At 40.7% G+C, this 288,358-nt stretch overlaps 2 protein-coding genes across 6 annotated transcripts; one reads left to right on the forward strand and one right to left on the reverse strand.

The window, feature by feature from the left end:
• The first annotated feature begins 3,618 nt into the window (after positions 1 to 3,618).
• LOC126473940 (heterochromatin protein 1-like) lies at positions 3,619 to 157,665 on the forward strand. Of its 4 annotated transcripts, none has more exons than XM_050101300.1 (7): positions 3,620 to 3,978; positions 81,396 to 81,695; positions 110,649 to 110,759; positions 125,081 to 125,203; positions 142,415 to 142,570; positions 154,502 to 154,611; positions 157,169 to 157,665. In XM_050101300.1, the coding sequence occupies exons 1-7, from the start codon at positions 3,730 to 3,732 to the stop codon at positions 157,191 to 157,193; spliced, it is 1,074 nt and encodes a 357-aa protein (XP_049957257.1). In that variant the 5' UTR covers positions 3,620 to 3,729; the 3' UTR covers positions 157,194 to 157,665. The 4 variants fall into 4 exon arrangements, with proteins under 4 accessions (XP_049957259.1, XP_049957257.1, XP_049957258.1 ...); XM_050101301.1 differs by having other exon boundaries at positions 81,396 to 81,680; XM_050101302.1 differs by lacking the exon at positions 154,502 to 154,611 and having other exon boundaries at positions 3,619 to 3,978.
• Positions 157,666 to 224,647: 66,982 nt separating this feature from the next.
• On the reverse strand, positions 224,648 to 267,631 carry LOC126473797 (U6 snRNA phosphodiesterase 1). 2 transcript variants are annotated; one of them, XM_050101074.1, is made up of 5 exons: positions 267,467 to 267,631; positions 261,042 to 261,184; positions 260,772 to 260,952; positions 260,531 to 260,690; positions 224,648 to 225,028 (listed from the first exon to the last, which is right to left on the reverse strand). In XM_050101074.1, exons 1-5 carry the CDS (start codon positions 267,628 to 267,630, stop codon positions 224,837 to 224,839), a joined length of 840 nt encoding a protein of 279 aa, XP_049957031.1. In that variant the 5' UTR covers position 267,631; the 3' UTR covers positions 224,648 to 224,836. The 2 variants fall into 2 exon arrangements, with proteins under 2 accessions (XP_049957031.1, XP_049957032.1); XM_050101075.1 differs by lacking the exon at positions 267,467 to 267,631 and adding an exon at positions 267,079 to 267,309.
• Positions 267,632 to 288,358: the final 20,727 nt, after the last annotated feature.

The following is a 288,358-nucleotide window of genomic DNA, read 5'->3' on the forward strand; positions in this document are numbered from 1 at the left end:
AAAATTTTGCGATATACATCTGAGTAAAGTGGCTTACCACGCCTATTTTCATTCTCTGCTTTTGTATGGCATCATATTCTGGGGAAACTCATCATTGAGTAAAAGAGTGTTCATTGCACAAAAGCGTGTAATCAGAATAATTGCTGGAGCTCACCCAAGATCATCCTGCAGACCCTTACTTAAAGAGCTAGAAATCTTCACTGTAACCTCACATTATATATATATTCAATTATGAAATTTGTTATTCACAATCTGAACGAATTCAAAAGTAATAGCAGTGTACATGGCTACAACACTAGGAGAAAGGATGATCTTCACTACTCAAGGTTAAATCTAACTTTGGCTCAGAAGGGGGTAAATTATGCTGCCACAAAAGTCTTTGGTCACTTACCTAATAGCATCAAAAGTCTGACAGATAGCCATATAGCATTTAAAAGGAAATTAGAAGAATTTCTTAATGGCAACTCTTTCTACTCGTTACATGAATTTTTGGATATAGTAAGTGGGTAATTTCCCAACTCTCACAAAAAAATTAATAATATTGAGTGTCATGTAATATTTTGTGTAATGTAATATCTTGTATAGACAAATGGTTCAAATGGCTCTGAGCACTATGTGACTTAACTTCTGAGGTCATCAGTCGCGTAGAACTTAAAACTAAGTCAACCTAACTAACCTAAGGACATCACACACATCCAAGCCCAAGGCAGGATTCGAACCTGCGACCGTAGGGGTCGCTCAGTTCCAGACTGTAGCGCCTAGAACTGCACGACCACTCCGGCCAGCTTGTATAGACACCTTTTATTAACCTGACATGTTCCACATCATTACGAAGTGTTGTATTCATGATCTATGGAACAAGTACTAATCTAATCTAATCTACCCAGTTACAGGCTGTCATAGCTGTAGTGTATCCACGTGGAGTGTATGGAGGAAATAATTTCCACCTGAAACTTCTGTGGTCACAAGTCTGGGGGGCTCCATTTTTTTCGCACTATGGGAAGAAATATGTTCACAGAAGTCATGCGATTTTTAAGATCTAGTGACATGCATACTCATGCCGAAAGACTCAACGCCAATGGATTCGTAGCAGCAGCTAGAATTCATTTGTAGCTAACTGCATCTAGAATTATAAACTAGGTGCATTTGTAACCGTGGATGAGCAGCTCTATCCATACAAAGATCAGCACCGCTATGTACAATATATGAGTAATAAAACAGACAAATTTGGTTTGAAGTTCTGACTTGTGGCAGATGCCAGTACTAAGTATATTGTGAATGGATTTCCTTACTTGGATAAACAAAGTGAAAGAGCCAGTAACATATCTGTTGCAGAGCACACTGTTACATGTCTCATGCAACATTCCACTTCAAAAAGAAGAAATGTAACATGTGATAATTTCTTCACAGCAAAACATCTTGCTGAACAGCAGAAGTGGGAGAACACAACCATGGTGGGTACAATGAAGAGAAGTTCCTGCATCAGCGAAGTCTACTGCTAGGTCTTTGTATGATACAGTTTTACACAAATCTGGTGACAGAACAATCACATCTTATCAGTAGTAATAGAAGATCAAGAAAAATGTTCTGTTATTGAGCACAAGTCACCTGTCAGTAGCAATGGACGAACAAACACAGAAGAAATTCCATGAAACTGTGAGCTTCTAAAATTCCACTAAATGAGTTGATATTCTGGACCAGTTGTCTCGTCTGTTCACTGTCAAGTTTGGTTGATCCATACAGCCTATGAGCGTGTTTTTACAACTTCCTAGATCTAGCTGGAATCAATTCTTGGATCCTTTACAAGGAGACAACGATAGAAAAGGTTAACTGGCGAATGTTTCTTTTCAGATTAGTAGAAGAACTCTCCTCTGTGTATGTACAATCAAGGAAAGGCTCTATTCATACATTCATTGCGACTTGGGAAATACGTAAGGTACTGGTGTGGAAGACCTACCAGGTAGAAGGATGCAGAAGTTCAAATAAAATAAGAAATCTGTGTGTGCAGTGCAAGAAACTCGTATATCGTCCATGTGCTGGAAGTGTTCAGTATGTGTGTCCTAAATGTTTTGAGAAAGATGGTGGCTTTGATTGAACAGATCTCATAGAGAGGAAAAAAATGTCATTTTCTCGTTATTGCTACAGTACTTTTGTTCCCTCTTCCTTTATTTCCGTGTTAGATACATGTTTATGACCTGTTTGGAGATCCAACTGAGTACAAGTCATACAGATAAAAAATGTTATTGTATAATTTATGTTTATTTACATTTGTTATTTTAATTTAAATTGATTCTGAATTTAGAATGTATTATTTACCTCGATCTTTTTTTAATTAAATATACTGTCTATAGAAATTTTTAAGTATAACTCATTTGTATACTAAGCATAATGCACTACTGACCTATAAAGATGCCGTACTTAAGTAAATTAAGAAGTAAAACTGAAAACAAATAAGAAAAACTTCACCGGTCAAAATGGCCGGTGGTGACCTTGTACATAGTTCAATAATGCCGATCCTTTCCTGGTGTTAAATACATGTGGGGATACTTGCGTGAATCACTGTGGACAAACATGAACAACAATCACTATGTTTTTGATCCAGATCTTCGTATTAACTCCACGTTTTCTCTGGAAGTTTTATACTAGAGTTTACCTAGACATACATAGGTTTTCTGAACAATATTTCGACTACCTTGTATATTCTCGTATTGACTTTCACAATAAATATATATATAACAGATTGCACAGTGTTGTATAGTGCACAAAATTTATAACACATACACCAGATTTAAAAAATACAGTTTTGTGACGTAAATTTTATATTGTACGTGAGTAGTTTTAATTCTAGTTTTTTTATGTGGCACTTAAAATTTATCACTAATGGGATGAACTTTGCTCACTGTCTCAGCCACACTACAGAATTCTTCTTCTATTAGAAAGTATTTCAGGGGTGTAGGGAACGTTTTCTTACTTTTGAGGTTGTGTAAGCCCCTTGGCAATGCTTGTATTAAATAGATGCCGAAGTATTTAGGTCCTTTTTTTCGAAAATCTGCAATCTACATTTCCCGACTGGATGAAACATTAATACAGCCGAATTCATGTGTGTATTATTTCAAAAAGATCAGTTTTTTAACTTCTTGAACGTTATCGCACAACAAAACAGAAGTGCTGGAAAGTGTACTCAATTGTATTTGTACGAATGTAGATTGAACATATGTTGCTGGTCAGATCATTTTGTGTTACTCGTTTCTACTTGTTACATGCTACTTTCAAGTTTCAATATTATGGACGTAGAAGCTCAAACTGTAATACTGTGCTCATTTTCTCAATGTGTTTCTTCCACATTCCAACGTCTTCTTCCATTTCTGATTTCTCAACAGAGATAACGTTTCTAGAAGTTTCATACAACTTCCATAACTTCTGAGTAGCGCCAATGAATCGGTGCAAACACACTGCTTTACTGGCATTTGTGAAATAAAATGAAATAAAATATTTACTCCTTAGTTCAACTTCATATAAACATTTCTGGTCTTGATTTGCACAACACTTACCGTAAATGACCCTTTTGGAGCCACAAAATTAAATTTTGACATCTAGTTTCACCATTGGTTATTGGTGTCACGTGATCTTTGTTCTGAGGAGTTGTTTGGCGTGTGTTGAGTTTGTGTTTGGAGTTTCGGTTTAGAGAGGTGAACAATAGTTTTGTTTGTAGGCAATTGTTTTAATACGATGCGGAGGGCGGCAGCAGTAAGAGCCAGACAACGCAAACTTAGGGAAGAAAATGCTAATCAAGAGGCAGAATCTGTAACTACGACAGAAGACAGTACTCCCAAAGCGGCAACAAATACAAAAGGCGGGAGGAGCCGAAAGGCAGGCGTTAGTAAACAAAAGGAAACTGATACAGAAAGCGAGAGCCAGAGCGTCGAACATAAAGAAGGGCAGTCGGCGGATGGTGATTCCTCAGAAGAACAATATGAGGTAAGTAGATGTGAGATATTATTATTACATGGTAGGCTATATTGTAATGTGATGGCTGCCGGCATGGATGGCGCCTCTCAGCTGTACATGACTTGGAGGAGTTTCGTTTTAGAACAGTGTAATCGATTGAGAGTAATTTGTAGGTACAAAAGATTTTATTTCTTTACTGTCGTCACCATAGCCTTAATAGCAGGCGTGTTAAGTCAAGAGTATAATTTTCAGACCGTCATCTAAAACAGCGTTTGTTGATTTCCCGGATTAGACATTTCTTTTTCAGCAACTCATCTGCTTCACCTAGTTTTGTTCAACATTGACTTCAAGCTTGAATTTGGAATTCGTAAGCATAGTGTTAATACACGTCAAAGTAAATGAAAAGTTTTGTGCGCCGTAGTCAAATTTCCCTACGCTTTAGTACATCAAACCATTTTCAAAATTAACCTTAAACACAAATGGCGTCAAGTATAGCGAGAGGTTATTCATACACGGAGAGGTGAACATACAAGTCCAAGATTTCCGTCTAAAGGCAAAGGTAGTAATTGAAATTGCGGGTTGGAAAAAAATTTAGTTACCCCTATATGTAGATTAACCTGTTGAGCCAGTGATAGAAAACTAAATCCAACACTGGCATTCGCTTAAGCCACGATGTTTCTGGCCGGCAGTAGCTACCAGTGGTGAAAAAATTAGTCTACTTCTGTAAATACAGAGAATTAAAAATTTGCTACTGATTTGTGTTTCAGTATGTATTATCCGTGGAAGAAAGAGTGTAACACAGATTTGCTGCTGGGTAGTCAAGTCAATGGTACAAATATATGAAACAGTGAACAGGGTTGTTCCTTGCCAAGTGATCTAACTCCCTTGCCGTCTTTGTTGAAATTTGGTGTATAGATTCCAATACTTATTAAGCATAACTATGCAAATTTTTGGTCTTGATTTGTAGCCTAATATTAGAGATGTTCCACTCGTTCAAGTGATGGCGCGATAACATACTTTGCATCGTTCAGAATTTTTGTTCACCTTTGTAGTTGTTAGTGTGTTCTACCCTGAAACTTGTTGCTAAGAGTACCAACAGTCTTGTAGATAACGGGATTCAAAGTTGAATTTTCTGTGTACCATAGCCACTCCAATTTGAGGAAAAAATTCCTAGCCATTGAGGTGTTTCAAACCAAAAGCTCCAAGAAGACAGCCTGGTGTAAGTCCTGGGCATTACATTTACTTGGTTTCAGAGATATTTTAAGGTAAAGAACTATGTTTGAGGCCCTATATGGGCAACTCTATGAATAATGGATGGCAATTGCTGAATTATTTATTTTCATTTTATTTATTTATTTATTGCACTTGAAAGATAAAAAAACGAAACATCATTATGAAGGACAAATGCTTTCACTGTATTTGTGTATATAAACAAAGAAATATAATTTACCTTGTGTAACAGTCTGTTTCATTTGTATTGTGATAGTTTCTGGTAATGAAATTACATGATTCAGACATATGTGGTTTTCTCATTCATAAAAAAAAATAATTCAGCTCACCCCTTTCTTATAAAAATTCACAAATTCTTTTGTGGAGAAGAATAAATGCCACGGAGGCTTGTTGTGAGGCACATTGAGAACATGCTGTAACCAAACGAGTGACATTATCATCCAAATCAGGCCACAAAACATGACAACAAGCTAATCCCTTGGTGCATGAAACCCCTGCAGTGATTAGCGTGCAGCAGCTGCAAGATCTCCAAACAGAAAGTCAAGGGAACCACTATGCAAGGAGCTGAAAAGTCCGCATCAAAGAGTAGAACACCATCCACAACAGAGAAACGACACCAAAACACACAGTAGTTACGGAAGGGGTCAGATGCCTGCGATGGAGGCCCTCAAGCCACCCATATTGTGCACAATATATCACTTTCTGTAAAATCGTATCGGATCAGCACTAGCCTGCGTGACCTGAGCGCTAGTGATTGGAAAACTGTTGACAGTTTGTTGAGTGCATTCATCAATGTGGAAACAGTAACTCCTTCCAATCAAAAACTGGGTCTGAACCAGCTGGAAGACAGCGGAGCATGTCAGCATTTGCATGTTTAGCCATGGGGCGAAGTGAATCTCGTAGTTGTACCAAGAGAGGAACAGTGTCCAAAGTTGAAGGCAATGCGGTGCTTTGTCTGGCAATGATGCTGATCAGTTAAATAGTGAAACTAATGGCTTTTGATCCATGATGAGATGAAATTTACGCCTTACGGGAGAATGTGGAACTTCTTTAAGGTGTAAACAATGGTGAGGCCTTCTCTCTCTATTTCTGAATATCTAGTATGAGGCGAATTAAGTGTCCTCGACGCATATGCAACAGGTGGATAAGAGCCATCACAATATTTATAGACTAACACTGCTCCCAGCCAATGCTGGAATGCTTCTGTTACTAACACTAAATGGTTAATCAGTTGTAGGTTATGAGGCAAGATGCAGATTGTATATTATAGACTTCAGTTTGGAAAATATCATTTCAGATCCCTGCGACCAGTGGAAAGACGTCCCATGATGCAGCAAGGCATGTAACAATTGTGCAACTGAGATTTCTCCCAATAAAAACTTAATAATAGCAAGCAATCTTATCTTAGAAACAACCTAATCTTACCTTAAAAATAACCTAGAGTTCCTTTACTGATGTCGGATGCGGAAGAGCCACAACAGCAGAGACATTGTGATGAATGGGTTTCATTCCAGCACTAGAAACCTTAAACCAAGATAAACAATAGAAGACTGGAAGAAGCAGCACTTTTCCAAATTGCATTTTGCCCCACGGTCTCTATCACCAAAAAGGGCATACGTAAGTTATTGAGATGTTCAGCAATGGAGGAGCCAGAGACCACAATATCATCAAGATAGGTGGCACAGCCAAACACCAGTGCCTAACAGTAACTGCAAGTATTGATACACATTAAAAGGCATGTTAACAACCAAGAGCCATTGAGAGTCAACATCAACGGAAGCTGCAGATATGGAGAGATTGATCTTGGAAAAACACCGACCACCAGTGAGCTTAGCAAAACGTTTGTCAGGACGCGGCAAGGGGTACATGTCAATGACAGACTGAGCATTTGCAGAAACTTTGAAATCACCAAGTAACCATCCTGACAGCTTCTTGATAATGACTAAGAGGGTAGCCCATCTGCCGGATTCGATTGGTTGGTTGACCCCGGAGGCCATGAGGCACTCAAGCTCTGCATTGACTTGGTTGTGAAGAGCCATCGGCTCCGGGCGAGCTCGAAAGAAACGGGGTCTGGCTGAAGGCTCGATGGTGGTGTGGGCTTTGAAATTAGTGACACAACCCAAACCCACAGAAAACGGTGGAAAAGTCAGAGCACAAAGAGTAGAGTTGGTCAGAGATGAGATCAACTGCATCAGAAGTAGTAAACCCAAATTGTCCATTTTCATTATTCACTACCAGAATAGTCAGCAGATGAACCATAGATTTCTATGTGACTGGGGCCAAGAAACTACCTAATATCGGAATGCTTTGTTTATCGTAGGTGACTAATGTACGTGACAGGCACTAGAGGAGGAGAACCCAAGTCCAAGTCCACACACAGGAGCAGTGTGACTTGTTTTGTTGCACTGGTGGCAAACGGCCCACCACTTAGGGAAATCCAGCCTACCATGAGTGACAAAACATCCAGACAAGTGGGAAGGGTGGGGCACTTACTTATTGTTTGTTACCTGGCTTTCTGTGTTGCTGCTGATGTGAGCATGGCTGCTGTAATAAAGTGGACCAGCCATCGTGGGGTTTTGCTCGTGTGTGGATTGCTGCCACCATTTTGTCCCCCTGTGAACCGTCTGAAAAACGATGGGGGGAAGCAGGTTGAACTTCTGCAACCTCGCAGCACAATTAAATTTGAGTATGCACAGCCCTCAAAGCATCAAATCATTGTATAGTAGTCAGGACATTGGAGAGAAGGGATTCACATTGAAGAGCCCACTCACGACCCTCTCAATGATTGCATTTTGTCCATATACAACTGCTTATGTACATCAGTGACAAAGAGAAGAGAGTGAAGACTAATCCTGCAAGGGGGCCAATTGGCAAAGGAGTTGGTACATACAAGGCTATAACCAGTTCAAAAAGAAAGCATGGCATAGTTTAACATCAAGCAATCCGAATGCGTGAAAGTGATGTTGCAACCATTTTTTTTTTTTTTTTTTTTTTTTTTTTTTTTTTTTTTTTTTTTTTTTTTGTGTAGGCTTCCCATTCTTCGACAGACTCATTGTAACCCAGAAACAACAGAGGATAAATGATCGGAATAGTGTCAAGCAAAACAGGAGGTGCAAGGGGCAACGTAGCTGGCTACGTGGACTGGAACTGCTAAAACAGAGATAGGTGTTTGCAATACCAGGGTTAGATTGTGTGGCACTGTGGCAGATGCCTCCAGATGTTGACTGAGATGCTGCATCGCTGCAATAAGAACCCCTAACTGATCGACCAGTCAGCGTAAAATCTTGTCAGTAACGCCTTCAGACCAACCAGAGTCCGCAGCTCGTGGTCTTGCGGTTGCGTTCTCGCTTCCCGAGTACGGGGTCCTGGGTTTGATTCTCAGCAGGGTCAGGGATTTTCACCTGCCTTGAGAGGACTGGGTGTTTGTGTTGTCCTCATCATTTTATCATCATCCAGGAAAGTGGCAAAATTGGACTGAGCAAAGGTTGAGACATTCTACAGGCACTGATAAACACGCAGTTGAGCGCCCCAGAAACCAATCATCATCATCATCAGATCAACCAGAGACTGAAACGACATGGAGAACAATCCTCCAACTGTCATCACTTGTGTTGTAACTTGGACACACAACCAAGAATGTTAGGACAACTTCATTAGACTGTGGCATTTATGCCAGTCACTATAACATACACTAAACATAATAAGTAAGGCAAAGTATGCAAGCAGTAATAACATAACTGAGCACGAATGTAGCGCAGCGGGGCTTAGACACTCGTCATGGCGGTCTGTATCGGAAGTTCACAGTAGTGCTCCTTCACGGTGCAGTGACTTCCAGATGTGTGCGCATTACTTCATTACTCCTTGTCATTTAAAAGACTATTCCCAAAAATCCCATGAAAAAAAGAGGTCAAAGTTTCATATTGGGATATAGAACTGCAAGGATTAATTTTTTTATTTTTATTTATTTATTTATTGCCCCCCCCCCCCCCTCCCAAAAAAAAAATAAAAATAAAAAAAAGGAAGCAGTTTCTCACTGTCTTTACTTTTAAATATATCTGAAACTAAGTAACTGTAATATCTAGGGCTTTGTTTTTTCTAATCATGGAGTGATTTACTTTCTTAGAAAAAGAAGCATTACTAAAGCTTTTTGTTTGTTAAAAATTGCTGGCCAAGCTTTGAATAACATTTGGACTGAGGAATGTCACAGCTTTGAGTGACCACGGTAACTAGATGGTTCAACTATGCATCCTGCAATCCGTATATTGGCTACTATACTTAGGAGTGAGTTGATGCAGCAAATTTCACAGGAAGATTACCAACTTATCTCAAAAATTACAAAAAAATAAAATATTGTGCTGCACCAGAGAGCCTTCAAGTAAAATTAGGGCGTTATAATCTACTACTATATGCGCGATGAAACCTGGTAGTTGTTTTGGGTGGGGTCATTGGGACTGTGAGCATAAGATCGTGCTTAACAATGTGCTGTGACGACTAGGGGGGGGGGGGGGGGGGAAGGGGGAAGGAGCCTTGCTGCCTTCTCACAAGGCACGCAGCACACTGGAACGTACATTGTGTTCAGAATGGCCCTATTATAATGCTACACTGCTAAGGCATTGCACATTGTGATCTGGCAATGATCCGCAACTGGTGGAACAAATCTCTACTGACCTGAAGTAATACTATGTATATTAATTTCTTCGCTCTCTCAAAAGTCGAGTTATATTGTGCTTGTAGTAACTGTTGAGCATTTCAGTCTGGCAAGCATTTTCATTGTGACACATGGTGAAATGTATGGCAATTTCAGGTATATCGTAGTTTGCCCACCCCTTTGTGACTATACTAGTGTTTTTTTCATTGTGAGGATAGGTTGGTGGAGAGCAGATTACATACAACTGTTTTGTGGTATTTTCAAGGATGTTTGTTAGAAGAAGGAATGAAAAGAAGATTGCGGTTTGAAGTCAGCAGTGAGGTTGTCACAAATGGAGCACACTTTACAGGAAATATGGGGAAGGAAATTTCAACCATATGTCCTTTTTTTTTTTTTCAATGGAATTACCCCAACATTTGTCTTCAGTGATGCAAGTAAACCACATAAAACTAAAATGTGGATAGCCTGATCACATTCCTGTTACATTTTGGCGTGAAGACTGTTCCACATTACGCTGAAATCTACGTGAAGCTGCATCATTCAGGTTGAGATAGAATATAAGTCTATCATTGATGTTTTTGCCTTCAGTCCAAAGAGTGGTTTGATAAAACTCTCAATGATAGTCTATCCTGTACAAGCCACATCGTCTCTGCATCACTACTGTAACCAATATCCATTTGAATGTGCCTGCAGTAATCAGGCCTTGGTCTCACTCTTACTTCCCATTACCTAACTGAAGATTCCCTGATGTCTCAGAATGTGTGGAATCCTGCCTTGTAGTGAAATTGTGTTATCAATTTCTTTTCTCCTCGGTTCGATTTAATACCATCTCATTATTTATCTGGTCTACACACACAATTGCCAGCATTATTCAATAGCACAGTATATCAGAAGTGTATCATCCCGTGTGTTTGAACTGTTTATTGTCCCATGTTCCACTTCCATACTAGTACCTATAGAAAATAATTCCCTACACTTAAATTTATGGTTGTCTGGTGAATCCAACAGTGCTCTCAGATTACTTGTCAGTATGTAAATTTTGGCTCCTCTTTGTGACTTTGAAGGTACGGAACTCGAGATTATAATAAACCATATGAAATGTGCTCTCTCTCTCTCTCTCTCTCTCTCTCTCTCTCTCTCTCTCTCTCTCTCTTTAAAAATACTGTGTGATAAGAGTATGAAATGGTTGCCTGAACTGTCAGTTCAGGAAGGGGCAACTTGCAATTGACCAACTGAAAAATTTAAAAATTTGTGTAATTGTTTAAATGCCCTGCTGCTGTAGTTGGAACTCACTGTGAGGGAGAAAACAGTGCATTTTTAGTTGTGTATGTGATTTTTCTAATACTGTAGAGTATAGATTTATTTTTTAGAATCCATGTTGTAACAAGTTAGTGAAAGAGCACATTAACTGACCATGGTAAAATACTCTGGCTGTGAATCAATTCCAACACAATGGGATGTCCAACTTAGGCTGTAAACAAAACCTTGATGCACTTAAACTGAATGGATAACTCAGTTGGGGTCATTGGTATGTGGAGTACGAGATATACCTTTCCAGATGCTGGATCTTTGAGGGTAGTAGCTTCGATAAGAGTATTTTGCATAATTTTAATCTGAGAACCAGTAGCATTACAAAGCCTTGTACGATTAAGATTGCGTAGTAGTGTTCTAATTGCAAGCCATAAAGATAACTTTCCTAATATACAGATATTCTGTTCAAGGTCGATTATGAGGAAGAAACACAATAGCACATTGTTGTGTATACAATTTTTGTTTAAAATTATATGTATGGAAATACAATATACGTGGAAGAAATAATTTGTCTATTTGTTTAAATATCCTACTATCACAGTAAAAACTACGTCGAATAAGGAAATGAAATAACACATTTTCACAGTACAGCATTTTCTATCTCAGAGTTGATTTTGGTAGAAAACCTGTAAAAATATAGCCTACATCTGTCCAAATATTTACTGAAATAGCGTATAAAAATTTGATATAAATAGGGCAAGATTTTTTTTTTTTTTTTTTTTTTTTTTTTTTTTTTTTTTTTAAAAAAACAACATTTCCCTTTATAAGTATATTGTGGGCTGTCCAGCATCCTGGAAAACTAGGAAAACCCAGGGAATTTTTGTATTTTGTGTAAAATCTCTGCAAAATGTATTGTACCCAATTTTTCTTCGGGCAGAGACATTTGTTGCACCGTTCGACCTCAGCTTGTTGCTGTGCAACTGCCCACCACTGGTGTTTTGGTATTCCCCATTTACTCCCATCGCTGAGTGTAGCGGCCAGTCAGAATGGACTGGCTGTGGCCGATCAAGCTGAGCTGTGCTGAGGTTTGTTATTGACATGGAACAGCTTGTACATCAGTCGCTGCAACCTGGCCGAGCTTCCCTTGTTTGTTGTTGTGCTATGATTTTGTGCTTGTGTGATGCAATGTGACAAGTGAGGAACTGTGAAGAATGTTCAGTGTGGTTTGCATTTATATCTTTTCAGATGTAAGTATTGCTTTGTTTATTAACATGCTGTGTCATTTTAGGGAATTCGTGGCCTACTCAAATCCATTTATTTTGATCAGGGTTAGTAGGATATGAAAGGTTTACATACAGTACATTGTTTTGGATGTATACCAGAAAATTAGTATTGTAGCCTGCGAACAGCTTTTGATCTGATTACTGTTGGGTATGTGTAGGGCTAGTTATAGAGCTTCAGTGGAAGACATAAAATAGTGGCATTAGAACACTAACACACATTAGGCTTTTGCTGTGTGGCGATTGCTCGAATTAATGTTGAGCTAATGCCTGCTATGGGAGCTGTCAGACACACATGGCTGGAGGGAGAGTAGGACTGTACAAATAGGGAGCAGGGCAGTGGGGCAGCGCTTCTCATCATTTCTCTCATTACTGGCAAACATTTCCTATGGTATTGTGGGTTTCAGTTGCCACAACCTACTTTGTTACATGCACACAAGTAAACTATTATTTTCCTTTGCAGCCAGTCAGGAAGGCACATAGGTGAGAGGGTGCGGTGAAGGTTACTTATAGGAAAGAAAGTAGCCTAGGTTGAGAGATTTTTAGTGGCTTTATGTCTTCATGAGCACTTGTTTAGGTGTGATACTGTCTAAAACTCAAAGGTTCAGTAAAAGAAATGGAATCATGCATTCAACCCTCATTGGGCTGAGAATCCATAATTTTGTTGGGTTGCAGAATACAGGCCTCAAAAATTCAGTTTGTTTGGAGCACACTCTGCAAAACAAACTTCTTCCTCAGCAATATGGGAGAGTAGGTCTTATCCACTCGCACAAGGGGAAAGAAAACCACTGGGCTCGAGGCTGCTGGGAAGGTTATAGCGTCTGTATCCATGCCAATCAATGCAAACAGCCATATCTCCATTGCTGCTGCATCAGACATAGCCCTTGCGGTGCCGTTTGCCACTGATGGAAGCACTTAGCTGACAGTCAATTCTGACAATGGAAAGAACAGTTGTGATCGTTCCCTTTACCCGGTAATTGCACTGGACAATAATTACCAATTTCAATGAAGAAAAGTAATGTTTCTAATTAGTCTCCATGTATTTTTAGTCTTCTGCAGCACAGACAGGGAGTGCATCATGCAGATCTGACATGTCTTCGTAACCAGGTCCTAGCCTGAGGCAGCCACATCTGTACGATGGCCAATGATGCTAGATTATGCTCAGAAAGGTACTGTGATGAAGGCACAAAGGCAGATATCTGTTTGTGTTTGATGGTTACTGTGAGACACCAGTCTTCTTGGTATATTGGCAGCCTTTTTAATCTCTTACTGGACATGTTCCCTGACATGACATTAACTCCAAAGTGCAGCTTCAAAAGTAAAAAGTAAATTGGAGCACTGCATACACCGTGGGGACATTTTTCACTCAACTACATTGGATTTGATGTGAATTTGAAAGAGGTGAGCCAAAACCAGCAGATGGATCTGCTTTTACATTTCTGAGATAGTGAGTTGGCCCAGGTTTCGAGCAGATACTTCAATGTTCTTGAGAAAAAATGTTGCAAGATTTAGTTGAAGGATTTGAGACAAATTTAAGGTATGCGTCTTCACGTTTTCGCGGCGTTAAGACTGTTCCATAAAATATTGGGTGTGCAGCCACATAAATTCAGTTTCTTCTTCTAATATTTCGGCTGAATACCGTCCAGCCATCTTCAGAGTGAGCTGAGGTGACTTAACACTCCAGCACTTGCTTCGTCCTTTTAAACTAGCTGACTGAACCACTGCGTATGTGTCCAAAGATACACAAGGCACCATAGATGTTGATAGGTGGCAAAGAGGTGTAACATATGCATGGAAATTAAATCTATGGCTGCACAGTCGATCCACGTGGTGATATCGATGTGTCACGAAGAGCTGTACCGTTGCGACGTCTTTGTGATTTAATTACAGAAATTTCCGGATTCCATGCTATCTCTATTAATTAAATTTGTCGCCAACCGAATTTCAATTGCTTCTTTCTCTACTGAGTCCCAGAAAGATGAAGTCTAGGATAAAATTTTGACATCATCATACACCATAGAGTGCCCAATGCAAATAGTGCTCTGCCACCACGGATATATTAGGTTGTAAGAGTCAGGTGTACCTGCGGTGTTTTGTGCATCTCTCCTAAACTGTATGTGTCATCTGTTTGATGTATGAATGGCCACACTCGCAGGGGATCTTATAAACTCCAGGCTTCCGGAGCACCAAATCATCTTTAACAGAACCCAGGAGTGTTGCAGTCTTTGGTGGAAGGCGAAAAATTACTGTCACGTGATGTTTCCTGAGGATCCGTCCTGTTTCTGATGAAAGGCTTCCCACGTATGGCAGGAAAGCCATGGATTTAAAACTTTCCGTGTCTTCTTCTGCTTTTCTTGTGCCCACTGTTGATTTCATTTGATAGCCATAGTTACTCTCCACAGCAGATACGTAAGGCACTACAAATGAAATCAACAGTGGGCACAAGAAATGTGGAAGAAGACACGGAAAGCTTTAAATCCATAGCTTTCCTGCAAGTGATTTTTCGCCCTCCACCAAAGACTACAGCACTCCTGGGTTCTGTTAAAGATGATTTGGTGCTTCAGAAGTCTGGGGTTTATAAGATCCTCTGTTAGTGTGGCCATGCATACATCGGACAGATGACGCTTACAGTCCAGGAGAGAAGCACAGAGCACCACAGGTACATCAGTCTCTTACAACCTAATAAATCTGCGGTGGCAAAGCACTGTATTTACACTGTACACTCTATGGTGTACGATAATGTTGAAATTTTATCCTAGACTTCATCTTTCTGGGACTCAGTAGTGAATGAAGCAATTGAAATTCGCTTGGCGACAAATTTAATTAAAAGAGGTAGCAGCTTCAGCTTGGACAAATCATGGAATCTGGTAACTTGTGTAATTAAATCACAAAGACATCGCGACGGTACAGCTCTCCGTGATATGGATGGACTGTGCAGCCATAGAGTTAATTTCCATGCATATGTAACAACTCTTCGCCACCTATCAACATCTATGGCGGGTTGTGTATCTTTGGCTTCATAAGTAGTGCTTCGGTCCTAGAATTTAAAAGGATGGATCAAGTGCTGAAGCATTAGCCACCTCGGCTCACTCTGAAGATGGCTGGACTGTATCCAGCAAAAAAATTAGAAGAAGAAACTGAATTTATGCAGCTGCACGCCCGAAATTTTGTGGAACAAGTTTAAGGTAAATTTGAAATGACAAGGTCGTAGTATCAGCAAGAGAACTGGTTAATCCAGAGGACCCCACACTTTTTAACTTAAAGAACATCTGGCATACATATAGTGCATGGTACCTTTAAGATGGGTTGTTGTTGTGTTGGCTGGAACCTTATGTTTCTGAGGGCTTTATCTATGAGGGTAAGCAAAAAATTATCTGGACTTTTCCAGTAGTCATAGTGCGTTTCACAAATGTATGCTTGCAGTTGGTGCTATGGTGGCAATTTGTGCCTCACTTGAGCATCATCGCAACAGAAGTGAGCCAGCAGTGGCAGAGCATAAACATGTCCGCTTCACTAGCAGTTGGCTCAAAGCAAGAACAAAGGGCAGTGATAATGTTTCTTTTGTCAGAACGATTGAAAGGGGCTGAAATTCGTCATAGACTATTACCACAGTACAAGGTTAGTAAAGTATCACAGTATAGAAGTTCAAAACTGGCTGGACAACCAGGAAGCAGAGTGACCGTCAATTGCAACGGCTGATAAAATGGAGCAGGCCCAATTGATGGGGTTCATGAATAGGCAGCTTAATATCGATGAACTTTGAACTTTTCGTCCATAAAGTTTGTTCGCGATGGGAGGTATGATGACTCACTGTAGAATACAAACTATAACGTCTTGATCTGCCAATGCTTACTCATCCGTTACAACTGAGAAGGCTTGTCATTTTTAGAAATGGAATGCAGCTTCAAAAATATTAGAAACATATGTTTTGACAGAGCACAGAAAAACTGTGACTGTGAAACTATTGCAGTCATTTGTTGCAGTTTATGTGAAAAACTATTCCTTGGGAGAGATCACATTCATACGAACACTTAAATCGGACAAGGAGGCATATCTCGCTCACTTACCAGGTGTACAATTAGATGCATCGGTAAGAGATTACTGTCATATGACAAACATACTGTCACTAATGCCATGTATCAAACACCAGACATGTTTTGATAAATTTGTTTATTTTTTTCTGGTGAAAGTAAATTCACTGCTTTTAGTACACAAGTGAAACAATCAGACCTGTGTGACAGTGGTCATTTTCTGATCATTCCACCCCTTCCTCAGTGTCACTCACCTGGATGTCCACCCCGATAGGCTCTCAACAATTCTGACTCGGGTGCTTTTGCGTCTTCCACCGCCCTAAGCTCCCTGCCATCTGGTGGTGTCAGTGCAGTTGTTCAGAGCACAACCACAGCCAGTCTGCCAGCAGCAGAGCAAACTTAGCACTCTCCTATTCTTCAAGATTCCCCCCTCCCCTCCCCAATTGGAAGACAGTACCCTGAAGGATATCTTTTGCTGTGTCTATCAGTCCATAGAGCTCCTCGTTGTGTTTAAATGACCCCGTGCCCTGCACAGAAATAACACCACTGGGAACAGTATGTTTCTACTATTGGACAGGATACTTCTCCTTCACAGGTATGGGCAAAGGTTTTGTCACCTCTGCGAACACCAGTCCCCACATATGCTCTTGTTGTCTCCTTGCATGGTGTTTTGTACACTGACTCAGATGCTGTCACTGAACATTTTGCTTAGCATATGCCCGAGCCTGTGTGTCTGAAAATTAACAGCCTGCATTCCGGGTCCTGAAACAGTGGGCACAGCGCATTCAGTCGCTTTTCAGTATATGCCATCTGGAACCAAATAATGCCCGTGCAGTGATTGGTAATTCCTCTGTGCCCTAGCCCTTTGTCCTGGCACGGCTCCATGGCCATACTACATCCACAGCCAAAGCTCAAATTTCTATAGGTGGATTGCCAACATCACACACTTGCCACCTGTATCTGGAGCAAGTGTGAGTTCTCACCTCAGTGGCGAGAACAGATTAATAGTTCCGGTACTGAAACAAGGTAAACAGTCTCTTAAGATGGACAGCTATCACCTAATTAGTCTCACTAATTGTCATCTTCTAATCACTCAGGTGTATGACGAGGTGGTGGCTGTGTTGTTACCTTGAGTCTTGGGGTCTTTTGGCTCTGTCCCGGGCCAGTTTTCACCAAGGCTGTTCTCCTGCTGACAATTTAATCTGCTAACTGAACAGTTTTCGCCCTGCGTCAATGCCCCCCACTGCCTTCTTCGACTTGGAAAAGACTTAACACACAATGTGGTGTCATCACCTTCTCATTACCCTACATGATTGGTGTCTCTGGGGCCTGCTCCCAGTTTTTGTCTGGAACTTCGTGTCGCACAGTACTTACTGTGTTCAAGTTGGTGCTACTCACATTATCCCCCATATACAAGAGAGTTTGGTTCTGCAAGGCTCTGTATTGAGTGTGCATCTTTTCCTAGTTGCAGCTGAGGTTTCTAGTTGCAGCTGAGGGGTCTACAGTGTCACCCTCCCTGTTTGCTGACAGTTTTTGTATTTGCTATTGCTCCTCCACTGTGGGTGTTGCTGAATGCTAACTGCAGGCTACGAAAGGTGCAGTCCTGGGCATTCACACATCTTCCAGTTTTCAGTCACCAGGACGTGACATGCACTTATCTTAACTGTTATACTGTCTATCCATAAACCAAATGCTAGCTCAACAACCAATTGCACAATGTGGTGGAGTCATATTGCTTTCAGGGGCTGATCTTCGATGCCCAATTGACGTGGCTTCCCCATCTTTACCAACTTAAGTGAATGTGCTGGTGAAACATTAATATTCTTCACAGTATCTGTAACATCCACTGGAGACTGCTCTCCTCTTCTGTGGCTTTAGGTTATTTAATGCCAAGTGATCTAGAGGTTCCCACATAACTGTCATGGATTTTTGGTGAAATTTTGTATTAACAATTGCAGATCTTCTCAGTGAACATTGGTAAAATTTCTTGATCATTAATTCAGTGCTTTGGGAGATACTGTCATTTGTTTGACCCCATAGAGCAGCTGTCAGCAGTGTCCCTCTGAGCTTTTGGTCAAATTTGAGACATAATATCTCTGGTAATATTTTCTTGAGAGGAAGAAAACTAGGACACCTTGAACAACTTTCTGTGCTCTCTTAAGTGAAATAATAAAAAAAGTTCCTGAGCGATTTTCATAAGAGTAATTTGAAGCAAAGTTGGACGAAAAGGGGGGGGGGGGGGAGTAATTGCGGGATACACGTAAAACCTTGCACATAATCCCATCTTGATTATGGGAGTCTCGCATGTGACTCAGCATGGCCTTCAACATTGCATAAGCTGGATCAGCTACACCAGTGGGCCTTGACTTTATTTTGTTCACAGTACACTATACGACATAGCAAGTTCTCGCGGCACATTGACATGAGTTGGTGATATTGAGAGGGGACTAACATAAGAGTTAGCAACAATATGAGAGAAGCATCTAGCTTGCATGTAGCTTGTCTTCACGAGTCAGTTGTTTGTAGGCTCACAGTCCTAGCTCATTGAGCATTGTGACATATTCTGAGATTGCTTTTTGGTTACACACATTCAAGGGTCACGCCAAAAGAAATGAACACTATTTTTCTAAAAATAAAGTTTTCATTCTGCATGTGTGAAAGTTTTACAGTGTGTAGATACATCATTCCTGCTTGTTTTCAAATTCAGTTCAACCTGTTCGCGTGAGTGGCGCTGTCACAGCATGTCTTCAAGATGGCTACTACACTTGACATTTGTCAGAAGCAACGTGCTGTCATAGAATCCTTGTCCTGTGAAAACGAGACAGTGGGAAACATCCACAAGAGGTTGAAAAAGGTGTATGGAGATGCTGCTGTCAATTGTAGTACAGTTAGTCGGTGGGCAAGCAGGTTATGTGATGAAAGCGGGCATGGCAATATCGAGGATTGTCCTCGCAGCGGCAGGCCTTGTACTGCACACACTCCAGACAATGTGCAGAGAGTTAACGAATTGGTGACTGCTGACAGGCGCATCACAGTGAACGAATTGTCACACTACGTTGGGATGGAGGAAGGAAGTGTTTGCAGAATACTGAAAGTGTTGGCGTTAAAAAAGGTTTGTGCCAGGTGGGTTCCCAGGATGTTGACAGTGGCTCACAAAGAAACAAGAAAAATGGTATGCATCGAACTTTTGGAACAGTACGAGAATGGTGGAGATGAATTTCTTGGGAGAATTGTGACAGGTGATGAAACATGGCTCCATTTTTCACCAGAGACAAAGGGCAATCAATGGAGTAGCATCATGCAAATTCACCCAAGAAAAAAAATTCAAAACCACACCTTCTGCTGGAAAAGTTATGGCTACGGTGTTCTTAGATTCCAAAGAACTATTGCTTGTAGACATCATGCCAAGTGGAACAACCATAAATTCTGATGCACATGTGACAACACTGAAGGAGCTTAAAGCTCGACTGAGTCGTGTTCGACCACATCGGCAAAACCAGGATGTTTTGCTGTTGCACGACAATGCACGGCCACATGTCAGTCAAAAAACCATGGGAGCGATCGCAAAACTCGGATGGACAACACTGAGACACCTGCCTTACAGTCCTGACGTGGCTCCATGTGACTATCATCTCTTTGGGAAACTGAAAGACACTCTTCATAGAACAAGGTTTGAAGATGATGACTCCCTTGTGCACGCTGCCAAACAGTGGCTCCAACAGGTTGGTCAAGAATTTTACCATGCGGGTATACAGGCACAGGTTCCAAGATGGCGTAAGGCAGTTGAGAGGGATGGAAATTATGTGGAGAAATGAAAATATTGTTCCTAATGGATGTATCTACACACTAAAACTTTCAAACATGTCGAATAAAAGGTGGATTTTTAAAAAAATAGTGTGCGTATCTTTTGGAGTGACCCTTGTATATACACTGTCCAATTAATGTGTAAATTTTTTAGTGTGGATAAGTGTTTTAGTAAAAGGGCAAAAGATGAGGGTGACTCAGTGACAGAAACAAATAACAGTAGCAAAAGTGAGAATGAACCAAATCCAAATGTAAGGCTCGTGAATGCAATTCAACCTACGAGGACATTTCATAAGTACCAAGAGTTATTTAAACATAGGATTTACCTTCAGTGGGCCAGAAAATTGTCTTTTACCAGAGTGTATCGTGTGGAGAAAAACTAAACAGTGAAGTCATGGTCTGTAGTAAATTGGAAAGACATTTAGGTAGCAAACATGGTCACTTATCTGGGAAATACAAGAACTATTTAGCCGATTGATTTCATCAGCAGAAAATCTAGCCTGTGGTATGGAGAGCAAAAGTGGCCATTTAGAAAGTTGCTGAAATAGTAGCAAGAAAATGCGGTCCAATACTGTTGCAAAGGATGTAATTTTTTCCAGCATACAAGGAAGTAGTAAAATTGATGTCTGTGCAGGCACCGAGACGGAAATATCTTTGATTCCATTGTCAGAGATACTATTTCCTGACGAATTGATGGCCTGTCTTGGATACCCAGTGCAATTCTATGAAAAGCTAAGTGATGGTCATGTATTTTCACCACAGCTTGGCGAGTAACTGATACGATAGTCATGTCGTTCAAGAGAGCAAAAATAAAATTTCGTGATATCCAAACAGTTCCTTTTGGTGTGTAAAATCCTAATTTAAAAGGTTTCTCATTACTGATAGATGTTTAGCTTGGTAAATTTGCCCTTGATTGTAATGTACATTGAAATTTTTGACAAAAGAACGTAAATTAATATGAACTTACCAAAATTTGTTCAAAAAGTGGTTTAGGTCTAATGAAATCTGTCACTATTATCAAACACTGAAAACAAATTATAAAAATTTTAAAAAGCTTCAGCGAACAATATTCATTATATCTTTCTTCAGTTCACTCCTAGGTGTCATTCTTCTTCTTGCTCCCTGACCTCTAATGTATCTTTATTGTTTCTCATTAGTATACACTTTACCCAAAGCCTCTGTTGTTTCTTTAGCACATCTCTCTTTGGATTGTCCATGACGTGGCCACTTCAGTACTTGTATTGTTTCTCGAACAAACGTCCTTGTTCATCATATTTTGAGTTTACAAGTAAGCGGGGGTTCCTGTACTTTTTCAGACCAGTCTATCAGAAGTGAAGTTGCATTTGGGTGCACTGCAGGTGTTTCCCTTGCCTTCTTTTGTATCATCACCTTCATTCATCAATTTAGTTATCTTCTTTGACCTCTGATTTCATTTCTTCCTTGGTCTTCTGAGCATAAAAGTGTCAAACTCCATTTCATTAAATGTGAAACACGATAAACATTGAATTTCTGGCAAAACAATATACGTCTTCTTCTGGGATTTTAGGAGCGTCAATTGATAAAGAATGTGGTGGGGTTCTTCCGCCCAAGAGTATATCAATCTAATTGTAAACCAGCAGTGATGATAATTCTTTAGGACTGTATCTCTCAAATTTAAAATTGGCACCACAAAACAAATGTTTGTTAGCCTCCACTTTTCAAGCTCTTTTGCATAAGCATCCTCTGCAGAAGTGGCTGCTGACAGTTTCTGACATTCTGTCCACTCTGCTCTCTTAGCTGAAGCTCATATCTTAGATAAGAAACTGTTTGTACCTGGGGGAAAAAGGCTATATGTGTGATATTAATGAAAATACACATTGATGCAAATGAATATTGCTGGTTTAAAAACTTCTATGAATATCAAAGAGAAAACTTATGGTTTCTATAGTATAGTCTTATCCCTAGAGCAGAAATACAAACAGAAATAATGATATGAAGGCACTTCTTGAAAGAAGACCATTTGCTATGAATTATACATCAGACATCAAAATACCATGAAACTGAAGTAGCTATTTACCAAGCAAAATAATGTAATTGTCATTTTTTGTAAATATAATTGGGAATTTCTAATCAAAACACAACTTCAAGCCCCCTCATTTTTTGGAAAATGAAGTCAGAAAATTTGACACGCCTTACTGATATAAGTAAGAAATTTCAGTTCCCGAGTTTCATAAGATTTGCAGATGAGGATTCGATTATTGAACAATTTCCTTCATGTACTGAACTGCCCTCTGCATCAACTGGTTCATAAATGTATAATTCTATATCTGGTTTGGAACAAAACAGGCTTACCAGGAAAAGCTGTCTTTCTGTTTACACACACCGCGCAACAGCAATGAGTTGAAGATTCAAAGCATTTGCTACAAGACAGAAACAAGATTTCCTGACCGTAGGTTCAACACATTGCTTCATACATTGTGAGGCTCCGGTGATGTAGACTATTCCAACGTAACTTGAAAGTGTTTAGATTTGGTCATTAACATGGTAAATTACATTAATCCTAGGGCTATTATGGAAAGACTCTTCAAACAATTGTGCCACGAAACAGGATCTCGACATGACAGTTTAGTTCTGTATGCTGACAAACAAGATCTGCTGGTTGTCTTTAGAGGTAGAGCCCCCAAATCATATTTTGAATTGAGAAAATAGGTATTAAACTATTTAACCTCAGAAAGCCAGACTTTGCAGCTCAGTTGAATTCTGAGCTCCAGGGTGCAGAGGTAGCCTATTCGTCTGACAGTTTTTTCCATTTACACTCCTGGAAATGGAAAAAAGAACACATTGACACCGGTGTGTCAGACCCACCATACTTGCTCCGGACACTGCGAGAGGGTTGTACAAGCAATGATCACACGCACGGCACAGCGGACACACCAGGAACCGTGGTGTTGGCCGTCGAATGGCGCTAGCTGCGCAGCATTTGTGCACCGCCGCCGTCAGTGTCAGCCAGTTTGCCGTAGCATACGGAGCTCCATCGCAGTCTTTAACACTGGTAGCATGCCGCGACAGCGTGGACGTGAACCGTATGTGCAGTTGACGGACTTTGAGCGAGGGCGTATAGTGGGCATGCGGGAGGCCGGGTGGACGTACCGCCGAATTGCTCAACACGTGGGGCGTGAGGTCTCCACAGTACATCGATGTTGTCGCCAGTGGTCGGCGGAAGGTGCACATGCCCGTCGACCTGGGACCAAACCGCAGCGACGCACGGATGCACGCCAAGACCGTAGGATCGTACGCAGTGCCGTAGGGGACCGCACCGCCACTTCCCAGCAAATTAGGGACACTGTTGCTCCTGGGGTATCGGCGAGGACCATTCGCAACCGTCTCCATGAAGCTGGGCTACGGTCCCGCACACCGTTAGGCCGTCTTCCGCTCACGCCCCAACATCGTGCAGCCCGCCTCCAGTGGTGTCGCGACAGGCGTGAATGGAGGGACGAATGGAGACGTGTCGTCTTCAGCGATGAGAGTCGCTTCTGCCTTGGTGCCAATGATGGTCGTATGCGTGTTTGGCGCCGTGCAGGTGAGCGCCACAATCAGGACTGCATACGACCGAGGCACACAGGGCCAACACCCGGCATCATGGTGTGGGGAGCGATCTCCTACACTGGCCGTACACCACTGGTGATCGTCGAGGGGACACTGAATAGTGCACGGTACATCCAAACCGTCATCGAACCCATCGTTCTACCATTCCTAGACCGGCAAGGGAACTTGCTGTTCCAACAGGACAATGCACGTCCGCATGTATCCCGTGCCACCCAACGTGCTCTAGAAGGGGTAAGTCAACTACCCTGGCCAGCAAGATCTCCGGATCTGTCCCCCATTGAGCATGTTTGGGACTGGATGAAGCGTCGTCTCACGCGGTCTGCACGTCCAGCACGAACGCTGGTCCAACTGAGGCGCCAGGTGGAAATGGCATGGCAAGCCGTTCCACAGGACTACATCCAGCATCTCTACGATCGTCTCCATGGGAGAATAGCAGCCTGCATTGCTGCGAAAGGTGGATATACACTGTACTAGTGCCGACATTGTGCATGCTCTGTTGCCTGTGTCTATGTGCCTGTGGTTCTGTCAGTGTGATCATGTGATGTATCTGACCCCAGGAATGTGTCTATTAAAGTTTCCCCTTCCTGGGACAATGAATTCACGGTGTTCTTATTTCAATTTCCAGGAGTGTAAATTAGCTGACTGATGGTATGCAAAGAAAAGAAAAAAATGTGCTCAAATCAGGTTATAAACTCTCTGGGTCGTTAAAAAAAAATAAAAAAAACATAGAATATGGAAATAAAACATGGAAAAGAAAAATCTTATGATGTTTCATCTCACTTTCAAGGTAGATCCACACGGTTACATAACCTACAAACTCATTTTCTATCACCTCAGGGTCCTTGAGGATAACATGGCACAATATTTTCCCTGCCTCACTGCTGACAAATATAACTGAATATAAAGTCTGTGTGCTGTATCACCACAATCCTCCACCATTGTTCCTCTGGAGGGGAAAGGGAACTCGCAAAACTTAGGACAGATCAAACACTTCAACTGCAATATGGTGAACTGTCTCTTATCAAGTTTTGAATATTGAAGAAGAAGATTACTCAGTAATAGTAGTGAAAGCAGTGAATACCCTGTTGCACTTTCTTTTTCCACTACCTATTTATGCGAGCTGGGATTTCCAGTACTAACCAGCACAAAACACAAGAAACATGAGAAACTTATCTCAGTTGAACAGAAAATGTGAGTGTGTTGTCTTCAGTTCCGTCACGACAGGCTCAAGTTTCTCATTGATAGCTCAAACTTGTAAGGTGCAAACAAATATGTGACCTGTAAATAAGTTTAAGTTCTGGAATGTATATTCTGACATTCTTTTTTAAAAATAAATATTCAGTAAAATTATTTCAATTACTTTTGTTAGCAAAATCATAAATCCTCAGAAGTATCGTGCCACATGTGTTGAGAACCACAGTGATACATCATTGTAGTGTCTGACTTGTGAAAGTGTCTTTTGGGCCAGCCCTGTGAACAGCCTGCTAGCAGAGGCTGACGTTGCTCCACTACATATTGGATATTGAGCACTAATTTTAACGTCTACATCCTGTACGCATGACATCTTATGCCGCCACGACAGCAGTTCTAGCCCCATCAGCTCCCCCAACCTCAGTCACCTGTCAGAGCCAGAAGGCTACACCTGCCCCATTGATGGTGGGGGGCACTTCCCTCCCTTTTACTCCTGCAGCACCTACTTCAGGAGCAACACCCCCCCACTCCCCCAACTATCGGGGACATCTGTCCCCACTTCTAAGACGGAGAAGCGCACAACTTCTTTGGCTGCTCTCACTAGGAAGGGGTCCCTTGGTTCACTCCCTTCCAAGTTTCTGCTAGTGGGAAAGATGACACCCGCCAGTGGCTGAAGAGCCCAAACGTAGCTGGTCGCAGGGCTTCACATTCATCCTCAGTCCCGGAGACTGAATCAGTGAAGTCCTCCAGACAGGGAAACCCAAGGAACAGCAAGAGAAATCCAAAAGAAGGTCCCTAAGACCAAGGGAATTGCTGCCTCCAAACTCTGAGTCTGTGGATGAGGTGGAGATTCTGGCGTCCGATGAGGACCTAGATCTCGCCGAACCCTCAGACAAAATGGATATAGACTGCTCAGGTAAAAAGTCGGTGGCAGCAGGTGACCCTGAAGCGTTAACTGCCTCATTGAATGTTCCATGCCTTCCCAGTCTCACGATAACGTTGTCATCCAGTGGAATTGCGGCGGTTTTTTCCACTGCCTGGCTGAGCTATGGCAACTGTTAAGCTTTACACCTGCTGTCTGCATTGCCCTCCAGAAAACCTGGTTCCCAGCAATGCGGACCCCTGTCCTCCACGGCTATAAGGGATACTACAAAAACCATTGCAACTGTAATAGTGTCAGGTGGAGTTTGCGTTTATGTCCTAAACTCAGTCTATAGTGACACTGTGCCCTTCCAAACCTCTCTTGAAGCTGTGGCAGTCAGAATAAGGACGACACAGGAAATAACTGTCTGCAATGTGTATCTTCCTCCAGATGGCGTAGTATCCCTGAATGTATTCCCTGGAGCCTCTCACAGCCTTTAAATAGCTCCGTGCTTGCATTCACCAACTTATCAAACGACGAAAGCAGGAGTGTTGGGAGACATGTGTCTCGACCATTGGGTGCCATACGTACCCTTCCCAAGGCTGGGCAAAGATCAAACGTGTTTTCAGGTAGCAGAACCCAAACAAGTGTTCCCAGTGTTAACATAAATGGCTTGTTTTCTACCAATGCAAACGCAATTGCTGACACTAGGCTTGAGCCTCTGCATCAGAGCATTACCCCCCAGCCTTTCACATTCTCAAACGGCGGTTGGAAGGGAAAGTCCTCTCGTATACTACACGCCACAGTGAATCCTATAACGTCCCACTTACAGAGTGGGAGCTCCTCAGTGCCCTTGCACATTGCCGTTCATTCAGAACCAGAACTTGACCTTAATGATGATCCATTCACTGTAGTGGAGACATTGATTCTTAGGACTGGTTTTAGACGCCCAATTGACTTGTCTTCCTCACCTTTGTCAGAAGTACTGGCAGCACCTCAGTATCCTCTGCTGCCTGAGCAACACCAACTGGGGTGCAAATCGCTGTACGCTGCTGCAGCTCTACAGAGCCCTTGTTCAATCCCACCTTTATTACGGGAGTGTGGTTTATGGTTTGGCGGCGCCCTCAGCGTTGCATTTGCTTGACCCAGTGCACCATTGTGGCGTTTGCCTAGTGACAGTAGCTTTTAGGACAAGTCCGGTGACCAGCGTCCTTGTGGAAGCCGGAGTGTTTCCATTGCAGGTTAGGTGTGCACAACTGCTGGCCAGTTACGTAGCACATGTTTGTAATTCTCCTGCACATCCGAATCACCATCTTCTTTTCCGACCCAAGGCGGTTCATCTCCCGCATTGGCAAGTGAAAATATTGTCTTCTTAGTAACATACAAAACTGTACCTTGATTAAGTTAATGAAATAACAACATCCATGCATGAATACTGTATATTATCATCTCTGTATATTGTCTCCAAACCAACTGGTGAAATATGAGACAAAATCTCCACATCTGCAAAATAAAATGAACATCACTAATAATCTAATTGTAAAATGTGAATAAAACAACACCTATTATTATTATAGTCTCACCTCAATGTCTTAAAGTTGAAAATACACAGCTTGTAATCTTGAAAACAGCACTCAGTAACACTGTCCAAGAAACAACTGTTTGCTTGGATGACACACAGGAGACAGATGAGGTTACCATATGACCGACGAACACGATGGATGCTACCTATTTGCCACTTCTCCAACTCACCACCAAGGTGCACACCAAGCCAATACACATAAAACAAGACACTAACAGCTGTACAGGTGATACATAAACACAATCATCTTACAAAGACAACACCAACAACAGTATTCAAACATTACAACATTGCTTACAGTTACATGGTAATCCAAGGATATGAAATCAACGCAATAACATGAGCTCCTCACTAAATTTTGTATGTATACAAAAATCTATTACAAAATACTCATCACTTTAAAGACGCTGGGTACAGGTAACGTTTAACAACAGGGAATGAAACGAACAATATTGTCGTCGAAAGAATAGAATAATAATAATGGTAATCCAAAACCACCTAAGAACATTTTAATGCTGGTTACGTGAATATAAGTGTCATCAACTAAATTTTGAAAACGATAATTTTGTTTATACAAATTTAATGATACAAAGCTCATTGCTTTTTCACCACATGCTATATCATGTATAAATATGTTACTTATATTTCAGGTTCTCGTAATTAATAGCAGAGTTACTTCATACTTCTTACATTCGATAATGGTGACAGCTTCACAGAAACTAGTCATGTAAACTTCCTGTAATTTTTGCAAATTTGGCTTGACTACTGTACAGAAGTCAAATAAATTTGATAAAACTTGCATTTAGTTGTGCTCCTTAAGACAGTCGTGTAGTTTCAGTGAAGTTGGAGTTAAGTTACCGAGTTACTTTTTCTTGGTCAGTAATCAATGTTACATTTACTTTAAGTTTAATGTTACTAACACTGTTCCAAATTTATAAGAAGGGTAGTCACTACACACCATATGACAGAGATGCTGAGTATCAGATAGGCACAACGTAAGGACTGTCAAATATGTAAGCTTTCAGCCAAGAAGGCCTTCATTGGAATTAGACCTCATACACTCACTCACTCTTACAAATGCAATTCACATTCACATGACCACAGTCTCTTGCTGCCAAAGCCAGACTCTGAGTCTGACCTTGACAGCCAGGGGCTGTGGTGTGTGTGGGGAGGAGGGGGGCGAGGGTCTAATTCGAATGAAGGCCTTTTTGGCCAAAAGCTTACCTGTTTGATAGTTTTTTTGTTGTTTCTATCTATAACTCAGCATATCCGCCATATGGTAAGTAGCAACTATCCTTTTCATAATATTGTCAATATTCCATTCAGGAATTTCCGCTTTTTGATTATTGCTTTTTTTTCCCAGCATTCACAAAATTTCTGAATATTTTTTTGTATGCAGAGAACTGCTTCTTAAATGCCAGATTTACAAATCTGACACTATAGCCCATGTTGCTAATTACTGTTCAGTTGGTTACTTTTGTTGGGGATGTACCCTTCATATAATATAAAAAAAAAGAGAATAAAATAAATAGTTTACACTGATCGTCACCTTCTGTAAGGAACGTGACATTAGAATAATCACAGATGAAAACTCTTGATGGGTTTCTTTTCATCAATTTTACTATACTAGTGTGAAATTTCTATAAAAGGAGCACAAGCTGTGCAAAGAAGATCTATTACTTAAACACAAATACCTTTGATTTCAGTACCTTGTCTTTTTCAACAGAATGAGAGTTGCATGTATCCAGCAGTGAAGCTGCAACACTATCTTTTTACAAATATGCAGCTTCCTCCACCTCTGGAGGATTTCTGGGGAAGATAATGAACTAGTTTGAATTGTGCTAATACAACTGATTCTATTTCGAGGGAATTCATGAAGTATTCCGTAACACAGTATTTGGACATCTGATGACAGTTCACTGTTCAAACTTGTTAAAAGTTCTGACTCGTTAAAGCTATACTTAAATGCCTGTACATTATGAAAATAGATTTTTGGGGCAGAATAATGTTTCACACCAGTCATTGCACTTCCACAAGAAAGTTCTGGCACTGTTTCATTAGTTGCAACGAAATATTTAGATTTATTTATACCATTACTGTATGTTTGAACATTAACTGAAGTTGTTAAGTCCGCTTTTTTTTCCAAGGGGGTGATTGAAAAAAATCATCCTCCTTTGTTGCAGGCCGCCTTAGTCTTAAGTTAGCTCTTAACTGTGGCTGATGTTCTTGGTGCCATTGCTGCTGATGGTATTGCTGCAGTATTTGCTACTATTGCTGATGCCTCTGGTAATGGTGGCACACTGTTTCTGCTGACGACTACATCGATCCCACACGTTTGCCTTCTCTCTGCTTGCTGTGATCGCATTTACCATTCTACACATAAAGTTCTTTCCTTCATAATTCAGATGCATTCCATTCCTGGTTTTCCGACACATGTCTAAGGTGCCTGTATCAAAAACATTGTATTTTCCAAACAAAGAACACATCTGTTTTATTTTAATGTTAGTTTTTTTATTTCTTGTTCCCACACCAGTGGTGCATTAAGTCATATCTGTGTGGTAATGTTGCAACGATTGAATTATGTTGTTAGTTCTGCTAGGCAGTTATCTGCTTTGTTTCCTGCATCATCTTTTGTTCCTGCTATACACACCACATAATCATTTTTTGTTAGCATTTTGTCATGAAGCCTGACAACAACAACAACAATTTCTGTTGTTGCTCCTGGCTTAACAATACATTTTGCTTTGTGTATCCTGTGTTATTGGAAAAGACACATCATGTTCTTGCCATGACTGTCCATTAAAAATAATGCACTACTGTCATATTTGTTAACAGTATCTGTCACATTTGTTTCATTATTACGTGCAGTGGATGGCATGCACAGCTTTACACCATCACTGTTTTTCAAACTATCATTTTTTTATATATTTTAGTCACCCCCACCCCACTGCTCGGTGCACTAATGATTAACTGAAGACTAGACATACGCTCATTTAAGTACACGATTTCGTTCCTACAGTTCACACACACTTTACTTTTACCGTCATTATTTTCATTTTTTGCAGGAACACTATCCAAGTGCACACACAATGGCGCCATGCAGTATAGTAAACTAGGCTACCTGCCAAATGAATGCAATGTATTCACTGCAGAATTAGTGGCCAGTGCTGAAGCCCTCAGTCTTGTTCATTCCTGCACTGGCACGACGTTCTTAATCAGCACTGATTTCCTGAGTAGTCTTCTAGCTATCGACCACTGCAATACTCGAAACCTATTGGTTGTGACTTTTCAGGATCTGCTTTGTGACCTGCTTGAAGTTGGATGGTCGATTGTTTGTTTGGATCCCAGGTCATTTTGGGACCCCCAGAGAACAAAGATGTTGGCCAGGTTGTTTACCAGGACACCAACTTCGGAGATTGTGTTATGGAACTAGGCCTTATGTCGATTCTACACCATCAATTGTTAGAGGCTTGGAACACTGATTGGTGTGCCTTGTTTCCTCCAAAAAAAAAAAAGGGGGGGGGGCTATGACCTTGTAGCAGTCTTCCCTTTGTGCTTTTCACAGGGAATCTTCTGTTCTCTTTAGAGCTTGCATTGGGCACACTTGGCTGACCAATGGCCACATCTTACAACATGAGAAAAAAATAAAATGTCATGTGGCTAGGGCCTCCCGTCAGGTAGACCACTTGCCTGGTGTAAGGCTTTTTAGTTGATGCCGCTTAGGCAACTCGGGTGTCGATGATGATGATGATGATGATGATGACAACATCCGCTCCCTGCCCTTTGCATGGCATTCCGGCACGCCGACCACTCGGCTATCGAGGCAGACACAACATGAGGATCCACATCATTGACAGTGTAGTGCCCTTGTGATAGCTTTCCACATCCTAATGGACTTCCCCAGTTTGGGTGCCTTACAGTGAAATCTAAAGCTCCTGGGCATGCTGCGTCTCGTGCTAGCAAATGATACCTAAGCTGCTGACTTGGTTTTACAGTTTACACTTGAAGGCTGTTTCTACTCTTCTCCGTGAGACAGCGTACACTAGTCTTGTCAACCACTTGAGGGCTTGGATTCTTCTTATATTTTTTCATCTGTCATTGGTTTACTGTCTCTTTGTCATTGTTTTCTTTCCTGTAATTTTATCGATTTGTCACAGTCCTGGTTTCCTTGTGACGATGGACGGTCAGGAAACTCCGATCAGACATGCAACGGGTGCACCTCCCTTTTAGAAATTCTTATTTTTAGCTATAGAAAATACAAGGAGAACTGTGGAAATTTAGCATGTAGGGAGAAACTAATAAATGTAGAAACCGATAGGACAACTGTGGGAAAACAGTAGTTTTGCAAAGGGAGAAACTAATGTCTATCATAACAAACGCAAAATCCCATACCTAGAAAAATATTAAAATGTAAAAATGAAAGGAACAAAATGCAGCGAAAAACCATGAAAGCTAATTGCATGATATTTACAGCTGAACTGAGCTATATAGCTCACCTTCAAAGATCAATATTAGTACAGAAGTCCGCAGAAAAAGGAGGAGAAAATGGCACTACATACCAAGGAAAAATTCACTAAAAGTAACAAAAGGCAGAATCGGTAGAATCGACAACCAATATTGACTTATGTAGCTCAGCTTGACATGCTGCTTCCAAAACATAAATTCTAAAAGAAATCACACTGAAATGGCAAGTGAGCAAGGTGCTCAGTGAGTGGTAGGTCAAGGCTGTGAAATACGTATCATTTACACAAGAATTTTATTAAAATTAACCAGCACTGCACTCCACTCATGAATAACAAAATACAGACTAGGCCAAAGGATTGCAATACAATTATAAATGCCAGCAGATACCCAATTAATGTCGTTTCACAATCATCCAGATGCTGACTGCACTCGAACTCGGTACCAGTTCACAGTGTTGCACGTGCTGTTCTGCAGGATCTGGCCAAATTTCGCATTTTCTGGAACTTCTAAAACACGTAAATAAAATACATGTAACAACTACACAATAGACAAATCTCAAAACAAGCAGCTCTTCCAAAGTCCTCAAATTACAGATTACATGACCACCCCCTGAAATATATTTAAAATAACCTTCCATAATACTAATAAATAATCTAAAGCCCACAAATAAGTATAAGAAAAATCGGACACTAGTACTTGTACCTGACAGAAATATCTATTAATTTTTCAATAATAAACCACTAATACCATCTCCACGTAAACCTAGTGCAACCATAGTACAGTTAGGTTCAAACTTGCAAAAAAACAGTGCTGAAGTGGAAGTTTAATCAAACAGTATTAAGCAAAGGTACAGCACCAGCTGAGTTACAAAAAAAATTCACGTTGTGAAAATCTTAAAACCAGGTGTATTAACTGAGCTAGGTCAGCGCAACTGTACCACTCAAATTTATTTTCTCTGCCCAACACAGTAGCCAAACCATTTTATGAGCAATTTAAATATTAAGACAAGAAACATTTAATTCTGAACCATGATAATGAGAACAAATCAATGAGTGGAAGGCATTTAACATGAAACAGTGAATAATCCACTCTTCCCATGCCTGTTGGAATTGAGCAGGAAACCGACTGCAGCTCATTGGGGAATATGGTCCGGTAAATAGCACTAAACTTAACTGGACAAACCATGTATATTTGCAAGAGTTGTACCATGATTACCATTGTCTTTTTATGTTAAAATCTGCTCCACAACACAAGCACACAGCAAGAGGCAATATTCTGAAATGCGCTCACCAGGTTTAGTTCTTTTAGGTTGAATAGGGGCTGTCCCAAGTGGCAACTGGTACCCAAATACTCCTTTGACTGCTTCCTGCAACTCGACAATTTCTTTGCACAATGTACGGCTGCCCACTTTGCCTCCTGTTTGCACTCTCACATAGGTCCCAACACCAACTTAATGCACTCAACCATACATTGCTCTGAAGATGCCTGACCAGCTTGTCCCCCGGGAGTTGAGAAGGTGCTCTTGTGCCAGCCAGGAACTTTCTGTTTGACCACCAGACTGAGATTCCACAAGGTGAGACCAATATGCCTGTAAAAGCCTCATAGCTTGCAACATATACCCTCTGTGGTGCCATGCACAAAGGCATTACTTGATAATGGTCAGAGAGCATAACCGTGTGCAGTATTGATAAGAGTTGACACGTTGATGCGCTACGCACATAACGCAAAATTGCTTAATACTAAAAAGTTGCAGTATCAACAAAATGAATTCAACTATATGATAACTTAAAACACCAATACCAAAACAGGCAAAAAACTAAATTCATCCAAAAAAACAAAACCTGCCTGACACGAAATTCGAAATCAGTGGATTTCCGAAACCATTTTACGTACACTCATACAATAACAGCACACCACAAGTAACAGAATACAACACCACACATGGAAACACCCCCACCCAACCCCAACCTGAACCCTCTCCAAACCAAAAAGAAACATAAACCTCACCCTATAAAACCAACCCAAAAAACTCCCAACACTCCTACATAACTAACAAGGTGCGGCATTTTCCCAGCTAACTTAATGAAAACCTGTAACACATACCATCATTGGAATACTCTTCTGCCAATGCTACTTGTCATGGTGCGACTCAAAAGTGAATATCACCTTTTACCCCTCCCTAAAACAGACTTTACAGCCCCCAGTATCCCTCAACAGTATTAGTAAAGGGCCCATTCTCATAATTCTTAAATTCAGCATTGATGAGACCCCCTATTACCCAACCCCATATAAGAGGCAAACCCACATCAAACATAGTGGTACACTCATCTGCTGTGTAATCCTCTGTTAACATGCTCAGTGTAATTCTCTACCACCCAGAAAATAGCATTAGCACAATCCTCCCCAGAATCAAAATTTCTTAGAAACCAAAAGTCCCATTTTCTTGTGCTCTCTAAAACTAGTCCTCTTCTCAAATCACATCTCATCTATCTCCGCTATGATTGACTCTCCCCACCAATATTTAAACTCCCCAGACCATTTCCTGCAAAGCAAAAACCAATTAACATTAGTAGTTTCACAATCCCTGTCTCATTCAGGCATACCTCGCACCCTGTCTCATTCAGGCATACCTCACATACAGTTGATTAGCAAAAGTGATATGTCAACATAACAGTTACATACATGTCTGATCAATTGCCACCAATTATACTTACGGCACCATCACATTTGGCCATCGGAAGATCATGAAAAGGATACCATGGTCAACTTCATGTTATTGCTACATATATGTCCTTCGCAACGACTGGTGAAATCAACTGTCGAATTCAATATGAACACAAGACACAAAACTCAGTCAGAACAACCACCAACTAATGAAACAACGTATTCCACAAACAGTAATACAGCTTTAAAACAAACAAATGTACTATAGAAATGAAACAAAGGATACATATGTGACATAAATTAGAATTATAGATTACACTGGTTTCTAAGGCAACCAGAGATAACATTCAGTAACTTTCCCTTTACATCAATCGTGATGTCACACATGACATCATGGCTCAATTCCAAGTATTGGAATTGTACACAAGAGTTGACTTCAACTTTGCACTTCTTTTCAGTCTCATTTCTTGGACGTTTGTGTTCCCTATCAGCTTTTTTTAAAATATTATGTCCTGCTATCAGTTACATTCAATATCTCTTGTGTTATCCAAGGCCTTCTACTGGGCCTATTTGTGTGCAAAGTGTGCCAACCACAAATAACATCATCTTGTACCATTCCATTGTTGCTTTACAACTGTGAGCCCATACCTATCCATTCATTATTACTTCAGCTAACACAGTGATTTGTTGTGTTGTCATACACCCAAGCGAGCAGCAGTAATATGAAATAAATAGCGAGCTAGATGAGAAAAAATTTACAATCTGTGCAAGAAAATGCCCCACATTCTGAACATGCAGGACAACCCAACGATGAAGCAGTTGCCTAAGAGATAATTAGTGATCTAATAAGTGTCTGGCTGTGATCTGATGCAACTGCACTGTTTAATGTTCTGAGCGAGTCAAGGGTGATCTCAGTATCAAAGCAAACGTTGCCTAATGTAAAAAATGTTATTCTTTTTTGGTGGCATTGCTGCACAATATACTATCATAAAAGAAAAAAAACTTCTCGGTAACTGCCTCCAAAGACATGCAGAATGACACAGTTTTTGTCGTAGCAAGTGGCGGAAGAGCTTGCAAAGGACTTTGAGGGCACTTAAAGACTAGCTGCTATTTGATATTTACGCCTAAGCAGCTCTAAGATTTTGCTCAATAAACCATTACTCTCACCCATTTTTGATTATGTGTGGCACAGGAACACTTCCATAATGATATAGTTATTGTGGTGATTAAATTGTTGAAAAATTAGCCAAGGACTCTTCTCATTCCAGTACCTGAATTATAGGCTACAGTCAAGCCAGGCTGCTGGAGGAGTAAATAGAATTAGTGAGTAAAGCATGCAAAACATTTCTAATCATCCTCGGAAGATTTGAGTATCATTGAAGCTGAAAAGGTTACAATTACTTTAACCAGTTGTGCTAGTTCTATAGCAGATTGCTTGTGTTCGTGAAAAGGACCATTAGTCTAACCTTATTGTACCTTAAGAAGTGTTAAGCCCAGGATGCTTTGCTGTAAGAGATATAATGTCGAAATGAATGTTATAATACAACTAATATTCATAGTAACATTATTCAAGTTTTGTTTTTTGCCACTTTTTCTATCGTTCATTTGTATTCATTGTATCAGAAAAAGATTGTTTAGAAACCTAGAAACACTGCAGATGACAGTTTTTGAAGTGAACAGTCTATCAGTTTTGTATTATGTGTTTAATAATCGTGTGTGTTTTTAGAAAGCCTAATACCACAGCTTTATTTTTAAAGGAATGTCTTTTCACAGAGTAATACTAAAATCTCTTACTTGTATGTGTTGTAACTTGGATAAAAACACAACCAATAATAATAGTACAACTTATTTAGACTGTCGCATGTATGCCAATCACCACAACATACACTGAACGCAATAAGATAAGGCAAAATATGCAAGCAGTAATAACATTATAACTGCACAAGTGTAGCTCAACAGGATTTAAATAGGCACTTACCCATGGTGCGCTCTGGGGTGGGCTCTATCGGAAGTCCACAGTATTGCTCTTTTGCGGTGCTCTCTCACGGTTGACAGCACATTACTAATGCATGCAGCTTTCAAATGTGTGCGCATTACTTTATGTCTCTTCCCTTGAGGAACAGCCCAGATTCGTGAAATGTCTATGGCGTCTTCCTCTGCGAGGCACTGACTGAAACGACGTGCTGATACTTCGGCATACAGTCGGAAGTACTTGGGGCATGGGCATCGTTGCAGTCTGCCTTCTGATGTCAAGCCATATGGTAGGATGGGTGATGTTGGCATGAGCTCCACGTCCACACCAGGTCCAGAGCTTGGTGGCTATGGTGCCCCCACGCAGTTGGCAGCTGAAGTGGAGGAGATGGTTCCGGTGTGGGTGGTGGCTGTGTTGGTACTGGTAGCAGCATTGGAGAAACTGTTATAGTTTGTCCACTGGCGGCAGGGGAACCCTTGTATGTTGTGGCAGACAAGCGTGGCGATGTCAGTGTCAAGGCCAGGGTTGTCCGGTCACCCATGCACAAACGCTACTGGTTCTAATGATCTGCACAGAGGCCATTGTCCTTACAGAAGTTGCAGAGACAGTGGCCGCAGCATCGAGTGATGACATCGGGAATCCATTTTGGACAACGGCCAAACCCGCATGTTCAGACAGCCACCCACCCCAGGCTGGAAAGGCAATGGCTGCTGCACAGGTTGGCATCCCTGGCCAGGGCACAGGAGATGCAAGATTGTCCAAGGTTGACGTCCCATTAGTAGTCGACGGAGCTGTTGTCGCCAAATGGTGTGAACCGATAGGAAAACAGAAATTGATACAAGGCAATGTTGGACGGGGTCCGAGTTGCGCACTTTTTCATTTGGGTTTTGAAAGTTCCGACTTACCTTTTGGCTTTACCTTTGGACTGCAGGTGGAAGGCCTGAGTGAATATGTTGCGAATCCTGTGGGCATTGCGGAGGCAGCAAATTCCTGCGACACAAACTAAGTGCCGTTATTGGAGACCAATGTTGCCGAAAGTCCTCCGATGGAGAAAGTTTCGACAGGACTCCGAATGTACCAGAAGCTGAAGATGATGTCAATGAATAACATATGGGAACTGAGAGTGTGCATTAGTTGCCATTAGCCAGTATGCATTAAGGAAAGGGCCGGTGAAATCTGTGTGGAGACATTCCCAGGCCTGCAAAGGTTGCAGCCACAGAGACAACATTGCCCACAGCGCAGCTTGCTGGAGGTGCACCAAGAACATGTCATAACCAAACGAGTGATGTTACCGTCCAAACCGGGCCAAAAAACATGACGACGGGCTAACACCTTGGTGTGTGACACTCTCCAGTGAGCAGTGTGCAGCAATTACAGGATCTCCAAACAAAAAGTCAAAGGAACCACTACATGAGGAGCTGAATAGGCCATATCAAGGAGTAGAACATCATCATTGACAGAGAAATAATGCCGAAAGGCACAGTAGTTACAGATGGGGCTGGATGCTGGCAATGTTGTACGGAATGTATCTCCTCCTGTAAAATCTGACCTATAGCACCAGCCTGTGCGCTAGTGATTGGAAAACCATCAACAGTGTTGAGTGTATTCATCAACGTGGAAACAGTAACTCCTTCCAATCAACGGGACTGGCTGGAAAATGGGGGAGCATGTTTGAAGGCGATGCGCTGCTTTGTTGGGCAACAACGCCAAAGGGTTAAACAGCGAAACTAAAGGCTCGTGGTCTGTGCTGAGATGAAATTTGCACCATAAGAGAAAACGTAAAACTTCTTTAAGGCATAAACAATGGCGAGGGCTTCTTTCTCTATTTGTGAATATTTAGTTTGACGTGTATGCAACAGGCTGCTCAGAGCCTTCAGGATATTTATGTACTAACACTGCCCCCAACCCATGCTGGGACGTATCTGTAGTTAACAGTAAATGTAGCTAACACTAAATGTTGACCCGGTTGGTAGGTTACGAGGCAAGGTGCAGATAGTAACATAGACTTCAGTTTGGTAAACACCATTTCCTACACTTGCGACCAGTGGAAAGGTGTCCTCTTACACAGCAAGGCATGTAACAGTTGTGCAGCCGACACTGGCCCTGGTAAAAGCTGATGATAATAAGCAGTCTTTGCTATAAAAAAAAAAATCCTGGAGCTCCTTGACCGATGTAGGATGCAGAAAAGCCACAATGGCAGAGACATTCTGACAAAGGGGGTTTCAGATCAACACTAGAGACCTTGAATCCAGGAAAAACAATAGAATGCTGAAAGAAGCACCACCTTTCCAAATTGCATTTTTACCTGTGACCTCTGTCACCAAAAAGTGTGTATGTAAGTTGTTGAGATGTTCAGCAGTGGAGGAGCCAGAGACCACACTATCATAGAGACAGTTGGCACAGCCTCGCACAGACCTCGTGAGTTGTTAGAGAAACGGTTGAAAAATCACCATGCAACAGGAGGCTGCAAAGATGCATCAGAGAGGTCGATCTTGGAAAAATATTGACCACCAGGAAGCTTAGCAAAAAGTTCATGAGGGCACAGCAAAGGATATGTGACAATGATAGACTGAGTGTCCACAGAAACTTTGAAATCGCTGCAAAGGCATAACTGTCCCGACTGCTTGTTGACAATGGCTGATGGGGGGAGATAGGGCACAGCAAAGGATATGTGACAATGATAGACTGAGTGTCCACAGAAACTTTGAAATCGCTGCAAAGGCATAACTGTCCCGACTGCTTGTTGACAATGGCTGATGGGGGGAGATTCAAAACAGAGAAGGGATTAGAAGTAAAATGAAATTCCACCAAAATGCGGAATAAAAATAATGGATGGAATAACATGAACGAAAATGTGAAATGGAGGTCATGAGGCCATCGCTTTGCCTTGACTTGGTCACGAAGGGCCATCAGCACTGGGCAAGTCCGAAAGAAAACGTGGTATGGCCGAAGGTTTCATGGTGATGTGAGCTTTGAAATTGTGGCACAACCCAAAACAGGGTGAGAAATTCAGAGCATGAAGAGTCAAGCTGATCAGAGAAAAGATTAACTTAGAAATAGTAAACACGAAAATGTTACAGGCACCCAAACCAAACAAATTTTCGGTGCGTGCATTATTCACCAACAGAATAGTCAGCAGACAAATCGCAAATTGATGTGTGATTGGGGCCAAGAAACTACCTAATATTGGAATACTTTTAATGTGGGTAACTTATGTACGTGGCACTGGCACTAAAGGGGGAGAACCCAAGTCTATGTACATTTGCAAGTTGATTAATGACACAACAGCACCAGTGTCGACATGCATGTGCAGAAGCTTCTGATAAACCTTGAGATCAATAAAAACGCCATGACATTTTGCTCGGGCATGGACTGCTGGCACCATATCATCCCCCTGTGAACCATCCAACAAACGGTGGGGGAAGCAGGATGAACTTCTGCAACCTCACGCTATGGTTCAATTTGAGTGCTCACAGCCTGCGAAACTTCAAACAATTGTGCAAAAGTCAGAACATCGGATAGGGAGGGGTTTTCACATTGAAGGGCCCACTCAAAAACCTCTCCATTAGACTCTAGTGGAATGATTGCATCACGAACCATTTGGTTGGCATACGACTTCTTATGAATATCAGTGACAAAGTGACAATGACTACTTAAACGGCGAAGCTCAACTGGCCAAGGCTTATAGGAATGTTCTGGTTTCTTGCAGTATAGTGAACAAGCAAAACAGGAGGTGTGGGGGGGTGAGGTGGCAGGCAACATAGATGGAGACAGACACTAACTGGCCAACACGAAGGCAAGCATTTGCAGTACTTTGGTTGGATTGTGTTGTGCTGTGGCGAACACTGCCTGCTGTTGACTGAGGTGCTGCAGACCCTAGCTGACCAACCATCGAGTGTAAAAACTAATCAGTAGCAGCACCATCAGACATTGTAGATGCAACAGAGGACCGACCAAAGACTGAAACCGCTCCGGAGAACAATCCCACAGTTGTTGTCATTTGTGTTGTAACTTGGACACACAATCGAGAATGTTACAACTACTTTGTTAGACTGTGGCATGTATGCCAATCACCATAACATACACTGAACACAATAATATAAAGCAAATGTCTGCAAGCAGTAATAACATGATAACTGAGCGTGAGTGTAGTGTGACAGGGTGTAAACAGGAACTCCTCCATAGGGACTCACCCATGGTGGGCTCTATCAGAAGTTCAACATCTTGCCATTTCGTGGCGCACTCTCTCTGATGACAACTCACTGCTTATGTGTGTGGCTTTCAAGTGTGTGCGCATTCAGTATGTAATACAGTGTTCTTAATTTTGTATTTCAAGAACCCGTTCTTTCTTCAACATGAATCTTAAACCACTATTTCTATACACATATGTTAAAAATAGTTTGTTTTTAGGGGGGGGGGGGGGACAGAAGGGGTGCTTTAAGATTTTTCCTAAGGAATATTTTTTTTTATTTTAGTGAGAGCTAGCAAATATTAAAGCATTATTGTGTTAAACATCAAATTAAAATTTAAACTAACAGGGAGAGGTCCCCAACAATGGGATTGTCATTTTGAAACCATATAAACGGTGTTGTAGCTTAAGGTCCAAGGTATCACACCCTGCAGCCATCAACCTTATAAGTGGACCCTTATTTGTGAGTAATTGATGAAAAAATATTTCGGACTTTCGCATGCTACTCTACAGCTTTAAAAATGCTAACGTTAATGAGATTGTTGCTGTTGTGTAGGGGTATTATGTGGTCATCACGCGAAGAAGGTTGTGGGTTTGAATCTCGTTGGGTGATCTGAAATTTATTTTTACTCAGTTAACTGGTTTAAAGTAATTTTTAATTTTTATCACTTTGCCACAAATTTTAATCAGTGTATAACTATTTCAGTTGCTCTAACTTCTTCCTATCCTTCTTTTTGCACTTGAAATATTTGTTCATGTGAATTTCATTATTTTTATTTATCTGTCATATTTAAACGTTTGAAAATGCCAATTTATTATTTAAAAAATTAAAGATGAAATAACCCGTTCATAACGACTGTGCAATGAAGAGATGTACATATTTTTGGATGACAGTTGTCATATAAACAGTAAAACATAGATTCCTTTTGCATTACGCCCAAAATTACATGGCTGGAGATTCAAAACAGAGAAGGGATTAGAAGTAAAATGAAATTCCACCAAAATGCGGAATAAAAATAATGGATGGAATAACATGAACGAAAATGTGAAATAATCAAAGGGAAGAAATTAAATCAGAACCAATAATGTTGGTTAAATTAAAAGGCACAAAGATTCCAGGTGGAAAAAGAATGATAGGAAGAAAAAATGAGAGCCATTTAAACCAGTTAACTGAATAAAAATAACTATTAAAGTTATTTTGTCCAAGGCACCTTGAGATACATTCTCGGCTCTTCAAACTGAGCTCTGATGACCAGTGAAGACGTGTCTGGAGATTCCACATACAGTGATAGGGTACCAACACGACTGATGCCCACCATAAGGACTGACGAGCAGGAGTGATGGTCTGGGCTGCCATTTCCTATCATAGCAGATCTCCTTTCGTTGTCATCCACAGAAGCCTTATAGCATAGTGATACACTGACAATATTATATGTCCTGTTTGTTGCCCCTCATTGCAAGCCGTCCTGAGCTTATATTATCAGTAAGATAATGCCCACCTGCATGCCACAAGAGTTTCTGCTGCTTGTCTTCATGTTTGCCATACCCTGCCTTGGCCAGGAAGGTCGACGGGTCGCTATCCAGTTGAGAAAGTTTGGAGCACTGTGGGCAGGGCCCTCCAACCAGCTCAGGGTTTTGCTGATCTAACGCGCCAGTAGGACAGAATTCAGCATAATACCCCTCAGGAAGACATCAAACAACTTGTATCAATCAATGCCACGCCGAATAACTGCTTGCATAGGGCCAGAGATGAATCAGTATGTTACTAACTTGCTCAATTTGTAAAGTTCTTTGTAATTATTTGTTTCTATGCATATGTACATCACATCTACTGATGTCCATCCCATTCGGATAATTCCTTCGTGGTGCATTGTTTTCTTGTCTTAGGGTGAATTGATCAAAACTAGTAATATTATAAAAATAAATGTGCAACTGATATGGTAAAATGAAAGATAAAATTTCATACCTCATTAATTACCCACCTACATTGAGTATCAGAGTGCAAAAATCACTCACAAATGGCAGGTGGTAGCACTAGCAGTGGAGGATATATAAAGGGTGTCTGGAGATAATGGAAAATTGCACAGTCATTGCCGTAATGCAGAAGCATATCTATTTATCTGAAGTCCAAAAGGGCACGATCATTGGCTTTCTGGCCAAAGATGGAATCATTTCCAAAATGGCTAAGTTAGTAAACTCCTTGCATACTGCTGTGGTTTAAGTACACTGTGGATGGCAAAATGGCACTCCCCAAAACTGGCACCAAGTCAACTGCACTGCACCACATGCCGTAGATGACAGGGGTGAATGACAGCTGGGGGGGGGGGGGTCTATATGGGTGAATAAATGAGCAGATGTTGCTCTACAACCGCCCAGGTAAACCGAGAGGCTACCAACCATGTCTTCTCTACTACCATTTATGAACTTGGCTGCATATTTGCCTATGCAGGAGATGCCTAGTTCATACACCTTTGATGACTGCTGTTCATCAGTGGCAAAGTCTGGAATTTTGCAGCTAGTACCACAACTGGACATCCACTGAATAGTGACAGCTGACGTTTTCAGGTGACCCTCATAAAGCATCTGGAAGCAAAAACCCTGCAACAATCTTCGGAAGGATCCAGGCCACAGGAGGGAATGTTTTCGTGGCATTCCCTGGGTGATCTCAACTTCCTGGAAGGCACCGTGGATCAACACAAGTATGCAGCTATCCTTGGGGACCATGTCCATCCCTACATGCAGTTTGCTTTTCCTTTATACGAATGCATCTACCAGCAGATCGATGCGTTACATGGCTTGTAGTGTACATGCGTGATTCGAAGAGTAACAGGTTGAGTTTACCAAACTCCCCGGATCGAAACCCAGTCAAGATCCTTTGGAACCACCTCGATTGAGCTGTTCACTCCATGGCTCCTCAATTGAGAAACCTAGTGCAGCTGGCCACAGCACTGGAGTCAGTATAGTTCCACGTTCCTGTCAGTACCTTTCAGAGCCTCATTAACTCTGCATTTCTCGCTGTAGTCGGCGCTGCGAAAGGTGATTTTTCAGGCTTTTGGCTGGTGGCCACATTAATGTGACTGGACAGTATATCTCCTCTCTCATTAAACTCCCTCTTTCCGTTTCACAATTTTCTCTTCAGCTTAGTCACTTTTGTGTAGCCCTTTTATCCTTGATGCCTTCCATTCTTTACTTAGTACTGTATTATCTTTTCTTTGTTTTGTTTTTTATTTTATCCCCCCCTCCCCCCCCCCCCCCCCCACCCCCCACCCCCACCCACCACCACCACCACCACCACCACCACCATTGAAATTGAAATCCCTTGTGTTGTCGACAGATCTCTACTGAGCATTGTTCCTCTGCTGGATTCTCTCAAAACTACCCATTAGTCTTCCCTCACATTTCTTTTCCCTGTTTGTCTATGGTAACCTAATACTCCCTTTGAAAGCTCTAGTTCTTTATCTTTTAATAATAGAAGTGTGTTTATTATACACTACCATACTTGAAGTAGCATTATAATGAACCCTGCTATTTGCCATGTAGTGAACAGAATTTTTAATTCCTTGGATCCATTTGATAACATAACTTATAAAAAAAGTGAGTTCTGAGCTATATTTTAAATTTTTTCCTTGAATTGCTGTTTTTCCTCACTTTTTTGAATTTTAAGGTTGGAGCTTGCTGAATATCTTTGCACCAGACGATGTAACTCCATTCTGAACCCTAGCCAAGGATGTAAAGTGTACACTAAAATTAGTTTTGTGTCTTGTATTTCAATTGCACAGATCGTGTTTCAGCTGAAACTGATGTTTATTACTAGCAACAAAAATAATAGTAAAAGCAACTTAAATCACTTTATAAAAGCAGGTCTTCTGGTCCAGACTGTGTACCAATTAGGTTCCTTTCAGAGTATACTGATGCATTAGCTCCATACTTGACAATCATATACAACTGTTCACTCCATGAAAGATCTTTACGCAAAGACTGGAAAGGTGCATGGGTCACACCAATATTCAAGAAAGGTAGCAGGAGTAATCCACTTAATTACAGACCCGTATCATTAACATTGATGTGCAGCAGGATTCTGGAACATGTTTTGCGTTCGAACATTACGAATTACCTCGAAGAACACGGTCTGTTGACACAGTCAGCATGGGTTTAGAAAACATCATTCTTGTGAAACACAACCAGTTCTTTATTCGCATGAAGTGTTGAGTGCTATTGACAAAGGATTTCAGATTGATTCTGTGTTTCAGGATTTCCGGAAGGTTTTTGACACTGTACCATATAAGCGGCTTGCAGTGAAATTGCGTGCTTATGGAATATCATCTCGGTTATGTGACTAGATTTGTGACTTCCTGTCGGAGAGGTCACAGTTCGTAGTAATTGACGGAAAGTCATCGAGTAAAACAGAAGTGATTTCTGGCATTCCCCAAGATAGTGTTATAGGCCCTTTGCTGTTCCTTATCTATATAAACAATTTGGGAGACAATCTAAGCAGCCTTCTTAGATTGTTTGCAAATGACGCTGTCGTTCATCGACTAATAAAGTAATCAGAATGCGAAAATATTTTGTTGACACTGACCTACATAGGGAGAAACAATCACAATGATAAAATAAGGGAAATCAGAGCTCATACGAAAAGACACTGGTGTTCGTTCTTTCCGCGCGCTATACGAGATTGGAATAATAGAGAATTGTGAAGGTGATTCAATGAACCCTCTGCCAGGCGCTTAAATGTGATTTGCAGAGTATCCGTTTAGGTAGATGTAGATGTAGATTGTGCGTGAGTGTATTGGAAATGAGCACAAGAAATCCAAGATCCTTAAAGAAATCTTTGCTGGATGTTAGTTGTCTACTTCTGACAACAGTCATACCAGATGTACCTTCTGAATAAGTTATGGATTTAATGCCCCGACAAGATAATTCCATGTGGCAACAAGAAGTGTACAAATGATGCCTGCTGTATGTGCTCTGAGGTCATTCTTGGGTCATTCCAGTGACTGATGGAGAAGGTTGAGGTCAGTCACACTCGTAGGGTCGAGTGTAAGGACTGGACCGGATACTTGAAAGGTCTGTGACAAGCTAGGCTAAAATTTGCTAGATTGCGCCAAAGGTTGAGAACTATAGCATCCCCCTGAAAGGGTCAGGTGTGCACTACACATTACAGGGTGCTACGCAGACTGTGCTTGGGGTGCACACAACTACCCAGATAACAATAGCTGTAGGAAACCCAGAAGCAGCAGTGGAAGATGGAAAGAAATGCCTCCCACAGGTGAAGAGTATTAAAATCCTAATGGTAAACTGCCGTAGCATTTGCAACAAAGTGACAGAGTTTGAAGCGCTCCTGAAAAGCAGAAGCACATAATAATAATAATTACAGAAAGCTGGTTGAAATGTGAAATTGATTGCAGTGAGATTTTTGAGAAAAAATTACTTATATATCAGAAATGGATGTGATGTATTCATCACAGTAGACAAGAAACTTGAATCCGCCAAGTTAGAAATTGGAATTGCATACGAGATCATTTGGGCAAGATTTAGTGTCAGGGGTGGGCATAAAACGATAATTTGGTCCTATCGCCCATCAGACTCATCCCATGATGTAACTGAAAACTTAAGAGAAAATCTCAACACAGTTGTACGTAAGTTCCGCAGTCATACTGTAATTGTTGGTGGAGTCTCTAATCATCTAATAATTGATCGGGGAAATAACAGTTTTGTTAGTGGTGAATGTGATAAGGTATCCTGTGAAACTTAACTAAATACCTTCTCTGAAAGCTACCTAGGATAGATAGTTAGGAACCTCACTTATCATGGGGGGGGGGGGGGGGGGGGGGGACAGAAGGGGTGCTTTAAGATTTTTCCTAAGGAATATTTTTATTTTTTATTTTAGTGAGAGCTAGCAAATATTAAAGCATGATTGTGTTAAACATCAAATTAAAATTTAAACTAACAGGGAGAGGTCCCCAACAATGGGATTGTCATTTTGAAACCATATAAACGGTGTTGTAGGTTAAGGTCCAAGGTATCACATCCTGCAGCCATCAACCTTATAAGTGGACCCTTATTTGTGAGTAATTGATGAAAAAATATTTCGGAATTTCGCATGCTACTCTACAGCTTTAAAAATGCTAACGTTAATGAGATTGTTGCTGTTGTGTAGGGGTATTATGTGGTCATCACGCGAAGAAGGTTGTGGGTTTGAATCTCGTTGGGTGATCTGAAATTTATTTTTACTCAATTAACTGGTTTAAAGTAATTTTTAATTTTTATCACTTTGGCACAAATTTTAATCAGTGTATAACTATTTCAGTTGCTCTAACTTCTTCCTATCCTTCTTTTTGCACTTGAAATGTTTGTTCATGTGAATTTCATTATTTTTATTTATCTGTCATATTTAAACGTTTGAAAATGCCAATTTATTATTTAAAAAATTAAAGATGAAATAACCCGTTCATAACGACTGTGCAATGAAGAGATGTGCATATTTTTGGATGACAGTTGTCATGTAAACAGTAAAACATAGATTCCTTTTGCATTATGCCCAAAATTACATGGCTGGAGATTCAAAACAGAGAAGGGGTTAGAAGTAAAATGAAATTCCACCAAAATGCGGAATAAAAATAATGGATGGAATAACATGAACGAAAATGTGAAATAATCAAAGGGAAGAAATTAAATCAGAACCAATAATGTTGGTTAAATTAAAAGGCACAAAGATTCCAGGTGGATAAAGAATGATAGGAAGAAAAAATGAGAGCCATTTAAACCAGTTAGCTGAATAAAAATAACTATTAAAGTTATTTTGTCCAAGGCACCTTGAGATACATTCTCGGCTCTTCAAACTGAGCTCTGATGACCAGTGAAGACGTGTCTAGAGATTCCACATACAGTGATAGGGTACCAACACGACTGATGCCCACCATAAGGACTGACGAGCAGGAGTGATGGTCTGGGCTGCCATTTCCTATCGTAGCAGATCTCCTTTCGTTGTCATCCACAGAAGCCTTATAGCATAGTGATACACTGACAAATATTATATGTCCTGTTTGTTGCCCCTCATTGCAAGCCGTCCTGAGCTTATATTATCAGTAAGATAATGCCCACCTGCATGCCACAAGAGTTTCTGCTGCTTGTCTTCATGTTTGCCATACCCTGCCTTGGCCAGGAAGGTCGACGGGTCGCTATCCAGTTGAGAAAGTTTGGAGCACTGTGGGCAGGGCCCTCCAACCAGCTCAGGGTTTTGCTGATCTAACGCGCCAGTAGGACAGAATTCAGCATAATACCCCTCAGGAAGACATCAAACAACTTGTATCAATCAATGCCACGCCGAATAACTGCTTGCATAGGGCCAGAGATGAATCAGTATGTTACTAACTTGCTCAATTTGTAAAGTTCTTTGTAATTATTTGTTTCTATGCATATGTACATCACATCTACTGATGTCCATCCCATTCGGATAATTCCTTCGTGGTGCATTGTTTTCTTGTCTTAGAGTGAATTGATCAAAACTAGTAATATTATAAAAATAAATGTGCAACTGATATGGTAAAATGAAAGATAAAATTTCATATCTCATTAATTACCCACCTACATTGAGTATCAGAGTGCAAAAATCACTCACAAATGGCAGATGGTAGCACTAGCAGTGGAGGATATATAAAGGGTGTCTGGAGATAATGGAAAATTGCACAGTCATTGCCGTAATGCAGAAGCATATCTATTTATCTGAAGTCCAAAAGGGCACGATCATTGGCTTTCTGGCCAAAGATGGAATCATTTCCGAAATGGCTAAGTCAGTAAACTCCTTGCATACTGCTGTGGTTTAAGTACACTGTGGATGGCAAAATGGCACTCCCCAAAACTGGCACCAAGTCAACTGCACTGCACCACATGCCGTAGATGACGGGTGAATGACAGCTGGGGGGGGGGATCTATATGGGCGAATAAATGAGCAGATGTTGCTCTACAACCGCCCAGGTAAACCGAGAGGCTACCAACCATGTCTTCCCTACTACCATTTATGAACTTGGCTGCATATGTGCCTATGCAGGAGATGCCTAGTTCATACACCTAAGATGACTGCTGTTCATCAGTGGCAAAGTCTGGAATTTTGCAGCTGTACCACAACTGGACATCCACTGAATAGTGACAGCTGACGTTTTCAGATGACCCTCATAAAGCATCTGGAAGCAAAAATCCTGCAACAATCTTCGGAAGGATCCAGGCCACAGGAGGGAATGTTTTCGTGGCATTCCCTGGGTGATCTCAACTTCCTGGAAGGCACCGTGGATCAACACAAGTATGCAGCTATCCTTGGGGACCATGTCCATCCCTACATGCAGTTTGCTTTTCCTTTATACGAATGCATCTACCAGCAGATCGATGCGTTACATGGCTTGTAGTGTACATGCGTGATTCGAAGAGTAACAGGTTGAGTTTACCAAACTCCCCGGATCGAAACCCAGTCAAGATCCTTTGGAACCACCTCGATTGAGCTGTTCACTCCATGGCTCCTCAATTGAGAAACCTAGTGCAGCTGGCCACAGCACTGGAGTCAGTATAGTTCCACGTTCCTGTCAGTACCTTTCAGAGCCTCATTAACTCTGCATTTCTCGCTGTAGTCGGCGCTGCGAAAGGTGATTTTTCAGGCTTTTGGCTGGTGGCCACATTAATGTGACTGGACAGTATATCTCCTCTCTCATTAAACTCCCTCTTTCCGTTTCACAATTTTCTCTTCAGCTTAGTCACTTTTGTGTAGCCCTTTTATCCTTGATGCCTTCCATTCTTTACTTAGTACTGTATTATCTTTTCTTTGTTTTGTTTTTTATTTTATCCCCCCCTCCCCCCCCCCCACCCCCACCCACCACCACCACCACCACCACCACCACCACCATTGAAATTGAAATCCCTTGTGTTGTCGACAGATCTCTACTGGGCATTGTTCCTCTGCTGGATTCTCTCAAAACTACCCATTAGTCTTCCCTCACATTTCTTTTCCCTGTTTGTCTATGGTAACCTAATACTCCCTTTGAAAGCTCTAGTTCTTTATCTTTTAATAATAGAAGTGTGTTTATTATACACTACCATACTTGAAGTAGCATTATAATGAACCCTGCTATTTGCCATGTAGTGAACAGAATTTTTAATTCCTTGGATCCATTTGATAACATAACTTATAAAAAAAAGTGAGTTCTGAGCTATATTTTAAATTTTTTCCTTGAATTGCTGTGTTTCCTCACTTTTTTGAATTTTAAGGTTGGAGCTTGCTGAATATCTTTGCACCAGATGATGTAACTCCATTCTGAACCCTAGCCAAGGATGTAAAGTGTACACTAAAATTAGTTTTGTGTCTTGTATTTCAATTGCACAGATCGTGTTTCAGCTGAAACTAATGTTTATACTAGCAACAAAAATACTAGTAAAAGCAACTTAAATCACTTTATAAAAGCAGGTCTTCTGGTCCAGACTGTATACCAATTAGGTTCCTTTCAGAGTATACTGATGCAATAGCTCCGTACTTGACAATCATATACAACTGTTCACTCCATGAAAGATCTTTACGCAAAGACTGGAAAGCTGCACAGGTCACACCAATATTAAGAAAGGTAGCAGGAGTAATCCACTTAATTACAGACCCATATCATTAACATTGATGTGCAGTTGGATTCTGGAACATGTTTTGCGTTCAAACATTACGAATTACCTCGAAGAACACGGTCTGTTGACACAGTCAGCATGGGTTTAGAAAACATCATTCTTGTGAAACACAACCAGTTCTTTATTCGCATGAAGTGTTGAGTGCTATTGACAAAGGATTTCAGATCAATTCTGTGTTTCAGGATTTCCGGAAGGTTTTTGACACTGTACCATATAAGCGGCTTGCAGTGAAATTGCGTGCTTATGGAATATCGTCTCAGTTATGTGACTGGATTTGTGACTTCCTGTCGGAGAGGTCACAGTTCGTAGTAATTGACGGAAAGTCATCGAGTAAAACAGAAGTGATTTCTGGCATTCCCCAAGATAGTGTTATAGGCCCTTTGCTGTTCCTTATCTATATAAACGATTTGGGAGTCAATCTAAGCAGCCTTCTTAGATTGTTTGCAGATGACGCTGTCGTTCATCGACTAATAAAGTAATCAGAATGCGAAAATATTTTGTTGACACTGACCTACATAGGGAGAAACAATCACCATGATAAAATAAGGGAAATCAGAGCTCATACGAAAAGACACTGGTGTTCGTTCTTTCCGCGCGCTATACGAGATTGGAATAATAGAGAATTGTGAAGGTGATTCAATGAACCCTCTGCCAGGCGCTTAAATGTGATTTGCAGAGTATCCATTTAGGTAGATGTAGATGTAGATTGTGCGTGAGTGTATTGGAAATGAGCACAAGAAATCCAAGATCCTTAAAGAAATCTTTGCTGGATGTTAGTTGTCTACTTCTGACAACAGTCATACCAGATGTACCTTCTGAATAAGTTATGGATTTAATGCCCCGACAAGATAATTCCATGTGGCAACAAGAAGTGTACAAATGATGCCTGCTGTATGTGCTCTGAGGTCATTCTTGGGTCATTCCAGTGACTGATGGAGAAGGTTGAGGTCAGTCACGCTCGTAGGGTCGAGTGTAAGGACTGGACCAGATACTTGAAAGGTCTGTGACAAGCTAGGCTAAAATTTGCTAGATTGCGCCAAGGGTTGAGAACTATAGCATCCCCCTGAAAGGGTCAGGTGTGCACTACACATTACAGGGTGCTACTCAGACTGTGCTTGGGGTGCACACAACTACCCAGATAACAATAGCTGTAGGAAACCCAGAAGCAGCAGTGGAAGATGGAAAGAAATGCCTCCCACAGGTGAAGAGTATTAAAATCCTAATGGTAAACTGCCGTATCATTTGCAACAAAGTGACAGAGTTTGAAGCGCTCCTGAAAAGCAGAAGCACATAATAATAATAATTACAGAAAGCTGGTTGAAATGTGAAATTGATTGCAGTGAGATTTTTGAGAAAAATTTACTTATATATCAGAAATGGATGTGATGTATTCATCACAGTAGACAAGAAACTTGAATCCGCCAAGTTAGAAATTGGAATTGCATATGAGATCATTTGGGCAAGATTTAGTGTCAGGGGTGGGCATAAAACGATAATTTGGTCCTATCGCCCACCAGACTCATCCCATGATGTAACTGAAAACTTAAGAGAAAATCTCAACACAGTTGTACGTAAGTTCCGCAGTCATACTGTAATTGTTGGTGGAGTCTCTAATCATCTAATAATTGATCGGGGAAATAACAGTTTTGTTAGTGGTGAATGTGATAAGGTATCCTGTGAAACTTAACTAAATACCATCTATGAAAGCTACCTAGGATAGATAGTTAGGAACCCCACTTATCATGGAACTAGATTGGATCTAACAACAAATAGACCTGACCTCTTTGAGGATGTCCACATCGAAAGCTGTATCAGTGACCATGACATGGTTGTGGCAACAATGATTACCAAAGTACAACTGAAACAAGCAGAAAGATAAATATGATCTGTAAACTAGATGAGTCATCAGTAGTGTCACATCTCAATGAAGAACTTGAAACTTTCAGCACAGGGCAGGAACATCTAGAGGAACCATAGTTAAAGTTTAAAAGAATAGTTGACCATGCACTGGATAGAAATGTACCCACTAGAATAGCTCATAATGGAAAGGAACCTATATGGTACACAGTCATTGGAAAGAAACTTCTAAAGAAACAGATGACTGCATAACAGGTTTGAAAACAAAGCATAGGGCAATAGATAGAGATGCGGAGCGAAATGTGTTTGGCTGTAAAGGGAGTAATATGTGATACTTTCAACGATTCCCATAGCAGAATGTTGTTAAGTGATCTATCACAGAACACAAAGAAATTCTGGTCGTGGGTGAAGGCTGTTAGTGGCACCAAGCTAGTGTCTTAACTCCATTTTCAAATGTTCCTTTACAAAGGAAAGCCCAGGAGAATTGTCCCAGTTTAATCTTTCTACCACTGGAAAGATGAGTGAAATAAATGTTAGTGGTGTTGGGAAACAGCTGAAATCGTTACAATTAAACAAAGCTGCAGGGCCCGATGGAATCTCTGTAAGATTCTATACTGAATTCCCGGCTGAGTTAGTCCCTCTTATAACTGTAATTTATCGTAGATCCCTCAAACAAAAAAGACATGCCCAGTTCTTGGAAAAAGACACAGGTCACAACCGTCTACAAGAAGGGTAGTAGAAGTGATTCACAAAACTACTGCCCAGTATCCTTGACATCAATTTGTTGTAGAATTTTAGAACATATTCTGAGCTCAAACATAATGAGGTTTCTTGAACATATTGACCTCCTCAATTCGAAACAGCATTGATTTCGAAAACATTGATCATGTGAAACCCAACTTGCACTTTTCTCACGTGACGTACTGAAAGCTTTGTATCAAGGCAGTCAGATAGTATTTCTTGATTTCCGAAAAGCATTTGACTCAGTACCACACCTACACTTGTCAAAAATAGTCAAATGGGATGCAAAGTGAAATTTTTGACTGGATTGAGGACTTTTTGGTAGGGAGGACACAGCATTTTATCTTGGATGGAGAGTCCTCATCAGGTGTAGAAGTAACTTTGGGTGTGCCCTAGGGAAGTGCGTTGCAGCCCTTGCAGTTTGTGTTGTGTATTAATGATCTTGCAGACATTAATAGTAATCTTGGACTTTTTGCAGATGAGGCAGTTATCTATAGTGAAGTACTATGTGAAAGATGCTGCATAAATATTCAGTCAGATCTTGATAAGATTTCAAAGTGGTGCAGAGATTGGCAACTTGCTTTAGGTGTTCAGATATGTAAAATATCTTATGACTGTAATATCATTGAGTCAGTGTTGGAATTGGCCAACTCAAACAAATATTTGGTTGTAAGGTAGACTTTGTTTTATTGGTAGAATACTGGGGAAGTGCAATCAGTCTACAAAAGATACTGCTTACAACACTCGTCCAATGGTTCTAGAATATACCTCACGTGTATGGGACCTTTACCAGATAGGACTAACAGGATAATGAATGTGTACAGAGAAGGGCAGCATGAATGGTCATTGTGTTGTTGTTGTTGTTGTTGTTGTTGTTGTGGTCTTCAGTCCTGAGACTGGTTTGATGCAACTCTCCATGCTACTCTATCCTGTGCAAGCTTCTTCATCTCCCAGTACCCACTGCAACCTACATCCTTCTGAATCTACTTAGTGTATTGATCTCTTGGTCTCCCTCTACGATTTTTACCCTCCACGCTGCCCTCCAATGCTAAATTGGTGATCCCTTGATGCCTCAAAACATGTCCTACCAACCGATCCCTTCTTCTAGTCAAGTTGTGCCACAAACTTCTCTTCTCCCCAATCCTATTCAATACCTCCTCATTAGTTATGTGATCTACCCACCTTATCTTCAGCATTCTTCTGTAGCACCACATTTCGAAAGCTTCTATTCTCTTCTTGTCCAAACTGGTTATCGTCCATGTTTCACTTCCATACATGGCTACACTCCATACAAATACTTTCAGAAACGACTTCCTGACACTTAAATCTATACTCGATTTTAACAAATTTATCTTCTTCAGAAACGATTTCTTTGCCATTGCCAGTCTACATTTTATATCCTCTCTACTTCGACCATCATCAGTTATTTTGCTCCTTAAATAGCAAAACTCCTTTAAGTGTCTCATTTCCTAATCTAATCCCCTCAGCATCACCCAATTTAATTTGACTACATTCCATTATCCTCGTTTTGCTTTTGTTGATGTTCATCTTATATCCTCCTTTCAAGACACTGTCCATTCCGTTCAACTGCTCTTCCAAGTCCTTTGCTGTCTCTGACAGAATTACAATGTCATCGGCGAACCTCAAAGTTTTTACTTCTTCTCCATGAATTTTAATACCTACTCCGAATTTTTCTTTTGTTTGCTTTACTGCTTGCTCAATATACAGATTGAATAACATCGGGGAGAGGCTATGAATGGTCATAGGTGTGTTTAACCTGTGGGAAAGTGTCACAGAGCTACTGAAGGAACTGAACTGGAAGACTTGAAGATAAGTGTAAACTATCCTGAGAAAGTCTATTAACAAAGTTTCAAGATGCAGCTTTAAATGAGTGCTCTAGGTATATACTACAACGCTCTATGTATAGCTCACATAAGGATTAGAATCATTATTGTACACACAGTAATTCAAACAATCATTCTTCCCGCATTCCATACATGAACAGAACAGGAAGAAATTCTAATAACTGGTACAGTGGGTCGTACCTTTTGCTATATGCCTCACGGTGGTTTGTAGAGAATATATGTAGGTGTAGATGTAGGAGTGAAAGTATGTAAAATAGCCAATGTCTTTGTCTTGGGTCAACACAAATGATAGATGTGAGCAAGGGCAAAGCAGGCTAACCTAGCTATTTGATTAGTTGGTCTGTCTTTTGATGCCTGTAGAAAATTATACACACATTGTTTCATTTATTACAAGACTATTAATGTTTACTTATGGTGCTTACTTTGACCATTTGATGATTCTTTGTGAGGTTAAGTGTTTCATGTGAACTAATTGTATACCAGTTCAGTTATTATCAGAGTTTTTTAGTAAAGTTGAGTTGCAACCATTGGTTAGTAAGCTTGTTTAGTCAGTAAATATTGATTTTTGAGCATGCCTTGAAATCATTGGTGGATATTTATGTAGAACAGAAATAACGGATTCGGTACGGATCCTTTTGGGACCTCGCATGTTATGTTCCCCAATCTGCGTTTCATTCATGTCACACAGTCTGTAAACGTGACCTCCTACGTTCTGCTATGAAAGGACTTCATTAATGCAAAAGGAATGTCGTTAATGCCAGAACAATTCAGATTGCATATATTAGGATTTGCTAATATTGAGTAATATGGTATAATTCATAAGTTTTTACCTTTAACTGACATCATCAAGACAACTATTCATCAGTACTATGTAAGCATTAAGGAGATTATTCTATTATACAATCACGTGTAGTTGCATATTCGAACTACCAAAATATAAGGATGCGAAAATTTTAGTTGAGGGCTTCTTACTAGAACCTTCAAACATATTAATATTTTGAAAATATCAGAAGGTGCAGAACATAAAGTGCATAAAAAAGTTTCATGACACATTTGTTTGCATCACCAACTTGCAGTCAAACTGTCACCTTCCAATTGAAACTAGATCTCATTCTGCACTGCAGAGTAGATCATAACCAGTATGTCAAAAGACTAGTGTTGACAGTGATGTCTGGTCGTAGAAAGACAGTAACAGAGACTTCACTACAGTTTTTGAATTTGTGGTACATACCTTTATAGATATTGGTTAGATCACAGACTATGTCAGCAGAAAATGTTTTTCTTTGTTTAAGTCTGCCAGGAGGTCATTGGTGGTATATTGTATGGCTTTATCTGTAATCAATCCTTTGATAAGAAAAAATGACAGGCTGTTTCTCAAACTTTTGAAACTGCAGGAAGGAGTAAAATGAATCTGCAAAGGTTTAACTCCATTGTTTTTAGGTGGTTGTTAATGCTGCATACGTAAGACTGACTACAACCTTTCCAAATATATTAGGAAATAATGTGCCAAGCCTTTGGTAGCAGTAGATGAGTCCTATCAAATTAGCATGAGATTTTAATACTCTGCTGACAACACCATTGTAACCAGCAGAATTCTCTCTCTCTCTCTCTCTCTCTCTCTCTCTCTCTCTCTCAAGTTATGTCTGATGTGAAGAATTTTGTTACCTCTTGAGATATTAATATTTTTAAAATTAATATCTGTTAGTGAAGCAAGTAGTGTCCATTGAAGTGAATGTAATACATCTGTATTTGGTTGTGGATTGGTGGGGTAAGTGTTAGCAGCCACTGTAATGAAGTAATCATTGCATTTGGGAGCCAGTTATTTTAGTGAGTCATCATTTGTGTTGTAATTATTTTTTGGTGATTCAGTTTGTCGCTTCACTACTTCTGTTTCTTGTTTAAAAAGGTTCCAAATAATCCTTGTTTTATTCTTGCTGTTTCATTTTTTTAGCACGGTGAATGGGTCATTCTCCACCTGCTCAGTCTGCTTTGTGAACCTCCTATCAGATTTCTTTTCTCTACTTTCATCTTAGGCAGAATTAGTTGGTGAAACTCTGATTAGGATGGCTGAATCAGGTAATAAATAATATGTATATGAACCGTGTTTCACTCTATTCAATTTATTTTACTTACTTACAAATACCAAACACAATAAGTGAATTCCACAGAAGTAACTGGGTGATGCACTATGTCTTCATCAGGGATCATAGGACTTACTTTATCGAAGATGTCTAGGCGATGCTGTGACAGTCATTTCACAGAAACACACAGACATGTTGGAAAGCTTTTTGTCCCCTCCATTACATCCTCATTACAAAGTGACTGTTTCCTGTTCCAACAAGGCGGAGTAATTTCCCAAGGGCAAGAGTAATCATTAACGTTCTGAAAGTTTTATTTTGAAATCAGGTCTTCTCCGAAAACAGGGATATCTCATGGCATCACTGTTCATTAGACATCATAATGTGCAACTTTTTCTTGTTGGGTTACCTGAAGTATAAGGTGTATCAGAATAACACACCATGAACACTGAAAAAACAGATCAGACGGAAGACAGTTCCAGTCATACTGGCAGTGCTATCGAAAGGGATGAACAACTTCAAGGCACCCTTCATGATTGTGTGCCTCATTGGATGTCATCTTAATGGAGCTATTTTTAAAACTTAGTTATGTTTCTTAATTTTCTTAAATGCTTTTTTTACTTAATTTACAATGATAAAAATGCAATTTGGAAAAATTGATGATTTTTTAAAGTTTTTTCAAATTTGCTTTTTACTCTGCCCCGCACTGTATCTTGCTTTTATTATCTGTTTGATTTTTGCTGCATAGGGGCACCTCATTTGTCCAGATTTACATGCCAGCCCAGTTTTGAGCAGCATTAGCAAGCTGAAATCTCATTTAGTTAGACTGTCAATGCTCTGGACCTCTCTCTCCTATTATTTTCCATACTTACATAGATTTTAAACTATTGGCCATCAAAGTTGCAACACCATGAATACAAATGTCCAATTGGCATACTGGGATTTGCAAATAATTAGCACTTCAGCAAAATCGCACAAAGTAGGTAGGTCTACATTCTGTATGTAAGAAAGAATTACACAGTGCATTTCTTGTTCAGAAATTCAATTTGAATGTTGATTTTTGTAATATGATCTTGTAATGTCCACTGAAGGGATACATGCCACCAGTATATGGCTAAATTCAACACAGGCAATATCATGGCATGTTGAGGCTTCAGTTTATCACATGGCAATGTGGCTGCTAGCAGTATACAGATAAGGAATCAATGAGTTATGGAGGATCTCTACAGTGTTAGTTGACTAGTGCCTGAGAAGAGACACCGACTGTTCATTCAGCCATGCTGGATTGCACAATCAAGTAACATATCTTCGAGTCGGAAAATGGATTTGTTTGCAGCGAGACAAGTGTTCACTCAGAGCATGACCTTTTTATCACTATGAACTGTCGCTATGGTGACTGTTGTTGCAGTTTCCTGTGACATGACAGCAGAGAGAGATACACTGACAATGGTACATTCAACACAGGTATGGCACCACATTGTTTTTTCAACGTCCTAGTTCTGTGTTGGGCTCACATGTGCGGAGGCTCTAAGGAGAACCATTGTTGTCAGATTGCATTTGTCGTAAGGGTCCAGCACCTGCCGTGATAGTGTGAGAGGTGCCTTTGGATACACAGCACGATTTTCTCTGGCTCACACAGCTGGTAATATAGATAGTGGATAATACATTTCTGATGTGTTAAGGTCAGTGCAACAATTCGTCAACAAGGTAACACAAGAGCACACGTTGAATGTGTGCCCAGACCTCTCTTGATAGAGAGGTTGCTTGACCAGATTGTCCTCCAGATCACTCGTCCACTGAAAACATATGGTTGTGTGTTGCTGACTGATGGCACACCCCCGCTCACTTGTCACTATGATTGATGAACTCTGACATAAGAGTTGAAGTACCATTGAATGACGTACCCATACTTGCAGCCTAAGCTCAGTTCAGATTGGAACTATCGCTGCTGGTAGGATTCAAAGCTTGTATATTATTTTTGCACCGTATATATCCTCAGATCTCCTAAAAATTTAATCATCTATTCCTTCCATACTGTACGAGGTGTGTGAGAAAAGTAATGAAATCAACTCTGCAAGTGACCTAGCAACTCTGTGTTGTTCTACTTGTGTAGGCCAATGCAGTCATCCTTTGAGATGCTCAATCGCAATTTCAGCTCAGTACAACAATCATGATTTTTTGACAGTGCCATTAGTGAAATTTTGTGCTACAAAAATGGGTCTGTGGCATTTAGAGCAATGGTGTACCATCAGGTTTTGTGTTAAACTTGGGAAATCTGTGAATGTGACCTCTGAAAAGTTGGAACACACTTATGGGGAACATTCCTTATCAAGAGCACAAGTTTTTTGGTGGCACAAATCATTTTGGAAGAATGAGAACATTTCCAAACGAACTTCGAGACCTTCAACTCCAAAAACCGATGAAAATGTCAAATGTATGTGTGCTCTTGTGGGATTGTTCCTCAAGACAAACTGTCAACCAAGTGTGTTACAAAGATGTCATAGAAAGACTCAGGAAAAGGGTGAACCAAGTGAGACTGAACAGTTCAGACAACTGGATGCCATATCGTGACAATGCCCCACGTGACGTGGCCGCTTCCGTCACGGAATTTTTGACCTATTTATTCCACAGCCCAGTCACCTGATCTGAGTCATCGTGATTTTCTTTTCTTTTCCCAAAATTGAAAAATATCTTGAAAGGATGTCATTTTGGGATTCTGAGAACATTCAAAAGAATGTGACGGACTTTTTAAAGGCCCTACCAGTTGAAGCCTTTCAGCACTGCTACAAAGGCTAGAAATGACGACTCCGACAGTGTATAGCTGCTGTCGTGAAGGGGACAATATTGTTTGAAAAAACTAAAAACTTTGGTGGAAAAATTAGTCTCATTACTTTCCTCACACACCTTATACATGCATCATGCTGTATGCTGTCCTTCCTGGTGTTGCAATTTTAATAGCCAATGTTGTACTTCTGACTGGCAGCACTATTCTTCACGAACTTGTTTACAGACTCTTATAATAGTGATTGGTTGGCAGCGTCATGTGGTATGCTAAGCCTAACCAAAGAGTTATGTAGATAAAGGAGAAACTGATGCCCCGTAAAGATATATAATTGGCAGTAAAATAATTTTACAACAACGTAGTTGCTGAATACATTGTAAAGTTTGTTGAAAACAAGTAAGATTGAAAGCAGAGGAAAGAAAAACACTAATTAGAGAAAACGGTGACTAACCAAGGAAGACCTATTGACATACAGAGGAATTATACTATTCAGTAAAGTAGCATCACCAAGCAATGAAAGAATATTAGCCAAAAAAAAAAAAAACTAAGTGAACTCTTTCCCTTATTCGGTGAGATTTTTCCAGCATTTAGCAATCGGTTTTCATTCCCTGTTGAAAAATTCTCTCTCTCTCTCTCTCTCTCTCTCTCTCTCTCTCTCTCTCTCTCATGAGGGCAAACATTATTTCCATCTGCTTAATAGCTTGTTGAGCCATCTATGTAATTCAATATATCAGCGATTCTGCGTATCAGTTGTTTGTTGGTAGATTCGTGGACCTATGTGGCACCAGGTGTCTAAGCACAAGTCATATAATTCCATAAATAACTGGTCACTGACTTGTGTACACGTTGATGGCACTCAATAGTGACCCATGTGGGATCCACTGGATTCACATCTGGTGAATTTGGTGACCAGTTCATGAACTTGATTCACTATCATGCTCCTCTGTAGCATGATTCTGGCTTCGAGACACGGAGAGTTATACTGCTGAAAGATGACACGGCCATCAGGGAAGACATTGAGTATGGAGGGATGCAAGTGGTCCGCAACTGACACGGTATCTTCAATTACTACCACAGGTCCCATGCAAGTGTAGGAAAATGTGTATAATGGCATAATACTGCTCCCACCAGCCTACGTCCATGGTACAGTGCACGTTTTGAACAGACATTCATCTGGATGATGGCATTTGTGGGGACAACTATCAGCCTGTTTTATGAAAAACACAATTTATCTGATGAGCCGACACGTTCACAGTGATACTCGGTCCACTCTCAAACATCCCTGAGCCCACTACAGTGGTAATTAACGATGACATTGGGCCAACATATGAACACGCAGGGGTCATCTGCTGCGGAGCCCCTTGTCCAACCGTATGCGCAGAATGTGCGTCCACCAGCATTGTTCTCTCTTAGCAGAGGTGCCACAGATCGCCAGCTATCCTACTTTACAGAACAGACAAGCATCCAAACCCCACATTCCATGAAGAATTGTGAACATCCAACCACGTAATGCATAGTGGTAGTTTCACTGCCCTTCTACCATTTCCCATAGATACTCATGACTATGGCATGTGAAATTTGACCAGCTTCTTCGCTGTTTTTGAGATACTTGTTCAAAGGCTCTGTATAATAGTAATCTGCCCTGTGGCACAGTTTCTTATCTCAGTTAATTTCTCCATTTGCAGCGTATATCTTCACTAGGGTAATCCCCCATCAATATCTACTCTGCTCACATATTTCACTTATTGTGTTATTTGCCTGCAGCACCTCTAGAAGACATCGGACCCTGCAGTAGGCATTGGTCGTACCACAGAGATCACCTGATGATTGTGTTGACTAATTTTGTTTTGCAACATAAATGACAACTGGTAGGCATGTTTCTACTTTTGAAAGATGATATCCATTCAGGTTTCGTGCCACTCGCATAAGACTGGCACTAATAGTGCCACTGTGAAGATACAGATCAGATTTGCTTTATATACATGCTTTAATAGTCATGAGCTCTATTTACCTTTGAGACTGGATGCAGTGAATTGAGTTGATATTAGTCAAGAATGTCTTTAAGGCAACAAAGATGCCACTATCAGTGCCTCGCCAAGTTTGATCAAGGTCATGTAATAGAACTAAGAGATGCTTCATGTTCCTTCTGCAATAATTGTAGAAAGACTTGGCAGGAATATAGCCACTGTACAAGATTGCTGACAGGGGTGGACATTAGAATGTACGGCCACAAGAAGCATGGGCCCCAAGAGGAAAGACCTTGTGTTCAGTGTATGGCTCTGGTGCTCGTACTGCATCTGCAGCAGCAATGTGAGCAGCAGTTGGCATCATAGTGACATGATGACTTCTTATAAATTGGTTAGATCCAAGCCAGATATCTGGTAGTGTGCCTTCCACTGACTCGAAACCACTGTCATTTGCAACTTCAGAGGTGTCAAATGAGAGCTCATTGGAGGGCATGGTGGATGTCTGTTTGTTTTCTTAAGAAAGCTGGTTCTACCTCTGTGCCAGTGATGGTTGTATGTTGGTTAGCAGGAGCCCAGTTGAGGGCCAGCACCCAACCTATCTGCTTGCTAGACACCCTGAACCTGGAATTATGGTCTGGGGTGCAATTTTTTATGACAGCAGGACCACTCTCGTAGTTACCCCATGCACCCAGGCTGCAAATTCGTAAGCCAGTCTAGTGATTTGACTTGTTGTGCTGTCGTTCAAGAAATGCATTTGAGGGGGCAGTGTTGGCAGGTTGCCTTGGCCTACTTGATCGCCAGATCTGTTACACTGGTTATAAATATACCAGCATTTCACATTTGCAGAGTCTTATCTCATGCCTACATTAATCTGTGTTTTTGCAATGTTAATCACTTAAATATGTTACCTAGACAGATGTATTCCCAAAATTTCATTACTCTACATTAGTTATTTATTGATGCTGTGATTTTTTCCCCCTCTCCTGTCAGTGTATTAGTTCACTAAGAATGAAGAAACTGATGGAAGCTGATCGTGGGAAGATAATTCTGGGTTCTAGATAAATGTAGAAGTGTGTAATGATCTGTTTCTAGGTTAAAGGAAGGAAAATGTCACTAATGGACAGTTCTATGAGTAACGGAATTACATTAGGGGCTCTTTTTTTTTTTTTTTTTTTTCACTTTAAGCATAAGAGAGACCAAGAATCATTATAAAGAACAAATGGTGTTAATGTGTTTTTCAAGTATGCAAAGAAATACAGTTTTCTTAGTGTAATGGTTTCATTCATATAATGAGACTTATACTGAAACAGCTTCCTGGTAATGAAATGACATAATTCAGACATGCAAGTTGTTCTCATTTTTAAAACATAATTCAACTCAATCATTTCCTGTAAAAATTTGCAAAAATTCTGTTATCAAGAGGAATAAATGGGACACACAATGATATAGAAGGTAAATGCGTTAAATAGGTATTGAACTTACTCCTCCGATCTACAGTAGGTGCAGCCAGTTTCTCTATAATCTGGTCTTTTACCCAACATTTATTTTCCTTTGAGGGAAATGAAATTTCACAACCGTATTCAACATAAATCACCTGCCCCCACAAAAAATCATTACCTTTTATTTTCCAGCATAGGCAACCAGAGCAAAATCCCATTGAAGCAAGGCAGCCTGATAAATCAGGTTCCGTGTAATTGCTTCAGCCGAAGCTTGCTTTTTGAAATTGAGTGCAAACATCTGAGGGGATAGTGAGAAATACTGATACTCAATAATATAAGGAGAAATAGGTGCAACAACATGGATGGCTCAGCGTGCTTTACTAGAGCAGTTCCCGTTCTGATTTGATCTAACTGCTCCTTATTCTTCACAGATGTTTGCAGGACAGAAATACACTGACCAGTTACATTAATGTGACCACCTCTCGAAAGCCTGAATAACTACCTTTTCCAGGACAGACCACTGCAAGACATGCAGGAAAGAGTTAATGAGGCTCTGAAAGGTACCAACAGGGATGTGGAGCCATGCAAACTTATGTGCTGTGGCCAGCAGTGCTACTTTTATCAATTAAGGATCCATGGCACAAACAGCCCAGTCGAAGTGGTCCCACAGATTCTTGATTTGTTTACATGGTGATCCCACAGATTCTTAATTGGGTTTAAATTCAGGGAGTAGAGTGGCTAAGGGAGTATGGCAATCTCATCCCGGTCCTCTTCAAACCACACACGTACACAATGAGCTGTGCAATGTATCGTATTGTCCTGCTGGTAGATGCCATCATGCTGCAGAAACATACTAGATGTGGTCCCATTTCCTGTCGTGCTCTGATTGCAGACTATTGTACTAATGAAGTGACAAATGTGGTTTTCACTTGTGGAACGCCGTTTATAACTGTCAAAAGTATCTTCACATTCTCATGGTAGTGGCAGAAGCATAGATTGTGCAGTGTATCTTGTAAGGTGCACACAGGCTGTGATCCCAATGCCCAGAACTCTGGCAGTATCGTTGGCATGTGAGAGAAGTCCTCTTCTTTCAAGGCCAAGGTACCTCTTCTGGATTTCGTTTCTTACACCTTTCTTATCTTTCACTATCACATAATCTTTCATCCCAGGATTTTGTCCTGAAATGTCATCTCGAATGTAGAAACTAGTAACAGCATTGTCTGTGCCTGGATTTAACCATTGAATTTGATTTTTCACCTGTAAGCATTTAGTAAAACTCCACGAGCAACAGTCGGTTCCTCCACAACTTTCTTGCACTTGTAGGTAAACCAGTTGCCATGCATTCAACTGCTTTCTTTAATGTAAGGCTGGTATTACACTATCAAATTTCTTTGTCAAAGATATTTGATGGTGTAATAGGAAACTTTGTCAAATGTCGTCCAATATTTGATCAAATCTAGGGCCTCGCTGTAGATTTGATCAAAGATGTCGCTTGTCTTCTGTTCACTGCAATGTAACATGTTACCACATGGAGCACTAGCATCGCTGCAGCGTTCTGTCGTCTGTAGTGTTTTTATAAACATTGCCGGTAAATACAATTGGTGTGTGCCGACAACTACAAAATTAATAGAGCTGTATGAAGCTGATAAGACACTTTACAACGTGAGGCACGCTGAATACACAAATAAATTAAGAAGATTGGAGACCTGACCTGAAATGACCTAACCTAACCCTCTCCTGTAGCAAGGAATCGGAGTGTTACAGTGAGCCTGTCTTCTGCAGATGTAGCAGTTCTTAAGTGAATATTGTGCTTTGTTATATGAGGATACACTTCATTGAGCACATACAGAAATGTATGCTCATCCATTCTTAAGTAATCGATGTACGACTTGACGTCCTCCCCTATAAGCTCATGTAACAAGTTTTGTTGAATGCTTTTATCGTGTCGTCATAAAACCTATGGCTTCACCCAGGTATGTTTCCTTTTTTCCCCCTGCTTCTCTTCCGCATGTGTGCACAGTGCAATTGTGGTACACGCACTGCTGCGGTTGATAACAAGTTGTTGTCAGCCATCTTGAACTTTGACGAAAAATATGATGACAGTGTAAAACCCCTTCTAGCACTACGTCAAATATATTTGTTGGAATATTTGATCAGATCATCTTTGACAAAGAAATTTGATAGTGTAATACTGGCCTAACTGAAGATTTGATTGGAATATTGGAGTAGCCGATGCAGTCATTGTCAACATCACCTACAGTGTGGCTTCTAACTTTATTTCTGCATTTCCTCTCTCTTTTTGCATCTCCCGAGTCATTTTTGGTATTAAGTAAGTCTTTTCACTACAGTAAACCTCTAACAACACAATACCTAAAAATGCCCTTATCATTTAGGCCTAATTCATAGTGGCCTTCAAAGATAGCCAACATTCCATTGCAGTAAATTGGAAATCAGTAAATGTTGTTTTTTCTTCCCTTATTGGTTGTATTGAGTTTGTTACACCTTGACATTTGTAGTGGTATTTAATTAGCTTATGTTACGGATGAAAGACTGTTCTTCATGATAAGCAACCACATTCTATTTGCAGTATGCATCCATTTACTCATTTCATTGTAAGTTTTTAGTAAAATGGATAATTAGCTCTCCTTTCAGCAGTCCCTCTTCAGACAGACTGCGTACAAGTTTCTTCTCTCTGAAAATTATGCTCTTGGTGTACAGCACTCCCTCTTCTTATATATTCACTCCAATTTTTGTTAACATCATAACCAACATACAACTGCCTAAAATGCAATATAGCAGAATTGAAGGACTCCACTGGATAGTTCAGAGGGATAATACACAAAGGGAGCAGCTACTTGGGTAGCAGACTACTTGGGTAGTGCACATGGTTTTTTTTTGGGCTAGACAATAGTTTGAAGTCTTCTGATGATTGCTCACCAGTCAATACACAGAGAATGAAATCTGTTCGCTTACAGGGTAGAGAAATTTCAAATGTCAACATTTTAAATGTAAACTGTCAAAAGTACTTGAAACAAATTTCTGGAACTTATTGCTCTACAGGAAAGTTGTCATGCTCATATTATTCTTGGAACCGAGAACTGGCTGAAACTCAAAGTAGAGTGTTCTGAAATATTTAATAAGGCATGGAACGTATATCGAAATGATGCACTAGATGCTATAGGAGGGTAAGTGTTCATTGCTATTGATAAAAGTAAGTGAATTCAAGTTAATTATTGGATGTTTGTACCGGCCACCTCATTCCACCGTAACAGTTTTAGAATCATTCAAGAAAAGTCTTCACTCAGTAGTGTGGAAATGTGCAGATAATACAGCATTAGTTGGAGGCAACTTTAATTTACAGGCTGTAGATTGGGACAGCTGTAGGTTCACTGCAGTTGGTACGAACAGACAGTTCTAGTGAAGTACTTTTGAACACTTTTTCAGGAAACTACCTGGAGCAAGGATTCTCCAAACACCGAAGAAAATTCTGGTCGTATGCAACATCACAAAGGGGGTTGAAGGCCTCTATCAAGTCACTCATCAACCAACCTGGTGTGGCAATAGAAGTTAGTAAAAGGAAAGCTGAAGTTCTAAATTTCACATTCAAGTAATCATTCACATTGCAGGATCGTATAAACATACCTTTGTTTGACTGTCACACAGACTCCTGCTTGGAGGACACAGAAGTAGGCATCTCTGGCATTGAGAAACTGAGAACTACAAGAGTTAAAACAAATATGTCACAGGTCCAGATAGAATTCCAATTTGATTTTACAGAAAGTACCCTGGTTCATTGGCCCCTTACTTGCCTTGCATTTATCTTGAACCACTTGCCCAGCACAAAGTCCAAAGCAACTGGAAAAAGCACAGGTGACTCCCTTGTATAAGAAAGGTAAAAGGCTGGACCTGTATAATGACAGTCCAATATATTTAACATTGGTTTGGTGGAGAATACTCCAACAGATTCTGAATATAATAACGCTTCTGCCTATGAATCGGCATGGATTGCTTGTGTGAAACTTGGCTTGTCCCTTTCTCTTGAGCTATCCTACAATCCATGAATGGAAGGTAACAGGCTGATACCACATTTCTAGATTTCGAGAAAGCATTTGTTGCGATGCCCAGTGCAGACTGTTAACAAAGGTCTGAGCATGCAGATTAGATTCTCAGGTATGTGAGTGGGTCAAAGACTTTTTTAAGTAATACAACGTAGTGCATTGTCTGCCATGGTGAGTGTTCACCAAAGACATGACATCGTCAGGAGTGCCGCAGGGAAGTGTGATATGACCACTCTAATTCTTGATACACGTGAATGATCTGACGGGCAGTATGAGCAGTGATTTGCAGAGGTTTTCTGATGACACTGTAGTGTACAGAAAGGTATCGTCATTGAGTGACTGTAGGCATATTCAAGATAACTTGGGACAGAATTTCTAGTTGGTATGATGAATGGCAGTTTGCTCTAGAAAAATATAAGTTTGTGCAGTTAAGTAGAAAAAACCTGTAATGTTTGAATACAGCATTAGCAGTGTGCTGCTTGGATGAGTTACATCGATTAAATACTAGCGTAACATTGCAAAGCAGTATGAAAGGGAATAAGCACACCAGGTTGGTCGTAGGGAAGGTGAATGCTAGACTTCATTTTATTGGGAGAAATTTGAGGAAGTAGAGCTTATCTGTAAAAGATAAGGTGTATAGAATGGTGGTACAATCCATTCGTGAGTTCTTTTAGTTTTGGATCCTCACTGGGGTCGGACTGAGGGAAGACATTGAAGCAATTTATAAGTATGCTGCTGAGTTTATTACCGGTAGGTTTGATCAGCATGTGATTATTACTGGAGTCTTCATGTACTTGCAGAAATTTAGAGAACCGGCATTTGAGGCAGACTGCAGAAAGATTTTACTGCCACCAACGTACATTTCACGTAAGGACCACAAGTATGATTCGAGAAATTAGGGCTCATTTAAAAGCTTTTATACAGTTATTTTTTCCTTGCTGTATTTGTGGGCGGAACAGGGAAGGAAACGACTAGTAGTGGTACGTGATATCCTCTGCAGTGTGCCCCCCCCCCCCCCCCCCAAAAAAAAAAAAAAATTAGTCTTCTGACTGGTTTGATGCAGCCCACCACGAATTCCTCTCCTGTGCTAACCTCTTCATCTCAGAGTAGCACTTGCAATCTACATCCTCAATTATTTGCTGGATGTATTCCAATCTCTGTCTTCTTCTACAGTTTTTGCGCTCTACAGCTCCTTCTAGTACCATGGAAGTCATTACCTCATGTCTTAACAAATGTTCTATCATCCTGTTCCTTCTCCTTATCAGTGTTTTCCCATTGGTTATTTTACTGCTTGGATAGCAGAGTTCCTTAAGTTCGTCTCCTTCGTGACCATCAATCCTGATGTTAAGTTTCTCGCTGTTCTCATTTCTACTTCTTCTCACTACCTTCATCTTTCTTCGATTTACTCTCAATCCATACTCTGTATTCATTAGACTGTTCATTCTGTTCAGCAGATCACGTAATTCTTCTTCACTTTCACTAAGGATAGCAGTCTCATCAGCGAATTGTATCATTAATATGTATGTGAATGTAAATTTTGGCCAGTCCATTATAAAATTGTCATTTCATTACTTCATTTACTGTACATCATTACGTTACTGCATGTGTGTCATTCCATTACACTTACAAAATATTGTTAACATGAGTACTTTTTTCCTGCTGTGGGGTTTCTGTATTTTCATGTCTATTTTCAGCCTTCCGTAAAATAGTTCTGTCTCGAAAATATGGGCATTTTCCAGTAACACAATCACATGAGATAGCAGTAAAAAATAAATCTGTGGGGGAACCTTACTGATTTAAATAGATTCAGTAAAACTATTAAAATGAATTGGCTTGAAATATTTGTATAGTTTTTAAGCCATTTGTTCAATTCCAGGACCTCTAACATAAAAATGAAGCTCCAAATTAAAAAAATCTGTTAGTCTGATTTGTAATAATGATTATTTTTTATATTATGATTTATGCTCATTTTCTCATGGTTGGTCCAGTGGAGGTGGTTAGCATCATGGAGTGCACGAAGGTGGGGTGGAGAATGCATTCGCTGTTAAGGCATACTTTTCTAATGGTCACTCAATCATTGCCAGGCAATGTGCATTTTGTACCCATTTCGGTATTGCCTTTAGGATCCCTCATACCCCAGACAACTTTATCAGCATCCCCTGCATTCACAATGTGTAACTATTTGGTGTGCACTATCACAAATTGAAATAATTGGCCCATGGCTTTTTGAAGACAACGAACAGGCAGTTTCAGTGGCTTTTAACAGTTATTTCCACATGGTTCAGGAGTTTTTCCTGCCAACACTCAACAGGATATGTATGCTTCCAGCAGGACAGTGCCACAGCATACGTGTCAGTATTTTGCAGCAACACTTCCCTGGACAGAATGGTCACTTGATATAGCTCCTGTGACTATTTATTATCAGGCTATCTAAGATTTCTGTCATTCCTGGACCCTGGCTCTTGTGTAGAACATCATTCATCAAGCTGTTGCCGACATACCCATCGATATTCCAGAAAGAGTTCAACAAAATTTCAGAATCAGATTAAGGGGATTGGTCCATGAATACCAGGGGAAACCTTGGAAAACTTGTCAGTTACGAATTGTAAGCCCATATAATGTTTACCATCTTTTAAGACGTCTTTTGGGATCATTTTTATGTATGGACCACAGCTTTAGCTCTCACACTTTTCTTATTGTGTTGCCTCATCAGGAAAGAGGGAAGGAGAGGGGAAGATGAAAGGAAGTGGGTTTTAAGGCAGAGGGTAAGGAGTCATTCCAATCCCGGGAGCGGAAAGACTTACCTTAGGGGGGAAAAAAGGACAGGTATACACTCGCACACACGCACATATCCATCCACACATACAGACACAAGCAGACATATTTAACAGGTCTTTGGTCTTTTAAATATGTCTGCTTGTGTCTGTATGTGTGGATGGATATGTGCGTGAGTGCGAGTGTATACCTGTCCTTTTTTCCCCCCTAAGGTAAGTCTTTCCGCTCCCGGGATTGGAAAGACTCCTTACCCTCTCCCTTAAAACCCACTTCCTTTCGTCTTCCCCTCTCCTTCCCTCTTTCCTGATGAGGCAACAGTTTGTTGCGAAAGCTTGAATTTTGTGTGTATGTTTGTGTTTGTTTGTGTGTCTATCGACCTGCCAGCACTTTCGTTCGGTAAGTCACCTCATCTTTGTTTTTATATATAATTTTTCCCACGTGGAATGTTTCCCTCTATTAGATGATGTGACTTACCAAATGAAAGTGCTGGCAGGTCGACAGACACACAAACGAACACAAACATACACACAAAATTCAAGCTTTCGCAACAAACTGTTGCCTCATCAGGAAAGAGAGGGAAAGACGAAAGGATGTGGGTCTTTCGTCTTTCCCTCTCCTTCCCTCTTTCCTGATGAGGCAACAGTTTGTTGCGAAAGCTTGAATTTTGTGTGTATGTTTATGTTCGTTTGTGTGTCTGTCGACCTGCCAGCACTTTCATTTGGTAAGTCACATCATCTTTGTTTTTAGATATATTTTTCCTACGTGGAATGTTTCCCTCTATTATAACCATATATATATATATATATATATATATATATATATATATATATATATATATATATATATATATATATATATATATAATGGAAGGAAACATTCCACGTGGGAAAAATTATATATAAAAACAAAGATGAGGTGACTTACCGAACAAAAACGCTGGCAGGTCGATAGACACACAAACAAACACAAACATACACACAAAATTCAAGCTTTCGCAACAAATTGTTGCCTCATCAGGAAAGAGGGAAGGAGAGGGGAAGACGAAAGGAAGTGGGTTTTAAAGGAGAGGGTAAGGAGTCATTCCAATCCCGGGAGCGGAAAGACTTACCTTAGGGGGAAAAAAGGACAGGTATACACTCGCACACACGCACATATCCATCCACACATACAGACACAAGCAGACATCAGTGGTGTGGGAAAAACGGAAAAGGAAATAAAGCGAAAGTTATTAGAACTGGCCGAAATGGTTGTTTAAAAGGTGAAAGGAGCTGTTTGTGAACTAGAAACGGTGGATATTATAGCGGCGGTAGTGCTGAAAGCGGCAAAAAATTTTTTTGGTTATGGTTTGGAAGTGGGTTACGTATTATTGAGTATATATATAGGCGGGATAAAATAGTATAGCAGATTACGGTAAAAAGGAGAAGGTGAATACAAAGTGAAACTACTGGCAAAAACAGAAAGAGGAAAATAAGACGACAGAAAAGATTTCGAAATGCAACAGTGACAATAACAAACGTAATTGTTGGATTCAAATTAATGATATCAATATAATGGAAGGAAACATTCCACGTGGGAAAAATTATATATAAAAACAAAGATGAGGTGACTTACCGAACAAAAACGCTGGCAGGTCGATAGACACACAAACAAACACAAACATACACACAAAATTCAAGCTTTCGCAACAAATTGTTGCCTCATCAGGAAAGAGGGAAGGAGAGGGGAAGACGAAAGGAAGTGGGTTTTAAAGGAGAGGGTAAGGAGTCATTCCAATCCCGGGAGCGGAAAGACTTACCTTAGGGGGGAAAAAGGACAGGTATACACTCGCACACACGCACATATCCATCCACACATACAGACACAAGCAGACATATTTCTGCACACAAACACACACACACACACACACACACACACACACACACACACACACACATACTTTATAATCATTTAAGACTGATTACTCCTTTCAGCGTTCAGTCTGGAGTCCCCTGTATAAAATTCCTCCATGATCCCCTATTTAGTGCTAATACTGGTGCCTCTTCTGATGTTAAGCCTATTACTTCAAAATCATTCTTAACCGAATCCAGGTATCTTCTCCTTGGTCCATCCCGTATCCTCCTGCCCTCTACTGCTGAACCCATGAGTCTCTTGGGTAACCTTGCTTCTCCCACGTGTGTAACATGACTCCACCATCTAAGCCTGTTCCCCCTGACTGCTACATCTATAGAGTTCATTCCCAGTTGTTCTTTGATTTCCTCATTGTGAACACCCTCCTGCTACTGTTCCCATCTACTAGTACCTGCAATCATCCTAGCTACTTACATATCTGTAACCTCAACCTTATTGATAAGGTAACCTGAATCCACCCAGCTTTCGCTCCCATACAACGAAGTTGGTCGAAAGATTGAACGGTGCACAGATAACTTAGTCTTGTTACTGACTTCCTTCTTGCAGAAGAGAGTAGATCGTAGCTGAGCGCTCACTGCATTAGCTTTGCTACACCTCGCTTCCAGTTCTTTCACTATGTTGCCATCGTGTGAGAATATGCATCCTAAGTACTTGAAGCCGTCCACCTGTTCTAACTTTGTTCCTCCTATTTGGCACTCAATCCGTTTATATCTCTTTCCCACTGACATTACTTTCGTTTCGGAGATGCTAATCTTCATACTATAGTCCTTACATTTCTGACCTAGCTCTGAAATATTACTTTGCAAACTTTCAATCAAATCTGCCATCACAACTAAGTCATCAGCATATGCAAGACTGCTTATTTTGTGTTCACATATCTTTTAATCTCACCCAGCCAGTCTATTTTTTTCAACTCATGATCCATAAATAATATGAACAACAATGGAGACAGGTTGCAGCCTTGTCTTACCCCTGAAACTACTTCCTCCTAGGAACCTGGTCATTGCCTTTTCTAGATCTGTAAAGCATAGATACAATTCCCTGTTCCACTCATAACACTTCTCCATTATTTGCCGTAAGCTAAAGATCTGGTCCTGATAACCTCTAAGAGGCCTAAACCCACACTGATTTTCATCCAATTGGCCCTCAACTAATACTCGCACTTTCCTTTCAACAATACCTGAGAAGATTTTACACACAACGCTGATTAAAGAGATACCTCTGTAGTTGTTACAATCTTTTCTGTTTCCATGTTTAAAGATTGGTGTGATTACTGCTTTCGTCCAGTCTGATGGAACCTGTCCCGACTCCCACGCCATTTCAATTATCGTGTGTAGCCATTTAAGACCTGACATTCCACGGTATTTGATGAGTTCTGACTTAATTTCATCCATCCAAGCCACTTTGTTGCCCTGCAATCTATTGACCATTTTCTCCACTTCCTCAGATGTGATCCTTTTTCCATCATCATTCCTATCCCATTGTACATTGAAATCTGAAACATTACTGATCATATTTTCACCTACATTGAGCAACTCTTCAAAATATTCTCTCCATCTGCCCAGGGCGTCAACAGGATTCTTCAGCAGTTTTCCTGACCTGTCCAAAGTACTTGTTATTTCCTTCTTACCTCCCTTTCGAAGACTGAAAATTACAGTCCAGAATGGTTTTCCAGCAGCTTGACCCAAAGTCTCCAACCTGTTTCCAAAGTCTTCCCAAGATTTCTTCTTGGATGCTGCAATTATCTGTTTGGCTTTGTTTCTTTCTTCAACATAACTTTCTCTGTCTACCTGAGTTCTAGTATGTAGCCATTTTTGATACGCCTTCCTTTTCCTTTTACAGGCTGCCTTGACTGTGTCATTCCACCAAGCTGTTTGCTTCATCCTACCTTTACACACTACTGTTCCAAGAAATTTTTTAGCCACTTCTAGTACTGTGTCCCTGTACCTTGTCCATTCCTTTTCCAATGACTGTAATTGACTACATTCAACTAACTGGTACCTTTCTGAGATCACTGTTATGTACTTGTGCCTGATTTCCTTATCCTGAAGTTTCTCCACTCTTATCCTCCTACATATGGACCTGACCTCCTGCACTTTTGGCCTCACAATACCAATTTCACTGCAGATTAAATACTGATCAGTGCCATCAAAGAATCCCCTGAATACCAATGTGTCCCTCACAGCCTTCCTGAATTCCTGATCTGTTATTATATAGTCAATGACAGATCTGGTTCCCCTGCCTTCCCAAGTATACCGGTGAATGTTCTTATGTTTAAAAAAGGAGTTTGTGATTACTAAGCCCATACTGGCACAGAAATCCAAGAGTTGTTTCCTGTTCCTGTTGGCCTCCATATTCTCTCCAAATTTACCCATAACCTTTTCATACCCTTCTGTTCAATTTCCAATCCTGGCATTAAAATCACGCATGAGCAGAACACTGTCCTTGTCCCTTACTCTAACAACTACATCACTGAGTGCATCATAAAAACTATCCACCTTATGTTGATCTGTCCCTTCACAATGCGAATATACTGACACAATCCTAATTTTCTTGCTAGGCACTGTCAGATCCATCCACATCAGTCGTTCGTTTACATACCTTATTGCAACTACGCTGGGTTCCATTTCTTTCCTGATGTAAAGCCCTACACCCCATTCTGCTATTCCTGCTTTGACTCCTGACAGGTAGACCTTGTATTCTCCCACTTTCTCTTCTTATATATGTATATAATTTTTTTTTTCAGTGAAATAAACCATCGTAATTATTTATGTACATCATAGGTACACAGTACTCAAAATACAAGCAAAGTAGAAGATTTATTTATTCTTTTAAGTTCTTTACACTATTATCTTTAAAGCAGACAATTGAAAAGGTGGTGCTGTCATAAATTGTGGTACAAAAAAAATTTTAAGTATGGTTATCGAAAATTTTGGAAACAAATATACAAAATTTCAGTGCTCTATCTTTAATAGTTTTTATCCGAAGTGTACCAGAACATGAAATAATTTAACTTTCAGGAAATTAAAGGTAAAGTTAAAACGCTTTTTCTTTTAGACTTGCATGGCACTAATGCATCCCAGGTCCATATTCATCTTACTTCCTGTGTTGTTCTTCCTCCCTTTTCTTTTTCACACTACTTCTTCTTATTCTTGCTTCTTTGGTGGCTTCTAACACTGATTTTTCTGCTTCGAAGAGTTCCCTTCGATCAGTTAGTATTAGAGCTCTATGCGTATTTAGTCCACCAGGCACTACAATCAGTTCTATAACATTAAGTCTTGACACTACACTGTCATTGAAAAAGAACAGCATATAGCACACCTATTTTCAAAGTATTTAGTCATACTAAAACAGTTTTTGGTATCTGTTCCCATATACAATTGTTGGAACTTTCATTTGGATTTTGAGTCCTATCACATAACATTTCTCTAATAATTTTATGTCACTAAGATCCCCCTATGTATAGTTGTTATACCTTCCATTATAACAAATTGCAAAGAATGTTTACGGTTGTAGGTCTCACATTGAGTAACAGCAATCAGGTAGCCACACCATGAATCACTGCCAGGTGAACAGAGTGCATAACATGGGTTGCCATCTGTGGAGGATTTATGGAAGAAGGTAACCCGTACTGCCTTTTTTGTTCCCTCAAGATCATTTTTATTTTGTCTTATGGCTTGTTGCTAATAATACTGCAACCTGTTTATTTCTTCTGCAAGTCTATCACGTCCTCTAATGCACTTACCATCAGCTAATTTCCTTCCCTTCAGATTCCTCTTCAAGTTCCTCAGTCTTGTACCTAATCTTTTCTGGATGTGTCCAACACATTCCATTTTTTCAATTTTTGTTTCAGCATAAGATTTGCATTCACAAATGTTTTGGTACACTTTTGAGTCTCCATCTCCTTGGTAAGATGTATACATCACACCATATTTCTCCTTTGACCTGTGAAATATCTTCACAACACCTTCAGATTCTGTCCCTCCTTTACAAGCTCTAAAATTAATCAAACCTTTATGATTTTCAGTTCCACTAGTAAAGCCATGACAGTACATTCCAAATCATCGACTTTAACATTGTCCAAGGAGGTAGCTGTCACAACACCATTTAGGGAACTATGGCCTCTTCGTTGCCAGGATGCATCCAGGGTTGCAGATATACATGCATTGCTGTCATTCATGTCTACACTTAATATTTGTGTTATACACTCTCTGTTTAGTTATGACACAAGTATAACCACATTCACTTAAATCACAAAAATTACAAAAAATTCTTAATTTTTATGCACAACCTCTTCCAGTGTGTATCTCCTCAACTACCTTCGCCGCATCTCTTACACTGCAAAGCTCTATTTATTAATTCATATAGAGCACAGTGTTCAACCATAACACAACCTGAATCAATATTGACGTCTATATTACCAGCATTAATACTGTCAAGACTCTTGTCCAAATATTTCAGTTTTAGCTTTGAATCACGTGAATAGTTGAAGCTAATTCAAGTGTTGTATCACGTATTTCAGTATTAGCAGAGGTAATCCGTTTGGTGAACCAATTAGCATAAACTTTGTTGTTTAACATCGAACTTTTTAATTCTTCCCATTGCTTGTAAGTGATATAAGATACTCGCCCACGCAGTTACTTTGCTGTAAACAAAATATTTGTGCCAAAACAACAGCAAATAATGACTAAACACTCTGTATAAACAAAAAATAATCAACCGTAAAGCTTTCGCAGGTTAGCCAACTTAAGGGACTAATAAGTCATAAAAAACAAAACTAACAAGAGCAAAACTTTATTTTCAGTAGAGCTGACTGTGTGCCGTGGGGACATCATAGTATGTGCAGCCATTTTTAAATTCCTCTAATTTTGGTACTTTCTGTAGTCCATTTTCATGTAAGTAAACTTTTTCTCGTTCAGAAAACTACAGATAATTTTTAAGATAAAAATATTAAAAAATCGATTTTTTGACAATTATTCATGTACAAGTCCCCTTAATGCATCATTTTGAGAATATTGGACGTCATGAGAATTGGCAGTTGAGAATGGAGTGTTATTCAGTCTGTACACAGAGTCAGCAGTAAAGGAAACCAAAAGGTAATTTGGAAAGGGAGTTAAAGTTCAGAGAGAAGTATAAAAACTTTATGGTTTGCAAATGACATTGCAATTCTGTCAGAAACGGTGAAGCACTTTTCAGAATTTTTTTATGCAATGGAAAAGTCTGAAAAAGAAGTTATAAGACATGTGTGAACAAAAGTAAAATATTGTTAATGGAATGTAGTTGAATTATAAGATGATGAGCAGGGTTGCCACAGGTTTTGGAAATCGGGGAATATCAGGGAATTTCAAACACATCAGGGAAATTTGAAGAAGGAAAAAAAAAACTGGAAAATCTCATTTTTGTCTCACTAGATAAAATGGTTTGTTTACTGAAGTTTTGTGTATCATCATTGGCTGAGTGCAACTAATTACATGCACTGCTTCCCTACTCCCTCATTACTACTGCTTCTCCTCTTCCTACCATTTCCTTCAGCTTGCAGTCAGTGCTGCCACCACATCTTGCCGCTAGTCTAGCAGCTGCTGATGAGAGGCAGGGAGGTGTGAGGAATGGCTTGTTTGGATCTGATTCTCAGAGACTGTAGATGCAGCGACCAGAGACTGGGGTCATGTGTGCATGGGTTGTGTCAGAGTGATTGTGTGAATGTGTGTGTGTGTGTGTGTGTGTGTGTGTGTGTGTGTGTGTGTGTACTTCCATTTTCTGACAAAAGTCATGGCTGAATATTTAGTTGTGATAGTGTGATTGTCTTTTCTACATGCCTGTCTGTGCCTCAGCAATCACCTTTATGATGAGTTGCTGCCTATCCTCATTATTATTGATTCTCAGAGTATTTGAACAAATTATCTTTTGCATGTAACAATACTCGAGAAGGAAAGCTGCTACTCACGATATAGTGGAGATGCTGAGTTGCGACAAGCACAACAAAAAGATTCACACAACTGTTGCTTTCGGCCATTAAGGCCTTTGTCAGCAGTACACACACACACACACACACACACACAACTAGCACACACGTCTGCAGTCTCAGAGAACTGAAAGTGTAGTTTCAGACTGTAGACATGTGTTCTAGTGTGTGTGTGTGTGTGTGTGTGTGTGTGTGTGTGTGTGTGTGTGTACTGCTGACGAAGGCCTTAATGGCCAAAAGCTACAGTTCTGTGAATCTTTTCGTTGTCTATTGCGACTCAGCATCTCTACTATATGGTGAGTAGCAACTTTCCTTCTCGGGTATTGTTACATTCCATCCTGGATTTTCCATTGTTTGATTTCATCTTTTGCATTGATTGATCACTGTGTGTCATTTCATCAACATGCTGTCTGTGGCTCTTGAATAGCTGGCCATGGCCACACAAGTGGATTTCCACAATGGGCCAAAACCGCAGGCCTTTTCTGCTGCTATCTGTAATGGATCGTGCCTGCTGATCTGAAACCACTCGGTTTCCGCTAATATGCAGGCCCTGCCCATTAGATTTAGTCTCACCAATCTGCCTGCGGGCCGGGTCTGTTTGTGTATGGCGTAATGCCATAGATTTTCATGTACCCAGGACTGTGGTGCTCCTCAGCAGGCCAGATGCCATGGGTGATGGCTTTCAGGAATTGCAACTGTCTCACCGCAAGTACATTGTACGGTGTGGTGTTTTATAGACATTTTATTTGCTGTAGTACATTTTGGCACTTAAAAAGTAGTTTTTGTGTTAGAAAGTATGGACGATAAGAAGAAGATGAAAATTGTATCAGTCGTTGGCAGTTTGTACGATATGTACACATATATTTCTCAAAAGAAAAATTACAAAATACATGTAAAATAATGGCTATAAGGTAGTGGGTAACAACTGACAATAATGAACATTGTAGAACCAACATTTTATTGGCAGTCGCCTACAGTGTTGGTTTATGCAATTCTTACCTGTTTAATTCACTTCCTTATGAGGTTATTTCTAACATCAGTGAAGATATTTTAAATGTCACGCAAGTCCAAGGAAATGCATATTTTTGTCACAAAATGTGTTTCGTTTTATTGAAATAAAATAACATCAGCGATCTTTATGAAACACACATCCCATTTTTGGTCGTTTTCTACATCTAAAAACAGTTCGTTGTAAATGGTATTAATGTTAGTACTCTTTTTTAGATAGTTCATTTGCACTATTGTTTCTTGTACCATAGCTGTAAAGACAGATATGTCAACTTACGTCTTAACTTACCCTTGAGATCTTTAAATTCATCAAGGAAAAATGCTAAAACTTTTTTGGAAATCAGGTAATTTCACTTGGGGAAACTTGTCAACCCTGGGTGATGAAATTAATTACTAAATGAAGTACTAAAGTAGCTATTTAAACAGTAAAATAACTGATATCCGAAATACGGAGGATATGAAATACTGACTGGCATTAGCAAGTGAAGCATTCCTGAGAAAGATAAATTAATGAACACCAAATACTGTATAAATTTAAGTGTTAGGAAGTCCTTTCTGAAGATATTTGCCTTTAGCATGGCCTTGTATAGGAGTGAAATGTGAGTAATAAACGGTTCAGATATACAGAGAAAAACTTTTTAAATGTGGTCTTACTGAAGAATTCGGAAGATAAGATGCAGAGCTTGGGTACTGAATCAAATCAAGGCAAAAAGAAATTTATGGCACAGCTTGACTAAAAGAGATTGGTTGGAATAATGCATTCTAAGGCATGAAGGAATCAAATTTGCTAATGGGGAGAAGTGTGGTTTGAAACAATTGAAGGGCTGACAAAAGAATGTGCTAATCCACAACAGCATATTTTGAGTTATTGCTTGTTATATATTAGCTCACTTTGAAAGAGATGAACGTACAGTATGATAAGACATTTAATGCAATATTATGAAAAGAATAGTTGCTACTCACCATATGGCGTAGGTGCTGAGTTGCAGTACACACAACAGAAAGACTGCGAGAAAGTGAGCTTTCAGTCAACAAGGCCATCGTCGGGTAGCTAGGTGCAGTTAGGAGGTTAGATTGTGGGGGTGGGGGGAGCAGAAAAGGAGATCAGTAAAAAGACTGTGGGTGTGTTGGTGGAATAGAGGGCTGTATAGAGATGGATGAGGGCAATGACTAACAAAGGTTTAGGCTAGTAGGGTTACGGGAACAGTGAGAGTTCCCACCTGCACAATTCTGAAAACCTGGTGTTGGTAGTAAGGATCCAGATGGCACAGGCTGTGAAGCAGTCATTGATATCAAGAACATTGCGTTGGGTGAACTTGTTCAGCAATGGTGTGTTGTTTCATGGCCACAGATTGTCAGTGACCATTCATGCGGACAGACAGCTTGTTCATTGTCATTCCCACATAGAATGCAGCACAGTGGTTGCAGCTTAGCTTGTAGATCAGATGATTGGTTTCACAGATAGTCCTGCATTTGATTAGATAGGTGATGCTTGCGACTGGAGTAGGTAGTGGTGGGAAGAGATATGGGACAGGTTTTGAATCTAGGTCTATTACAGGGATATTAACCATGTGACAAGGGGTTGGGAGCAGCGATTGTATAGAGATGGGCAAGAATATTGTATAGGTTCTGTGGGTGCAGAATACCACTGTGGGAGGGGTGCTAAGGATAGTGGGTAGGATATCTTGGTACACTAGATAGGGATTTCTAGTGTGTGTGTGTTTACAGTTTACTTGACCAACTAATTCAGTTGCAGAGGAACATAAAGGCTTGGCACAGTAAGCAGCCAAAAGAATGTAGGTTGCAGTAATCACACAGAGAAAGAATTCAGGCCCTCTTGAGCCTTCTACATAATTAAGTGCTTCAGCATCAAAGAGTGCCCCTTCTGCAGACAGAAATGAAACATTAGTGAATAGTGTCACACCTCAGACATGGCCTCTCATAGAATTATTTTGTTCATATTCTCCCAGCAGCCTAATGTAAATATTATTTAAAGTCTGTTTAAGTACACCTTCTGTTCAAAGACTGGCTGTATTGCCCCAGCCCATCTCTTTTGCAGTCACAGCCTGATTAGAGCTGTTGGAGTCATTACTCCTTTTAGATTATAATTTATCTCACTCATTAGTGCTTATTATTTTGTGTTTCTGTTTGTTTCCAACGCGACAGATTTTCTAGTTCTCTCTCCAATTTGTAATTTCAGTTGAGTGATATGGTACGTTGTTTAACACACTGGAATCTCATTCGGGAGTTGTAATTCTAATCCCCATCAGTTCCATTAAAATTTACATTTTCATGGTTTACTTAAGCCATGAAAAAGATTGCTGGGATTGTTTCTTTGAGAACATGGCTCTCTGTTTTGCCTGTAATAACTTATCAACAGGATGCTAAACCTTAATCCTCTTTCGGTCTGTTTATACATGCACCAACTTTATCTACTTTTCTGAGGAAGCTAGCTTTGGTTTCTCAGTGACAATTATAATAGTTATTGAATAAAAAGTTAAATAAGATTACTTTGAACTAATTTTTGTTTCTGTTACATTTAGTTGCAGATAGGGAAAAATCTTTCATTATGTTTTGTTGCTTTTGTTATTTTGCAGGTGGAAAAGATTGTAGACATGAAAGTGATCAGGGGAGTGAGAAAGTACAGAATTCGCTGGAAAGGATATGATTCAGGCAGTGACACATGGGAGATTGCAGACAATTTAAATTGTCCAAATGCTGTGAAAGAGTATTTAGATCAGAAATCGAGAAGTGAAGAGATTTCTGTTACCAATGGAAGGAAACGTGCCAGCAAAGTGGATGTGGTTTCTGAAGAAGCAGTCACTAACAACACACAGAACACTGAAAATGATACTTCTGCAAAGGATGAAGAAGAAAATATGGTTTGCACCCCTATTGTAAATACTAACAGGGAAACTACTCAGTATCTGCTTTCCCAAACATAAGAATTTTAAATTGGTTCTCTCTCCCTCTCTCCCTCTCCCTCTCTCCCTCTCTCCCTCTCCCTCTCCCCCTCTCCCTCTCCCCCTCCCCCTCCCCCTCCCTCTTCCTCTCCCTCTCCCCCTCCCCCTCCCCCTCCCCCTCCCTCCCTCCCTCCCTCTCCCCCCCTCCTCCCCCCTCCGCTTCCCCCTCCCTATCCTCACTTCCACCTCATCTGTTCATCTGTCTAGTCATTTCCCTTCCCCAGTCATTTCTTTTATTTTTGTTTATTTATTTATTTGATTTTTTTCTATATATTTTCATTGCAGAACATCTGTGTTTTATTTCATGTGTTGGGTGGATGCTTAGCCAGGTGCAGATGTAATAAGCTGAGAATATTCATAACCAATGAAACCAATGGTTTTTGTGCACTGGGACACACAGATAATCAGATAATGCTCATGGCTCTTCTCTGTGGAAGCTAATATAGCCTACTTTCAATATGTTAAAGAGTGTAAGTGTGGCAGCTGTTAACATTAAAAAAGAGATCATATGTATAGAAGTCAGCAACTCTGACAAGTCAAATTTTAAAAGAACATTGTGTGATGCAGATGCAATTACAGAATAGATCTGTGAAGACAAGATATGCTAAAGTGGAATTGTATACCACCTTAACTAATATATTTGACATGAACAATGCACTGGATGATAAAATTGTTGGAATCTCAGAACATAAGAAAGACATTGTCAGTCCCACATTATAGTATTTTGAGACAGTTAGAGTGCAATTAACCATCAGCTGTTTTGAACATTGTAATGTTCTCTGGTGTCTGTTACAGCCATAAGTTTCCAATATCAACTTGAAAATTATATTTGAAATATTGCAGGCTCTGAACTGGTCCTGGCAAATGAAATTAGATTAGTCTCCAAGTAACAAAAAAATATACTAGAAGTACACTACCTAGATCTGAAACTGGACTTCTTGAAAATTCTTAAACACAGTTCCTGCATCTCAGGGAAACTACTTTGAACAGTTAGAACAGGACCTGTGGGGAAACTGTCTAAAAATTAATTTAAAAAATAAACTCTGACACTTCGGACTGAATCATCATGTACTGTCTTCTTGTTTTCAGACACGATTTGTGGCGTTTATTATTGTTTGTTTATTTTATATATAAATTTCAGTTTACTGTATATGTATATGTTAATGAAAAGAATCGCCGTGCTTGACTTAAACACGGAATTGCGTGGGAGAGTGAGGGAACAAATGTTCATCTTCCAGAGTAAGTGTGTCTTAAAATCATTTTGCTTTTCAGTATTAATGGTAAGAATATGATGGAGATCAGACTAGTGCTCGGTGCGATATTCATTTTTTCCCCATTCTTCTTCACCTCCGCCTTAGCTTACTGTATCAGTGTGTATATTAATTCCACCATTAGTTTTTTTATTTGCTTCCAGTAGGTGTAATAGCCGGTTATTATCTTTTCTCATTTTTTCTTTTTCAGCCATTAAATTTTCTTCATTTATCACGTTGTTATTGTTGTTGTTGTGTCTTCAACATGAAGACTGGTTTAATGCTGCTCTCCAAGTTAGTCTCTCCTGTGCGAAACTCGCATGATTAATATATTTATAACTGTGCTACAAGTGTCAAAGTTTTATTTGTTGAACATATATTTACATCGAGTCCACTGCTGTTTTCAGTTGTTATGCTTATTGCCCTTTTCTATTAGTTTAAAAACCATATTCATATTTTGTACATTTGATTCCAATAATAATCCCTAAGCTAAAGTGCAGATGCACATGACACTGAAGAAGAAAGTGATCAGAATTTGCGAATGCCATCTAGAACCTGTTGCTGGGGACGTAGAAGCACTCGGGCAAGCCGTTGTGCCTGTGTGGTGGTGCAGGTTGGTGGTGGTCTCTCATGTTATTTGTTGTGAAGATTATGAGCTTGGTACACAGAACTTACATACTTTTTTCCACTTTGAGAAGACTTTCTCTCACAATCATTTTTATATTATGATTTTATTTAAACTTACATTTACCATGTAAGAATTAACACTTTATACTGTTATATCATTAACTGTGGGGTTTGATTCCAACAATGAGGGTAGACATATATTCATATTCTTCATAGTATTTTACTATCACCCTTTTCCTTACTTTTTATACAGAATTTATGAAGAAGACATACTAAGAAGTCTTAACTGGTCATGATACAGTTTGTGTGACCTGAGACTGAGAATACAATAAAAAAAATTTTGTTACACAAATCACTGTGCTTTCAAGTAGACCCCCTGCCTATAGTCTATTAAGTTATTTTGGGATTGACACTTTGGCAGGAACACATGGAGGTTTAGTACAAAGTTGTAAGATAAAACGTGCTCTGTGCAGGATGCGACATTCAATTAAACTCTCATCCAGAGGACCAGAGGTTGAACTGGAAACCATGTCATCTTCTGGAAAAACAGTGCCATGTTTTCATTGTAGGTCTATTTGTAGCAGCAAATTTTTAAGGCATTAAAGTTTGCAAAACTGCATTTTCTGACTGTATTACCGAACTTTTCTGTTATTGAAGTTAGGTGAACACATTCTGCAAATGAAAATTTCAGGATATATATTATTTTCATTGCGTCCAAACCAGAACTTTGTTCGAGCTCTTTAAACGGGATAATTTGTGTTAGTGTGACACACGATGCATTCCATGTGAAAAGTCAGCTGTCGCCTGTTTGGTTACATTTTGAAAAACAGAGCACTATTTATATAAATAACCTATTATTTCATTTCCTGACTGACTTTCTGCTTACCTGTAAATTAAAAAAATCATATCTGTTAACCAAGCGAGGAAACTTAAAAGTTTAGAAGAAAGAAGAATAGTGATACAAAGTACACTACTTCAGTATTGTTACTGTTGTAAGACAAACAATGAGAGGGACGTCTTTCTTCCTTCCTTTTTACTAAATAAAATAAAGGGGAAAGAGGGGGAGGGGGGGCAGAGTTTCCGAGATGAACTTCATTCGGACCTGTTGCTAATAAGAACATTCCTATTGATACTAAAAAATTCACAAAAATATAATTTTGCTTTATAGGTACTTACACCGAACACAACACATTCACCTGAATCCGCCTGTGTCTCTTTGTGTGATTTCAGTGGGAAAAAATGTACTAATATTACTCTTGTTAATGTTGTAATCATTTCCTATAGCTAATTAACTTTTTTAAATAACTTCATTCTGGCATGATTTTTCCATGATGTGCTATGTATGATTGATAGCTTTCTTCCAACCTTCAGAGGTGACTTCCTGAACAGTGTGGTTGCCGAGTGCCTATACTGCAGACAATATATTTTGTTTCATTGTTGACAGAAATGTAGCATTTTCACAACAGTTCTATTGCACATGGAAATGGCAGTAACAAAGTGGCAGGCTAATGATTTTATATCAGTATCTTTTTGCCAGTTTGTAGATTTCCTGTGTGGGTAATCGTGGCTTATGGAAAGGTACCCGATTCACAGACTCCACCTTTTTAAATATATTACATACTGTCACATTTCATCACTGAAGCCAATTCTGTCCTTATGTTTTGACATGGTGGGCACCTCGTTAGCAACAAAATGGGTGTTAGCATTATGAAGAACAGTGGTTGACGGTATGAACCATGACATGCAAACAATTTATCTTCACTGATATATAAAGAGCTCAGATGGAAACCCAGTTCTAAGCAAAGAAGGGAAAGCAGAAAGGTGGAAGGAGTATATAGAGGGTCTATACAAGGGTGATGTTCTTGAGGACAATATTATGGAAATGGAAGAGGATGTAGATGAAGATGAAATGGGGGATATGATACTACGTGAAGAGTTTTACAGAGCACTGTAAGACCTAATGCAAAACAAGGCCCCGGGAATAGACAACATTCCATTAGAACTACTGATAGCCTGACAAAACTCTACCATCTGGTGAGCAAGATGTATGAGACAGGCAAAATACCCTCAGACTTCAAGAAGAATATAATAATTCCTATCCCAAAGAAAGCAGTGGTTGACAGACGTGAAAATTACCAAACTATCAGTTTAATAAGCCATGGCTGCAAAATACTAACATACATTCTTTTCAGACGAATGGAAAAACTGGTAGACGCCGACCTCAGGGAAGATCAGTTTGGGTTCTGTAGAAATGTTGGAACACGTGAGGCAATACTGACCCTACGACTTATCTTAGAAAATAGATAAAGGAAAGGCAAACCTACCTTTCAAGCATTTGTAGACGTAGAAAAAGCTTTTGACAATGTTGACTGGAATACTCTCTTTCAAATTCTGAAGGTGGCAGGGGTAAAATACAGGGAGCGAAAGGCTATTTACAATTTGTACAGAAACCAGATGGCAATTATAAGAATCGAGGGGCACGAAAGGAAGCAGTGGTTGGGAAGGGATTGAGATAGGGTTGTAGCCTCTCCCCGATGTTATTCAATCTGTATATCGAGCAAGCAGTAAAGGAAACAAAAGAAAAATTCAGAGTAGGAATTCAAATCCATGGAGAAGAAATAAAAACTTTGGGGTTCGCCAGTGACATTGTAATTCTGTCAGAGACAGCAAAGGACCTGGAAGAGCAGCTGAACGGAATGGACAGTGTCGTGAAAGGAAGATATAAGATGAACATCAACAAAAGCAAAGTGAGGATAATGGAATGTAGTCGAATTAAATTGGGTGATGCTGAGGGTATTAGATTAGGAGATGAGACGCTTAAAGTAGTAAATGAGTTTTGCTATTTGGGGAGCAAAATAACTGATGATGGTTGAAGTAGAGAGGATATAAAATGTAGACTGGCAATGGCAAGGAAACCGTTTCTGAAGAAGAGAAATTTGTTAACATCAATCAATCATAGATTTAAGTGTCAAGAAGTCTTTTCTGAAAGTATTTGTATGGAGTCTAGCCGTGTATGGAAGTGAAATGTGGACAAAAAGGGAATAGAAGCTTTCGAAATGTGGTGCTACAGAAGAATGCTGAAGATTACATGGGTAGATCACATAACTAATGAGGAGGTATTGAATAGAATTGGGGAGAAGAGAAATTTGTGGTACAACTTGACAAGAAGAAGGGATAGGTTAGTAGGGAATATTCTGAGGCATCAAGGGATCACCAATTTAGTATTGGAGGGCAGTGCAGAGGGTAAAAATCTTAGAGGGAGACCAAGAGATGAATACACTAAACAGATTCGGAAGAATGTGGGTTGCAGTACGTATTGGGAGATGAAGAAGCTTGCACAGGATAGAGTAGCATGTAGAGCTGCATCAAACCAGTCTCTGGACTGAAGACCACAACAGCATGTAACAAATAATATTAACAACAGATAAAATATAACATCACAAATATAAGAAATTAAAAACAAAATCTATGTGTGCAACGAACTGTACGACAGGGCTGCAGCCCACCTTGAACTGCAGAACAGTGCAGATGGGAAGTAGTGTAGTATCTATGGGGTGACTGGCAACTGCAGGTGGTTGCTGCGACCGCAGGTCTTGTGAGATTAATAAAGGTTGAGCCTTTCTCTTAAACCTTACCCCCACAACTTTTCTCTAATTGTCAATCCTAAAGTAATTTTGAACAGACTAAAGTCTGTGCCACATGGAAGTGTTACAGAAATGCTGTGCGAGCTAAAATGAGAATCCTTAGACGGAAGGAGATGATCTTTTCACAAAATTCTGTTGAAGGTTAGAGAATCAGTGTTTTATAAAAATTCTGCTGTCTCAGCTGTTGGTAGCTTTTACACTTGTAAGCTATTATTTTTCCCTCACTCAGTTTGTGAGCGGAACAGGAAGGGAATAGGTGACAGTGGTACAAAGTCTGCTCAGTCATGCACTGTGCAATAGCTTGTAAATTGTATATGTAGATGGTGATGTACAGTACTCAAAGTTATTCAGGTAATGTGGGTTAGAAGATGCACGAATAATCAAAAAACATGACTGATTGAGATATTTTCAAACATGTATTCCAGACGATGTCTTGTAGCTGGTTGCAGGTGGTGGCACACACTAGAAAGGGTAGTAGCGATGCTGCCGCTATGGCAGCTGACATCTGTATGTGCTCGGGCACCCACTGCGCCCCCTAGTGGCATGTCATCACATGCTGCAGGTCCGGTCCCTGAATGCTTCTTCTTCTTCATTTTCTCTTTTAACTCATGAATAATCTGTAAAGCAGACAGTCCGCACAAGAATAATCAGGAGCAATGTGTATTTCCAGTACAAGATCCGATGACATCCCAGTCATATAACCTGTCAACTATTCAGTTCACTGTGATGAAAAAAGTGCTGTTCTCCAGTACTGCAGTTATTCCTAATTCAGTTTTGTAGTCTTCTTTTGAAAACCATTTTATTTGCCAAGATCGCTGCGTAAACACAATTACCAGATTACTAGTTTTGGCAGTATTTATTACCATTCTGAGATCCATTAAACTGTACAATGGTAGCTACATGATACAATGCCTATACCACTGTGTCACATGAGTACTATACAATATGCATAAAAGAGTTGAGGAATTTCAATGACATGCCAATCTTCTGTCGTAAAGTACATAGAACTTTGAACATAAACAAGACAGAGGCATGCCACATCTTGGCACTTAGTGGTATAAAGCCATGTTGGCTGCAACACAATAATTCTGTGCAAGTGTATGACTTAGTGCGAAAAGCACTCCATCCTGCCGTGTTGAACAAAGGACCTCGGTACAGGATACAGTGTCACTGGCCTGCAGGGGCAAGCCTGTAGTAGTAGAGTGTATCCACACAAGGCAGGCAGCAGCTAATCAGGCCCAAGTGTGAACCATGGACCACAAGCAGGTTTCCTGAAGTCTGTAGAATTCAGCCAGCTAGTAGTCCCCCAACTGGGAGGCACCCATTTGGCACCCAGTGGCATCAGTCTTTAGGCACAGCCAGTAGTTCCACTACTAGCAAAGGTGGTGTTCAGTAGTAGCACCTAAATGGCGTATTTCATGTCGATGACTGGTGTGGAGTACCTCTTGTAGCCGGTGGTGTTCAGTAGTAGCACCGAAATGACGTATTTCATGTCGATGACTGGTGTGGAGTACCTCTTGTAGCCGGTGGTGTTCAGTAGTAGCACCTAAATGGCGTAGTGTATTTCATGTCTATGACTGGTGTGGAATACCTCTTGTAGCCAAGCCATCACTCTTCATCACTTACGACAAGGAAGTAGACCAGAGTGGAAAAGTGGTAATCCTGGTCACCATTCATATAGTCTGCTTCTGTACTTCAGCAGTGTTGTAGCACCAGCAGCTGTAATCGAAGTTAAATTTGTGGTAACTTGCCCCACTGTGACGCCCAGGAATCAGTTCTTGTTTGTCGGCACAGTTCACTTGTAGCTTCTTACGAAAGTATGCACTGCTAACTTACATCTGCTTCCCTTCTCTAAGGCTTCTGGTTTCAGACTATGGTGACATTCCTGCTTAACCGGCCATTTGTTTTCAGCCACCAAGAGAAAGAGGCTGTGAAGGAGCAGCATCTCCTCCGCCCTAATCTTCAGAAGATCCAGTCCACCAAATTGCAGACTGTCAATGCATCTGAAGTTAACTTGGAAGCACATCTTACATTTAGAGAGATAGGGGTGCATTTAATAAGTAATGCAACACATTTTTTTCTGAAAGGAGGCTGGTTTTATTCGGATTCCAATACAAAAATTATTCCCCACTCTTTCGATTACAAAACCCTATTTTTCAACATAATCTCCATTCAGGGTGATGGCCACAGTGGTTGACATCAGAGCTAACATCTCGCTGCATCATTAACCTTCCTGTCGTACATGTACTGCTTCCCTTGGAGTGCAAACATCATTAGGTCAAAGAGTTGGGTGTCAGAAGGTGCAAGATCCAGACTGTAGGGTAGATGAGGAAGAACGGTCCATTGAAGTTTTGTGAGCTCCTTTCAGATGCACAGATTTGTGCAAGGCCTTGCATTGTCAAGGAGGAGTAGTAGTAGTATGTTCATATTTTTGTGCCGATGAACACGATGAAGTCGTTTCTTCCATTTCCAGAGTAGCACAATACACTTCAGAGTTGATCGATGCAGTAGGAGGGAGGACATCAAACAGAACCCTTCAGTGTCTGAGAAGACAGTTGCCACGACTTTACTGGGTGAGGTTACAGGTTTGAACGTCTTCACTGGAGGAGAGATGGTGTGGCACCACTCCATGTGCTGCTGTTTTGTTTCTGCTTCAAAGTGATAAAACTGTGTTTCATCGCTGGTGACAATGTTTGAGAAAAAATTGTCACAATCAGCAGTTCCTCACAAATGATCCTCCATTGCTCTTTATGGTCTTCTTTTAGGCAAGGAGGAACCCAGCAGGTACACACCTTTGTGTATCCCTACTAGTGGAAGAGTGTCAGCACTGCCAATAGAGACGAACAGTTGTGCAGCAATGTGTTTGATTGTGATCCATCAGTCACCTCGAATGAGTGTGTCTGCATGTTTCAACATTGCAGGAGTCAATGGTCTGTGTGGCTGGCCAACACACAGGAGATAAAATAGATTTGCGCAGCCTTGTTGCGATGATGACAGACGCCTTGTTCTGTGACTCACTGCCTTTTTTTCACTGCCAGGTCTCTGCAGACATTCTGAACGCACCAGTGAATATTTACAGTACTCTGATTATCCAAAAAAGAAACTCAGTCACAGCTCTCTCAAGCTGTAGGGGCTGAAGCAGGAATATTCCATGATGTCCCACTACAAATTCCACATTTATTTTCAACTGAAATTGGCTGAGAAAAAAAGTGTCTTACTACTTATAACGCCCCTTGTAAGTACATTCCTTCAGGGGTTTCATTGACTGTATACGTAAGAACTACAGTTGATGTCCAAGAAGGCTTAGGTATTGAAGTCGTGCCCTCGCCCGACTGTCGAGGCACACTGAGTAAGTGGAATCAATCTTTTTCAACTAAATCAAGGGAGAAGGTAGATGGATCAGTGTTTATTAATAATAGTTGTACATTTGATATAATCAATAAACATTGAACCACTTACTTCCTCCCATGATTTAATTTGGAAACAATGTTATTCCATGTTCTGTTGTCAATGTACCAAACAATATCAAAGACTCCCTGCCTGAACAATATATATCGCTCGCAGTGAGGGTACAACTTTGTTATCCAAAGGTTCTTGGAAATTAGCAAACTACTCGTAAATGGTGACTCACCCATTCAGTATTTGTTGTAAAATGGGTTCAGGTGAGCAGACAGTTATCTGCCTTAGACAGATATAGCCTGCATCAAACAAAAGTCAAAACCAAGATTGTATCTGAGGCTGAAGCACTTATTGCCACAACTCCGTGGTGGTGATCACTACAGTATTGCTGCAGATGGTGAAGCATTTCCTCTGCACTGATGCATCCTGTCTGTGATGTTAAAAGCTCGTCCAGAGAGATAAGGAGATTAGGTTATCTAGTACTATTGTGATAGATGAGATTTTGGGAAGGGAGCAAATCTAGATGATTGTGCGTCCAGTAAACCTAAGAACAAGTAATATTAACAGTTGCAGCTACTGTTGCGGTAGGTTGGAGATGAAAAGTTGGGCCCGAAATGACGGAAGTTGGTGCTATTCAATAATATACCACTGCCACACATCTCCCAATTGCCCATACCATTAGGTTGTTCTCTCTCATAGCAGCTCGCAGTAACTACTAGTGGTTGGTACATGGAATATAATGCTGCATCCCAGCACTCTTAAAATATGGTTGCAGTGTCAAGAACTCTCACAGGCATCTTTCCATTTCTGTGCCTCACATTCTCCTGGTGTAGTCTGAAACACTTGAGGTGGGCATGTAGTGACTTGTTCCTTAAATGCCAGTTCTCCATAGTGGTAGCTGTTTTTTACATAAACTGTTCATTCTGTCATTAGCGTGCTGTTCAACACTCCCTGTTCTAGGTTCATTGGCTGTGTGGAGTGCCATTCTGTTAGAGCATTATTACCTTCCACCAGTCCCTTCACCTGACGTGAATTGAATTCTCAGTACTATCCGTATATCTCATCTAATACCTACTTCTTCTCAACCTCAAGGATTGATTCTGAGGACACTACTTCCAGCCTCTTGCTGCATTTATCACTTCCCACGTCTTGTATGCTAGTTTACATCATTGCAACAGCAGAGGCGCAGCACTTCCAAGATTATTATGATACACCACAATGTCATCCTTGCTGGTGATGTTACCTGGAGAAAGGACACAGTAGTCACTCTCCCTCCCTTCCTCAAGTCCATCTTCTGTGGTTATCACCTCACACTACACCCCAAACTTATATAAGAAACTGTTAATCCTGTCCTCTGGCATGCCTTATCATCGTGTGACGTGACATGTTCATACAGAAAAGAAAAAAAAAAACACATTCCATTTCTTCCTTTCAATGAAAGGGGTTAGTGTAAAAACATTGTTTAGGTAGTATGATAAGAACCTTCCACTGTGTGTGCATTGGTTTGATGGGTGTATAGTACTGGAGCAGCACACACAAGCACCGAACGTCACCAAGGCATGCGAGCGATTGAGCGTCTCCACATGCTGTGAAAGGTTTGGTGTCGTGACTTGGCAGTGTTTTGGAAGCCAGAGAACAAGAAATGGTCCCGACAGGGCAGTGCCCAAGAAAACAGTTGAGGAAAACTTGATAGAAATGTCATTCAATTTTATTCTGTTCTCATTCTTTTCTGTTCTAAGAGCCTGTTTGGAGATGTTCTGATGTACTGACAAGGGAACCTCCCCATCGCACCCCCCTCAGATTCATTTATAAGTTGGCACATTGGATAGGCCTTGAAAAACTGAACACAGATCATTCGAGAAAACAGGAAGAAGTTGTGTGGAACTATGAAAAAAATAGCAAAATATACAAACTGAGTAGTCCATGTGCAAGATAGGCAACATCAAGGATAGCATGAGCTCAGGAGCGCCGTGGTCCCGTGGTTAGTGTGAGCAGCTTTGGAACGAGAGGTCCTTGGTTCAAGTCTTCGCTTGAGTGAAAAGTTTACTTTATTTATTTTCGCAAAGGTATGATCTGTCCGTTCATTGACATCTCTGTTCACTTGTGTTTTGCGACTGCACCGCAAAACCGTGCAATTAGTAGATGAGAGGACATGCCTCTCCAATGGGAGCCGAAAACATTTGATCGCAAGGTCATAGGTCAACCGATTCCTCCACAGGAAAACACGTCTGATATATTCTATACCACACTGGTGACGGCATGTGCATCACATGACAGGAATATGTTGTCGACTCACCTAACTTGTACACTTGAGGAATGGGTAAAAAGATTCTTCTACCTTGCCCGATTTAGGTTTTCTTGTGGATGTGATAATCACTCCCAAAAAAGTGATGAAAATATATTTGTCACATAAATTGCAACAAATGAATGCAACAGTTTCACAGTCGTACAGTTTTCCCTGTGCTCTGTCAAAACATATGTTTTCAAATTTTTTCCTTGTGTAGACTGTCAAATCCTGCATATGTCCAAGCATATCAGAACATGTCCTGGAATTTTGGAGAGCGAAGTTGACTATGTGTTAGTGCCTGAACTTCGATAATTGACACACAATCGCATAAGCAATACTGCTCTGTGTACCTGTGCAGCTTCGTAAAATCATAGAATCTTTTCACAAAGTATTTCGCTTGCCGAAAATCACACACATCTAATGGATGCACAAGAGGTGTACAACATGTAGGAATGGTAATCACGTCTACTCTCACACTAAAATTGTACAATGCCTGATCCTTCTGTCCTGTATAGCTGTCAAGGAGTAAGACAAAATCTTTGTCCGCGTCAAGAGCAATTACACGTTCGTTAAAGTCTTTCATGAGTCTTTTCTCCATTTTTCCTGACGCACTGCAATTCGCAATGACATTCGGCGTTTGCGCAAGTACCCTATTCACCTGTTGCTGAACTTGCAGTCCAAATACACAATTTTTTTTCCTGCAAACATAAATAAAATGTAGGTAAAAGAAATACTGCTTTGTTCAGAGCATATTGTGTGGTATAACTATGTGAAGTGGCATGCAGCTGGTCTACAGTACATTCTGTGTCGCCTTCTCCAACTAACGATAACTTGCGGGTCGATTTCATTTCATAGTTAAAACCGGACTGATCTGTGTTGATAATATATGCATCTTCATACTGTTGGAATCTGACGTTAGTTTCTGTAACAAATGTCTTGGAACACCCAGTTTATTCGCATAGTTCTTGCTTACATATTTCATAATCTTCCTGCTCGTAATTTTGTATTTTCTTTTGAACGTGACAAGCCAATGAGATGAAGCCTTGAAGTCCAGGCCGATTTGTTTAGCATAATGCAATCCCCAAATCTGTAGGTCTGTATCATGCACTGCACTCAATTCATTTCTGGCTTTAATAAATTGTCGGTATACATGGTTTTCTAGTTCACTGAACTTCTGTCTTCGGGTTCCACCTCGTGCCATGACTTCTTTGCAATATTTAATTGTGCTTTTTTCCTCCATCCCTTTAAATTCCTTAAATTTATTACTTCACTGCATAATCTATATTTGCGTCTTGTAATTGGTTTGGACAGTAACCTGTATTGGAGCATTTCCTTCATGTAACCCAAAGAAATACCATCAGATTGAAGTCGCAGTATTTCCTCTTTGTGTTCTTCATACGGATCGTCAACAATCTCATCATCTGGTACATACAGCCCTGCAGCAGTCAGCAAGGTATCATCATCACCATACATACTGTTTATCAACAAATCTAGGAAATAATCATACAAATGTTCAACAATCATTCGATCCCTTAAGGAACTTTCCGATTCCTTACAGTTCGGAAAATATTCATTGACCTTGTCATTGATGTGGCGAGCTATATTTGCTGGATTCTTATTGCCCACGGAATACATCTCACGTATTTAATGCACTCTCGTCCAAAGTAGCGAACAGTCGACTTCCAGCCAGGGAGCCTCGTTAGCAGGAATACTCTCTCTTCGGTGCGCTGTAGTCGACTGACGTCGTGTGTTTGTTTAGGTATAGCGTCCCCATACTACGGCGCAGTTACCTCGCAATGGACGGACAGATAATAATGGTCTGAAAATAAAAAACTAAACTTTACACTCGAGGGAAGACTTGAACCAAGGACCTCTCGTTCTGCAGCTGCTCACACTAACCACGGGACCACGGCGCTCCTGAGCTCACACTATCCTTGACGTTGCCTATTTTGCGCATGGACTACTCAGTTTGTATATTTTGCTTATTTTTTTCATAGTTCCACACAATTTCTTCCTGTTTTCTTGATTGATCTGTGTTCAGTTTTTCAAGGCCTATCCACTGTGCCAACTTATAACTAAATCTGAGGGGGGACGGGGGGGGGGGGGGGGGGTTGCGATGGGGAGGATCCCTTGTGAGTAAGAAAAGATGTGTTCATCCAACTTTTTAATTGTTATATCAGAGAAACAAAATACAGAAGAGCTGTTGAAAGATGTTTATGCCATTTAGTAGCTTGAGTACTTCAGAAGTCTCTTCCAGCCCTAAGAAACTACATTCTGAACTGAATAAATGACATAATCCAATGAGAAACAATATAAATGTGTGATTTAAAGAGGTACACAACAAATTTAAGACATTAGAAAATCAAATCTCAGACACGCGAAATTAAGTGGATGCATCAGAACAAAGCAGAGAATCGGGTGCAGTAACTAGTAACCCAAATGCTTTAAGTAATTTGGAAGAACAACTATAGTGGCATTTTTAAGCAATTTAAGAAAGTGTTAGTCAGGGGTTAGGTGGGCTCCTCTAAAATTAACTTTTTTGTTAAAAGTTTATGACAGGAAGCAATAGATTTGAGTTCTAAATGGAAAAATAAGTTTTAAGACAGCGAGTTTATCGCTGCAAAGTTGACGCGCTGCGTAAACGGTTGTAGCAACTTGGTGTGTCACCTCTGACGACGACTCTCGCTGGCTGCAAGCAGAGTATCTTTGCGGAATTAGACAGTGTTTTGTTTTCCAATGTTGTATGGCTTTCTCTCTGTGACAAGTGACTGTTCATATCAGTAAACATAAACGCTACACTGTGTGTGTTGACTTGTGGAGTTTGCTTTGTGTTGTTTAGCTGTTCAATTTTGCGTATTTGACAAATTTTGTTTGGTTTGTGGATATCAGTATGCCCCATTTCAGCAATAGAGTGTTTAAGAAAAGGCACAATGAGTGGAAGAAGAAATCTTTTTGTTGTTTCGAAGGAAGATGCTGCTCAGACTGCTTCACCGACTACTCCAAATAAATGCGATAGCACTTCTTCCAGTAAGAAACTGTGTGACAGCAAAGAAAAATTTGAAAACTATGAAAGTGACAGTAATGGTTAATGAAATAATTAATATTTCTTTGTGCTCTAATATTTTGAAACATAACGTATTTTGCCTAGTTTGCAAAGAAAGAGGACTGGAATTCAAAATACCTTCACACATTGGTTTGGCATGTAAAATGTTATTGAAGTCTAACAAATGTGCTGCAGAAGTTTTGTTTTCTATTTCTAACAGTATTCCTTATAGTGGTAATAGTGGAAAGAAGGTGTATGATCTAAATGTTAGGCTAGTGTATGGCTTGCGTTGCATTTGTAAGGCAGTGCTGCAGAGACAATGTTATGTGGAATTATGAACTTGCCAAAACAACCAACCAAGTTTGGATTTTATAATGAATTGGTGGGATCTTCTGCTGAAGACATTGCTCAAGCAACAATGAAGAAAGCAGTTGAAGAAGCTGTGACAGATAATGGGAATTGAAGAGATTTAACTGTTGCTGTAGATGGATCATGGCAACGTAGAGGTCATAAATCTCTAAATGGAGTTGTGACAGCTACCAGTGGAGACGTTGCAAAGTAATTGATGTTGCTATTCTCTCAAAACATTGTAGATGTAAGGGCAGTACCAAGGACGAACATAGTGGAAGTTGTGAAGCAAATTTTCACGGCACGAGTGGAGCGATGGAAGTAGAGGGAGTGAAAGCAATTTGTTCCAGATCACAGGAATGGTATAATGTATGATACACTATCTATCTAGGAGATGGTGATTCTAAGGGATATAAAGCTGTAGAGGAACTCAAACCTTATGGCAGTGAAATTTACATTAAAAAACATGAGTGCATTGGACATGTGCAGAAGCGCATGTGGGCCGCTTGCGCACACTAAAGCAGGCATTAGGATCCCAGAAGCTTAGTGAAGATAAGACCCTTGGAGGAAGAGGAAGATTGACAGATGAAGCAATGCACATAGAAACAGTTTGCCAATTGATGTAATTAAGTCCATATTCAGAGATTTAGCTCAGCCAAGTTTATTGGAAAAGTGTTTACATGAGAAAACACAAAATCCAAATGCAAGTGTAAATAATTTAATTTGTATTAGGATTCCCAAAAGAGTGTATGTACAGATAAAAACATTGCATTTTGGAGTGTATGATGCAGTGGCAACATACAACGAAGGAAACATTATCAAATGTGATGCACTGAAACGCTTAGGTTTCCAACCAGTACACAACACCATTTCCACAATGCACGTAATTGATGAAGAAAGACTAAGAGGTGCAGGAAGAAGAGACAAAAGCCTACAATATGCAGCAAAAGGGAAGAAAAGGCCATTGAAAAGAAAACTAATACTGGAAAAAGAAGAGGAGAGATAATCCATCGTATGGGGTGGAATGTATTTAAAAACTTTGGAAGCCATTTCCCAATTGTAAAAAAAATTGTATAATTCAAGAGTTGTAGAAGAAAAATTGCAAAATTTTAGAGAAAAAATAAGCATCTGCTTAAAAAAATGTAGAGCAAAAACCTGTAAATATTTCTTATCATGGCATTATAATTTTGTAGTCCAAATTTCAGAGCAATATGTTTAATGTTTTAGAAAAAATGTTCCTTCTATTTGCTAAAATTAACATGGAGGAGATGGATCGTTCCGGCTCCCCTTAAGAGAGAACTTATATGTCTTAGTGATTTTACTCGAGGGTATAATGATCATAAGCCCAAGTATGGAAAGTATATATTCAGTAAAGATTATTCAGAGGAGAATTTAAGGACTGAATGCTATATGCATCATGCAAGTTTGACTACTACCGTAAGTGGTAAGATATTTATTATTTGTAGCCATTATTCTAACGAGTATATGAACATTAATGAATATCTGAGCCGAGTGTTAAGCAATGAATTCTTTTTGTGTAATGTATTATGTCAATTACAATCAGTTGAATGAGGAAGGTTTCTCAGTAGTGAAATACGTACTGCTTCACACATATATTTATGAACAGCATTTATGCAGGAAAAAGATGAAATGTACAGTTGTAAGATGTATCTGTTGTCCTGGCCCTGGAGGAGGTTATCATGTTGTTGTTGTTTTTTCCATCAAAATATCATTATGGGTGTGATGTGCCTTACATTACCAGTCACTTGAACGACTTATCTGAGGTGAAGTTAACATTAATTTATTATTATTGGTTTTTAAATTAAGAATTTGATTGAAAAGTTTGCGTATTTACATAATATAATTAATGTTGTTACGATTTCATGTTTTCGTCTGCCGAGACCAAAAAATCTACTGTCAAATATAATTGCTGGTTCAGCAGCAAAGCATATTCTTTAACATTGTACAGATTTTTCGCCGGCACTAAGGTGTTGCTGCATATTAAATCTAGTATTCACTTTAGTAGAATTGGATGTTAAATGGTAGAAAATACATTAAAGATTTATGTTAGTGATACGTAAAAAAATGCTTTATACGGGATTGCAGCATTGCTAGGAGAGATTTACCTTGGCCGAAATGAGATTAACTGATAGTCAGACACTGATGCTAATTTTATTTAGGCAAAAGGAGGCAAAATGGCCTCCTATAACATCTGCCCCCCAGAAGAATTTGCACCCTTCATAAATTTGACAAAGTGATATCTATGTCCCATCGGGGGTCACAGTTGATTGCTTTGTTACTTCATATTTAGCTGTCCATGAAGCAATTTCTATGTCATCAACTATTATATTAAATCAGTCTATTACTGCATGAAAAGTGGGGAAAGCCTGTTATTTGTGTATGAAGAACATTGGTTAGTGAATAACAATTATAAATTTTGAGTAACACAGGTGTCCTTTTCAAACAATGGAAATCCAGGTTGGAATATCAACAATATCAGAAAAAGATAGGTTGCTACTCAGCATAAAGGTGGCATGTGGAATTGTAGACAGTCACAACAAAAAGACACTTACACATTAGCTTTAGGCCAAAGCCTTCTTCAGAAAAATGCACACGCACGTGCGCACGCGCACAACAGCCATCTTGGACTGGATGCAGCTTCCATATAGAATGAAAGCAGCAATCTGGAGAGGTTGGGGAAGGGATAGTGATAGTGATAGTGATAGTAGAGTATGAGTGTAGGGAGAGAAGTGCGCCATCTGATGCAGCATACAGGGATTAGACTGCCAACAGTGTTGGGTGGCTGTGTTCAGGGAGGGGGAATTGTGAAGCAAAACAGGAGAGGAGAGAGTGGGGAACGGGAAAGATAGACAGGTGTGTTGCCAGAAGGCGGCACTCGGAGTGGATGAGAATAGGACAGAGGTGGTGGTAACTGTTGGGTGGAGGGTGTGTGGACACTGGTTACCATAGGTTGAGGCTGGGATAATTTTGGAAGCAGAGGATATGTTGCAAAGATAACTTTCATCTGCACAGTACAGAAAAGCTGGTGATGGGAGGATCCAGATGGCTTGGGGTAGTGAACCAGTTATTGAAATCTTCTTCCGCCACACTTACAATAACCTGCTGACTCCAAACCCTCCACACAACAGTTTCCACTTCCTCTATCCTATCGCCTATTCCCGTCCCCTCAACCTCATTGTGTGCTGCCTTCTGCCAACGCAACTGGTCGTTTCTCCCCGTCCTCTCCTGCGTTCTATGTGAAAGTTGCATTCTGGCTTGAGCTGCCAGATATATGGTACTCACGTGTGCCTGCTTTTTTTTTGTGTGTGTGTGTGTGTGTGTGTGTGTGTGTGTGTGTGTGTGTGTGTGTGTGTTTTTCTTTTCTGAAGAAGGCTTTGGCTGAAAGTTAATGTGCAACAGTCTTCATTATATCTGTCTACAACTCAGTATGTCATCTTTACAGTGAGCAGCACTCTTATCCTTCCCTTATATTGCAAATGTCCTTTTGTATGTGTGATTTTCTATTTTTCCACCTCTCTTATGAATAAAGATTGACCTTTGTATATCTTTATAGGGGAGATTAGACAGCACAAGGTGTTAAATATGTTATATGTATGCCACTTAAGTACAGAGGTACTTACAATCAGATACATACAGTGCACAGTGAGCGACTATTGACTTACAGACTAATGACTAAAAGCTAGAGGATTGTTTGTAATGTGAACCAAAGTATGTGTTAGTGACATCAGTTATCTGGTGGTTAAAGGAAAGGAAGCTGATACTCATCCCTGAAGGATGTTGTAATATGTTAACATATCAGTGAAAATAAAAAGTGTAGCAAGCAAATTATTTTGTCACTGTCACGGTAGATGGAATTAGTGTAAATCATCTTTCACTTGGTTCCACCTCTTTCTTGCAATCACATGAAAGATTTTTTGTACAAATATTGTTTAGATTGTTAGTATGTAGAGAACTGTCCACTGTGCATACAGTGGTTTGGTGAATGTGCAGAGTCAGTGAGATTTGCGAGAGCAGAACATCATCAAGGCACAATGGTGATCCAGCTTCTCCACCTGCTGCGAATGGGTCACTTAAACTTTGGTGTCACAACTAGGCAATGTTTTTTAGGAGACCAAGAGGTGCTGCTGACAGCACGTGTGAAAACAGCTTACTAGAAGTGTCATTTGATTCTGTTCTGTTGTCAATGCGAAGTGTCTCTTCAGAGGGTAATGTAAAAAGTAATAAGAGATGCGTTGCAATTGTTATATCGGAGCAACAAAATACAGAATACAGATGTTTACGTCATTTAGTAGCTTGCATACCTCAGAGCTCTCTTCCAGCCCTCAATCTCGTTCAGGCAGAAAAGAAGTTATATGAGAAGAATTAGTAGCATTGTGTAGCAGGTACACTGCATTAAGATAATTTAAGGAAGACGACCATACAAGGAAGTAACTACTGTAAAAAGTATCCAGAATAGCATCCCTGTGACAGTTCGTTCGGAAGGTAACACGTCATCTGGGCCTAGTCCAGACATAGAATAATGAAATTACATTCCACTTGACATCATAAATACACATGAAACTGGTACGTCTCAATATACTACTACCTTCGCAGTCAAAGGACACTTGTGTGGTTTGTGTGATAGTGTCTCCCCCCTCCCGAGAAAGTTTCACCATCTCAGGTGACAACAAATCCAATGCACCTCTGAAAGAACAAATGTGCCCTACGTGTATCACTGTTTTACGCAGTTGTAATTGCAGCTTGACGTAAACATTCAGTAGCAAGATCATAATGCACGTTTGTACCAGATGACAAATGTTTTTCTATCCTTTTGGGTATATGGTCTCGTCAGCATCACTCACAGACTTGCACCCTATTCCGGTAACTTAGCATTGCATTGACACAAGTTACTGATCCTCTTTATGTCTTGGTAGTGGCTTGTTGTACCCATTCGTTCAATGTTCTCACGAAAGTTCAATTGGGTTCCCTGTTTCTTTCTACCATTGCCTTGACTATCTCAGATAGTGAAGGTCAACTCTAGAGGGAGCGAATTCCACAGTGGAAAACCGCTGTTATTGTGCAAGAGTTAAGAGTGTAATTCTCAACCGTTTAAATCCTGGCCATTTGCTGATTATGTGGATTTCATAGTAAAGGCACAGGCAAGTGTCAGAAAGAAATCGCAAATATTTCTGGACTCAATAGCACAGGCATGTGTCGGGAAGAAATTGAAAATATTTCAGGACTCAATAATTTGCCCCACTTACTCTGCAAACCATCGAAAGTCATCAGAAGAATTCTGAAGCATTGGTATCTCAAAAAATAATTAATTAGGAAGAATGATAGTCATTTTCAGTAACATGTGTTCATGACATAACCCGTTTCTTATGACAGCACTTGCATTTAAATGGCATGTGTTGTTCATTATACGGTTAAATTTACATGTTGTGATGGTGGTTATAAACTTCTGGTAAAATCAAGAGCATTTCAGTACATATTTATGCTGTTCCATAAAAACACGGGAGAACTGCCGGATATCAGTAACGTCCTGCCACGATATTTTGGCACAGTCTTCTGGCCATCTTCAGGTGAGTACCACTGTGGTAGTATTGGTGAGTACACGCAGAGCTCCACTATTTAAAGCCACACTGAGGTGACATTGCACGAGCCGAGTGGTGCGAAAAACAGCAGAACTTTTATCAAATAGTTCTCTACCGAAAGAGGTCATCAAGAGACTGCAACCAAACAGTTCAGTTCCACCTAGGCTATATGGACTGCCTAAGATCACAAGGAAAATGTGCCATTACGTCCAGTTGTGAGTAACATTGGAGCAGCCACCTATGACCTAGCAAAATTCTTGTCATCTTTGCTCAAACCATTGATGGGCAAGTGTGCACATCACAAAGAATTCTAATGATATTATCAGCCGACTTCAGTCACTACAACTGCAAAGTAACGACTTATTGGTCAGTCTTGATGTGGTTTCACTTTTCACAAAGGTGCCTCTTGTGGACTCACTACACCTCATTGGCAATATGTTTGGTGCAGATATTACAGCGTTGTTTGAGCACACTCTCTCCTATACATATTTTATATTTAACAATGAATTTTACAAACAATCTGACGGTGTCGTCATGGGGAATCCTTTGTCCCCCCCTGGTGGCCAATCTTTTTATGGAAGATTTTGAGGGGAGAGCACTCAACTCTGCCACTTTTAAACCGACAGTATTTTGGTGATATGTTGTCAACACTTTTATAGTGTGGCCTGATGGTCTGGACCGCCTCCAAGAATTTTTACGTCACATGAACTCCATACATGAAAACATAAAGTTTACAATGGAGATAGAGAAAGATGGTTGTCTGCCATTTTTAGACGTCTTGGTGCGACGGAAGAGTGATGGCACACTTAGTCACACTGTGTACGGAAAGCCCACTCATACAGACCTGATCTACAAGCTACTAGTTGCCACCATCCAGTACGAACAATGGGCGTTCTCAAAACCTTGATCCACCGTGTCCATACTATCTCTGATGCCGACAGACTTCAAGCGGAACTGGAACACCTGCAAAAAGTATTTCTGAAGAATGGCTTTTCAACTAGCCAAGTGAACAGAGTGATGAAGACCTGCAAACAACGGAACAAGGAAGAGGAAGAGGCCATCAGGTCGACTGCGTATCTACCATTTATTGGGAATATTTCTTCACAGATAGGCAGAATATTGAGAAAGTATTAAGTGAGAGTCATCTTTCGCCCTCCTTCCAAAATTTCATCACTGGTGGTATTCGTTAAAGACAACATGGGCTTGCGTAAATCAGGTGTTTACAAAATTCTGTGTGAATGCGGCAAATCATATATAGGGCAAACAACATGAATTGTGCAGGAACGCATTGTGGAACACAAACGGCATACTCACCTTCTCCAACCCACCAAGTCTGCAATTGCCGAGCATTGTATTTCCATAGACCGTTCCATGAATTATGATGACACAAAAATTTCGGCCCATACATCAAACTTTTGGAGCTCGATTATCAATGAATCTGTGGAAACAAGATTGTCTGACAATGAGACTCTCATCAATCGAGATAGCGGTTATCAGCTAAACTCTGCTTGGAATCCTGTTATAGAGAAACTTCGTAGTTGACGTAGTTATCTGCATAAAGATGAAAATCGACCTGATATCGATACGCCAAGCTTTCACCGTGGAGGGCGCGAGGCGCAGCGCACGGAGTTGTTATGAACGCGTACGCTGAGCTGCGCAAGTGCAATGTCACCTCAGTGTGGCTTTAAATAGTGGAACTCAGTGCGTACTCGCCAGTACTACTACAGTGGTACTCACCTGAAGATGGCCAGAAGACTCTGTGCCGAAATATTGTGGCAGGACGTTACTGATATCCGGCAGTTCTCCCATGTTTTTGTTGAACAATCAGTACTCAGGGAAAGCTTTAAACATCACATATTTATGCTATTTGTGGGACATGAGTTGGGCAGCATGTTGCAGAGCCATTGAAAATAAGGAGTTGTGTCAGAACATAGTTGACTTGGAAGTTTCTATTTGTAGTATGATCAGAATTCTGTAAACCAATTTGTGACTCTTCATTTTATGTTTTATGAAATGTATTAAAGCATAAATAACATATTGCACTCTTTCTTTAAGTGAGTTAATTACACATATTCCATAGCTACCTTGTATTTCACTGATACCATAGCAACAATGTATCCGTAGTTAATAATTTGGTGACCATGACCTGTCTTGGGCTGTGATGTTAGATGACACACAACCCTCCCAGCACTCGAAAACTGAACGGGTTTTGTAGAACAGTGTTCGGACACCTCACTGCCTGGCCATTGAGAGATGCTATCATCTATTATCACTTCATAGAATTACTTCAATAGAAGTGGCAAACATAAGAGCTGCTGCTGCGACTGATTGAGCTATTGTGTGTTCACATTGTTGTGAGATGTGTTCATAAACATTGATGTGTTCTGTAATTCAGTTACAAATATATCGTTCGCTGAAGGAGAAATAGCTGAATAGAAATAGCCTGAAGAAATTGCTGAAGAGCTACTCCAGAAAGGTAAAATACTGGCTCAAGAAATTGTTCCTAGCGCAACTAACAACAGTTGGCTACAAGTGAGTTGGAGTGCCCAAAAAGGGCTTGCTAGTCCTGACAAAACTCTACCATCTGGTGAGCAAGATGTATGAGACAGGTGAAATACCCTCGGACTTCAAGAAGAATATAATAATTCCAATCCCAAAGAAAGCAGGTGTTGACAGACGTGAAAACTACCGAACTATCAGTTTAATAAGTCACAGCTGCAAAATACTAACGCGAATTCTTTACAGACGAATGGAAAAACTGGTAGAAACCGACCTCGGGGAAGACCAGTTTGGATTCCGTAGAAATATTGGAACACGTGAGTCAATACTGACCTTACGACTTATCTTAGAAAATTGATTAAGGAAAGGCAAACCTATGTTTCTAGCATTTGTAGACTTAGAGAAAGCTTTGGCAATGTTGACTGGAATACTCTCTTTCGAATTCTAAAGGTGGCAGGGGCAAAATACAGGGAGCGAAAGGCTATTTACAATTTGTACAGAAACTAGATGGCAGTTATAAGAGTTGAGGGGCATGAAAGGGAAGCAGTGGTTGGGAACGGAGTGAGACAGGGTTGTAGCCTTTCCCCGATGTTATTCAATCTGTATATTGAGCAAGCAGTAAAGGAAACAAAAGAAAAATTCTGAGTAGATATTAAAATCCATGGAGAAGAAATAAAAACTTTGAGGTTCGCGATGACATTGTAATTCTGTCAGAGACAGCAAAGGATTTGGAAGAGCAGTTGAACGGAATGGACAGTGTCTTGAAAGGAGGATATAAGATGAACATCAAAAAAAGCACAATGAGGGTAATGGAATGTAGTCAAATGAAGACAGGTGATGCTGAGGGGATTAGATTAGGAAATGAGACACTTAAAGTAGTAGATGTGTTTTGCTATTTGGGGAGCAAAATAACTGATGATGGTCGAAGTAGAGAGGATATAAAATGTAGACTGGCAATGGCAAGGAAAGCATTTCTGAAGAAGAGAAATTTGTTAACATCAAGTATAGATTTAAGTGTCAGGAGGTCGTTTCTGAAAATATTTGTATGGAGTGTAGCCGTGTATGGAAGTGAAACGTGGACGATAAATAGTTTGGACAAGAAGAGAATAGAAGCTTTCGAAATGTGGTGCTACAGAAGAATGCTGAAGATTAGATGGGTAGATCACATAACTAATGATGAACTATTGAATACAATTGGGGAGAAGAGGAGTATGTGGCACAACTTGACAAAAAGAAGGGACCGGTTAGTAGGACATGTTCTGAGGCATCAAGGGATCACAAATTTGGTATTGGAGGGCAGTGCGGAGGGTAAATATCGTAGAGGGAGACCAAGAGATGAATACACTAAGCAAATTCAGAAGGATGTGGGTTGCAGTACGTACTGGGAGATGAAGAAGCTTGCACAGGCTAGGATAACATGGAGAGCTGCATCAAACCAGTCTGAGGACTGAAGACCGCAACAAAAACAGATTTGTTTAGAGAATTTGAAACAATCTACAGGTAAAGCAAAGCATCGAGGAAAGAAATAAACTGCTATTGCCCTGATTAAAGGGTTACTGTACAATGTGTACAACAATCGGTGAGTTAAGAGTCCTACATTCAATTATTTTAATTGCAGTAATGTCTTATTATTTGTATTTTAATGAAGAATTTTAGAAATAACTATAGAAAAAGTTTTATGTTTGGATTGATCATGTGTGAGTGAAGTTGTGTATGAATGACATGAATACATCTTTAAGTTAAATATTTAGAAGATTTAGCGTACCTTTTACAAATTGTTTGAAAGAGGGTGTTTCCTTTTCCTTGTTCACGCTGGACATAGTAACAGACTGATGGTGACAATTTTCAAATGTATGAAAACACTTCCTCATTATCATTGTCTGCCAAATTGTAAACACTGTTGTAACTGCATTGTAAATGCTTCTGTAACTGCAATCTTATTGTAACTGAGGCAACAACAGTTGATCCAGAACAAAATGTCAGGAGTTTGTCTATCCACAGTTGCAGTGATGATAATAATTTATATGCGAAACTTAGCCTCAGAAAGTAAAGCAGTATAGTGAAGAAGAATTTCATTCAGTGCTTTCAAGATCTTCGAGAAAAGTTGCACTCACATCTCTGCAGATATTTAATCTTTCAGTTCAACACCAATGCTTAGCCAGTATAGCCACTAAATTCTCTTTACAGACTTGAGGACAGGGTTCTTACATCAAGACAAGAACAAAATGTCTAGTAAACAGGGGGCTTTAAAACACATGCCAGGCACAGCAGCTCAGGAAATGCCAGGTGGCTAATGCCATGCCTAGCATGTTCTGAATATCGGCACCATCTAGTCTACAGAATTTTTTCAGGATACGAGGTACTGACAGAATTGAAGCTGTCAACACGGGTCATGAGTCATGCTTGGGTAGCTCAGGTTGTAGGACACTTGGCCGCAAAAGGCAAAGGTCCCAAGTTAGAGTCTCAATCCGGCACACAAGTTATAATCTGCTAGGGAGTTTCGGTATGTTTTGTTTACTGTACATGTCGGATTTGCTGCAGTCAGTGCCCGGACACTACAGTGAACGTCAGTTGCGATTTAACTGTTGGTTTATCTTTCTACCATACTGTGGTGAAACTTGTACAGGTAAGTGCATTTGTTTTCAATTTATTGTTCTTTCTCCTTAAAAATAATTACTTTCAGTGTAATTACGCACAAGTTATATTTTTATAGAAATGTCTGAAAATGGGTGTGGACGTAAGAAGAAATTATTCCGTGTTGAAGGTAAATTTTGTGTGTAATTACAGTGAAAATAATTATTTTATAGGTAAAGGATGATAAATTGAAAACGAATGCACTTACTTGCACAAGTTTCGCCACAGAATGGTAGAAAGATAAACCAAACAGCTAAATAGCAACTGATGCTCAGTGAAGAGTGCCTGGGTATAGACCAACGCAAATCTGACCCATACAGTAAATAAAACATAGCCTAGTCAGTGCCAATAGTTACAAAACACTAGGTGTGATGTCGCCCGCCTGGCGGGGCGGAGACACCAAACATATTAAAAGCTATGAACACTTGTTAATTTTTGCTACTGTGAAACACCTCTCTTCTATTGAGCAAGTGCTCATAGCTCTTAAGGTGTGCCTTTTACAGCCCATGTTAACTAAACATTTTTTCCCTGTTTTGGTGTAAAGAAACTGTCTTAAGAGTCTGTAAATAGACTTTAGTTACGCCCTGTATACAAATACTTCCATTAGAATCTGATTTTAATATCTTCTTTCATTAATAATGGGATTAACATACACAATGGCCAAAAAGGAAATTTACTTTCATACGTGTAATGCAGATTGTGAGGGGTATGGACGTCTGCTGTGAATGAGCCACCTAAACACCAGATCTGCATCTACTTGTCTACTCCGCATTTCTCACTTAAGTGCTTGGCACGTAGTTCATTGAGCCACTTTAAGATTATTTCTCTACCATTCCTTTCTTAAATAACTTGTGGGGAAAAACAAACATTTACATCTTTCTGGCAAGCTCTAATTTTGCCTATTTTATTGTGATAGTTTCTCCCAATGTAGATGGGCATCAAAAAAATATTTTTGCTTTCAGAGGAGAAAGTTGGTGATTGAACTTTTGTGAAAGTGCCTTTCTTTTAATGATTGCCACCCCAGCTAATTTATCATATCTCATAGTGACGGTGTCTGGTAGACCAGGCAGATAGCAGTCTGAGGCAGAAGTCATCTTGACGAATGGTAGTAACGCATCACAGGTTCAACTGTGTAACTGATGTACTGCAACATAAAAATTGATACAAAGGCTTGGAAGCCGATAGTTCAATTCTTTTATCTTGGCGGCTCGCGCATGCCCACCCAGATGCGGGAGATTGCTGTGTTGCCAGTTGCAAACGACGCACGCGCTAAAAGAAGCAGTGCCATAGTATAGTATAGTATAGTATAGTATAGTTCGCAAACTTATGTTTAGGGTGGAGTGCGCAGTTTATGAAGTAAAGCCACCATGGCCGCTTTAACCCTTTCGCTTCTACAGAGACGTGCTCCCCGCGTTCTGCGCTGTGTATGATTTTGTCATCACTGCGCTGCTCGCCTGTGCAGACACATGGTGTTCCGACTGCTGTGACACATTTATCATTTGATTTCACAAAAACTATTTGGCCCCAAAAATTTGATTTTTTTACACATGTTCTTGACTGATACCTTCCCCCCATAAAGGACTTAATTTTGTTTCGATGTTCAACACAGTTATTGTGCAGCATTAAATGTAGTAAACCATTTCATGAAATTTTGGAGAGTTTTGCAGCGGTAAATGTCCATAGCGTATACTTTCTGTATGGTCGATTTTAATTGCCACAATGTTGAGAGTGAAATGTGGACAAGATACCAAAATTTCACATAAAATTTACTGTATAACAATATCTCATTTAATTTAAGTACCAGATTGGTGTTGTATGTAATATTGAGAAATATTCCGTCTTTCGCGACTGTAATAAAAGTTTTATATCAGAGTCATTTCGCTTTTTTCTGAAACGTTCTGACTAAAATAAAGTTGACGAAGTACACAAAACTGAATTGTGGACGTAATAAAACATAGAAACTAAAATATATTGTCAGTGAGGCGCAATGTGCAAACAATTTGTGTTTGTCTCAACGGACAGCAAATACTTGCCAAAACATAGATCAGTTGACGAAAACATTGAATATGATGTTGCCAAAGCAGCGCAGCAAAGAATTGCGTCAGACAATCAAGTAGCTCGGCAATGTACGAGCAGAAATTCTGCTCTAAATAATTCTTTTAATACTGTCGCAAAAGAATATATCTCAATATAAATTGTAAAACACCGACTGCAGAAGAGAAGATATACAAAGAGAACAGATAACATGAATATTGTATGTGTGCCTTTTCATTGTTTTTAATTGCTGTGAAAAGAAACATTGGAGGACAAAATTAGAAAAACTGAAAACTTATTATGATTATAATGAAGAGACAGAGCACTAGAAATTTCAAAAAATTACATTCAAACAAATAATCTTCATGAAGTAAGACACTTTGATATTGTTCTTAAATAAAGAAAATATTAATCACCAAACATGGTTGGAACTCGGAACCTTTCGCTTAGCAGCCAAACACCTTAACCATTACGCTAATGCAGTTCGTTGCTCAGTAGAACTCCTGCTGTAAAATATCACGCAAAATACCGACAAAAACAGTTCGTATGACTATGAATTACTCACATTTCATCGAAGTACAATAGGAAATAAACAGTTACCGCTGTTCTTTATTGCGAAAAAGCTGTTCGTGAGAATGATACAAACACCTTTCCTTGCTATTGCCTGAATTAGGAGGCTTATTGCTTGTTTGGTTTAATTAATTAATAGAATATGAAGCAATTGGTATAAAGAATGCTTTTTCCAAACTTTCCATAAAAGGAAGTCTGCTATCAAGACATTGCTTTTGTTCAGTTACTTTGTTTATGACTGAACGTTTCCAAAACTGAAGACTCTTGTCCGTGCTCTGCGCTGCAGTTGAGCTCTGGCAACGTTGTTCTCTGTTCATTGGCTGACTGTGTTTTGTGACATCAGATGCGCAGAACGAACCTAAACTCGGCCGCCATCGTTAATGACGTGCACTATAGTATGTATTACTACTGGTTTGTGGCAGTGACTGATGTCAGGCCGGCAACAGCCAAATGTGGCGTACTTTTCTTGAATCGTCAGCAATCTTCACCACCTGTCTGTCTCGTAACAATGACTTTCAGGACATTAGATTGTTGCTTTTCCATCATGTCAGCAGGCTGAAATGTGCTTTTGTGAAAATTTTACTCTCTATCTTAAAAAATCAAGCTGTGCTGTTACTGTGTCAAGATGTCCCCTGCTCATGTAGGTAGTGATGCTGAGTTTAGAATGCAAGTTTCTTGACTGCGCGGGGTGAGGCACTCTCTTCCATATTTCTTCTGCCCCCCCAACCAACCAATTTCTTCTGCTTTCTGCAATGTCTTTTGCTCGTTGGTCATTTTGACTGTGACATGGAGGGCTTGGTCTGGATTGCCCTGGCTGGAGAGGACTTTTATGTGGTTGTTCCAATTTAAGTTATTCTGAACTGTAATATCTAGATATTTAGTTGAATTAACAGCCTTTATAGTTGTGTTATTTATCATGTAACCTACTGCATATTAATTTATTGTCTTTCTTTAGCCTCCAGCAAAGAAAAGAAAATCATCCAAGGTTGCAAAAGTACCAAAAAATGATGATGAAACTGCAGACGATGAAAATGAGGAGGAAGAAAGTGAAGAAAAGGCTGTTGAGGTAAGTTTCTTTGGTTATTTGTTTGATTACCAGTATATACAGCAAATGGTTCCTTTAATCTGAAATTAACTCCCATACAGAATAAAAACAAAGCGAGTCAATGTTCCACAACCAAAACTGGATTTCCTTGTCTTTTGCTCTTTTAAGTTGCTCCGTCAGAAATATATATGTTATCAGGTAAAATATTTCGGAAAAGGGACACTTGTGTTTTTATGTTTCTCAAAAAGTCGAAAAAAGCCTTCAGCTATGAAAAGAGCCCAGGATTTTTATTTATTTTATGTGTAACTATGAGAGCACATCCCTTGTTTATCTAACCAGCGTCCATGAAATTTGGTCTAGAAATCAGATTGCAGAGAATAATGAAGCTGAAATAGGTACTTTTAATTAAAAATGTAAGTGCTGCTTTTACTATTAATATTACTGATGATACTGAAAATAGAAATAGAGGTTGAGTGACATTGGGTATCAGTGTTATGGTCATATCCTGTTATATTTTAATTTGTTCACACTACGAGTAACATCACACTCGTATCAAACTGCCTGATAAGATTTGTAAGGAGAGATGGCCAGTCTTTAACAAAAGTCTGAACCTATTCTCAGGTTTAAGAAGTGAAGCATAATGGGAACTCCATTAAAGACCAAAATACACTGAGGTGCCCAAAGTAATGGAATAGCAATAAGTAAGTATGCAGATGGTGGTACACAAGGTATAAAAGTGCAGTGCATTGGTGGAACTGTCATGGTACTCAGGTGATTGATGTGAAAATGTTTCCAATGTGGTTATTACTACACAACAGGAATCAGCAGACCTTGAATGCGGAATGGTAGTTGGAGCTAGATGCATGGGACATTCCATTTCGGAAATCGTTAGGGAATTCAATATTCCAAGATCCACAGTGTCAAGAGTTTGCCAAGAATACCAAATTTCAGGTATTACCTCTCACTACAAACAACGCAGTAGCTGATGCCTTCATTTGATGAGGCCAAGAGCAGAGGCATTTGCATAAAGTTGTCGGGGTAACAGGCAAATGCAGAAATAAGTGTGGGACGTACAGCTAACATATCCCTTACAACAGGGTAGAGAAATTTGGCATTAATTGGCCATGGGAGCATACAACCAACATAAGTGGCTTTGCTGACAGTGCTTTTGGTGCCTCTCCTGGGGGCTTGTAAGCATATCAAGGACCATAGACGACTGGAAAACCATGGCCTTGTCAGATGAGTCCTAATTTCAGTTGATTAGAGCTGATAGTAGGATTAAAGCGTGGTGCAGAACCCATGTTGTCAACAAGGCACCGGGCATGCTGGTGGTGGCTGCATAATGAAGTGGGCTATGTTTACATGGGATGGACTTGGTCCGGTCGAAGTGAACCAATCATTGACTGGCATGCTTCCAAACATAAGTGAAATTTTTATTGATAATAATGCGCCACAATGGTTCGTGATTTGTTTGAGAAACATTTTGGACAAGTTGAATGTATGATTCGCCCACGCAGATTGGTCGACATGAATCCCTTCAAGCATTTATGGGACATAGGCCTAGCTCAGTATCTCTGCAGGTGTCTTCCAGTGACTGGTTGAGTCCATGCTACATCTAATTGTTGCACTATGCTGGAAAAAGGAAGTCCAACACAATATTAGGAGGTTTCCAGACTTTTGTCACCTCAGTGTAAAGTTCATAAAGGGTATTAATAGCAATGCTTGTATGAAAAATTGTAGATGGAACTGGATTAGTCATGCAAACATTTCAAGACATGAATATTTTTTTTTTTTTTTTTTTTTTTTTTTTTTTTTTTTTTTTAACAAAAAAATATACAAATCTATAGATCAGTGTGTAGAAGATAGTACATATCACCCATTTTTTGTGTTTAACTTTGTAATTGCAAACAATTGTGGAAAAGAAAATAGTGTTCTCCCTCAGTTGGAAGTGACTTTTGCTATTGATGCCCTGTTTATAGGGAAAGAACTTCCCAGTGTTTCAATATGCATTCTTATCTTTGTGCAATGTAGACATTTTTAATTTCCATGTACTTCGACATGAAAATTCTCTTTCATTTATTCAGTCTCTTTCACTGGAGAATGCATGTTGTACAGTATTAAATCCCAGTGCAACTGTCTCTGTTATGAGGAAAGAAAGCGATAAAATAAAAATTATTAAGCAACAAACATTCATATTAAGATAAGTGGAGTTAGAACATGTTATTAAATGTAGAATGGCAACAGAGCTGCACACACATATATATATATATATATATATATATATATATATATATATATATATTTCCCACGTGGAATGTTTCTCTCTATTATATATAGATCAGTTCCGAGGAGCCAGTGTTGTGACATGATTTTTATGTTCTCGCAGAGTCACTGTGAAGCGCCATTGACATTCCATTCCATCTATGTTTAGTGTGAATACTGCAATTTCAAATATATTGTGAAAAGTTTTGACACATGTGAGATTCATTTGCAATTGACTTTGTTAATGACAGTACAGCAGTGGCAGTCCTGTTAAGTCAGATATACATGTAATTACTGAATTTACATTTAAAAAAGTAAGTGATGTTGTGTAATGGTCTCATGTGTATCACTGAAATCTAGTATAGTGAAATGGTTGCTCCTTGTATGTTCATGACATGCCTAAGACAGTTAAATTAATGCACTTATGCTTTAGTCACTTTAAAATTTTGTCTGTTGTTGAATATTGAGCCATCACGAACATTGTAGTCAGAACTTCAGATATCTACATGAGAGGGAAACACCAACCCCAGCCTGTAATCACATGAGAGATTGTGGGTGACAAATGACTTCAGCAGTGGGGAATGCAGCAATCATAGTAATTTAATTTCCATTCTTTGCCTCCAGTTCTTGGCGAGGGGAAAAGTGCACAGTTATTGATTCTGATAAAAAAATATGGCAAGTGCTATTGTTAATTTATTCGCTGTGTAGAGATTGCTGAGGAAAAAAAATGAAAAAACATAAAAAGCAACTATCAACACAGCTAGATATCCTAAAATAGTGCTAGTGATTTTAATGTTGATGTAGGCCAATATAATCAAACATAAAGGCTCAAATGATTTATAGAAGCAATACAGACTGATTCCTTCCTGTGTCATCCATCACTCTCTGGATTCTTAACTTTGATTATGCAGACAATCTTTACATATGACCTGAATTTCTTTGGGTTTTGTGAAAAATCTTTCAATAGGATTCTGTTATGGAAGTTATTGTAGGCTTCATGCATTGCCTTTTGACGATGAAATGTGTTCCATTCAGCATCTATCTATCTAAAGGCTTGTGGCTTGTTTTGCATCTATTACACAGTAGTCACTGTTTATTAGTTTCGTTATCGTAATTATACCGTAAGAGTCCCTTCCATTATAAACTGTTCTAGCAAGTACATCTCAACCCTGTGCTTAATCAGTTATGGTATTCTCTTAAAACTTGAACCGTTCTTCCCTTAGAGCACTGCATCTGTATGATGGCTATCAATAGCTTGACAAGTGTTATGAAAGTACATAGCTGACAGTTTCCACAGTCTGTAGTCCATGACATCACAGGAGAGAATCATGAGATAAAATTTACAGATTTGTTGAAGACAGCACTGTGCTGTTCCATTTTATACTCACTAATAACTCTTGTAACAATGTCAAAAGTAATGCTTAAGTGCAACAAATGTAGACAATTTGTGGACAGTATTCACTGCTTTGAAGGGGGAAACCAAAAAGAATATGATATTACAGCTATAACGTGTGCAAAACACACAATATTAACAGCTTACAGTTTGCTGCAATAAGTTACACATGACACTTGTGAACGTAAGAAAATTCTCAAAAATATACTTTTTATATCATAAACACATACTGAAATTGTGATGATTGACTGGAGAAGGATAATGATGCCAAAGTTTCTAAGAAGCACAAAGGTAATTTCCAAATGACAATTTAGTAAGAAATTTGCATGGCACTCAGAGATGTTTGAAAATATGCAGTATGTCATGATACATACAAGGTCAGGCACAATAAAGTATTGGGAAAAGACACAAACAATAAAATATTAGAATCTAGAAATTTTAATTGGCCCTATTTGCCATATATTATCAGATTCCCGGTTTTTCCTTTGTTTGAGGCCACATGTGGTAGATAGGTACAACTCGTGTAAGCATAGATTGTTTTACTTAGTGAATTTGTGACACCTTGTACACTATATGTCATAGATAACACTGTAGCTTCAGCTTAGCCCGGTTCAAATTGTTTGTTAGTAGTGTAAAAATTCTGACTGTCCAGAGACTTTCTCAAATGCCAATAAATAATTTTAGTCTGGAGCAAAAGCTCTTGTATCTTTAACCAAATTAAAAACCTACATTTGTTGTAGAGTGTAAGAAATTTCGCAAGTTAACGCCTGTGGCTAGCTCTCTGGACCTGCAACAGATTTAGGTTTTCCAGGATTTCACTGAAATCGCTCAAGGCAAATGCAAATGCCAGGATGGTTCAATTCCACAGCCTTGAAATATTCTGAGCCTGTGCTCAGTCTCTAATGACCTTGATGTCGATGGGACATGAAACTCAAATCTTGTATCATACTCTCTTTGGTCAGATTTTTAGTGGAGTGAAAACAAGGCTTCCTAGAATAACCAATCCAAATCTAATTATTGATTTGAGGAAAAACTGAAATATTTCATGAGCACCTGCTGCTAGCTACATAAATGAAGTGCCAAAAAGTTCAGCTCTTAAAGATCTATCTATTGTACGTAAAAAAGTTGCGTTGGTGTGCTGTTTGGTTCCTTTAAAATGGTTTACTTTGAATCAAGAACCAAATAAAGGGCGTTTCTGGAAAAAACAATGATGCTATAAATGTTATTGGGGCGTAATTGAAAAATTGATGTTGTTTTTACACCCATTTTGGCGTAAAATAAGATCCGATTTGATATGGTTATTGAAATATAGAGCACTCTGCAAAGAGATGCACAATACGGAAAATAGCTGAGTAGAATTATTAAAGTCGTGACTCTCTCTAGACTCAAATTTGATAGCAGCTTTCAATAAGAAAGATTGTCCCTCGTGAACAGTTCGCTTTCACAGCAGAACTGCTGCAGATAACAATTTGTGTATGTTTGGTAAGACATAGCAAAGAAAGCAATATTCAAAGTAGTTGTAGAATGCTTCCCACATCACCTGCAGTGCATAAGCTTGGTCGACCACCAAAGAGACCTGGTAAACTTGTAAGGTCTTCCTGCAACATTGAAGGCAGAAAAGCATGTGATAAAGACTAAGAATGGAAAAGATTTTTCAGAAGAACAGAATTACGTGAAACGATAGTGAAAATGTTTTTGACAGAAGTTAACACATTGGTCTTGGTATATTTCCAACTGCCAAATGTTTCCACGTTCTTTTGATATGGCGTACAAATCAGTAAGATTCATAAGCCATTGGCAGATAACAGTATGACTGTTGGTGATGGAAAATTATATGCAAGATGCTGTCAATTGTTTATCGGACGTCACATTTCTCCTCGAGCAAAGTACATCAAAATGCAACTGAAATAAGTGCGTCCTGTCTTCACTGACTTGTCACTCATAGAAAAGCGGCTTCTTGCATCATTCCATGCATATGCCAACATCCAAAAGTATCCTAGAGTAATTCAAACAAAGCAAAAAGGGGTCATCTGCAACTTCCCACAAGTCGTGAAAGAAGTATATGAGCCACTGCCCTGTGATCTATGGATGTTGGCATCATTGTGATCACAGAAAAGTTGCTGTCAATTAATATCAAGTGGAAATTACAGATTTGACCACAAGTCATGCAAGTTCCTTTTAATTACATCAAGAACAACAATCGTCTGGATGCCAAACACTACCCTGTCAATTTCCAACAATTGGTTAGCTCTGCGAACAACCTGCATGTTAAAAAAAAAGTCTTCTACAAAGCTATCATGAAAGCCAAAGTGAAAAGTAGAAAATACATCACATGCTGCCTTGGGTAGCATATTTTGCAAGAATAGGTGAAAAAGAGGTGGCTACTCATATCTTCAAGCTTCTACGCATCAGGAAAACTTAAGGCCGTACCCTGAGGGCAGTAAAGTGTGCACGGAAGCTGCAACTGTTGCTCCTTGCACAGCAGACATGAAGCCGATCATCTCATAGCAAAAGAGTGATTTTGATGCGACAGCAGTCAGAACTCGGTGTGCTTATGGCAAGTACGACAGTTAGTGAAATCAGCACAGCAGCATTCAGTCGAGCTATTCTGTCCTTTTCTGGTCTTGATGGAGAAGAACTGTCAGTCAAAGCTTCAACGGCAATGAAGTTCCATAACAAGGTTTGAAGTCGATCGTCACTGTTTGGCCTGGAAAGTGAGAGGCAAGTAATGGAAAGGTTACTGTTAGTTGTGAACATTTTAGTCTATATTTAATAATTACTGGTCAAAGCATGACTGTGGCAGTGCATCACATTTGCAACAAGCATAATATTGATTTGCATTCTCGAACTCGTTGTTAGGCATCAGCCTGCCACGGTGGCCGAGTGGTTCTAGGCACTTCAGTCCGGAACCGCGCGCCTCCTACAGTCGCAGGTTCGAATCCTGCCTCGGGCATGGATGTGTGTGATGTCCTTAGGTTAGTTACGTTTAAGTAATTCTAAGTTTTGGGAGACTGATGACCTCAGATGTTAAGTTCCATAGTGCTCAGAGCCATTTGAGCCATTTTGAACATCATCTTCAGTAACTGTCATTCGGGGCTCGCTACAAATTATACTCGGGCATAATGAATTTTCTTTTATTGTCTTCATGCAAGTCACTCAAGTTGAAGTTCATAGACATACTGCTGAAGCTGGAATGGCTTCCAAGACATCTAGTTCTGAATAATGCAGAATAGCAATCGATAAAGACATTCTGCTTGTGAATAAAGAATTCGAGCCACCAGTCATTAAATGAGTGTTCAAAGAAAAGGAGTGCAAAAGTAGACAGATTTTCATACAGCAAAAAAAACAGAAAAACATTGCTATCATCACGCCAAAAAATGTGGAAGAATATGCATTCTCTCATCTTTATCCAAGTGTTCTAATGGATTTGTAGAAGAATAGGAAACATCTGTGACGACCCATGAGTACTTCCAGCCAAGTGTTACGGCAACAGTAAAAAAGATTCTGGTTGAATGAACACGTTTTATGATCACAGAAGCGTTGAGAAAGAGATCATGTCTGCTTGTGTCTGTATGTGTGGATGGATACGTGCGTGTGTGCGAGTGTATACCTGTCCTTTTTTCCCCCTAAGGTAAGTCTTTCCGCTCCCGGGATTGGAATGACTCCTTACCCTCTCCCTTAAAACCCACTTCCTTTCATCTTCCCCTCTCCTTCCCTCTTTCCTGATGAGGCAACAGTTTGTTGCGAAAGCTTGAATTTTGTGTGTATGTTTGTGTTTGTTTGTGTGTCTATCGACCTGCCAGCGCTTTTGTTCGGTAAGTCACCTCATCTTTGTTTTTTTTATATATATATATATATATATATATATATATATATATATACGACATCTTGATAGATGATTGTTGCAGTGTCTGTGTGTTTATGGGTTGCATTTTTTCATAGGACTTGTCAAGCCAATGGCAGCACTGCATCTCTTGCCGCAATTGTCACAAGTGTATCTGGCTGCTGAGGCAGGAGCAGTGGTAGCATTGTGAAGCTTTTTCTGCCTTAATCTGTCTAACAAGCCTTCATCATGCTTCGACATTCCAGATGATGTATCATCACGCCACTCTGGTCTCAATGCTAGCCCGTGCCTCCCATCTGTTTGTGTCGATTCCAAAGCTCTCCATATCTCGTTTACAGGAGTCCTTGAACCTCAATACAGGATGTCCTACAGGTCTTTTGGCTATAGAGAACTCTCCAAGCATCACCTCACGTGGTAATCTGTCAGGATCCATACGGTGGACATGTCCCAGCCAGGGGAGTCGTCTCTGCTTCAAGATAGCTGAAATACTGTTGCAGTTAGTTTTCGATAGCACTGCTTCGTTGGTCACTCTGTCCTTCCACGTTATGCTGAGGATGGATCTCAGGCACCGCATGTGGAAAGCATTAAGGCGACGTTCTTGTTTGGCATAGGTAGTCCATGTTTCCAATGCATACAAAAGGATGCTGAGGACGCAAGTTTCATATAAAATAATTTTGGTGGTCAAAGAGAGTTTGTTGTTTTTCCAAACACGTGTAGAGAGTTTGCCAAAAGTTGTCGCAGCTCTTCCAATGCGAGCATCAATTTCCTTGTCAACAGACATGTTTGATTCTGTAATACATCCAAGGTAGCAGAAGTTATCTATGACTTGCAGAGTAGTGCCATCTAGTGTGATATTCGGCTTTGTGTTAGTACCCTGAACCATAATTACGGTCTTACTGCTGTTTACACTCATCGAGAATAGGTGGCATGCATGACTAAATCTTGATACTAGCTCTTGCAGCTCTTCTGCGGAGTTCACAACAATTGCAGCATCATCAGCATACAGGAGTTCACGAGCGACTATCTCGTAGCGCTTTGTCTTACTCTTCAGAAGACTGACATTGAAAAGCCTTCCATCTTTCCTAGTATGCAGATGTACTCCAACATTGCAATTCTCAAAAGCCACTTGGAGCAGACCCGAGAGAAAAATTCCAAAAAGTGTATGTGCCAACACACAGCGCTTTGTCTTACTCTTCAGAAGACTGACATTGAAAAGCCTTCCATCTTTCCTAGTATGCAGATGTACTCCAACATTGCAATTCTCGAAAGCCACTTGGAGCAGACCCGAGAGAAAAATTCCAAAAAGTGTATGTGCCAACACACAGCCTTGTCTTGCGCCACAGTTCATACTGAGTGGTTTAGATTTACTGCCATAGGAGATTACAGAGCCACGCATATTGATCATGAAAAAATCTTATTAAAGACAGCAAAGTTGGGGGACATCCAATTTTTTCCAGTATGCTGTAGAGTCCCTCCCTACTGACGGTGTCAAAGGCTTTGTTGAGGTCAACAAAAGCCACATATAATGGCACTCTGTGTTTGCAGCACTTCTCTTGTAGTTGGCACAAGGTGAATATCATGTCACTTGTGGATCTGCCAGTTCGAAATCCACACTGTGACTCAGAGTAGATTCGAGCAGCCAAGGTTTCCAGTCTCTTCAGGATTATCCTTGCATACGCCTTTCCAGCAATGCTCGAGAGATATTCCTCTCTAGTTGTTACAATTGCCTCTGTTAATAGTGATAGGCTATTTCTATCAACACATTTCCACGGCAGTAATACAGTAAAATTTTGAAGACAAACATATTGAAAAGACATGTCGTTGACTACTTCAGCTGTTTTGTATTTCAAATGAGGGATTCAGTGCATGCTCACATTCTTATCTGGATTGAAGATACTCCTGATGTGTGTTCTGCTGTTGTAATTGCGTACACTGAGCAGGTGATGCTTCAATCTTGCGAAGCATGATGAACAATTACACCAATGGGTAAAGAAGTATCAGATACAAAATCGTCATAAGACTTGCAGAAAAAAGAATAAATTCTGCATATTTCATTTTCCTCATGAAACCTGCAAGAATACAACAGTTCTGAAAATAGAGCGCTAAAAAATAAATCATGTGATTCCTCAGTGGAGCAGACAAGTCAGTGTTCAGTTACTGTAATCCTGGAATTGTCAAGCTATAGCAAGCTGAGATGGACATTTAGTCAGCTGATTCTGAGATTGGTATTATAAATTACTTTTCAAAAAATATAACCAAAGCTTAGAAAATTTAATCAACAAAAATACTCAGTTGTCTGTAGAAACAGCTTAAGAAAAAGGAGGCATCAAAAAGGAAGCTCTTTGATGGCACACAACTTGAGTAGCAGTTGAGATGGTTTGCAATCTCAAGTCACATCTCATGAATAGACTACATTTTTGAACAAGTTTACAATAAAGAAAGGCCAAGTAAGGTCGCTTTGTTTTAGACAGGTGCTGGACACAAGCCTTTTGGGCTCCTGCAGCTTTGAATAATGTGAGGAAAGACCAGGAAACTTGAGAGAACAGGTGCCTCGCAAAGTTTGCAGCAAGCTAAGGACCAGTCTATAAAACCCATGAAACAGAGCCCACTGATGAAGAATTGATGTCACGGGTGACACTGAAGTGCCAAAATCACCCTTTAAGATGACAAAAGGCAGATGTGGAAAAGGAACATCTCAGCAGTGCTGAAAACACCACATACAAGCATTGACAAATTTGCTGAGAACCGCGCCTATAAACTGCCCCATTTATACCGTTCTTTTTGAAACTAAGATTATCTTTTACGTCAACAATGGCACACGTCTTAGGGGCGCTCAAGAAGCCCTCGATCCAAAAAAAGTTTTTGCTGTTGACATTAGATGACAACAGAGAGCCCTAAGTTATCGAATGCTCTTGAAGCTCTTGGTGTATTGTGAGATGAAGATTGTGATGTCAGATCTGAATCGAGCATGGTTATGGCCACTTCAGAGCCTGACTTGGATGTGAACTAAGATTGCAGCGTACCAACTGAAAATCACACAGTCAGGCATAATGCACTCACACCCAACCAGAGAAAAGTCTTAGATTGCTCTGCATTTGTTTGTTTCTGAAGTTGCTGGAACTGGAAATAGCTTCATGCTCAGATTGATGAGCAAATTGGTACAATTTGCATACACCAAGACTGATGCTGTTCTTGCCACTGTGCCAACTGGTGTTGCAGCCGAGAACATAATTTGAATGATTGCCATTGCATTTTCAGCCTTCAAAATCACCAGAAGGGTCATTCACTTACGTGCCATTGCTGGGTGAATGACTTGCAGTGTGACTATGTCTGTACACTCTGACTGTGTGCATGGTTTATGTTCACCATGGATTATCGGTTTTATCTTCTTGCACTTGAAACCAGTTCAGAACTAACTGTTGCACAGATATTGTGACTTCTGGCACCTACTTATCTGTTGCAATAGCTGCATGAGTGTGAAAAGTTGCTAGAGGAGCAACTACAAGTCACTGAGCATTTGTTAGCTCACTGGACTTGCATTCAGGAGGACGACGGTTGAAACCCACGTCAGGCCATACTGATTTAGGTTTTCTGTGATTTCCCTAAATCACTACCGTGCAAGGTGGCGCAATGGTTAGCAGACTGGAATCGCGTTCAGGAGGACGACGGTTCAATCCTGCGTCTGGCCATCCTGATTTAGATTTTCCCTGATTTCCCTAAATCGCTTCAGGCAAACGCCCGGGATGGTTCCTTTGACGGGACAGTGCCGACTTCCTTCCCCATCCTTCTCTAATCTGATGGGACCAATGACCTCTGGTCAATTTGAAAACAGATTAGCGAGTTCTGGCTTGAATAGCCATGTTGGCATTGCTGGATGCTACCTGCTCAGCTCTCAAGTCCAGTGTCACATGCTTCTGTTGTAATAATCACTCAGTGCTGAACACTACGACACAAATGAGCAGAGGTAGCAAGAACACAGAAAGAAAAAGTGACATTATTGGTACTCGTTGGGCTACACGTTACGTGACAGACTGTGTCTTCACATCTTTTCCCCAATTGCTTTTGTTCATGCTGTGAGATCCAGAAGCCACTCGTAAGTGCATTTGTGGATCTGCATAGTGGAACATAATTTTATCTACCAGTTGCAGTTAGCAAACCTGACGAAATGCGCTTTGAATGCTGCAGATGCATACATCGCTAAATAGGAAATAAAGCAACTAATGTACCATGGAACGGTACTGTGTGCAGTTGCTAATGGGGCAATAGGCATTGCAACAGAACAGTGATCACCCTTTGGCTGCACCCAGTGGATCAGTAGTTGCATACAGGGGAGACAGTGAAGAGCCATTCGTGATATTTTGAACAATAAGTCATCAGACTGGGTAACAAATGTTAGAACATGGAGTAAGTGTGCATGACATGATAGTACAGTCCCAGGTGTTCATTGAGCCACCTACTGTATGATTTGAAGTTTCGTCCATGTAAACTGCAGGTGGCTCAAGAGTTGAGACATTTATAGTCAAAACATACTTGTTAACTGTGTTGGCATTCTTGCAATAACTATGGTTGAATTCTTTTATCTTGGCGGCTCGCGCATGCCCGCCCAGACACGGGAGATTGCTGCGTTGCCAGTTGCACATGACGCACTCGCCAAGAGAAGCAGTGCCATAGTGTAGTATAGTTCGCAAGCTTACGTTTAGGGGGGAGCGCACAGTTTATGAAGTAAAGCCACCGCGGCCGCATTAACCCTTTTGCTGCTACAGAGACGTGCTCCCCGCATTCCGCGCTGTGCGCGATTTTGTCACTGCACTGCTCGCCTGTGCTGACACATGGTGTTTCCGACTGCTTTGACACACTTATCATTCAATTCCACATAAACTATTTGGCCCAAAAATTAGATTTTCACACATCTTCTTGACTGATACCTTCCCCCCCACTTCCTTTGACTGATTGAAGTGCTTTAAAATAAAGCCAAACGCGCCCGATGTAAATAAAACTTTAATTACAGTCGCGAAAGACGGAATATTTCTCAATATTACATACGACACCTATGTGGTACTTAAATTAAATGAGATATTGTTATACAGTAAATTTTATATGAAATTTAGGTACCTTGTCCACATTTCATTCCCAACATTGTGGCAACTAAAATCGACCATACGGAAAGTATACGCTATGGACTTTTACCTCTGCAAACTCTTCAAAATTTCGTGCAATGGTTTACTACATTTAATGCTGCACAATAACTGGGTTGAACATCGAAACAAAATTAAGTTATTTATGGGGGGAAGGTATCAGTCAAGAAGATGTGTAAAAATCTAATTTTTGGGCCAAATAGTTTTTGTGAAATCAAATGATAAGTGTGTCAAAGCAGTGGGAACCATCAAGACATTGCTTTCGTTCTAGTACTTTATTTATGACTGAACGTTTCTAAAACGGAAGACACTCGTCCGTGCTCTGCTCTGCTGTCGAGATCTGGCAACGTCGTTCTCTGTTCATTTGCTGACTGTATTTTTTAACGTCAGATGCGCAGAACGAACCTAAATTCGGCCGCCAACATAAATGACGTGCACTTTAACTGAGAACCACAATTTCTCCAACAACCACAAATATAAGATGGAGCACACTTTTCACAACTGGATATGTTAATAAGCGAATCTTCCATTACTGGTTTCAGGAAATCTAAGACATTTACATGAAAAGCTCTTGTTGAATCCAAATGTTGTGATATCATGTGCAGTTGTTGTGTATGAGATTATTGATCCTAGTTTTTTGAGGATGACACTGGATCCATAGCAACACTGAATGCAAGTCACTACTACAAAATGTAGCAGAATAACATCTGGTTCCAACAAGACTGTGAATGGTTTACACACTACACTGAATTATGGCTGCACTCAATCGTTTCCAAACCAGATGATACCCCACTTCACCAGTGGGAGATGGCCATCCTGTTCCCTAGATTTAACAGCTATCGATTATTTATTATGTGATTATGTGAAGGAAAGGGTTTTTCCAGTCATTTACAGACAGTTGATGAACTTAGGACTGCCATTTACTGTGAAATAAGCACCATTCTGCAGGATATGTTAAGATGTATTACAGAAACCTTCCCATTGAGCCTTCAGCAGTGCATCCAGGCAAATTGAGGACATTTAGAGAAGATTATTATCAAGGTGTTATGAGGACTATTACCAGTGTGTGTTACATACTATAGTAATTGCCAATTTATGTATTTGTATTTCATAACTATATTAAATCACTACAGACATCAGAGTGTGCTTGTAGATAGAGTTTCAATAACTGCCTGTTATAAACAGCAGTTTTAACCAATTTTCACATGGATCTTTTATGGCTTACGTTCTGTGTCCTGAACCACACAATCATAGTTGAAGTGAGTGCAAAAAAGTCTGTGCGATATTGCAACAGGTGGTTGTAATTTTCCTCATAGACTTGGTGAACATGACAGTCTTTAAAACTGAGGATAACATCCATTGATTTTTAACCATATCATATTAGATACTATGATTATTTTAGATGAGCAAAAGTAGATCCTATGTGTTGCAGTTGTGCACATGGTTTGTTTTCTCAATTGAACTATGCTGCTTGGCAAAGCACACACAACATGTGGTATAAAATATCGTAAAAAAGATTTAAACTGCTGCCTGTTGTAGATAGTTATCTACCAGAAAGAAATAGTTATCTACCAGAAAGAAACTTAACTCAACCTTCCCCCCCTCTATCCCACCCCTCCTTTTTTCTCCCAATGTCATGTTGTACATTGCCGTGTGTTGGGTACTTTATTACTCTCTATACACTTCACATTCCATTTGTATCTTCCAGGAGCCCACTGTCAAAGAAGAGAATGTGAAGACTGGCAGAACAAAAGCTAAAGGAAAGAAAGAAGGAACAGTCAGCAGTGAAGAAACCGAAAATGGTGTTAATCCTGATGAAACTTCATATGAGGTAAAAATGGAGATATACATCAAAGCTTTAATACAAATCCTCTCAGTTACTGCCCAACTGTACACTTTCCTCCCAGTACTATACATTTTTTAATCTTCAGTTGCCTGTGATTTATTTGATGTTAAGGGATGTGAATCGTGGCTATAAGGCAGGAAGATGTCAAAGCAATTCAGAGGCAGGATGCTAGATTTGTTACTGGTAGGTTCGGAAAACATGCAGGTATTATGAAGATGCTTCAGGAACTCGAATGGCAATCACTGAGGAGAAGGCAACATTCTTTCTGAGGAGCACTATTGGTGTTGATAAGATGACAGTGTACACCATTATCACTGAAGATTTGGCAGCGCGAAAGATCTGCAGTAAACTTGTCCTGAAGGTCTTAATGGATGACCAAAATCAGAGGTGAGTGTGCTTTCGAAGACCTTCTGCAATGCATTGAAGAAGATACTGCCTTTTTGATGAAATTATCGTAGGAGACAAAACTTGGATATTCAAATACGACCTGGAAACAAGGTGGCAAAGTTCCAAATGGCACACTGTAGCATAACTAGTGATGAAAACAAATTTATACTCATTACGAGTAGTTCAGTCTATTATACATCTTTAAATTTCTTCAAGAATTTTTGTTCTCACTGTAAATGTCCTGTTGTAGTGTCCTTGTCTTTGAAGCATAGCCGTATTTACCTATGCTAATGTGCCTCCGATGGCTGCGCCGCTATCGAATTTGGCTGAAAAGTGGTTGTCTAAAGTAGCCTATTGTAAATGAGGTGTTCCACTCGAGGTTTTCTGTCCAGTTACTTTAACTGCACTTCGTTATTAAATAACCTGTGGTTTATGGCCAGATCAAGTCGCATTCACTATTAATTTCTGCATAGATAAAGAGCTAGCCACATATTACACTCAATTGATATTCCAAATTGAGATGACTCGAGTGCAGTAACCTGACAGTGAAGTGATCCCGAAGTTTACTACATGTGGCAGGTAGATCATTAATATATTCCCTAATTACACTCTCCTTTCCAAATGGTAGCCATATCAAAAGATCACACTTTGCACAGTAAATAAAATCTGGAAATAAAGCAGTTCTCAGCCTGTTCGTATTGTCACAGTAAGTATTATTGAAGATTAACACAGTTGATAAAACCAATTAGGGTTCACAATCAATGACTGAAAATCGGTTACTGAATAGACTCTCAAATATGGAATTTAGATGAAACTTGGCATCTCTTACAACTTGTAATCTGTGCAGTTGTACGTTGTGCAGTAATTTTGGACACAGATCTTGCTCATATCAGTTAAACATTTACATTTGTGATTACCTGAATTGTGAGGAGAGGTTCTTTTGAATGTGACCTTTTAGGTATGACAGTAATTGTTGTTAAATAATGCTGTTTGTTTTGATAAAAATGCTAATTACTTTGAAAATAAATGAGTGCAAAAGCTGCTAATGTGTCTCCAACATTAGCTATAGGAATACTTCTCTTATTTGTATATACATTTGATCTACTTCACATGAAATGTAGCAACACGTTTACGTAGGAACCATAATAATGAAGTTTTATTTTACAGGTACTTTGCAATTAGCACGGTTTCTAGGTAATTGAATTTCACCATTAGATTCTGATTAACAAAATGAATGTACTGGACAATAAGGTGAAGTTGGTGAAGCTTTGAGCTATTATTATAGATTTTTGGTACTGTACAAATATCTCAAAGATATTTGGGGGGGAGGAGGGGGGATGAAATTTTGGAGGGAAATAAAAACAGAGCAGTGGGAAATACACATCCTTCATTACACAACCGCACAAGGTTATATAGACAGATATTTGGCAAATAGCTGACTATGTAATCCAATTTCTAACCAACCACAAACAGAATTTTACAAAATAGTTAAAAGTAGAGATTCAAAATTGTGTTGGTTTCCTAATCTGGCCACAGACTTACCAATGAAAGAAAAAGGAAGGAATTCCTCATCTTCCAGTCTAATCACTGATTATTCTTACACAATTCAACTTTTCATTGTTTCACTTAGCTGAAGTTGGCTCCATGCCATTTATAGGTCAAAATGGTGGCCTTATGTCCTCCAGTTTCGCCAGTGTCCTGGGAAACGTATATTCTCCATCATTGTACATCAGGGATGGCCAAGAACGCAGCACGCATGCCGAGGTTTCACACACATGCGGATCGCCCCCTTCTAACGTCACACGTCCCCCACTACCACACCAGCTGACTGCGCGCACATGCGCGGAACTACGAACACGCCGCACGCGACAGTGCATTCGCATAAGGAACACCACCCTGCTAGCATGTGGCTTAGTTTCATATTACGACATTTGATGATATTAAGCTCTGTACAACACATCATGTCGAGCAATACTGAATCTTTGTTGGCTGTTCGTACATCTACAGAAAAATAACAATAACGCTGGGTTTGAAACTGCTTTACACCAACAATATCGTGCTTCTCACATCGTCACTCGTAAAATTCTTACAACATTTAAGCTGAGATATAGAAATAGACTTGAAAGTAGTCTACAGCATGCAGTATGATGTGGATTAAGTGATTCCAACTACATGTGAAACAAGAAAATTTTATATTCTGGAACTACTGTACAAAATTTGCAAAACTACTATTCTCAACAAAACATATGACAAATACAACACAGTTATCACCATTAATTTAATTATTTTTGGTTCACTGTAGACATAATAAAGTACATATCCGGCACAAACTGACGGTACACGGACAAACGCAGACAGTTTCTCACATTTTCGTCACTCAGATTGCCACGTAATCCTGACTTATTTAGTTTCATAATCGAAATAAACCTTTCACACACGTATGTCGATCCAAACACTGATATAACATTTGCAGTTGTGGAGACGGGGAAACTTCCCGAGGAAAACCTTCGTAAAATTCCTGGACAGTTTTTACGTAAAAAAATTTGTCCTTTAAACGGGAATTACACAGCAGATCGATTAATTCCATTTGCAAATGCACTGGAGTACTTTCAACTGAACCGGCAAAGGGTCTAGAAAATAGTTCAAAAATAGATGTCAAACTGGCAGTGTCCTGAAAACGTTCAGAAAATTGTGCCTGTAGTTCCTCCAACACAGAAACGAATTCATCAGAAGTTGCATTCTCTCTGACTTTAGAGAGCGTAGGGCAATGGGCGGTATTCATTTTCATGAGTTGTTCCTTCCACAATGCGAGTTTCTTATTAAATGCATCCACTTTTTTTTCACCAGATCAGAAATAAGCTGCTACTCACCTTGCAAAGTCTTATTGAGAGCGTTCAAGTGTGCAGTCAGATCAACTAAAAAGGAGAGGTCTGCAATCCATTTTGGATCTTCTAATTTTGGCTCTGCCTTTCCTGTTTCCTTCAGGAACTAGACAACAGCAAGTCTTAAATTGAAAAAATTTTCGAGGCATGATCCTCGACTTAACCAACATATTTCCCAGTGGTAAATAACATCTCCGTACTCTTCGTTCAGTTCCATGAGAAACTGTTGAAACTGACGGTGTACTAAGCCATGCGACTTCAAGAAATGTACTATGGTGACTACCAACTTCATTACGTGCTCCAACTTTGCATACTTAGCACAAAGAGCTTCTTGATGTACAAAACAATGAATTCCGTACAAATCTTCTGTCGATCATCCTAGTTTTTTACGCAACAATGCTACAAGCCCATTTTGAGCACCTCGAATTGCTGGCGCTCCATCCATGGTGACTGAAACTAACATTTTCCAATTCAGGCCAACGGCTTCAACTGCCTCTTCAACTGCTTTTAGCAAGTCGGTACCCCTCGTTGTGTGTTTCATTGGCACTAAATCTAACAGTTCTTCCGTCACCTGCAAATTTGTGTCGACTCCACCAACATAAATCGCTAGTTGTGCTGTGTCCAAAATTTCGGTCGACTCGTCCAAAGCAATCGAGAATGCAATAAACTTGCAGGCACTATCAATTAACTGCCTGTAGACATTTGCTGCCATACCAGCTATGCGGCGAGCTATTGTCTGTCTGGAAAGACTAATTTCACTAAACTTCTTTACTTCCAGTGGCGTCAAGAGTTCCGCCGCCTCAACAATACACTCTTTAATGAAATCACCATCAGTGAAAGGCTTATTCGCTCTTGCAATTTTAAGCGCTATTTTGTAGCTTGCTCTTTAAGACAGGTGGCTACATTCGGTTGCCGGCTAAAAAAGGGAAACAAAAATTGAGTGAACTCTAAAATTTGAATTCTAACGACAAATATGTACAAATACAAACATCAGAAACACAAAGATTTGTAAGTGGTACTCGCGTTTGGTCCCTCTTGCTGCATAACACTACGTCGTTTTAATTCCACCAACTTGTTTGATCTATCAACCCAACTAAATCATTAAGTCCTTTGTGCGTGGTGTTATAATGTCGTTCTATTGCAAATTTGTGGTGCCCAGCGAGTATGCTACTGTATAATAGACATTGAGAATTTTCATCCTTCTCTTTGAAAAAATATTGCAATTCCCATTCAGCTCTGAAGGCTTGTGACGTTGTGTCACTACCCCGCCTCTTTGTGAGCGTGTGTTCCATTGCAACAACCACTGTACAGTACTTATAAACTTGCTACGAATCGCTAACAAATAGCGAGGAATAAACATGGCTGCCACCACGAATCAACCAATGCACCCTATGCCGGATGAAAAGACGTCGCATCGCATAGCTAGTCTAATGTCGCCCCGTGCCGAGCAGTGCCGCGAAAGACCGAAGAAAGCCGAATAGTGGCGAGGCGGACTGAGCCCTGGACGGCACGCGTGCAGCACATCCGTACACACATGCAGTTTGGCACACTGTGGCTGTCCCTGTTGTACATGGAAAGCAAAATGAAATATTCTACAAATACTTACCATAACTAAACATACAACAGAAAGTTTCATTTTTGAAAGCCATATTCATTACATATACATTATATACACACAACATATTTTTCAAACAATGGAATACTAGAGAAGGAAAGTTGCTACTGACCATACAGCGGAGATGCTGAGTTGCGATAGGCACAACAAAAAGATTTCACACAATTATAGCTTTTGGCCATTGAGGCCTTTGTCAGAAAGACACACACACACACACACACACACACACACACACACACACACACAGTCTGCAGTCTCAGGCAACTGAATCCACACTGCGAGCAGCAGCACCAGTGCATGATGGGAGTGGCAACTGGGTGGGGGTAAGGAGGAGGGGAGGGGAGGGATAGTATGGTGGGGGTGGCGGACAGTTGAAGTGCTGCAGTTTAGGCGGAGGGCAGGAGAGAAAGTGGGAGGGGGGTGGGGGGTAATTAGTGGAAAGGAGAGAAATAAAAAGTAGTGCTGGAATGGGAACAGAGAGGGGGCTGGATGGGTGAGGACAGTGACTAACGAAGGTTGAGGCCAGGAGAGTTACAGGAGCATAGGACGTATTGCACGGAAAGTTCCCACCTGCGCAATTCAAAAAAGCTGGTGTTGGTGGGAAGGATCGATGTGGCACAAGCTATGAAGAACATCATTTTCGACAACAGGCTCAACAACAGGGTGACCCAGCCACTTCTTTGCCACAATTTGTCAGTGGCCACTCATGCAGACAGACAGCTTGTTGGTTGTCATGCCTACATAGAATGCAGCTCAGTGGTTGCAGCTTAGCTTGTAAATCACATGACTGGTTTCACAGGTAGCCCAGCCTTTGATGGGATATAGGATGTTAATGACCGGACTGGAGTAGGTGGTGGTAGGAGGATGTATGGGACAGGTATTGCATCTAGGCCTATTACAGGGATATGAGCCATGAGGAAAGGGATTGCGTAAGGATGGATAAGTATGTTGTGTAGGTTCGGTGGACGGCGGAATACCATTGTAGGAAAGGTGGGAAGGATAGTGGGCAGGACATTTCTTATTTCAAGGCACGATGAGAGGTAATCAAAACCCTGGGAGAGAATGTAATTCAGTTGCTCCTGTCGCGGATGGTACTGAGTTATGAGAGGAATGCTCTTATGTGGCCGGACTGTGGGACTTTGGGATGTGGTGGGAGACTGGAAAAAGGCACAGGAAATTTGTTTTTGTGCAAGGTTGGTAGGATAATTATGGTCAGTGAAGGCTTCAGTGAGACCCTCTGTATAATTTGAGAGGGACTGCTCGTCACTGCAGATGCGACAACCACAGATGGCTAGGGTGTACGGAAGGGACTTCTTGGTATGGAATGGATGGCAGCTGTTGAAGTGGAGGTATTGCTGGTGGTTAGTAGGTTTGATATGGACAGAGGTATTGATGTAGCCATCTCTGAGGTGGAGGTCAACATCTAGGAAAGTGACTTGTGGGGTAGAGTAGGACCAGGTGAAGCAAATGGGGGATAAGTTGTTGAGGTTCTGGAGAATGTGAATAGGGTGTCCTCACCTTCAATCCAGATAGCAAGAATGTCATCAGTGAATCTGAACCAGGTGAGGGGTTTAGGGTTCTGGGTTTTTAGGAAGGGTTCCTCTAGATGGCTCATGAATAGGTTGGCATAGGATGGCGCCATGTGGGTGCCTCCTAGCCCTACCCCGTATTTGTTTGTAGGTAATGCCTTCAAAGGAGAAGTAATTGTGGGTGAGGATATAGTTGGTCATGGCGACCAGGTAGGAGGTTGTTGGTTTGGAATCCACAGGGTGTCTGGGAAGGTGGTGTTAGATAGCAGGAAGGCCGTGGGCATTAGGAATGTTAATGTACAGGGAGGTGGTATCAATGGTGATGAGCAGGGCACCTTGTGGTAAAGGGACAGGAACTGGGGAGAGTCGGAGGAGGAAATGGTTGGTATCTTTTATATAGGAGGATAGGTTCCAGGTAATAGGTTGAAGGTGTTGGTCTTCAAGTTCATAGATTCTCTCAGTGGGGGCACAGTAACAGGCCACAATAGTGTGTCCTGGGTGTTTGGGTTTATGGACTTTAGGAAGCATGTAGAAGGTGGGAGTGTGGGGAGTGGTAAGGGTAAGTAGAGAGCTGGACTCTGGGGAGACGTTCTGGGATGGACCTAAGGATTTGAGTAGTGTGACTGTTGATCCTGCTGGATTACTGGAATGCGGTCACTGTGGCAAGGTTTGTTGGTGGAAGTATCTGACAGCTGATGGTGTCCTTCCGCCACGTAATCCTTGCGGTTCAATAGAACAGTGATGGAGCCTTTGTCTGCAGGTAGGATTAATAGGTCAGGATCAGTTTTTAGATGGTGGACTGCGGTTCTTTCTGCGGATGTAAGGTTAGTTTGCATGTTGAGGGTTTTGGGGAATGATGGTGAGGCAAGGTTCAAGGTTAAGAAATTCTGGAAAACTAACAGGGGGTGGTTTCGAGGCAGTGGGGATGGATCACGATTGGATAGGTGAGTGAACTGAGTGAGGCAAGGTTGAGTATTGGTCTTTGGTCGAGTCAGATTGGTTGGGTTGGTGGCAAAAAATTGTTTCCACTGTAGGGACCAGGAGGAGGAGAGGAGGTCTTTAACTAGTGCTGCATTGTGTGAATCTTTTTGTTGTGCGTATCACAACTCAGCAAATCTGCTATATGGTGAGTAGCAAATTTCCTTCTCTAATATTGCAACATATTTTTGAACATTTCACGAAGAGGAGAATGGAATCTGTTCCATGTACTCTTGTGCTTAAACTTAAATCATTGTCCCACTTCTCTGGACTTGAAGATCAAATACCCAATCTTGTATTTCAAATGACTAAGCACACATTCTATACAGTAGAAAGGTAACAAAACCACCATTACATAATTACTAGTTACATGAAATTAAGGGGATGGAAGCTGCTTCAAATCATTACATTACGCCACTCAAATTAGATCACTACCTTCACTCAAGCAGAAAATTTGATTCTCATAAAACTGTCCAAAAGTCATCAAATTGTCCACTGTTGTCAGAATGTTGTTATTATCTTTTGAGATACTGCTACTAGTTAATCAGCAAAAATGTTTTTCCTTTACTGTATCAACAACACCCTAAGCCAACCATTACCCAGAACACAAAATACCAACTTCCAACAGCATGTAAAACCATATGCAGTATTATATGACTAGTAATTTAGCAGATATTATACTTTCAGTTAGTTTTTCACACCCAGTGTCACAAATTACTCATAAATAATACCAAATGTTGTCTAGCTCAAACAGATTTTCATTATAACAAACCACACCTACCAGTATACAATTAGCATTACATTAGCCATTCATGACCTAAGAAGTAAACACCTTCTTTGCTCCTCATATTGGGGGGGGTAATGAATATACAGAACCACACTCAGTAGTAATAAATCCTAATAATATATACAGGGTGTTACAAAAAGGTACGGCCAAACTTTCAGGAAACATTCCTCACACACAAATAAAGAAAAGATGTTATGTGGACAAGCGTCCGGAAACGCTTAATTTCCATGTTAGAGCTCATTTTAGTTTCAACAGTATGTACTGTACTTCCTCTATTCACCGCCAGTTGGCCCAATTGGAGGAAGGTAATGTTGACTTCGGTGCTTGTGTTGACATGCGACTCATTGCTCTACAGTACTAGCATCAAGCACATCAGTACGTAGCATCAACAGGTTAGTGTTCATCACAAACGTGGTTTTGCAGTCAGTGCAATGTTTACAAATGCGGAGTTGGCAGATGCCCATTTGATGTATGGATTAGCACGGGGCAATAGCCGTGGCGCGGTATGTTTGTATCGAGACAGATGTCCAGAACGAAGGTGTCCCGACAGGAAGACGTTCGAAGCAATTGATCGGCGTCTTAGGGAGCACGGAACATTCCAGCCTATGACTCGCGAATGGGGAAGGCCTAGAACGACGAGGACACCTGCAATGGACGAGGCAATTCTTCGTGCAGTTGACGATAACCCTAATGTCAGCATCAGAGAAGTTGCTGCTGTACAAGGTAACGTTGACCACGTCACTGTATGGAGAGTGCTACGGGAGAACCAGTTGTTTCCGTACCATGTACAGCGTGTGCAGGCACTATCAGCAGCTGATTGGCCTCCACGGGTACACTTCTGCGAATGGTTCATCCAACAATGTGTCAATCCTCATTTCAGTGCAAATCTTCTCTTTACGGATGAGGCTTCATTCCAACGTGATCAGATTGTAAATTTTCACAATCAACATGTGTGGGCTGACGAGAATCCGCACGCAATTGTGCAATCACGTCATCAACACAGATTTTCTGTGAACGTTTGGGCAGGCGTTGTTGGTGATGTCTTGATTGGTCCCCATGTTCTTCCACCTACGCTCAGTGGAGCAAGTTATCATGATTTCATACGGGATACTCTACCTGTGCTGCTAGAACATGTGCCTTTACAAGTATGACACAACATGGGATTCATGCACGATGGAGCTCCTGCACATTTCAGCCGAAGTGTTCGTACGCTTTTCAACAACAGATTCGGTGACCGATGGATTGGTAGAGGCGGACCAATTCCACGGCCTCCATGCTCTCTTGACCTCAACCCTCTTGACTTTTCATTTATGGGGGCATTTGAAAGCTCTTGTCTACGCAACCCCGGTACCAAATGTAGAGACTCTTCGTGCTCATATTGTGGATGGCTGTGATACAATACGCCATTCTCCAGGGCTGCATCAGCGCATCAGGGATTCCATGCGACTGAGGGTGGATGCATGTATCCTCGCTAACGGAGGACATTTTGAACATTTCCTGTAACAAAGTGTTTGAAGTCACGCTGGTACGTTTTGTTGCTGTGTGTTTCCATTCCATGATTAATGTGATTTGAAGAGGAGTAATAAAATGAGCTCTAACATGGAAATTAAGCGTTTCCGGACACATGTCCGCATAACATATTTTCTTTCTTTGTGCGTGAGGAATGTTTCCTGAAAGTTTGGCATATATATATATATATATATATATATATATATATATATATATATATATATATATATATATATATATATATATATATAAAAGGTAAGTATTTCCGCTCCCGGGATTGGAACGACTCCAAGTGCTTGTGTCTGTGTATGTGCGGATGGATGTGTGTGTGTGTGTGTGTGTGTGTGTGTGTGTGTGTGTGTGTGTGTGTGTGTGTGTGTATACCTGCCCTTTTTCCCCCTAAGGTAAGTCTTTCCGCTCCTGGGATTGGAATGACTCCTTACCCTCTCCCTTAAAACCCACTTCCTTTCGTCTTCCCCTCTCCTTCCCTCTTTCCTGATGAGGCAACAGTTTGTTGCGAAAGCTTGAATTTTATGTGTATGTTTGTGTTTGTTTGTGTGTCTATCGACCTGCCAGTGCTTTCATTCGGCAAGTCACCTCATATATATATATAGACACACACACACACACACACACACACACACACACACACACACACACTTCACTGTCATAACATAATAAACAAAATCTCACTGGCTAAATCGGTTACTTCACTGTATTCCATCATATTATTTTAAATTGATACATAAAGTGCAATACACATACCAACTTTGCTTTCTCATTCCACATACATTGCCATAGGCATCTTTCACACACATGAACAAATATCTCTAACTTTTATATATTACCATAAATAGTACTGTACCGTGTATTCAGAAAATTCTCTCTTTATTTCTGCTGAGAAATTCCTATTGACTCTACACATTGGCTGATTACCTGATTTTCAGATACTTGCACATTTTTCACATAACCTAATAGACTTTTCATTTTTCATTCACCTTACCTTTTGTCTGAAGGAAATTTATTAATGGTGAAACAAAATTATTCTCGATCAACTTCAAATCAAAAGAAATCCATCTTCCCATCAATTCTACCAAATACCATATATGTCTTGTATTTTATACTTGCTAGCATCCTCTTGTAGCTCAATTACTTATCATTAATCCAGTATAAACAAATAGCACAGAAAAAACTATACTCAAATACATTACTATACTAAAGATCATACACAATTTGAAGAAAATTACTGATCAACTTACAAGATACATACTGAATAGTAGAAGAGATTGAATGTCTCAGGAAAAAGGAGGGGTGAGACACCCAGCTAAGGTAAGCAATATCGCCCATAAGGAATTCAGTGCAGATTACTGAACCCCCTACTTGCTGGTAGGTTCACAATTAATTGGACCCGCGTTTCAGAACATCTGCAAAAACACTGCTTTGTACATGTAACCCCCACGCAAATACAATGTCCATTATATTCAAGTTGAAATTCTGTTCTTTGACATTCACATTCAGTTCTTTGGCATTCACTTTTGGAATTGTTCTCATTGCACTTGCATGAGAAGTACAAGTATAGAAATTTACTTTTTGAATCTTGACACTGAAAATTACTTTTTGCAAATTTACATGGAAAATAAACATTTTGCACTTCCTCGCTAAATAGGACTGTTTGTGAACTTCTTTATCTATCTCTAATGCTTAGCACATATCTATCACAGAAATGCAGCACATTTCTTTAATTTTATGATTTTTCTCAGCTAACTCACACTTCAGTGCCACAATACTGTCATTACACTTGTTACATTTCATTTCACGTACCTTGTTACTAATTATCAGAGCTTTACATTCTTTTCTAGCAAGAACAGCAACATTATCAACAGTGTCATTTACTACTTGTAAACACTCTCCTGTCACATCAAGAACATCAGTATTTACATCAACAATTTTCTGATTGAGTCCAAGATCTTGGATATTACTTACTTGTACTGCATCCACAATCAATTCATCGCCATCGTACTAAGTCCATAGTTGTTTGCACTACACCCAGATCAACAACTTGGGTAATCGTTCATCAAAAACTTTGTCACATTAATTTTCAATCTTATTTACCCTAAGTTCAATTTGTGGCAGAGCACCTACAATACTGTTGATTATCAAAGTCTCATCTTCTTTAACCTTCTAACATCCATTCACACTATTACCTATTTTAGTGGAGTATCACTCATCACTTCCTTACTGGTATCACATTTATTCGCAATTTCACACACATCTTTATACTTTTGGTCAGTTTTTTTTATTTCCACTTCATTCATTTTAAGCTCATCAACACTACTGCTAATTGATGACACTTCACACACACATCTCCCTCAATAAACTCATAAGCCTGGCTAACCACTTCATGTAGTACTGGTAAAGACTCTGTTTCTGTTCTCTTCAAAACATCTGCCTTAATCTCAACAACTGCTGCTCTTTTACATCATTACAAAGTATCAATTACTCACTTTCTCCTTTGTCATTAGCTTCCTGCTCCAAATCATTTGCTCTGCCAACAGCTTCATTCACTTTCTGCACACTTGTCATCAGTCACTTTCTGCACACTTACCATCTCAGCATCCTCAAATGTACCACTACTTACATCAACATTCTCATTACCTACCTCTACTTTCTAATATCAGCAGCAGTTATCTGCTTTAATTCAGAAATCATTTCATTATCACCACCAAAAGAAAAAGTTTTTACTCCATCAGTTAAATTATCCTGATAAAAATCAACTACTTCCATACCCTTATTAAATTTGTTTTTAATCAAATTTTCATCTGGCAACTCATCAGTGACATAATTTTCTAAATTTGAACCAGAATTTTCTGTTACACTTCATTTGGTTGTATTCTTAATCCAGTTATCTTATTTGTTGTTTGTATTTTGTAGACTTAAATTTACATTTCTGAAGACCGTATTCATTTCATTTATTTCTGAATGTAAACTAGCATCATATTTAATGCTACTCCCAGTATTACTCATTAACTTTCTAACAACATGGTCCTGTGGTGTCATTAACTGTACCAGTAATGACTTCTTGTCTTCCTTTACTGGCACTTCTTGTCCTGTAACCCTCAATACAATGTCCTTAACTTCTGGGTTACTCATTTTGGCTGAACAAATAAGTCACTCAATGATACAAACACTCTTACCGTGATAATTTTCCGTCACCAACTGTGGCTGCCGTGTCATCGTCTGCTAATTGCTGCAGCTTGTAATCTTCACGTTGGTTCTGCATATTGTGTTGATTACATCTGCTCTGACTTGAGTCATTCAGCTGTCATGCTCCGGGGTGTGACGTCATTGATTGGCAGCTGTCCAGGATAGTCAATGCTGCTGCTTTCAGGCAGTACAATGTTTCCCATTTGTCAAGCTTTTTCTGCATAACAGCATCAGTTTCTGTGCCTAATTCCAAACAATTAAACGTTTCCAATGTTCATAAAATTGTCTGTGCACTGTCCTACTTATTGTTTACATGTAAATTCAGTTAATTTATATGCCACACGTTGTTTTTCACTGTTTAACAATCACTTCATCAGTTCCACTGTGAATAATTTTAAAGTCCACTGCTCTGTTACATGAGTTCTTAAAACCTGTATTTTCCCTGTAAAGTGCTGCAAATCCATGGGGCACCAAATGAAGCGTAGCGTTTTTACCTGTGCTAATATGCCTTGGTAGCTGTGCCTCTGTTGAATCTGGCTGAAAAGTATTGTCTAAAGTAGGCAAGATTTCAGTCCACATACTGTAATTGCACTTTTTGTTAAATAACCTACAGTTTATGGCCAGGTCAAGCCTCATTCACTATTAATTTCAGCACAGATAAACAGCTAGCCACATACTGTAACAGTTCTTGAACAACCAGATAGGACTGTTGTGCCTCAGTGCTATTGTGTTAACAATATGGACGTTATCATTTCCTGATAAGTAATGTCAGTTTTGAGCTGTCACATGTGAAGTGCCTTTTGTTGCAGGCAGTTCACCATTGTTGATTTTAAGCGAGCACGCCGTTCTGCAGTTAACCATCTCGTCACTTTGTTCACCCACATCATGAATGGTTTTGTGTGGAAGTCCCAGGCTGTGGTCATATTTTACGATTTGGAGATAGCCTATGACACCTGTTGGAGGACTGGTATCCTCCGTACTCTCTACATATGCGTCTTCTGTGGTCGCCTGCCCCGTTTCGTTCAGGGATTTTTAAAAGAGTGAGCTTTCAAGGTATGTGTGGGTTCTGCCTTGTCGGACACTTTTATCCAGGAAAACAGTGTGCCTTGGCGTTTCATCCTGGGCGTCGTCCTCTTTGGTATAACCATTAACCCTATAATGGCTTGTCTACTGCAGGACATCTCCAGCTCCCTTTTCGTTAATGATTTTGCCATTTATTGCAGTTCTCCATGGACCCGTCTCATCGAGCAGTGTCTTCAGCTATGTCTCAGTCGAGCACTGACAATGGCTTTCGTTTTTCCACTGTCAAAACCGTTTGTATGAATTTCTGGTGGTGCAATTGGTTTCTTCCACCGTCTTTACATCTTGGGCCTGTTGCTCTTCCACTCGTTGAAACTACGAAATTCCTAGGGCTCATGCTCGAAAGGAACCTTTCTTGGTTCTCCCACATGTCTTACCTGGCAGCCCGTTGCACGCGATCCCTCAGTGTCCTGCATGGCCACAGTGGTACTTCCTGGGGACCAGATCAAACCACTCTTTCATTTGTACTGGTCCCTTGTCCATTCGAAACTAGACTATAGGTGTTTCGTTTATGCATCTGCATGTCCGTTCCTCGTACGCCATCTCAATGCATCCCTCTTCTCTGTTGCCTCCTGGAGTTCGCTTTTGGCTCATGCTCGTGCAGCTGAACTTCGCGCTACGTGCAACTTTCTTTCCTGGTGGGTGTAAACCCTTCACTACCTTGGCTTCGTGTGGCAGCCTATGTTCACCTCGGCTTTCATTCACTTCCAAAGGATGCTATCTAGCCTCGCTGTATCGCCTTCAGCTTCACAACCTTTGCACAGAACTTCATGGTAGTAACTTTATGTACACTGTTGGCTCTCAGACTGACCTTGATGTCAGGTTTGTCTTCGTCATTGGTGCCGGCATTTTTCAGTATCGGCTTCTGGAACACTACTCAGTATTTGTAGCAGAGCTCTTTGCTCTGTATCAGGCCACACAGTACAGCCAGCAACACAGGCTTTCCAATTGCGTCATCTGCTCCAACTCTCTCAGTGCCCTTCATAGCCTCTGTGTACTGTACGCTGTCCATCTCTTAGTGTAACAGGTCCAGGAAAGCTGTCACTTGCTCACTCCTGATGGTGCCACTGTTTTGTTTATGTGGGTTCCTTGTCATGTCGATCTGACAGGAAATGAGGCCACTGACGCTGCAGCGAAGGTTGCATCCTCATACCTCATCTCGCTGGTTCTTACATACCCTCCAATTGATCTCTGTGTTGCCATCTGTCAGCAAGCGGTGTCACTTCGGCATCACCATTGGACATCCCTTCATGGGAACAAGCTCTGGGTTACCATTTTAGCTAAGTTATGTATCGGGCACTGTCTGTTTAGCCAGCGCCGTTCGTCAAGTGATGCTCCCCCACCACTTTATGTTCATTGCACTCAACATTTCACGGTTTGACATTTTTTTGATGGAATGCCCTTTTTTGTAACCATTTAGTTCTCCTTTGTGTTTGCTGTATGAATTGCTGGCTGTTTTAGCAAAGGATGCGCAAGCTGTTTAACATGTTTTACTTTTTATCCATCATAGCAATATGGAAAAAGCCATTTAATAGATAGTTCATGACCTCTGTTTCTCTGTGGCGTATTTTATAGCCCTTTCTCCAAATGACTGTTTTTAGCTGCCTTCTCTTCGATCAATTGGGATTAACGTGTAGTTGTTTTTAACTCCTCTCTTTGTCTTTGTGTTCTACACTTCTGATATGGATGCGTATGACCCTAGTTGTTTTTGTGTCCTAAAACAAAACAGACAAACACATAATGTACTCTACTGATGTTCCATATTGAGATTATTAGAGTGCTCTATCGTAACAGTGAAGTGATCCAGAAGTTTGTGTGTGGCAAGTGAATCATTAATTCATTCTCCAGTTACATGGTCCTTTCAAATTGGTAGTCATATCAGAATGAACATGCCATGCACAGTAAGTATAATTTGGAAATAACAGTTCACAGTCTGATCCTTTGTCACAGTAAGCATTATTGAAGATTAACACTGGTCATGAAAACAATTGCGAGTTCATTCAATTATTGAAAATTGGTCACTGAATGAACTCTCAAACATGAATTTAGATAAAACTCGACATCTTTTGCAACTTGTGGTTTGCACTAACTGGTCCGCATACATTATGCAGTAATTTTGAACACAGATCTTGCTTATATCATAACCTTCACAGGCTGACTAAAATGACTCCCTAAAGTTACCTTTTACAAGTTTACAATTGTCAATGCTACTCTCAGATATTGTTGTCCACTGTCATTTTATAAGTTGCAATTAAACACTTATATTCCTGATTAACTGAATAGTTCAGAGACTCCCTTCTGAATATGAACTTTTAGATACAACAATAATTCCTATGGAATTATGCTGTCTATTTTGCCAGAATGTCAGATCCTACTTCAGTACCAATGTTTTTGATGATAATGCTAAAATGAATGCAAAAGTTGTTAACACATTTCCGACAATAGCTGTAGGGATACTTCAATTATTTGTATATGCATTTGATCTACTTTACCTCAAAATTAGCGATTACGTACATGTTTACTTGAACGACGATTACGAAGTTTTATATTGCAGGTATTTTGCAGTTAGCACAGTTTCTAGGTAATCAGATTTCACCAATAAATTCTGATAACAAAATGAATTTACTGGATAATAAATTGAAATTCTCTAAGCTCTGAGTTAGTATTACAGATTTTTGTTACTGTATGCATGTCATATGTGATAATCTCGAAGATATGGGGGAGAAAAATGGAATTTTGGGCAAGGAAAACAGAAGGGAGGGACGGAAATCTATATGCTTAGTTAAATCTTTTCATTGTTTGTTCTGATTCAAACAGTTCTTTCTTAAATATATAATATTTGTAGGTTAGTTTATCCTGCTCTCTTTCATTTAATTTATGCATTCTATCCAAGTCTTGTGTTGGTTCTGGGGTATGTACCTGAAACTCTGAAGTACAAACCCATCAGAACCCATTGCTTTAATCCACACACCCCATTTTCATACTTGAACAAATGACACGTTACTTGTTCAGTGGACAGGTGGGTACTATAACTTTGGATTATCATGTATCTGAATTCTTGATTTCCCATTGTTATTGTTGTCAGAATATTTGCAGCCCTATGTAATGCATACTTTCAAACTGTAGTTGTTTTGTGTTTTGTTAAACTAGCTTAAAATGTTAATTTTGTATTGAATTTTCTTGCCACAAATTGCAGATTAAGTATTTAATAAATACTTATTTAAGGTGGAGAAGATAATGGAAGTGCACCATAAAAGAAATGGAAAAAAAGAGTATTTGATCCACTGGCGAGGATACCCACACTCTCAAGATACTTGGGAACCAGAAGAGAACTTGGATTGTGAAGAACTAATACGAGAATTTGAAGAAAGAGTAAAAAAGGTGAGCTTTTCTTTTTCAGGAGCACTATAACATGGGATGTAGTGTAGTTAAGGCACTTTCAAGGCATGTAACTAAGTGCTACAGAGAAATAACAAATGAAATAAAACATTTTTCTTTTCACATTTCCCACTAGTTAAGATTGTGACTTAACAAAATGCTTACTGGCTCTTCACAGTAAGCTACCAATGCTTAGAGTTACAGTGGGCTTACAAAAATAGAGACTGGTTTTCAGAGTTAGGATTATCTTTATCCTAGATAGCAGTGAAAATTTCTTGCATTACATTGTGCTGTTGTCAACACTGTCCCAACATTGTACATGCTTCATGAAGGTACTAAAGATTGCTGTCTTTCTGCATCACACTACGTTACTTTCCGAAACATGCTGCCAATCCACAAAAGTGGGTAATCTCAAAGACTTTAATGAAACATGTTAGAAACTCCGAGGTAGACATGACAAGCCAACAATCAGTCAAAAATAAGTCTGCTAATGTCTCTTTATGAATAAATCACCCACCACCACAAAAAAAGTTGATTGCCAAAAGCTGTGGAGTCTGAAATCTGTGTGAAGAACCCAAAGAGTTCGTGTACAGTTGACAAAAAAAAATTGTACACATGTGTCTTGATAAGCTCCAGTACTCTGGTTTTGTACAGCTTGCACCATTGGTAATACAGCACACACTGGCAACTGTGGCAGCAAAATATATAGGACACTTCTGGGCAATGTATTTGTCCCCTTATTAGTGCAACAACTTTGCCTTGCTTTGATTTTCTGTTAACGCCTATAACAATCACATATTGTTTTATTTACACATTATAATGCTTGCTTTTATCTTTTTGAAAGACCAAGATGGTTCTGCCTTGAATCAACAAATAAAAACAAATCTGTGTAGTTGGGTTTTATTTATTTATTTTTTTACATTGTATTGTTTGTTGAGTGTGTTAGAAGCTTGATGAATACAGCCAAGGTATACAGAACATAACACACTGTGCCACAGGCAGGTATATGACAAACAGTCATTTCTTACCATGTGTCAGCATACATAGGTTCATGCAGTGTGATAGTTTTAGTGCTCATGAAGCGGCAGTCAGGTTTGACGTTCAACATCGCTGTGCCCAGAAATGGGTAAAGCAGTGGTTTGAGACAAGAGTAATGGCCAGTTTCAATGGTCAGGATTAGGAAAGGTGTCAAAGCTTCAGAAAGATGTGTGTTAATTGACACCAGTATAGAACGTCCATTCTTGAACGCCACCCAACTCAAGAATGAGACCAATTTCTTTGGATACTTTCGAACTGTTCACAACAGCATACGAGTTCTCGGCATTAGTGTCCGTAGGGTTGCTGATGAAGGGACCCTCTCTGATTATCACAAACTTCATAGGCCTGCCTTTGCTGAATTGAATGCAGACCATGACTGGGACCACATCGTCTTTTCAGATGAATCGGTATTTAGCTCAGTGGATGAGAGTCCCATGATAGTCTACAGGCTATGGGGAGCACATTACGGTCCACAATACATGGTGCCACATTTGCTTGTTGGTAGTACCACAGTATCATGCTGAGGGTGGATGACATCAAATGGGGCACAGATGTTTAACCATATTTTTGGTCACCTGCCACAGATCAGTATGTGCACATCATGAAATGCTCTGTGGTGCCGGCAGTTAGTATGCATTGTCCCAATGGAATGATCCAGTTTCAGCAGGAACACTCACCAATTCACACAAATCAAAGTGCTTGGCAGTGGTTTTTGCAATTGGCGATGTTGACATGATCGACTGGTCATTTCAAGTGCCAGATTTTAATCTCATTGAAAATCGGAGGGCAAAAATGGAGCATCACGTGAACATTTACTCATTGACGTTGGCCACACACTCAACTGAAGGGGTGTAGTGTTCGATACATGGGAGAGTCTTGCAGATGATGTGTATTTCCGAAACTGACAGCCTCTGTGGCTGTCGGATGAGGCGGGTATAGACGCCAATGATGGGGGAGACCTCACTAGCTTTATTCCTGATGTGAAACTTTCCTCGTCTCCCATTACTCCACTTTCTGTTACAATGTTTGACATGAGTGTATGCTTTTTACCTGGGAATCTACATGAAGTCATTATGCTTTAAATTTTATGTATTGAATTTGTGTACTTAACACTTGATGCATGTAAATTTGAAAATAGCTCAAACAAGTCAATTTGAATCGAATTAGAAATGGTGTCCTAATTTATATATATATATATATATATACACACAAACAGGTAAACCCGAAAATAATAAAAACAATAATAAAGAAAATTGCCAAGTACTAGCCACATATTTTTCACAGCTTTTTAATTGTCTCGAACCCAAAGAGAGATTCCGAAAAGTGCAGCCAGAAATCTCACCACAGAACTCATCACCACCAACACAAGAAGAAATTTATGCGCGCATCAAGAAACTTAAAAGCAATAAAACATCAGGGGAGGACAGAATTGAGCAGAACTCTTGAATAATTCATGCCCAAATTCACTCAAAAAATTTACTCAAATAATCCAAAACATCTAGCAAACTGAAAAAATCCTGAATGAGTGGAAGATTGCTCCTGAACTGTGAATCACCTGACACATTCTTTGATTACCAGGACAGCACCAAGCCTCCAAACTCACAACCCACGACGAAAGTAGTACTAACAGAAATCATCCCATCCTTGAAAAAGTACAAAGCATCAGGAGAAGACTTAATAGTGGCTGAACTATGGAGGGAGACAAGACTGTAAGCAAGTTGACAGAAATCTCAAAAAAACATTTGGGAGACTCAAACATTAATTAGTAACTGGAAGGGGACGTGACTGACATAGACAATTATCGAGGAATCTCGTTGGTCTTATAAAGGATTTTCTCCAAGGCCTTACTAAACAGAGCCAAACCTCAACTGGACCCACAACTAGGGGAATACCAGGCAGGATTTAGAAAGGATGCTCTTGTACCGAACAGATACTGAACTAGAAGTCAGTGTTACAAGTAAAACTGGCTGTTAAGAAATATATAATCATCTTCGTTGACTTCAAGAAGGCATATGACTCAGTTGGTAGACCTTTTCTCATGAAGATCCTGCAAGAACTAGGGCTAGATGAGAAGACCCACAGCCTTATCCAATAGACTTAAAGCAACACCAGGTCACGAGTAGAATTCAGAGGAACCCTCTCAGAAAGTTTTTAAATCAAATTGGGAATAAAACAGGGAGATGGTCTGTCCCCCTTTCCTCTTAAACTGTACCCTTGAAAAGGTAATAAGAGAGTGGCGGAAGAAGTTAGCTTGAGAAGGGATTCCAAATGTTATCTCTCTTGGACATAAGTGCAATGGGCTCAGTGTTGATTGCTTGGTATTTTCTGATGACCTAGTTATCTGTTTTGAAGCCTTATATGCTTCAGAATATTTAATATTCAATAGGAAGGGATTTACTGAAAAGCTCGAAATCCAGGAGAGAAAGATAATGAGGAAGATACTGGGGCCAGTCAAGGAAGGTGACCCAACCGAGAGCTCTAAAAGTACAGTGAAAGAATCACAGATGTACCTTGGAGAAGATGTCTAGAATTTTATAGACACATTTACAGGATGCATCATGAGAGATTGTCCAACCAGTTTCTCTGTTACTGGCAAAAGAGGAAGACCAAGTCACCATGGTTGACGGAAGTGGAGAAAGATCTTCAGGAACTAGGAATAACAGAAGGAAACTTGAAGGATCAGACAATACTCAGGAAGAAGCTTAGACAAAAGAGGTTCCAGGACAGACTACTGAGAAAGAAGACTTGTGTCCTCTGGACACAGAAGAGGAAGGAACAACACAACCAGAGGATACGTAACTACTGGGCAAACGTCAAAACCCACTCCAAATTCAATAGTTGAATGTCGTGGTCTTTTGTTGGCTTATACAATAATAATAATAATAAAACACTCTGCAGGTCTTAACATTGCTGTTTAATATCCGCACCTTAAGCGCAACAGCATTGATTGTCCGCAACTGTATATTCTTCCAGTTTGAAAGCAGGGTCACCACTTCTGAGGGAGTCCTGTCTTGCTTAAAATTTCTTGGAGTTTGACCCTGGCACTGGTCAGACAAGACCTCCACAAATACCAGAAAAACCTCTTAGAATAAAACTCCAAATACTGAACATTGCCTGGATTTATTATCCACAGACTAGCTCAAGTACAGTATCCTTGAACTTGATAATGTTGTGGCCTCGTACAGACTTCTGCAAACTTTCTCATTTCTTGGGATGAACATCAGAGACATGTTTAACATTGTTGAGAAGCCCGAACTACAGAACTTCGCTAGAAGTGTCTCCATGGTGCGGTGCACAGTGTTGCAGGCTCAGAGGAAATACTGATGACAAAACAAGCATGTCGAATGGAGATCTTGCATCACTGCACGACGCCTGAGGTGCACATCAGATGAAAAAAATGTGACCTGCTGAAACCAGAGTCACTCCCCATAAAGTGTCCTTGCACCCTCTTGCTATCAGATTAGAGGATGTATCATTACACAGTTTCAACCCATTGAATGCCAGTTTTGTTTTTCCTGATGGCAATATCCTCCAGAGTAGTCTCCACACAGAGACGCAAGTGGATGCTATTTTTACCTCTGAATCAATTTACCCAAGACAGTGTCATCATTGTTAAGCCCTACTGTGAAGTTGCAGGGCCTTGAAAAAAATGTAACTGCAATAGATTCGGCTCATATTATAATCAGGTAAATATGGTAAGTGTCATTTCTGTTCATCTTGTTGCATTATTGTGTACTTTTTCAGTTACTTTCTTCACTATAATATAGCAGTTCTTTCTATGTACGGTCCAAATTTCATCGAGCTGTGTAACTTGGCAGTGACACGTCTTGCGAAAGTTACTTTTGTCCTTCAGTTTTGCACATCATTGTGTTATAGTAAGAAATACTATAATACGCCCGAAATTTATGAATTAAACAATGCAAGTACCAAAAACATGCAAAGAAATTAAGAATTAAACTATGTAACAAATAACTGAGCTAGGAGTATACGACTTTCTGCTGGCAGCTGCTTATGCAACGGCGGCAGAGAGCAGTGTAAAATTGCGTAGTGAATAGTGTAAAATCGCGTAGTCTCCTTCCGCCGCCGAGCAGTGTGTCAGCAGTGTGCAAGTAGCAGCATTACTGCATACACTAGGCAATCTTGTATTTTAATAACCGTTTAAATTTTGTGTCAATTTGTTTGTGCTCTCTGTTCATTAGTTCAGACGTTCTTTGCACAACAGTTTTAGCGTGGGTAGGGACTGCAACTGCTGTGTTCAGATGCAGGCTGAGTTGGCATCCCTTCGCTTCCAGCTTCAGGCAGTGTTGGCTTCAGTCACACAGCTTGAGGCTGTTGCCAATGGGCATCACTGTGGGGGTCTGGATGGGGGTTTGTCGGGGACGGCCAGCTCGTCCCACGCATCCCCCGATCGGGCTACGACTGTGGCTGCCCAGGATACTGCCCACATTGAGGCTGATCCCTCACCTGTGGTAGAGTGGGAGGTCGTCTCGAGGTGTGGCAGGGGGCGAAAGACATTCCGGAGGGCTGAACGGAAGGCCTCTCCAGTTTGTCTGACAAACCGATTTCAGGCGCTGTCTCAGGCTGATACTGATCTTCGGCCGGACATGGCTGCTTGTCCTGTTCCAGAGGTTGCCCCTCTGTCTGCAAGATCCGGGCGGTCGCAGAGGATGGGCTTACTGGTAGTTGGGAGCTCCAACGTCAGGCGCGTAATGGGACCCCTTAGGGATATGGCAACAAGAGAGGGGAAGAAAACCAACGTGCACTCCGTGTGCATACCGGGGGGAGTCATTCCAGATGTGGAAAGGGTTCTTCCGGATGCCATGAAGGGTACAGGGTGCACCCATCTGCAGGTGGTCACTCATTTCGGCACCAATGATGTGTGTCGCTATGGATCGGAGCAAATCCTCTCTGGCTTCCGGCGGCTATCTGATTTGGTGAAGACTGCCAGTCTCGCTAGCGGGATGAAAGCAGAGCTCACCATCTGCAGCATCTTCGACAGGACTGACTGCGGACGTTTGGTACAGAGCCGAGTGGAGGGTCTGAATCAGAGACTGAGACGGTTCTGCGACCGTGTGGGCTGCAGATTCCTCAACTTGCGCCATAGGGTGGTGGGGTTTCGGGTTCCGCAGGATAGGTCAGGAGTCCACTACACGCAGCAAGCGGCTACACGGGTAGCAGGGGTTGTGTGGCGTGGACTGGGCGGTTTTTTAGGTTAGATGGCCTCGGGCAAGTACAGAAAGGGCAACAGCCTCAAAGGGTGCAGGGCAAAGTCAGGACATGCGGGGACCAAGCAGCAGTTGGTATTGTAAATGTAAACTGTCGAAGCTGCATTGGTAAAGTATCGGAACTTCAAGCGCTGATAGAAAGCACTGAAGCTGAAATCGTTATAGGTACAGAAAGCTGGCTGAAGCCAGAGATAAATTCTGCCGAAATTTTTACAAAGGCACAGGCGGTGTTTAGAAAGGATAGATTGCTTGCGACCGGTGGTGGCGTGTTTGTCACTGTTAGTTGTAGTTTATCCTGTAGTGAAGTAGAAATGGATAGTTCCTGTGAATTATTATAGGTGGAGGTTACACTCAACAACCGATCTGGGTTTAATAATTGGCTCCTTTTACCAATCTCCCGACTCAGCAGCATTAGTGGCAGAACAACTGGGAGAAAACTTGGAATACATTTCACATAAATTTTCTCAGCATGTTATAGTCTTAGGTGGAGATTTCAATTTACCAGATATAGACTGGAACACTCAGATGTTTAGGACGGGTGGTAGGGACAGAGCATCGAGTGACATTATACTGAGTGCACTATCCGAAAATTACCTCGAGCAATTAAACAGAGAACCGACTCGTGGAGATAACATCTTGGACCTACTGATAACAAACAGACCCGAACTTTTCGACTCTGTAAGTGCAGAACAGGGAATCAGTGATCATAAGGCCATTGCAGCATCTCTGAATATGGAAGTTAATAGGAATATAAAAAAAGGGAGGAAGGTTTATCTGTTTAGCAAGAGTAATAGAAGGCAGATTTCAGACTACCTAACAGATCAAAACGAAAATTTCTGTTCCAACACTGACAATGTTGAGTGTTTATGGAAAAAGTTCAAGGCAATCGTAAAATGCGTTTTAGACAGGTACGTGCCGAGTAAAACTGTGAGGGACGGGAAAAACCCACCGTGGTACAACAACAAAGTTAGGAAACTACTGCGAAAGCAAAGAGAGCTTCACCCCAAGTTTAAACACAGCCAAAACCTCTCAGACAAACAGAGCTAAACGATGTCAAAGTTAGCATAAGGAGGGCTATGTGTGAAGCGTTCAGTGAATTCGAAAGTAAAATTCTATGTACCAACTTGACAAAATCCTATGAAGTTCTGGTCTTACATTAAATCAGTAAGTGGCTCGAAACACCATATCCAGACACTCCGGGATGATGATGGCATTGAAACAGAGGATGACACGCACAAAGCTAAAATACTAAACACCTTTTTCCAAAGCTGTTTCACAGAGTAAGACCGCACTGCGGTTCCTTCTCTAAATCCTCGCACAAACGAAAAAAATGGCTGACATCGAAATAAGTGTCCAAGGAATAGAAAAGCAACTGGAATCACTCAATAGAGGAAAGTCCACTGGACCTGACGGGATACCAATTCGATTCTACACAGAGTACGCGAAAGAACTTGCCCCCCTTCTAACAGCCGTGTACCGCAAGTCTCTAGAGGAACGGAAGGTTCCAAATGATTGGAAAAGAGCACAGAAGGCGTTCGATACAGTTCAGCACTGTCGCCTGATAAACGAAGTAAGAGCCTACGGAATATCAGACCAGCTGTGTGGCTGGATTGAAGAATTTTTAGCAAACAGAACACAGCATGATGTTATCAATGGAGAGACGTCTACAGACGTTAAAGTAACCTCTGGCGTGCCACAGGGGAGTGTTATGGGACCATTACTTTTCTCAATATATATAAATGCCCTAGTAGATAGTGTCGGAAGTTCCATGCGGCTTTTCGCGGATGATGCTGTAGTATACAGAGAAGTTGCAGCATTAGAAAATTGTAGTGGTGCAGGGAGTGGCAACTGACCCTTAACATAGACAAATGTAATGTATTGCAAATACACTCCTGGAAATGGAAAAAAGAACACATTGACACCGGTGTGTCAGACCCACCATACTTGCTCCAGACACTGCGAGAGGGCTGTACAAGCAATGATCACACGCACGGCACAGCGGACACACCAGGAACTGCGGTGTTGGCCGTCGAATGGCGCTAGCTGCGCAGCATTTGTGCACCGCCGCCGTCAGTGTCAGCCAGTTTGCCGTGGCATACGGAGCTCCATCGCAGTCTTTAACACTGGTAGCATGCCGCGACAGCGTGGACGTGAACCGTATGTGCAGTTGACGGACTTTGAGCGAGGGCGTATAGTGGGCATGCGGGAGGCCGGGTGGACGTACCGCCGAATTGCTCAACACGTGGGGCGTGAGGTCTCCACAGCACATCGATGTTGTCACCAGTGGTCGGCGGAAGGTGCACGTGCCCGTCGACCTGGGACCGGACCGCAGCGACGCACGGATGCACGCCAAGACCGTAGGATCCTACGCAGTGCCGTAGGGGACCGTACCGCCACTTCCCAGCAAATTAGGGACACTGTTGCTCCTGGGGTATCGGCGAGGACCATTCGCAACAGTCTCCATGAAGCTGGGCTACAGTCCCGCACACCGTTAGGCCGTCTTCCGCTCACGCCCCAACATCGTGCAGCCCGCCTCCAGTGGTGTCGCGACAGGCGTGAATGGAGGGACGAATGGAGACGTGTCGTCTTCAGCGATGAGAGTCGCTTCTGCCTTGGTGCCAATGATGGTCGTATGCGTGTTTGGCGCCGTGCAGGTGAGCGCCACAATCAGGACTGCATACGACCGAGGCACACAGGGCCAACACCCGGCATCATGGTGTGGGGAGCGATTTCCTACACTGGCCGTACACCACTGGTGATCGTCGAGGGGACACTGAATAGTGCATGGTACATCCAAACCGTCATCGAACCCATCGTTCTACCATTCCTAGACCGGCAAGGGAACTTGCTGTTCCAACAGGACAATGCACGTCCGCATGTATCCCGTGCCACCCAACATGCTCTAGAAGGTGTAAGTCAACTACCCTGGCCAGCAAGATCTCCGGATCTGTCCCCCATTGAGCATGTTTGGGACTGGATGAAGCGTCGTCTCACGCGGTCTGCACGTCCAGCACGAACGCTGGTCCAACTGAGGCGCCAGGTGGAAATGGCTTGGCAAGCCGTTCCACAGGACTACATCCAGCATCTCTACGATCGTCTCCATGGGAGAATAGCAGCCTGCATTGCTGCGAAAGGTGGATATATACTGTACTAGTGCCGACATTGTGCATGCTCTGTTGCCTGTGTCTATGTGCCTGTGGTTCTGTCAGTGTGATCATGTGATGTATCTGACCCCAGGAATGTGTCAATAAAGTTTCCCCTTCCTGGGACAATGAATTCACGGTGTTCTTATTTCAATTTCCAGGAGTGTACATAGAAAGAAGGAGCCTTTATTGTATGATTACATGATAGCGGAACAAACACTGGTAGCAGTTACTTCTGTAAAATATCTGGGAGTATGCGTGCGGAACGATTTGAAGTGGAATGATCATATAAAATTAATTATTGGTAAGGCGTGTACCAGGTTGAGATTCATTGGGAGAGTCCTTAGAAAATGTAGTCCATCAACAAAGGAGGTGGCTTACAAAACACTCGTTCGACCTATACTTGAGTATTGCTCATCAGTGTGGGATCCGTACCAGATCAGGTTGACGGAAGAGATAGAGAAGATCCAAACAAGAGCGGCGCGTTTCGTCACAGGGTTATTTGGTAACCGTGATAGTGTTACGGAGATGTTTAGCAAACTCAAGTGGCAGACTCTGCAAGAGAGGCGCTCTGCATCGCGGTGTATCTTGCTCGCCAGGTTTCGAGAGGGTGCGTTTCTGGATGAGGTATCGATTATATTGCTTCCCCCTACTTATACCTCCCGAGGAGATCACGAATGTAAAATTAGAGAGATTTGAGCGCACACGGAGGCTTTCAGACAGTCGTTCTTCTCGCGAACCATACGCGACTGGAACAGAAAAGGGAGGTAATGACAGTGGCACGTAAAGTGCCCTCCGCCACACACCGTTGGGTGGCTTGCGGAGTATAAATGTAGATGTAGATGTAGATGATATCTTCACTGGTACATCAAAGGTATGGCATCACCACTGGCCTTGACAAATCAGAAAAATATCGGCTGCTATAAAAATTACAAACCATGCAAACAAAAAATGATTGTGTTTTGAAACAAAGATCACCCCATACCATGCCAGTTATTGGGCCTTTTGTGATGATGATAACTGCAATCAAGCAACAACAGTTCTCTTCAGAGTTTTCTCACACAGATACGCCAATCATGGTACTGTATGCAGAACCGAGACTCATCAGAGAGACATGGTGTCACTCCTGTATCTAGTGTTCTCTTTAGGCATACCACTGTTGGAACATCTGCTGCTGCATCGAGTGAAGTTGCAACAGTGGGCACTGTGCTGACTGTCCGTGGTGCTCCATACATTGTTGCACTGTCTGTGTAAAACTTATCTTGCTGTAAACAAGCTCATATACTGATTAAAAGTATGTGACACACCTGTACGATCCTGCATGGCCAAGCTAACAATATGTATGTCCTCTCGGGTGCTAAATATGTGGGGCCATTGAGTTCGTTTATGACCCTTCTGAACCCATCAATTCTATCTCTGCCTGGCAGTCGTGGAATCTCGACTAACCTCAGAAGCAATGTTACGGAACAATAAACTGCAGTCATATTAAACGTTGATCCTATCACTGTTGAACTCTGACATGCTGGTAGGGTTTCTCCTGACATGAGTCATAATATGATTTTCTCATCACCACCCAACATCCAGATGAGATTTCTGAATGAAAAACACTTTGTGTCATCTTTCTTTGGATATATAGTGTAGACACTATTGCATGTACCTACTGTGAGCAGAGGCACTAATTTGCTAATCATTTTCGTACCCATGAATGTAGTACGTTTTACACCAGTTCGACGTTAGTTGTGTAAGACTCATTTCCCATAATTCTTTTTATAGGTTTGATTATTTGTGTAACTTTACGTTTTTTAATGATGTTCTGTTATACAGGAACATTAATTGCATGATGCATACATTACAAAATGGTAGTTTCAGACTGAAGTGTACAAGGGGTAGTCATAAAATTTTAATAATCACTTTGAAAAAATAATGTTATGTAATTATTTCTTTAGTTGTGCAGTTGTGCAGATTGAAATCCCAATGCCATAGTGCTTTAGCACACCACTAGCCAAAACAAAATGGTACAGCCCATCAATAAAGTGGGTTATTGTGCAGCTGCTTCAGATCAGTTTAGATGACTTCTTTACTCTTCTGGATTGGCCCAATGCTCAACATTTCTGTTACCTTTGAAACAAATTACCACGTAGTATGTATATCAGGACTGCAGACTTGTACCTACAAGTAAATGAACAAATTAATTACATAACATTATATCCCTCTGTGTTTCAAAGAGTTTGAGGCTACTTGGCAAAGTCTAAGGGTACATTTCTGCTGCTGTGAATTGCCACAGACCTCAAATTTGTAGTCTGTATCTGTGTATTCTGAGAAAACCATTCCTATCTGCAAACTCACAGAGCTACTTTCAAAATTTGCTCGATGAACAGTTACTCGTGTACACATCATAAAAAATATACAGTAGTCCTAAGGCATCCTGCCCTATTTTTCATGTGGGTCACATTCAGTTTTATAAACTTGTTTGGCAAAAATTGAAGGTTTTATATTTATAGATGAATGTAAAAAATACTTTGTTGTAGGCTAAGAACCTCAACGTGCGTGAATTGAGAACTGACCCAGCGCACACAAATAGATACGCTGAAGAACAGTCTGCCAAAAGGCAGAGTAAGCGGGGGAAAGGCAAGAAGAGGTAGGTTTCATTGAAAGTTACCAAATAGACAAAATAAAACCATTAGGCCCTCTAAAATGAAGTAAGCCTTTACTGTATTAATGTCTTTCTTAGAATATTAATTTCTTGTGAATCCTTTTCCTATTTTACACTTGGCTAGATAGTTTGAAGTCTTACATGCTCTCGAAGTAAATTCATTTTGTGAACACTGCAGTTTGTAAGGAATTGGCGCAGTAAGATAATTGACGTTCAAATGTGACAGCATGACATAAGGCTAGAAGGAAGCTATTGTGTTTGGACGTGCTCATGACATAACCTTGAATGAAGTTGCCTTATTTGTCAGTGTATCAACTGCCCAATATGTCTACAAGGAATGGCGTACTGCTAGCAGCCATGGAACACAGAGTAAGTTCAGCACAGAGTTAGTTCTGTGATGTTTTGAGATATTCGTACAAGACCTACACCCACTCATTCAGGTTACCATGAACATGAATGCACTTATTTCATTATTCTCTGTGAAAAAGTGTTGCTCTCTTTCCTATATATTCATGATGAGCATGCTGCGGACAGTAACTTCCTCCAGTGTGACAACAGCCCTGTACACATAAATTCGTGGTTTGATAAACATGCAAGCATTGTACCATTCCTCAGTTTGTATGCTAAATTGCACAGTCATAATCCCAAAGAAATTGCTTGGGACTATTTGGAACAGTATGAAGGGGGACCCAAAATTAACTATAGAGCTGCACGTGATTTACTTGAAGTACCACATTGCACTGCCCAAGGGCTGTTGTAGGATCTCTACCAAGAAATCCACCAGGCAGTGTCAACAGACAGCGACTAGTATTGTTTCTCTGGCAGTTCTGTGAGTGTGCATACAGTGCAGATGTGACATGAGAAAATGGCTACTTCTTACAAACAATGTGTGACTGTGAAAATTTGTTTTTTTTTTCCTCGGCAAGAACTCAGCGGAAACTGTTGTGTTGGTTCAGACAGCTTACAAAGAACATACTCTTAGTAAAACTCAAATTATGAATGGTTTCTCTCAGTTTAAAAAAAGAAGAAATGGCCATTAAATATGTCCCGTTACGGTCACCCTTAAGCTGCTCAAAGCGAGGACAACTCCAGCCAAATCCATGGTCTGATCAATGAACATTGTCGCAGGACAATCGACCAGCTTGAGGACTTACCTGGGATGTTCTGGATGCTCAAGTCAATGCATTTTGACCATTGACTTGGGGATGCAAAGAGTGGCAGCAAATTATGAGCTGAGGCTTCTCGCCGGATATCAAAAGGATCATCGCATTCATGCTTGTCATGAAATAAGGACTCATTCTTAGATGCTCAAATTTTTTTCAGTAAAATTGTCACAGGCTACGATTCATGGTGCTATGTGGGTACAATCCAGACAGTAAATAAGAGTCAGTTCCATGGAAGTCAACTGGCTCACCTCATCCAAAAGAAACTCAGCAGGTGAAATTAAATGTGAAGGTGATGTTGATCTATTTTTTGACATCAAAGAGACTACAAACACAGAATTTGTTCCTCAAAACTAGACAGTAAATCTACAATTCTATTTGGAGGTTGTGAAATGGGCGTGCAGATGTTTGATGTGAAAACATATGCCTTTGTGGAATTTCAGCGAGTAGCTCCTGCATCGTGACATGCTCCCACACACATGACTCTTAGTGTTCGCCAGTTTCTGTCCTCATTGAAGACGACCACCGTGATCCATGCATCATATTCACCAAAAACCTCCTTGGAATTCTTCCTTTTCCCCAGGATGAAAAGAAATTTGAAAGGGAAGCGTTTTGCTGATGTCAAAGACATAAAATGCAAATTTTACGAAGTTTCTAGCAGGTATTGAAGGGTTAATTTATAGGTGCCTCCACCACTGGAGTAAATACATACTTGGACAAGTGCATTAATGCTAATGGAGCGTACTTTGGAGGAGATTACGGTTGTATTTGAAAAACAATGAAGTACATGTTTCCTACAAAGAAATTCCGGTTATTTTTGGGTCCCACCATCATAGGTGAGACACAGCGCTAAACATCCTAGCAATTTGGTAGCTTCACGGGATCTAATCATGAATGAATGACTTCAACTGGATGTGGCATTCCTGAAGAAACTTATGGACTCTTATTACTTGCCGAATCAAGTCTGTTATCAAGGCTAGAGGGTGCGTTTAGGCAGTATTAGTGTGTTGTCTCCTGTGTACTTACGTGTATGAGAATAGATCACTACTCACCTGGAGAGAGGAAGGTTGTTATCTAAACCGTGTTCTAAGTTCATCCTTTGGAAAACTAACTACTCACTCTTCCAGCACCACCATCAAAAACTCCCAGTGTTACAGATGGGAGTGTCTGTTTAGCAGTATGAAGGACTTTGTCAGTAGCTTGGCGGGTAATCTTTCTTCTCAATATGTCTACCACTCATGTTTTTTCTATCCCGTAAGTGGTGGTCTGTGCTCATATAGATATTTATTTCACAATGAATTTGTTTTAAAATATATTTAAAGTGTTTTAGTATACTGTCATTCAGTGACCTTGTACAGCAAGACCATTTTTTGTTGCAGGACGACATATTATGATACTGAATAAACTGCAGAAAGAAACAAAAAATGGTGCAGGTGTGATATTAGTCACATGCCATGGCTGTCAGAATGGTGTTACAACCTTTTTATATCTTCTTTTAATGCAGTCTAGTAGTATTTGATTTTGTGTGCAGTTTTATAGAAATGACCAATTTTTAAAGTTGTACAATCAGACTGTGTTCATTAATTGTGAAATTTTAATAATAATCTCTTAGACTATTATTATTAATGCATATTTCAAAGATTTCAGAAGTACACGGCCATAAGTTGCAATATAGTAGGGCACTATATCCTAAGATAAAGAAGTTACTATAACTGTGACGATAGTTTGGTTTGAAATATTTACTTCATGAGACGCATAAATCAAATAGTTCTACTATATTATTATTAATATTTAAGTTACTGTACATGTAAAACAAGTCATGTACTTCGTCATTATATTATAAACATAAATTAAATTTGTAGAAAAGACTATATAATTCTCTGAATATTACTCATTTTAAGAGCTCTGTTATAGTTTTCAAACATACCTAATTATGGACCAAAACATTGATCACCTAAGCATCATGACTGGCAGTGAAAGAGTAAATTACATACAGCATAAGTAAAATAGGTTTGGACCGTAAAACCAGATATAGTCCTCACCCTCCTCCAAATATAAATGTGAAAACTAAAATGAATAATCTAAGTTGCTCATACTTCTCTGCAAGCCTTTTGATTTCACAGTTGATGTATTAATGACGCTACTTATTTCATTAGGCAGCTTCTCATTTGGCTGTAATGAGGCAGAGGAGACACTGTTCTAGATCTTTACTCGACAGAAAACATGGAACATGAATCAGCTTTATACCTCTTCAGTGGTAGCCAACAACCACTAGGCCAGAGTGATGCTATTTGTTAAAATAGTTTCTGTAGCTATAAAGTAACTTCAATTTTCTTCGCCACAAATTGTAGCAGAGCCCCATCAGTTCATTTTATTTCATGACATTCTGTAAAACAAACGGGCATCTGTTATAAATCCCAAGCTTTTGTATCAAAGCTACAGCTACCTTTGGCTAACACAGTAGCACGGTCTTAAGATAGTTTTTTATTTATTGTGGCAAAATTAGGGCCCTCTTACATCTAACTGGCCTGTTTATGTTGCATTCATTATGACACACAAATCATAAGAAGTCTTCATATAACATGGAATCCAATACTTAGCAATAAGTGATATAAATACTGGAAACAGTAGTAACTATAGCGAATGCATTAAAAGTTCAGTACCACTTTTCCAAGAACAAATATAAAGACAAATTACTTGGGGGGACTGACAGCAATTGGATGTGAGAAGGGGGGGAGCATTTGCATTATTGTTTTTGCACAGAAAACTATCCAAATGCGGAAAAATTACAATTCACAAAAGAGAGAGCTTTGATGTTGTCCCTTTGTATGATATACAGGGTGGTCCATTGATAGTGACCGACCCAAATATCTCACGAAATAAGTATCAAACGAAAAATCTACAAAGAACGAAACTCGTCTAGCTTGAAGGGGGAAAGCAGATGGCGCTATGGTTTGGCCCACTAGATGGTGCTGCCATAGGTCAAACGGATATCAACTGCGGTTTTTTAAATAGGAACCCCCATTTTTTATTACATATTCGTGTAGTACGTAAAGAAATATGAATGTTTTAGTTGGACCACTTTTTCGCTTTGTGATAGATTGTGCTATAATAGTCATAAACGTATAAGTATGTGGTATCACGTAACATTCCGCCAATGTGGACGGTTTTGCTTTGTAATACATTACCCGTGTTAAAATGGACTGTTTACCAATTGCGGAAAAGGTCGATATCCTGTTAATGTATGGTTATTGTGATCAAAATGCCCAACGGGGGTCTGCTATGTATGCTGCTCGATATCCTGGACGACATCATCCAAGTGTGCGGACCATTCGCCGGATAATTACATTATTTAAGGAAACAGGAAGCGTTCAGCCACATGTGAAACGTCAACCACAACCTGCAACAAATGATGTCCAAGTAGGTGTTTTAGCTGCTGTTACGGCTAATCCGTACATCAGTAGCAGACAAATTGCACGAGAATCAGGAATCTCAAAAACGTCTGTGTTGAGAATGCTACATCAACATCGATTGCACCCGTACCATATTTCTATGCACCAGAAATAGCATGGCAACGACTGTGAACGTCGTGTACAGTTCTGCCACTGGGTACACGAGAAATTACAGGATGATAACAGATTTTTTGCACATGTTCTATTTAGCGACGAAGCTGTGTCGCATGGTACACCCCAGGTGTTGCATGCTTCACCCACTGTCCCTGCTGTCGAGACATCTTCGCGGGTACTGTTCGCGGTTGGGCCACCCTCTCCCCAAGGGGAGTGGCGGGTTCAGCGGCGTTCGCAGCACACAAGACGGAGGGTCAATGTGGAGGCTGGCCGTGTGGCATCACCCGCTCTGCCTGTGAATGGACATGTGGCCGCTCCTTCAGCGAGGTCCGAGCAGGCACACGGGGGGGAGGGGTTTATTAGTGATTGGGAGCTCCAACGTTAGGCGGGTGATGGAGCCCCTTAGGGAAATAGCGCAAAGGTCGGGGAAGAAGGCCAGTGTTCACTCTGTCTGCTTGTCGGGGGGTCTCATCCGAGATGTGGAGGAGGCCCTGCCGGCAGCGACAGAGAGCACTGGGTGCATCCACCTCAAATTGTTGCTCATGTCGGCACCAAAGACTCCTGCCGTCTGGGTTCAGAGGTCATCCTCAGTTCATACAGGCGGTTGGCAGAGTTGGTGAAGGCGGAAAGCCTCGCTCGCAGGGTGGAATCTGAGCTAACTATTTCTTGTATCGTTCCCAGAACCGATCGCGGTCCTCTGGTTTGGAGCCGAGTGGAAGGCTTTAACCAGAGGCTCAGACGATTCTGCAGAGATCTGGAGTGCAAATTTCTCTGCCTCCACTATCGGGTGGAGAAGTGTAGGGCCCCCTGAACAGGTCAGGCGTGCACTACACACAGGAAGTGGCTACAAGGATAGCGGAGTACCTGTGGAGTGCACATGTGGGTTTTTCAGGTTAGAGAATTCCCTCCCTAGGCCCGACAAGACGCCTCCTGAGACACGGCAAGGTAGGAGTGGGCAAAATGCAACAGGGAATAACAATATTAATATGCTAATAGTAAACTGCAGGAGCGTCTATAGAAAGGTCCCAGAACTGCTCTCATTAATAGACAGTTACAGTGCCCACGTAGTACTAGGGACAGAAAGTTGGCTGAAACCAGATGTAAACAGTAATGAAATTCTAAACTCAGATTGGAATGTATACCGCAGAGACAGGCTGGACAGTGAAGGGGGAGGCGTGTTTATAATGATAAGAAGTGCAATAGCATCAAAGGAAATTGACGGAGATCTGAAATGTGAAATAATTTGGGTGAAGGCCACGGTTAAAGCAGGCTCAGACGTGGTAATTGGATGTCTCTGTACGCCCCCTGGCTCAGCAGCTGTTGTGGTTGAGCACCTGAAGTATAAAAGTGCATTACCTGAAAACTACCTTGAGCAGTTAAACAGAGAACTGACTCGTGGTGATAGCAAATTAGACCTTGTGGTGACAAACACGGTTACTGCATCTATGATTTCAGCCGTAAATAGAAATATTAAAAAAGGTAGGAAGATTTTTCTGTTTAGCAAATGTGACAAAAAGCACATTACAGAGTACCTGACGACTCAACACAAAAGTTTTGTCTTAAGTACAGATAGTGTTGAGGATCAGTGGACAAAGTTCAAAACCACCATACAATATGCGTTAGATGAGTATGTGCCAAGCAAGATCGTAAGAGATGGAAAAGAGCCACCGTGGTACAACAACCGAGTTAGAAAACTGCTGCGGAAGCAAAGGGAACATCACAGCAAACATAAACATAGCCAAAGCCTTGCAGACAAACAAAAATTACGCGAAGCGAAATGTAGTGTGAGGAGGGCTATGCGAGAAGTGTTCAATGAATTCGAAAGTAAAGTTCTATGTACTGACTTAGCAGAAAATGCTAAGAAATTTTGGTCTTATGTCAAAGCGGTAGGTGGATCAAATCAAAATGTCCAGACACTGTGACCAAAATGGTCCTGGAACAGAGGATGACAGACTAAAGGCCGAAATACTAAATGTCTTTTTCCGAAGCTGTTTCACAGAGGAAGACTGCACTGTAGTTCCTTCTCTAGATTGTCGCACAGATGACAAAATGGTAGATATTGAAATACACGATAGAGGGATAGAGAAACAATTAAAATCGCTCAAAAGAGGAAAGGCCGCGGGACCTGATGGGATACCAGTTCGATTTTACACAGAATAAGCGAAGGAACTTGGCCCCCCTTCTTGCAGCGGTGTACCGTAGGTCTCTAGAAGAGCGTAGCGTGCCAAAGGATTGGAAAAGGGCACAGGTCATCCCCGTTTTCAAGAAGGGACGTCTAACAGATGTGCGAACTATAGACCTATATCTCTTAACATCAATCAGTTGTAGAATTTTGGAACACGTATTATGTTCGAGTATAATGACTTTTCTGGAGACTAGAAATCTACTCTGAAGGAATCAGCATGGGTTTCGAAATAAACAATCGTGTGAAACCCAGCTCGCGCTATTCGTCCACGAGACTCAGAGGGCCATAGACACGGGTTCCCAGGTAGATGCCGTGTTTCTTGTCTTCCGCAAGGCATTCAGTACAGTTCCCCACAGTCGTTTAATGAATAAAGTGAGAGCATATGGACCGTCAGACCAATTGTGTGATTGGATTGAAGAGTTCCTAGATAACAGAATGCAGCATGTCATTCTCAATGGAAAGAAGTCTTCCGAAGTAAGAGTGTTTTCAGGTGTGCCACAGGGGAGTGTCGTAGGACCATTGCTATTCACAATATACATAAATGACCTTGTGGATGACATCGGAAGTTCACTGATGCTTTTTGCGGATGATGCTGTGATATATCGAGAGGTTGTAACAATGGAAAATTGTACTGAAATCCAGGAGGATCTGCAGCGAATTGACGCTGCAATTAAATCTCAATGTAGACAAGTGTAATGTGCTGCGAATACATAGAAAGAAAGATCCCTTATCATTTAGCTACAATACAGCAGGTCAGCAACTGGAAGCAGTTAATTCCATAAATTATATGGGAGTAAGCATTAGGAGTGATTTAAAATGGAATGATCCTATAAAGTTGATCATCAGTAAAGCAGATGCCAGACAGATTGATTGGAAAAATCCTAAGGAAATGCAATCCGAAGACAAAGGAAGTAGGTTACAGTATACTTGTTCTTCCACTGCTTGAATATTGCTCAGCAGTGTGGGATCCGTACCAGATAGGGTTGATAAAAGACATAGAGAAGATCCAACGGAGAGCAGCGCGCTTCGTTACAGGATCATTTAGTAATCGCGAAAGCGTTACGTAGATGATAGGTAAACTCAAGTGGAAGACTCTGCAGGAGAGACGCTCAGTAGTTCGGTACGGGCTTTTATTGACGTTTCGAGAACATACCTTCACCGAGGAGTCAAGCAGTATATTGCTCCCTCCTACGTATATCTCGCGAAGAGACCATGAGGATAAAATCACAGAGATTAGAGCCCACACAGAAGCATACCGACATTCCTCCTTTCCACGAACAATACGAGACTGGAATAGAAGGGAGAACCGATAGAGGTACTCAGGGTACCCTCCACCACACACCGTCAGGTGGCTTGCGGAGTATGGATGTAGATGTAGATGCATCATTCACCAACAGTGGTAATGTAAACCGGAATAATATGCACTATTGGGGAATGGAAAATCCACGATAGTTGCGACAAGTAGAACATCAGCGACCTTGTATGTATGGTGCGGCATTATGGGACTAAGGATAATTGGCCCCCATTTTATCGATGGCAATCTAAATGGTGCAATGTGTGCTGATTTCCTACATAATGTTCTACCGATGTTACAACGAGATGTTTGTCTGGCACATAGCTCGCATGCTGTTGAAGCGGTATTGAATAGCATATTTTATGACAGGTGGATGGGTCGTCGAAGCACCATACCGTGGCCCGCACGTTCACCGGATCTGACATCCCTGGATTTCTTTCTGTGGGGAAGGTTGAAGGATATTTGGTATCTTGATCCACCGACAATGCCTGACAACATGCGTCAGAGCATTGTCAATGCATGTGCGAACATTACGGAATGCGAACTACTAGCTGTTGAGAGGAATGTCGTTACACGTATTGCCAAATGCATTGAGGTTGCCGGACATAATTTTAAGCATTTATTGCATTAATGTAATATTTACAGGTAATCACGCTGTAGCAGCATGCATTCTCAAAAATGATAAGTTCACAAAGGTACATGTATCACATTGGAACAACCGAAATAAAATGTTCAAACGTACCTACATTCTGTATTTTAATTTAAAAAACCTACCTGTTACCAACTGTTCGTCTTAAAATTGTGGGCCATATATTTGTGACTATTACAGCGCCATCCATCACAAAGCGAAAAAAGTGGCCCAACTAAAACATTCATATTTCTTTACATACCACACGAATATGTAATAAAAAATGGGGGTTCCTATTTTAAAAAAACACAGTTCATATCCGTTTGACCTATGGCAGCGCCATCTAGTGGGCCAACCATAGCGCCATCTGGTTTCCCTCTTCAAGCTAGACATGTTTCATTCTTTGTAGTTTTTTCGTTTGACACTTATTTCAGGAGATATTTGGCCCGGTCACGATCAATGGACCACCCTGTATATAACGTATAGGCCACACTGCACTAAATTGCATCTAGATTAGAGGATGGAGGTGAACAACAACAAAAAGTAAAAAGATTGCAGATGTTTCAGTTTTATTGTTGAGCACTACTAGGATACTACAGAACCAAGACATGTCGTAATTATGATGTGATAGTCACTTTGTAACACGCCCAGGAGTACGATTGGGTGGGGTACTTTAAACTGACTTCTCATTTCGTGACCGTGCGCTCTGTCCACTGCATGTACCTGGTAATCCCGCAGCGGTCTTGTTCTGCTCCACAGCTGGCTGTTGGCTTGCCTGAAATCATCTATGGAAAAAATGCAAGTGGGTTTAGGGGAGCCACTCAACGTTTAAACACAACGCTGTCCTATGTCTGGTATGAACATCTATTTTCTGAGACGATAGGGAAACCACAGGTTGCACTGTTTACACTCTAAATTGTAAATGTTTATACCAATTAACAATCTTGATGATTAACAGTCCAAAATATAATTCAGACAAGCGTACGCGTAACCAATACGACGCGGGTGTTTGTTGATGATGCGGAAGCCGAATGATCGAACGAAAGTTCTTACCCTCGTCACACATACAGATATCTGGTAAAAAATCCTCCTTGTCACTAGTAATGATATAACACTGTTCGTAAAGCTAATTTTTCAGTTCTCACTTGTACGAGCGTGCGCGTAACCGTCGCGGCGCGGCGGATTGTTGATGATGCGGAACACGATGATCGAACGCACATTCTCAAGCTCGCTACAAATCACTGGCACTTGATTGCACTCTTTTGTGGTAAATAGTATTACTGATCACATTTGTTCATTCTTGGAGACCAAACACGGCGCGGATGATCGATGCTATGCGACACGCAACGAGAGGATACATAAATAAGTTATTAATGCCATTGCTCATTTTCAATTACTTCTTGACGCCCTTTACTCTGAACCATTGCCATATGTCATCACTTTACTATAATAGCACTTGTAGCAACACCTTAACCTGAATACTAACAATGCTTCTATATGCAGAGCTACACACCACACCACACAACATAACAGTTTTGTGTCCCGTGTTCGATTCACTACAGACGCGGCTGCCCGCAAAGAAACTCCACAACTATGCCAGCGATATGACAATACGCTTACAACTTGATGTTTAATGTGAGGTACTGTGATGTATGTAGACTGACAGTCGATGAAGCAGACATAATGGAAGGTAATGCGACTTATCTTTTTTGGACTAACGTACAACTCTGTTTGTGGAAAAGTGGGCTTTAGACGTATCAGGGCTGAGATGTATAGCATTCTGCTTCATACACTGATATGATATTGACCAGTGAATCCATACACTGGTGATCCTATGGTCAAATGTTTGAAGGCAGACACGCAATTCAAGTTAAAGACTATTAAACTTACAAGATGAGGAAACTCTCAGTAGTAAGTAGAGGCACCTGTTTGTGGTGAAACTTTTTGCCCGATTTCATCATTTTTGAAAAAGCTGTACAGTAAATTTTTCCCTATTTCTGTATCATTTCATCAATAATTTCACTAAATTGTATTTCCACTTTTCCGCAATAAAAGCTAAAGTAAAAGCATGAAAATTATACGTCTCATAAAACACGTACAACAAAGCATAAATGTTTAGGAAACATTTATCTTGCCATTTTAATAAGTAGGGCCTAGCCCATGTACACAATCTCTAAATCAGTCTGACAAGGGGAGGGCCTCAGACACGGCCAACCGATTCCGCTCAAATTTTACAGGTCGCTTGTGTACAACCTAAAACGAAGGAATCTTAAGATATTTTTGGTCAACACCCCCACAGTTTTGAGAAAATCACCCCTAAAGGTTATGACGAGCAACCGACTCAAAAATGGTGCGGTCGATAGATAATTGGAAATAGAGCATGTTTCATCCTCAGGTATGGGGTCTGCAAACCCAAACTTTTCCAGAAATAGAGGAAAGAAACTTTTATAACTGCCGCTTCTGTACCCTCATGGTAAACGCTTTTCGCCAACAGTGGCGATAGCACAACGGCCATGGTAACTGGCTGGGAATGGGAAAACCCGGGTTCAAATTTTGAAGAAACCTCGCCGATGTTATTCTTTTCGTTTGTATTTTTCCATATCTCAGTTGATAGGGATACGAGGGTTAATAAGGTAAGTAAATCAATAAGGAATGATAATAATAAGGTAGGCAAACTAATTTACCAAACGCCGTGTGTTAGTAAAATATTAAACTTTTAAGCCTTGTCACATGAAAACAACGCCAAGTAAGAGTGCTGCGAATTCCTCAGGAAGGATCACAGATAGCCAACCGCGCAACGCTTGTTTACAACGAGGTACAGGACGGAATGCACGCAGGAAGAGTTATGTTGTCCCAGTTGCCTCTTCGTCATATTGTAGTTGTGAACCTGGAAGAGTGAAGGTGTCCAGCATGAGCCTTATTGAAGTCAATCGGAAACAGTTGCTTTCCTTCATTAGGCTGCCGCGAACCTCGTGGATACATATAGTGATTTTTCCATCGTTAATGCACTGAATGAAATACGTTTTGTGAATGAATACAGTGTTCTTCCGTAAGTAACATATGATGAGTACTGTATGTAGTTTGTAGTAATTAGTTAGTCTGTTTATGCCGTAGTAACTCGTTATTGTTTGTTGTGTCATATCTTTCAGGTGCATAATCTGAATGATGGAGGATGTACACCCTTCGACTAGCGCTGTAATATGTAGTCGGGAGCCTGTCCCAGACGATAGCAAGCGGAAAGTTACCGACGCTGTGTTTTCGTTTGTAAAAGTGTTGCAAGACAGGTGCATTATCAATGCACTACCAGAAGCAGGCAGTTCTGTTTCTCGGCGTTCCAGATTGATAGGAGCGGCTATAGTCGAGCGATTTTTGGAGCTGACAAACGAAATGACTTTTGTTGATACTGAAGTACTATACCATGAAGACAAAGCAGAAGGTGATTCAGTGGAAGATATCCCGACTAGTGAATTGCAGAACGGTCATAACACTTCGGAAATTTCCACGTCACTGGGAATATGTGCTTCATCTGTTCCCGACGAGTATTAGGAACCGGTTACTAAACGACTGAACTACGGCGCTATACCCCTTGAAGTATAAGTAAAGGCGGTAGCACTAGCCAGGAATCATCCAAATTGGAACTTACAAACACTGCAAGAGAATGGAGTAACAACAGCCCTGAAAAGGAAGGAGGACTTGAAATTGTGGGAAAGTGATATCATTAAAGGAGGGACAAGATATGACAAATACCAGGCGATAAATAAGTGGACACACGATAGGTTTGTCGAATCTTGTTGTCGTAACGAGAATGTAACAATGAGAATACTTCAGTAGTGGGCTGCAGGTGCAGCGCTTCAATATACGGCCAACAAGGATTTTACGTTTGCTGCGTCGTTATCTTGGGCAAGAAATTTCAAATCAGAGTATAAAATTTGTCAACGGCACGTCACTAAATACATCTCTCATATGGAGGTACAAAATATAGTAGATGTACAGAAAGTGGTGGCTCTTTTCATCACACAAACGGCGTCACTTATGACCGGTTTTAATCGTGATTACATGATCAACACCGATCAAACAGGATACAAGTATCGGGTGAACATTCTATGCACGTTATCGCATAAGGGAGAAAAACGAACCCTTGTCGCAGTTGGTAGTAAAAACAAACTAACACATTCGTACACGGCGCAATATGCCATCACAGCCTCTGGAAAAGTGTTGCCTAAGGTTTTTCTGTGTTTACAAGAAATGAATGTTACATTTGGTCCTTGGGTTATAGAAGAGGGCAATTGCTTAACCAACTCATTGAAAAATGTTTACATTATCTGCTCCAAATCCGGGAAACTGACGAATGCAGTTTACAGAACATTTCTTGAGAATGTTTTAAAACCATACATTTCTGATACCAAGTTCTGCCTAACATTGGATTCCTGGAGTGGACAAATTAATACTACAATATATGACACAATGTTTATAGATGGCGAGGGGTCAGCTGACGTGCACAGTAAAAGTAATACCGCCAAACTGCACACCTGTATGCCAACCGCGTGATGTTTATTTCTATCACCAGGTTAAAAACTTTATTTCCAGGCTTCAGAATTGCAGTGTGCTTCTGGAAACCCAGCGGGAATTGCACAATCGCACGGATGCAATAACTATCCACAGCATAATTCATAACCAACTTTCAGCACCGATTTTTCAGGCAATGATATCGTATGCGTGGTACGCATCAAAATTAATTGCTGAAAAAGACATATTTTTAAATGTAAACCAAGTTTGTTTTCCGCCGACTCTTCAGAAGGGACAGCGTAGCTGTCGAAAGATTGCATTCATTAGATGTTCTTGGTGTCGTGAGTATATTTGTTTCGAATGTTTATATGACAAGTACCATCCATCTAGTTGTTCGAAGAAAAGTGAGGACACGTAACGGTGATTATTTGCCTACCCTATTATTATCATTCCTTATTGATTTTTTTTACCTTATTAACCCTCCTATCCCTATCAATTGAGATATGGAAAAATACAAACGAAAAACACCCGGTAGGTTTCTTCGAGATTCGAACCCTGGTTTTCCGATTCCCAGCCAGTTACCTTAGCCGTTGCGCTATCGGTGCTGCCGCCGAACAAATGTTTACCATGTGGGTACAGAAGCGGCAGTTGTAAAGGTTTCTTACCTCGATTTCTGGAAAAGTATGCGTTTTCAGACCCCATACTTGATGATGAAACATGCTCTATTTACAATTATCTATTGGTCGCGCCATTTTTGAGTCGGTTGCTCGTCATAACCTTTAGGGGTGATTTTCTCAAAAACGCGGGGCTGTTGACCAAAAATATCAGATTCCTTCGTTAGGTTGTACACAAGTGACCTGCCAAATCTGAGCCGAATCGGTTGGCCGTGTCTGAGGCCTTCCCCTTGTGAGAAAGACAGGGATACCATGACTTCCATATTACTGGTAGTCAGAGGTGATCTGTCATACATTATATTACAGTATGTTGAAAGTAACCTCTTAACTATTAACTCTAATAACTGGAATCCTCAAAGCCTTCACTGCAGCTTCTATAAAATGCACATACTCTGATTTCAGGTAATGAAGAATACCAATCACATCAACGTCTTTACCTTCTCTACAAGAACTAGCAACTAAATCCTGAAATAGTATAGTTCATTAAATTCTGATGTTGAAATTTCTTGTAGAATGGGAATTTGCTTCATTGGTTGAGATATTTCAAAACTCAAAATCACCTTTCATTACGTTTCTTGGATCAAACAATTCATCAACAGGAGAAGTTACTATCTTTTCCCGTGTCACACTCCATCAAGTGGTCCAGTTTTATCAGACTTGCTCTACCTTCAGATTGAAACAGTGATGTTAAATGTAGTTGCATTTGCTGCAGTAGTTTATGAAGTTTATCCAAGATTGTCTAACAAAAATCCGGCATGTAGTAATTTAAAGCTGTTTGAAAGGTCACCAAGCTTAGATTGAAGAGCATGAATTATTGACACCTAGGTGCTCTACTGTCAGCTGCAAAGTGCAACATTCTGAGTAATTCTACTGTCTCAGTGAGAGATTCTCCAAGGTATTCAACACTTTTAAACCAAGGTGATAAAAGCACAGGGAGAAGTTAAGCTTTTATGGATTCACCTTAATATTTCTGTATGCATGCTTTCACTTTCGGGGAAGATAAATTTTGCCTGCACAACTCAATGGTTCAAGTTCCAAGGCCTAGATGTTGCCCATCAAATTTATGACTCAACACAGCATATGTACTAACCCTTCTGATACTCAAACCGTAACTGCATTTAAGCACCTTCACATATAACAGGCTGAATCCAAAACTACAGAAACATCATTTCGGTACTGAATTTAAAGTTTTCGAATTATAGTCATAATTGCTTGTGAACATTCTGTAGCACTTTCATTTGCAATAACATTCACTCCCCCCTCCTCCCCCCTGCCCCTTCCCCTCCCAACAAACATATACCATTGCCATAACAAAGTACTTTTCTTAGAACCATGAACACACACCATCCTTTTCTATCCACCGTTCCATCACAAAGAATTGAAACTCTGCTTGTCTTTCACAGCTTCTTTTAATATTTCCTCTTCCTCTTTGATGATTGTAGGTATAGAAGCTTCCCGCAGTGTTCCAACTGAGGACAAGTCTCCAGTACCTCAAAAATGTCAGTAGTCCTGATTTTAAGAATACTGTTCAACACCATTTAAGGAATTATTAATTTCCTTGTCTTTGAAATGAATGAGGAATCCTATATGCATTACCCAAGCCAGAGTATCATTGAATGAGAAAAAGAGCATAACCTCATAGTTACTAATTTTCCATTGGGTACTAAAATTGATTTCAAAATGCTACTACAGATGTCAGATTGTCATTTGTGCCAAATGTCTTGAGCATGTGATTGCATTTGTGTTCAATGGTTTCAATTCACTAGTCTTCGTATTCTGCTATGCCTAACATCAGAATAATAATTAACGTATCAAGTATGGAAAGTATATTCAACTCAGTTCCAATTTCCATTTAAACGTAGTAAATAATATTATGAAAAAATATAGGTATTGATTCAATTGCAGGGCTTCTGATTGCCAACATAGTGATCGTGTTTCACTGCAGCTGACTCACACTCGTGTTAATAGAAGGTTGCCAACTTTGATACATCATCCCAAAACTTCATGCTGTAAACAGTATGAAACCCTGAGACATGATAGTTTGGTTAGGATGAATAGGTCACTCTGCTCTAAATTTTAAAATTGTTGCCTTGTGACAGTCAACAGCACAGAAAAATCTGAAATTTGCTGATTCACAGCGTCTCTGTCTCATTCTTGCCATAAAAGTAAGAATACTTTTTGGGGTGAGGTGGTGGGTTCTAGGCAAGCTTGAAGGAATTACCTTCCCACACATTTCATTGCATAAAACCACACCTTTCCAATTTTTAATAACAATAGGACAATTGCTGCTCTGAAGCCCTGCAATCAAACTGGCACCAATATTAAGTTAAACACGTATTTCTTACCCTCCAAAAATGTGTAATATTATAAAAACCTGGTATTTGTTTGTCCACACTCTCAAATTCAGAATGATCAACTCATTAGTGCCTTCTCCTTGTTCTTATGGGAAGAACTGTTAATATGTTTTAAGCATGTTTCTCTGCCACTCAATCCACACATTGTAGTATGTGCACATAAGATAAGTACCTTTCTAGTTTTGTCAAAAATGTAAAATCTTTTTGATGAAAATTCTTTTTCTCGCGCAAAAACTGTCACTATCATATTAATAAACTGGAGCACAAAAACAATCACAAAATATACGATTGAATGCACCAACGATCAACAACAATTTCCAACAAGCAATACACTTTGAGATAAAAGAATGCATCGGACATTGTTGAGTGCTTTACTTCCCTGAACAGGAAATTAAGTTAGCAATACTGTGTATTATATAAGATATCGATATACATTGAAATGGTGGAGACTCGATTGTCATTGATACTGTATTTCATTGCCACATCTCAAATTGAACTTATGCCATACATAGTTTCGTCAATTATTTCACGATTTTGCTTTAAGGTAAATAGTTTCGTGTTTTGAGCAAAATTTTTATAATTTCATAATTTTGCACTTGGTGAAAAAGGGTGCCTCTGGTAAAATGTCTGCTACACTCCAGATCTGTATTTTACATAACTGGTTTTTATTCGGCAAGGTAGCTTCCTACTGAATGATGGTCCTTACTGAAATAAAAGATGAGTATATCTACTAAGAATGTCCCATTTTCAACTTAACTAGCAGCACACGAGTGATTGTAGTCTCTGCTTAATAAACACAAATTACCTAATTTATTTTATACACCATTTCTTCTGACCCCACACTTTTTATCTATGAACTAAACTCCATGTATAACAAGATAGTCTCATGATGTGACAGTCAGACTCACATCTGAGGTCTGTTCATAATCTATTACATAGCTGCACTCCCAGTCGCAAAGAATCCAAGTCTCCTATGGTTGTAACCAAACTTCCACTCTCACATCAGAAAAACCAAACCAGTCCTGTTTGTCTGATGGCCATAACATAATTCTTTCTTGCATTTTCCAGCAGCTCCCAAGAGAACATCTCCTACCACAACATCCACTGGCGTCAGCAAACTTTAAGCCAATGGCATATCAAGTGGCAGCCCACTACAAAACTCACTTCTAACAACACTTTGACACATTGTGTGCATTTGAAATGGAATGGAAATTAATTTGAAATGCAAATGGATTTGGACTACCATTCCTACACTAATAATTCTACAATTTATTTACATAAGTTACACGAAACATGTCTAGATTAGATTTACTTTCATTCCAATTGATCCGTGTGCATTCTCACTTCTCGAGCACAGGGTCCCAGGTTTGATTCCCGGCGGGGTCAGGGATTTTCACCTGCCTTGAGATGACTGGGTGTTTGTGTTGTCCTCATCATTTCATCATCATTGATGAAAGTGGCGAGTTTGGACTGAGTAAAGGTTGGGAATTTTTATGAGCGCTGATAACCACACAGTTGAGTGCCCCACAAACCAATCATCATCATCCAGTTGATCCGTGGTGAGGAGGGGCTCCAGGATGCAGAACATGTTAGAAAAACAATAATACATGACCAATATTTACAACTAAAACAAATAAGCTACTGTACCTTCCACAGGTCCCAAGTTGAAAATTATATATCCCCTTAATGAACACTATATGAAAGGATCATTTTACAACACTCATTTACTAAGAACACACTAATGCACTGAATTTAAAATTAAAAAATTAATATATATATATATATTTTTTTTTTTAAGGTTATGAATGTATAACTGAGAAATTCATCAATGGAGTAGAAGGTGTTGGCTGCCAAAAAATCCTTTAAGCTTCTCTTAAACTGAATTTCATTGGTTGTTAAGCTTTCTATGGCTGCGGCCAAGTTACTGGAAATGTGTGTTCCTGAAGAATGCACCGCTTTTTGTACAAGAGTAAGTGACTTTAAATCCTTGTGAAGATTATTCTTATTTCTAGTAAGATTCCATGAACTGAGCTGTTGGTTTGAAAAAGTGATATATTTTTAATGACAAATTTCATTAAGGAATCAATGTATTGAGAAGCAATAGTTAGTATCCCTAGTTCCCTAAACAGGCCTATGCAGGATGTTCTTCAGTTCACACTACATATAACTCTTATTGCACGTTTTTGTGCCCAGAAAACTTAGCTTGGCTCAATGAATTACCCCAAAAAATAATCCCATATAACATTATGGAGTGAAAGTAAGCATAGTATGCCAGCTTTTTCATTATTATATCCCCTATGTCTGACAGAATTCACATTACAAATAGAGATTTGTTAAGACGCTTCAGCAGTTCTGTGGTGTGCTCCTCCCAGTTGAATTTATTATCAAGCTGTAATCCCAAGAATTTAATACTGTCCACTTCTTCTATCTGCTTGTCATCTTATGTTAGGCATATATTCGTGGGACACCCCTTACAAGTTCTGAACTGAATGTAGTGTGTTTTTTCAAAGTTTAGTGACAAAGAATTGGCTAGGAACCAGTGATTAATGTCCATAAATATTTTATTAGCTGACCTTTCTAAGACTACACTTGATTTGCTATTTATTGCAATGTTTTTATCATCGGCAAACAAAACGAACTTGGCTTCTGGTAATGTTACTGACGAAAGGTCATTGATATAGACAAGAAAAAGTACGGGCCCTAAAGTGGAACCTTGTGGGACCCCACATGTAATTAGTTCCCAGTTGGATGATATCTGATAGCTTGATACATGTCTCTTTCCTAATAACACCCTTTGTTTCCTGCCAGATATATAAGATTTGAACCTTTTTGCAGCATTTCCTGTTACACTATAATATTCTAATTTACTTAAAAGGATATTGTGATTTACACAGTCAAATGCCTTTGGCAGATCACAAAATATATCAGTTGCCTGCAATTTTTTGTCTAATGAATTAAGTACATTTTCACTGTAAGTGTAGATAGCCTTCTTAGTAATAGAACCCTATAGAAATCCGAACTGCGACTTTGACAGTATGTTATTTGCGATAAGATGGCTATAAAGCTGATTGTACATTACCTTTTCTAAAAATTTTAAGAATGCTGGCAAAAGTGAAATTGGACAGAAATTTTACACTATTTCTTTATCTCCCTACTTAAAAAGTGGCTTAACTTAAGCATATTTCAAGCATCCAGGAAATATTCCACAGATAAATGACTGGTTACGCAGCTAGCTTAATATGTTACTTAACTCAGAATCACATTCTTTAATTAACTCTGTTGATATTTGATCATACCCACTAGATGTTTTTGATTTTAAGGACTTTATGATGGACATTACTTCTGCTGGGATAGTGAGGGTCAAATTCATATTATGGAAGTTACTTCAAATGTCTCGTCTGAGGTATCCCATGGCAGCATCTACAGAACCTGACAACCCCATCTTTTCAGTACACTTATTACTATTCCTTTAAACATATATGTATGATTTACACAGACAAGAAACTGTGTTTATCACACTTTCAATCAAATACTGCCGACAAGGTTAATATGTTAAATTAATTTGGTATACTGATAACTATATATTGCTTCATTTGTAAGTGTGTGTACTAGTATGACACACTTAAAGTAGAACATCACAGCATATTTAATAATAATGTAATTTGCTTAGGTACTCATGATAATAGCTACTGTGCAGTGCCAGTTTCCAATATTATGTCTATCTTGTAAGACAGCTTGTTTGTTATTATATTGCATAAATATTTACAGTGAAGAGTCTAGTTATGCATGTAATTATAGGATTGTTCTTTCACTCTTATAGCCCTTAAGCTTCTAGTTGTTGTTGTTGTTGTTGTTGTTGTTGTTGTCTTCAGTCCTGAGACTGGTTTGATGCAGTTCTCCATGCTACTCTATCCTGTGCAAGCTTCTTCATCTCCGAGTACTTAATGCAACCTACATCCTTCTGAATCTGCTTAGTGTGTTTATCTATGGTCTCCCTCTACGATTTTTACCCTCCACGCTGCCCTCCAAAGCTAAATTTGTGATCCCCTGATGCCTCAGAACATGTCCTATCAAACGATCCCTTCTTCTTGTCAAGTTGTGCCACAAACTCCTCTTCTCCCCAATTCTATTCAATACCTTCTCATTAGTTACGTGATCTACCCATCTGATCTTCAGCATTCTTCTGTAGCACCACATTTCGAAAGTTTCTATTCTCATCTTGTCCGAACTGTTTATCGTCCATGTTTCACTTCCATACATAGATAGATACTGCCTGCAGGAAAATTGAAGAGGCCTTTGGAGAAAAGAGAACCACTTATATGAATATCAAAAGCTCAGATGGAAACCCAGTTCTAAGCAAAGAAGGGAAAGCAGAAAGGTGGAAGGAGTATATAGAGGGTCTATACAAGGGTGATGTACTTGAGGACAATATTATGAGAAATGGAAGAGGATGTAAATGAAGATGAAATGGGACATACGATACTGCTTGAAGAGTTTGACAGAGCACTGAAAGACCTGAGTCGAAACAAGGCCCCGGAAGTAGACAACATTCCATTAGAACTACTGACGGCCTTGGGAGAGCCAGTCCTGACAAAACTGTACCATCTGGTGAGCAAGATGTATGAGGCAGGCAAAATACCCTCAGACATCAAGAAGAATATAATAATTCCAATCCCAAAGAAAGCAGGCGTTGACAGATGTGAAAATTACCGAACTATCAGTTTAATAAGTCACAGCTGTAAGATACTAACATGAATTCTTTACAGACGAATGGAAAAACTGGTAGAAGCCGACCTTGGGGAAGATCAGTTTGGATTCCGTAGAAATATTGGAACACGTGAGGCAATACTGACTCTACGACTTATCTTAGAAGGAAGATTTAGGAAAGGCAAACCTATATTTCTAGCATTTGTAGACTTAGAGAAAGCTTTTGACAATGTTGACTGGAATACTCTCTTTCAAATTCTAAAGGTGGCAGGGGTAAAATACAGGGAGCGTAAGGCTATTTACAATTTGTACGGAAACCAGATGGCAGTTATAAGAGTTGAGGGGCATGAAAGGGAAGCAGTGGTTGGGAAGGGAGTGAGACAAGGTTGCAGCCTCTCCCCGATTTTATTCAATTTGTGTATTGAGCAAGCAGTAAAGGAAACAAAAGAAAAATTCGGAGTAGGTATTAAAATCAATGGAGAAGAAATAAAAACTTTGAGGTTCGCCGATGACATTGTAATTCTATCAGAGACAGCAAGGGACATGGAAGAGCAGTTGAACAGAATGGACAGTTTCTTGAAAGGAGGATATAAGATGAACATCAACAAAAGCAAAACGTGGATAATGGAATGTAGTCTAATTAAGGCGGGTGATGCTGAGGGAATTAGATTAGGAAATGAGACGCTTAAAGTAGTAAATGAGTTTTGCTATTTGGGGAGCAAAATAACTGATGATGGTCGAAGTAGAGGGGATGTAAAATGTAGACTGACAATTCCAAGGAAAGTGTTTCTGAAGAAGAGAAATTTGTTAACATCGAATATAGATTTAAGTGTCAGGAAGTCGTTTCTGAAAGTATTTGTAGGGAGTGTAGCCATGTATGGAAGTGAAACATGGACGATAAATAGTTTGGACAAGAAGAGAATAGAAGCTTTCAAAATGTGGTGCTACAGAAGAATGCTGAAGATCAGATGGATAGATCACATACCTAATGATGAAGTATTGAATAGAATTGGGGAGAACAGGAGTTTGTGGCACCACTTGACATTAAGAAGGGATCAGTTAGTAGGACATGTTCTGAGGCATCAAGGGATCACAAATTTAGCATTAGAGGGCAGCGTGGAGGGTAAAAATCGTAGAGGGAAACCAAGAGATGAATACAATAAGCAGATTCAGAAGGATGTAGGTTGCAGTAGGTACTGGGAGATGAAGAAGCTTGCACAGGATACAGTAGCATGGAGAGCTGCATAAAACCAGTCTCAGGACTGAAGACCACAACAACAACATTAGATTATACAGTTTAGATTGAAAAAAATGATTCGCAAGGTCTGTGCTATCAGCAGAGAAGCAAACTTAAAGATTGGAAGATAGCATACAAAGATAAAATCCTACTAAAAATTAATATGACACTAGTGGCAATTTTTCTAATTTGCATTTTAGAACAGAGAACCAAGAAGCTGTCTTACAAGGAGAGGTCCCCAGCAGTTGGATTGATTTTTTTGAAACCATCTGTACAATATCATAGGCCTTGGTGCGCAATGTATCAATGAAAAACTATGTGAATGATACTCTGTAGCTTCAAAGAAGAAACGTGACACAGATTGGTTGTATAGTGTAGTGGTTATAGTACAATCTTCATATACAAGAGGTGGTTTTGAATCTCCCCAAGTGCTTTGAAATTTTTCATTTTTTAATATTTACTGAAATAACTGATTATTTTTATTCAATTAGTTGGTTTAGATGTAATTTTGAAAATTTCTGTTCCTTTTTCACATTTTAATCATCATATTAACTTTTTCAGTTTCTCTCATTTTTTCTTCCCATCATTCTTTTTCCAGCTGGTTTCTTTGTGCTTGTGAATTTAATTATTTTTATTAAATTTAAATATTTGAAAATGCCAACAAAAGACAAAATAATCTATTTATATTTACAGTTTACTATGTAATGGCGTCAAAATGTAATTTTCGTTAAAAGGTGTATGTGTACTTATATGGTAATCATCATACAGAAGTTTAAAATGTGTGTTCTTATTGCACTAAGGACAAAATAATGCAAATAAAAATTGAAATGAAACAAGGGAAATGAAAGTCAAGCGAAATTAGGATTAGAAATATTGAATGCAATAACATATGAAAATATAGGATGATGATAAAGAAAAAATTAAATCATTGTTAATAGACTGAAATAGTTAAAATCACATGTGGAAAGTAGGGAAAAATTATAGCAATTGAAAAACTGAATACAGTGATTAAAATTATGTTCAAAGGAATAGAAGCTAAAAAATCATTTAAACCAATTAATTGAATGAAAATGATGGTCAATGTAATTTTGGTAAAGAATTTCAAAATGCCCGAAATTCGAACCCACAGCCTCATGCATGAGAGACATCTGCTATAACCGTCACATTACACAACCAGTCCATATAACATTTATAAAGCTCTGGAGTATCACACAAAATTACGAAGTTCTCGACCTGCTGGAGGACTAACCAGACCCCGGATGCCATGGAGCCTGATGCTGCACTAGAGTGCCTGAATCGCCTACTTCTACAAAATGCTGAAGCAGACTTCCCAGGACGTCCACATCAGAAGCAGGATCACTGAATGGAAACTCCCGCCTCGTAGTGTGGAGTCGATCAGAGAGAAAAATGTGACTTTCTGAGAGTGGCAGATCACATGCCAGCTACACACCAGACACTAGCTAAAGCATAGGAGGAAGTCATCAAGGCGGAGGTCAAGACCAACTGAAATTGGGACTGGGCTGGCCTGGTGGCCACACTCAACAGTCTAGATGGCAGCGCCTGTTCAGTCTTGAAGAGTTTACTTTGCTGGTGGCAGCGGAGCGCATCGCACCACTTCAGGTCGGCTAGAAGATCGTCTGCAGCCCAGGCAAGAAGGCCAGTCTATTTGCAGACACTAGCAGAAAACATCACAGCTGTGAATGACAGAGCATATGGAAGTGGAAGAAGAAAGGCCCACGTACCTGGGAGCAAAAGATGATGATGTTATGACCCCCACTGCTGAAGAAGAGGTGGCAGAACAAGAGGGCGCTGGGAGCTGATGATGTCGACAACCTCCTCCTACGCAATCTGCCGGTGGGGGTCCACTGGCTCCTGGCGAGCATATCCAACAGCATCCTATGGGCTGGAGTCTACCCTTCCTTATGGAAACATGCAGAAATTGTGGCAGTACGGAAGACCATCAAAGATACTTCCTGGCCTCTAGCTACAGACTCATCAGCCTGCTTCTGTCGCTCATGGTGGTTTACAAGTGTCTTTACATAAAGAGGCTGCTGTGTCAATGGAAAAAGAGTCCATTATCTTCAAAGAGCAGTTCGGGTTCAGGAGCGGGCATTCCCCAACCCACCAGCTGTTGATGCTGGTAAATGAAGTCATATGTACCTAGGAGCTTTGAGAGTACCTTGGGGATGTGTTGCTCGATGTCTCCAGGGCCTTTGGCTGCATGTGGCATGACTGCCTCGTGTACAAACTCTTCATGCATAGTGTACCGACATCACATGGGTTCCTGATATGTTCCTACCTCGGCAGGTGGATGTCCTGCATGTGCACGGAGGATTGAAGATTGACGCAGTGAACGATTTGAGCGGGAGTGCTGCAGAGGTTGGTGCCGGCCCATTGCTATAATCTCACGACTGCTGATGCTCCATGAGTTACATGCATGAAGTTTGCACTCAATGCTGATGACAAAGCACTGCTTGTGCACAGTGTGAGCACAGTAGAAATGAAACGACTCCTTCAACTTTGCTGTGATGCTCTTTGCATGTGCTCGACCAAATGGTGGCTGAAGTATGGTGCTGCCAAGGGCCAGGCAGTGATATTCATGAGGAAGCTGTTGCCTCTACATCTGCCACCATTAACCATCGTGGGAGGCCTTATCCCATGGAACAACACTGGCCACAACCTCAGGGTTACCACAGACCAATAGTTGACATGGCTGCTGTAAATCAGAGACATCAAGAGCACTGGAATAGGGAGACTTTGCGGTCTGTACCCTCTAAATGACCACGCATTGGCCTGGCCTGCTGTGGGCATAAATACCTCCTGGAGCATACTGAGGATGACAGAGATGCCAGCCACACCAGAGAAAAATCAGTGAAGAGAAGCACAACATCAACAAGAAGTACTGCAGAAATGGTGCTCCATCTGCACCACAGTCAAGTCCAGAGGAGGATTCTCATGCTCCTGACTGCACTTAGGAGACTATATCCAATAGCCACTGAGAGACCGTCGCAGAAGCACCCTCATACTGCTGTTTCACATGGAGAGTACTTACGGGCTAAAGTAGAAGTTCTTCTAAAGTTGTGTGCTGCGAACTACATACAAATTTGTCATTTGCTTTTCTGAGGGGCAAATTGTCCAGTGTTAAAATTAGCGTGCAGCATGGGGAGACCAGCTGCAACAAGAATAAGAAAATGGCAGTAAGGCCGAAAACGTTCACCACCGAAAAATCAGAGAAGGCAGGGCTGAATTTGAAAATTGGAGGTAAGGTACTTACCAAATGGCTTTGTAAGCATACAGGTACCACCACAAGTCTTTGAAACCTATTTTTTTTTTTGACCCATCAGTCTCCCGAATGGTTTGACGCGGCCCACCACTGATTCCTCTCCTGTAACAATCTCTTCCTCTCAGAGTAGCACTTGCAACCTACGCCTCAATTACTTGCTGGATGTATTCCTATCTCTGTCTTACCCTACAGTTTGGCCCTCCACAGCTCCCTCTAGTACTACAGAAGTTATTCCGTGATGACTTAACAGATGTCCTACCATCCTGTCCCTTCTTCTTGTCAGTTTTTTCCGTGTATCATTTCCTAACCAATTCTCTGGAGAACCACTTCATTCCTTACCTTATCAGTCTAACAGATTTCCAACATTCTTCTGTAGCACCACAGCTCATATTCTTCAATTCTAGTTTTCCCACACTCCATGTTTCATATCGTACAATGCTGTGCTTCAAACGTACATTCTCAGAAATTCCTTCTTCATATTAAGGCCTAAATATATTAGTTGACGTCACTTAGCCAGGAATGCCCTTTTTGCCAGTGCTAGTCTGCTTCATCTGTCATGGGTTATTTTGTTGTCTAACTTCATCAACTTCCTGATCACCATGTTAAGATTCTCGCTGTTGTCATTTCTGCTACTTCTCATTACTTTCGTCTCTCTTTGATTTACTCTGAAACCATATTCTTTACTCATTAGACTGTTCATTCCATTCAGCAAATCCTGTAATTCTTATTCGCTTTTACTGAGCGTATCGATGTCATCAACGAAACTTAGCATTCACCTTGAATTTTAATTCGCTCTTAATGTTACAGCCCTTGCTTTCAATTTCACTGAAGGTTGTTTTGGCTTTTCTGTATGCTGACCCAGTCCTTCCAACGATCATTTACTTTTCGATTTCTTGACATTTTTAATGCAGCTGTTTCACCTTAGCTTCCCTGAACTTCCTATTTATTTCATTCCTAAGTAACCTGTATTCCTGAATATACCGGAATATTTTTGTACTTCCTTCTTTTGTAGACCAACTGAAGTTTTTTTCCCGTGGTTTATTTGTAGTTACCTTCTTTGACCCTACGTTTTTCTTTCCAACTTCAGTGATTGCCCTTTTTAGAGGCGACCACTCCTCTTCAACAGAATTGCATACTGAGCTATTCCTTGTCACAGTATCTATAGCTTCAGACAACTTAAAGCTTTATTCCTTACTACTTATTTGTCCCCAAATTCTTCCTGACTAGTCCCTTAAACTTCAGCCTACTCTTCATCACTACTAAATTGTGATATGAGTCTGTATCTGCTCCAGGGTACGTCATACAGCCCACTATCTGATTTCGGAATCTCTGCCTGATGTAATCTAACTGAAATCTTTACGTATCTCCCACCTTTTCCAAGTATACCACCTCCTCTTGTGATTCTTGAACAGAATTTTCACTATTACTCACTGAAATTTACTGCAGAACTCAATTAGTCTTTCTCATTTCCAGTGCCAAGCCCATGTTCTCCCATAGCACTTTCTTCTCCTTCCCCTACAAAAGCATTCCAAGCCCCCATGACTATTAGATTTTCATCTCCCTTTATGTACTGAATTACATATTCAGTATCCTCATCTACTTTCTCTCTTCATCTTTCGCTTTTGACGTTGGCATGTATACCTGAACGACCACTGTCGGTGTTGGTTTACTGTCTATGCTGATGATAACAATCCTATCACTGAACTGTTCACAGTAACTCACTCTCTGGTGTACCTTCCCATTCATAAGGAAACCCACTCCCATTATACCTTTTTTGTGCTGCTGCTGATATTACCCTATAATCGTCTGACCAGAAATCCTTGACTTCTTTCCATTTCACTTCACTGACACCTCATTATATCAATATTGAGCCATAGTATTTCCCTTCTCAGATTTTCTAGCTTCCCTACCACGTTCAAACTTCTGACATTCCACGCCTCGACTAGTAGGATTTTATCATTTAGTTGTTTTCAGTCTTCTTCTCATGGTCAACTCCCCTCTGGCAGCCCCCTCCTGGGGATCCGAATGGGGGATTAGTCCAGCATATTTTGCCAATGGAGAGATCATCCCGGTTTGGCAGAAATGTGGAGAACAGTTTGTGAATGTTATTTCATACTGGAAAAGCTTAGGGCGTCAAGTTGCTGTGTCCAGTGTTTACAGTTTACCATGCCTTTAATCAAAGACGTATAAGGAACCAATGTTAATACTTTATTCACAGTGCGATTTTTTTTTCCGACTACTTTGCCTCAATTTAAATGTCATTGTTAGCCCATGCTCGAATTTAAACCCACTTTCGGGGGGAGGGGGCGGCGACGGCGACGTAAAACACATTTTGAATGAGACTGGTTTTGAAGCTTCTGTAGAAAATGGTGTTTGTAAAAGAAGAGTCGAATATACACTATTTTTACTTTTTCACAGAAATCGTCATTATTTCGACGAATTCGCAGACTATTGGGAAAAAGTAGAGGAATGAAATGTTGTATTCCACATCCTTGTGTTACCGACCTCTTGCACATTAAGATTAATGTTCAGCACGCATTTACTCTGCGAGATAAAAGACTCCCTCCCCTCGTCGGAGGTTAGTCCTCCCCCTGTGTGTGTGTGTGTGTGTGTGTGTGTGTGTGTGTGTGTGTGTGTGTGTTTTTTGTCCTTAATGTAAATTAGTTTGAGTTAGATGAAGTAGTATGTAGCCCCATAGGAACTTAACCACCACCACAACAAAACTCCCAAGCTCACATTTTTTTGTCCCGCGATTTTCACGCCCCACTTTGATTTCAACTTATCTAGCATTGTTAGCCTGCGTTGGATAAGGAAATACCTTTTTTGTGGTTAAAATCATCAACTTTCTAATAAGCCCATTTGGAAAGTTTTATACAACTTAGGCTTTTGCAAAATCTGCTTTGCTTTTCATTTATTCATTATTGGAAAGCTAGATAGCTATAACATGTGTGGCAACGATAACTAATAGCGAGACCAGAGATGATTATTAATGAGCAACCCAGCATGCACCAATTAATTAGTAACTGTCTGTCGTGAGATCTGAAGGCGACTAGACACATGTGTAAAAATTGTACGTGCCAAGTATTATTAAACCTTGTGAATGTAATACATAAAGGTTATGTATGAAAATATATTCATGACTGTTTTAATGAGTTATTTGAATATGTATTTATTATTCCATGAAAACATTTCGTAACAAATGTTTGGATGATCGTGCGGACCTGCAAGGACAACCGTCATAATGGATGGAAACACTAACATGATACCGCAGCTTTATAGAGGTATAAGAAATTATTTCAAGAAGGGACATAAGGACATTTTTAATTTTTATATCTATGTATTCTCAAAGAACGATTAAGTGTTCTATTTTTTCTTCATTAGCTATGGTGACTGTTCGGATAGCCGAAACCCGTCCTTTATCCGACAACATATTCCATACTAATCTTTAAAAAAATCGTGTAACACTTTAAATAATATTTCCCTTATTTCCAAATCCCTCTTCCCAATAATTTTCTACAAACGAACAAACCAAACAGTGAGCACGAGCCTAAAAATTAGAAGGCATTATTGAAGACCAACATTGTTGTATATTTATGATATGAGGAAGAAAGACTGATAAGCCAATTAATAATCAGTGGGAACAAGACAACGTTCAAGACAGAATCCTGAGTATTGTTGGATTTTGTGCGTATGAGAGCGATTCCACCACGATCCTATGCTTTGTTCAATTTCCCAACCTTTGTAGCAAGCAACAAACTCCAGTATTGTAATGTGTATTCTTGTAGCGTTTGTTACGTGATAGTCCCAAAATTACGTACCATCGAGCAAGGGTAGTAATGGTGAAAAGTAATGAAAATGACAGTGAAAATTTTCGCGACGCAATTCTGAGCGAACGAAGCGAGCTCGCAAGAATGAGTAATTTAGATAGTCAATATGTAATGGCAGAAATGAGACAGAATAACCAAATATTCTAGACAATGAAAATGAGTTGAGAAATGTCCAGCATGCGTACAGAAATGACCAAAGTATGTTCAGAAAGTGCTGGTTTACATTCAGACAACACAAAAATAAGTACTGAAATTTCTGGGGTGGGGTCAGATAACATGAAATTACCGAACAGAATCAGTAGCTTGGATAAAAAATAATCTTAACAAATCGAGACTGTTTCAACTGAAGTCACCAATCTCGATCAAAACCTTTCCCTATCAGCGTGATAGAACAAAGAGTCAATACGTTAGTTGATGATCTTGAAACTATGCGCAATAATTGGAATACAGATATAACAGGGATCAATAACGAATTTGACATGAAGTTTTCTAGTACGAATATGTGGTTAAGCCAAAAATTATTAAGACATTAAAAAGGAACCGTAAATAGGTGCGGACAAGGTACAAATGGTAGTAAGGCGAAAGAAGTCTTCCAAAATGAGCACAAAAATCTGACCGAAGTGGTCACAACAGTTCAAACAAACGTACCCGACATTGTATCGACTTGCGGAGAATTGCCATAAGACTTACGCAAACTCCCGCAAAATATTGGTCTATTAAAACTTGTCACACATTTCTAACATCCGAATTTGTGAAGAACTTAAGGACGTAACGAAATTAAACGAAAGAGCTAAAATGGGAATATTCGACAGCGACATAAAGCTCGCAGCAAAGTGTATCCAGGAACACGATCGAAGATAAAATTCGCTCTGAGCTAATAAGCGAAAAAGAATAGTTCAAAAGGTCCATCTGTAGCTACAAACCAGAATAGATCAGCTACACAAAATAACCGCACAACCGCGGTTTCACCACGATCAGAGTATGATACAGGCGAACCGGAACAATTTTCAAATAATTACGCGGATGTACCAGCGTTTTCGAACACTGCCATGCCGTCAACAAGGAGGCAGAGATCGACATCACAGTAGTATGAAACAGCATAAAGAATATCGTCAGTCCTTATTGATGAAGGTTTCCTCAAACTCAAACAATTTCCGATCTTATCGCAGGAATCGAAAAAGACACACCCAATGGTATTTGTGCGAGAATTTAGGAACATATTATCGCGACATTTGTCCGAACAACAAAAAATCAAATTCGTTGTAGGATGGATTCAGGGTGACGTCCGTTTATGGGCAGCGGAAGAAGCCGACAGTTGTACATACGAAGAATTGACTGCTCCCTTCCCCTGAATCACCCAACCAAACAGCGAGGTCATTGGTCCCATCAGATTCAGGAAGAATGGGGAATGAAGTCGGCCGTCCCTTTCAAAGGAACGATCCCTGTATTTGCCTGAAGCGGTTTAGGGAAATCGCAGAAAACCTAAATCAGGATGGCCGAACGCGGGTTTGAACTGTCGTCCTCCCGAATGTGAGTACAGTGTGCTTAACCACTGCGCCACCTGGCGCTCAATACGAAGAATTTGAACAAGCTTGTTAGAGAAATATGGATCGCAGGTAATAGACTTCGACGCACAACCTTTCAATGCAAAACACGGTGGGTTGCGAAAATATTTCAACAAGACAATGTATTGGAGTAACTCGATGTCACATGTTGACATGTTAAGAATATTGAAAGGACAGTTACCCACACATTTACGTGAAAAACTGGGTGCAGTTCCGACGTACGACTTAGAATATTTTTTTATCCGTATTCCATTCCATTGATCTCACGTATGATAGCGGCCCTAAGACTAACGATTACAATCGTAATCAATCAGGCGCGCGCCGGTTGTCAACACCATAATAGATTGGAATAGTGGGTATGGCCCAAATGGCGACGCACAACAAAATTTTGGTTATAGTAACAATAACCACCGAGAAACTTAAGTGGTTACGAAGGTGGGAGAAACCCAGAACAGTCAAATACTAGGCCATATATACGTGGAACAATTCCGAACTCACGATACACATTGTTGATATGACTGATGGAAGGATTAACCTCCCCTCCTCCACCACAGGGAAACAGCGAGTGGTCAGGCAAAGACCCCTGCTAACACCCATGAACGGAAGTGGGGGCATAAGGCTTTTGAGTAGCTATTTTAGAAGATATAATGAGGAACCAAGGACCTAGCCATTGCTGCCTCAGCGATACAAATTGCCCTACCATAGGTTCAACCTCAACGGAGGGGTATCTGTTGAGAGGCCAGACAAACATGTGGTTCCTGAAGAGGGGCAGCAGCCTTTTCAGTAGTTGTAGGGGCAACATTCTGGATGATTAACTGATCTGGCCTTTCAATATTAACCAAAATGGCCTTGCTGTGCTGGTACTGTGAACAGCTGAAAGCAAGGGGAAATTACAGCCCTTTTTTTTTCAGAGGGCATGCAGCTTTACTGCATGGTTAAATGATGATGGCGTCCTCATGGGTAAAATAGTCCCCCATTCGGATCACCGGGCAGGGACTAATCAGGAGGACATTGTTATCAGGAGAAAGAAAATTTTCATTCTAACGATCGGAGCATGGAATGTCAGATCCCTTAATTGGGCAGGTAAGCTAGAAAATTTAAACAGGGAAGTGGACAGGCTAAAGCTAGATATAGTGGGAATTACTGAAGATTGGTGGCAGGAGGAGCAAGACTTCCAGTCAGGTGGATACAGGGTTACAAAAAGGGCTGTAGTGGTTCATAAATAAAATAAAGAAGAGAAGAAAAGGTTGAAAATGTGGAAGAAATCGTGAATAAAAATGGGGTTTTAAAATCGTAAATGACTGTGAAAAAAGGGAAAGAAAGAAATGCAGATCGGACTTCGTATTACAGAAAAGCTATTGTTGGGGTGGTCCTTGTGGCGTTTTTGAGCAAAGTTAAACCAATTTCCACTACAAAAATTACTGAAAAGAAACAGAATAACAGAATGTAACTGACTGGGGGAAGTGGCGTAGATGAGAGATCATCCTTTACCAGGTTAACTTATCTTCTTTCGGGCAGCGTCCAGGTCTTCCAAAATCTCCTTCATTTCTGCGTGAAAAATCTGCTCCGAAATCTTGCAATAGTCCAGGAATCACTAATTTATACCAATTAAAATCATCTTGATACTGTATGCAATTTAATTCACTTTGCTACTTCCATCCTCCGAATTTCTTAACAACTTCCGCAATGTCTACACATTACAATCAGATCAAGATTAGCCATTAAGTTTTTACGTCAGCATCAGATCACGTTTGCCTTAAGCTTCGGCTAGCAAGAGACAAATGAAATGGATAGAAAACAAAAAAAGAGTTACAATTTTAGTAGTTTCTCTGCCGTCGAGTGCTCATACGCTGCGATGGGATATTTTTTATCTGAGGGAACGAGTGTAGCGCAGCGAAATTCAAAGTCCTGCTACATCGCCCCCTCGACTGTCACGCTAAAACATTTAGCGTGGCAGGCTAGCAAACAATAGAATAGATATACCTAAATGTCTATTATACATATTTTCCCACGAAACGCCACGTGCATACTTAGAGGATTATCTTTGTCAATACTTAGTTTCTAAATCTATATACTACATACACTTGTTACAGTTTTGATCCTTTTTAGACAATTAATATATATATGTTTACATAGTGTGTGTTTGAGCAAGCTGCTCACCAGCGCAGTTAATGTTGTGCGCTTCCAGCAATCGTTGGTTTCCCAATGCATCTCTGACAGCACGTAGTCTATGCGCATGCGCAATAGCATCACTGAATTTCGCGTGCGGCAGTTTCAAAATCGCTGTGTTATGACAGTCTTGCACAGTATACACTTTCACATAGTGTTCATTACAAGTTCTTATTCCAGCATAAATGGCGTGTTAAGTTCGGTGACACCATAAGAATGAGCTTGTGCGTGATCTGAAGCAACGTCCATGTCTTCTGTTACGACACAACACTCCAGGTCCTTGTGCGTTTTCATGACTATTGTTCCCGGGGCATATATGGTCGGATGTTTTTTCACATCGCCTACGACAGGTGCTGAGTTTATTGTCTCCAAGCATCTGAAGGCCGGCCAGGAACAACGGCGTCGATGTTCGCAAAGGTAGGTGTTTCACCACATTGTTTACACTTGCCAACAAACGTTCATTTGCAGTGTGGAAATACTCATTATCGTCGAAGTAAATTGCAGTTTATATCGATTTACAAACAGTTATTTGGTTTATGCACCATAAGCTTCACAAACAACACAAAATTCGTCGTTTATAACGTTCACAGTTTAACACAGTTTGCAACATTTTTTTTGCCATATTTACATTTTAACAAAGTTCACGGTGTCCCAGCATGTTTACATAGTTAATTATGAAAGCTTACTCTTCGTGGCCACATTTCAAAGTATGTTGACAATATGCAAAGTTTTAACACATACACAAATATATATAAATTCACAAGAATATGCATGTGAAATATTTACACTAAAAAAAAATTATACTAAGTCCCATTGGCTTTCTTATTGGGGGTATTAATTTTTTTTTTATTCAGTTTTGGGCGTGCCAAGGGACATCAGACTTAATACTTAAAGCACGGGCTTTCCTTCATTTATTATTTCTTTCTTTCGATTCCATATCTTGGCTAGTGGTTGACCAGGCTTGTAATGCCATCAATATTCAGTTTTCTTCATGTGTCTTTATTCATACCTGAAAGTTTACTGTCACAATATATTCTTACATTCCATAAACAAACAATATCCAGCTGCAGTAGGTGGTAGGATAATGGAGAAAGAAAGATAGACTGGAAGAAACTATTCACTACCTAAAAACTGCCAAATCCTACTGCTAATACATAAAAAGAGTACACAATACGTTATAATGTTTGCATCACCTTCAAGGGGTGTGTGAAAGGGGGTGCTTACAATTTACCAAATCATGGGTAAATGTAAGTGCCCTTACGTCAAGTCTGTGTAGGGTAACATCATGACAGATTCTCTGTTTGTGTTGTGATTGTTCATATGACTTAGCGTATTATACCTTAACAAATCCTTGCATGAGTGAATCACATATCTGCTCAGTACATCCTCAGTATCTCCACTTCTTGTGAATACCGTCTATACAAATGGAAAATGTATCTCAGAGATTGTCTCTCTCATAATGTGTATTATATGATAACATATCAAATTTCCTCTCAAGAGTTCAACCATGAACTTTCTTCTACTTTAGTGAAGGTTAAACATTGTGTGTGTGTGTGTGTGTGTGTGTGTGTGTGTGTGTGTGTGTGTAATCATTTCTATCTATAAATCATAAATAAAGAACATATTATAATTGACAGTAAAATGTCTCTTTCTCACTGTCCGTTGCTCAACGTCGGCTGCACGGATGGTCACTGCTCCTTTGCACTTACCTTGCATAGCCTGAAAAGTCAAATGTCTTCAACGTACATGTAATTTTGTCATCTGTTCGCTTAAGTGGAGGTGTTGTACAAATCGCAAAACGGCCTTAATAACTCTATCTTTTGCTTCCTCAGGGTTTTCTGTCTTGTGTAAAAAAAAATTTTTCTATACAAATGTATTCACATGAGGGCTGTGTAAAAACTATATTTCAACTTAAGTTCCTTAAAATATCATTCTCCTGTCTGAACACAAACTATAAATGTTTTCTTCCACACAGTGGCTTAACAAAACTTAACAAAAGGTTTCCAAGTTACACTTCTGCCATAAATTAAAGCTAATGTGTTTCCAAGTTACATTCTTATTACATTTCTTTCAACAGCTGTAATCATCATTATGTTCACTCTGCTTTTCTTGCATTCGTTCATTTTCAAGAGCACTGAAAATAGATTCACATTTAACGTCTTGTACTCACGTGTTCTAACTCATCACAAATGTTTTCTTTCAAACTGAAATTCTTGGGTAATCTTAAAGATGTAGACTGTTTACTCATCTCTCTATGTAGCACAATATTACCAAAATATTCTCACTCATTCCTTACTCACATATTCATCATAATATATATATATATATCCTTAAACATTAAACATATTCCTCATCAAACATTAATATATCACATACGTGGGGCCATTTGGCACTTCCATTCTCATAAAACTCCAATAATATTTTCCTCAAATAATCTCTTGTCTCCATCAACTACTTCACAGTAACTTACCTTCTTATATTAACCTAAATATTAACTCATTCACTGATCATTCATTCTTACGTCCTCATTCATTCTGCTACATACCTATGTCATTACTGATCTCAATAGCTATTATTTCCTCTCATTATAGTACCTTAAAATAACTAACTAGTTGTTGATTCACCTTATAATTTACAATTAACAACCAATGTAACCTGTGTAGATCTCATTCCCATATGAATATCTTTTCTCATTCAGTAAGTGTGCTCACCTGGGTTTACATTCTCTTCATAATTATGTGTACAAGTGTAACTGCAGTATATAATTTCCATAAATGAATGTTTGTGTTCTTAGGCTGTATAACTTAATGTTCGTGTATTCAATACAAATATCTGTTATCTCGTTTTCACAGCAACTTGCTCATGTTCAACTTAGTTATTATTATATTATGTTGTTTTAGTGCACAAAGGGTTTCAAATGTCTGTGGGGATGCAGCCCCCTCGGCTTGTGAGATAACGGGTATTCTAGGGAGTAACAACCTGGGTGAGGTATGCTTGCTATTCTGAAAGGACCTGAATATAATAGCTGTCATTTTGTCGTCGTACCTGAGGAAACAAACCGTCTCAGCCGTTGCGCTCTTACAACACCTCACGACCGAAGCACGAGCGCTTAGCTCGGTCGTCGACTGTTTCCGTCGTCTGCTGTGTTTGGCCGGGTTCATTGACCAGCTCCACTATGTTTACATTCCGGCCGGTTGGCGCCCACGTGTCAGATGATGGCGCGTCGCAATTGTTATTGCTACTTCGTGGCGGGGAGTGCATAACTGTACTGGGGAACGGCGGCGGATTATGATTTGTCATGCGTGAATGTTGTGTGTTCCACATATTCGGTCGGTGATTGTTGGGATTGTTATTGTTTTGATGGTAATTATGTCTGTTATATGACATGTTCCTGTTAAAGTAGCCCGGGTTGTACCGGTTATTCTTACGTCTCCCATTGCGGTTGTTGTTGTACTGTCCGTGATTTTCATTTTGCATGTAGTTACCATTTTGATATGGGTGATAATTATTGTTGTTATTATTATTATTATATTATTATTATTATTATTCCACGAATTTCTGCGGTTGTTCCTATCGTCATACACGTTTCCATTTGAGTATGTTTCGCGCGCAGGCATCGTACTGTGTCGCGGCGCGGACGGATGGTTCCACCAACCACCTTCACTACGATTCCTATGGGGTGGGTACTGATTTTGTTTACTAATATGCGTAAAATTTGAATGGCGTGAATCGCCTCTGTAAACTACGTCTATTTGATCTAAGAAGTTTAAGAAAGTCTTAACGTCATTCTCCGGTACTCCTATTAATCTGTCTCGGTATGGAAAGGGTAAGTGGCTCTTTAAAGTGTCAATTATAGCTGGCAAGTCGGCTGGTTTGGACCAATACAGTGTCTTGTCTAGGTACCTCTCAAAGTATTGTCTTAATGTCTCTTTTTTAGGGTCATAGGTCTCGGGGTTGCACACTTCTCTCCTTAGACTCTGTTGCTCATTCGCGAACCAGAATTCGTCCAAGAAGGCTTGTTCGAACTGTTCAAACGCAAGGCACCGCCGCTTCATAGCGGCACCCCACTTAGCTGCTCGTCCTCTCATGAGATTGGTGACGTATCTGATTTTATCGACTTCTGACCAACTACGTGGAAAAACACCGTCAAATGATCTAATAAACACAATAGGGTGGACTTTGTGCTTGTCCTCACTGGAAAATGTCTGGAAATACCCATGTCTTACAAACGTGTCATCGGCCATGCCGGTTGGCATAACTGTATTGACGTAGTTTGTGTCACTTGCTACTCTAGGTGTCGTACCATAATATTGCTCGTTTGGTGGAAAAGAAAACGGCACATTGTAATTTTGATTGGAAATAGGTGATTCCACAATAGGTGTTCTGTCTGTGTCATTGGCCATGGTTTTAGCTGTTTTGTCGTTTCCTGACGATGCGTTTGCACCAATCGCCAAACACGGCACAACATTGCCTCGTAATTTTGTCACTTCGTCTTCTGTGTGTTTTGTCTCGTCTTTAACATGTGTCTGTTTTTGAAAGTATGTCTTTTTTTAATTGTTTCAAATTTTTTGTCCAGATAGTCGTCACACAATTTACATTCGTGTACAATTCTTTCGGCCATGTTGGTGTCGTTGTTTAGTGACGCGAGGTCCGCTCGATCTTCTAATTTTTCTATCTTTTCTTTGAGGTGGGTTTGTTCAAGAACTACCATTGTGAGCTGTTGGGTAATATTTCCCACTTCTTCAGTCAGCTTTTCTTGGGCGGAGCTAGCTGAAGTTTGAGCCTGAGCTAACTCTTCCACACGAGTGTTCACTTCCTGCTGCACATTAACTATTTGAGTTAACTGATTCTCACATCGGGTGATATTGGTTTTTGTTTCATGTGTGAATGTAACCAAAGTTTCTTCCTGTTTAGTGACTCGATCGGATAATGTCTCAAATCGCTGGCTGAGCTGTTTAGTGGTGTTATTTAATTCCGTCATCTTTTTTGTCGTTCGTTCAAAATTTTCGGTCATAGTACGGTTTAATACGTCAAATTTCTCGTCGCTTTTATCTAGCCTTTGTTTAAAGTCCTGACCAAGTGCGTCCAGTTTTGCGTCAATTTTCTGACTAACGTCTCGTTTCATGTCTGCAAATAACTCTAATAGACGGTCCAGTTTGTCAGTTTCCTGTGTCCGATTTGTGTCACATTGCTGAATTTGTCTCATATTCGGTTCTGACATTGATGTTAACAATGGCGCTGACGGTCTAGTCTCGCGTCCATTCCACATTTCGTCATTTAAAGTCGCCATCTGTGTATTATCAACTGGTCCATGGAGGGAAACGCGGACTTTCTTGGTGGTTGAAAGATGAATCTACTTAACTCATCTGCCGAAACTATCTCTACATTACCGCGTTCCATTGTAATAGGATGTATAATAGTAAGTCAAAAAGGGAATAATATAAGTCTGATTAATAAAGATTTGACTCAAATTTAGGTTGAAATATTTTCTCGTCAATGTAAATGATTGCTCTATTGCAAACTGATTGAGAAAGCTGCAGCAGGGCGGACAAAAGTTTTCGTAACAAATGACTGTTTGGCGGTCAAATTCACGATCTTCATATGCTACAACAATACTATAATTACCACAAACTACAATAGAGATAGATGATTTTGGAAAAATCTAGAAGAAAACTACAGGATGTGTGGAAAGGGAAATATGGATTCTGCAGTTGGCTATTGAATGTTTGAATGAAACATAATTGTGTGACTCACCATTAAATTTTCTGCCCTGCAGCGGCTGGTCAAACACTTCTGCATAAATCGTATTCGTCAAAATATGGATTTTTCTTAATACATCTCCATCGGATAATCACCAAAAGGTCTCAAAATAACAGTTTTGCATCAATATATGCCATGAAAAGAAAAACAGATTGAATTAGTTACAAAAATTCTTTACAATATTGTTGTATAATCATTTGCTTAGATACAATGAAGTTGGTGTTTTCGTTACCCTTTAAACTTCAGGATTTTTGGTTATTCTCTGTTGGGAAAAAATACAAATTAAAGTTTCAAATTTGCTCAAAAACTACACATCCGAAAATTGCGTCCTGTCGCGGGAGCCAGTTGTAGTGGTTAATAAATAAAATAAAAATAAGAAGAGAAGAAAAGGTTGAAAATGTGGAACAAATCGTGAATAAAAATGGTGTTTTAAAATCGTAAATGTCTGTGAAAAAAGGGAAAGAAATGCAGATCGGACTTCGTATTACAGAAAAGCTATTGTTGGGGTGGTCCTTGTTGCGTTTTTGAGCAAAAGTTAAACCAATTTCCACTACAAAAATTACTGAAAAGAAACAGAGAATAACAGAATGTAACTGACTGGGGGAAGTGGCGTAGAAGAGAGATCATCCTTTACCAGGTTAACTTGTCTTCTTTCGGGCGGCGTCCAGGTATTCCAAAATCTCCTTCATTTCTGCGTGAAAAATCTGCTCCGAAATCTTGCAATAGTCCAGGAATCACTAATTTATACCAATTAAAATCATCTTGATACTGTATGCAATTTAATTCACTTTGCTACTTCCATCCTCCGAATTTCTTAACAACTTCCACAATGTCTACACATTACAATCAGATCAAGATTAGCCATTAAGTTTTTACGTCAGCATCAGATCACGTCTGCCTTAAGCTTCGGCTAGCAAGAGACAAATGAAATGGATAGAAAACAAAAAAAGAGTTACAATTTTAGTAGTTTCTCTGCTGTCGAGTGCTCATACGCTGCGATGGGATATTTTTTATCTGAGGGAATGAGTGTAGCGGGGCGAAATTCAAAGTCCCGCTACAGGGCAAAGCAGGAATAGGTTTAGTAATGAATAATAAAAAAATAGAAGCGCAGATAGGCTACTACAAACAGCATAGTTAATGCATGGTTGTAGCCAAGATAGACACGAAGCCCACACCTTCCTCATATGCCAACTAGCTCCGCAGATGACGAAGAGATTGAAGAAATCTATGATGTTATTAAAGAAATTATGCAGATAGTTAAGGGAAATGAAAATTTAATAGTTATGGGGGAGTGGAATTCGATAGTAGGGAAAGGAAGTGAAGGAAAAGTAGTGGGTGAATATGGACTGGGGGTAAGGAATGAAAGAGGAAGCCACCTGGTAAAATTTTGCACAGATCATAACTTAATCATAGCTAACACATGCTTTAAGAACCACAAAAGATGGTTGTATATATGGAAGAGGCCTGGAGGATTCCAGATAGATTATATAATGAAGTGTGTGAAATCTTATGGGACTTAAGTGCTAAGGTCATCAGTCGCTAAGCTTACACTACTTGGACCAGCCGCACAGTCCATGACTGAAACGCCTTAGACTGATTGGCTAATCCTGTGCGGCACAGAGATTTAGGAACCAGGTTGTAAGACATTTCCAGGGCTGGATGTGGACTCTGACCACAAATTATTTGTTATGAACTGTAGATTAAAACTCCAAAAAGGAAGGAATTTAAAGAGATGGGGCCTGGATAAACAGAAAGGGTTGTAGAGAGTTTCACAGAGAGCATTAGGGAACGATTGATAAATGCAGGGGAAAGAGATACAGTAGAAGAAGAAGGGGTAGCTCTGAGAGATGAAATAGTGAAGGTAGCAGAGGATCAAGTAGGTAAAAAGACGAGGGCTAATAGAAATCCTTGGGTAACAGAAGAGATACCGAATTTAATAGATGAAAGGAGAAAATATAAAAATGCACTAAACGAAGAGGGCGAAAAGGAATACAAACGCCTTAAAAATGAGATTGACAACAAGTGCAAAATCGCTAAGCAAGGATGGCTACTAGAGAACAAATGTAAGGAGGTACAGGCACATATCATTAGGGGTAAGATAGATACTGCCTACAGGAAAATTAGAGAGATCTTTCGAGAAAAGAAAACCACCTACATGAATATCAAGAGCTCAGATGGCAAGGATATATAGAGGATCTATAGAAGGGCAATGTACTTGAGGGCAATATTTTGGAAATGGAAGAGGACATAGATGAAGATGAAATGTGAGATATGATACTGCATGAAGAGTTTGCCAGAGCACTGAAAGACCTAAGTAAGAAAAAAAAAAAAAAAACAAGGGCCCAGGGAATAGACAACATTCCATTAGAGCTACTGATAGTCTTGGGAGAGCCAGCCATAGCAAAACTCTACCATCTAGTGAGCAAGATGTATGAGACAGGCGAAATAACCTCAGACTCCAAGAAGAATATAATAATTCCAATCCCAAAGAAAGCAGGTGTTGACACGTGTGAAAATTATCGAACTATCAGTTTAATATGTCATGGCTACAATATACTAACGAATTCTTTACACACGAATGGAAAATCTGGTAGAAGCCAAACTTGGGGAAGATCAGTCTGGATTCCGTAGAAATGTTGGAACACCCTACGACTTATCTTAGAAGACAGATTAAGGAAAAGCAAACCTATGTTTCTAGCATTTGCAGACTTGGACTAGCTTTTGACATTGTTGACTGGAATACGCTCTTTCAAATTCTGAAGGTGGCATGGGTAAAGTTCCATGGAGGGAAAGGCTATTTACAATTTATACAGAAACCAGATGGCAGTTAAAAAGAGTCGAGGGGCATGAAAGGCAAGCAGTGGTTGAGAAGGGAGTGAGACAGTGTTGTAGCCTATCCCCAATGTTATTCAATCTGTATATTGAGCAAACACTAAAGAAAACAAAAGAAAAATTTGGAGCAGGAATTAAAATTCGTGGAGAAGAAATAAAAACTCTGAGGTTTGCCAACGACATTCTAATTCTGTCAGAGGCAGCAAAGGAACTGGAAGAGCAGTTAAACGGAATGGGCAGTGTCTTGAAAGGAGGATATAAGATGAACACCAAAAAAAGCACAATGAGGGTAATGGAATGTAGTCAAATGAAGGCAGGTGATGCTGAGGGGATTAGATGAGGAAATGAGACACTTAAAGTAGTAAAGGAGTTTTGCTATTTGGGAGCAAAATAACTGATGATGGTCGAAGAAGAGAGACTATAAAACGTAGACTGTCTATGGCAAGGAAAGCATTTCTGAAGAAGAGAAATTTGTTAACATCGAGTATAGATCTAAGTGTCAAGAAGTCTTTTCTGAAAGTATTTGTATGTAATGTAGCCATGCATGGAAGTGAATCTTGGACGATAAATAGTTTAGACAAGAAGAGAATAGAAGCTACAGAAGAACGTTGAAGATTAGACTGGTAGATCACATAACTAATGAGGAGGTACTGAATAGGATTGGGGAGAAGAGGAAATTGTGCCACAACTTGACTAAAAGAAAGGACTGGTTGGTAGTGGATATTCTGAGGCATCAAGGGATCACCAATTTAGTATTGGAGGGCAGCGTGGAGGATAAAAATCGTAGAGGGAGACCAAGAGATGAATATACTAAGCAGATTCAGAAGGATGTAGGTTGCAGTAGGTACCGGGAGATGAAGCTTGCACAGGATAGAGTAGCATGGAGAGCTGCATCAAACCAGTCTCTGGACTGAAGACCACAACAACAATCAGGAAAATGACAGGAGGGATGCTCTTTATACAGATGAAGACATGAGCAATATTAAAGGTTTAGAGGACGAAGTACAAGCAGTTCTAAACGGCAAAATTGTCAAGGCAGATGTGAAGGTTGTGCTAGACACTGACACTGTGGCTAATTTAATTTGGCAAAGTCGAGCACATGATTAAGTTAAATATAATTGAACCATCGCATTCGCCATACTGCAGTCCAATTTTAGCAATAGCCAAACCTGGCAGTACTGTTTGCCTTCTCATGGACGCCAGGGAAATAAATAAAGTCTTCGTACCAGTAAGAACCAGACCACACAATATTTAAGATCAATTGTTAAAATTTCACAGGGTAAAGTATTTGACCTCGATTATTCTCAGGGCTTCGCACTGACAAATTTTAATCCACCCTAAAAGTCGCCAGTACACTGCTGTTTCGCGTTCTGCCATTTGGCCTGAACGTTAGTGCCGGCCTATTTATTGCAGCATTAGATACGAGGGGCAGTGCCGCTTGTGTTGTCGAGCTGGCTTGTATTGATAGTTTGCGGTAATTGTTTTTGTTAGTGCTGTTTGGTCTTGTTCACTTAAACTTGCCATCATAAGAAACAAAACAACTTGCAGCTGTGAAATTTTGTTTTCTACTCTGTGAAAATGTCGCAGAAACTGTTTTAATGTTGAAAACAGCTTACCCCAAGATGGCGCTGTGGGAGAAACATAAGTGTACGAGTGGTTTGCTCGATTTCACAATGTCGAAATGTCAATTGATGACAAAGCTCGTTCTGGACGTCCATCAACTGCCCCAATCGACGAAAATATTGAAAAAGATTGAGAGCTTGTGCTCACTGACCGTCGACAGACAGTTGATCAACTGTCAGAGATTAGTGGGTTATGTTGCACAATAATGTTCGTCAAAAAAGACACGATTTGTGCCAGACAGGAGAATGGTTCTTACACCACGACAACACATCTGCACACACAGCCATCTCTCTTAAGACAGTTTTTGGCTAAAAATGGCATGGTTCAAATTAAATTGTTACTCTGCCCCACACATTTTACTCCCCTGACCTGGCTCCGGGCGATTTTTTTTTAATTCCACACATGAAAAGGGGCATGAAAGGACACAAATTTGTAAATGTTTAAGAAGTCAATAAAAAGAAAACGAGAAACGAGCTGTGAACCATTTCTAAAGATAACTACAAAAAAATACTTCGAACAATAGAGTCACCATTGTGACAAAGGTATTAGTTGTAATAGAGGTTGTTTGTAAAGAATCTCAAAATATATAACATTTAAAAAATAATTCCGGTTTTTCTTGGGTACCCCTCATAGAGTACTTGGACCAGAACTTTTGAGTCAAGTCACCGTGTATGTGAATGACCATATTGCCACAACCATGTGGGAAGCTCATGTGCAGATATGTAGAAAATTCGTAGAAAGATTCTATGAATATGAAGTTACGGCTAACTTGAAAAATGAGAGTTTGCACAATTTTTAGTCCACATCATCTCACCTACAGGTATTAGACCTGATACCAATGAGCTAGACGCAATTGAGCGTTTTCCTAGAACACAGACAAAGGAACAACTAAGAATTCTGTCTTACTACTGATGCTTCATTACAGGGACTTGGGGGCAATATTGTTTCAAATCACAATAGAACAGGGACATCAAAACAAACGCATAGTTTTGCAAGTGGTACACTTACAGAAGGTGAACGAGCTTATTCTATTAGAGGAACAGAGGCTTTGGCAATAGTATGGGCTTTTCGAAAATTTCAATATTTTTTTATCTGGAAATCACACTAGGGTATTCTGCGATCATGAAGCATGATTTCATTCCTATTAACATGCAAATTACTACACAAACGGTTACCCAGATGGTGTCTGTTCGTACAAGAATTCGATTTTGAAGCCATTTATATAAAGGGTGAACAAAATATTTGAGTGGATGCCTTGTCTAGGCTTCCGCAAGGACTAAGAGAGTAAGCGGAACTCACAAAGCAGACCTCAAATTTCAGCGTATTCCTTATGCACGATGGTTCTTTTAGACCACATTACCTTAAAATGTGTACTGACATGTCCCAGTTACAAGAAGAGGATGAACAGTGGCATAAGGTACGGCAACAGCATGTGTACAACTACTCTGAAATAGGTAAAGAATACAAATTGCACAACGAAGTATTATTTTACTTAAGAACACCTGATTCTCATAACTGATGTCTGCTTGCCAGGAAAATGCATCGGCACCTTTATGCAGTACATACATAATGTACGGGGACATTATGGAGTGACAAAGTGCACTATTAAAATCACATCTTACAGTCATTTCCTAACAAATATTGTGCAAGTAATCAGAAAATGCATTATATGTCAAAAGGCTACAGACCCGAATAAATCCGTATTAATGAACAGTGTCCAATCATACAAGCAAAACTCAATGGCCTCGTGTGTGTGGCCCCTCTGATGTCAAGCTACAGTTCTTTGACTATGCTCTTTGGTTTTGTCTTTGTTTTCTAGCACTATGTTCAATGGCCATCTTCCTGTATTCACTCTATTAAGTGGCGAAATAAATGTCGTTTCGATCCTAGAAGTATATTATTATGGTTCAACACCACGTAAAACTCTCAGTGGAGACCCCAACTTCAACATTGTGTGTTTGGGAATTTTTATTTGCTTATTTTCATCAGTAATGGACTCAGAGTGCCAGCCCACATTGTCTTGAGAACAATGAGTCTAACAGTGTAGTTTTGTGCAAGTGCATCATACCTTAGCAATTGTGCTTGAGTTTTTAATAGTGATCCTAATGTACAGTTGGTTAAAAGTGAACAATTTACTGGCCCCGCCATGCCAGCGGCCACTTAACCAACACTGGCCCAACATTGCCACTGTCAAATGCTACTACATAGCGAGGACTGCCACCCAGACAGTGCACGCCGCTCACCAACAAAGTAAACGATAATCATGTGAAGGACATTTTGTTTCACCCTCTGGTCAAGCAGTCGCCTTCCAGTGGGTTTGATGTGCAGACCTGTACTCCGAACACTGATACGCGTGGGTTTGCACATTCTTACTAGCACACATTACAGCTCGCCCCTCTGATTTCTCGGATGTCCTCAAGCAGATCGACGGACTACGCACTCATAATGTAGAGTTACGCTCCTGCATTGCTACCGCCTCCACTGAATTGACTTGTGCACGGATTACCTTACGCTGTCTCTCTGCAGAGCCGCTCCTGTGAATGGAGCGTCCCTCTCCTGTTGTGTCTTCACTCTGCTTCGCCCATGTCGAGCTGAACCTTTCCTGCTAGCAGTTCCACGCAGATGCAGTTGGACCTGCAGGACGCTCCTACCCCTGCTTTGTGAGATCCTTTGCATCGCGTGGCTGTCGCACCACTCCTGCCCACGTCACTCCAGCCCGGCTCAGACGGTCATGTTCTCGCTTTGCGGGATCGCTCGCTTTCCGTGGCTACCGTGCCACGTGCTCAGCCATCGCCTACTGCTGACACTTCGTACACATTGTCCTGGCACACCAAGGTTAGTCAACTGCAGCTGCAGCGAGAAAGATAGTTCAGGATTTACTCGCTTCGGGTGTGCTCCAACCATCGAACAGCAGCTGGTCCTCTCCCATCCACCTGATGCCTAAGAAAGACGGTTCACACCACATGTGCAGTGACTACAGGTCCCTTAATGCTAGGACTATTATAGACAACTCCTCATATCCAGGATTTCACGCAGTTACTGCATGGCTCGAAGTTTTTTTCTGTCTTTGACTGTTCTAAGGCATATCACCAAATTCCAATGTACCCGCTGGACATTCCAAAAACGGCCATAATTACGCCTTGCGGCCTTTTCGGATACTGCATTCCGCATGGTTTAAAAAACGCTGCACAGATGTGGCAACGTTTCATTGATTGTACATCTACATCTACGTGATTACTCTACTATTCACAATTAAGTGCTTGGCAGAGGGTTCAGCGAACCACCTTCAAGCTGTCTCTCTACCGTTCCACTCTAGAAAGGCGCGTGGGAAAAATGAGCACTTAAATTTTTCCATGCGAGCCCTGATTTTATTGTGATGATCATTTCTCCCTATGTAGGTGGGTGCCAACAGAATGTTTTTGCAATCTGAGGAGAAAACTGGTGATTGAAATTTCATGACAAGATCCTGTCGCAACGAAATACGCCTTTGTTTTAATGACTGCTACTCCAATTCACGTATCATGTCTGTGGCACTCTCTCTCCTACTTCACGATAATACAAAACGTGCCACCTACCTTTGAACTTTTTCAATATCATCCATCAGTCCCACCTGATACGGACCCCACACCGCACAGCAATACTCCAGAATAGGGTGAACAGGTGTAGTGTAAGCAGTCTCTTTAGTAGACCTGTTGCACCTTCTAAGTGTTCTGCTAATGAATCACAATCTTTGGTTTGCTGGATCCGCAACGTTATCTATGTGATTATTCCAATTTAGGTTATTTATAATTGTAATGCCCAAGTGTTTAGGTGAATTTACAGCCTTCAGATTTGTGTCACTTATTGCGTAAGCGAATTATTTTAGTACTCATGTGAATAACTTCACAGTTTTCTTTATTCAGGGTCATTTGCCACTTCTCGCACCATACAGATGACGTATCTACATCATTTTGCAATTCGATTTGGTCATCTGATGGCATTACAAGACGGTAAATGATAGCATCATCTGCTAAGAGGGCTACTCGTATTGTCCCCTATATCATTAATATAGATCAGGAACAATAGAGCGCCTATAACACTTCCTTGGGCAACACCTGATGTTACTTCTGCTTTACTCGATGACTTTCCATGTATTACTATGAACTGTGACCTTTCTGACAGGAAATCACGAGTCCAACCGCACTACTGAGGCGATATTCCTTAGGCACACAGTTTGGTTAGAAGCAGCTTGTGAGGAACGGTGTCAAAAGCCTTCTGAAAATCTAAAAATATGGAGTTAGTTTGATATCCCCTGTCGATAGCACTCATTACTTCATGAGTATAAAGAGCTAATTGCGTTCCGCAAGAACAATTTTTTCTGAATCCGTGATGACTGTTTGTCAAATCGTTTCCTTCGAAGTACTTCATAATGTTCGAATACAGTATATGTTCCAAAACCCTACTGCAAATCGACATTAGTGATATGGGCTTGTAATTCAGTGCATTACTCCTATTTCCCTTTTTGGGTATTGGTGTGACTTGAGCAACTTTCCAGTCTTTAGGTACGGAACTTTCTGTGAGCGAGCCATTGTATATAATTGCTAAATATGGAGCTATTGCATCTGCATACTCTGAGAGGAACTTCACTGGTGTACAATCTGGACCAGAAGGCTTGCCTTTATTAAGTGATTTAAGCTGCTTAGCGACGCCAAGGGTATCTGCTTCTATATTTCTCATCTTGGCAGTTGTTCTTGATTGGAATTCAGGAATTTCGTCGTCTTTGGTGAAGGAGTTTCGGAAAACCGTGTTTAATAACTCTGCTTTGGTGGCACTGTCATCAGTGACTTTGCCGTTGTCATCGTGCAGTGAAGATATCGATTGCGTCTTGCGACTGGTGTGCTTTATGTATGACCAGAATCTTTTTGGGTTTTCTGCCACATTTCGAGACAGACTTTCGTCGTGGAAACGATTGAAAGCATCTCGCATTGAAGTACGCGCTATTTTTCGAACTTCTGTAAAACTTTGCCAGTCTTGGGGATTTTACGTTCTTTTAAATTTGGTATGCTTTTTTCGCTGCTTCTGCAACAGCGATCTGACCCGTTTTGTGTACGATGGGGGGCGGGGGGTTCAGTACCATCACTTATTAATTTATGTGGTATATATCTCTCAATTGCTGTCGATACTATCTCTTTGAAATCATTCCACAACTATTCTACGCTTACACGATCAGATCGGAAGGAGTGAAGACTGTCTCTTAAAATGGCGATAAGAGTATTTTTATCAGCTTTTTTAAATAGATGTACTTTTCATCGACTCCTTTCTGAATAATGAAAGGGTTGACTGGAGAGGTCCTGACCTTCGTCCGACCGAGAAACAACAAGGAACTGTGGCACTGATGGAAGAACTGTCTGTGGCTGAGACTCATTTAACTTTCGTTTGTGAGCAGACATAGTAGATGATGAGGAAACCATTGCGGAAGTATCCCCATGATTACCGGCGTCTCCGATGGCGCGCTCCTTCCTCGTGGGAACCCCTCTCTGAGGGCACTCCTGCTTTAGGTGATTGTTCATACCTCAGGTAACACCTCCCGAGAAACGGACGGAGGGACCAATCGGCACTTTCGGAAGGTACCAGCTTGGGTAATCACCCCTCCCTGGGCTTGGCCTTTACCAGGGGGTACGTATGTGTCCTACCTGTCTACCTGGGGGCGGGGAATTACGCGTTACTTCGTCACCGGCTGCGCATGGGAATGCCTGGGTCAGCCTTCAGACACGCACAGGGAGAAAGAAAGAGAAAAGGGGGGAACAAAGAAAAGGAAAGAAGAGAGGTCTCAGACGCTGCAGCGGAGAAGAGGGTAAAGAGAAGAGGCAAGCAAAAGAGAAGGACAAAGGAAGGACAGAGACTTTCCAGCAGGGAAAGTGAAGAAGAGAGACTGTCTTACAGTTACAAGCGTCCATGTCTGGACGTAGGCACAAAACATACTCACAGAGGGGGAGAAGGGGAAGGGAAGAGGCGGTGGTGGTGGTGGGGGGGGGGGGGATGGATGGGGGATGTGGAAAAGGAAGGTATGCAGCCCAGAAAGGAAAGAGGGCCGCACTAGCTCGGGGTCACGTGCTCACCACGCATGTATCCACAAAAGCGTTGTGGACCCCCTGGGGGGCCGCGAGGGGTTATGGGCATTAAAATCTCCCAGAAGTAGGGAAGGTTTAGGGAGTTGTTCAATCAGTGTAGCTAATACGTTCAGGGGTTCTGCACCATCTGGAGGAAGATATACAATGCAGACAGTTATTTCCTGTGTCGTCCTTATTCTGACAGCCACAGCTTCAAGAGGAGTTTGAAGAGGCACATGTTCACTACAGACAGAGTTTAGGACATAAACACAAACTCCACCTGACTCTCGATTATAGTCACTACGGTTATTGTGATATCGCTTGTAGCTGCGGAGGGCAGGGGTCCGCATTGCCAGGAACCAAGTCTCCTGTAGTGCAATGCGGATAGCAGGTGTAAAGCTTAACAGTTGCCATAACTCAGCCAGGCGGTGGAAAAAACTGCCGCAATTCCACTGGAGGATGTCATCATGAGACTGGGAAGGCATGGAACATTCAATGAGGCAGTTTATGCCTCAGTCACCTGCTGCCACCGATTAATTGCCTGAGCAGTCTATATCCATTGTGTGTGAGGGACTGGTGAGATATAGGTCCTCAGTGGACGCCAAAATCTCCACCCTATCCAAAGCCGCAGAACTCGTAGGTAGCGGTGGTGTGGGTGCCACCGCAATTTACTTGCTCTTAGAATTTTCTCGCTGCTCTTTGGGTTTCCCTGGCTGGGAGGACATCACTGGCTGAGTATCCAAGGCTGAGGATGAGCGTGAAGCCCTACGACCAGTTGCTTTTGGGCTCTTCAGCCACTGGCGGGTGTTGTCTTTCCCATTAGAAGAAACCGGGGAAGGGAGTGACCCAAAGGACCCCTTTCTAGTGAGAGAAGCCAAAGAAGACTTACATTTTTCCAGCTTAGAAGTGGGGATGGACGTCCCCAATGGTTGGGGGGCAGGGGGGGGGGGGAGGGATTTCTCCCGAAGTAGGTGGTGCAGAAGCAACAGGGAGGGAAATGCCTTCCGTAGCGGAGGCGTGAGATGATGCCATATGCACTGGATGCAGGTGTTCAAATTTTCTCTTAGCCTCTGTGCAGGTCAGTCTGTACTTGATGATTTTCCTTCCTTTCTTTCTGGAGAACCCTGCAGTCAGGTGAGCAAGGCAAATGGTGCTCTCCGCAGTTGACAGATGGGAGGTGGGGCACATGGAGTATTGGGATGTGATGGGCATCCACAAATTCGGCATGTGATGCTGGAAGTACAGCAGGAAGACATACGGCCGAACTTCCAGCACTTCAAGCACCGCATTGGGGGAGGGATATATGGCTTTACATCACAGCGGTAGACCATCACCTTGACCTTCTCGGGCAATGTATCACCCTCAAACACCAAGATGAAAGCACTGGTGGCAACCCTATTATCTTTCGGACCCCGGTGGACATACCGGATGAAATGTACACCTCGCCACTCTAAATTGGCCCGCAGCTCATCCTCAGACTGCAAAAGAAGGTCTCTGTGAAATATGATACCCTGGACCATATTTAAACTCTTATGGGGTGTGATGGTTACAGAAACATCCCCAGCTTGTCACAAGTGAGTAACTCCCGTGACTGGGCAGAGGATGCTGTTTTGATTAAGACTGACCCAGACCTCATTTTGGACAAGCCCTTCACCTCCCCGAACTTGTCCTCTAAATGCTCAACAAAAAACTGAGGCTTCATCGTCTTGAAAGATTCCCCATCAGCCCTCGAACATACAAGGTACTGGGGTGAGTAAGATCCACTGCCATCCTTATCCTGACATTCCTCCCATGGTGTGGCCAGGGAGGAGAATGATTTGGAGTCCAACTTCTGTGCATTGAATTGAGCTCACGATCGCTTAGAGACTGCTGGTGTTTCACCACCAGCAAGAGATGATGGACTATGCTTCATCGCATGTCATCCACCCTGATGCCAACCACTCTGACCAGGGCCCTCCCCACGGGCGCCACACAGCCGCAGCAAAGGCCACCTGGCAGGGTGGCCATTGCCGGGAGTCCCAATGCCCCAGGGTGATGGGGCATCTACCCCTTGGCATACATTGGGGGTTAACGGCGCAGGCATCAGCAGAGCGATCCGTGTGTGGTCAGGGGGCTACAACCAACAGTGTACATTGCGGCACCAACACAACAGGCTGTCTACTGTGCTGGATATCAGGTGCAAAAAAGTCCATGGTCATTGTCGATGCAGAAATCGACACTGCATAGTGCGTCATGCAAAACGGATGCAGGAAGGTGTCCTCGTCTGAGAGATGGAGAATGAGCGGGACTGAAATGTGACAATGAGAAACTGGGCTAAAGATCTCAATGCACGATGGACATGATGCACCTTGTATGGCGCCCTTTGCTCTTCGGGAAAATTTTGAAGAATGGAGGCCAAACCCTACAGGGGACCATCACAAAGGCTGAAATGAGTGAAACTCCTTTTAGTTGCCTCGTATGACAGCTGGAAATACCTCGGGCCTATTCTAACCCACAGATCCCCAAGGGGAAATGACTAACTGCACCTCTAAATGTGACAGTGTCTCCTGATGGTGGGGCATGCACTGAGTACCTTTTCTGCTGTAGTCATTGACAACAGTAACGTTACAAATTCACCTTATGAGAAACCATTTAGAAACAGGAAACATGCAGCATAACTGTTCTGGATCAGAGCAACATTTAGTCTGTGCCAGAGCATTACAGTGATGCTGTGAGTATATACACGATTTGTTCAGTCCTGCCTTGAATAATGAAGCAAAATCTCTGGATCACCAAGGAAGGCATATTTTAAGATCAATGAAGTCATTCCTAAGTGGTGATTTGAGCCACCACACTGGCAAAAAAGGTGTATTAGTACTCATGCTCTAATTCAAATCAATGTTTGGACAACAATTGTTCTCATGCACCATTCATGAATGGAAAGGGGGAAAAGGGGGGGGGGGGGGGGAGAGAGATGGAGGAGATCAGATACTGTTACCAGAAGTATCCTCTGCCGCACACTGTCAGGTGGCTTGTGGAGTATACCTGTACAGTAGTCCTGACTCAGAACTTCAGTCTTACCTAAGCACACCACAATGCCCAACAAAATCCAGTGGCAGGAGCTACAAGAGTGTCACTGCGCATCATGGACAGAGTTACTGCTGAAATTCTGAGAGCAAATTCTGTAAAGAGTTGGACAAGATATTACATCCTTCCTCATTCAGCATTGAAAAATTACCATAATGACAAAATTTGATAACTCAGAGCTAATATGGAGATTTGCCAATAATCAAGGTGCCATTTTTGCTTGAATATTATCAGCTGCCTCATCCATTGAAAATACCTATCAAATACATTCTGGTGACAAGCTGTGATGCCTTTATGTTAACTTAAAAAAGAATCCATATCTCCACGAAGGCCTTTGAGAGCTCGCAAAGACCATATAAGGCTTCTCACAGCACAAAAAAGGGTACTGTGTATTATGAACTACTCCCGTGTGTCCATCGCAGCTGGCATTTATCAACAACTTTTTGATGCTCTGTGGTCACAATACAGAAGAAAACAACCAAAAAAACTATCGAGAGTTGCTACTGCATTATACAGTTGCCTGTACTCTTCCAGTTCCACAAAAGAAGTTTCTCGGGAGTTTGGTTAGGAAGTCATCCCTTTTCGCTCTTATTCATCTGATCTTGCACCCTCAAATGTCTACTTCTTATGCTCTACATCAAACAAACAAAAAATGCCTTTATCTCCAAACCAATATGTTTATTCCAGTGTGAAGTCAAAAACTACCTGAACATTGTCATACTTCATAGATAACATGAGAGAGTATATTGTTGACAATTATGTGTGTCAAATGTTTACTTCTTGTAGTCAATAAACCAACAAAAACACTAATAGAAATTAATTAAACTTATGATAACCTTACAACAAAAGTCTAGTTTTGTAAAACTAAGTATCTGTAACATGAGCTTGCTCAACTCATTACAGATGAGCATGATATTGCACATTTTTTGCCTTGAAAACGTCCGTCTATATGCAGTTCAGTCATACTCAAGTAGCACTACAGAACTGCCTTGAAAGTAGGGAAGTGTGGCAGTGAGAGCAGCTTAACTAAAATTCACCTTGTCCATACAGAGATGTCTACGCTGAAGTCCATAAAATTACATATTCCAGCACTGCAAATGATATTTCCCAACTCAGTGTACAACTTTATGCCCATAATACATCACTTGCACTCCTGTGTTTCAGGGTGAGAAGAAAGGGCATCCATAAATAATCGAAATTGATCAGTATAATTTTTGTACTGTACTTATGCTCTTAAATACACATAAGTAACATTTTACACTGCAGATAGGTTTGATTCCTTTTCTTGCCTAATGGATGATTAAGTATTCTGGCAATACCATATTGTTTGTTAGTTCAACATAAAATGTAAAACAAAAACTATCAGATGGTGGCAACAATTTATCCATGAAATCCTATTTTTTTAACTTGTGGTGACGCACATTTTTACATTTTCCATCTTCACTTTTTTGCATTGGCTAAACAGTACAAACTGTACCATAGACTTCACTGGTAAAGGAATTCAAAAACATTTCCTGGTTAAAAATACACTTTCTCCCGGGCAAAAACATACTTTTTCCCTGTTAACTGACAGTATATTTTTTTCTCGGAACTGTATGACTTATCAGTCCTTTGAATGGTTATAGTTTTATACACGGGCATAGAATTTTCCAGTGCTTTAGAAAGCTAAACACAGGGGGAAAAAAGTTTTGGAAAGATCTACGATGTGCAACAACATGTACGCTGCGTATTTTTGTATTACAAAAGTATAAATTCGAATTCCACCAAACACCGCATTTTACTTTCCGAAGCATTGAAATCAAGATTGCGATGCGCTTTTGTAAGCCAGGCATAGCCCATGTCACGTGATCTCGCCAGCCGATGACAGCGGGTATTCAGAGCTTAGGACACGTGATGTAGTCAGCCAATAGCAACATCACTGTTAAGTAATGCGAACACACAAACAGAAAAAGTTAATGGTTTAAATTAATAAACACAGTGTTGCTACATGAAAAGCAAAGCAAAGCTTTCACATATAATATTGGTCTATAAGATTAATACACTGCAAGAGAGGCTAAGATTTCACATATAATGCTTTTTTATGCGCTTATTACAATTTAAGATGTATCACACAAATGTGCCAGTAAAATTTTTAACGACAACATAAATGTCTGATCTTCTGGGCTCGAAATTCATCTAAATGGCTCGTCATCAAAGAGTTGATTTTTAAATGAGAGTCAAATGCTCTGTGATTTAAGAAATTCATCGTACGTTCTCGCACATAGTTCAACTTCCGTAAACGGAAATTTACTTTGATGGCGACGCTTTTCAAACCACCATTCGGAACATTTTCCTGCGACCTGTTAGAAATAGGTTCGTTTCTGCAGTTGCCACAGCGCCAGACAGGCGTCACCGCGCTTGCGCAGCTACGATGTCGTAGGGAGACCGTATGTTCATACGTGTAAAACATTAATAGCTCTTACATTATGTCATAAAAGAAACAAGACATCAGAGGATACTCCAAGAGCTTAGGAATTCCCTGGCCCATACTAAAATGCCCACATTTAAAGTGCACATTCGTATGTCCAGATTCCCAGTGAAGTAGGCCACGACCTGATATTAAGTTTTTTAATGTGGTTATTGGGATGTAAATTTTCTTTAAGTACTGGTAGGCCTACTTGGTTATCTCATGTTTGGTTCTTTATTATGGCATAATGCAATACGTGCTAGAAGTTGAAAATGTGCACTTGAAATGCAGCGAACAGTGTGTGGAATTAAACACTTCGTTTCGAACATATTGTCTGCCTGAGCGGAAAAGCTTAATACAAGAAACCGACAAAAATAACTTCGTTGTTCTGCAAGGAAATTAATGCTTGACTGTCAGAAAGATGGAAATAAAATTAAATCTGCAACTAACAACACATTTTAGCCTTCCGTAGTTATGTGAATGGATTTTAATTCACTTGATAGCTCCTGGCCACAGACATCTGTTTTGTTTTCATTTGAAGTGAGAGCAGTAAACGAAGAGGAAACAGCAAAATCACTAAATGTATACACGGGTCACATGGAGACTACCCACTTCCCCACTACAGCTCAGACTGCTTTGAGCATCAGCCCCGGATCTACGATATTTCCGAACCGGGGCAATACCCCGTCATTCCCTCAAGTGTTTGAGGCAGGACGTAAAAAATCTTAAAAAATCGAATTTTCAAAAATATGTTCATTTTGTAGTGGACATCATTCTAAAGAGTCTGATGCATAAAACATATGTGTTCGAGGAAATGTAAGACACGTTATTTGGTCTTAAGTGTGCCAAAGTGCAGTGCCACACCTCTTCACACAGCTTTCTACTATCACACATCACTGTACTTTGCTCTGTGGAATTTAAACGTGTATATTTTGTAATGGATGGCATCAAACCATATTCAGGACAGTGGAAATTAAAATGTCCTGTGGTGCCTCTCCTGCTTACAGACGGCCGGTTTCACATCCTGTCCCTCTTTCAGAACATTTGCACTCTTTATTCTTTATTCCCTATCAGCACCCAACTTGCTGCTTTGTGTGACATAAAATTAAATATAGGATACATAAACCCAGTAAAGACATGAGACAAGCAAGACAATACACATTTCTTCAATCCTAAGCTCCTAGAATTTTTTCTCTCTAATCTTGCTACAGCTTCCCGATCTGATTACGTGTATTTTGTCACTGTCTGCTAGATAAAACAAAATAGGCCTTTCCAATACTGCTACAATTGTAACACACAACAAATAAACAAGACTGTTTTGGTAGAAAGTCTTTTTTGTAACGACAGAATATAATTCACGAAGTTGGTTGGTTGGTTGGTTGGTTGGTTGGTTTTGGGGTTTGATGTGGGCTAAACCTCGAGGATATCAGTCCCCTGTTCCAAACAGACATACTTGTAAAAGGCCTATACAGTAAAAGCATAACCTCTACACCCAGAGGGAAGGAACACCAAAAGGTACAGAGCTAAAATGAACACCGCAACTACACAAAATAGAGGACACTTAAAAGAAGCAGAGGAAATAGTTGACTACAGTAAAACAGAATACAGTGGTTGATGGATCAGGTAAAAGGCAACCACTCAACTACAAACTAAGAACCTCCAGGTGGAAAGCATTGATAGAGGTACCAGCATAACTTGTTACCATAAAAGACACTATTTTGCTATCCACGTCACAATTAAAAGACTCTGAAGTGGGTGTAGCCTGAGAAATCATGCAAGAGTGCCCACACTAGAGTGAGTGACAAAACCCAGCTGCACGGATAAAACGTAAAACTGAGTCAGCTATAGAAGCAACGTCACCGAGTATTAAAGGAAGTGCAGCTGGCTAAATTAAAGGACTGCCGCAAGGGGGCTAAAAGGGGGCAGTCCATCAGAAGATGGACCACTGTCAACCCTGCATCACAGCAACACTTGGGCGGGTTCTCACAGCGAAGGATATAGCTGTGGGTCAACCGCATATGTCCAATTCAGCGATGGCAGAGAAGAACTGAGTCCCTATGCGTGCTCCTCAAGGATGAGTTCCATATGGCCGTGGACGACTTTACCATGCGGAGCTTATTTGGCGTGTTCAAGACAGACCATTCAGAGCTCCAGACATCGCGGACCTTGTGATGTAGGGCTGACCGGAGGTCCCTTTCCACGAGACCAATCTCCAGAGGTGGCGAAGTGGTGGCCTGCCTGGCCAACCGATCGACACGTTCATTTCCTGGAATGCCGATGTGGCCTGGGGTCCACACAAACATCGCTGAACGACCACACTCGGCGAGAGCAAAAACAGCATCTTGAATACCATGCACCAAAGGGTCCCGAGAAAAACACTGGTCGAGCACTTGCAATCCACTCAGGGAGTCACTGCATATGACAAATGACTCCCCAGGGCAGGAGGAAAGGTGAGCGAGTGCACGATAAAGAGCAACCAGCTCCGCAGTGGGAATGCTACTCAACGTAGTCGCCGTGGATGAAAGCAAACCCAGTGCGTCCATCGACCACAGAACCATCGGTGTAGACTACATCTGCTTCGTGAAACGAGGCGAGAAGAGCCATGAGTTGTTGACGAAGACTGGCAGGTGGAACGGAGGACTTGGAGTCGCAGGACAAATCCAAGCAAAGCTGCAAGTGAGGGAGGGACCAAGGAGGGGTAGAAGAAGAGGGCCGGAAGGATGGAGGAAGGGGAAAGGACTAGTGACGAGAGACGGGAACAAACGCGAACCGCAATTGGGAGACCAGACCTAGGCCGCAATCGTGGGGAGGGGAGTGCAGAAGACGGAAAAAGGAGCCTGCGGTTTGGGTGGTCGGGTGATGCATGGACGTGGGCAATGTATGACGCAAGCAATTGTTGTCGGCGGAATTGTAGGGGAGGGATTCCAGCTTCTACAAGAAGGCTAGTCACCAGACTAGTGCAGAAGGCACCTTTCACCAGTCTGATGCCACAATGGGGAATCGGGTCGAGGATCTGCAACGTTGAAGGTGCTGCGGAGTCGTACTCCATGCTCCCGTAGTGAAGACGGGACTGGACTAAGGCCCTATAGAGCTTAGGAGGGTTGTTTGTGCAGCCCTCCCCAAACGGTGCGGCTGAGGCAGCGAAGGATGTTGAGGTGCCGCCAGCACCGTTGTTTAAGCTCACGAAGATCAGGTGTCCAAGTGAGCTGAGCATTAAAAAGCATGCCAAGGAAGTGATGCGTGTCCTCAATTCGAAGGAGTTCATTAGCAAGGTAGAGCTCTGGATGGAGGTGGACTGTTCGACGATGACAGAAATGCATCACTCAGGTCTTAGAGGCTGAGAACTCAAAACCATGGTTGGATGCCCAAAAATGTGCCTTACGGATAGCTCCCTGCAGCCGCCATTCAGAGACACTGATGCTTGGGGAACTTTAATAAAGACAAAAGTCATCAGCATGTAGAGAGGAACAGACAGATGAGCCCACCACAGCCACAAGACCATTAATCACCACCAAAAAGAGGGGAACACTTAGAACCGAGTCCTACGGGACACCGTTCTCCTGAATATGAGCAGAGCTAAAATAAGTGCCAATTCTAACCGGAAAGGAGCGATTGGAGAGAAAAATCCGTAGAAAAATCGGAAGTGGACCACGTAAGCCCCATTCGTGCAGCGTAGCAATGATATGATGGCGCCAGGTGGTATCGTACGCCTTCCGAATATCAAAGAAAACAGCAACTAGATGTTCTCGCCGAGTAAAAGCTGTACGAATAACCGACTCTAGTGAGACTATATTGTCAATCGGTGAGCAGCCCTGACGGAAGCGCCCCCCCCCCCCCCCCCCCCTGTTGCTGGGCTAGGAAGCCCCGAGCTTCGAGGATCCACATGAGCCACCGACTCACCATCCGTTCCAGGAGTTTGCACATAACGTTGATAAGGCTGATAGGGTGATAGCTATCAACCACCAGTGAATCTGCACCAGGTTGGTAACGCTATCCTGCCAATGAGTTGGGAAAACGCCACCCTCCATCCAGATGCTGTTTAACAGGGCAAGTAATTCACCCTGACAGTGCGCCGAGAGATGGCGAAGAAACTGGTTGTGGATTCGGTCTGGACCTGGAGAGGTATCGGGGCAAGTTGTAAGGGCACTTTCCAACTCCCATTCACTAGAAGGGATGTTGTATCGTTCCCAACGATGTGTGCGAAACGACAACTGCGTACACTCAGCCTGCTCTTTAATGGCACAGAATATTGCGCTGTAGCCTGCTGTCGCGGAACTACGAGCAAAAAGTACTCTGCCAGATGTTCGGCGATGGCGATTGGGTCAGTACAAAGTGTACCCCGAAGAGAAAGGCAAGGGACAGACGCATGAGGGTGAAAGCCAAAAATGCGCCGAACCCGTGACCACACCTGAGATGGGGAGGTGCGAGAAGACGTGGTGGCAACATATCGTTCCCAGCAGTCCTGTTTGCTCCGCCGGATTAACCGCCGAGCCCAGGCCCTCTGCCGTTTAAAGGCAACCAGATTCGCTAAAGAAGTATGATGCCAGTGTCATTGCAGGCCTCATCGGCGGTCCTGGATAGCTTCTGCAATCTCGGGTGTCCACCAAGGGACTGACTTACGCCTTAGCGTACTTGAAGAACAGGGGACAGTTGCCTCGGCAGCAGAAACTGGCCATAGTAACCCCGTCCACTGTCAAATCAATGTCACCAGGAATCGGAGCAATGGCCATAGTAGCTGAGGTGTAGGCTGCCCAATCAGCTCCACGAAGAGACCATTGTGGCAGCTGGTCAGGGGGTTGGAATTGAAGAGAAACCAGGATAGGAAAGTGGTCGCTACGACAGAGGTCGTCGTGAACCCTCCAATTAGGTATGGAAGAAGACCTGCGCTACTAAGAGATAGGTCAATGGCCAAGTATGTGCCATGAGTCAAGCTAAAATATGTGGGAGCACCAGTGTTAAGGAGGGAAATGTCCTGGTGTGCCAAGAGAGCCTCAACGTTCCTACCCTGGCCCGAGATCTGGGCCCCACCCCATAAAGGGTGGTGGGCATTAAAGTCCCCCAAAAGGAGGAATGGCGGGGGGAGCTGGGCGAACAAGGCAGCTAGGTCAGCAAGAGGGACAACCCCACTCAGGGGAAGGTAGAGGGAACAGATGGTAAGCTCCATTCCTGCCCGGACTCTAACAGCCACAGCCTTGAGAGCCGTGTGAAGTGGCATGGGGGCACTAGGAACAGTGGCAAGAACATAAACACAGACACCCTGTCATATTCTACGCGGTTCTTATAGTAACCCCGGTAGCCACAGAGGGAGGGGGTCCGCCGAACAGGAAACCAGGTTTCCTGTAGGGCCAGACAAGTGGCAGGGAAGTGGCACAAAAGCTGTTTCAACTCAGCAAGGTGGTGGAAAAAACCATGGCAATTCCATTGAAGGATAATGGTATCCGACTGTGAAGACATGAAAGATCCTGGGGGGGATAGGTCATGCCTTAGAAACACTCGCCACCACCAATTGCGAAGTAGCCTGATGAACTTCATTAGGAGCTGCGGGTCGAGCAAAATCTAGCTCCTGAGTGGACGCTAGGTGCTCCACATCATCTTCAGGTGCCGTGGTAAACTCCCTTTCTGTCTCTATGTCCTCCTCCTTGTGCTTTTTCTTCTTTTTGATAGGGTCTCGCTTGTCCCTCGGTTTATCATGCTGGGTGGGCTTTTCCGACCCAGTCTCATGGACCGAGGAAGACCTGGAAGCCCTACGGCCCTCAGGTGGTGGCATTTTCCGCCACTGGCTGACATCTGGAGGGGCAGTAACCGTGGCAGAGAGGGCACCAAGCGATCCTTTCCGCACGAGGGGAGCCGGCGGAGGCGGGCACTTCTCCGGCTCAGAGGTGGGGACTGAAGTCCCCAAAGAAGGAGGGGTTGGCACTCCCGATGTTGAAAACAGGGGAGCAGCGGAAGAGGCTGTTCCCTCAATGACAAGGGGGGCAGGAATAGACGGCCGGGCTGGAGGGCCCACAAAAAGCGGCTGAGCTTGGGGGCTCATCGCCAGGGATGGCGACATTGAAGCTGCTGCAACATACGTCGATGAAATGCGCACAGGGTGAAGTCGGTCGTACTTGCGTTTAGCCTCTGTGTAAGTGAGCCTGTCCATGGTCTTACACTCCACAATCTTCTGTTCTTTTTGATAAACCGCACAGTCTGACGAGCAAGGTGAATGTTTCTGTCCGCAGTTGACACAAATGGGGGGCAGCGAACATGGGATGGGAGGCACGTCCACAATCCCGACAGGTAGGGTTGGCGTCACATCTCGATGACATATGCCCAAACCTTCAGCACTTAAAGCAGCGCATGGGAGGGGGGACGTAAGGCTTAACATCACAGGGTGTCACCCTCGAAAGCCAAGATGAAGGCGCCGGTGGTGACCTTACTATCTGTAGGTCCCCTGAAGACATGTCATACAAAGTGGATTCCGCGGCGTTCCAGATTTGCACGGAGTTCTTTGTCAGACTGCAACAACAGGTCACAATGAAAAATAAGTCCCCGAACCATATTGAGGCTCTTATGAGGCATAATGGAGACTGCAACATCACCGAGCTTGTCACAAGCAAGCAATGCCCGTGCTGTGCTGGAGATGCTGTCTGTATGAGGACTGCTCCAGACCTCATTTTAGACATGCCCTCAACTTCTCCAAACTGGTCCTCTGAATTTTCCACAAAAAACTGAGGCTTTGTGGTCAGAAATGAGTCCCCATCTGTTCGGCTGCAAACCAGAAATCAAGGAGAATACGTCTCACCAGGTAATTTAGACTGCCGTTCCTCCCCTGGTGTGGGCAGGGAAGGGAACGATTGAGGGTCATACTGTAAAGCATTGAACTTTCCTTTCTTAGAGACTCGTGCTTGCGCACTATTCGTATTTCCTTTCATGGTGGTCCTACGAGCAGCTAGGGAAAGGAATGTTCACCCAGACAGAGCCCCACTTGCCTGGGTACACCTAATACAACCGGGAGGGCCACAGGTTCCCCAGAGGTCGCCCACTACCAACTGTTCTACCTCAACAGCTATGCATCTCCTCAGCTCACAGCACACCTTGAGATTGAGGTTTTTTTATATAGGGTTAGACCATCCTTGCGAGCCAGGCAGTTAAGCCAAGATCCCCGGGCTCTGTACCGTACATCGTTTCACCGTCGCACCTTATAGTGGTCGTTGAAGCACGCTCCGACTTACGGTATTGAGGACTTGTGGTGCTTCCCAGTCCCCAGCTCAGGGACCCCGGGGTCGCCAAGACCGTACCCAGCAACTAAATGCTGAGCACCCTGAGGAGGTGGAGGTTATAATCAACAACCGAGCTAGGTTAATAATTGGCTCCTTTTACCAACCACCCGACTCAGCAGCATTAGTGGCAGAACAACTGAGAGAAAATTTGGAACACATTTCACATTAATTTCCTCAGCATGTTATAGTCTTAGGTGGAGATTTCAATTTACTAGATATAGACTGGGACACTCAGATGTTTAGGACGGGTGGTAGGGACACAGCATCGAGTGACATGCTGAGTGCACTATCCGAAAATTACCTCGAGCAATTAAACAGAGAACCGACTCGTGGAGATAACTTCTTGGACCTACTGATAACAAACAGACCCGAACTTTTTGACTGTGTAAGTGCACAACAGGGAATCGGTGATCATAAGGCCGTTGCAGCATCTCTGAATATGGAAGTTAATAGGAATATAAAAAAAGGGAGGAAGGTTTATCTGCTGAGCAGGAGTAATAGGAGGCAGATTTCAAACTACCTAACAGATCAAAACGAAAATTTCTGTTCCGACACTGACAATGTTGAGTGTTTACGGAAAAAGTTCAAGGCAATCGTAAAATGCATTTTAGACAGGTATGTGCCGAGTAGAGCTGTGAGGGACGGGAAAAACCCACTGTGGTTCAACAACAAAGTTAGGAAACTACTGCGAAAGCAAAGAGAGCTTCACTGCAAATTTAAACACAGCCAAAACCTCTCAGACAAACAGAAGCTAAACGATGTCAAAGTTAGCGGAAGGAGGGCTATGCGTGAAGCGTTCAGTGAATTCGAAAGTAAAATTCTATGTACCGACTTGACAGAAAACCCTATGAAGTTCTGGTCTTACGTTAAATCAGTAAGTGGATCGAAACAACATATCCAGATTGAAACAGAGGTTGACACGTGTAAAGCTGAAATACTAAATACCTTTTTCCAAAGTTATTTCACAGGGGATGACCGCACTGCAGTTCCTCCTCTAAATCCTCACACAAACGAAAAAATGGCTGACATCGAAATAAGTGTCCAAGGAACGGAAAAGCAACTGATATCACTCAACAGAGCAAAGTCCACTGGACCTGATGGGATACCAATTTGATTCTACACAGAGTATGCGAAAGAACTTGCCCCCCCCCCCCCCCCTCCTAACAGCCGTGTACCAGAAGTCTCTAGAGGAATAGAAAGTTCCAAATGATTGGAAACAAGCACAGGTAGTTCCAGTTTTCAAAAAGGGTCGTCGAGCAGATGCGCAAAACTATAGGCCTATATCTCTGACATCGATCTGTTGTAGAGTTTTAAAACATGTTTTTTGCTTGTGTATCATTTCATTTCTGGAAACCCAGAATCTAAGCTAGGAATCAACATGGATTCTGGGAACAGCGATCGTGTGAGACCCAACTCGCTTCATTTGTTCATGAGACCCAGAAAATATTAGATACAGGCTCCCAGGTAGATGCCATTTTTCTTGACTTTCGGAAGGCGTTCAATACAGTTCCGCACTGTCGCCTGATAAAGTAAGAGCCTACGGAATATCAGACCAGCTGTGTGGCTGATTTGAAGAGTTTTTAGCAAACAGAACACAGCATGTTGTTCTCAATGGAGAGACGTCTACGGACGTTAAAGTAACCTCTGGCGTGCTACAGGGGAGTGTTATGGAACCATTGCTTCTCACAATATAGATAGTGTCGGAAGTTCCATGCGGCTTTACGCGGATGATGCTGTAGTATACAGAGAAGTTGCAGCATTAGAAAATTGCAGCGAAATGCAGGAGGATCTGCAGCGGATAGGTGCTTGGTGCAGGGAGTGGCAACTGACCCTTAACATAGACAAATGTAATGTATTGCAAATACATAGAAAGAAGGATCATTTATTGTATGATTATATGATAGCAGAACAAACACTGATAGCAGTTACTTCTGTAAAATATCTGGGAGTATGCGTGCGGAACGATTTGAAGTGGAATGATCATATAAAATTAATTGTTGGTAAGGCGATACCAGGTTGAGATTCATTGGGAGAGTCCTTAGAAAATGTAGTCCATCAACAAAGGAGGTGGCTTACAAAACACTCGTTCGACCTATACTTGAGTATTGCTCATCAGTGTGGGATCCGTACCAGATCGGGTTGATGTAGGAGATAGAGAAGATCCAAAGAAGAGCGGCACGTTTCGTCACAGGGTTATTTGGTAAGCATGATAGCTTTACAGAGATGTTTAGCAAACTCAAGTGGCAGACTCTGCAACACAGGCACTCTGCATCGCGGTGTAGCTTGCTGCCCAGGTTCCGAGAGGGTTTGTTCCTGGATGAGGTATTGAATATATTGCTTCCCCCTACTTATACCTCCCGAGGAGATCACGAATGTAAAATTAGAGAGATTAGACGCGCATGGAGGCTTTCCAGCAGTCGTTCTTCCTGCGAACCATACGTGACTGGAACAGAAAAGGGAGGTAATGACAGTGGCACGTAAAGTGCCCCCTGCCACACACCGTTGGGTGGCTTGCGGAGTATAAATGTAGATGTAATAAACGGTCACAATGCCCGTATAGTACTAGGGACAGAAAGTTGGCTGAAACCAGACGTAAACAGTAATGAAATCCTAAACTCAGATTGGAATGTATACCGCAAAGACAGGCTGGACAGTGAAGGGGGAGGCGTGTTTATAGCGATAAGAAGTGCAATAGTATCGAAGGAAATTGACGGAGATCCGAAATGTGAAATAATTTGGGTGAAGGTCACCATTAAAGCAGGCTCAGACATGGTAATTGGATGTCTCTATTGGCCCCCTGGCTCAGCAGCTGTTGTGGCTGAGCACCTGAAGGATAATTTGGAAAATATTTCGAGTAGATTTCCCCACCATGTTATAGTTCTGGGTGGAGATTTTAATTTGCCGGATGTAGACTGGGAGACTCAAACGTTCATAACGGGTGGCAGGGACACAGAATCCAGTGAAATTTTTTTAAGTGCTTTACCTGAAAACTGCCTTGAGCAGTTAAACAGAGAACTGACTCGTGGCGATAACATATTAGACCTTCTGGTGACAAACAGGCCCCAACTATTTGAAACAGTTAACGCAGAACAGGGAATCAGCGATCATAAAGCGGTTACTGCATCGATGATTTCACCCGTAAATAGAAATATTAAAGAAGGAGGAAGATTTTTCTGTTTAGCAAAAGTGACAAAAAGCAGATTACAGAGTACCCGACAACTCATCACAAAAGTTTTGTCTCAAGTACAGACAGTGTTGAGGATCAGTGGACAAAGTTCAAAACCATCATGCAATATGCGTTAGACAAGTATGTGCCAAGCAAGATCGTAAGAGATGGAAAAGAGCCACCGTGGTACAACAACCGAGTTAGAAAACTGCTGTGGAAGCAAAGGGAACTTCACAGCAAACATAAACATAGCCAAAGCCTTGCAGACAAACAAAAATAATGCGAAGCGAAATGTAGTGTGAGGAGGGCTATGCGAGAGGCGTTCAATGAATTCAAAAGTAAAGTTCTATGTACTGACTTGGCAGAAAATCCTAAGAAATTTTGGTCTTATGTCAAAGCGGTAGGTGGATCAAATCAAAATGTCCAGACACTCTGTGACCAAAATGGTACTGGAACAGAGGATGACAGACTAAAGGCCAAAATACTAAATGTCTTTTTCCGAAGCTGTTTCACAGAGGAAGACTGCACTGTAGTTCCTTCTCTAGATTGTCGCACAGATGACAAAATGGTAGATATCGAAATAGACGACAGAGGGGTAGAGAAACAATTAAAATCGCTCAAAAGAGGAAAGGCCGCTGGACCTGGTGGGATACCAGTTCGATTTTACACAGAATAAGCGAAGGAACTTGGCCCCCCTTCTTGCAGCGGTGTACCGTAGGTCTCTAGAAGAGCGTAGCGTTCCAAAGGATTGGAAAAGGGCACAGGTCATCCCCGTTTTCAAGAAGGGACGTCGAACAGGTGTGCGGAACTATAGACCTATATCTCTAACGTCGATCAGTTGTAGAATTTTGGAACATGTATTATGTTCGAGTATAATGACTTTTCTGGAGACTAGAAATCTACTCTGTAGGAATCAGCATGGGTTTCGAAAAAGACGGTCGTTTGAAACCCAGCTCGTGCTATTTGTCCACGAAACTCAGTGGGCCATACACACGGGTTCACAGGTAGATGCCGTGTTTCTTGACTTCCCCAAGGCGTTCGATACAGTTCCCCACAGTCGTTTAATGAATAAAGTAAGAGCATATGGACTATCAGACCAATTGTGTGATTGGATTGGAGAGTTCCTAGATAACAGAACGCAGCATGTCATTCTCAATGGAGAGAAGTCTTCCGAAGTAAGAGTGATTTCAGGTGTGCCGCAGGGGAGTGTCATAGGACCGTTGCTGTTCACAATATACGTAATTGACCTTGTGGATGACATCGGAAGTTCACTGATGCTTTTTGCAGATGATGTGGTGTATTGAGAGGTTGTAACAATAGAAAATTGTACTGAGATCCAGGAGGATCTGCAGCGAATTGACGCATGGTGTAGAGAATGGCAATTAAATCTCAATGTAGACAAGTGTAATGTGCTGCGAATACATAGAAAGATAGACCCCTTATCATTTAGCTACAAAATAGCAGGTCAGCAACTGGAAGCAGTTAATTCCGTAAATTATCTGGGAGTACGCATTAGGACTGATTTAAATGGAACGATCATAGAAAGTTGATCGTCGGTAAAGCAGATGCCAGACAGATTGATTGGAAGAATCCTAAGGAAATGCAATCCGAAAACAAAGCAAGTAGGTTACAGTACGCTTGTTCGCCCACTGCTTGAATACTGCTCAGCAGTGTGGGATCCGTACCAGACAGGTTTGATAAAAGAGATAGAGAAGATCCAACGGAGAGCAGCGCGCTTCATTACAGGATCATTTAGTAATCGCGAAAGCGTTACGGAGATGATAGATAAACTCCAGTGGAAGACTCTGCAGGAGAGACGCTCAGTAACTCGATATGGGCTTTTGTTAAAGTTTCGAGAACATACCTTCACCAAAGAGTCAAGCAGTATATTGCTCCCTCCTACGTGTATGTCTCGAAGAGACCATGAGGATAAAATCACAGAGATTAGAGCCCACACAGAAGCATACCGACAATCCTCCTTTCCACAAACAATACGAGACTGGAATAGAAGGGAGAACCGATAGAGGTACTCGGGGTACCCTCCGCCACACACCGTCAGGTGGCTTGCGGAGTATGGATGTAGATATTGATGTAAATACATCTAGAAGATAACATGTAATCTTTCTTACCTGTTATTCGTTTATTTCCACTCCTGTAGTCTGAATCTATGGATTTCGCTACTAATTATAACAACACTCATCATTCACAAACCCAATCAACCACACAATCAGACAGCGGTTGGTTCATCCATTCGGCCTTACTCCGCTCAGCTTGTATAGCCCCTTTTGTCTGCAGGAAAGTTTGTTTCTACGTGCGACGAACATTCCCCTGACAGAGACATCATGTACACTATGCACGCATTCACAAATCAACTTACGATTCATTCAGAAATCAACTTAGAATGTGTTCAAAATCGTTCAGAAACCAACAGGGATGTGTTTCAAAGTCATACGAATAATCGATAGACTAACGTCCGCTGGATGCTAGGCGCTTTGTGAAACAAGGTTTTTTCCCCCCTCAAGAATATGAATTCGCCACCCTCCTAGATGTGGGCCTGCTGCGCATGCGTGAATCTGGCAGCCTAGGTGCTCCAGTAATATTTTTCCCCGTAGCATCTACCTGCAACTGCTTACACAGCCAACAGTTACATTTCTGTAGCCAGAAGCAGGAGAAGGTACTACTCAACTGCGCATGCCCATGATCCCGCTCGTAACTGCTAAAAGGAATCTAACGTAAACAGTTGTGACGTGACACTTATCGGAGGCAATTTGAGGCATTGCATAGTCTTCCGAAAGCCTTTGATACATTTTGCTGTTGGCAGACACTTGTATGAGCACTTTGTTTTGTTGTTGTGTATGGCGCATTTCCTTTGCAATTTAAGTTTTATTTTCGTTTTTCTCTCGTTCGTGTTTTATTGCTGCAGTATTATTCTGCAGTAGCAGGTTACAGTAATATCCTTTGTTAGAGTATCGATCCTTACCAGTCAAAATTACAAAAATTTAACTCAAGACAAAAACAATGAAAAATTCCCGGATTTCTAAAAAATCCCCAGGTTTTTCCGGTTTTCTCCCGGATGAAAAAATTCCCGGGTTTTTCTCGGATCTCCCGGTTGTTCCGGGTCGTATACACGTTGAAAAATCTGATTTCGTAAGTTCATTTTAATACTGTATCATCCATTTCAATATCAGTTTGGTTCACAAACAACTTGACAAGATTTTGCTCCCGTCTATATATTAATTTTTTTTTTTCATTATCTGCAGTTCATTTTAACGAGTGTTTTTCTTTGTGAGTTCCAAATTCTGTATAACTATTACTCAATAGTCTTTCCAAAAATTCTTTGATTTCATTTAACTTTTGCTTCAATTCAGTCTGAATTTCTTTTTAACAACACTAACAAGGGAACCTCCCCATCGCACCCCCGTCAGATTTAGTTATAAGTTGGCACAGTAGATAGGCCATGAAAAACTGAACACAGATCAATCGAGAAAACAGGAAGAAGTTGTGTGGAACTATGAAAAAAATAAGCAAAATATACAAACTGAGTAGTCCACGCGCAAGATAGGCAACGTCAAGGATAGTGTGAGCTCAGGAGCGCCGTGGTCCCGTGGTTAGCATGAGTAGCTGCGAAACGAGAGGTCCTTGGTTCAAGTCTTCCCTTGACAGAAAATTTTACTTACTTTATTTTCGCAAAGTTATGATCTGTCCGTTCGTTCATTGACGTCTCTGTTCACTATAATAAGTTTAGTGTCTGTTTTGCGACCGCACTGCAAAACCGTGCGATTAATAGACGAAAGGACGTGGCTCTCCAATAGGAACCGAAAACATTTGATCACAAGGTCATAGGTCAACCGATTCCTCCGCAGGAAAACACGTCTGATATATTCTATACGACACTGGTGACGGCTTGTGCGTCACATGACAGGAATATGTTATCGACCCACCTAACTTGTACACTTAGCGAATGGGTAAAAAGATTCTTCTACCTAGCCCAATTTAGGTTTTCTTATGGATGTGATAATCACTCCCAAAAAAGTGATGAAAACAAGAGTTTGTCACATAAACTGAAAATAAAAAATTAAACTTTTCACTCAAGGGAAGACTTGAACCAAGGACCTCTCGTTCCGTAGCTGCTCTCGCTAACCACGGGACCACGGCGCTCCTTAACTCTCATTGTCCTTGATGTTGCCTATCTTCGTATGGACTACTTAGTTTGTATATTTTGCCTTTTTTTTTTTTTTTTTTTTTTTCATAGTTCCACACAACTTCTTCCTGTTTTCTCGATTGATCTGTGTTCAGTTTTTCAAGGCCTATCCACTGTGCCAACTTATAACTAAATCTGAGGGGGGTGCGTGGGGAGGTTCCCTTGTAAGTATCTGTTTCCACATAGAGCGGTAATGAAGATGCGCAATTTCAGAAAGAGCTAGTTAGAGATAGGTTTTTCCCTGTACAAAGCTGAATTTAATGCCCATATTTTGCTATGTAGATTTTGACATTTTGTTGTTTTTGTTCCTGCTGTGTAAATGAACTTTATTAGTGAAAAATCAGCCCTCCACCCCTGCCCTTGCAAAACATAACAGAAGATGGTACACAGAAGAAGAAGAAGAAGAAGAAGCAGAAAGTAATTTAGGAAATATAATTTGCTGTGGTACCAGACTGAGTATAAAATTTTTTCTTCTTTGTAACAATTGTGGTGATTGCTCACAGAACAAACTACTACATATTACTTACAAAATTAAATCTTAACTGTTCTAGAAGTTTTCACACATTATGTCTCTGAAAATACACAATATAAGAAACAAAAAGTAAATTTATGATTGTAGCTGAAATGTAAAATATTTATTTCCAGTTTTGCACATGAGTTTCTCTACGTCTATGTGCCATTTATCTGGCTGTGCTTGACGAAACTGTTGAAACACTACGTCAAGCTGTGGTACGAGAGTAGAAATCGGTTCTGTAAGGTCTCCAAGACACCATCCAATGCTCAAGTGAAATGACGGATCCTGGAGAAGAAAAGTTTTACCAAAATATTATTGATAATTTACTTTTGCAAAGTATTTCTTGCCAGAAAATCTTATTTTCTAATGTAAACTATGGAAGATTTAAAGCAAGTAAGCACTAGCACCTTGTACATAAGATAATACTGTCCCAATTAATGCAAGGGATATTTTAAATCAAACTTCAGCCTCAGAAAAATTAAAAACAGTATTTAATTTTTGTATGTTTACATAAACATATACAATTAACAATGACTGCTTGTGTCTGTGTATGTGCGGATGGATACGTGTGTGTGTGTGTGTGCGCGCGCGCGCGCGCGAGCAAGTGTATACCTGTCCTTTTTTCCCCCCTATGGTAAGTCTTTCCGCTCCTGGGATTGGAATGACTCCTTACCCTCTCCTTTAAAACCCACATCCTTTCGTCTTTCCCTCTCCTTCCCTCTTTCCTGATGAGGCAACAGTTTGTTGCGAAAGCTTGAATTTCGTGTGTATGTTTGTGTTTGTTTGTGTGTCTATCTACCTGCCAGCACTTTCGTTCGGTAAGTCACATCATCTGTGTTTTTAGATACAATTAACAATACAGTTATACGGGAACAAAGAGGCAAAAACATAACAATGAAGGCAATTTTTTTTTTACTATTCTGTGAAGAGCAAGGTCAGCATAGTTGAAAGACTGGCTGTAAAAAAAAAACTGGACAAACAGGAAGGAACGAAATCCATTCAAACCAAGGTTATTACAGAGAGAGAGAAAGAGAGAGAGACAGAGAGACCACCTTGGATGGGATTCAAGTGCTACTGTGGCAAGTGAGCAGTGAACTGAGTAATAGTACTGAGCCGTGCTCCGGCTCGCGTTTGTGCCGTTGACAGGTTGGCGTCGTGTATTCGGACTGTGATCTCTCGTTTCCTTAGTGCGTTCACTGGCGCCACTACGTTTGCTCACTTTGTCTGTCTGTGAGTGGCAGCAGTGGCATTTAGCGAGTATTGTGGTACTATCTTTGGAGCGACCTCTAGTATTTCCGGGTCATCATGTGTCGGAGTTCAGTCAGTTGGGATGGAGCAGCAGTGAGGTCTGACAGCGTCAGTACTCGCTAAGCGAGCTGGCGATATATGCACTGCCCAACGGAAGGATGTGGTTGCAAGAGTGCATGACCACGTCGATGGTCCGGATTCAGCAAGTTTAAGTTGAATGGATTGTTATATTCGAGTAGTGCAACTTTCACTAGTGTGTGTGTGTGTGTGTGTGTGTGTGTGTGTCCGTCCGTAAAAGTGACCTCATGCCATCAAGCTGTCAGTTGGCGGTTTATACTCCGACATTTCCCTTGCCTGACTTGATTGGCAACGACCATTGGTTTGTCGTTCGGTCAGTCGTCTCAGTGGACAACGTGTATCTGGTCTTTTGACCGTTTCTGTCTTTGTAACGTTCATGTGTATGTGCAATTAGTCTTGTTGCTGTATAGTGACTGTTTTAGCAATGTTTGAGTGCCCGTTTTTGGAATTGTCTTATGTGGTTCCCCGTGCATCTAGTCAGATTTTGAATAGGCGGTTTGGTCTTAACCCTGTCTGCCTACTAGGATTTGGTGGAACCAACTTGTGTAATTAAATGCTTGTCATTTGATGGTAACTGTTATTCTATTGTGATATTGGTTACCACATCTTAGGTGGATTTTGCGAGTGTGCTGGCTGGTGTTTAAGCTGCCCCTAGTTTGAGTTGCCATCCTGTTAAGTGAGCATAACTCTTGGCTGCCTGTCTCACCGCTTACGCAACTGTAATGACTTTTCTCAGGTCGATCCTTGGAGCACTGTCTGCGGGTCACTCCCCTTTTTTTTGGTCTGTTTGTGTCAATTGTTTAAAAATAATGTTTTGTTTAAATTATTCCTATTGCTTGTGGCATTCAGCTGACAAATAATTTGAATTCTTTCTTACTAAGGCCTTCAGCCGTCAGTGTAGCTTGCGGATGAAGTACAGCTTCCTTTATCCCCTCAGACCAGAAAACAGGGCATAAAAAAAGAGAGACCAAGCCCAGCACCACTGCTTTGCAATGAAATGAAATTTTCAATTCTGTTAATAAGGGAACACTTACAGCACATCAACAAGCCAAAACATTGTTGAGATTTTGGGCAAATCCTTCTTCTGACTTAGCAGAAAATGCAAACAAACACACACACCTGCATAATTGCTATAATATGGAGACAAGGTTGGAAACTATGAAGTGTGTAATAACACATTTTACGAACTGACATGATATCTTTCTCTAAACTAAATTGTGCAGTATAAAATCGTCAATAATTCTAAAACTCAGTAGTATGTTTAGCTGACACAGAAAAGTTAAAAAATCATGTTGAATGAAAACACCTGTATTCGCAGTTTCCTTGATTTTGTATGACGCTATTAAAAGCTAACTAGCATATCATTACACACTATAACAGTAAGTTGTGCAAATGTTAGAAACAAACACTATACTGTAAATAAAAAAATTAATATATTTTTTTTTTTATTTCTTATGCTGTTAAACAGCTTTTTCAATTATGGATGTGAAAAACTTGCATCCACGATAAAGAAAACAACGTACTAATTTGTAACTGTCTCTGTAATTAAATGATATGCACAAAATAATGAAAACATAAGAGTTGTGACTGAAAATTAACTTATGTATCAAATACAACAATATATCTATTTCACCAGCTGTTTTAGACTATGAAAGTCGGGGCTTCAAAGGCAGCCAAAGTACTACTTCTGGTGGTAAAATAGGTAAAAACCGTATCATTTCATTAGAACTTTTATTATGATTAGTTGAGTTGCAGGCAGGCTCACTGAAAAGACCCTCCCCCCACCCCCTGTCCCCATCTATCTCCAGCTATTGTGTTCATGTGTGTGAGCTGTGCTTGTCTGAATGTGTGCATGTGTGCATGTTTTTTATTTCAGAAGAAGACCTGGCTGAAAGCTTAAATATATGGCAGTCTTTTCACTGTATCTCTCTGTGAATCTATGTCTCCTCTGTACAGTGAGCAGCACTCTATTCTTTTCAAAATATTATTGTTATTTTATCCTAGTATTTCCATTGTTTCATTATAACTTCTATGGCTGGCTCGTTGGTTTAAAAGAGGGGGGAAGGGACCAAACTACGAGGTCATTGGTCCCTTGTTCCTAATAAAACAATGCCACAAGTGTGAGAATAAACCAGAAGAGATATATAACACAAAACGGAAAGAAAGGGAAAACCACAAGAATGAAAGAAAAGCAACGAACACTAAAAGGAACAAAAGAGGACAAGAAAACAAGAAACAGAAACACCAAAAATGGAAGAGAGTAAAAAAAGAAAGCAGATTTCAGTGGCTGGCCGACCACGAGAGTAAAAATGAAAAGCCAGCCACTCCGCAACACATTAAAACCTCCACCCTAAAAGAACGAGGGTGGAGGACACAGAGGGACAAAGGACATGAGCTAAAACTTAGATCAAACGATAAAACCCACCCTCATAAATAAAATGTAAAACTAAATCAGCCAACGAGGCGTTGTCAGATAAAATGAGTGGCAACGAGTCCAGTAGCCCAAGATTTCGTTGCTGGGCATTAAAAGTGGGACAGTGGACCAGAATATGGGCCACTGTCAACCGGGTGCCGCACCGACACAGACGGGTCTTCACAGCGCAAGAGGTAACCATGGGTCACACAAGTGTGGCCAATGAGGAGCCAGCAGAGAACAACTGATTCCCTGCGAGAGGCCTGCACGGAAGACTTCCACACATTCGTAGTCTCCTTAATGACACGCAGTTTGTTGTGCATACTGTAATGCCATTCCGTCTCCCAAAGCCGAAAAACCCTGCGGCACAAGTCAGAATGCAGGTCACGCTCAGAGATGCCCATCACCACAAATGGTTTCTGCGTAGCCTGTTGGCAAGTTAGTTGCCTGGGATGTCGACATGTGCTGGAGTCCACAAAAAAACTGAACAACAGGACTGGTCCAGGGCATAGATGGACTCCTGGATGGATGCCACCAAAGGTAGCACTGGTCGAAAGTGCATGAGATATGGCCACCAGTTCTGCAGTGAATACACTGCAGCCATCGGGCAAGGAATGCTGTTCAATACAGCCTCTGTGGACAAAGGCGAAGCCAATATTACCATCAGCCATCGGTGTAAACCACTCAAGAGCCCCGGAACACTTCAAGAATCGAGAGGCACTAACAGCGGAGAGCCACAGGGTTAACGGAGTCCTTAGGGCTATGCGGAAGGTCCAGGCGAAGCTGCGGCCTAGGTGTGCACCATGGAGGTGTACGAGAATGGACCTCGAGGAGAGGTGGTGAAGGTAAGGACTCCAGTTCAGACAGAAGCGATCGCATGCAAACCGCAATCGTTAGCCCTGACCTGGGCCACCTATGCGGGAGGTAAACCACTGTGGTTGGGAAAAGAAGATGGTAATTAGTATGTTCAGGAGAGCTATGAATGTGTGCAACGTAACTGATCTTCAATGAAGGGACTCAAGCCTCCACCAATACGCTTGTCACCTGACTCGTCCTGAAAGCTCCTGTCACTAGTCTAACTCCGCAATGGTGCAATGGGTTGAGCAAACGCAATGCTGAGGGCGCAGCCAAACCAAGTGCTGCCAACACTTCCGTTTAAGCTGATGAAGATGATGAAGTCAAGTCAAACGAGCATCGAAAACCAGACCTAAGAATCGATATGTCTCCACTGCAATGAGGGGATTGTCATTAAGGTAAAGTGCTGGTTCCGACAGAAAAGCATGAGACACATCTTCATGGTGGAAAACTAGAAGCCATGGGCTAGAGCCCATGACTGCATCTTGTGGATGGCTTCCTGTAGGCGACGCTCAGAAACACCAGTACTGGAGCAGCAGTACGAAATGCAGAAGTCATCTGCATACACAGAAGGTGAGATGGAGGGCCCAACAACTGCTGCTAGACCGTTAACAGCCATTAAAAATAGAGAGACACACAATACAGAGCCCTGCGGGACTCTATTCTCCTGGATATGGATGGAACTATGGGAGGCACCAACTTGGACACAGAAAGTACGGAGTGACAGGAAGTTTTGGATAAAAATCGGGAGTGGGACCCAGAGACCCCACTCATACAATGTGGCAAGGATATAATGTCACAAGGTTGTGTCGTATGCTTTACGTAAGTAAAAAAAGACAGCAACCAGGTGTTGGCATCTGGAAAAGGCTGTTTGGATGGCAGACTCGAGGGCATAAGATTATCAGTGGTAGAGCAACCCTGGTGGAAGCTGCCCTGACATGGAGCCAGTAGGCCACGTGACTACAGGACCCAACCCAACCGCCAACACACCATATGTTCCAGCAACTTACAAAGAACGTTGGTGAGGCTGATGGGCTGATAGCTATCCACATCAAGCAGGTTTTTACCAGGTTTGAGCACCAGAATGATGGTGCTCTCCCACCATTGTGATGGAAGGATGCCACTGCACCAGATCCGATTGAAAATGACGAGGATATGTTGGTTGTAGTCATACGAGAGATGTTTAATCATCTGACTGTGGAGCCAATCAGGCCCATGAGCTGTGCTGTGGCAATGTGCAAGGGCACTGAGGAGCTCCCACTCTGTATGTGGGGCATTATAGGATTCACTGTGGTGTGTAGTGAAAGAGAGGCCTTTCCCTTACAGCCGCCATTTGAGAGTGCGAAAGGCTGGGGGGTGGGGGATAATAATCCGACACAGAGGCTCAAGCAAAGTGCTCGGCAATTGCGTAGATAACATGCCATTTATGGTAACACTGCCAACATCTGTTGGGGTCTGGTACCCGGAAAGACGCTTGATCTTTGCCCAGACTTGGGAAGGTGATGTATGGCACCCAGTGGTCGAGACGTATCTCTCCCAACACTCCTGCTTCCATCGACTGATAAGTTGGCGGACATAGGCATGTAGCCATTTAAAGGCCATGAGGTGCTCCAGGGAAGGGTGCTGCTTATGCCACTGTAGAGGTTGCCGACGCTCCTTAATTGCTTCAGTGACTTCCAGCAGCCACCAAGGGACTGCCTTATGCTGGGAGCACCCTAAAGAGTGTGGGATCGCATTTTCTGCCGCAGAAACAATTGTTGTAGTCACCTGCTCAATGTGGGGGAGATTCAACGGTGACAGCAGAGGCCAAAGTTTTCCAGCCCGCCTTGTTCAAAGCCCATCTGGGCAGGTGTCCGTGGGCCTGACGTTGGGGGCAGTGAAAGGAAGATGGGTAAGTGGTCACTACCACACAGGTCATCATGCGCTCTCCAGTGGATAGATGGGAGAAATCCTGGGCTGCAAATTCATAAATCGATGGCCGAGTAACTACCATGAGCCACACTGAAATGTATGGTGGCCCCAAAATTTAACAGGCAGAGGTCGAACTGAGACAGTAAAGTTTCGACATTTCTGATTCAATGAGGCACTTTACACCTCAGGGTCACCTGTTGCCACCGATTTATTGCCTGCGCAATCTATATTCATTGTGTCTGAGGGTCTGGCGAGAGCTAGTCCTCAGCAGATACCTGAATGACCGCCCCATCCTCAGATGTAGAGCTTCTAGGTAGCAGTGGTGTGGGTGCCACCACAATTTCCATGGTCTTAGGGGGTCTTCTTTTTGGATTTCTTTCACTGCTCCTTGGGTTTCCCTGGCTGGGAGGACTTCACTGGCTCAGTCTCCGGGACTGAGGATGAAGACAAGAATGAAGCCCTACGACCAGCTGCTTTTGAGCTCTTCAGCCACTGGCGGGTGTCATCTTTCCCACTAGCAGAAACCTGAGAAGGGAGTGACGCAGAGGACCCCTACCTAGCGAGAGAAGCCACAGAAGACATATGCTTCTCCAGCTTAGAAGTGGGGACAGATGTCCCTGATGGTTGGGAGGGGGTTGCTCCTGAGGAATAGAGACGAAAATGCCCCCCCCACTAAGAAGGGGGCCGGTGTAGTCTTCCGACTCCAAGAGGTGACTGGGGTTGACGGAGCTGATGGTGCCAGAACAGTTGTGTCGGCGGTGTAAGACCATGTCATACTGACTGGATGCAGGCATTCAAATTTTATCTTCGCCTCAGTGTAGGTCAGTCAGTCCAGGGTCTTTTACTCCACAGTTTTCCTTTCTCTCTGGAGAATCCTGTAGTCAGGTGAGAAAGGCGAATGGTGCTCTCCGCAGTTGCCACAGATGGGAGGCTGGGCACTTGGAGTATTGGGATGTGATGATCGTCCGCAATCTTGTCATGTGAAGCTGGAAGTACAGCACCACATCGGGGGAGGGATATAGGGCTTTACATCACAGCGGTAGACCAATCACCTTGACCTTCTCAGGCAATGTATCACCCTTGAAAGCCAAGATGAAGGCACCAGTGGCAACCTGATTACCCCTCGGACCCTGGTGGACACACCAGACAAAATGTACACCTCGCCGCTCTAAATTGGCCCGCAGCTCATCATCAGATTGCAAAAGAAGGTCTCTGTGAAATATAATACCCTGGACCATATTTAAGCTGTTACGGGACATGATGGTTATAGACATATCTCCTAGCTTGTTACAAGTGAGTAACGTCTGTGACTGGACAGAGGATGCTGTTTTGATCAAGACTGACCTAGATTTTTGACAATACCTCCACCTCCCCAAACTTATCCTTCATCGTCATGAAAGAGTCCCCATCAGCTCTCGAACATTCAAGTTATCGGGGCGAATAAGTTCCGCTGCCATCCTTAGCCTGACGTTCCTCCCATGGTGTGGCCAGGGAGGGGAACAATTTGGGGTCGTACTTCTGTGCTTTGAATTGAGCTCGTGATCGCTTAGAGACTGCTGGTGTTTCACCACCAGCAAGAGATGGCCTACACTTCATCGCGTGTCATCCAACCCGATGCCACCCACTAACCAGAGGCCCTCCCCACGGGCGCCAACCATCCACAGCAAAGGCCACCTGGCAGGATGGCCATTGCCGGGAGTCCCGATGCCCCAGGGGGATGGGCATCTACCCCTTGGCATAAGTGGGGAGTTAATGGCACAGGCATCAGCAGAGTGATCCCTGTGTGGTCAGGGGGCTACAACCAACAGGGTATATGGCAGCTCCACCACAAATGACTGGCTACCGTGCTGGATATCAGGAGCAAAGAAGTCAGTGGTCATTGTCGACACAGAAATCGACACTGCATAGTGCATTGTGGAAAACACACCCAGGAAGGTGTCCTTCGCCTGAGAGATGGAGAATGAGTGGGACTGAAATGTGACAATGAGAAAGGGGGCTAAAGATCTCAATGCACGATGGACACAATGCACCATGTAAGGAGCCCTTTGCTCTTCTGGAAAATTTTGAAGAATGGAGGTCAAACCCTACTGGGGACCATCACATGAAGGCTGAAACTTGTGAAACTCCTTTTAGTCACCTCTTACGACAGGCAGGAATACCTCGGGCCTATTCTTGCCCCTGGACCCGCAGGGGACTAACTTTTATATTCCTTGTCTTTTCAATGTTTCGTGGAGCTACATTTCGTTTCGTGCAAAGAAATGTTTGTAATAAATGTCAAAAGTTAACTGTAAGCCTGGTGTCATCTACATTATTTGGAATACCAATTTGCTCATAAGTTTATTCCAGGCAGCAAACTGCAGATAGAACACCCCAGATCTTTGTGAAGTCCAGTAGTCAGATGAGTATTTTCATTGCCTGGTTACACAGGAGTACCACTTTATCAACTTTAATTTCACATAAAACCCACTTGCAACGAGTCCATCACTTGACTTTCAAACTTATAAGATGGTTGTTTCACAAGTAGGGTTCCTAAAGTGGTAAATCCACAAGGAAGTGTTTGGCAAAACCTGGCAACAGTGGCATGCACAGCAGCTTTCCCACTCTTGACCCCAACTATTTCTCCTCTCCAACAATCAATGTTCACCTAGCAGCTGTCTGCAATGGATGGCCTAATTGCTGCTACCACCAAGTGTGAAATCCACTCAGTTCTCCAATTGTTAAGGGAAGTGTGTGTCTGTTCAAAACAATCGCAAATGGTGTAGAGAGTTCACTGCCAGTCGCATGGCTATTTACAATGGTGACCTGAGCAGAAGACCATCAATTTCAGATATGAGGGGCGTTTGAAATGTCTGTGCAAAGTCCCAGAGGTGGCACCTCCAGCATCTTTGGAAAGAACACACACCAAGTTTCAGCCATATTGGCCTATTTCTGTGTGTGTGGCATTTGTGTGAATCAAGGAAGTCGAGTGATTGTCAAAAAATGGATGAAGAAGAATTTCATGTGGTGATTAAACATTACTTTATGAGAGGCAGAACACCTCAGGAGACTAAAGAGAAGTTTGATGAACATTTTGGTGAAACTGCACCTTCAATTATAACAGTTTATAAGTGGTTTCAAAATTTCCAGAGTGACCATATGGACACAAGTGATGCTGAATGTTCTCGACGCATGCATGCCAACTTTCAAAAGTGAAAAATCAGGAGAATTTAGCGGTGTACTATTGTGAACTACAACACATCCCTGATGATTAAAGTTGCAATAATTCAATACCTGTAACAACTCAATTACATTTTCTTTATTATTTACATGTAAATACTAAATAATGGACATACCTGAGGCTTCAGACTGTATAATTTATCATTCAACATGCTGAACAACATGAATGATGAACTCTGCAGGTTCCTTTGGATTCACACACATTCAAGTGAAGCACTCTCGAGAGAACTACAGTTCAAAATTATGATACGAGGAAACAAATTAACGTCTATTAGATTTCTGTTTTGACATTAGCACAGTTTTTGCACGAATAAATCACTGTTAAGTGATCACACATTTTCATTTCATAATGCAACCCATATTTGCTTGGCATCTTATATCCATAAGACATGTTTCCCAAATTTAAATCAATTTTATACAGGATGTACATGTTAGGCTTAGCAAATAATCTGAATAGTTTATCAGTCTGAATTTGTCCGATTACGGTAGTTACTTATTCAGCACACCCACAGCTGACTTAGCCTTCTTCAAAAACTCTGAACCAAATTTCTGCTCAAAGCACTTTCCTTTTTGAACTGATTTTAAAATTAAAAATTTCTCCAAAGACATTCCTGAAAGCATGGACGACCTGAACTGGGTTTTGGTCTTTGTAACTGTGCTAAAAATTCTCTCACATTCCGCATTACTAAGTGGAATTGACAAACTAGCCAGCATCACCTTTGCAAGTTTATTATATTGAACCCCATCAGCTGATTTCATCTGACCTACCAATGCCCACTGAAAATCAGTTCCCTCTGCTGCCAAGTTGGTTTCTTCCAGCTGAAAGTTACAGAAATGAGAATGGAGAATATCAACTTCAGTATCTAAGTGTTCACTTTCGCTAGTCAGAATATTAGGAAACCTGTTTATGAAAAATCTAAGGCTGGAGAATGCTTTGCCAATTGTAGAAATATTTGCAACTTCTGCATGCATTAAAACTTCATCTTTAAACGGAAATTTGTGTATCATGTAATCACATGATAAGAAACATTTTCTTACAGACTTAAAGAATATAGACTTTCCCTCGGGCTTCAAAGTGATCACCAAAGCAAATGTAGAATTCCCTATCATCAGATCACAATCATAATTTTGATTTGCTGGAGTATGATAATCTACATCAGTAAGGGAGCTGGAGGTTTTAATAATAAGTCGTCTCACAAATCTTGCCATCACATTCTTCAATAGTTCCTCCAAAATTGACCTCAATAAGTGGATATGTGGGGCACTTGACTGAAGCGCTACATTTGGGCTCTCAAAGATGGGTGTAAAACTTGAAAGGAAAAGGCATAAAGATTTATGTAAATTTGATGACAGAAACACGAACGGTCGTCGTTCCTTATGTGATAAAGCATGGTCCACAGCGTCAATGTTTTTCTGTAAAACTGATGATTGGGTTTTTCTTTTAAGTAAGGAGTGTGGTGAAATCTTATCACAGTGCTTGGACGTGTGATATGAAGTAGACACATCTTCATTTTGAATGTGTTTTGGAATCTTATAATTCTTCAAAAGTTTCCACTTCAGAATCCTTACTTACAATTTCTCTCTTGAACAAACTAACCAAAGGGTCCCACTGCTCCAAAATCCTATCTAAACATCTTTTCAACAATAACCATCGTGTAGGCACATGTTTCAGAATTTTCCTCGTTTCTGTGTCATGTAAAGTTTGAAACTTTCTAGATTTTTCTTTCCGTTTTGCACTCCTTTCCAAAGAATAAAATATGTCAATAATATTTTCATCAACGTTAAAGGCAAACATGCCGTCCCCTTCTCAGCAGCAAGATTAATTAGGTGACAAGAACAGCCTACAATGATTAAGTTGGCAATTTCTTGCTTCAAACATCCTGCCACACCCTTTTTTAGCCCTACCATTACAGAAGCATTATCGGCACCAAAAGCCAGAAAGTTTTTTAATGGAATACGGTATTCCCATAAAGTTGAAAGTAGAAGATCAGCAATATTAGCTCCAGTGGCATCCCCTTTTAAATTAGGCACAGAGAGTAGGCAGCTTTGAATTTCATGCACTTCAGGGCTGAAGAACGATATGGTAATAGGATATAACTTAAAGTCCGTTTTATTACTACCATCGGTAGCAACAGTGAATGGATTCGACTGCAAGTGTGTAATAACGCTGCATTGTATGTCTTCGGCATTCTGCACAAAAAATAATCAACACCTCCAAGATATGCAGCCAACAACTACTACAGAGTAAACAAATCCCACAGCAGAACCGAGAACACAATGGTCCTATGTTCTAAACAATGGTCTTGTAGTAGTGATGCGAACCCTGGCGCACCGTAAAGGGGAGTCAAGAATGAAATTGTCAAGCGGAGGAGTGGGGAGGGAAGGGTAGTAACCCTGAATATTTTTTCCCCTGAAACATTTATCCCTCTAACGCCCCCTAGGCAGCTTAATTCCCCCTAAATTTAGGGGGAAATCCCCCAACTTGGCAACACTGCCTTGTAGACACAACAATGCCAATCACTTCGCTTGGAACGACTATCGACTACTTCTTGTTCACCATAACTTTAGGATTGCACTGGTGCTACCAGAAGCGGAGGAAATTGGCACTAGTTGATAGATATTCATTTGTCTCCGAATGCTGCCAATAAGTTCCTTACTTCCTTGTAGATACGAAGTGCAGGCTACGCCTACTGCCGTTCCTGACAGCCACTGCACGAATCTTCCAAGTTAACATACACAAGTAGCAGCCATACCCTGTCATCCACCAATATATCGAAGGCGCAAGATTTTCAAATAGTAAGGAAAGTATTGAAACTGCTCTGAAAATCGGGAGATCAGTCTACACGGTCGGGAGATCGGGAGGAAGAAGGGAAAATCTGGAGTCTTCCGCTTAAATCGGGAGAGCTCGCATGTCTGTGGAGGTTACAACTCCAGAAATCATTGATAAAATCCACGATATGGTGATGGGTGACAGATGAGTTAAGGTGTGTGAGATTGCTTGTGCTGTGGGCATCTCGAATAAACAGGTATATAATATTTTGCATAAACATTTGGACATGCGAAAGCTGTCCGCAAGATGAGCTCCGCAATTGCTCCTGCTTGACAAAAAATGGAATCATGTGAAGTGTTGCATGGATGGTTTGCAGCTGTTCAGAAAGAATCCACAGGACTTTAGGCATTGTTTCGTTACTGGATGAAACATGGATACATTACTATACTCCTGAGGCCAAACAACAATCTAAACAATGGGTTACCAAGGGAGAATCTGCACCAAAAAAGGTGAAGACCAGTGCTTTGGCCGGAAAGGTTATGGTGACTGTCTTTTGGGATCTGCAAGGGATAATCCTCATCGACTATCCGGAAAAGGGTAAAACTATTACAGGTGAATATTATTCATTGTTATTGGACCATCTGAAAACCGAACTGCAAGAAAAACGCTGGCAATTGGACCACAAAAAAGTTCTTTTCCATCACGACAATGCACCAAACACACCAACTCATTTCACATCCCCCCCATTCTCCAGACTTGGCTCGCTTGGACTACTATTTGTACCCCAATTTGAAGAAATGGCTGGCGGGACAAAGATTTTATTCAAACAAGGAGGTGATTGCAGCAACTAATAGCCATTTTGCAGACTTGGAAAATTTCTATTATTTGGAAGGGATCAACAAATTTCAACAGCTGTGGATGAAGTGTATAAGTCTAAAAGGAGACTATGTCGAAATATATAAAAGGTTTACCCCAAACATGTAAGTAGTTTTTATTATTGCATGGACTTTCCAAACCCCCTTTGTAAGACTGTTGAAAAGGTCAAGAGACTATTGCTCTAAAAGCAAAGGAACAGCTTTCGTGAGCTTGCTTTTCAGGTACGTAAGATGTCCACAAGCCCAGCTGAGAGAATTTTTCCTGAACATTTAGTGTATCAGAAATCTTTACATAAGACCACAAGCAGCAATGTGTCAAGCTGTGCCAATATGGAAACAATTGGGAGGAATTTTTGGGCCCAATCAATACAAGCAATGAAACATGGGTGTTTAAATGCAATCTGATAGCAACTTGATGGCACTTGTGTTTTGGGACCATAAAGGGATATTGCTGATCAACTGTTTGCCTCATGGAACAAAGATAAGCTTAGACAGGTATTGCAACACACAAAGGAAACAAGACAGATGATATATGACTGCTGGAATGGAAAACTGGGCAAAGGAGTGGAGTTCTTCAAGATAACACCTCACCCCATGTCTCTCATCACACCCAGGACCTACCAAAAGGATTTGGCAGTTACATTTACAGTCCATCCCCAAATAACTCTCCCCTAATTCTCGTGCAGCTTTCTCGACTTGGTTACCCAACCATTAAACAAGCAGTGTTGCAAAACACCTTTCCCAATACAATATACCAGTTAAATTTTTTTTTATAAATACCGCTTATCAGTTAATCTTTAAAATGTATAATGCTTGGGCATTTATGAATTTTGGGCATTTGCCCCAACTTATAAATGGTGGGTTGATTTGGAGAAAAAAAGGAACTAAACTGTGTCATCAGTCCCTTTTTCCTTAGTCTCATAGGTCTCACATTAAAATCATACCCCAGAAGAACCTCATCACCTGCAATCCAGGGAATGAACAAAATGTATAAAACTAAGTGTGTAATCACACTGAAGGAAGCAATGATAGTAGCAAGCCAAAATTGAAAACATTAACTCTACGGGGGAAAAAACCAGTAGAAGGTGTTAAAAACAATATAGCAGATGCCCTTGGCTGGCTGATCACAAGAATAAACTCTGCAACACACTAAAATCACCAGCCTAAAAACACAAGGCACGAGAAACACAAGAAGACTAATGCCAAGTCGAACAGACAGCGCCAGAGGGAGTAAGGAAGAGTTAAAATGCAGGTAGGGTGAGGGCCTGAAAGATGACGGTAAGGCAACCATCCTTAAATACAATGATAAAAACTCTCTTCATGGATGAAACTTAGATCAGCCGCTAAGGCATTGTCCCCTAACACCAAAGATAGCGTCTCAGGAAGATTAAAAGTCTGCTGCACGACAGTCCAACAAGATGTTGACCACTGTCAAGTGAGAACCACAGCGACACTGAGGTGGATCCTCATGACACAGGAGCTGACCGTGAGTCAGCCAAATAAGACAGATGCAATGCAGCACTTCACTGTCTGCCACCCATACCATACATCCTTCCCCCTCCCCACCCCAGCCAGGAGGGTTACGGGAACATAGGATGTATTGCAGAGAAAGTTCCAACCTGCACAACTCAGAAAAGCTGGTGTTGGTGTGAACGATCCTTATGGCACAGGTTATGAAGCAGTCATTGAAATGAAGGATGTCATGTTTGGCAGCGTGCTCACCAACAGGGTGATCCACTTGTTTTTGTAGACAGTTTGTCGGTGGCCATTCATGCGGAGAGAGAGCTTGTTTGTTGTCATGCCCACATAGAATTCACAACTGGTTTCACATATAGGATGCTTCTGATGGAATAGATGATGTTTGTGACCGGACTGGAGCAGATGCTGGTGGGAGGACATATAGGACGGGTCTTGTATTAGGCCTATTACAGGAGTATGAGCGATGAGGTAAGGGGTTGGGAGCAGGGGTTGTGTAAGGACAGGTGAGTATGTTGTGTAGGTTCACTGGATGGCAGCTTACCACTGTGGGAGGGGTGGGAAGGATAGTGAGCAGAACATTTCTCATTTCAGGGCACAACAAGAGGTAGTCGAGACCCTGGATGGAGAATGTGATTCCGTTGCTCCAGTCCTGGATGGTACTGATTTACTATGGGAATGCTCCTCTGTGGCCAGACACTGGGACTTTGGGGTTGGTGGGAGACTGGAAAGATAAGGCATGGGAGATTCGTTTTTGTATGAGGTTAGGAGGATAATTACTGTCTGTGAAGGCTTCAGTGAGAACCTCGTTATATTTCGAGAGGGACCGCTTCTTACTGCAGATCTGACGACCACAGGCTGTACGGAAGGGATTTCTTGGTGTGGAACGGGTGGCAGCTGTAGAAGTGGTGATATTGCTGGTGGTTAGTAGGTTTGATATGGGCGGAGGTACTGATGAAGCCATCTTTGAGGTGGAGGGCAACATCTGGAAGGTGGCTTGTTGTGTTGAGTAGGATCAAAAGCAAATGGGGGAGAAGTAGTGGAGATTCTCGAGGAATGTGGATAGTGTGTCCTCACCATCGATCCAGATTGCAAAGATGACATCAATGAATTTAAACCAGGTGAGGGGTTTAGGATTCTGGGTTTTTAGGGGATTCCTCTAGATGGACCATGAATAGGTTGGCATAGAATGGTCCAATGCAGGTGCCCATAGCCATACCTTGACTCCGTTTGTGGTATCCTGAATTTTCCATTGCTTTATGACTGAAGAGGATCGTTCAACATGACAGAAGTGCAACACTTCTGCTAATTGCTGCATATTTCAATGCTGGGCTTTTAACAAGTGTCTGCATGTGAACCATTCAAAGAAACATTATTGATATGGGCTTTCAGAGTCAAAGGTCTGTTCATGTACCTTTGATGGCCACACGACACAAATCTTTATGCCTCGCCTGGGCCCGTCAACACTGACATTGGGCTGTTGTTAATTGGAAACGTGTTGACTGGTTGGACAAGTCTCGTTTCAAATTGTGTCGAGCAGATGTACTCGTACAGGTATGGAGACAACCTAACGAATCCATGGACCCTGCTCGTCAACAGGGGACTGTTCAAGCTGGTGGAGGCTCCATAATGGTGTGGGGCGTGTGCAGTTTCAGTAATGTGGGACCCCTGATAAGTCAAGATACGAATGACAGGTGACATGTGTAAGTATACTATCTGATTACCAGCATCCATTCATGTCCATTGTGCATTCCGACAGACTTTGGCAGTTCCAGCAGGACAATGTGACACCCCACAAGGGCAGAATTGCTACAGGGTGGCTCCAGGAACACACTTCTGAGTTTAAACACTTCCGCTGGCCACCAAACTCCCAAGGCATGAATATTATTGAGCGTATCTGGGATGCCTTGCAACACGCTGTTCTGAAGAGATCTCCACCCCCATGTGTCCTTACGGATTTATGGACAGTCATGCAGGATTCATGGTGTCAATTCATCAATTCCCTTGAGCACTACTTCAGACATTAGTTGAGCCCATGCAGCATCGTGTTGCAGCACTTCTGCATCCTCACGGGGGACCTACACGATATTAGGCAGGTGTACCAGTTTCTTTGGCTCTTCATTGTAGATGTTACTAGAGCAACAGGAGGAGGAGGAGTGTCCCCAACGATCAAGTGGGCATGCATAGTCTCATGGCCCTGGGGGCCCGTTTTAAGAAGCATAGCTGTTGGAGATGCTGATTTAATACAGGGCAATGTCGTCCTAGTCATAGCATATGAGAATCCCATGTGTACAGGATTAAGACTGTCATTTCTTTTTTGCCTCTGTGTAGGTCAGCCTATCCAGTGTCATATTCCATTATTTTCCTTTCTTGCTGATAAATGGTGCAAGTCCAGTGAACAGGGTGATACTCTCTGCAGTTGACAGGAACGGGAGGAGGGGCACAAGGAACATTCGCATGTGAGACGTTCGCATTCCTGATGTGTGGGGCTGGCGCTACATTGAGAGGACATGTGCCCATATCTCCAGCATTCGAAGCACCGCATAAGGGGAGGAAAACAGAGTTTAACGTCGCACCGGCAGACCATACCATTACCTTGACCTTTTCAGGCTATGTATAGCCCTTGAAGGTCAAGATGGAGAGGAGTGGAATCCCTTAAAAACCCAGAATCCTAAACACCTCACCTGGTTCAGATTCACTGATGTCATCTTTGCAAACTGGATCGAGGGTGAGGACACACTATCCATGTTCCTCCAGAATCTCAACTGCTTCTCCCCCCTTTGCTTCCGGTCCTACTCAACACAACAAGCCACCTTCCAGATGTTGACCTCCACCTCAAAGATGGCTACATCAGTACCTCTGTCCATATCAAACCTACTAACCACCAGCAATATCACCACTTCGACAGCTGCCACCCGTTGCACACCAAGAAATCCCTTCCGTACAACCTGTGGTCATCGGATCTGCAGTGAGAAGCGGTCCCTCTCGAAATATAACGAGGTTCTCACTGAAGCCTTCACAGACAGTAATTATCCTCCTAATCTCATACAAAAACAAATCTCCCATGCCTTATCTTTCCAGTCTCCCACCAACCCCAAAGTCCCAGTGTCTGGCCACAGATGAACATTCCCCTAGTAACTCAGTACCATCCAGGACTGGAGCAATGGAATCACATTCTCCGCCCAGGGTCTCAACTACATCTTGTTGTGCCCTGAAATGAGAAATGTCCTGCTCACTACCCTTCCCACCCCCTCCCACAGTGGTTATCTGCCATCCAGCGAACCTACACAACATACTCACCCGCCCTTGCACAACCCCTGCTTCCAACCCCTTACCTCATGGCCGATACCCCTGTAATAGGCCTAATGAAAGACCTGTGTATGTGATGAACAGTGACAAAAGCAAAACAAGGCTAATGGAATGTAATCAAATTAAATCGGTTGATGCTGATGGAATTAGGCTAGGAAACTACACATTTAATGTAGTACAAGAGTTTTGTTATTACGCAGCAAAATAACCAATGATAATAGAAATAGAGGAGATATAAAATGTAGACTGGCAATATCAAGAAAAGCATTTCTGAAAAAGAGAACTTTGTTAAAATCAAATATAGATTCAAGTGCTGGAAAGCATTTCTTGAAGATAATTGTTTGGAATGTAGACACGTGTGGAGGCAAGAAATTTGTAGCACAGCCTGACCAAATGAAGGAATCAATTGATAGGACACATTCTGAGACATCGAGGGATCACCAGTTTAGTACTGGAGGGAAGTGTTGGTGGTAAAAATTGTACAGGGAGACCAAGAGATAAATACAGTAAGTAGATTCCGAAAGTAGGTTGCAGCAGTTATTCAGAGATGAAGAGGCTTGCACAAGATAAAATAGCAAGGAGAGCTGCTTCAGACCAGTCTCTGGAGTGAAGAAGAAGACGACGATGACAAAATACTCCTTTCACCTTTCCCGTCTTTGCTTAGTATTGGTTTTCCATCTGAGATCCTGATATTCATACAGCTGCTTCTCTTTTATACAAAGGCATCTTAAATTCTCCAATAAGAAATATCTAGCTTTCCCTTAGTTGTGTATGCTTCTATACCATACCATTTGTCTTCTGGCAATTCTTGCTTCACCTTTTCACATTTTCTGTCAATCCCATTTTTTTAACATTTGTAATTCCTTTCGCCTGCTTGACTTAATGCATTTTTATATTTTCTCTTTTCATCAACTAAAATGTCTCCTGTAATACCCAAGTATTTCTACTAGTCCTGTCTATGTAATCCTCTGCTGCTTTCACTATTTCATCTCTCAAGGTTACCCATTCATCATCTACTGTACTATTTTCCAAGATTTCAGTCAATCATTGCCTGATGCTCCATCGACTCTCTGGATCCTTCGAATTTATCCACAGTCCCATTCTTTTTAATTTTCTACCTTTTGCAATTTCTTCGGTTTTAATCTACAGTTAATAACCAAAAAATTGTGGTCAGAGTCCACATCTGCCCCTGGAAATGCCTTACAATTTACAATCTGGTTCCAAAGTCTCTGTCATACCATTATATAATCAATCCAAAACCTTCTGGTGGTTACAGGTCCTTTCCACCTATACAGCCTTCTTTCATGATTCTTAAACCAAGTGTTAGTGATGATTAAATTATGCTCTGTGCAAAATTCTAGTCGACAGCTTCCTCTTTCACTCCTTTCCTTCAGTCCATATTCACCTACTATTTTTCCTTGTCTTCTTTCCCTACTACCTAATTCCAGTGCCCATCACAATTAGATTTCCGTTTCCCTCAACTATCTGAATAATTTGTTTTATCTCAGCTTACATTGCTTCAATCACTTCATTATCTGCGAAGCTAGTTTGCTGTGGGTGTTGGCAGCATGTCTATCTTGGCTATGATAATGCATTCACCAAGCTGTTCATAGTAGCTTTCCCACATTTTTATTTTCTTATTCGCCATTCTACCTACTGCTGCATTAACCCCACTTTATGTTGTAGTTATAACCCTTTACTCACCCGACCAGAAGTCCTGTTCATCCTCCCACTGAACTTCACTAATTCTCACTTTATCTAACTTCAATCTATCCATTTCTCTTTTTGAATTTTTTCACCTACCTACCCAATTAAGGGGTATAACCTTCCACAATCTGATCCACAGAATGCACATTTTCTTTTTACTGGTGTCTATATCCTCCTGATTAGTCTCCACCTGGAGATGCAAATGGGCGCTATTACACCTCCGGAATGCTTTACCCAAGAGGAAGCCATGATCATCTATCCATACAGTAGGGCTGCATTCCTTCAGGAAAGATAACTGCTGCAGTTTCTTCTTTGTTTTCACAGTCATTCACAGTATCAGAACAGAAAAGCCATATTGGCTGATGTTACCAGACCAGATCAGTCAATCATCCAGACCGTTGCCCCCAGCAACTACTGAAAAGAGGGCTGCCCTTTAGGAATCACATGTTTGTCTGGTCTCTCAACAGATAGCCATCCATTGTGGTTGCACCTACATCTACATGGTTACTCTGATATTCACAATAATGAGCCTGGCAGAGGGCTCAATGAACCACATTCAAGCTGTCTCTCTACCGCTCCACTCTCGAATGGCGCACGCAGGAAAAATAAACACTTAAATTTTTCTGTGCGAGCCCCAGTTTCTCTTATTTTATCATGATGATCATTTCTCCCTATGTAAATGGGTGCCAACAGAATGTTTTCACAACTGAAGGAGAAAACTGGTGATTGAAATTTCATGAGAAGATCCCGTTGCAACGAAAAACGCCTTTGTTTTAATGATTGCCACTCCAATTCATGTATCATGTCTGTGGCACTATCTCTCTTATTTAACTATAATACAAAACGAGCTGCCCTTATTTGAACTTTTTTGATGTCATCCATCAGTCCCACCTGATGCGGATCCCACGCCACACAGCTAAACTCCAGAATAGGACAGATAAGTGTGATGTAAGCAGTCTCTTTAGTAGACCTGTTGCACCTTCTAAGTGTTCTGCTAATGAATCACAATCTTTGGTTTGCCGTACCCACAACATTATCTATGTGACTGTTCCAATTTAGGTTATTTTTAATTGTAATCCCTAAGTATTTAGTTGAATTTACAACCTTCAGATTTGTGTGACTTACCACTTAATCGAAATTTAGTGGATTTATTTCAGTACCCATGTGAATAACTCCACACTTTTCTTTATTCAGGGCCAACTGCGACTTTTTGCACCATACAGATATTTTATCTAAATCATTTTGCAATTTATTTTGGTCATCTGATGACTTTACAAGACAGTAAATGACAGCATCACCTGCAAACAATGTAAGAGCGCTACTCAGATTGTCTCCTATGTTGTCAATATAAATCAGGAATGATAGAGGGCAATCCAGTCACGCAACTGAGGCGATATGGAGGTACCCAGTTTGGTTAGAAGATGCTTGTAAGGAACGGTGTCAAAAGCCTCCTGGAAATCTAAAAATATGACATCTATCTGACATCCAATGGCAATACCACTCTTTACATCGTGAGTCTATGGTACTGCTATCCGTATTGCTGAGGCACGAAAGCCACATCAACATAGAATAAAGTATTGGGAGAATATTGTCAGTTAAGATTAGAAAAGCATCAATTGAGAGAGGGATAAGAAGTTGAATCCAACCCAGTTTAAGGTGACCTGGTCCTAGTCAAAACAAATGAAAACTCTGAATCTATCTATGAGTATTTATATTTGTCCATTAGAAGTACTTTAGAATCCTTGTCCAAATGCTTACAGACATATACAGGGTGAGTCACCTAACGTTACCGCTGGATATATTTCGTAAACCACATCAAATACCGACGAATCGATTCCACAGACTGAACGTGAGGAGAGGGGCTAGTGTAATTGGTTAATACAAACCATAAAAAAATGCACAAAAGTATGTTTTTTAACACAAACCTATGTTTTTTAAATGGAACCCCGTTAGTTTTGTTAGCACGTCCGAACATATAAACAAATACGTAATCAGTGCCGTTTGTTGCATTGTAAAATGTTAATTACATCAGGAGATATTGTAACCTAAAGTTGACGCTTGAGTACCACTCCTCCGCTGTTCGATTGTGTATATTAGAGAGCACCGAATTACGTAGGGATCCAAAGGGAACGGTGATGGACCTTAGGTACAGAAGAGACTGGAACAGCACATTACGTCCACATGCTAACACCTTTTTATTGGTCTTTTTCACTGACGCACATGTACATTACCATGAGGGGTGAGGTACATGTACACACATGGTTTCCATTTTCAATTACAGAGTGGAATAGGGTGTGTCCCGACATGTCAGGCCAATAGATGTTCAATGTGGTGGCCATCATTTGCTGCACACAATTGCAATCTCTGGCGTAATGAATGTTGTACACGCCGCAGTACATCTGGTGTAATGTCGCCGCAGGCTGCCACAATATGTTGTTTCATATCCTCTGGGGTTGTAGGCACATCACGGTACACATTCTCCTTTAACGTACCCCACATAAAGAAGTCCAGAGGTTTAAGATCAGGAGAATGGGCTGGCCAATTTATGCGTCCTCCACGTCCTATGAAATGCGCGTCGAACATCCTGTCGAGGACCAGCCTAGTGTTAATTGCGGAATGTGCAGGTGCACCATCATGCTGATACCACATACGTCAGCGCGTTTCCAGTGGGACATTTTCGAGCAACGTTGGCAGATCATTCTGTAGAAACGCGATGTATGTTGCAGCTGTTTGGGCTCCTGCAATGAATTGAGGACCAATGAGGTGGTCGCCAATGATTCTGCACCATACATTTACAGTCCACGGTCGCTGTCGCTCTACCTGTCTGAGCCAGCGAGGATTGTCCACGGACCAGTAATGCATGTTCCATAGATTCACTGCCCCGTGGTTTGTGAAACCCGCTTCAATGCATGTTCCGTAGATTCACTGCCCCGTGGTTTGTGAAACCCGCTTCATCGGTAAACAGGTAGAACTGCAACACATTCTCTGTTAATGCCCATTGACAGAATTGCACTCTATGATTAAAGTCATCACCATGTAATTGCTGATGTAGCGACACATGAAACGGGTGAAAGCAGTGACGATACAGTATGCGCATGGCACTACTTTGACTCAGTCCACCCGCTCTCGCAATGTCCCGTGTACTCATGAGTGGGTTCATGGCAACAGCAGCTAACACACCAACTGCACCCGCTTCTCATGTGACGGGCCTGTTACGGACCCGTTTGCGTGCTACTACCATACCTGTTGTATACAGTTGGCAGTAGATGTTTTGCAATGTGCGGCATGTTGGATGCTCTCTGTCCGGGTACCATTCTGCCTACACCCTGCAGGCTTCAGCTGCATTTCGTCGACACTCGCCATAGATGAGTATCATCTCCGTCTTTTCAGAGTTTGAATACACCATGGTCACAGTTCCTACAACACTACACTATCACAGACATCTGGTAACACAGTATACTACAGTTGGTCTGCGTGCGGAGACGAATGCAGAATAACGATAGTAGGAAGCGCTACATGCGGACACTGCGACAGCTAGACCAAACCACAACAGTGCACTACAGCCACACTCGTAAACACGGACGTCATCGTAAACATGTCCCTGCAGATGCTGCTCGCCGACCGTGGCCCGTGTTTGTTACAACACACAACTAAACGTCGGAGGTTTCAAGCGTCAACTTTAGGTTACAATATCTCTGGATGTAATTAACATTTTACAATGCAACAAACGGCACTGATTACGTATTTGTTTATATGTTCAGATGTGCTAACAAAACCAACGTGGTTCCATTTAAAAAAAACGTAGGTTTGTGCTAAAAAACATACTTCCATGCATTTTTGTATGGTTTGTATTAAACAATTACACTAGCCCCTCTCCTCACTTTCGGTCTGTGGAATCAGTTCGTCAGTATTTGATGTGGTTTACGAAATATATCCAGCGGTAACGTTCAGTGACTCACCCTGTATATCCAAAACCAAGAAAATGTTTTGGTTTGAGAAATTTAACCAAATTGAAATCATGTAAGCAGGTAAGCAATGCAAACAACTAATGTGAACAAGTGTACCAAAGCAACTCTGGGTCATCTAATTTTACATTTTGTCTACATTGTTTTTTTATGTGACATTATAACCCAAGGGGGCATATTGTTTTCGTATGTCATGTGCATAGCGAGCATGAGGTCCTCTGTGTCTTCTTTTAATTCTGTAAACCTGTTAAAATTATCTCCCACTGCCATCACAATCCATTCTTCCTGAATTAGTAATTACGAGAAACTTTTTGTCAATCATATGACTGATGTTAGAATGATTACAATTTTATAATTACCCTATTTTTCTTATTTGTGATGTATGATACCATTTTTGTGCTTTTATTATGAGTTACAGAGTCATATGATTTTTGCTGGAACAAGTATCTCTTTTTCTGCAACAACTGCATATTTCACAGACCAAAAAGTTACCTTGTGAAAAGACCAATCACACAAATGGCATATTCTCCTGTAGCTCCACAGATGTTCACTTAAGTTATGTTTGAATGTCATGACATTTATACACCACTTGAATCAGGGAAGTGTTGTCACTTTAACACTTTATCCCATGAAACAATTAATACTCATTATCTACTCTGCCAGACAGTAATATTTTAAATCTGTTATAAGCCAATTTGTATCATTTAGAAGCTAATGAAGGAGACGAAGAGATTTGTGCAAAAATATTTGTTTTATACTTTATCTAATGAACGGAATTTACTTTTGCTACGGAATAGTTTGTGTTGAAATTATAACATACCTTCGAAATATTCAACTTCATTAACAATTAGTTAATGATTTATTACTATGTTGTGTGTTAATTACTCTCTGATATGTTTATTGTGAAGCATGTGACGTGCCATAAACACACTGTGCTCACATTATTTAATATGTATGTTTAAAAAATGTAAGCTCTTAGCTAAGGACTGTTTTTCCTTTGTGCTAATTGGAAGCAATGTTGTGGTGTTTAACTTATTTGCAGTGCTATGAAATGCTTAGTACAAGAGAATGTTTGTGTTATGATAAACAGAGATTTTACCTTATGTAAAGGGCATTTATGAATATGCAACAAGAATTAAGATAGACAATGATGGCTACATGATGCACTGTGTTATAATGATTAGGCTAACTAGGATAAGACAAACTAACTTATTAGGATACATATGCTAACCCTCGAGTGGACACACCTATGTATAAAGTATACCAACCATAAATAAAATTGTTTTGCAACATTCCATTGTTGTTTAACGATTGCGAGCCCAAACCTATTCCCTCATTTTCCTCCAGCTAACAGTGATAAATTTTGTTGTCATATGTTGAAGGGAGCATCAATAACATGAAATATAGAGCGAGATATGTGAGGAAAAACATTAACACTCTGTGCAATAAAATGACCCCGATTAGAGCAAGCAGTTGTCTACAAGATAAATAGTAATCAAATAAGCAGTTAGCTGCGCTGTTTAATGCTTCAAGTGGGCCATTACTGTGGGGTAACACCTGTCTGTGGCAACAGAGTGATAATGAAATTTTATTTCATTGTTCTTTAGTTAAACAGTGCTCTCCCTCATAATGTTTAACTTTATTTTATCATTGTTTAGTTAAACTGATATTAAACTGTGATTTTCCTAATAGATGTTTACCTTGGCAATATGAAAACAACTATTCTTTGCATGTGTACAAAGTAAATGTGTCTCAGTAGATTGCCCAACAACTATTCGCAGCAGATTCTAACTGCTTGACGGCAGTCATGCAATTTCCAGCTGCTTATTAACAACAACTGACTTATCTCGTGTCCATGAACAGCATTCACAATTGGGTTGCACTGTAGTTGATGCAATGTTTTTTTGAACTGTAAACAAATAACTTTCTGTTTACCTTACTGAGATATGTTCGTGCCACAGTCACAAACTTTTCAACACCGACTTGGAACAAACACTTCAAAGAGTAGAAAACTGAAATATCACACTAATCACATAAGTACTTACACTGTAATTTAAGGGAACGATTTCCCAAAAAAGATATAGGTGGCAAATATTTGTAGGAAACATAAGAATAAAAAACTGCAGCTCATATGCAAGAAAGTAACAGCAGAAAGAGAAGTTGTGCATTAAAGATAAAAAAATCATTAAACTGAAGAGAAAGACTAAATGGATGTACAGTCAGTCATTGAAATGGGTTGTGAGAGTAGTGAGGTACAAGGAAGGAAGTATCGTATGACGTCACACACTAGTAAGTACTGGATAATATGGTGAAGGATATCTGCCCTGAGCTATTCAAGGACATAATCTGCATAGGGGTATAAAGAAGTAGCGGGGGAAGCAGGTGGGGATGGGGTGGGGGAAAGGAGAGAGAGCGAGGGGGAGGGAGGAAGTACCAAAAAAACGGCACACCTGCTCTAGGGTTAAGTGACCAGAGATGTTAACAGTAGATTGGACGGATAGGTCGTGTAAATTTCCTCAGGTTGTAAAGACTATTGATTGCCAGGCAGTATGGGACAGTATATAGATGTAAATAATTGTGATTTCTCTTAAAATGTTATTTTGATAAAAAACCAGTAGATATAAGGAGTAAGACAACTAGCGGCATATAATTTGGAAAATAAACATATGTTAACCTGGCATTTCTTTCCCAGGCTTATGTTCATGAGCCTACGTATTTTTACTTTTGCAATGTGTAGGTAGAGTTAGCTGAAACAAATACTGCTCATCAAGCCTTTCACATGATGCTCAGTGTCACTAGAAAGTGTGTTTCCTGTTATGAGCAAAATGATTTTTAAAGTAGAATTTTACACATCCATTTGATTCAACAGTCCTACATTAGTGTAGCAATTGTTTTATCAATATGTATTAAAAGGGTCAGTAAAATATGGAGAACAACCAATAACCCAACCGTGACTAAACAGCACTGCTGCATGGCAGTATCAGTTGCCACAGGCCTGGTTGGTGCTGTCGCTGCTAGTGTCCTGGTCACACTAGACCAATTTAGGACTGCTCAATAGAATGGGCACATAACATTCCACTTTAAAAATCATTTTGGTCACAACAGGAAACAAATCAATGTTTTCCACCAACACAGGGCTGGAAAGACCTGATGAGCAGTATTTGTTCGTATTACTCTAGCTACACATTGCAAAAACTGAACTGCAAATACCTGCCAAAACACCAGAGAAAACACACCTGATGACCCATTGGAAAGATACCCTGAGTGTGTGTGCTTTGAGGAAGGATGTAGGTCATTATGAAAGCAATGACGTACAGTGAGGAACACTGTAATGAAGAGGTTAGTATATGAATATACTCATTACATATAAGCAAGATAGCTCAGAAAATGGACTTTCTACCTGGTATTGAGAAAGTAAGGTTGGAAGAAACATGTCACAGTTTCAGTAATGTAAATGAATGAAATCATTGCAATAACAACATTACATTTATTTGACAAATTCTGTTTGTACACTCAACTGAAACACCATCTATAATATAGAAGTATTTAAATTAGTTGAAGGCCAACCTCTGATCACAGAAAAGGGATCAGAAGTTCGCAAAACAGTAGCTGTGGTTCCTACAGGTGATCCAACAAAAGGCACAGCAAGTCAATAGTGGATAATCCCTTAGCTTTCAACAATTAAACAAACAATTCACTATGGCAACTTAAATTAAGCAACAGCAACATCTATACTCTGTCAATCACTGATGTGCGTGGCAGAGGGTACATCTATGGCTTTCAGGATGTCATGTGAGAAAGGTGCAAGATGTGTTTCACACATTCTATGTTTTTGAAATCCAGGCTGGTTGGCATGGAGGAGGACATTCTGCTTGAGATATCTCAATACATTTGAGCTCAGAATATGTTTTAAAATTTTACAGCAAATGGATGTCAAGGATATTGGATGGTAGTTTTGTGGATCACTTCTGCTACCCTTCTTGTAGACTAGTGTGACCTGTGCTTTCTTCCAACTACTGGGCACAGTTTGATGAGTCTACAATAAACTGCCATCAACAGAGGGACTAACTCAGCTGCAAACTGGATATAGGATCTGATAGGGATTTCACTGAGCATGGGGGCTTCGTTCAATTTTAACAATTTCAGGTGTTTCTCAATGGTACAGACATTAATATCTATTTCACACATCTTTTTAGTGGTATGAGAATTAAGTTGAGGCAATGCCCCAAGTTTTCCTTTTTGAAGGAAATCCGAAAACTGAGTTAATCATTTCTGCTTTTGCTTTGCTACTCTCTACTTGAATTCCAGTCTTGTTCACGAGCTAGTGGACACTAACTTTGGTGCCACTAACAACCTTGTTCAGCTTTATAGAAAATGAAGGTTATACAGGCATACGTAAAAGGTACAATGAATTAGCAGAGATACTTGTGCAAATACTGAAACTATTGCACACAGAGAGTGAGCCAACAGAAGACAATGAAAAACCAAATAAAACAAACATATGGCAAGAGGTTCAAGCAAATGATAATAGGAACATGACAGAATATGCTGAATTAAACAAACGTATCCATGAATGTCTAAGAAGCTGTAACAAAAACAGTCCAAATTTAACAAAAGGAACAATTAAAAACAAAAGACTATGAAGAAAACAAAATAATCTTTCATTAAAAGATTACAACTAGTGTGTACCTACACAAGAGAAAATTTTATATGCATCCCCAAATATTTTCACTGTTTCTCTAATTCAAGAAGCAAAAACACATATTGTTAAAATTGCAAGTAATGATGTTTTAGAAGTAATACTATTAAAAATGTATAGAGCAGTTCAGAGGATTAAGATGGAAAGGTGTCCAAGCGAGAATGGTGTCTTAACAAAGATGGTTAAAACTGGAGTAAAAGTAAACTAAATGAATTTGCAAAATTATTTACAGTCAGTCTGTAGAGGAAGGCAGTTTTCAAAAACTGAGCAATGCTTCAATTATTTTACTTCACAGGAAAGATCTATCAGCCTTCCAACCATAATGTACAAAATATTCTCTGAAAACATCAACTGCATAGCAAAAACATTAAATTTTTATCAGGCAAAGGAAGTAGTTGGCAACTCATGACTGAATTTATAGTATGAAGAATGAATACAAATTGCCAATCTGCTTGCGATTCTTAGGTTTCAGGAAACTCTTTACTAAGTTATGACGAAATCTGTGCTCATAGACCTTGGCTGCAAGCTCTTAAAATTAAATCTCCAGTTTCATACACTACTTTCAAATGGAGCAATGATTAATTTATTCTTGAAAAATTGTGTTATGAAACATTTCCCACTTCTATTAATCCAAGCCTTGACTCAAGATCTGCTTTCCAACACAGAGAATCACATAATAAGCGATAACAATGCACTATGCCTTTGTGCGCTTCTGCATTTACACAGGAAATCAATGGAATCCGTTACATTGTATACGTGAATGTACTAAAGACGATTATTGCAATGCTACAACTTCCATTATATTACTTCATGGCAGTGAAAAATTAGAAGTGAACATGAATTGTGTGGGGATCACTAAATAGCATCTCTTATTTGTATCTGTATCTCGGTATTTGTAGCTAAAGGTTTAATGTAACTTACAAGATCTATAAGTTCTGTGTAAAGTAAGACATATGTTGCACCATCTAGGTGTGTGTGTGTGTGTGTGTGTGTGTGTGTGTGTGTGTGTGTGTGTGTGTGTGTGTAAAATTTTCAGTCATTTTACGTGCCTTTCAGCAACTCAACATCTTTACTCTTCAATTATGAGTATAATAAGGTATCAGCCAAGGAGGTTCCATATCACCAAAACTATCCTCAACAGTCCTAAAGGAAGTTTTTAAATCCATGACTGTACTATTATATGTGTCAATGCAAAATAAATCACCTTTCCTACATTAATTTGACTGTACTATTTCTTACAGTGTGGATGAATTTCAACAATTAACTGCAGAACTTAATAGAGGGAATTTAATGGTAGACTTCAATTTCAATTAGGAAAAGGGTAAAATAATATACAACCAATATATGAGAAAGTAAATAGTACCAATTAACAATGAAGCCGTAGGTCCAGTTAATATGTCTATGTATTTGAGGCTACTGATGACAATGACTGGCTTAATGTCAATATAAATTACACAGAAGAGCAAAACAGCTATTGAACGATTTTGATACACTAAATAGTTTTTTTTTTTTAAATTAAGCTTGCAATATACCCAAAAACTAAAATTTACAAACATTTTTTTTAATTATTATTATTTTTTTTTTTTTACTAGTTTTGACTTACGAGGCAATGTGACATGGAATTTTAAATAGCAAACAATTGCTGTGACAATGTGTTTTTTCTACTTTCAAAGAAGGACTTTTATGGCTGAAAGCTTAAATGTTTAGCAGTCCTTCCATGGTGTCAGTCTGTGACTCAATGCTCTCTCTATGTGATGAGTAGCAATCCAATCCTTTCCATAATATTGTTGATAAACAAGAATGATTTACAAAACTGCCAAGTACACCAATGAGATTTTGGGCACTAATTGATTCAGCAATCAACTATTCCTTGGGGTATGGTGGATTTTCACTGTAGCCATTTAATCAACCACTTAGGTATGACTGCCCACGTTGTCTTAAATATAGTGCCATTAATTTCTGACCTAACTTTTCCTGAATGCTTCCTCAGTTTAGTAGATCCTGTGGAATAGTTTATAGGTTTGTGTTTTCATAGTGCCATACGCCAACATTTGATCAACATACATCTCACTCCACCAAGGGACTGGCAACCTGAAATATCATGAAAGCATCCCAGATTTGTAATATGATCCTGGATATCATTGCGGCATTCGAAAGCAGGCAATTTGGTTGCTGTTTCTAGGTGTTTATCTCCAAGTAGGCACTTAACTTTTCAGACATACACATTTTCAGGGATAAGCCTTTCAAATAAAGACATAGCTGTATTTCAGCAATCTGCACATGTGTGAAAAAGCCCACCTTTACTGAACCGCTTTCTCAGGGCGGGCAGATGTCTGATGCTGTAGTGATTATGTGCTTTCTGATACTCAGCAGGAAATTAAATTTTGTAATTAGTTTCCAAATCTCATTTTACATGTTTTCCATCATCACGAACTGCAGAGAAGTTCCAGTTTCGCACTGTGTGTGTGTGTGTGTGTGTGTGTGTGTGTGTGTGTGTGTGTGTGTGTGTGTGTGAGCGAGAGCGAGAGAGCAAGCATGAGAGCGAGAGAGACCAAACAGCACAATCCAATCAACGGGAAGGGATAACACACAAAAATAAACCACAAAAACAGGATTTCAGAGCAACACGAAAAGGAAGCAGCGGGAGGGGGTAGGTGGAAACAATGAGAGCAGGGGTGTCCAAGAACCACTACACATGGTGGGACACCAGCACCCCACCAATCCGTCCCAAAATGAACACATTACCATACCACTAACACAATATAACGAGGACGACATCAGGGAAGAAGACAATAGGAAAGGGGACAAAAAACAGCTCTACAGGCCAGACAAAATGTAGAGAAAAGGTGAGGAGAGCCTGGCTGGTATGGAGCAAGGTCAAGGCCTTCATAAACAACACCTACACTAACAGGGGAGACTCAATTTCCATAGCAAAATTCAAGAACTTATACCTGAGAATATGAACCACTTTCACGAAGAAAACCGAGGGCAGACATAACCATGCAGGGCCATCTGCTAACACCCGAAACAAGGAAGGTTGGATGGTATATTTAGTACAAAGGGCCAAAAGGAAGGGCAATCCAGCAAAATATGGATCACCATGATCGGAGACACGTAACTAGAAAAAGGGAGGGGTGGCTCATTGCATAGTAAAAACCCAAGTGTCAACCCAGTATGGCAAATATCAAGATGGTAGAGGATGGTGGACTCTCAATGGGAGAGGCAGAAGGAAGAATGCTACATGAGAAGAGTCTCCTTGATGGCGTAAAGTTTACTACACAGGGTTGGGGGTGGAAGAGGGAGAGAAGGGCAGCCTCACAAGATTCAGCCCAGATTGAGCAATAGAGGATTTGATGTAAAGCCGCAAATCCACCTCTGAAGGGGTTATGGCGAACAGAGGGTAGGTGGCTACTGCCCCCCCCCCCTTCCTCCCTCCCAAATGATCATCAAATTCATCACCTGGAATACCAATGTGGCAAGGGACCCAAAGGAAGTTGATCAAACAAGGAGCACCACCAAGAACAGTGAGAAGGTCGTGGATGGTAGAGACCAAGGGATGGCAGAAAAAACACCAAGCGATAGCCTGAAGGCCATTCATTGAGTCCATACGTAACAAAATTTGTGTGAGGGAGGAACATTGAATGAAAACACTTCACATGTGGCAGACAAGAGAAGGTGTTCCATGCCAACAGAAGACGTGAAGGCATAATGCTCATGATCAGTGGATTTAGAGCCATCAGTGTAAAAAACAATGCCATCCTGAAACTTCTGTAAGAATGTTTGGAACAAACAACAGAACACCATCTGAGCAATGGAGGCTTTCAGACCCTGGAAGAGATCCAACCAAACCCATGGCCGAAGAACCAACCAAGGGAGATGGTCGGGAGAGAATGCAGGGAAGAGGACAAGGAGGAGGGATTGAATTAATGGCGGAGAGAAGTGCAGTGGGGCCCAGCCAGTAAATCCACGTGATGGTGGCTGTCCACAATCGCCAGACAGACAGTCTGCTGTTTATTGGGTAGATATGTGCCTGAAATGCAAGAACCGAACTCTGGGTGGCGGGACGTATGGCTTCACATTGCACTAATCACACACAACCTTGACCTTCTCTGGGAGGGTATCTCCCTTGAAAAACAACAATAAAGACGCCAGTGTCCTTGGGGTTATCCTTATGCCCTTTCTGCACATGCTGAACAGAAGGAACACCCCTTCGTTCCAGAGTTCATCAGTTTGAAGGATGAGTTACCTATGAAAACTGATTACCTGGATCATATTCACCGGGACGTCGCCAAGATAATCACAAGCACAAAGAGCTGCAGATTGGACGGGAAGTTCTCATCAACAGGAAAACCATCCACTTCTTAGTGAGAGACTCCACTTCGCCAAACTTGTCTTTGATATTTTCCACAATAAATAATGGCTTTGTGGCAATGAATGTGTCCCTGTCATTCTAGTACAGACCAGGTAGTGGGGAAAGTGTTTCAGCCCACACTGGTGAGCCTGGCCCTCCTTCCAGGACGCAGCCAGGGAAGGGAAGGCCGCAGGGTCATAAGAAGCATCTTTCAGTGATTCATTACCACATGAAGAGATGGCCGTAGGAGAATGGCCTGATTTTTGGAGCTTGATACACTTCACTTCATGTGCAAAGTATTCGCCCTGATACCACCCAATCTGATCAGGGGCTCTCCCCTTGGGCACCACCCAGTCACAGCAAGGGCCATCTGGCACAGCTGCTGCTGCCAGGAGTTCTGATGCTCTGGAATAAGAAGCAACCACTCCTACGAAAGTATGAGGCGGCAACAGCTTAAGTATCAGAAGTGTGATCCCTGTGTTGTCAGATGACTTACCCAGACGGGTACATAACAGCCCCATCACACTGACTGGCTACACTGTGTTAACTGTAAGATGGCAGAGTTATGAGGGGAGTGCGGGGAGAGGAGGAAGCAAGCATTGGCTGGCGAGGGGAGAGGAGCCGTTGTGGGGGGGGGGGACAAGGCACGCCTACCAGTTGCAGTGCTGGCACTACAAATTGCGCGTCATGCTTACACGAAAGCAGACGAAAGGATTGGAAGTAAAACTCGCTTTAACTGTTGTTTATAAACGAAACTGAAATCGTCATGTACATTAAAATCTATATATATAAAAATGAATGTATGTTTGTCTCACAAACCATTCATCCGACTGCAATGAAAGGAAAAAAGGTTGTCGCTTACTACATTTTCTCAGTACATACTGTAAATCTGCCGCAGTAGGCATGACGTTTTAATTTATTATTTCGTTACTATTAAATCTAATCGCAACATATTTCGCATACAGTATCCACATATATCAGTAAATGGGCCGGTACATTTATGTTTCTTTACGACATATAATTCAGGAGATACGACGTGGTAAACATCGAGATGCGTGAAAAAGCGCCGCGTCAGGCATGACGTTTTGTTCTATTATTTCTTCATTACTGACACTATTCGCAACACGTTTCGCAAACGTGTTAAAAAAGTATATAAAACCACAGGCGTATTCCTAAAAAACGTTGTGCCAAAATTTTAAATCAATCGGTCAACAACTTTCCGAGATTTCTTCCATTGCGAAGCACGGGCGTACAGCTACTGTTTAATAAATATCTTAAACTGCAGCAATGAAGTACGCTTATCGCAAGGAAAGGAAACAGTCTGAAACAGAATGGCAGATTGTTTTTCGTATTTATTCGAGATGTCATACTTTTGTAAAACCATTTAAAGCCATGTGGTCCACCGCTTTCACTGTCACTATGTTCCGTTTCTTTGTTTGATTAAAATAGAACAGAAATACTATTTACATCAAACTAATAGGAGATTGTTTTTGTTATTTATTCAAGCTGTGATCTTTTGTAAAAACATTTCACGCCATATGATCAATCGCTTTCACTGTCACTGTCTTCCGTTTGTGTGTCTGAGTCTTCCTCACTTATATCTGATGTGGTAATATAATTTTGCGAGCATCGCTACGTAATACTGGTTTCCTTCTAACCTTAGGCCTACCGGTTGAGGTTGTTGGCGACTGCCGAGATGGGCCAGAAACTGCCTCTTCACTCATTTTGATAATGTTTAGCACAACTGTACAATAAAAACACACAGAACAGTACAGCGCAAAACAATAACGAAGCAGACGACAATGGCTACCTTGTACAACACAGTCAGCTACGTAATGTTGGCAGCAGTCGAAACTGCGTGCCTACCGAAGCCTCCCGACGTGTACCGACTTCTACCGATTCAGGACTAGGGAGAGGTCTGCCATCTAAAAGTTTACACACTGTACATGTGCTGATGAACCAGTGTGGCGGAGGGTGCTATAGTAGGGAAGGAAGGGGGGCAGAGGAACCCGTGCCGTAGGCACTAGGGATGGAGTTCTTCCCCAAATGGCTCATACTACAGGGAGAAAATTTAGAAGTGGAGGACAAACCCCAAAGTGGGACCAAAAATGCCTAATCAGAAGGATGACAGAGAAAAGGTAAGGGGAACAAAACTGCATGGAAACCAGGTGGATAGCAAGATTGACATGAGTAAGAACACAGAGAGAAGAGGAGGAGGAGGAGGAGGAGGAGGGGCACAACGGGAGGAGGAAGGACAGTAAAAGGAATGCAGCCCAGGAAGGAAGAATGGACTACAATAGCTCAAGGCCATGTACAAACTCACAATAGAACCACAAGCCCCCTGGGGACGGGTTAAGGCACTGGACTAGTATTCTGCAGGAGTAGTGTTCAGATCTCATCTGGCCATCAGATCTTCAAAAACATTGTCAATTTCCTTTATGAGCTTAATTCTGCTATTTGGACTCTCTTACAGAATTTAAAAATCTCAAAATAATTGCTGCAATATTGACAGTTCTTGTCTGAGAAAATTAAATTCTGCTTTTGCAACACTGCTACAAAACATTTTCAGTACTCAAAATCTCTCATAAATGGTACCTTAACTGCTTACATAACCAACAAAACTAACCAGAATCTATAATTATGACAGTATTTCACTGATGAAACTTGTGCCACCATATGATGTACTTCAAATCTGTTACAAAGAAACATAGGCACTTATTACGAGCACATTTTAAGAACAGAACAGGCAAGAAGCAGATAACTACCAACTGCTGAAATAATGGCAGTTGATGGTAGTCTGGAACACAATTTCAATCTGTGCATGCCTTATCTACATGCTAATTGTGTGCACACTTTACCTCAATTCTGTATCAAGTACAATATTTTCTTTTTTAGAGATAATTATGATTCTTACCTCATAGAAGGCAGGTAACTTGAATTCAGACAGACATTCATCTAACACACTTATTGCACTCATCAGAGTATCTGCCCCAGAAGAAACTGTCAGCCCAATAAATGTTCTGGTTTTTGCTTCATTACAATACACATTCACTGAATCAAATGTTATACGAAACCTGCAATTTTGAAACATTTGAATACTTATTTGAGAGCCCAGTAAACAGTTGAATCTGCACAGAACAGTTTGTGTATTTTACCTTGGCAACTCTTTTACTTTCTCAGAAACAGAGTCCACAAAGGGGTCAATCCAGTGATGCCGCAGTACAACTGTTTGGGTGAGGCTTATGTGTAAGTCGCTGACAGGTTTAAGTACAGCTATGCTCTCCAACAGATTACAAAATACCTCCAGCAAAGTATGTAGTAAAGGCGATGGATCACCTGCAATGTTCATGTATTTCGTTAGAAGTTTCAGAAAACTATGTAACATGTAGCAAGTTCATTTACATGTGATATAAATTATTTATTACATGGTATATATACAAATGTCACCCAGTTTCCTCTTTCATGTGGAAAGGATCTTACTCGTCCTTCATGAAGCAATGGATCATCATCTGTTCTTTCTTGTTCATCTTTATTGTAGAGCGAACGCAGAGCAGGTGGAAGGGGCAATCTGTAACAAAGTTTTGTCTCAGTACAACTATTAATTTTACAGTACCTATACAAATGAAAGTTGGACTGTGACAATACAAAGTCAAGGATTTATGAGAGTACACTGAGCTTTTCAATTTCCACATAAACCTGTGACACTACTAGCATTCTGCCTTTGCAGGCAATGACTATCTACAACAGTAAATTACATTTCCCTGATCAAATACCACCACCATTCCATGGCATCAGTTACAGAAGACACCTTCAGACAATGATGACAGAGGGGATAATGATGGAAGATACGAATCAGCATTTACGTCTAGCATGGGGGGGGGGATTTTAGCCAAGAATATCATCATAAAAAACTGTGTTCTCATAAGGTCCCATAAGTAACAAAACTTTGTAGACTCTGTGGCCTATTGTGTGTGTTATTTTATAGCAGAGTACTCATTATGCCCACATTGTAACTGGCAAATAAAACACACGGCAAACAACTGCTATTGTTAACCCTTTAATCTTGCTTGCCTGATTATCTTAAGTTATTAGTAGCATTATATTAATAGATTTTAGATTACATTTGTCTGTATGCAACTGAATAATTTCAATTTTCATTTAGCCAGATGGTTTTCACCTAACTTTATTATGGATTCTTTAGTGGTCTAAAATACACATTCGTTAATTTTTTGATCTCATGAAGAGGAAGAATCTTCATGGCTGTGTAACAGGTCAAGGTATAAATTAACAAAAGACAAGAAAATCATAAAAACTTAACCTGTATACTGTTTCATCACTACACTTCACTATACTACTTATGGCTATTCATGTTTATTCCAACTAAATTTAATCAAGTAAATGAGAAGGAAATCTGTTACTCTGAAAAGAGCTGGTGCCTCCTCAGTTATTCTGCATAGCTGCAGTTTATCTCTTACTTCTAAATTATTATTTATGAGCTATGTCTGCAAGAACATAATTACTTTCATCACTAAATACAGAGCGACTTTAGATCACATTGCTGCTTTCCAATCAGCTTTACAATTAACACTGGTATTTGCCAAGTAGCTAACAGAATCTTTCAATCCTTAAATTGTAAAACAAGTAGATAATGAGGTATATTTGTTTTAATTTCTTTCGAGTTAGTGAGTATTCCCTAGTTGAATGAAACACGTTTGTATCAGAGTACATAACTCCACTCAGAACCCTAAACAAAAAGGCAGCAGAGTCTTCATAAAAATTATCTTTTGCTTATACTACTACTGTTGGCCACTGTTCAGCATAAACTGATTTATATGTCAGAAAGACTAACCATTACGGAGTAATACTGGGAAAGAGAATAAGAATGCCTAAAATAATTAAAGAAGCTGCTTCAAGATCTTACCTACTTCACACAATATTCTTACTGCTTGCTTCTACTGAATAAGCCTTTAAGCCCATTGCCCCAGCAAATAATCACGTACACTCACACAAAGAGCTATGCCGATACTGCTAAGGAAAATATCAACATTATTAAGGAAAAGAAGTTGCAGGGACTGGCTAAAGACAGGTGGCGCTCCAGGTGTCTCACCTCAGCAATGCCACCCTAGGCCAAAATGTCTTTATAAGCACAGGCCTGGAACCCCACAGTGCACTGATCATTGTGTGGACACACTATTGCAAACTGGCTGCCTGCTACAGGATTGGACTTCTGACTGCTTTAAGGACTGTTTATTGATGAGCTGATTATAGCTTTTGGATGACTTACAGTCTATCTGGTATCATTCTTCCATCACCAAGCTTGCTCGCTCACCGACTCAGCTCATTCCATCTTTTGGTGAAATGTAAGTTGTTCTGTGGCTGTTTCATTGTGTATTAATAAACGCTGTGGATGATGGTCGCAAAAATCTAATCAAGTGTGTACAAAAAAGGTGACAAGGATTCTGGCCACTATTCCCTAGCACAGGACTCTAACCTGTAAACATGTTCTCAAGAGTTTCTTAAACTTTGTGGTAGCAATCGGTGCGACTTGCGTGGCAACAGGCAAGCTAGGAACAGTGTATAGAGTCAAGGGTTGCCACTTTTCCCATGCTGTATGAGACATCTTGTATTTTAAGTGAAATTTTGTGTGTTGTATTTTGAACTGCTGACCTGTAAAAACGAATGTGTGTGTCTCTTAATATTTTAAAATCTGTATTTGATTTGAGTGTTGTTGAAGTTCACAGTAGCCTCTATTTTTTCTCTTTGGAGTCTCAGAAGAATGAAATCTTGCAATGATGCACCATTCACGGGTAAAGCTGAGGATGTTGGGTTATTTATCTTGTCTTCCGCTGCATTCTTCCCTTCCAGCTAGAACTGAAACTCATAAAGAAAATAAGAGCTAACAAAATAAAAAAATAAAATATCTGGAGTCATATTTTTCTAATCAACTGACCTCTCAAACATAGCAAGACAAAGTGACTGCAGCAGAACTATTGTGTTTCACACTGTAAAACACCCACAGTTACACCAACATCAATTGTTCAAATAAACTTATCTCATATCTTTGGGGATTCCAGTGTTGCTAGCAGTGTTTCACGTGGTAGAACAAAGGAAGAAAATTTAGTGCAATATATATGATTTCAAAGCCTCCAAAAGTTATTGTGACTGAACTTTTGCTAAAAATGGTTTCTTTTCAGTTGCAACATAGCCAGCAATAAAGGCAATCATAAAATGTTTCCTCTCTCTGTAAGATAATTCACAGCTACAAGTGGTGTACAGAACAGTTGCTGGACTTTTATGAAAGTGCCAAATTAATGAGTGTGTCATTAAGGTAGTTTATGAAAATGGCCTGCCTTCAGACAAGATTAATGCCTATACTGTTCACCTCCGCAGCACAGCAGTAGTGTTACCGCCTACCACACAAGGGGAGCCAGGTTAGATTCCCAGCAGGGGTCTAGGTGCTGTGTGTCCATCATTTTCATCATCATTGACACACAAGTCGCCGAAATGGCGTCAACAAAAAAGACTCTCAATACGGCAGCTGAACCCTGAGGGGGATATCCCTGTCAATAAATGCCATATGATCATTCCATTTTCAATGCCTATACTGCAGACAACACTAACATAATTTGCGGCCGGAGTGGCTGAGCTGTTCTAGGGGCTTCAGTCTGGAACCGCGCGACCGCTACGGCCGCAGGTTCGAATCCTGCTTCAGGCATGGATGTGTGTGATTTCCTTAGGTTAGATAGGTTTAAGTAGATCTAAGTTCTAGGGGACTGATGACCTCAGATGTGAAGTCCCATAGTGCTCAGAGCCATTTGAACCATTTTGAACTAACATAATTTATGATAAGCAAAATTCTGTTTTTATGCTGCTTTATGATGCATGTTGCAGGAAACTGAAGTCAAATTGCTCAGCTCACATTGCCCATAATACGAGGCATGCAACTGATTACTTTGATACAGACACAGAAGATGTTATTCTGAAAATATATGTCTAGATGTTTAATGGGTGGAGATATTGAGACACATTACAACTGGCTAGCTTTCTTTAGGACATGCAATAGAAAGATTAATCCACAACTCGCCTGCCACCAAAATCTAGTTTAAATCACTGGGAGAGGACTGTTCCAAAGTTCTGAAGAAGTATCTTGATCCAGAAGATGAACTCAAGGATATGTTGGAACACAAGAAGGAAGATCAGTTCTTTGTAACTGCTGTTGAGAATGCCATAGAAGTTCTAACTTCTTCAGAAAGAACAAAACTTGAGAAGTTGTATGCAGTTCTATGAAGAAGCCTTAAGGCTACCTTCAAGAATTGTACAATTTCCTGGTGGAGAATGTTTCAGTGAAGCCACAATTTTTTGTGTTCAAACAGAAACATATAGTTTTCTTTCCTGGAAGCTGCAGTACAGTTCTTCCAGTTACCTGAAATAACCAATGTGGAGGTATCGTACGTTCTAAGGTTCAACGTGAAAACATTCAGAGATTGTAAAAATATTAACTTGTGTAGTTTTTAAGATATTGAAGATATTATCTCATTGGATGGTCCTCAATTTTCGGAGATCACAGGTGTACTCAGATTTACTTAACTGTGCTTTATTACTGAAATTCTAAGAGCTGCAAGCAGCCTTATTTAAGACTATCTTAAATTCTGCCATTTCTGGTTCACCTCCTGCACCCTAACCATTTGAGGAATTGCCGTCCAAACCGTCCCTGCACTGGGATCTACCCATATCTGCCCAAACTGACCACTTTTGTAACCAGGCAGGGCAGTAACGGTCACTTCACTAGGTCAGCCATGCTGCACCCTCTGCCCACCAGCCAGCACTCAGCCATACAAACAAATCTATCTTACCACTTTCCAACTGTAGGTGGCTGAACAACTAGTCTACATATGTGTAACATTATGTAGTCAAACAAGGACATCCAACTGCATCCAGTTTGCTCAGTGGATGAGAGAAGTGCAGAGGAACAAGAAAAAGAATGTCAAGTCACCCAAAACAACTGATGGATGAAATTCTGTCTGTGTGTGTGTGTGTGTGTGTGTGTGTGTGTGTGTGTGTGTGTGTGTGTGTACAAGGTACTCACCACTATCATCATGCAGTGGCTTACAGAGTATGCATGTAGATGCAAATGTCTTCACACAACCACCAAGGGTCCTACATTGGTAGACATGTAGATATCTTCACTCTTGCTGAAGGCAGAGGCTTAGCCAACGTGTTTTCAAAGTTTACTGTCATTTGAGCTGGATGTAAGCCACCTGGGATATTAATGTTGCCCGCAGTCCTCGTGCCCCAATGTGGCGAGTTTTCAGCTCTAGCACCAACAGTGTGTTCCTAACATTGTTTCGATGCTTCAACTGTGACGTATCGGATGATAATGTGTTTGCACTTGTATACAACAAAAATCTATTGCACTTTGATCAGACAGAGCATCAAATCTAAAGTTAATTCTTTCGCAACAGTTAACACAAGAACAATAAATGTTTGTAAACTCATGCTCCTAAACTCACTGTGTTTCTAACAAGAGAAAGGAGCAAGCATACACAACGTAAGAAAAATGCAATTTAATTGCTTCCCAGTCTGTGATAGTCACTACAGCAGGAAAACATTTCGGGACAAGTTATTACGACCAGGTTTTAACGCTGAGAAAACAAACTAAAATGATTTTTTATTTAGAGTTTTGAATTCAAAATAACACAGCCTCAGAATATGGTTAAAATGTATACATGTCACTAAAAAAATTAAAATAAAAAATAATCCTTTCTTTCAAACAGCTGTGAATGGACATATAATTGACTTTTCTTTGGATCCTGTAAAATTATAGTCTTTTCACTGTATTACACTTAAATTATAAGTACATCTTGACTTTTTTTCCACACCCCAGAGATCACACTCCACAGCATATGAGTAATGTAATCTGTAATTGTCTGCGTGCGTATGTCACATAGGGCACGTCAAGAATATAGAACATTCAGCGTCACAAGTTTCTTCAAAACAATTTTAATTGGCCTTTCTAATATTATAGATTACATAGAACAATATTTGCAGACTCATTTTATTAGACAATCTGCAACACTGCGATATTCTTTCTCCATTACAGTCTGATTAAAGTTAAGATACCTACATATTCGAGTCATTTTCTGCATATTAAAAAAAAAATATTTCACGGTACGCCTCTTTAACGTTTTAGCCGTAAATCCTTGACCCAACGTTACTAATGTTTAACACTAATGTCTACGAATATTAACAAGAACAAAACTTAGGTTTTTAGGCAAGCAGAAAGACTGTTGTGAAAATGTAACACGATCATAATCGACGTACTCACGAAGTCATTTGCGATCGTAAGAAATGGGTGCAGTGACAAGTATTGAGCGACCCAATTAACAATGTGTAACTCTTACCCCATGTTACTGACATCAAGCCAATTTGTTCCAACTACCTATAAACAATAAAACACTTTACCGTGGGTATGACGTGAAAAGGGAGTGCGCTTCACAAAACACTGGTCTCAGTATGGTGGGTTTCATGTTCTGTTTTCAGCAAATGGCTGTAGCAGGAAAAGTGACGTCAACTCACAAAAGCTTTATCAAGTCCACGACCAACCAGTCGCACCCTCATTAAACATAAGTGTATACATTTATACGACTTCTGCTATTTCTCTGTATTAACCCCATCCCTGGATAAACAAATGAAACTACATCATTCATTCGTTACAGCTTAGTTCCTACAGCAACTGCTGCAAAAAATCGGTACGCCTGGAAATTGGAGATATAAACCGCCTAAGCTTCAGTGTATATACAAAACATAACCTACAAAATCATTACGATCCTACTTTAAACAAAGAAATTACTTTACAATGTCTGCACTCCTTTTCTTTTCTTCTGTTGTATTCCAATCTGCTGGAACTGCTCTCTTCACTGAAACTCTGACGCCTGGAACTGAATCTTCATCACTATTATCACTAGAACCGTAACCACTTAGCAGTCCTAGAGCACCCTTCATATCACCCGCCATACTTTACTACTGCCACCAAAGACTTACCATACCGATTCACACTGACTTTCACGAACTACACCACACACATTACTGTCGCGACAGCGACCGGCGACACTCACTGCTCTGAACATTGTTACCGTCTGACACTAGGTGCGACATAGCGCCTCAAGCAGTGAGAAAGCATCCGTAAAATTAAAATTTGTTTTTAATTATTTTTCTAGTTCATTGACGAAATAATTATTACATTTTTTGCGTTCCAAGAATTTATAAATTGTCATGAGATAAGAACAATCACGCAATACACATAAAGACAGCCGAATCTCCCTGATTCAGTGACATAAGCTACAACTTTATGATGAGGAAATACTTTCGAATATTTGTATAATTGCAGATTACTCTATAGAAAGTAAGAGAATACAAAAACGTATTTCATGGATAATAAAAAAACATTTCTTGTGTTGTCTGTTATTGTCTTGGCGCTTAACTTCTCTGTATGGGTTTAATGTTTCGTACAGCCTTACAGTTCACTCCAGATTATATGCATCTTAAAAACCTTAAAATATACATGAAAAGTGTCGAAATATACAAGCTAGTTCCTGTGTGCATTATATCTCAAAGTCGAAGCTGTGGAGGTGGCGCAGTGGTTAGAAACTGGACTCGCATTCGAGAGGACGACGGTTCAGTCCCGCGTCCGGCCATCCTGATTTAGGTTTTCCGTGATTTCCCTAATTCGCTCCAGGCTAAAGCAGGGATGGTTCCTCTGAAAGGACACAGCCGACGTCCTTCCCCGTCCTTCCCTAATCCAATGAGACCGATGACCTCGCTGTCTGGTCTCCTTTCCCCCAAACTACCCAACCCTCGAAGCTGTGCATATCAGTTACGAGGAAGAACTCCGGCCATGGAGGTTAGGAAGGGGGCCTTTCTGGGATTATTTTCTAAAAATTTGCAAACTGGGGACACATACAGTGTTTCAAGAGTTCTTACTTTTTGCTATTGTTGTCGTTAACAAGTGGATGCGAAGCGAGTGAGCCGCTGCGAAACAATCGATATGTACAAATGAAATTCGAGATATATCGCACCCAAAGGGGCACACTAAAGACCTCCGTAATATCACAGTCTAATATTACAGTCGAGACACTTCGCCTCGATTTTGTTGCCTTCCGCGCCAGGTAGCACCCCAAGCAGCCAGTAACTTAAACTGTGAGTTCGGCGCGATCGTGAAACCGAATAGTGGCTGTTTATTTTGATTTCTACAATGGTTTATACAAGCGGGAGGGTTTGTAGCGCACTACATTGCAGCAACAACAGGAAGAAGACACCACAGCTGTCTTTTTTCTTAGGTTTTCTAAGGATCCTGAGAGGTATGTACCATAATATTACTAAACTGTATCGTCAGCATTCACTTGCAAACTACATGTGTAGTAATGATTAATGTTTAATTTTAGGAGCAGAAAATGGCTATTTAGTAGCAGACGAGAAGACCTTATGAGAAAGAAAACAGTTTACCTGTATAATAATATTAGGTTTTCAGAATGAGATTTTCACTCTGCAGCGGAGTGTGCGCTGATATGAAACTTCCTGGCAGATTAAAACTGTGTGCCCGACCGAGACTCGAAATCGGGACCTTTGCCTTTCGCGGTCAAGTGCTCTACCAACTGAGCTACCGAAGCATGACTCACGCCCCGTACTAACAGCTTTACTTCTGCCGGTACCTCGTCTCCTACCTTCCAAACTTTACAGAAGCTCACCTGCGAACCTTGCAGAACTATCACTCCTGAAAGAAAGGATATTGCGGAGACATGGCTTAGCCACAGCCTGGGGGATGTTTCCAGAATGAGATTTTCAATCTGCAGCAGAGTGTGCGCTGATATGAAACTTCCTGGCAGATTAAAACTGTGTGCCCGACCGAGACTCGAACTCGGGACCTTTGCCTTTCGCGGGCAAGTGCTCTACCAACTGAGCTACCGAAGCACGACTCACGCCTGGTACTCACAGCTTTACTTCTGCCAGTACCTCGTCTCCTACCTTCCAAACTTTACAGAAACTCTCCTGCGAACCTTGCAGAACTAGCACTCCTGAAAGAAAGGATATTGCGGAGACATGGCTTAGCCACAGCCTGGGGGATGTTTCCAGAATGAGATTTTCACTCTGCAGCAGAGTGTGCGCTGATATGAAACTTCCTGGCAGATTAAAACTGTGTGCCCGACTGAGACTCGAACTCGGGACCTTTGCCTTTCGCAGGCAAGTGCTCTACCAACTGAGCTACCGAAGCACGACTCACGCCCAGTACTAACAGCTTTACTTCTGCCAGTACCTCGTCTCCTACCCTCCAAACTTTACAGAAGCTCTCCTGCGAACCTGCAGTTCTATCCAACGTCACAAGTGTTTCTTCACGAATGTGTTATAGCATGCCACTCGATTCATGGTTTTTGTCATATTTGGGCTTAATTTAGAATCATTTTTAGAAACATATATGTCTTCTGATACTACTCAAACTCTTGGAGGCAAGAAAATAACTCAAATATTTCGTAAATTACGTAGGAAATGGATGCAATGCAAACATAATGCTTACGACGCATCTGACGTTCACCTTACACGCCGCTTGGAGCGCAAGTGTCGCTCCATCTGTCAAACGGTAACAACTTTCACAGCAGAGAGTGTCGCAACTGTTATGATAGACTGTGGTAATATTTTATTTCAAAAACAAAAATCAATCATGAATTTTTTAAATTAATACTATTGGACCAAAGCATCATTTACAATGTATTTTTATTTTTTTCTACTGTGTTAAACATAAACGACCAAATGTTTGGTAGTAAGATTGTGTCTTTATAAGCAGAAAAGAATCATTCTACATCAACTGAGGTAACTGGGCAGTAATTGAATTTGAGTGCTATGTTGGCAATTAATGTTTCTGGTTCACCTGTCACATTAATAAAACTATCAATTTTGCATGAGAGTTTAAATAATAATTATATTCATAATAAATAATTCATAATAAACAATAATAATTTTATTCATTATCTGAATAGATTAATTCAACACCAAACCTTGAATTTCAGGTTTTTTAATACTTGCAGGTAAATGGGAAAAATGAGTGCTAATCACAGCAATGTCTTTTTTTTCATACCGGTATCACTAAAAGCTTCCTTGCACTGGCAAACTACCAAAGCCTCTGCACTACTGAAGTCGTTTACTATACCTCTAATGGCTTAGAAATGTTCATTCTAAAATAACACAGCTTCGACCCATGTACCACAACGTTTTAGCACTGGTTCGGGAGCTAAAGACACGTTTATTGGTCTTGATACAAGCAGGAGCCTTTAGAAACTCTTTCTGTTAGGATGAAATCAGTTTATTTACATTCACAAACGTGGAAGGCGATGTACTCAATGAGCAAAGAAGTCACATGAATCAAATTGGGATTAAATACTCGCAGGGCTTGTCCTGCCATGATCGTATAGGGAGCAGCATCTGAAATAAACACAAACACCATTCCATCTGCTGAATATTCTGGAAATAATTTTCTAATACCCTCATTCACAAATCTGGTGATCGTAGAATGATTTACTTTTTCAAGTTCTTTGCAGGCTGCTAAATAGGAAGAAGAAGGCTCTTCTTTTAAAGCACCAACAGTTAAATTTGAAATATAACTGCAATGTCTATAGTTTCTGCAACCTAAATCCAGATAATGCTGTCCTTGAGTTCATTGCATATTTCCTCCAGAACATTTACATGAATTGTCGGTATGTAACTTTTACACAGTGTTGATTCTTCTGGTATATTTTGATTTAAGCAATATTTGGGCAGGAAGCCTCTGAACATAGGGTTTGTAAGTTTGTGACGAGGAATATCGCTTGCAATGAAAGCTTCACATAGATCCATGTTAAACTGACTTTTTTGGTTACCTTTGAACAAGTCACTGCTACTGCAACTTGCTATTGTCAGAAGTTGTTGTTGTGGTCCTTTCTTCTGCATTCCTGTGATATGAAGACTTTTCTTGGCATGCTGATCTACTTGAAACTTTTTTTTTGCATGAAACGTTTTTCTCCCAAGCTCGACAATATAAAACAATTCCGTCATATGTAAATGTTCCAGGATGGTCAGCTATCCATGAAATGACGTTTCTTCTTTTGGGCGTCATTCTACACAACACACTACACACTACACGTCGTAAACACGTTCAACTGTGAAGAAGTAAATACAAAGCTGAACTGAAACAATGGACGTGCGACTAAAAGCTTGCGTAGTTTAATTTAATTGTTGCAGACGCCTACCTTATGACAGCGAAGGGGCAGGCGCAGGCGCAGGAGCATTGACTGTGTCTGCCTGTTTCTGTTCCTCTTCTGCAATGATTTTGCTAGGCAGTGCCTCTCGGTTAGCGATTACACGCAGTTCTAGGTCGCGGACAATCTGTGAGACATCAAATCTAGATCGAGCTTTAGATCGCCCGTCCAAATTTTTAAAATTTTGTAAACATAGAGCAAAAATATGCATCGTCACTAGTTTTAAGTTAAAACATGCAAACCGGCGAAAATGACCCATATATGCAAATTCATATGCAATGTGCAAATGCATACAGTCTAGTCTCTAGTAATAAATTTTGGTTCAAAAGCTTATGTATTGAAGATTATTGCAGTCTGCAGCTCAGATGCAGCAACAATTGTAGAGTTGGGTTTCTTCCATGCTGGGAAACAGTTTTATTACTTTTTCTTACCATCACGTCTGCGGGATTTTGTCTTCAGCTACAGTTTGTAGCGTATCTGCTACGTTAAATAAAGTAGGTATTCCATTCCATTCAAGATTCTAATCTTTGACATTCAGTGATTTGACTGGTAGTGTAGTGAAGCAAACTTTATGTTTTTCGAATAGATACAAGACACCTTTCTGCAAAAGGTCTACTGCTGCTTACTAGCAATTTTTTTTTATTCTTAAAGAATACGATATTCTCCAGTAATCTGTAGGTTACAAGAGAGTCGTAAATGATCTGTCCCGTAATGTAACAGTTCACATCTCCTAGGGTCGTTATGAAACCTGCAAAAAGACAAATGCGGTATCTTCTTGTTGTTGTTGCAATTTATTGCGTTATAGACGCTCTCGTTTACAAAAATAATTCTACAGACCGATAGAAACAATTAAGTTTCGCTTTCACAAGATCTCGCCGATCTCAACAGTATAACTACCAGGCCGCTTGGTGCACTGCCATCGCAGTAGGTAACAAAAAACAGACGAGGTATTGTGACTGTTATATTAGGCTGTGACTGAATGTCAAAACATTTCACAATACATGTAGCTCAGTGGTTTGATATAGCTGTTGCGCATGTATACCTACAACACACTAGTCAGTCAACTGGGCTCTGAAAACATTCTGCTTGCTGGTAGTACCGTGAGTCAACATTACAAACAGGAAACTTAAAAGCACTTAACACCATTGTGCACACCCCCCACTATTGTCTAAAACCTTAAGTAAATTGTACAGATATTGTTGAGATATGCAATTCAAATTAATTTTTTTCACTACTTTATTTTCCCATTTTGATGACAGCTCCACGCTATTATCTTTTATTCTGTTGTTGATAGATGGTTTTTCTAGTGTTACAGATACTTCTGCTTATTGAGAAGTCAATAAATGTTACCAGATGTTCATCAAATGACTCGTTATTGTAAGTAAACTGATAAATTGTGTGCCTGAGAATTCACTCCAGAACTACGATCATCTCGAGCAAGATTAGAAAAAAACCGACTTTGTTTGCCACATTTTGTTGACATTGCCGCTGTTGTATGATCGTCTAATTATAACGCTGGAAACAGTGTCACCAGATACTCCAAATATAGATTACACGAAAAAACGACTTTTCGATGAAGAGACGCAGTGGAAAGACGTTGTCAAGGGAGGTCATATTACTCATCAACGGTTTTATGGCGCAGTTTTATGGCAGAGGTGCCAATCGTTATTTTTCGGTGTTATAACTATGGGCTGGAAAGACACAAAATGTCAGAGTTGCAAAAATTAAAGAAAAATGAAGCACAGAAACCAAAACAAAATTCTCCAGGGGCAGCATCTGATGGTCAAGGTGGATAGATGCATTATTACTGATTCTTGCAGCTAATTATGAAAATTCGCCAACATCAACTGAAATTAAATGATATCTGGATTCCAGACCTAGAGAGCATTTAATAAATACTAATATACAGCTGCAAAATATGAAAAGGTTGCAAGAGCCAATTAAAATTTTTATGTGGTATGTGTTTTGATGAAACTGAAGTTATGAGTTGTGTAAATGCCAAGAAAAATCAGATTTTGATTGGATATATTCTGTCAGTTTCAGAGCTCAGCTGTGACCTGCTGTCGGTTGTAGTGTAACATATGATTGGGTTCGAGTAGAGGGCCTAAACTGCTTGGTTATCAATCTGTAACACATGATGTGTTACACAATGATCACAATACCGATGAATGATGATCGCCAAACATGCAATCAATTTTCATTGCTTGGTTTAGTGAGTCTGGACATATATTGTGTTTAGAGATTTCGTATTGTCTCCGCATGTCTCACACTTTGTGGCACATATTGCTTCAACGATTACTCCATGCAGCTGTGCCCCTGCCTCAGAGACACGTTGCAATCCATGGAACAGTGCACACACTGACAGTGAGCTACATCACCAAGGATTGAGAAGAAGAGCCAGTCAGCTCTGAACTCCCAAACAATTTGTATTGCTTGATATTATACCCAAATTAATGTTCAAAACAGTTACTGTGTGAGACATTTCAATATTATATGAGATGGAACAATATATGCATGTCTTAGAAGAGTTGCTTCTGTTATTTATCAGCTTATTGGACACAGATAAGCACGATTGCATTTCAAGCACTGGCCAAACTGTTAAAGAGATGAAGTCTACGAATAGAAAAAAACAAGATATCGAGAGGGGCGATGAACTTCAAGGGAAGCAAGTTCGTAATTTCAGATTATTGCATTGCAGCATCTGAATTTATACTAACTCTATCCTTCAAACTTTGAAGAAACATCTCACTTTGACGACCTGCTTCTATGTCGGAGAGAGAATTGACAAGAAATAATTTTTAAAAATCATCGAAATACTTTTCATGACAGAGATCGTGATTGTCAGCCACCACCTGTTGTAACATTCCCCTGCCCCCCACCCCCCAAAAAAATGTTATGGTATCTGAATAGTCAGCACAGAAATAGAACGCTTGATTGCACTGTGCCTCAGAACTGTATCATTCTAAGGTGGGGAAAATCGCGAGGGCAGCAGTAGAGGTGAAAATGATTCTTTTCAGTCCGTAATTGAGATATGATTTGAATAAGTTCTCATTGTAGCTAACTCTGTGCATGTTACTATTATTCTTCCCACTGTGATGAAACCAGGAGCAGAGAACGCTCTAGGAGAGAGATGAGTTGGGAGATGGTTGATTTTGTTAAAATTCAACACAATGTGATGAAATATGTCAGAGTGCTCAAAACGAATAACCGGACTGTGAATAAGAAACAATGTAGACTGCATGTTCTAAGAAAAAAGGATGCAAATATGCATATCACACTGTGCTGATGGCATGTAATTGTCACATCATCAAACCTACAATTCCCAATGGAATTGGATTTCTGCAAACTTCACAGACAATGAGTGGCTTTGTAGGTGCATGCTGAAAGATGAGATCATTATTCACACTTGGGTTACAGACGTAAATATGGCGTTCTGATGTGTCTCAAGAGAAAAAAAGGAGTGAGGAGCAAGTAGGACTCTAAAGAACTTCCTTTGTTTAATATAACGTAAGAACGAAATTAATACATTTATTCCAATACATAGGGATCAATGAGAGGGCAAATTATTTGATTAAATGACCAAAATTAATCTACTACATCGCCCATTGAATGGCTGTAACAAGGTTAGTAACAACTTGGAGTAGCTATGCAAATGCACTGTTAAAAGGATGGTTTCATGAGATATAGAAATTTTACATAGTAGTTACAGTTTTACAGGTGTAATTAATTATGTTAGTTGCATTGTTTAGTGAGTATTAGTTAACTATTGGTTTTAAGGTTTCTTTTCTGTATCAGCATTTCAAGTAATTGCTGTGCACAGCATTATGTCCTACTGTAGTCAAGTAGTTAGATAAAACAGTCATTACATTTTGATTTAAACATCTCTCAGACAAAGCTTTTGCAAACAGTAAAGATGGAAGAAAAGTGAATCACTGTTCAGAACTGATGTCTAAAAAACGTTTCATGATTTATAACATAGCCCAGGCCACTGCACTTCACAGCTTAAAAGTTTAATATCAGTTTCTGTCGATTTCAAATGCTTTACTTTTTTGGTTATTGCTTTTAGTGTCTTTCCGTTATTAAGGTACTGTTTTAAAATTATGTTGACTTAAATCAAAGTGCTTACAATGGATAGTTGATTAATATCTTCTTGTGGTATGGACAATAAGTGATGTAGCTCACAATGAGTTGAATTTCAGGATTGGAGATACATTGTGGTGTACAATGAGCAAGAATGTTTGAACCAAAGAATGACACAGGGACGTCATTCAGCTGTATTAGAACACATCCTAGTAATCAGCCTCCTGATTGAAGCTGATCAGCCAGAACAGCAGGCAGGCAACATAAGTTTAGGTTCCCTGGCATCCCAAAGTTACCTCTGTCATTTCAGCAGTACCCATGTACCCAAAACAACTGTGTTACACAATTACCAATATATAATGCTTGGCCCATGTAGGATATACTAGAAGATAGTCAGTGTCAGTACACATACAACATTGTACACAGAGAGAAAAAATTGTACTGAGATGACAAAAGTCATCAGATACCTTTTAATGTCATGTCGGAACTCTTTTTGCCCAGTGTAGTGCTGCAACTCGAGGTAGCATGGACTCAACAAGTTGTTGGAAGTCAAGTCGTTGGAAGTAATTTGCAGAAATATTGAGCCATGCTGCCTCTATAGGCGTCCATAATTGCGAAGGTGTTGGTGGTGCACGATTATGTGCACAAAATGATCTCTTGATTAGGTCCCATAAATGTTCAATAGGATTCGTGTCAAGTGATATGGGTGGCCAAATTACTCTCTCAAACTGTCCAGAAAGTTCTTCTAACAAACTGCAAACGACTGTGGTCCAGTGACATAGCGTACTGTCACCCATAGAATGACTGGCTGCAGAAGGTCTCCAAGTAGCCAACCATAACCATTTCCAGTCAATAATCGGTTCAGCTGGACCAGAGGACCCTGTCAATTCCATATAAACACAGCCCACACATTTATGGATCCACCACCAGCTTGCACATTGCCTTGTTGAAAACTTGGATCCATGGCTTTTTGGGGTCTGTGATAAACATAGACCCTACCATTAATTCTTACCAACTGAAACTGGGATTCATCTTATCAGGCCAGGTTTTTCCAGTCATCTATGGTCCAACCAATATCATTACGAGCCCAGGAGAGGTGTTACAGGCCATGTCATGCAGTTAGCAAAGGCATTCGCATTGATCGTCTGCTGCCTTAGCCCATTGACTCCAGATTTCGCTGCACTGTCCTAATGGACATGTTCATTGTAGGTCCCACATTGGTTTCTTTGGGTATTTCACGTAGCGTTACTTGTCTGTTATCACTGACAACTCTACACAAATGCTGCTGCTCTCGGTCACTAAGTGAAGGCTATCAGCCACTGAAATGTCTCAGGTGACAAGCAAAGCCTGAAATTTAGTATTCTTGACACTGTGGATCTTGTAATATTGAATTCCCTAACGATTTCCGTAATGGAATGTCCCGTGTGTCTATCTTCAACTACCATTCTGCGTTCAAAGCCGGTCAATTCCTGTCATCAGGCCACAATCGCTTCGGAAACATTTTCACATGAATCACATGAGTACAGATCACAACTCCTCCAATGCACCGCCATTTTATAACTTGTGTACACGATACCACCGCCATCTCTATATGTGCATATCGCTATTCCATGACTTTTGCCACCCCAGTGTAAAACTTGCATATATATTTGTTATATCAAATGGATCCATGTTTGTTGTAGGAAGTATTTGAAATTAGTATGGTTAAAGCACCATTTCGTTGCTTTTTACTGTCACCATTGGTTAAATAAGTTTGTTCACTCAAAATTAAACTTTTTTTATTAATGCTTTAGCACACCCATACTGAGCAGTTACTTCACCCGGTACACAGTTGCATCTTGCTGGACAGCTGTGTGTAATTCCTAAGTGACTGCTTGTGACATATTTGGAAGGAGCCACAACTCATACATAGTCCATACACTAGTCTGCATGACATCAGACGTAATTAACAGATCGTTAAGTCCATCTCAACATAAGTGAAGAATCACTGCAAAGTATATGCCAACGTTTCAGTTTATCATCCCTAATAACATGCTCTGACACTATACCATTTTAACTGTAGATTTGAACGTTCACATGGTATGCATCCATCACTATCCTACATTTTATTGTATTTACTATCACAGCAATCCTTTTCACTGTAACACGATTTATCATTACATCATTTATAATCCGTGCTCTTCTGATTTCCCACCAGATTCCAAGATTTTTAATGTATGAGGTAATTTGTTTATAAATAAATATATGCATAATCTCTTTTTAGGAACCTTGCCTATTAACTTCTACATAGGTACATTTACATTCAGCTATCAGCTTCTTACATGAGATCCTTGCCTGACTCATCAGATATTGTTTTGGGAAGGTAACACAATTACATAGGATAGGATAATACTACCTCTTGCTGGGTAAAACTGGACCTTTGTGCAGAGTCAGACAAAATCAAAAGCAGAATTCGAAGAAAACAAGAGAAGAGGCAAATGCTTCACACATGTAACTCCTGAAGACTCAAAGTACAGTGCTCACTCAAAGCCTGCTTATTTTCTTAACCTATTAGCTACATAACTTTGATATGAGTTACATTAATAATATTCTGCAAACATGAATTGAGTAATTAGAGAACCCTTCTTTATTACTGAACGTAAAATAGTAATCTCATAAGTGACAATCCTTACAGCTGCTATTTACATGTATGTACACAGATTGGAAAGTATTCAAATGATTAAGGCAGCAGCTGTCGTAGCAAATTATACCTCCTCCAGTTTAACAGTGAGAACGCGAAGACTGTGTTCCTATGAACACTTATTTTTAGGTCTCCTCTTTTTACCAGTACCTAAATATTAGACTCAATTTAACAGCACATTTCCTTAACGTCGTTAGGGCGTTTCTCTATGCCGTTTGATTCAGGGCTCCTGTAGACATTACTGGTTAGGCAGTTATAAATCACCTTCATTAATGGAACTTAAACGTAACTATCATATATACAAAATAAGATCAACTACTTATGAAAATACTTCAACTCCTGATGGGAATATAAACCCGTTATTTTCCCACTTTTAGGGTCAATCAATAGATAACTCCCAAGAGGGGATATTTTTACACTCTTATAACTGCCAGTTTATAAAAGTTGATACTTAAAATTTTTGTTACACAGAAATGATGATTTTGGGTGAGCTCTTACAGGAATGTAACCTTCTACCTTGTATTTTTGTACTTGTTGCAGCTTCTCATCACAGTACAATTTACGTAAGAATGCCTGTTGAGTGAGATGTACTTATCAGATCAATTGTAGCAACTGTATGGTGGGCAGAGAAGATTGTTTGCAACCTTTTCAAAGCATTCCAAGTACTCAAACCATTAGGGTTGATGTTTGTGTATATGTGCCCTAATGAATGTATTGAACTATTAAAGACATGTTCACAAGGATTTCCTTCTAGATGAAAAAACGAGATTAATATCGCTTAATGTCATGTTCATTTATAAATGTTTTACAAGTTTCACAGATAGAGCTAGATGCTTTGCTGAATAGCAGTGTGGCAGGTTTTTCAACTGTAATGAGTTACTATTTCCTTGATGACTGGAGCTGCTGCTATAGATTTTGTAGTGTGTAACTTAACATACTTGGTGAATATGTCATATAGAGCTATGAAAATTTAAACCAACCTCTTGGAGAGGGGAAAGGTCCTGAAACATCAATGTAAACTATTTGAAGTGGTTGTGTGGTTTCACAGTCATATGGTCTACAAGCTAAGCAGCAACCACTGTGCTGCATTCTACGTAGGCATGACAACTAACAAGCTGTCTGTCCACATGAACGGCCGCTGGCAAACCGTGGTCAAGAAACAAGTGGACCACCTTGTTGCTGAACACGCTGCCAAACATGATATCCTTCATTTCAATGGCTGCTTCACTGCCTGTGCCATATGTACCCTTCCTACCAACACCAGCTTTTCTGAATTGCACGGGTGGAACTTTACCTGCAATACATCCTACGTTCCATCCTGGCCTCCAACTTCATTAGCCACTGTCCTCACCCATTCACCCCTTTCCCTGTTCCCATGCCAGTACTACATAGCCATCATTCCATCACCACACCCAGCCATTTTATTTCTCTCCTTTTCCTCTACTTTCCCCCCTCCTCATCTCTCCCCTGCCCACTTTCTAACTTGCAGCACTTCACTGTCTACCACCCCCCTCCCCCCAAAGCTCTTCCTTGTCCCCACCCAGCCGCCACTCCCATTGTGCACTTTTGCTGTTGCTTGCAGTGTGGCTTCAGTTGCCGGAGACTGCAGTTGTGTGTGTGAGTTGCATTTGTATGAGTGTGTGTGTGCGTATGTGTGCATATGTGTGTCTATTGTTGATGAAGCCCATTGGCTGTAAGTTTTAGTTGTGAATGTCTTTTTGTTGTGTCCATCTGCGACTCAGCATCTCCACTATATGGTGAGTAGCAACTTTCTTTCTCATAATATTGTTACGTTCCATTGTTTGATGATATACTGAGAACTATGCATGAAGGGCAACAGGCAGACTCCGTATTTCTATATATTCGGAAAGCATTTGACACGGTGCCCCATTGCAGGTGGTTAATGAAAGTGCGAGCATAAGTTCACAGATATGTGAGTGGCTTAAGACTTCTTGAATAATGAGACTCAGTATGTTGTCCTCGACAGTGAGTGTTCATCAAAGACAAGGGTATCGTCAGGAGTGCCCAGGGAAGTGTGATAGCACCGCTATTGTTCTCTATATACATAAATGATTTGGCAGATAGGGTAGTCAGCAGTCTACGGTTGTTTGTTGATGATGCCGTGGTGTATGGTAAGGTGTTGAAGTTGAGAGACTGTAGGAAGATATGACTTAGGCAAAATTTCCAGTTGGTGTGATGAATAGCAGATAGCCCTAAATGGGAGAAAATGTAAGTTAATGTGGATGAGTAGGAAGATCAAACCTGTACTACTAGTGTCATGCTTCATACAGTCAAGTCATTTAAACATCCAGGTGTAACATTGGAAAGCTATATGAGGTGGAACGAGTGTGTGAGAACTGTGATAGGAAAGACGAATGGCTGGCTTTGGTTTATTGGGAGAACTTTAGAAAAGAATGGTTCATCTGTAAAGGATACCGCATATAGGACGCAATCTATTCTTGAGGACTGCTCAAGTGATTAGGATCTGTACCAGGTCAGATTGAAGTAAGCAATTCAGAGGCAGGCTGCTAGATTTGTTTTGATGGGTTTGAAAAACACACAAGCATTCCAGAGATGCTTCAGGAACTCCAATGGGAATCCCTGGAAGGAAGGTGACATTCTTTTATAGAAGCATTATTGAGAAAATTTAGAGAAATGGCATTTGAAGTTGACTGCTGAACGTTTCTATTGCCGCCAACATACATTGCCCGTAAGGATCACAAAGATAAGATATGAGAAATTAGGGATCAATTGGAGGCACAAAAATAGTAGTTTTTCCCTTGTTCTATTTATGAGTGAGACAGGAAGGGAAATGATAAGTAGTGGTACAGGGTACCCTGCACCAGCCACCAAAAGATGGCATCCGGAGTATCTATGCAGATGTAGATATATAAATCACTTCAAAATTTTATTCCTGAAGAAACAAATACCACTGCAACAAGAAGGGGTGTAGTAACTTGCTTGAAATGATAAAACTCAATGCCTGATGGTCACAATAGACTTTATTTTCCTTTCCATAAATGTAATAGTGGAATTTTCTAAATGCCCAATCCAGATTCTAATCCAGTAGCAGAGTATGAACATTCGCATTCAGATAAGGTTTAACTAGCAGAAATTATAACTCGAATTTCTCCTTTTCCCTCTCTTCAGGTAACTGATATAAACAAACTCCTAATCCAGAAAATGATACTTCAGTAATTAAACACAAATTTTAAGCCATATCAAGAGTATGCACAAAGTAGCTTCTTTTATTGCTGTAAAATCATTCTCACAACAATTTACCTAAATCCAAGGTGCATTTTTCTTCAAAATACTTAGCAAGTTTGAACTGTTTAAAAGATGACAGGCTTCAAAATGACGAAAAAACGTGTGAAGGCCCATGAATGCTTTCAGTTGTTTCATTGTATGTGGCTATATAAAATTTTTGATGGCACTATTTGCATCGGGATCAGGTGTTGTTCCAGTAGAGGTGATGAAGAAATTTGACCTTCTTGCTGACAAATTACTTGCCACTCCTGCTGAGAATTTGTGTAGTATCTTGTCTAATGATTATACATGTTATTCCCATGTGTGAATAGCTGTTAATATATCATCATCGCACATTGTGATGTGTTGGCAAATGTGCCAACACCTTGTAGATAGAGGAGGCCGAAATGCACGCTATCTAACGCAGACGGGCATGAATTCTGGAACAGGATAAGTAGTGAATTCTCATAAGAAAAGTATGCAGCTCCTCGAATACTTATCTTTTATTCCTTGTGTAAATACAGCATTCTTGATGAGACATTTCATACGATAACTATCAAACTATGTAAGGCTAATGGCGCCTTGCTAGGTCGTAGCCATGGACTTAGCTGAAGGCTATTCTAACTGTCTCTCGGCAAATGAGAGAAAGGCTTCGTCAGTGTAGTCGCTAGCAAAGTCGTCGTACAACTGGGGCGAGCGCTATTCCGTATCTCGAGACCTGCCTTGTGGTGGCGCTCGGTCTGCGATCACACAGTGGCGACACGCGGGTCCAACATGTACTAGTGGACCGCGGCCGATTTAAGCTACCACCTAGCAAGTGTGGTGTCTGGCGGTGACACCACATTCCTCCCCCTCAAATCGGCGAACGGTCGTGTGATACGGCTTCCGCCCACCGTGGGGAGGACCCCCCGGCCGATTTAAGCTACCACCTAGCAAGTGTGGTGTCTGGCGGTGACACCACACATTGTAACTAGGTCATACAGTTCATGTCCTAAGATACTATCTAGGGTTGTTATAAATACTCCTGAACTCACATTTAAACGAAACGACTGTACATAGGACTCATAGCATCTCCTACTGCCGGTGTGAACCTAACAAATCGATGCTAGTGAGGAATACGACCCAAAGGAATTTCTGTAATTGTTCATCCAAATTCTCCAGATGAGTTTATAAAGGGATGATAATCTTGTTAATTATCCTCACATCCAAAACTAAATAAACATTGGCTCCAAGTTTATCCAAAAGTAATACTCGACTACAATAGGGTGATGTGGGCAGTTCTGTTATATGCCACTCAAGCATCTGTTTTATTTCTCTACTAACTGCAGCTTTGTTAGGCTGTGGCATGGAATAGGTATTGTAGCAATAAATCTAATAGTGATTGCGACAGTACCTAATGGTTACTGCAATGACGCATTACTCTTCCAAGTAGCAGTCCATACAAACAAACCAGTGGTGTCTTTACCTGGGTTCATTCATACCTTAGGTACTGGGGCTATGCACGGCTCTGTTTAAAAGGAATAGTTCGATTTAGCATTGGATCAAGTCACTCATGTCTGCTTTCATGCCCTGCAGCTAAATAAATGCAAATAATAACCTGTAGCTGTGATCCTGTAGTCAAATACTCTGTGTATTGGCTATAACTGTGAGTTAATAAAATATGCAGAAATATAAAATAAAAGATAAACAAATAATTGAATAAAAAGCATTCTATTCTAACAACTATAAGTGATGAAGATGACAGAGAATTATGCTGATAATGTTTATTCAGGAACGGTGCATGGGGGCTTAATTAAATATGATGCAAATATTTTTTAGTTTTTAGTAGCTGTCTGTCCGATTACGCTATTCTCGTAAACGGTTGGCCCTGACTAGAATTATTACGCAATCTGACTTCAACAAACAATGAAAGAAAATTTTTGTAAACACAGTTAATTAATTAAGTCCCCAGCAACTATAAAACCTACAAAACCAATAAGCACAAGAGTAACTGTTCTGTATGTGGGAGTGTGACTCAACGTACACATCTGGCACGGTTCTTCTCCAACAAGACAAGAATTTTTAAATACCAATTATACTGACGTGATAAAAGAAAATTAGAAAAACTATAATTACGCAAGAAAACCAGAATTCACTCTAATACAAGAACACAAGCCAGATGCTTTGTTGACTGAACCTGTAATGACGCATTATTTCAGACACACAAATAATAAAAGAACATTGTGGTTTTTACCTTCATATATATTGACGAAATGCACTCTGATCATTACAATAACATCTGCTATCTCTCCCATCAAATAACTGGATAAAACATGGAACAAACACTCCTTACTACAACATCTCGACAAGCCTTGCCCACTAGCACATCTCAACACGAACTGTCTTCTACGAGCTCTGCCCACACACTGACTTCTACGAGTTCTTAACAGGCACTGACTTCTACGAGTTCTTAACAGGCACTGACTACTACGAGCTCTGCCCACGCACTCTGGAGGCGGCTTAATAATACTCTTTGGCGCAATCTCTGGCGCAGTGGCTCAGTGTAGCCACCTTTCATATGCCCCTCCTCCACAGGCCAGAATTTGATGGTATTTTTGCCAGCATTGGTGGTGAAAATACCACCAAATTCGTCCACAAAAATACAGACAAAACAAAAGATAATATTAATACCTAAATATCACATAATTAGTTAAAATTTTGGCTTTGCACTGACCTTTCAATAACCTAACATATGAAATACAGTAAGCAATACAAATTTTTTCATACATGTGGCTTTACATAATAGTTTACACAATACACAAAAAATCAGTTTATACAAATGTTCACATAAAATGCTTTCAATGATTAGTTTATACAAAAAAAAAAACACCAACATGTGACATCATTTCGGTAGAAGCAGTCCATCAGTGGCACCCAGTAAAGTTTAGCAGGTACACCCAGCAACAAGTCACATTAGTTCAGTAGAAGCAATCCATCAGAGGCACCCAGCAATGTTGAGTAGGTGCAGACAGCAACAAGTGACTTCATTTCAGTAGAAACAGTTCATCAGTTGCACCCAGCAATGTTGAGCAGGTGCAAACAGCAACAAGTGACTTCATTTCAGTAGAAACAGTTCAACAGTTGCACCCAGCAATGTTGAGCAGGTGCAGACACCAACAAGTGACATCATTTCAGTAGAAACAGTCTATCAGTTGCACCCAGCAATGTTGAGAGCAGGTGCAGACACCGACAAGTGACATCATTTCAGTAGAAGTAGTCCATCAGTTGCACCCAGCAATGTTGAGCAGGTGCAGACACCGACAAGTGACATCATTTCAGTAGAAGCAGTCCATCAGTTGCACCAGCAATGTTGAGTAGGTGCAGACACCAACAAGTGACATCATTTCAGTAGAAGCAGTCCATCAGTTGCACCCAGCAATGTTGAGTAGGTGCAGAGAGCAGTCCATGAGTTGCACCCAGCAATGTTGAGTAGGTGCAGACACCGACAAGTGACATCATTTCAGTAGAAGCAGTCCATCAGTTGCACCCAGCAATGTTGAGTAGGTGCAGAGAGCAGTCCATGAGTTGCACCCAGCAATGTTGAGTAGGTGCAGACACCGACAAGTGACATCATTTCAGTAGAAGCAGTCCATCAATTGCACCCAGCAATGTTGAGCAGGTGCAGAGAGCAGTCCATGATATTCACTATCACACAGTTCATCAGCAGAAATTAATCATTCCTAAGTGTCACACATTACGTTGAAAAGTGCAGGTAACAGTCCATAACATTCACCTTCACTAATCTGACAGTTCAGGCATGAACAATAGTTTGAAAACACATACAAATGCTTTTACAATGCTCTTACACTAAACATACAAATTCTAATAAACACACAAAAGATGTCAGATAATTGTCATATTAACTATTACAAATACTCAAATATCAGTAAACCTATAATATTTATGGGTGTCAGTGCAAGCCACTACAAACAAATAAAATAATATTTACGAGATAGGTGGGTAGGATTAGGAAAGGAAAACACACAAAACACACTCATTCATCTTTCATCCACATTAAGTACTACTGTGTAATTGAATGGTGTTAACTGTGTAAATGTAATTCTGTCAAAATCTGATGTTCATCATGTGTATCAAGTAGTAGTGGCAGCAATGTATAACAGTCAATAATAGTTAGGTCAACGTCATAGTCATCATGTCAAGACCAATGTTTGCCAAGCCAGATCAAATGTACTGTTGTTGAACAACTGTCAGTGAGCCAAGATATGCAAATACTTCCTCTCTTCAAAAAAAAAGTATATACTGCTTAGTGATTTAACAAAGTGTGTGTATAGACTATCTTCCTTCTACTTTAGTGTTCTAGTCTGCTATCTTCATCCTCCTTGTTCCATAAGACCAACAAAAAAAATATGCATCTCACTTACTTTACCTCTTACCCACCAAAACTCCAATAATCATCAACTTCACACAATCTCAATAATACCTCAATAATACCTCTTCAATACGTCGATACATATAAACCTTATTGCCAATATATGCTCCTCACTTACTTTACCTCTTATCCACCAAAACTCCAATAATCATCAACTTCACACAATCTCAATAATACCTCAATAATACCTCTTCAATACGTCGATACATATAAACCTTATTATCAATATATGCTCCTCACTTACTTTACCTCTTATCCACCAAAACTCCAATAATCATCAACTTCACACAATCTCAATAATACCTCTTCAATGCGTCGATACATATAAACCTTATTACCAATATCATTTCACATCCATAACAACTCTTTCCTCTAGTCAGTCTCCTCAAACAAGTATAGATAAAATCCTAATGCAAACCTCATCATCCCATTTAATCCGAAGACACATTGTCAATACACAACCTCTGTGTAATCCATCTGACCCAAATCTTCTACTCATTATGAATTATAAACAAAGAAATGCATACATGACCTCTAACAGACTTAGTTCGAATAACTCTCAGTAATTAAGTACGATTACGGAGTGTGAATGATCATAATATTTCACAGTGTGTACACCACTTCAAGAATTATGGCAGAAGCAAACATGTGGAGTATTTCTTGTGTCAAGTGTCACTTACTATTTCAACTGCTCCCGAAAAATGCAGTGTAATAACTGTCAATGGTCTAAACCTAGTGTTGGTATGTCATGTCGTTAGCTTCCTTCCTATTATCATAAATTTATACAGCTTCCATAAAACCTCCAGCTCATGTGACATCTATGAAGTTCTTTTTACCAATGTCGTTCGTCGAATTATAGCAGTTCATTTTCTCATCTTAAAAATGTAAGGCACTGACCGTAAGCAAAACAAGCAATAGCGAGTAAATATACCAGTAGAGTACACAATGTCAACAAGTGGATGCAGCACAATCCTTACAACGAGGCTCTGCCAAGCGAACAATCTATAATTAATCCAATATCGTGACCTAAACTCTATGTTCATACACAGTATATCAGCATTTCTATATACCAAATTAAAGAGTAGTTATGACAACAACAGATATGTATAAATATGCAATCCATACGCAAAGCAGTAAACATGTCATTAGCATCATATCAGCATAAGTAAATAAATGTTCATATGTCATCTTAATAAGTAAACATGAAGGCACAAGCAGATAAATCACAAAGTATAACTTACATACCTAACCACATCAGCACAATTAATCAGGTGACACTTATAATTTAAATAAATAAGCACAGCAGGCACATAATTAAAAAATATGACATCAGTGAAAAAGCAGTGCAGCCAAGCGATGCATAATATATACAAGTTACAACCCAGTTCATTAATAATCATTGTCAAAATCAGTTAACGTACGCAAGCACGTCGCTTCACAAGTAATTTCATAGAACATGAAATTAGCACAAAGTATGAATCACGTAATTGCGAGCAGCAAATTACGTCTAAAGTACGTACCTAAGCGGAAATATGTTACCTGAAAAATGAACTCAATTAATAGTTACCTTTTTTAGTTTATTAGTTTCTTCTTCGAAATTACATTCTTCCCGAAAATTTCTCGATAGCAAGTCGTCTTAACGTCGGACACACACAGAATTTACCTGAAGTTCTTAAATATTTTATAGAACCGTATCCTGAAAAATACTGAATGTTAATAACATAACTCATCAAGTCACTATAGCTTTATACTGAATTAAATCGGAGAAATTAAACTGTGTATTTGTTTACGGCTGTCAGTGCATTCGCACTGAGCGCTCGATCAGCTGTAGGCGCATGACGTAGGAAGCAATTGTTCGCGGTCAACGACTGCCTTGTGCGGCGCGCAGACTTGACTGTTGCTTTGAGTATATGCCGCCGCCAAAACACAGCGCGGTATCCTTGTATTCTCCGCATGTTTACATGTAGCTGTTAGTCTCTCTAAAGTACGTCATTCCACAAAAATTTTTCAAAAGTATATCATTCC

The sequence above is a fragment of the Schistocerca serialis genome, chromosome 4 (genome assembly GCF_023864345.2).
Source record: "Schistocerca serialis cubense isolate TAMUIC-IGC-003099 chromosome 4, iqSchSeri2.2, whole genome shotgun sequence".
NCBI lineage: Eukaryota > Metazoa > Arthropoda > Insecta > Orthoptera > Acrididae > Schistocerca > Schistocerca serialis.

What these genes read in the sequence shown, in the direction of transcription:
- LOC126473940 (XM_050101300.1), top strand. Translation starts at nt 3,730, where the DNA reads ATGCGGAGGGCGGCAGCAGTAAGAGCCAGACAACGCAAACTTAGGGAA. An exon ending in GTGAAGAAAAGGCTGTTGAG is followed by an intron (nt 110,760 to 125,080) that starts GTAAGTTTCTTT and finishes TGTATCTTCCAG; the next exon opens with GAGCCCACTGTCAAAGAAGA. An exon ending in CTGATGAAACTTCATATGAG is followed by an intron (nt 125,204 to 142,414) that starts GTAAAAATGGAG and finishes TACTTATTTAAG; the next exon opens with GTGGAGAAGATAATGGAAGT.
- LOC126473797 (XM_050101074.1), bottom strand. Translation starts at nt 267,630, where the DNA reads ATGGCGGGTGATATGAAGGGTGCTCTAGGACTGCTAAGTGGTTACGGT. An exon ending in AAAGTAAAAGAGTTGCCAAG is followed by an intron (nt 260,691 to 260,771) that starts GTAAAATACACA and finishes TCAAAATTGCAG; the next exon opens with GTTTCGTATAACATTTGATT. An exon ending in AGTTACCTGCCTTCTATGAG is followed by an intron (nt 225,029 to 260,530) that starts GTAAGAATCATA and finishes TTTCTTCTCCAG; the next exon opens with GATCCGTCATTTCACTTGAG.